At 42.1% G+C, this 208,439-nt stretch overlaps 3 protein-coding genes, 4 long non-coding RNA genes and 1 other non-coding gene across 23 annotated transcripts; 4 read left to right on the top strand and 4 right to left on the bottom strand.

The window, feature by feature from the left end:
* Nucleotides 1-14,158: 14,158 nt before the first annotated feature.
* On the bottom strand, nt 14,159-27,914 carry WHAMM (WASP homolog associated with actin, golgi membranes and microtubules). Its single transcript, XM_086849906.1, has 10 exons — nt 27,209-27,914; nt 24,397-24,570; nt 22,913-23,063; nt 22,253-22,422; nt 21,413-21,578; nt 20,279-20,466; nt 18,863-18,949; nt 18,683-18,778; nt 17,770-18,307; nt 14,159-15,472 (listed from the first exon to the last, which is right to left on the bottom strand). The coding sequence occupies exons 1-10, from the start codon at nt 27,746-27,748 to the stop codon at nt 15,177-15,179; spliced, it is 2,406 nt and encodes an 801-aa protein (XP_086706032.1). The 5' UTR covers nt 27,749-27,914; the 3' UTR covers nt 14,159-15,176.
* On the top strand, nt 26,867-46,264 carry FSD2 (fibronectin type III and SPRY domain containing 2). Of its 5 annotated transcripts, XM_086849907.1 has the most exons (15): nt 27,207-27,367; nt 29,342-29,460; nt 31,518-31,695; nt 32,092-32,887; nt 32,967-33,062; nt 34,138-34,371; nt 35,600-35,622; nt 36,509-36,630; nt 37,621-37,776; nt 38,554-38,688; nt 39,439-39,592; nt 39,978-40,111; nt 41,703-41,835; nt 43,940-44,116; nt 44,851-46,264. In XM_086849907.1, the coding sequence occupies exons 4-15, from the start codon at nt 32,132-32,134 to the stop codon at nt 45,101-45,103; spliced, it is 2,373 nt and encodes a 790-aa protein (XP_086706033.1). In that variant the 5' UTR covers nt 27,207-27,367; nt 29,342-29,460; nt 31,518-31,695; nt 32,092-32,131; the 3' UTR covers nt 45,104-46,264. The 5 variants fall into 5 exon arrangements, with proteins under 5 accessions (XP_086706034.1, XP_086706033.1, XP_023789709.2 ...); XM_086849908.1 differs by lacking the exons at nt 29,342-29,460; nt 31,518-31,695 and having other exon boundaries at nt 26,867-27,367; XM_023933941.2 differs by lacking the exons at nt 27,207-27,367; nt 29,342-29,460; nt 31,518-31,695 and adding an exon at nt 29,818-30,182.
* Nucleotides 46,107-49,966, bottom strand: LOC147650692 (uncharacterized). Of its 4 annotated transcripts, none has more exons than XR_015276055.1 (3): nt 49,718-49,966; nt 48,205-48,272; nt 46,107-47,238 (listed from the first exon to the last, which is right to left on the bottom strand). It is a non-coding gene; the product is annotated as an uncharacterized LOC147650692 (long non-coding RNA). The 4 variants fall into 4 exon arrangements; XR_015276052.1 differs by lacking the exon at nt 49,718-49,966 and adding an exon at nt 49,235-49,557 and having other exon boundaries at nt 48,212-48,272; XR_015276053.1 differs by lacking the exon at nt 49,718-49,966 and adding an exon at nt 49,235-49,374.
* LOC111934328 (small Cajal body-specific RNA 15) lies at nt 48,430-48,561 on the bottom strand. The gene has a single exon (XR_002867151.1).
* Nucleotides 49,967-57,454: 7,488 nt separating the features above from the next.
* Nucleotides 57,455-172,534, bottom strand: PDE8A (phosphodiesterase 8A). Of its 9 annotated transcripts, XM_086849901.1 has the most exons (24): nt 133,388-133,800; nt 133,005-133,187; nt 132,728-132,916; nt 88,951-89,007; nt 86,387-86,577; nt 85,201-85,257; nt 84,436-84,493; nt 82,945-83,033; nt 82,637-82,715; nt 80,886-81,023; nt 76,489-76,577; nt 75,861-75,912; nt 75,718-75,760; nt 74,692-74,769; nt 73,659-73,729; nt 72,914-73,078; nt 70,419-70,467; nt 70,025-70,160; nt 68,111-68,309; nt 65,144-65,361; nt 64,175-64,307; nt 60,662-60,826; nt 59,636-59,765; nt 57,455-58,889 (listed from the first exon to the last, which is right to left on the bottom strand). In XM_086849901.1, exons 4-24 carry the CDS (start codon nt 88,975-88,977, stop codon nt 58,783-58,785), a joined length of 2,274 nt encoding a protein of 757 aa, XP_086706027.1. In that variant the 5' UTR covers nt 88,978-89,007; nt 132,728-132,916; nt 133,005-133,187; nt 133,388-133,800; the 3' UTR covers nt 57,455-58,782. The 9 variants fall into 9 exon arrangements, with proteins under 9 accessions (XP_086706027.1, XP_086706023.1, XP_086706024.1 ...); XM_086849897.1 differs by lacking the exons at nt 132,728-132,916; nt 133,005-133,187; nt 133,388-133,800 and adding exons at nt 170,856-171,376; nt 172,463-172,534; XM_086849898.1 differs by lacking the exons at nt 132,728-132,916; nt 133,005-133,187; nt 133,388-133,800 and adding exons at nt 170,856-171,376; nt 171,734-171,818.
* Nucleotides 133,499-137,445, top strand: LOC147650693 (uncharacterized). The gene is made up of 2 exons (XR_015276057.1): nt 133,499-133,588; nt 133,975-137,445. It is a non-coding gene; the product is annotated as an uncharacterized LOC147650693 (long non-coding RNA).
* LOC111934087 (uncharacterized) lies at nt 152,394-154,234 on the top strand. Its single transcript, XR_002867014.2, has 3 exons — nt 152,394-152,568; nt 152,654-152,865; nt 152,958-154,234. It is a non-coding gene; the product is annotated as an uncharacterized LOC111934087 (long non-coding RNA).
* Nucleotides 172,535-172,632: 98 nt separating the features above from the next.
* LOC111934086 (uncharacterized) lies at nt 172,633-177,724 on the top strand. The gene is made up of 3 exons (XR_002867012.2): nt 172,633-172,770; nt 172,997-173,077; nt 176,057-177,724. It is a non-coding gene; the product is annotated as an uncharacterized LOC111934086 (long non-coding RNA).
* Nucleotides 177,725-208,439: the final 30,715 nt, after the last annotated feature.

Raw genomic sequence — 208,439 nt, forward strand, 5'->3', positions numbered from 1 at the left:
GTGTTTTGAGAAATACAAGCACATACCCCAGCCTTCAGTGGGGAGGAAGTTCAGTTCATGACAGACAAAGATGTAAAAAGGGACAGAGAGGAGAATCCAGCCCAAGCATTGCTCTTTCCCTTAGAATTTCCTTCAGCTTCTTTCTCTTCTTTCTCCATAACCTGTTTTGAGAGTGTTTACCTGGGACCTTAATTCAGTAAAGCACTTTTGTGTACGTGATGTCGTTATTTGCTTGATTCTGATGACAGCTTTGTTAAGCACTGTGTTAGTGCTTCCCAGCAGTGACTGGTATAAAATGGCCATGCTTTCCTTGGAATTTCAGGGCTTTCCTTGGAACTTCAGGGCTTTTTTCTTTTTTTGGCACATCTTGATTATTAAAGTGGCCTTTAAAAGAAAGGTGGGTTGTAGGTGAAACATGCATTGAATACTTTTTCACAGATGAATATGTAATCCCCATGGTGGAGATGGGATCTGTCTGCAATTGCCCCTTGAATTTTCATTTCATCTGTTACTATTACATTATCTTCATTGCCTGTTTTTTAGAATGGACTTTGAGTATTTTTGCTTTTTACTCCTTTGAAACAATGGATGTAAAGTTAGGACCTCTCATAACCATTATGACCATTTAAATCTATTTTAAAAAAATTGTTTTAGGCTGTTGATATTTAAAAATAAAAATAAAAATCAGGTACATAGCATGTAGGCGTGTGAAAATTAGACTTTGCCAGCATGGAAGATTCAACAGTTGCATAATGTGGGGTTAGATCAGACTTCTCAAAATTGAAAATGACGTCAGAAACTGTGTGGTTGTGCACAAGTAGTCTCCATTTTTAGTCTTTTTATGTGATAGAAAGTCAGATATACACCATAATTTAGCAGGCAGCTCATCCTGCTTCTCCTCTCCTCCCATGCTGCTTTTTCATCCCTGCATCAGCTGGGAACCACAGGATAACACAATTAAGAGCTGCAAGCAATACTGGCAGTCAGGGCCCTGCTCCTCACAGTGCTTCATTGCTTTTGCACCAAGAACCGTGCCCTGTCTTCCTTTTCCTGCTGAGTAATCTTAGGGCTTCTCTCTGTTTCAACATAAATTTTGGTTTTGGCATGATGCTGGGTAAAAGGATGCAAAAGACTCAGTGAAAAAATTACAGTGTTTGGCTTAATCCAGATCTTTGTTTTTCACTTCAGTCAGGTCTAAGATCCAGTTCATTAGGAATGTATTAAGCCACTCTTAAATTGCAAGGGAAGTGTTTCCATGGGATTGCATTGATTAAACAGATGGAGTTTGATGGTGGCACATTAAGGCACTGCACAGCTCTGACACAGGCAGTTATTTCTGGGTGCTTAGTGCCTGCCAGAGGAACAATGGAGTCCTTAAATAAATCCCTGCCCTGTCTCTTCTATCTTGCCCTAGATGTATGCATCACATATCCGCTATTTCTCTGATGCTGAGTTGTTAGGGATGCCTGTACACAGCTTTATGCTGTGGGAAACTCCGTCCTTCAAGCCTCCAAGGGCTTGTTATAATTGCCTTCTTTCTTCTTTCTTCCCAACAGAAGTTGAGAGCTTCTACACAGAATCATTTAAACTCCCCAAAATGCCATCTCTTTTAATCTTCCCATCTCTTTCATTGGATTTTCCCTCTTCGAGAGAAAAAAGCGTGGCAGTGCATGCTCTCAGGAGTGTTTGGGCACCAACTGCAGCTGTCCTCTCCAGCCTGTCCCTGTCCCCACCCCAGGGGACCGATGGTGTCACACACTGCTTATTCCTTGGTGCTCTCTGGTGGCCCAGCACTAACTTGTGTGCCAAACAGAGCCTCACACTGCTCCTCTTGAGACTCATCCCAGCACTGAAATGCCTCCTCTGTCCTGATGGGAGCACCAGGGCAGCCAGCCATCCCCCAGCAAAATGCACACACCATCCCACGGATGCACTGACCCTCCTTTTGTGCACAGCTGGAATTTCACCTGTGGGCACCCTGAGTTCAAAGACACCTGCTTAGGGATGGCCCTAAACACTGCCAGGGCCATGGAATTTTCATCCCTGTCCAAGAGAGGATCTGCAGAACTTGGTTTTATTTGTTACACAGTGCTGGGCTAATCCTGGTTTCCCTGTGTCTGTCAGCAGTGCCTTGGTCAGCACTCCCACCCAGCCTGAGCACAGGTTTATAGCAGGCTGTACCTCTCCTTGGGTGACCCCGAGTTCCCTTTCTGGACACAGGTTTCTCCCTCTAAGTGGTTTTTATGGCAGGATCTCTCCTACCTCACTTACATGGTCTCTCCTTAACAAAGGACATGTGCTTGGCACTTGCTGTGTGGGTTTCAGCACCACCACGGGTCCTGCCACACATCAGCAACCTGGGAGCTTCAGCTCTGCTGGCCTCCTGTGACACCAGGACAGAGTGTGTGTTACTGACCTCTGGATGAGAGACTTCTCTGAGGTGATGTTAGAGCTGCTGAATAATGCTACAGTTTGAGGGGTTTTGACAAAATGAGGAAAAAACAGGTATACCTTGTATTATGTAAAAGCAAAAGTGACATTAAAATTGATAGAATTATTTTCAAGGGGAAAGAATATTCCATTAGACACATTATGTCACATTTTGGAAAAATACCTTAGTCTCATATTAGGGATAAATTATTTCAAAATGAAAAAAATGGAACTTTGTTACACAGAATAAAGGTTAACCTTTTGGGGTTTTTATTATTTGGCTGAATCTTTTTTTGCCAATTTTGACTCAACTTCACAAGTAGTTCTGTTTGGCCTGGAAGTGCATTTTCAGCAATTGTCATACTTTGCAGTGTTCTGTCTACACCTAATTGGTGTCTCCTTCACTAAGTGAGCTCACTGGAAGAAAACTGTCTTTTCTTTATGAAATTCAACACCACCTGTCATTTTCTGTATCCGAGAATTCAAAGAATGCACTTTCTTTGTTTTACACTGAGTGCATCTGTGGCCAGAAAACAAATGTTATTTAGACAATATCTTTTTTTCTGTACAAACACCCAATTTGGTTTTTATGTGGGCAATTTAGGGAGGGCAATTTTTTAAAGCTGCTTGGTGAATAAAGGTGAGCAGGAAGGGTTTGTGCTGTTGTGCCTGCTGTCCCTGCCCTGCCATTGTCTTACAGGGGTACCAGCCAAAGCACTGGTGGTGCTAAGGCAGGGGCTCACCTGCCCTGTCCAGTGATTGCTCAGTGGCTTGCTGGCCACAGGAACACACATCCCACTCACAGCAGGGCACAAAATTGTCCACAGACTTCTGCTCTCTTCTCTACGCCATTTATTTATTTTTGCAAGTATCGATTCTTTTCCTTAATTTTTTGCCGCCTTTGGCTGTGTCATAAGTGACAGAAGGAAAATTCCCTGTTGTTGTCACCACCTTGCAGTGCTGGGAGTTTCTCAGCTACAAGGCCATGCTATTCCTTAGGCTCTTCCAAAGACCTATCTTGGCAAAACTCTTCAAAGCATCAACAGCATGTAAGGAATATATCACTGTCTTCTTGAGCCTATGGATTAGCAAAGATAAAACCCCTGTCAGGGTGGAATGCCTCGCTCAGCTGAATGTGTGCCCGATGCTAAATCTGAAGGGAAGAGGTGTAAGGGAAGGCAGGAGCAGCAGCAAATTTTTTTGGCTATTGTTTCAGCAGAGATTTCAGTGAAAGATGTTCTCTCCCCATGAGCTGTGGATGTGCCAAAGGTCTGGATGGCCACACCAATCCACTGGCTCCCCTGCCTTTGTCCAGGCACTTCTGGGCTTGTCAAGCCTGTAAATATCAAGAAGTCCTCAGCATATCACAGGTGGTGGTGTGAGGGATGGAAGTGCCACGTCCACACACACAGAGCCCAGAGAGCACTGCAGCCACGGCTCTGGTTATGGTCAGACACTTCCAGTCAAAAGCAGGAAAAGCTGTTCCTGTCCCACAGGGCCTCAGCAGTACCAGGGACCTTGTGGAAGGGCAGGTCCAGCTTTTGGGCGGCTGAGGGGCAGCAAGGAGTCCCAGGCTGGGCTGGCAGGGTCTGGTTATGGGTACAATTTAGCAATGGTAGGACAGAAAGCTACTTTAAGGTAATTTTTCTTTCTGTGGATTGTGTTCAAGAAGCACCTGTGTGTCAGGCCAAGCAATACACAGCCACAAGATGAATCCAGACACACCCACAGCCAGAGAGCCCCAGCTGGCCCACACAGCCTGGCCAGGGATGCTGTGCCTGGAGTCCTGCGCCCCCGGGAGCTCAGCAGGGCTTTAGGCTCACTATTGGAATGTACACCTGACACAAAGTTTGCACATCTTAAATACCACTCTCAGTGGTAAATGATAAAGTACCTGAAGTGAAATAGAGTCAGGAGGTGAATGAGAAATGTGATGAAGGTGCTTCCCAAAGGAAGGATCTCCTGCAGGCTGTGGGCAGAGCTGGTCCTGGCCAGGAGGGCTTTGCTTGCATCCCTGGGGGGATGTTGGATGTCCAGCCTTTGATTTTCTACTGTGTTTTATGTTAGCTCTTTTCTTTTTCTTTTTTTTTCTTTTTTTTTTTTTTTTTGGCAGGTAGCCTGAACATACAGTCTTCAGATGAAGGTGCCTATACCTCTAAAAATTTTATATGCACATTTTGAAAGTTAGTTAATTTAGTTACCTAATAATAATGGTACATACAAGAAAGGCACTTGAGAAAAATCTGTCTGCTATTGTATTTTTGTTTGGGTTGGTTTTGTTTGGTTTTTTAACACTGGTCAGCAATAATTATTTTAGCCATATACTAGCTGAAAAGACCAATATGTAAGATTTGTGAACTAAACTTTTAAGTTTGCAGGACTTTGATTAACCTGGGTATGTGATGAGGAAGCTATGCTCAATAAAAGAGTATTTTGCAGCATTTAGATGTTTTCATTTAATTGCCTAATAGTGATCATGAACATAATATTCTATAAAGCTCATCATGAATGACAAACAAAGCACATCGTTTTTAACATGAATATATCCCTTGTAGTTGAAAGTTCTGAGAGTGTACTAGTGTGGTCTGCTATACCAAAATATTTAGATTATTATGAGATTTTAGTACTAAAGATAAACATACACCCTGTTTTTATTGTTTCAAGTAAAGTTTAGTGAATGACAATTTGTTGATATACAACTGTGGGAAAACACTGCAGTGCTCTAAATGTATATTTTTATTTGGGTTTATTATATTTAGTATATGTTTCAATGAAAACTGAAGTGTTTACTACAGTTGGATCATTGTAAAACATCTCTTACCTCATTTTGTCTGCTGTAAAAAAGTACTATCCTCTTTTTTTTTTTTTTTCTTTTTTCAAATTGACCATAGACAGTCAATGTTAATATTTAGACTCCTAGTAGCAGTAAATGCTGGGTTTTATATCTATAAAATGAAAACTTGATTTTTTTCTTTATGAACTTATTATATAACTTTGTGATTTTTATCTGATTTTATTGTAACATAAAGTTGTTTTATGTAAAAATATATAGTTTAAGTAAAATCTCTTGTCTCACTGTCTTCATTGACTTCAGAAAATTAATATCTTTGAGGCTGCAAGTCTGAACTCAATGGAATGCTGTCCTTTGATCAGAAGAATATGTTTTTGTTCTCTATGTATGGTATCAAGACTTGGAAACCGCAAGGACTCATTTTTCAAGAGGTGGAGCTTTAAATTGTTTAAATTGTTCCTTCACTTTGTTCCATTAGCCCAGTCAGAGAGGGTGCAGGACTAGTGGTACTTACAAGACTGGAAAAGTAGAATTTATAAATATTTGGAGATGAAATTTTGGATTTATTGTGTGCTGAGAGGGGCCTATTGTCAGGAAGCAGCTTTTTGTTGCCCTGTTTGGGGTACGCTCAGGACTGAAAACCCTCTTGTGATTCCTGAAACTGATGCAACTGCCCCTGGTAGCGGCTGAAGCTGATATTGTCTCTGGAGAAATTGCCTACAACACAGGGATTAACCCTGTGTTGAAACAAGGGGTGTTTTGACACCCTTCTCCTGCATCAGCTGCGAGCTGGGAGCCCTCTCAGAGGGACGAGCCCTCTCCAAGGTCCCTGCTGCAGCCCGGTGACACCACGCACACAGCAGCACATCCCTGGGAGGGAACAGCACCAGGGTCCCTCTTCAGACACTTCATAATGACACTCTCAGCACTGTTGTAGCCATCACACAGAAGCAGGGTTTCTGTCTCTGCACCCAGCCAGGCTTCCCCAAAGGAAATGAGAGGGTTTGAGGATTGCTAAGCGGCTGCGGCTCATTGTGCCTTTGTTACTCTGGGCTAGAGGGCTGCAAATGTCAGCCTTGGGGTGAGCAGGAAACTCATCTGCCCCTGACCTTTAGAGCTTTTCAACCAGGAGCCATCAATAGTTCTGACAAGCAGTACAGCAAATTATTGCAGTCTCTGAATAACCAGGGTCTACAGACCAGTATCTACAAAACCAGCTTATGTGCACCACAGTAAAACACAAGTAACTGTCTCTAGTCCTTAGCAAAAAACACCCCCATTTATCTGTTTGGATTTGCATAATTATGAATGTTAGTACAACAAAAGTATCTCTGAGTACATCCCATCACCCACAATTATCAGAAGCAAGCCTCATTCTGTTCCTAGCAAGCTGCTGGTCCCACAGTGGGCATTCCCACTCATCCATGTGAGCACAGGGCAGTGCCTCTGCTGGGCACAGAGGTACCTGTTTGCTACAGCCACACCTGGCACTTCTGTGTTCTATTTGCCTCATTAAGCCCAGGGTACATTTTTAGCATCAGAAAGTCTCTGGTTTGTGTGAAGGGCTGCTCCTTGCCAGCTGTTCATAGTGCAAGTGAGCAGTGGTTCCAAAAGAAACACTGGTCTGGAAGCTGTGGTGAGTGATGCTTCCAGCAGGGATATCTGCTGCTGCTGCTGTCTGTGAACCCTTAATTTTCATATCTGGATTCCTTTCAGAAAACTTGGGAGCCTCCTCAATGGACTGTGTCCTTACACAGTCACACATTAAAAAGTGTTTTACCTGACTGTGGGCTGCTGAGCTGTGATGTGCCACCTCGGGATGTCTGATGGAAACATGAGATGAACTTTAAATCAAATGTTTCACTCTAAGTGGGTGAACAACCCTTTAATATATACTCCTTTTGGACACTTTGGATTCCTTCAAAAAACAGAGCAAGAGATAGGCCATAATTTCCTTCGTTTTGGAGGAAAACCCCCAGCATGGCACCATGGGGAGGCCTGTATAAAGGTAGCACAGGATGAGATCCCTGAGCAGGAACAGGCTTGCTCTCTCCATAATGTATAGCTGGTGACTAGGTTGAACTTACATAAAATTCAACATTACTCAGTCCCACACACTTTTAATTTTCCATGCTTTTCATCTAAAGGCATGTCTGCACCAACAACGGAAGAAAGGAAGATATGTTAATTATATATTATTAACTGTCTCCCCACTTCCTAGAAGACTTGAGCATTTTTTCAAATTCACTGCATACATTTTCTTTTATTTCTTTTTTACTCCTAAAAAGTAGCCAAAATCTTGTAAAAAAAATTAATTATTTACAACATTAAATATCCTTTACATAATCAGCATTGCCAACCAGAGCAGAAGAGCAGCGTCAGTGAGACTAATACATAATGGGCTGTTCTCCTGAGAACAACTAAAATGTTAATGTTAGGAATAAAAATGTGTCAGTAGCAGCTGAGAAAGCAAAGACAGGTGATGACAGGAGCTCAGCCAGACCTGCAGGGGTGGTGCAGCCCTGCTTCAGCCACCAAACCCACTGGAGCAAAGTCCAACCATCCTTCAAAAACAGAAAAAAAATGCCCTGCCAGGTGCAGTGCCAGGTTTGATTTCAGCGAGCAAAGCTAAAAATGGCCATCCAAAGGCTCGTGAGGCAGCTCTGCAAGGGCTGTGCCAGGCCCTGCCACACAGCTCTCCACTTTGTCATTAACAATGTCAGGGCAGCACTGCCATGGAGCTGCTCAGGCTGTGGAGATCTGAGACCTGGTGAATTTTAAAAGCATAGCTAACCTTTGCAAGGCAAACATTCCGATCCTCTTGCAATAATGTATTGCTAGGAACGTGTAACAGATCACTGCAGCTGAGTGGTGCTTAACTCTGACCTCTGCCTCTGAATTTTTCAAAGGCAGGTCTTTGTGCTATGAAATTCCCTTTGGGTCTCAATATTTTTCCTGAACATTGAACATATTTCAATAACTTCAGAAATGTTGGATCTTCTCAGAAGCACTGTCTGCAATGAAATGATCTCTAGATGGAAAACTGCATGTTGAAAAATGGGAATTTTTGTGAGCCAACATGAGGTCTAGCTCCTGGTTTTGAGGCTGTATTCCAGTTGTACAGGCACAGCAGTGAGACACATCTTACCGAATCAATCCTGCTCTATTCTCCACCACAAAATGGATCTCTTCATAAATACCTACCCTCCTGTGTTTGTGTGTAGCAGTGGTTGTATCCAGGATCCCATGCAGCTTTCCAGGACCATATGCCCATATCAAAGTCTGCATGCTGCAGTCTGAGTGAGAGCTTAACCCCTGAACATTTCTTGACAATGGTTTGCATTTAATTAATCGTTTATGAGCAGATACATCTATTGGCACATGAAGCAGGTTTATTTGAGTATTTTTGTTTTCCTTCTATGTCCTCTCCATTCATTAGTACTGGCAGTCTATGAAAAAGAAATCTGTGGCTGCTGTAATCAAGAGAGATTGAGCTCTTGCTTTTCTCCTGACTTTTCATCATTGAATATGATTTGTTGCATATGCCCTGGATTGTGCTTAATGTATGCTGGCTGGAGGGAATTCAGACATTGGGGGAATTATAAATAATAGCAGCACTGGCAACCTTTTTGCATCATCACATCACAGTGGAACGTATCCGTTTTCAAAGCTATTTACATTTAGTCTTTTGCCACTTATTTCTTTGCTACCATTAGCCGTGGCTTTAATTTTTCTCTGGATGCAGGTTTGTACTGTTCATTATCCTGAAGACGAATGTTGCAAAACAGGATGCTGGAGTTCCCTGAAGAGCAGAGACCTTTCCAATCCCGTTCATCTATAGCAGTGTTGGGTCCATTTATAAAGATAATCCCTGGCTCCGAAACCTGAGAAATTGCAGTGATTCACTAATCACTCCCTAATGCTGTGGAGGTCCCACAGTCACCAGCACAGTCATTTCAGTGGGTGGGGAATGGCTTTAGGACAGGGATGGGAGATAGAGGAATGATATTTGGAAAGCAGAAGGGAAAGAGCAGCAGGTACCTGCTGGATACTTGCTCACACAGGCAAAGAGCTCCTTTTGGCAGAGCAGACAGGATGCACTGACAGCTCCTCACCCCAGTGTGTGCCTGTACACTCCTGCACACTCCTGTACACTATTGCACATTTCTGCACACTCCTGCACACTCCTGTACACTATTGCACATTTCTGCACACTCCTGTACATTCCTGCACACTCCTGTACACTATTGCACATTTCTGCACACTCCTGTACATTCCTGCATACTCCTGTACACTATTGCACATTTCTGCACACTCCTGCACACTCCTGCACACTCCTGTACACTATTGCACATTTCTGCACACTCCTGCACACTCCTGCACACTCCTGTACACTATTGCACATTTCTGCACACTCCTGTACATTCCTGCACACTCCTGTACACTATTGCACATTTCTGCACACTCCTGCACACTCCTGCACACTCCTGTACACTATTGCACATTTCTGCACACTCCTGCACACTCCTGTACATTCCTGCACACTCCTGTACACTATTGCACATTTCTGCACACTTCTGTACACTATTGCACATTTCTGCACACTCCTGCACACTCCTGCACACTCCTGTACATTCCTGCACACTCCTGCACACTCCTGTGCACTCCTGTGCACTCCTGCACACTCCTGCACATTCCTGCACACTCCTGTACACTCCTGTGCACTCCTGTACACTCCTGTACATTCCTGCACACTCCTGTACACTCCTGCACACTCCTGTACACTCCTGCACACTCCTGCACACTCCTGTACATCCCTGCACACTCCTGTACACTCCTGCACACTCCTGTACACTCCTGTACACTTCCCGGGACCTCCATTCCAGCCGGGCTCGGCAGGAGGGGATGGCACAGAGCTCCCCAGTAGGCTGGGGAAGCGTAGGCACTGGATCCTATTTCGCTGTCACCTCTGCTTGGCAGGAAGAGCCTGTGGGAAGGGCAGTGAGTCACTTGCCGATGCATAAGTGAGTCAAGCACGTCTCCAGGAGTGGGACAGACTCATTTCCTCACCCCCGGTGTCTGCCGTGCCCACTGCCGTGGAGCCCAGACAAGGATGCCACGCTGCTGCTGCCGGAGCTGGCAGCCTTCCCACTCCTCTGGGTGAGGCGAGGATGGGAACCAGGGCTCAGAGAAGCGCCTTGGCCAAGGCTCTGCATAGACACCCGTGGGATGGTGTTTAGACTATCGCCTGGGGATAGAAGGGAGCTGCAAATGCCTTTGTGACACTGACAGCGATTAACTGTGCTCGAGTGGGGGGAACCCCAGGCTCCCAGGAGGACAAGGAGGTTCTCTCCCAAGCTGCAGCCTGGCCAGCCTTTCCCCAGGCTTTTCGGGTGCTGGCAGGGCAGTGCTGGATGCTGTTCTGGCCAGGGCTGCTTGTGGTCCCTTTCTGCCACAGCCACATGAATGCCATCCCCTGCAGGGAGCTGCCCTGGGAGGATGCTGTCCCCCCCATCCTCAGCACTTTAATGGGGATTTGGGCCAGGAGGGGGATCTAGAGGAAGATGAACAAACATAGTTTTGCTAAATATGTTTTTTAAAGCAGTTTGTGGCCCACTCTTACTGCAAGAGCAAAGGCTTGCTAAAGATGGCTTGCTTTACAAAGCATTTTCACAAGTAACTGAGCTGTTAATGTCGCTGTTACCTGAGCAGATTTAATTGTGTGGCTTCCTGCTCTCAGCTTAGCGTGACATGCTGAGAATGAAAATCACATACCTTTTTGCCAGGAAAAAAATGCCATGTTCTGGAGCAGTTTTGAGTGTTTCCTCCAGGGATACATTCACATATTGTTCTGAGCAGTTTTTGCTGCCAAGGTTTGCTGTGGCATTTATTAAAAAATGCTTTCAATACCATTCACCTTTTATCACCACCATGGGTTTAGTTGAAATGATGTGTCCCTCTTTCCTACCAATATCATGTTATTATTGCACGTAGTGTGCAGATGTGCTCCTGAATGCAAATACAGCTTCTGGAATTAAATCCATGCTTTTTGAGAGAGGGCATGCATAGACTTAAGTCCCATTTTCTCCAAAGGATACACACTCTTATCTTCCAACCACTTTGTAGAGGAAGACTGAAAAGAGAAGCATTTCCCAGCTATCTGTTAGTTCTAATGAATGCCTTCATACTCATCCTCTTTGTCCCTCTTTCTCCTGGTGTATCTTTTTATTTTAAGGGATAAAAGAAGGAAGACATTGAAGGATGGATCATGGGTGCTGCCCTGAAAACCTTCACCAATTCAAGCCCTTCTATTTAGACTACTCCACAGTCCCCACAGTCCCACAGGTGCTCAAGCCCCTGTAAATCTGGGTCACTTCAAAGTGTTCACACTCAGATTGGATTTGCTTGATTCAGTACCATTTTTCAGAAAAAAAAAAAGGACAGTATTCAGCTCATGGGCCAGCCCTGTGCACTGAGCTGGTGCTTTCACTATGGAGAAGCTTCATAAATCCCCAAAAGCAGCATGTTGGCAGAAATGCTGACAAATCCAAGGCTGCACTGACACCACCTGCTATGGCCATGGTGCTCCGTGCCCCAGCCCCGCTGCCATGACTCTTCTCTCGCTGTGATCAAAGCACTGGTGTTTGAAAGTGAAGTCTTTTAGTCAGACCAAGTAGTCTTTGAATACATTAGCTTTAAACCTCTGTAAAAATACTGGCAGCTGCTGTCTAGACTGCCCTCATCACAGATCACAAGCTGCAGTGATACTGATTTATAGAAATTGATCTCTTTACCTCATGACTGGGATTTCCAGCAGATTTGTGCATTAACTCTTTAAAACCAGACAACTGCATTTTCAGTTTAAAAAAAATCAATTTCTGCAGACAGACAATTAGGGCAGACTATTCCCACCAAGGGATTCACATACTAGCCCAGGCTGAGGTAGTTTGAGAAGGGTATTTAATGTCAAAAAGGAGTCTCAGCATTTTTGCAGGTTAGTATTAAACTGGTCAGATATCAGGGCTGGGTATCACGGATCCAGCAGCTGCACCAAATATATTGAGGTGAGAAGGCATCTGCTGAAGCCTGAGCTCAAATCCAGATTGGCCTCTCTCTTGGCACTTGCAGATGGTTTTTTTGAGTGCCCCACCAACCTGTGGCACTGGGGCTATTTCTTATAGCCTCCCCTCCATAGCCCAGTGGGGTCATGGTCACGGAGAGACAGAATTAAAAACCTTAGGGCAGCTTAGAAAGGGTTTTTTGAGTGTTACATTTGAGCATCTCTCAGAAAACAGGCTGTGGCTTCCCCTGCAGAGCAAACTGAGCCTCAAGGCAGCTGAACACCAAGCTCACCTGGCTCAGCTGGGCTTGGGCTGCAAACCTCTCCCTGTCACAGCAGTCAGCAACACCAGCAGTGCCCTGGGGTGTTTATCTGACCTGCTTATAAAGATTTCCAGTGACAGAAACTCCACCACCTTTCCAGGCAGCCTGTCCCTGAGCCTCTCTTCTCCCACTGTTTGTTAGAAAGGTTTTACTACCATTATCCTGAATCATTTCAGCTGTAATTTCAGCCCCTTATCTCTCCGTGAACACACAGAACAAATTATTTCTCTCCTCTTTGCAGCAGCCTCTTATGTATTTGAAAACTGCTCTCACCTTCTTCTCTTTAGAATAATGCCAGAGCTTCTGGTGTTTACCTTGGCCAGGTTTCTGACATCCAGAAGAATTGGTGATCCAACAGCTACTCTGCTGAGTAGGATCCATTAAATTTTGGTAGTGAACCAGGCAGTGAGGATTACTTGATAGAGGTGAAATTTTCTACACCAACCAGGAAATTGCAGCAGCACATTTTCCACAGAGCAGACCTGCTGGCTGTTCAGCAAAAGAAACAGGCTTCAGAAAACACGTAGGTTCAGCAGTTCCTGAATGGGTTTTCAAGGATATTTTTCAGCCTGGGATGTAGAGCTCTGTTGGACACATGAGATCAGACCCAGATGAGCTTGAGACATGGTCACAAAAGAAACTCTTAAGCAGGAGAAATCACTGTCCAGTGGCGCTGATCCTCAGATGGCCTCTCCTGAATAAAAGTGCTGCAGTTAAACACACAAAAGCTGTAAGATTTGCTGGAGAAATCACATCTCAATTGTCTATATATTTTATGCAATTTTCAACTTCCTAATGATGCAACAGTAAATTAGTAAAGGGCTCTGTGCTGTCTTACACAGGAGGTATCAGCCAGAGGGAGGCAGCTGAGCCTTATCCAGCTTTAAATAACTGCACTACTAAAAGGTATGGCCTGGGAGAGCTCTCAGCCCCAGCACCACCCCAGGAGCTGGGCACCCCTTTTGCCCAGGGTATCCTTGGGGAAAAAAATCTTTGCTTCCACAGGACCAGATTTTGTCTATGGGAAGTGCCTTTGGGGTGGATTCTGCCCTGCCCATCCCAGCTCAGGGGGCAGCAGGGTGCAGTGGGCACACTGCCATAGTGCCCAGCTCCACTCCATGATAGCTCCTGGGGAGAACTGAGTAACACCTGACCTGTGTCGATGCTCTTTTTGTCTGTTTGGTTTTATAACAGTGGATAAAAAGTGGTTTTTTTCTCACATCCAAACAGCAGTAGGTGCTTAAACAGTAAAAAATGAACCCCCAGCTGCTGCTTCTGCTTCTCGCATGAAAATTGCTGCATACATATTTACTGTGCTGATTAAACAGATCTGCTGCTCTACAGTGAAACAGGGAATTAAAGCACTGTATTTTCAATTTTGTTCCTAAATTACAATTCATAAATATTTGGGAAAATAAGGGCATTTACATATACCATTAGTGAGAGTGCAGTTGCTGTATGGCTGCCACTTGCTATCAAAACCCAGGGTGTACCATGGTATAAATAATACTCAGTTCACAGCAGAATCTTAAAATGACAACACTCTGAATCCACTTCTTGTGTCAAGATATATTTTTATTAAGGGTCAGTATAAACTTCAAAAAAATAACTTGAATAATTTTCACCACTATCTACCCAAAATAGCAAGAGTCTCTAAATTGAATGCAGCTGAATTTTGAAGCAGTCAGCTTCCAGGCACAATGTAAATACCTGCCATTTATAAGGCCATCAGGTAATTTAAATTCATGAGAGTAGCTATAAACATGTATTGAAGCTCTCAGAGGAGAAATGCAGCCCTGCATTACAGGACTAAATCCTGAAAAATATTGTATACAATATTTTGGCTCTTTCCTTCATGTCAACAGGTCATTATAAATGTAGATGCATGGAAAACATTTAACATCTAGAAGTTCTCTATACTTAATGTTTCAGCTAAAAAAGTAAACTTTTCAGTAATTACTGCAGTACTGTTTATTTCAAACTTGAAACTGATTTTTCCAATCAGCATTATCAAGCCATCTGTAAGTGCACACTTTCTAACATGATGATAAATGGAGTATCCACATAGTTATTTAAATCAGCTGTATTAGACAAGCAAAATGTTTAAGAATTTTCTGGACAATGGAGGTAGGAGCAATATATTCCAGATTATGCTAAATTTTCTGGTCTGCCTCTGTCACCACATATTTGCTTCTACTTTTATCTGACAAAAGAGATTTTCAGTTATTTTTTCACTCCTTAAATTTTGTTGTGATAGCATTACCTACTGTGTAGTAACAATCTAAATAATGTATGTTTCAATCCAGAATTTCAGCTGTTTCAGATGTGGTGAAAACTCTGCATGGTTGAGCCAGGAACACCTATTAGTGCAAGCATAATTTAGAGTATGATTTATCATGCAAAAATATGAATCTGCAGCTCCTATAGAAGATCAGCAGGATTCTTTTACTTTACAAGACATTTTGGACTATGAGAACACCACACACAATCACACAGTTCTTTCATTTTGAAAGGGACAGTCTTCTACAATGTGCAAAACGAGGCACACCCTCTGTTCCAGTCAGTCAGTCTGTCATGCTGGCGAGCTGTCCCATTCTCCATTACTCTGATCGTTGTCCTCCTCTTCTTCAGAATCAGCAGACACTTTCTTAATTCTCTGCATGGCTGCCTTAATGCTTCTCTCTAGCTCATTAGGGGATCCTCTACTGACATGTCTCTCAGTATCTCGATTCACTTTCCTCAGTTTAACCCCTTGCCTTATGGCAGAGAGGATGCTGTCCTTCACAGAGGCGTACGGATTTGGCTGCTCCACTTTGCGGAGATGAACTTCACTGCGCTTCAGAGAAGCCAGAACTTCATCCATGGAACCTGCAACAGATAAATCTACTGTTACCAGAAGAAAGAATGAGACAACAACACTTAGGATGTATGAAACCCTACCCAAGTGTTCAGAGCTCTTCCTTTAATCTTTGCTAGTGACAGGAAAAAGAATGATCTGTTCTGGCACAGACTCTTTCAAGCTCTGCAACAGCAGGCTCTGGAACTGCTTTGAAAAAACAGTTAAAGCTTTTATATCTTGAATTGAGACTCCAATGCTTCATCATTACATAAGGTTGTGCTCTAAGGAAGAAATTATACACAAAGGACAATGCTCTTTTTCAATACAACTTTATGGGCTTTCAAAAAAATTTCACTGAACCAAAAAACTCTTGCATTCTGTGTTATAGACAACCCACCATCCCTCCCAGCCTGCCCAGAAGCCTGCTGAGACCGTCAATTGCATTTTTGCTCAGCCAAGAGATAAATGAAAGGATTTGAGTAGAAGGGCTCTAAAGTACACCACTGAAGCCACTGGGAGCTAGATCAGGCCCTATGCAAGCAGCTCTTTTCTGCATGGATTTAGAAACAATTCCTAATTTACAACATGATTTAGATCTCAGGTGTGTGTTTCTGAACTTCAGACCATGAAGGACAGCATACTGAGAGCTTCCACTAGACTTCCTGATACACGCTAATTTGTGTTTTACTCCTGCTGGACCCTTTGCTGCTTGCTCCAGACTGTCAGACAGAGAGGCTGTTTCCCTGGACAGCAATAGGTCCAGACCATCTGTGCCTCACAGCTAGATATATTTTTGCCATGCGCAGTGCACACAAGGTTATGTGATTAACATCAACCACTCGAAATGTAACATTCTGCTAAATCCTCTGGTACCTTCAGAGACTAAAAAGGATGAAGCAAAGATCCACCAGACTACCTTACAAAGCCTACAAGCAAGAGAGTCTTAAGTCTACTACCTAAATGGGCTGCCTGGTAAAAGATTAGTCAGACAAACAAATTATAAAAGAAGCCTCTCCTGGCTTTTCACATAGAAAGACACAAGAAGCCCATAACTAAAACCAACATGTTTATGAAGCTGTTTCATTAAGTCCCCATGGTAATTTAGCAATTACTATTACAGCTACTGACATGATGGCTTTCTTCAAGAAATAGGTGTAATTAACTAATCAGATCTCTCCAATAAACAAAAATAAACCAAGAATTATTTTTTATGCAAAAATAATGAAAAGACATCAATGTTAGGCTGTGAATGGCAGTAAATATTAGTTACCAGAAAGGCTGTTCCAATAGTAATCAGATTACTCTGGTGTACAACTCCTGTTGCTAATCAAGGCTTCTTAAGAGTATCTGTGGTAGAGTTATCCCATGGATATCCCATGCTGAAGTCTGCACTGGATGCACAGTAGTTTGCCATGGTAACTCAACTGTGTCTCAGCCCTTCAGCTGCTTGTACTTCCCCACAGCTTGGAAGAACTAAAAACGCTGAACTGCCCCTGATATTTCTGCCTGTGGTTTGCCTCTTAACTGATAGGATACAAAGGCTGCTTAGATGTATTGTGAAGAGTTGAAAAGGAAGAGGAATGTACCACGTTTAAAGACATTCTTCACTCTAGCATAAGCTCCACTGTGAAAAACAACAAAAAAATTTGCTGCCTTCCAGCTTAGATCAATCTCTCTGACATAGTCAAAATATCCACTCACCTCAGAGACAAAAATAAGCCTGTTAGCAGGATGCAACCAGTGCAGCCTTGGGAGGTTGCTGAGCTTTATTCTCATTCAAACTACCCCTTCAATTGCCAAGTTCAGCCTTCAATTACACCTGCATGATCTTGCTAACAGAGCAAAGGTGTAACAGAGCAGAATTTATTCCCCAGGAACGTATGCCAAAACTATTCACCTGCCTTTCAAATCCTGGCTGAATTCTGCATGAATTCTCCTAGGAAACCTTTATTTAGAAACCAAGCAAATTGTAAGTGGACACAAGCTGTGCATACCTTAGAAACGCAAGCAGCCCGACTGCCAGCTCTGTAGTACATAAATCATAAACACTAAAGTGTAGCCTTAGAACAGCTACAAATTTATCCATACTGGTCTGATTGGAGCATCAGGACCCTGTGAAGTGTCTCAAACAGGACACACAAATCATTGTCACTCATTTAACATCCTGAGCTATGGTCAGTGTTACTATATGTAGTTTCTTAGACCAAGCTTTCCAAGAGCCTCTTTCTCCTGATCAAAGCTACACATTATTCCTGTCCAGAAGCAGAGGGAAATACAAAATACAGGAAATGCATTAAAAAGCACCAGTTGATGTGAGCCTACTTACCTATGCAATTATTTATAGACCTCCTGGAGGAGTCATCCTGTTTGTGCAGTACAGAGCTTTCTGAGGGGCTGTCAGAGCTCAGGGGAAGTGGTTTATCCTCTGCTGCTGATGGTGATTTTAACTGGAGAGGTAGTGGGGGAGGTGGGGGCAGACAGGGCAAGGGAGGAGGAGGTGGAGGAGGGGGTGGAGGAGGGGGTGGAGGAGGGGGTGGTGAACATGGAGAGACCATCAATTCCTTGCTGTGCTTTTGTTCCTCTGTGTTACCATCAGTAACAAAAATCTGGACAGGGATATCTGCTGGGGTATTATGACATGAAGCTTTTGGTTCTTCGTCTCCTACAAGAACAATGCTCTGTGGCTGCTCGAGAGATGCCCGTACTCTTGATGAGGGTGCAGGGGACAGAACTTCTGGGGCTGCCCCTGTGCTTGATGCAGGAGGAGGGGACAGCACCACAGCCTGCTGAGGGATGTCTCGTGGCAACTTGGGACTGGGAGGCCGAGGACGAGATGTTTTCAGAACAACATGAGCTGGACACTTCTGAAAAAGAAATCACAAGGCAGGAGGGTCACATCTCCATTAGACTGACCAAAACATCAACCCCAATGAGATAAAAAGCCACAAAGCACAGACCTCTCTCATTCACCCATTCAAGAAAAAAATTCAACCCTGAATAAATTTAAATTAATGATAAAGCATTTATTTCAAAGCCATTTCCTTATCTATATTCTTTGCAACAGAGTCCACACCTGGAAACTGTATCTTTAGGAGATTTAATCCTCTTTACTCATTATACATAATCCTATTTTAGGATCCAAACAGTTGTCTGACTGGGACCACGCTCACATGTGAGCTGTGGCTACTTTCTGACACGTTTTGGCATCATTTAGGACTACTGCAGTTCACAGTACTTGCCTCCCTGAATACTTTCAGCCTCTCCAGTGTTTTCTGACGTTCCTGGCTTATCCAAGCTTTTTTCTTTTTCTCCTCCTCTTTTTGTTTGTCTCTCTTCTGCATTAAAACACAAGTAAGTGAGTTTCAGCGTGTGAAAACAAGCAGCTGCCAGACTCCCCAAGGCTGCTGTTTGGTACTTACTATCTGTATGCTGTGATGCTGCTGGAAGCGTTTTCTGCTCTCTTCTGCCTGCTGCAGTCTCTGCCGATGGCTTGCTTCACACTGATCCTGGGAGAAGAGCAGAATTCATGCAACTCTCAGTCAGTTCACATTTCCTGTGCACCAGCTCTGCCATTAACTCCTGTGCACAGGCCACAAAATAGCAACCACAGTTGGGTGCTTGGCTGTGGGACTCTTTCGTGGCTAATGCCAATGTTCTAATCACCCATATTTTTATTCATGCTCCTGCAAAAATGTATCTAGACATGACCCAACCCCTTTGTCTTACAGTTTGGCTAAAAAAATGAAAGGAAAAAAAGAAGAGCAGAAAGGGAGATGAAAAGAAGAAACAAGCTCATGCAAAGACACGAGGAAGAAGGCAAGAAAGAAGCTCACAGGGCACTACAAAAACACAAATATACTTTTTCCCCCTCTCCCTTATTTGCCATAACTCCCAAGTATAAAAGGCAGGGAAGCAAAGGTATGGGAAGCACAGTGAATACCTAGCAAGGGTACCTTCTGTTACTAACAAGTGCCACAGAGAAGCTGCAGGCTTCTATATTTTCTCTGGGAGTCACTTTTTGTCTCTGTACAGAGGGTGATTATCCACATGGCTGGACAAGTATTTGCAAATCATGTGGTATTTGGCTTCAGTTATACAACCAATAGACAGCAATTAAGTAAATGAAAACAGAAGCGAAAGAAGTGTTTGCCAAGGAAGCAGTTGCAAGCAAGAGACAATGATGGCTCACAAAACATTTCCAATGTAATTCCCAGTTTGTCCAGGCTACTGAGGGATAAAAGGTCAGACAGACTTGAACTTAAACTCTGCTCTCTGCCTCAGCAGAACTGCAGGTGCAAGGTAAACTCATCTTACTGAGAAGGTTCATGAGAGTCAACTTGTGTCTTCCTAGTGTTCTGCTCCAAATGGGAAACAAAGGAAAAACTGCCCTTTGCACAGAACTGAGGGGCTGGAGAGAGAACTGCAGCTGTTAGTTTCCCCTTCCTCCTGTTGAAAGGTAAAGTATCAGTGTGTGGGTTGTCCTATCCCTGCAGCTTCCTCCATACAAGGCCAGTTTCCTACTGCAGCTGCTTTGGAAAAGGCTGCTAGGGCAAAGCTCCAGCTGGCCCCACAGGGCTCTGGTAAGGTTTAGCTGATGGGGGGACCACCCAGGTCACCCAGGTGAGTTTGCGCCCTCTTTCTAAGCCAGAGACACACTTGCACCACACCAGAGAGTGTAAAAGCTGGCTTAAAATCACATTGCCCCTCTTTCTGCTTGCAGGCCTTGGCACTGAGACTTGTATGCTCCACCCAAACTTCCCTAATTGTTTCCTGTCCATCCCTCGTGAGTCAAGGCATCAGCTGAAGAAAATGCACATCTCCAGGACTGCATTTACTTTTTTGTTCCTGAGGTAGGCTCTCCTCGCACAGACAGTCCCACGCTTTGTCTCCAACTGCTTAGTCTTCTGCCTCAGCATCGTCATTGCTGACAAGTTAGCGTAATGTTGTCCCATGGTCTGTTCAATGACCTTGAGCTCCTCAGGATTTTCACATGTATCATAGTAAACAACTTCATCCTGTTTCTCTAAAAAGGCATTTGGCATTTTTTAAGAAACCAAAAATTGCCACAGTTATTTAAACATTTAAAGAGCTAATGACATCTTAAAAGCCATTGAAGGCAGTGAGTTAGTTATGAGTAAGTGTAAAGCTCCAGAGCTGAGCTGGGTCCTTCACAGTCATATGCAAACATGTCACGTTACTCACAAGGGTGCTTTGCAGGATCAAATTTATGCTGTTAGCATTTGTTATTTAGCTTCCTCTTTCAAATGCCTCCCTGTGTTTTAACTCCTACCTTCACCAACTGGAGTTTTCCTGGAAAATGGGAGACTCCTCTGATCAACACTGGGTGTCTTATTTTACTATTTACCACGCTCCAGTTATGTAACAAGTGGCAGCATTGTTTATTTCACAGGATACATGTTAACAGAGAATTCCTATGCACAAGTAAGAACATGACTGGTGCCTAACTCGGTGTAACTATCAGAGAAAGACACTTAAACTGGAAGACAGTAGTGTTCAGGTACCATTCTAGCTATAACCATCTCTTTTTGTCATTATAGGATGCATTTTGTAATTTCTACATGTTAGATTAGTATAGATTATGATGAATTTTAAGACCTATTTCAGCAGGTTCATGATACCCAGCTTCTGCACGTAGATCTTGTAGCTATTAGAGCACTTAAGCACTGTCAATATAAATTACTCCATGCTAAACCAAGGCACGCACATGTCACAGCTGCTGGCAACATGAGCAAACAGTGTGGCTTTTTTTTAAAACTTGTGTTATCAAATTAGTGCCTAATTAATCAAAAGACAAAATATCAGATGGTGCCATAGCATTAATGTTTTCCAGCAATGCTTTCTACTAGCAAGACCCGAGCAGTGATATCTGGTTTTTTTAAACTGAAAACAGAGCAGGCTATGTCACTTCTGTGTTCTGAATATGTGCTTAAATAACATTTTATTCTCACCTTTAATCTGTCTCTTTATAGCGTCCAACTGTACAATAAGCAGCATCTCTTCATGTTTCAATACTTCAAGCTGTACATTATATAATTCCAGCTGTATTTCATAATACTGTATTTCCAACTCCTCCACTATACTTAAATTCTCTTCTTGTTCACCAAGATTCTCCATCTGTAACAGAAAATAAAAAACATTAGTAACAAAATATGCACACATGAAACATGTCTGGATGCACAAATGCCTGTAAGGAGCCTGGTCTAACTGGCAGCTGCTTTGATATGGAAAACAATGGAGCATTAGAAATGGCTTGGAGCAGAAACTCAGAGAACCAGAGAGCCTTATTAACCTAAAGTATAAATTTACCTTAAGTTTACCAGGAGAGACTTCATTATAATCTGCACAAATGATACTGCTCCTGAAAACTATTATATATGCTACAGAGCACTACACTTGGAAAATAAATATCAGGTACTCCTAGCAACAGTTAGGTCTAAGGCATCTAAGATTAATATTAGAATAAGTATCTTAATTTTTCAGTGTCCTCTGAAATAATACCTGGTCTTTATCTCCCTAAAATGAAATAATTTCAAATATTATTATCACAAATGCTCAAATGATACTTGAACTGTAAAAGCATGTATCTCAAGCTTTGCTGAGTGTCCTCAAACATGCAGGAGCAATTTAAAATCTGCAGCCATGCATTTTCCACCACATAAAACTGTGCTGAAAACCTAAATTGTTTCAAAGGCAAAGACTTCAAAAGCCTACTCTCATGACCATTTCAGTAGGTTTTGATCAGCCCTTCAAACAACAGTGACAGAAAAGGAGGCTTTGTAAGGTCTTACGAGTTTCTGAATGCCAGTTCTCTTCTGTTTCAGGCACAACTCTCTTGCCCTCAGATGCTGAAGGGTTTCTTTTGCTAACATATATTTCAAGTTTTCTAAGCGTGGCAAAGCTGATGCCCAGGTGGTTTTACCAAATCTCTCCTCATCTTGTTCCATGTGTTTGTGCATTGCTGTGGATTAAAACATAGCAGTAAAACATGAGAAATGCAGTGTACTAATCGCCCTCGTGTGTTTCTCAAGTATTAAAAATGCTAATCTTATTAAACGATTTCTGAAGCTTTAGAAATTACGAGATTACAAAGTAGAATTTGTGATCTTATACATGTAAGTAAAATACTTCATTGCACCATGGAAACATACCCTAGCAGTTGCACAGCAACATACTCTGTTCACATGCTGAAATCCTTGAGGCTTGCACATCAAGCATTAAAAGCACCCACGGTGGTTTTTGTACAGAGCTTTGCAGCCCTAAGTCTCAGGCAAGTCAAATCCAAGTTGTAAAACAAATTGGTTAAAAGATATACATCTTAAGTGAATAAAATATTTCTTTCATAAGCTGGACACTCACACAAACCTCAGGTTCTGCACAGAGATAAGAAGAGCTCTCAGTCACCTAAGTTAGGTATTTACACAACCGTTTGTGTAAATCATTCTGATTACCTGTCAAAGCCTTTACAGTTTCCTTGAAGTAGTTCACTGTGATATCCTGAATGGAGCACACAGCACTCTCAGCTCGCTTAGTCCATTCTTCAGCATCCTTCTGCAAAGCTGCTACTCTTCTAGGCCCCAGCTTATCATACTGCAAAGATTTCTACAAGGACAGGAAATTCTTAGTTACCACCTGGTTTCCAGAGAGGTGCAGCCACACTATGCTACACTTGGAGACATTTCGAGCATGATGGAAAACATGACGTTCCCCTCACCTGTCACAAAGTGAATCACTGCTCATTCCTGTTTCACATTCTCTAGGCTAATTCAGAACCTTTGTTCTCCAATCCTGACCTCACATTTGGATTAATTTACTTCTTAAATATTTTTAAACTATCATCTTTAAAATTACATCCAACACAAGTGGATTTTGTTGTGGTTTTATTGTTACTAAGTGGTTTTTTGTTGTTACTAAAAGTAACTCTTCTACGTGCAATGTTCTCTTCTATTTTTCCCCACGTGTTGACAGCACATTGCACCAGCAGGTTCTCCAGTTTGGCAGTTCTTCCACACAGGAACAGGGATACAGAAAAGAAACATAAGAGAATGTTTTCAAGTCCATAAAGGAGACACGGATACAAGCCCAGTATTCAAATATATTTTTAAAATGATTATATTTCAAATGCGCCTAAATATCCCTTACAGGGTTATTATTTTTTTCATATGAACTTAGTTTCATTCTTTCCAAATTCCATTTTATTTTTCAGAACAGTACATTGAACATATTTTTGTCACAGGTTTAGATCTTCAGTACCCAAACACCTTAATCTAAACTTAAAACTGTTCTGCTCCTTTTGAGAACATTAACAGCTCACTTTATTTTAACACACTATTTAAGGAAACTCAACATAGCAAATGGCTGTCATTTCCAGGGGCATCACAACTTTCAGAATGTGCTTCCAGTTTAAGATGCACATAAAGTGAAAGCAGTGACAACTGATATGTTTTCATCTATAGTTCTAGCAGGTTGTAGCATAACAGAAAACTCCTTTAAGTGGTAAGGTCTCCATCTTCTGTTCTACCTCCACAACTGAGTTAATCTGGTGCATCAGCATTCCTGAAGGATGACATTCTCAATGTCAAAAACTAATCCCATGGAAGGTGGCACAACAAAGGCTACTTATATCAGAGTAAATTCAGGCCCCCAGAGTAAACCCCAGGGAGGTGGAGCCTGGGGATATTCTCCTATTTAGTGGGACACTGGTGGGAAGTCAGCAGCAGTTCTAGTCAAGCAATTATCATGGACTCCAAGATCCTCTGAGAGTGGCTCTGCCCTAACTCTGAACTTGTCAGTCACGTTTGGTGGTTTGGGAGATGAAAAAACGCAGGTACAGATAGAAGTAGGGAATGTTACATGATCTGAGCCTGAACTGCTCCAAGAGCAGCTGATGCCCCACTATGTAGCTTGGCCTTTCACTTTGTAGAGGCAGACTTACCAGGATTTCCAGTTTGTACAGTGTCGCCAGCTCTCGCATATCTCTGAAGGGCTGCAATAAATACTGGTAGAATTGTGTTGCCATGGTGACCAAATCCTGATAAGCTTCATCTTCTTCTTCATAAACCTTCATCAAAGCCACCATTGTGTCAGCACTTTTATGCTGCTGCAGAACCTAGGGGGATAAAAGGTAAATCAGACACGGCTGCTTTGCACTCATGTGTGCTGGATGCTGCCAGGCTCCAGTGGGAAGGACCTGTCCTTCCACAGCCAAGACCTCCCACTGCACAGGAGGCCTGTGCCAGGCATTCTGCAGCTACCCCAGATGAAAATACCCCCAACACCACACTCTGAAAGGCAGTAACTTCTGTACATTCCATCAGGAGCCTGCAAGGAGCATCCTGCCTAGGGTGTCCACCAGAAACATTCTAATAACTGTGTACAGATGGCTTGGTTGCTGCTTTTTATAAACATAAATGGGAATCATGGGAACTCTGTACTGGAAGGACAAGCAAGGTATTCTTAAGCTAGCTGTTGCATTGCTTCCACAATTACTAAATGCCTGCTAATGAGTTTCTGGATCCAGAATTTCTGACTTCAGGCACAGAAAAAAAACAGACTGGCATTTACTTCTGATACACCCTGCAGTTAAATTCCTTTAACGTTTGTATAATTTATAATAACTTTTTCTAACCTCAGTTCTAGTGGTATTACACTTTGTAAGTCATAATTCTTCCATGGAATTACTGCCTTTTGATACACTAGGCCCTATTTATTTCCTTCTATGACAAAATAAAAAGTTGGGGATTTCCCCTCAGTTGCATTTGTTTACTGGTACCAATCAAAGCTTCAATGATTTTTCTTTGACACCAGCTGGCAGAGGCCATAGCATGCTCTACATGCCAGGATAGAGTGAGCTGGCTGAGAAAGCACAGCTAAGTTTCACTGAGAAACAGACCGTACTGGAAGGACAGTGTGTGCTCTGCAGCTCCATAAAGAGGGAAGGGGATGGGAGGGGTGTGCATGCTACCAGTAGTGAGAAAAGGCATTAAAACAAATAAGCTTGGGTTGTGTTGCAACTGAAAAGCACTGAAATTAAAGCATCACCTTTGCTCTTGCCAGCTGAGTCTGGGTAAGACAGCAGAGTTCCCATGTATGGAGGAATTTCCCTAGAGAAAATCTGTGGAAGTCAGCTCAAGGGCATTTCCCACCCATCCTGTCTGGAGGCCTGGCATGCTTTTGCCCCACTGTGGAAGCCAAATACAAATGCAAGAGCTGACTTTCTGGTTCTTATTCTAAAAGCAAGAAGTGAGGGTCATGCTGCTCCTGCAAGATGCTTTGAGTAAGTAGAGGGCAAGTATTAGTGAAGGTCATGAAAAAGGAAAAAAGGATGCTCTGGTACTTCAGGTTGGTTTAATGTCTGTTTCTTGAATCTTCCATAACTTGGTCTAGACTACAATATAATGAATTTATGTCCCTGTTAGGCCTGCAGCACCACTCTACAGAATGTTGAGCCGTATCTAAAACATAGCTGGAAATTGCAGAGTAACTATCAGAGGCACCAAGCCGTACCTCATCACCAAGCCCCAAACTGCCACAGAGCTGAACATGCTTGTGCTGCTTCCAAAAGAATGTGGTGGCTGGAATGTATTTCTAACAGGGCTGTGAACTGTTAGCCAGTGACAGACACTGACATTTGTATACAACAAGGTACATGTTAATGTAAACTAAAGCCGTATTTTTAAAACCAGTGTCTTTCTGAAAAAGTAGTGTTGTTTCATCTGTTAAATACTGCAGTAGGAAAGAGAAATAGGAAATCAACTTTCATAACTTTTCTCCAAAGCATGATCACTTTCATAAAATACCTTTCAGCTTACTTTGCCAGAAAATAGACCGTAAACAGGTACTGCAAGAAACAGCAGCAACACACTGGTGAGCCTGAACTATCTGTAACTCCTCAACATTCCCAGGTGCTAACTGCAACTCTGTTACTACATACCACCCTTTAAATTCATGCTTACAAGGGAAAAGGATCCAGGAACACATCTACAGCAAGAAACCTAAGGTGCCAACAAAAGAAAGTGCTATCATCATTCAATCATTAGGGCAAAATTTTACACCTAAAAAAACAACAAACCCTCACACAACTTCTTTGAATACAAACCACTTATTTGTACAGGCCCAGGACTAAGTTTGGACTTAATAAAAGGCTGAGAATCCCCCAGTTACAAGCATTACTGCAAACATGTAGTCTGAGACCTTCACAGGGAGGTTAGAAAATTAGCACATTATTGTATTCTCCTCTTCGGTTACTGTTCCACCCATTGCCCAACACCGCTGGATGTTTTTAGCAATGTGTTTTTGTAGGAGTGCCTGCAGCTTAAGTAACAACCCCAACGCCTTACACTGACTGCCCACGCGGAGGTGGCTTATTTCCCACTCGGTAAAGGTGGGAAAGACCGATGACACTCAGTATTTCATAAAGCTGACTTTGTGACTTCCAGATAGAGAAGTGTTTGCATAAGCACAAATCTGGACACTGGACAACGCCACGAGCAAGTTGGTGGAAGACTTTGTCACCCTTGCTCACGTGAGTCTGGCGAGTGTGCCCTGATCGATGAAGTCCCAGCAGCGGCTGCCAGGCTTATCCTGAAGCTCCCCGGTGAGCACAAGCTGAGGCTCAGACAGGTGCACCCATGGGCTGAGTGCGGCACCGAACACTGCACCCAGCCCTACACCGAGGGGACCCCGCTCCTGCCCGGCAGCTCCCGCTCCCGCTCCCTCCGCCCCGCGCCCGGCCCCGGGGCCCGTACCCGCCGCAGGGCCTCCTTGGCCCGGGCCAGGTGGCCACGCAGGGCCTTCCCGCGGAGCTCGTGGAGGCTCTCGAAGTATTCGTCATCGCAGCAGCGGTCGGCGGCGAAGAGCGCGTCCAGCACTACGCGGCCGCCGCAGAGCTCCAGGGCCCAGCCCAGGTACAGCTCCAGCGCCCGGCACAGCTCCTGCAGCTCGGCCTCATCCGGCGCGGCTCCGCCGGGGAACAGCACGGCCCAGAGCCCGCCGGCCGCCGCGCCGGGCAGCGCGGGCGGCAGCTCGGGGAAGGCGGGCTCCAGGCGCGGGCACACGGCCGACAGCTGCCGATGGACGCCGCGCAGGGCCGGCGCCGAGAAGAGCCCGGCCCAGCTCTGCGGGGCCTGCTCCGCCGCCTCCGCCCGCCCGTGGCAGGTCACCGCGAACGCGCCCTCCGCGCCGTTCCAACCCACGAGGAAGCGGAGCCGCGGCGGCGGCTGGGGCTCGGCGAAGGCGGTGTCGCGCACGGCCACCCACCCCTCCAGGCTGTCCGGCTGCGGCTCCATCGCCACAGCGGCGACCGCGACCCCGCGGGCCCCGGAGCGAAACAGAAACCGATCGGCGGGAGGGGCGGGGCCACGTCATCCGCAGCTCCCGCGCCCATTGGCGGGAGCGGCGGGGGAGGGCCGGGGGCGGGGTCAGAGGGGGCGGGGCCGAGGCGGAGGCGGGGCCAGGGCGGCTCTCACGGTGGGCGTGTTAAATAAACAGTGCAATAGTAAAAGGCGTGAGAGGACTGGCCTCGAAAAGGCCGTTTTTTACAGGATCGTGGAATGGGATGAGTTGGGTTGGGACCCCAAAGAGCATCGCGTTCCCACCCCTCTGCCATGGGCACGGACTCCTTCCAGCAGGCCAGGTTCCTCAGAGCTCCATCTAACCTGACCTTGAGCGCCTTCAGGAATGGGGCGTCCACACCTTCCCTGGGCGGCCAGTGCCACAGCCTCACCACCTCACAGTGAAGAATTTCATCCTAATATGTAACCTAAAACTACTCTCAATTTGAGCCCGTTCCCCCTTGTCATGTCAGTACATGCTCTCGCAAATAACCTTGCCCCATCTTTCCTGTGTGTTTCCTTCAGGTACTGGAAGGGGAAAGCTTTGTGAAATAAGCCGCTATTCCTGTGAGGAGTGGTGGGCAGGGAGCACAGGGCACACAGCCCCGCATTTGAGCGGCTGCCTGAGGGGCCATTTTCCTCTCGGCCACCATTCCTGTGGTCTTCACAAAAGTCCATGAGGTGTTGCTGTCTCCAAAGCCAGGCAAAGCCCACACTCCTTCCCCACACTGCCTTGAGGCAGCACTCGAGCCCTGGGGCCCTGTGCCCACAGTCAAAGGGTGCTTGTGGTGGCACCCAGCTCAGCCCTGAGGTCACCATGCTTTGTATAAATGCCACCCAAACGCTGCCTCACGGGCACTGAGGGGAGCAGAGAGCAGCACGGTGACTGAACAAGAGCTGGCTTATTCAGGCCCTGTGTCCAAGGCAGAATGTAATTCACTATCCACCAAATGTCATATTCCAGTCTTTGGCAGCAAAGCTGACACTGCTAATTTTTCGAGAAATTAAGGCCTACAAGATAGCGTAATTTAAAGCAAAAGTAAGCTCTCATTTGAAAAATTAATCAGATCTGTCAGATAGCATAAATGTTAATGTTTCAGCAAGGGCTGCATCACTTATGTGAAAAGACTTCTGCTCTAATCTCACAGATGATAGAAGCACTGCTAGGGGTAATGAGATCATGCCTACATGGGCAATTAACTTGTGATTCCTCACCAAACAGCAAACAATTGCACTGCTAGAAAAATGAGGAAATGACACCAAGATTAGAAAAATGAGGAAATGACACCATGATTGGAAAAAGCAGAGCTGTGTCAAGATCTAATAGACATTGTCCCTTGTGGTGTCCCCTGAGCTCAAGCCATATATAATACAACATTCTCAGAAGTGCTTATAAATCTACTGCCAGCAGGGCTGGCTCGGTAGTGTGTTCGCAAGCAGCAGCCTGAGTGTGCTGGGCAGCTGAGAGTTTGAGTAGATTTGAAAAGTTAAAGTGCTACAGCAGTCACAATAATCAGTGGTAATACACAGTCTTTTTTTTTTTATCAGGTGGACCCCTACTGAGCACAGACTGAAGGGGTATGTTCCTATAAAAACCTCCCTGGTGGGGCCATTGTCTGCTTTCTTCACTATAATTAGCTTTCCAGAGGTTGGCCTACACCCACAGGGTGAGGATATATGGATATGTATAAGAAGCATATGCAACACTATGATTTTTTTTTTCTAAATTCTAAATTTTCTGGTTTTTTCTTCCTTATACATGATCATGATTCCAATTCAGCCCCATAGTAAAGCTCCTGCTAATTTGAGAAGAGGACTTTACCAGTAAGTGTTTGCAAAGAACAGAACAGGTACTTCCATTAAGTTGTGCAACTCTGTAAACACATGTCCAGTCATGTGAGTTGTTTGCACTTTTGGTGTATCCCACACACGATACTCTGCCTAACACCCCAGCCTTGGAAATCACACCCAGAGGCAATGAATGCACTCTGCAGCGTTTATTAATTACACCTCCAAAAGTGAGAGGGTGCTCTGGTTTTAGTGAGAGCTCTCTGTAACTGTTCTAAGTATTTCAGATCCAGGAATGAACCCTCAGAGCCTGTTCTCAGTGTATGACATTCATCCTGGTGACACTCAAGTAGCACACTGCTGAAGGACAGCCAGGGCACATCTATATTTGTGCCATTGCTCATTGCTGGTATGCCCCTATCTGAGCAAAGAGGCAGGGTAGGGTTACCGCAGTAAGTCTTCCAACTGCAGTTATAGGAAAGTGGGAAGGAATTGCTTTCGTGTGAATTAATTTTTACTAGGGGGAATAGAAGTTAACTTTGATACCATCTGAGCTATCAGAAGAATTTATGGCGTCTTAAGATAGAAGGCAAGTTTTTAGGTAGTAACATTCTTTGTTATGTATTTATGATAACTGACAGTCACGGATCTAAACGTGCTTCATGTAATTTTATCTGTGCCTGCAAAGCAAGCAAACACTGAGCAATCATCTGAAAATCTTATTTAGGCAGCAGGATTGCAGACAAGCTTAATTATGCTCATTTTAATTTATTTAATTTCATTTTGGTAGGAAAAATAAATGTTAATTCACTTTTCTAATTAGTAGTAGCTTCTAAAGCAAGCCTTATTGTTTTAATTATGGGGAAAAAAGTCTTTGCGGGAGCCAGACAACATTTTCTGGTATGTGTTAAGACCTTTTCTCTGTTTAAAATGTTAGAATTTGCATGATTTACTTTATTGCCTTTAGCGGAAATAGTATTTCTGCCTAACTTCAGTGTTTTTGTCTGTAGCAGATGTTGCTAGCTGTAGAATCCACACCCATGTCTGCAGTGCCAGAAGACAAATTATGAACTTCTGTGTGCATTTTCTTACAGATCTGTAGGGCTGGTCTCAGCCAGAGAGTGCAAAATGGCTCAGTATTTTTCACTGGTTTGAGAAGTTGCTTTCTACTACGTCACTGATTGTGTTGACTCTGTTAGCTAAGCATTTCTCAGGAAAATTAGTAAAATATTGATGAAAAAAATTTGAGGTAATAGCAACTACTCAACAAAGACCATAAATGGTAGTTTGAAAGCAAATGTATGTGAAAGCTTATCCAGAAGCTCTGTTAACATTGACGTCTGATTGATCTTTTGGCTTTTTTTCTTTTGTGAGAAGGTGATTTTAAAGCTTTCATATGCTTCACTTACCTAGGACTGGAAATAACTACAGGTTAATTGACATTCAGCTGAAATCTTTCCATGAAATCTTTTGCTTGTAGTACTAAACTGCTGATAAAATTGATCTGAGTAGTTTTGTAGCTATGATTCCATTCATGCTGGTGAGCAGTGGAGGGCTGCTGGGGACATTTCAGTTCAGAGAGAGGTCCAACTCTGTTCTGGCCTTATTTCACTACTGTTAATACAGACTGGCTGGAAAGAGTGGGCTTGGGGAATCAGCATTAAAATTGCCTCTGCAGTTTTAATGTTGTCCCACGTGCATCTGCTTTATCATACAGCTTTGCATGTCGCCTGCACGTGCTCTTTTCACACTTTCCACCTTGCACAGAATAGACAAAATGTGCAAGGTTTGGGTCAGAGCAGGCATCTCTCAGTCCAGAGGTCAATGGCCTGCCTTGCTCCCTAGATACTGGATGCTTTATATGTTAAAATGTATATTTTCCATGGCACATGAGAACCCCCAAAGGGCAGTATGTTTTCTCTGTGATATTTTTTAGAAAGGACCCAAGACCTGGACTCAAGTTTCAGTATTAAGAACAGCAACTTGAAAAATACAGAACAGGACTTTTCAGAGCATTTACTAGTGTGTTCAGTGGCATCAGTGGTCACAACAGAGGACATTCTGCATTATGCCTGACTGACAGCTCAGAAAACATGCTTGACAGCAGCTGAAGGGTGAGCAAGCTTCAAACCAGGCCATTTCCAATTGCACAGAACAGTACTAACTGTGCCTGAAGCACAGTCACAGTGTTGATCTGAGGACAGGACTACTCCACAGTTTGGAAATCAGGCATCAGGGTCACAGATGAGGTACTCAGAAAAGAGGATGCACACCAGAGACAGCTCTCTGCTGTGTTTTGCACTGAGGTGAAATGAAAACAAGCTCCCTGTGGCTTCCCTTCAGAAGCTTCACTTAGGGAGCAAAGCCACTGACTTTGGTCTTTCCCATGCCTACCTCCAGGACCTGAGCAGTCCTCAGCCAAATCTATTCTATTTATATACTTTTAAGCATGAAAAACTCGATCCTGGTATCTAAGAATGTAGCTAAAGATCTTTCTTATCTTTTACAAGCTTGAGACTCATCATCTCAAAAGCTTCCCTGAGGATACCGATGTCATCCAGATCTGGCAGCACAAGAGACTATGAGACTAGCAGCCAGTCACACAAACATTCAGCTTCCCCACCAGTCCCAGAGTCTAGTGACACTGAGACAGAAGGTTTGATATTTTATCACATGGATCTTTATGGATCAAAGGAGAGGTTTGATATCTTTCCTGAAGAGCTCTCTGGTCGAGGAGACAGATCTCTGGGGGATATGAGAAGGGAATCTGCATTGAGTAGTGAAAAAGTTCAGCACCCACAAGACGTTGGCTATGACTTGGAAAAGGAGGTTGCAGAGTTGGCTAAGATGTATGGACTTGATGAGGATAGAGAAAAAGAGCTTGAGCTTCTTGGAGGACGTCCGGAGAAGGTGGAGAGCAGATGGCCACCTGCTCGCACAGAAAAAGCAGGATCACAAGGCTCCATATTTAATACATCAAAAAGCAGCTCTTCAGTGAAAGATCCAAGTCAAAGCACAAAGCAACAAGGACTTCCTGATGAGGCTTCTCAAGGTGAAAATCAGAGCAAAGCCAGAGCAGATGATGAAGCTGAAAGCAACATATGGTCCAGAGAGGGGCTAAGCAGTGGTGGCATGTCAGATGAGTGGAATAGTCAGGCTGTCAGTGAGGAGGAGGAGGAGGAGGAAGAAGCAGCAGATGTTTTTTGTTCTACCTGCAAGATACCAATCCGAGCTTTTGACAAACTATTTGGTGAACACAAGGATCACGAGGTTGCTCAGCTCCCCAGTGCCCTGGAAAGTGAAAAGGTGAGAGTAACACAGGTGTATTGTGGTGCCTCTAAAACAGTCTTCAAACATGGTAAGAATCACCCTGGGTATTTTGTAGGAGGAGATCCATAAAAACATGTGCAAGTTGGAAGAACAGATTGCTCAGATGGAAAATGTTGCCAGCCATTTGGAGGAAATCTTCATCACTGTAGAGGTAAGGCATTTTCTCCTGGGCTAACTTTATGGTAGTGTGGTTAAACAGTTTTGACAGTCATACTGACATTCATGGTGTTCAGTTGTTAATGAGGTGAGTATTTACAGTATCAGAGCACAGTTTTCTTGGGGTTTGTTTAGACTGAAGTACTTAGGAAAACTCATCCTAAAGAATTTTTAATGTGGGCTAGTAAAACCACATTTGTAATTTGCACAGAAATTTCCATTCAGAAATAAAGTGACCCCTACTCAGCTCATCTTAGTTTTAATGGCTAAAGAGCTGTGATCTAACTAGCCCAGCTGGAGTGCAGCCATCATGTTGCCTTGGCTTCATTCACAGAAGTGTCAGATCCAGGCAAATCCTTGGACCAGCTGCTTCTGACTTGAAGCAGATGACTTAGAGCTGTGCTCCCACTCGGCTGCTGTCAGCTTGGCCCCAGGGGAAGGAGATGAGCTGGCAGCAAGTTCAAACTGAAGCAATAACTCAAGGCACTATGGTCTTTTCTCTGCTGCATGTGGCACAGGAGGACATCAGTGCCTGAACAGTGGGCAGCTGCTGGCAGTAAAGACTTGCCTGCTCCTTAAATCTTCCTTCCTAATGCTTTCTGCAGCTGTGAGTGAGGACACCAGCATTATCTGCCCAGTTCCCTCAGCACAAATCCATGGGTCCCACTGAGTTGCCATGGTTTCTGTCATGGAAGGATGTGCTTGACTGTGCTGGTGGAAATGCTTGTGAGATTATGGCTAGGATATATCCTAGTTGTGCTCCCTGGGTTTAGGTTGCCTTATATCATTGTCACTGTTGTAATTTCTGTTGCTCTTATGTCTGGAACAAGATCCAACACTTTTGTTTGTGCTTCGGTGGGGGATGAATGATCAGAGGAAACCCCTAAAAATTCACATAAGTCAAATTACAGCTTCTGTGTACTGGTACTGTGTTCTAATTTTGTGATTTAAATCACAACATATTTCTTCTGTGGTAAGGAGAATTTTAGGCAGACCAGAGTAAGATTTTCCTCTGCATGACCTGTGGATCAGGCTTGATGCCAAGGTACAAACCCTCAAATACCTTGCAGGAAAATTTTGGAAGGCAGGAGCAGAACTTTGAGGTGCATTACAACGATGCAGTGCAAGTGCTTGCTCAGAAGTATGAAGAGCAGCTGGAAGCACTGGGAGAAGAGAAAAGGCAGAAGCTGGAAGCTCTGTATGAGCAGCTGGTCAGTTGTGGGAAACATCTTGACATCTGCAAGGAGCTGACAGATGAAACCCAGGAGCTTTTCCTGGAAAATGACAAAGCTGAGTTTATGAAGGTAAAGACCTTTAACTGTTAAAGTGCATTTTGCTGCTTGCAAGTAGTCCCCATCTGAGAAGTCCCAAGCAGCCTTATTGGGAGGGAGAATTTGGGATGCTCAGTCCATGGTGCTGTCACTGCTCCAGGTGCTTGGCATGGTGGCATTGACTTAGTAGGACAACATAATAGAGTCAAAATGTAGAAGGAGAAGTTTGTAATCTGGATGATCATTGAGTTGTGAGTCACACTGGGGTTCAGAGAGAAGATATCTTGCTGAAATGCTTATCTGGGGAAACTCTGGGAGCACTTAATGTTCCTTGCCTTGTGCAGGCTCAGCTCTCTTGCTCTATTCTGGGCTCACAGCAGGCAGGCTGATGTAATTACTTAAGAAAATGTTTCCTTTTCTTGCTCATTTTGGAGGAAAGTTCAGCTGAAATATGTCAAGAGCTCCTGCAAAGTGATGTATGAAATCCCACTCTTGAGGTGGTGTCAAGAAGGTATTTTTCTTTGCAGGTAGAAAAATAATTGGAAAAAAATCAGAGTTGTCACTGATGATGAGTGCTTGCTCTCACCTGAGCTGTACTGTGACTAAGGTGGGTGGGAGCATTCTTGTAGCACAGTGACAGTAACTTCTGAACTGGACAACAAACAAATCTCTTAACACCTCCAGCCTACTCCAGTGGGACAGTTTGCTGTGACTCCAACCTGTTGAGTTCTTCACATGAGCTGACTTTTCCCATTCCTCTGCATCTCTGGAATAAGGATATTTTCTCCTTAGCTTGTAAACAGTTTTACATTGCCCCTAAGAACCATTATTCATCAAGAAATGAATATTGGCCATGAGCTCTCACCTGCTGAGGTTTCTCCTGGGACTATACAGCTGTCTTTCAGTTACACACGCAGATCATTTCACTGAGCTCTTTTGCCCAGCTGATTTTAGTCTTTGTTTATGAGGGATCTGTTGGAACTTCAGACAACCAAGGGAGGAATTGGTCTAAAGTCTAGATGGGCAGATACTGATATTATATGGTAGTCTCCTGATATTGCTCAATATCTTACTGTAAATTCAGCCAAGATCTGTCCATTTGAATAAAAAGGGCTGGTTTTGTTCTCAGAGTTGGGTGAGAGCAAATTACTTCACTCCAAGGGCTGCATTTGGGGCAATTTGTGTAGGACAGGTCAATGGCATCATGTAGTCTGACCCTGGACTTTTCTACCTCTAACACTCTCTCTTTTTTTTCCAACAGGCAGCAGTAACCATGGTTGACAGGTAGTATCACAGTCTGGGAATTTTTGTCACATTTCTTCCTGCAATGTGTTCTGGACTTTGTTCAGGCACACAAATGTTGTCTGAGCCACTAGAGCTATTTAAATATTTAGTATTTTTGTTTTAAAGTGCATCAGAAAAAGTTGCTCTAAGAAACTTAACACTCAACCCTTGTTTGGATCCAATTTCAAGAAATCCGAAAGGCGAGATAGAGCCTGAATAAATCAGTGTTTTCAGCTCAGTCATAAGGAACTAATTTCACTGAGAAACAGGACTGCTAAAGCTCTTGAGACTAAAACTGAGCTCCCTAAATATACTGTAACAGGCTTATTGATGCATTAATATAGTGGGGTAGAAAATCAAGCTGTGGGAGCTCAAAACAGATACTGAAAAATCTTGGAGCAACTGGAGGAAGTCTTACGGCACACTAAATCATACACAAAAATGCCCTCTTAATTGACTGTTGTTGTTCATGAAAACACAGAGAAAAGATGCCCCTTTTTTTCAAATTGACAACACCAAAAGCCACGAGGTCATGAATTAGTAATAGTGTAAATTCAAAATAATGAAAGTTATGGAGCTAATAGGGTACTTGGCACACCTCACTCCCCTGCTCGGTGTGTGCAGCCAGCTCACTGCAGGAGTGGGGCACACAAGGGTGGCCCTCAGTCCCAGCTCCCTTTGGCATCTTGGGGCACTGCTGGCCACGTATCTCCAAGCTATAGGCACGAGGAGGCTGAGCTTGTACAGCTATGAAAATGGTGTTTTAAGGAAATAGATGTTAATTTGGAGCCTGCTGTTCTTTTTCTCTTCCAAACAAGTATCATAGACAGATATCTCCAACAGTATGGTACTCCCAATTAGATATTTTTTTTTTCCCTACAATTAGACTGGAAGAATTCTTAAAGAAAGAAGTAGATTTAGAGCTTTCAACACTGCCAGACTTTGAAGAACGGGTCATAGATGTCTCTGAAGTTGAACTATTAATGAACTCCATTAATGCTATTCCAGGTACTCTTCCTAACTAATCATTATTTCACACCTATTTACATTTAAGTAAGGATTAAACATTACTTCTTTTAAAGGAGATCTGTAAAGGCAGAATTAACTTCCCCCTAGTTTTCCTTCTAGCTTTTTATTTGCCTATATTTACAGAGTCACTAGAAGATATTTTTGGGTTTTTTCCATTTGTTTTCAATATAAAATTACCGGAATTACTGCTAAATTGGGACTTCCTTGCTTTTGCTGGATGATTTCCTAGAAGACTCATGAAGAGTACCCCCTTCTGTTGAGGGGTCAGGCATGCTTAGTCGGTGATAACTTGTCTTACCTTGTAGTTGCTTGAACAAAATAGAGAGGAACCCCAGACTGCTTTAAATAACTTACACAGCTTCTCTTGATAAACAGATTTCAGTTACATATTCCTCTGCTATTTAGCAAACATTTTTTCCCCATAATCCACAGGAAACAGCACAACATAAACAAATTTTGAATAACTAAAAAAACACCTAAAATTTTAAATCTTTTCTGGTGCATCACAAATGGTCAGAAAGAACATTATTCTTTTTTTCTACCCAGTACTGTGTTTTCTTAACATAAAACAGCATTTGGTACTTGTTTGCTTGTGCTGATGCTCCCCTGTTGTACAGCTTTTCCCTGATCCCAGGGGTGGCTGGCAGCAGTGCTGGCACAGCAGATGCTGGGCTCACTGGAACAGCCCTCAGAGCAGGGGAGGCTGAGTTTACAGAGGGGTAGGCTCAGGCATATTTATTTTGTTGTTTTGACTTTGAATTGAAGCAAGACTAGTTCTCACACACCAGTGACCTTATTACTATCTGCAGCTGTTTACAGAACCAGCTCCTGACTTTTCTCCATGTGGGAGGAATTGAGGAATATGACCCTATTCAGCACAAATGGCTTCGTGCAAAGACATTTGTGAGAAGAGAGGTATAACAAACCATGATTATACATTCAAAAACTGACCTGTTTTTCCCTCTGCAGCTCCTTGTGCCCCTGTGATCAATCCCCAGGCTCCCAATGCAGCAACTGGCACTTCACTGAGAGTTTGCTGGGGCCTCTTCTCAGATGACACTGTGGACTGCTACCAGCTGTGCTACAAACCAGTGAGCAATGAGGGGCACAGTGATGGGCAAGCAGGTAAGGAGCCCTGGGCCCAAGGGGACACCTCAGCTCTCCATTAGCCAAACCAGCTGATGCCAAAGTGCACTCTGCCACCAAAACTGTCATATCTGCCACCACCATCTGTTTTGCCCCTCTTCCCCTGCCAGGTCTGCCATGCTGCCAGCTGCAGCAGGACCCATCTCAGGAGTAGAGACAGGACATGGCAGCAGCAGGGACAGCAGGAATGGGAAGGGGACAAGGATTTCTGGAGGGCGGGCTTTAGAGCGTATGTGCTGCATCCACGGCAAAGCACGGTATTTTTAAAGAGCAAATCGTCATATCAGCACTCCCACTGAAACACCCAGATGATTTTACAGTTTATCTTAGTGCTAATAATAGGCTGTAATTTCCTAAGATGCCCAGGCACACAAAGAACCACAGAACCAAAATGTCCCAGCCTTGTGACACAACTGCCTTTACTAACACTGTTCTTACAGAACCTTCAAAAGTGGAAGCCAGTAGAGTGCCAGTGGCCAGTTGAGAAAGAAAAGCAGAAACTATCCAAATTTTATAAAATCAAGAATGATAAATGAGCAGTAAAATAGCTTCAGCTCTTGTCCTATCTGATTTATGCTGCTTTAGAGGCAGGAATTGTGAAACTGCCTGACAGCTGATCAAAGGGTGTGGAGCACAAAGAGCTCTCTTGAACTCAGCACCCAAAACAATGTACCCAAACTCCACTGTGATGCAGCTTTGGGGAAGAGTGGGAAACTGTGTAAATGAACTGTAAATGCTTTGTTGTTGTCATTTCAGAGCATACACTAAAAGTCAAAGAAACATACTGCACCATTACTGATCTGTTGCCAAATACACAGTATGAATTTTGGGTCAGTGCTTTAAATGCCTCCGGTATCAGTCCACCAAGTGAAAGAGCAGTTTATGTAACAGGTAAAAATATTTTATTCATATGACTTTGTAACCTTTGTAGTGAAATTCAAAATAATCTCTGAATTTTATGCCAGTAATGCTTTCTGGGCACTTTCTTTCTTCTGATGTAACCCTACTAACTGCATGGGAATTCCCTACTTTTACTTGGAGAGCCCATCATGCCAATTGTCCCTGTTTTAGAGTGGAAGAAACAGACAGAGAGACAACTTATTTAAATGCAAGCACATAGACCAGCTGTGAATGAGGTTCAAGTTTCCTGGTTCTGCCAGAAAAATCACAGCTCTTCTTTTATTTGCCTTATACCTTTATAGGTATTTTGTGGATTCACCTGTTAAGCTGTTCTTTTTAACTGCAGTTCAGTCTAGGATGTTGTGTGACATTGTGTCCTGACATCAGATTGAGCAAGTCAGTGTGAGACCTTCAAGGGCTTGTTCCAGATGTCTTTGACCTCTCAGAGCAGAGAAGAGATGCACCTTCATGGCAAAGATAAAACTAATGATAGAAAGGAGTTGTGTAATTGGTCTTTATGTTACTTCTCTGTTTAATTCTCTTGGGACCTTTATAGTCTAAATTATATCTTTAAATAGTACTGTTAATCACTCTACCTGCTGCTTATTGTCCATTGCTGAAGCAGGTTTCTTTAATTATATAGTGTTAGTAAACATTTTTCTATTTTTCTGTCTTCAAAACATGATGTTTGCAAACATCTTCAAGCAACAGCTTAGAATTGTTCTTTTGCCTACTTTTTAGCTCCTTCACCACCTACCATAAAGAATAAAAAGATCCGAAGCTGTGAAAATGCAGCACTGGTGTGCTGGGAATCCAGAGACATTAATCCTGTTGATTCCTACACGGTTGAATTGTCCAAGCTGACAGATGAAGAAAATGATGATATTATTACTGAGTGAGTTACTCTTCTGTTGAGCCCATGACCTGTAGAGATGAAACCATTTCAATCGTGTGGCATCAGATAGGACTAAAAAAGGACCCATGACCTTCTGGGGAATTTACATTTACAAACAATTCTCTTAGTAAAATTAGGTGTAAAATGTTAATCAAAAATTACTATATGAGAATTATGGGTATGGGAAAAGGGCAGAAGCAAATGTAAAAATCTGCAGTCTGTCACAGACTCTCTCTTGCCCTGCTACTGACAACTGTACAATGTAAAATGTTATTGATCAGTTACAAGTTGAAGTGTAATTTCTTCTTTGTTGCTCAGAAAAATGATTTCAAAGGCCTACCTTTGTTTTCTACCCCATCATTTTCCATGGATTTGTTTTCTGTAGATCTATTGTTGGGATCCCTAACTGTGAAGTTCTAATTCACCTCCAGCCAACACAGAAGTATTACATCTGTGTCAGAGCCCAAAACCTGGGTGGCTCCAGTGAAAGAAGTGAACCTGTCCTGATACACACCACAGGTACTGTACAGCTTGGAACAACTCCAGCAGCCTATTGTTGCATCTATTGTCTTAACAGAAAGATTCCTGCTGGTTTCAATGGCCTCTGGACCAGGTCCTAATCTCTTACATCTAACTACACACCTGGTAACCTTTTAGGAATGAAAAAAACAGCTTCTTGTAACAATAAGTGCATTGCTTTAGCTCTGTAATTTATATAACTGCTGTCTGTTACATTTGATTGTAAGACTGAAAGTTACTAATTTCTAGACATTTTAAGGGGCACTGTCAACTCAACACCCACGTGTTGGCAGCCTGCAAAGTGCTGACACACTGATGAGGAAAGTTGTAGTTGATTTTACTTCTGAGGTTACCATGTAAGGAAGCTGCTGCTGGAAGTTATGGCTGAGACAGCACTTTCTAGAGTCATCTAGCAGACATCAGTGCTCACCTTCATCACTGTTGCAATGACACTGCAACTTCACTTCTCATCTCAAATCTCCCATGCCACTCACAGATGTGTTCACACCTTACCTGTGTCTCTTCTGCCCTTACCTTCTGAGACATTTGAAAATTGTGTTTATTCAGCAGGATGACCACGCAGTTATGTTTCAGTAAAAAACCTATCTGCCACACAGCAGTGACACCACAGGAAAGAAATGTTCATCCTTAAATCCCAAGAGAGGAAGACTGTTATTGTGTTACCATTGCTTGTGTGTATTCCAACTGCTTAAATCAAACTCAATATTTGAAATTGCCCATTCTGTTTGCACAGCATGTGTTTGTTTTCAGCAGCACATGCCTGTAATTGCCCTGTCATTGTATTGTATTTGCAATGAAGTAACTTGCAGTTTGATTATAATGATTTCATTTGGGATTATCATGGGGAGATTTATCTTCTCTGAGTCTACATTATGGAAACACCTCATGCAAACTGATCTGTCAGCTGCAAGAACCCACCTTGAATGTGGGTGAATGGCCTTTGATCCTCTCTGGGGTGGAGAAAGAAGCACCAGCTACAAACAGCAGCTGTGCCAATAGCAGCTGCTCCTCAGCCCCCAGTGTGTCAGACCTGCTCTGTGAAGTCTCTGCAGGAAGAAAGGCAGAAGCACTTTTATCCTGGGCTGGACTTACCTCTCTGAGGACTGCTCTGATGAGAGGTGCTGAAGTATGAGGGATCCTTTCTCTTCAAACTGTGCCCAGCCTTTATGTGGATGAGTGAGGCCATGGAGAGTCCTTTAAGCCCCCCTTTCTCATTTCAGTGATTAAAAATAGATTACTTGAAACCAGACAGTCCATTGCAGGGAGGACCCCTCATCGCTGCATAACTCCTTCCTGCACAATGCCTGCAGCTCTGACCCCTGGTAGGGTTCAAAGCCAGGCTAAGTCCCCTGCTCTTCACAAGGCTGAAACTAAAGTGTTAAGCTGTAAAGCAGCCATTTATTAGAAAAACTTTAAAAATATGATCTTGTCCTCTCAATGTCAGCCACAGATTCTTTCTAGAGCATTGGTGAATCTTTTTGTGGATCCAAATAACATTCATCACACCCTTGCTGCAAGTCTAATGTTATAAGGAGTTAGTGGAGTTATCCTCAGGCATTTTCTCTTGCAGGCACCTGCTTCTACCTTAATGAGGACACAGCCCATCCTTTACTGGCAATTCTAGATGATGGATTTACCATTTCATGTGATGAACTGGAAAACCCAGAGTGTGATCTGCCTGTCTATGATAACAGCTTTACAAGGTATAAAGGGGCATTTCAGTTTCTTTGGTTCTTTTAACAGATGCCAGGAAATATCTAACTTTCAGCAGCTCTGATTATTCTCTTGAGTTGAAATCTCTCTCTCCAGCTGCTCTTTGGAACTTGGAAATTAATGCAAGTTCTTAAATAGGATTACAGATGCAGCAGCCACAATTATGTACAAGTCTACTTACATGTCTGGCACACTGAGCTAAATTTGAACAGGTATTTAGGTGCCATAACAAATGCTAAGGAAAGGAGAAGGATCTGAAATCTACCTCTTGCTGACAGATGTAACTGATACTGTTTGGACCAACATGTATTACTTTCAAAAAGAATTAGGCCCTTTGCCATTGAATGAGAGACTAAGCTTGCCAAAATGCCTATTTCTAGTCAAAACCACAGAAACACCATATAACCAGGACAGGCATCTGCAGATGCAGGATAATACAAGTCCACATTTTTGCTTCCATGGAAATGCAGTGCTACTAGAGGGTATTTGGTAGAAGAGAGTTGGGAGACTGGTGATCCTTTCCATGAAAGCCATCATGGTAATCTTAAATGGGATTTCATCCCACTTCTGCAGGATGTTTTTATGTTTCACATAAACAGCCAGAGCTGGAACTCATCTCCTCATTCAAAGGCTGAGGTTATGGTTCCACTATGAACTTTCACAAGTCTCCTTCAAACCAAGATACTGAAAAAAGAAAAAAAAAAACAGACAAAAAAGAAAAAACAAACAAAACCCCAAAAGCTCCCAAGGAAATTACATGATAAACTCTTCTTTCTGAAGTTTGTGCAGCTGATGTAGTTCCTAACTGCTTCTTCAGCACAGTTCAGGTTTGCCTTGGTGTCTCTTGTGCAGCTCTCGTTATATCATGGTCATGTTTTGTTCACAGATGTTTACCCATCCATTTTCCATCATTCCTTTTCCTTTCAAGCTGTAGTAACACAGCCCCTCTGAGTTCTGATTTCAACAGCCTTTGCATCGTTCCCAAGACATTTACATGCACTTGCAATGAACTGTACACGTGCTCTAAGCAAGTGCAGCTGCAGAGGCAGAGCACTGCTATTGTGCTGTGCGTGCCCATCCTCACACAACAGTCCCTCCAAATGATGAGTGCAGCTCTCTCTCAGCATTGCCTAGGGGAGCTCAGTGTCTGCCAGCAACATCCTTTTGCTTAGAAACTTACAACTTTAGACCCTACCATAGGAACATAAAAGTTGTGTGTGTTTGAAACCTGCTGTCCCCCTTGAAAGTGACAGCATGTACTTTTACAGAGAAAAAGTGAGGTGTAAGCTTACAGGAACCATGTTGCACTCCTGTTTCAGAAGCATTTGGAGTAGGTTATTTTGCCCAATTTTCTTGCTTTAGAACCTGTGTTTTTGCAGACTTGCATCTTCAAAGCACCCAGTTCCTTTGACTCCAAGACTGTGCCAGTAAATCAAGCTGAAGGGTCTCCCTGTAGTACATTGTCTTTGACTGTCTCTACTACACAACTTTCAAAAGAGTTATTTTCTGCATGGTTCCTATTGTACATTTCATGGCCCAGGAACCCAACATATTACAAATTCTCCTACCATGTTCAATTCTTCCTAATCTCTCCAAACACAGTGTAGACAGGTTCCCTCCTCCCCAGCTGCCCCAGGAACTTCGTGCTGATACAGAGCTCAGTTCCTAATGGTGAGTGATGTTCAAAACCCTGGGCTGTTTGGAAAGAAAATGCAAAATCTGAAGACTTTTCCCGCTGCTATGCTCGGGCTCACCAGAGCACTCTCTTTTCTAACAAGCATTAACTTTCCCAGAAAACCCAGGCACTATGAGATGCTGTTCTTCATCTTTCTGGAAGTGCCCAGGGCACTTGTTTATACAAAGCTACCCACAAGTGAAAACAGGGTAGGTGTCACAAAGAAACCTGCAGGCTGGGTGTTAGCTCCACAGTGTGGGGATTTCACTGGAGTCAAAAATCTACACTGCACTGCTAAGGGGACAGCAGAAGTGGCTTTTGTTTATGCAGGTATATACATACCTGAACACATCTAAACAGTGTAAAAAGCATTATAGAGAGGGCCTGCCAAAACACATATTCCTGTCTGTCTCCCACAGATGTATTGCAATCCTCGGCAGTCTGATCCCATTTCCAGGAAAGCATTACTGGGAGGTGGAAGTTGAGGAAGATACAGAGTACAGAACTGGCGTGGCCTTTGAGAATACTCCGAGACATGGTCACCTGGGGGCAAACAACTCATCCTGGTGCATGAGGCACATCATCACACCCTCAAGGTAAGGGCTGTGGAGGCTGCAGGTCTCTGACAGAAACACCTCTTACACCTGCAGGCTGGGCAGCAGAGAAACCAGAGATTTTATATCAGCTCAGACCTGGCACCAGGGTCTCTGACATTCCACTGCTGTCACCGTAAACTGGTGTTGGAAGGATACTGGAACACTTAAGCAAATCCTCCTGCTTTTTTAGGGGGTTTCAGAAGCATTTGGAGTGGGTTCTTTTGCCCAATTTAATTGCTCCAGAACTTGCCTTTTGAGATTTGCATCTTCAAAGCACCCAGTTCCCTTGAGAGGATGCTAGTGAATAAAGCTGAAGGGTCTGTCTGTGGTACACTCTCTCACTGAAGTGAAACATCATATTGAAACAAGCAGTTGCAGGAACAAATCTGAATAAAATCAGAGTTGCAGAATTTAGCTGTAAACATTACCAAAACCCCAGTGGAAAGACAGAGTAATAGATCTGTGTAATCCAGAAATTATGTATCTGGCTAAACCCAGCTATACCAAACTGGTTTTGATCTGTCCTACCTATGGAATCATGTCATACCTGCCTGCAGAAATGCCAGCTCCCCTCCTGCCTCAGCTGCACTGCTGGCTCTTCCCTGGACACTGGTGCATTAACATCACTGCCTGTGACACTCATGAGCAGCCTAGGCACCTGAGTGCACAAAGTGCTTCCCTTTGAGAGCAGCCAGGGTTCCTTCAGCTCTTTTGTTTGTTTTTCTCGCTTGCAGGCACAAGTATGAATTCCTGCACAGTGGGATGACACCTGACATCAGAATTACTATTCCCCCCAGAAGGATTGGCATCCTGCTGGACTATGAGAACTGCAGACTGTCATTTTTCAATGCAGATATTGCCCAGCACCTTTACACATTCAACTCACACTTCCAGCATTATGTCCACCCTTGCTTTGCACTGGAAACACCTGGTATCTTAAGGATACATACTGGAATTACAACACCCCCATGGACTGCCCTGCCATAACCTGTGTTCTGCAGCTACCACACCTATGTGTAACCTGCCCTGAGCAATGCCCTCTTTCAGCATTAACTGCTCCAGCATACTCCCTATAAACCAGCTGTTTCCCTCTAGTAAAAGCAAAGCAAATCTGACCCAAACCAGCTGCCAAGCCTGAGCCCTTAGGAGTTCACATCCTCTTGGGAAGGATCTTAGAAAAAAACCACTGTGGTCACAAGATCCATCCCAGAATTCTTGTTAGAAACTGGTACCATCCTTCTGAGGTGATGCTGTTACCACATGGCAGTGGCAGCTGGATCACAGGCTCCCCCAACACCCACCTGAAGCTGAGGGAACTCCCCAGTTCCAAAGCAGTCGTCAATTCTACTCCTGAGTCTACTCAAAGGAAAACAAAAATAGCAAAAGGCATAATGACTGTACAGCTGCTAGAGCTGAAAACACTCCAGTCATGAAGCTGATCTCCCAATCCAGTCTTCTGGTTGCTACACAGAGTCTGTGACACAAGATAATCAAATATTCCTCCCCTGTGTGTGAACTGTTAGTGCCTACATACCCACTGAGGCTTTCTGGAATACCCAAGCCTGCACTCGTCTCAAATATAAGACATTTTTACAGAATGCTTCTCATTCATTCACCCAGGGAAAAAAAAGATAAGACAGGCTTTTTGCAGTACTTGATTTTCCTTATAGAAAAACCTAAAACACCTTTAGCTGCTTCCTTTTAGCTATTCTCACGTCCGCTTGGGTGTATCCTCCCTCCACACTCACAGATCTGTTCTCCCCTTCAGCACTGAACAATTCCACTCCAGTGCTGTGCCCTTGAAGCTTTGGGTGTCCAGTGAGGCTGGAAGGACTCTGGCACACTCTCTGCTGTTGAAAGATCCTTGTCTGGATTTCATTTCCAGACACCAATCAAGACAGGCCCTGCCTGTCAAGCAGGCTTGGTCAACTCTGAACAGCCTCATCCATAGATGTCCAAACTACCTGAACTCAATCAAGAGTCATTAAGAGAGAAGCTTTTCCACAGATTTATTGCATATTCATTACAAAAATCATTGGTTCAAGTTTCCATTCTAGGGAATCACCAGGAACAAGCAGTGGCCTCTACAATATGCAGGGTCTCTATAAATAAACGCCATTGGCAAAACCAAAGAGATTTTACATAGAACTGTGTGTCAAAAGCTTCTATTTTTCCCAAATAGCTTAAAAAAAAGTCTTGCCAAAACAGGCCTTTAGAAACCACAGAAACAGGAGCTGAGTATGCCACTACAGCAGTGATTAGTACCATCTGCTCTTGGGTATCTGTTTCAAAAGCCTCAGAGGATGCATTTAGCAACACTGAGCTATACCAGCACAGGGTCATTTCTTAACCTACCACGAATTAAGATATTTTCAGGGCAGAAAAAGTTGTTTTGGATACTTTGTAAGACCTGCTGTAAGCAGGCCAGAGACTTTAAGTTGCTTTATCTGCCAGTGAGCAGAACAGCTTGTGGGCATGTGTGCCCCGCTGATGCTGGCATGGCCATCCCAGGGAACAGCAGTTCTAGGGTACAGCTCCTGTGCTGGGGATTGAAGTGGTGAGAAAGCACCATTCTTTGCTTAAAAATATACTCCTTGTCTTTGGCTCCAACTTATACCCACTGGAACATGTTTTATCCCTATCAGCCAAAAACTGAGAGCCCTACTCTTATTTCCAAGTAGATACCTGAAAGAGTGTAACACACAGGTATCAGAGCAGAGGTATGAGGACATCTGAACCTCCCAAGAGAGCCTCTAATGCACAAAGGCTGCTGGTGAACCCATGATTCCACACCCCACCACCAGCTTTCACCTCAAGTGTTTAAACCATAGCTGTAACCTGGAAAAATACTTTCCAACCAGTGAACTGAACTGGCAAGTCCCCAGGACTTCAGAACTCTCTTGCTGGACCGTGCAAGGGCAGATTTTCTGAGTCAAAAGCGAGGTGCTCAGACACCCTTGCAGTGGAACTCCGCAGGTACCAAACAGCTCTGTTGTTATGCTTGGTGAATCTACTGGAGAATGCTGGCCAGGTGGTTGAGTATAGAGCAGTCTGCTCAGGAGAATGACCCCATGGTCATCACCAGGCATGGCACAGGATAGCTATAGCATTGACAGAACTATCTGAAAGAAAGAACAAATATGCAGTAATTGGCTTCTAGGTTAAAAACAGTAAGGGAAATGAGTTTGTATGTTTCTGTTTAACAAAAGCTTCACCTGCTGGCACTAGCCCAAGCTTTCCTCTCTTAGGAATCCAAACCCCATCACTTAAACACTTACACAGCAAAGAAAACTTGACATGTGTTTCTCAGAACCAGCTGTTACTCAAAACAATCTCTATATAAATGTTTTACAGGAAGGCCACTACTTCTGCAGCAGTGGCCTACTAAGCTGTAAGTTCATATAAGCAATGCATGCCTCTGTATTCAGTTTATTCACCAGGTGTATTTAGTTTATTGCAACTCTGGGTATGGCACTCAACTTGGAGAACTGTGTTGAGGTGTTGATCTGATCTATTTCTCTGTACTGAAAGGTCATTCAGATGAGGCAAAATCAGTTCTTACATCTGGCCTGTATACAGGAACTCTGGCTGAACTACAACATGTGGCAGGGCAGTAGTCAATTAAAAAAGAGTTGTCCTTGTCTCTAACATTATGTGCTGCAAGCTGCATTTTTCCTAGTACCTGCTGGGTCTTTTTCTTCCTGTTCCTTTTCCTTATGGGAATTTACTGGCACACAGCAAAATCCATCCTCTGCAAAGGACAGAAGCTCATGTGTAAAGCTCTGGTTTTGGCCAGCTGAAGCCCACAGGCAGCCCTCATGTGCAGCAGTGATCCATGCATCCCTGCAGGACTTGCAGTATCAGGAACTGCCAAAGAACAAGACAGCCCCAACCATGCCTCTCCCAGCAGCTAACTGGGGACTTTGCCAGGGCTGCCCAACCCCTTCAAAGCGAGCCAGAAGGATCCCTTTTTCCAATTCCCTGCGATTTCAGATTCACGTTGTTGCCACTGGAGGGCATCACGTGAAGCCCTTTCAGAAGACCACACTTGTCTCACACAGGTTTCTAAGGCTGTAAAGTTTTCAAACCTGTTACCGTAATAGAAGGCATGTCCAGTGTCCCTCCTCACCCAGTGCTGGAGCCGGGAACAAAGGGCCTGTGAGCAATTACACATGTAAGACATGTCAAACGCACAGATACAAGAGACAATACAACAGCCCTGAAATAGTTTAATGTAGATTTAAAACAAACACATCTGACCTTTTACTACAGAAACACATGACTTTTAACTTGCTCTATCACTGCCACTAAAACATTGTAGGTAGATCAAGTAGGTCCTGACTTTTATCTCACAGGCAGGCCTTGTTCTTCTACCATTTAATTTAGGAGGATAGTATCAATGGAGTCAATATAGTGCCACTGGCTCCACTTTCTTAGTCCTCCGGATGAATCTCTGCAATAATCTCCTGAAAAGTTTCAGAACTGACTGAGCCCTCCTAAAGCAGACTGCAGAGCCTAATCACTCAGCCAGGAAGGCAATTCCCTGCTCCTGTCTTCCAACTGAGTTGGATCTTTTTACTGCCCACCTCTGTTTGCTGCCAGTAACCAATATCACTCATTAGCAGCACACAGCAAAGCAACCAGGGACCATGCGAAGGTGAGGCTTTGCTTCCTGTTCAGACTTTACTGCAGTCCTGAGCCAACCCAAAACACAACACTTCCTTTTTATTGAATTTTCTCTCCATCGCGTTTATGGTGGTGTGCTCAGTTGCCAATATATACTGGGACTCTGCTGTCCTAGCCCACCTTACTTAAACCTTTTCCAAACAGGCTCATTTTTTTAAACTTTACTTGCTCCGATGTTAGCGATACTGACACCTAAACTGCTTCACAAAATGGCTGTAAGGGACCGCGCCCTCTGCTCATCCCACAGCTGGAGATGTGGGATGAGCAAAATAAATAAATAAAACCAAATAAAACCTAAATAAAATCCAGACGCAAAGCTGTGGCTTAAACAGCCCCCGAAAGACTGCAGCAGTGGGTCCCGGGCTAGCTCACAAAATCACCACCACGAGCAGCCCCTCCCGGGCGGCAGCGGGCCCGGCGGGCAGCGCTTACCTGGGCCCCGGGCGCGCCTCTTCACGGGCTCGGCGCCACCGCACGGGAGCCGCTCCGGCCGCACAGCGACGGGGCCCTGCGGTGTGCGAGCGAGCGCGGGAGGCCGGGCCCGAACTCCGCCGCTCTCTCGCTGCCGGCCGGCCGCCCCCGGGCCCCCAGCCCGCCGCGGGAGGAGCGGGGCCGCGGCCCCACCGCCATAAGCGCCCCCCTCGCCTCCCGGCGCCGCCATTTCCCGCGGCGGGCAGGCCTCGGTCCGGGGCGCCCTGACAGAGGGCGGGCGCTGCCTGCCCGGCTTCCTTCCTGCCTTCCTTCCTTCCTTCCTGCCTGCCTGGCTTCCTTCCCTCTCTGTGCCGGGACAGCGTCCCAGGCGGGGAGACACGGCTGGAGCTGCCCCCGGCGTGGGAGCTCTGTTCCCGCAGCCTTTTCCCAAGACACCACGGACCAAGCCGAGCTCACCCCGCTCGGCACCCACTTGATCCCTACCTGCCCTCGTCTGGGCCGTGGAACGGCTTCCCCAGTGATGGCTCCATCCACACACGGCTGAATTGTTGCCTCCAGCAGCCGCCAGTCCTGTGCAACACCTGCTGTGCTTGTCCATCTCCATTCCTTCCCCTAATACGGGCTTGATCCTGCAGACTGAGCACGAGAATAACCCTCGCTGCTAGCACAGCCCTGGCAAGGCTGAGGGAGAGGCACCAGCTCTCAGCAGCCCCTGGTTCTCCACCAGCAGGACTGGGGCCAGACGAAGCTGCGATTTCTCACCCCTGAGATGGGTGTTCCACAGCTCCCGTCACCTGCACGGGTGCCCTCATCCAGGCTGGGCTGAGCCAAAAGCAGCATGGTAGCTCCCTTGCCTTGGACGTATTTTACAGCCGGTTGAAAGCACTCAAATTTTCTCTGAATCTCTAAGCAAAATTCCTTTGCCTTCCTGACCTCTCTGATATTGCAAAGTGAATCATCAGGTGATGCCTGGGGCCACCCCAACACCTCCTGCCTTGTGCCCCTGTGCTGATGTGAAAGCTGCAGCCAGGCTGCTGTAACAGAACAATGTATTGTGCCTGTGCAGTGAGTCAGATATATTTCATGGTCTGTGTCATAAAATGCTTGATGAAATAAACATTTTGCCTTCCATACATGAAAGTATGTAGTTTACAGTGAAGATTTATTAAGCCCAAAATTTCTGAGCATGCCCAAAGAGATAGATTATATTAACGTACAGGAAAGGACAGTTATGAATCAGTCCGACTTCTCACAGCCTGTCCAACAGAAAAAAAAACAAAACACTTTATTTCTGATGGAGAATTTAAAATTCAGCATCATCATTGTTACATTGCTTTGCATTCCTCTGTGCACTAACCTTAGCTTTCATATCTGGCTCTTAAAAGAGAAACCAAAAGGTCAAAGGATAAACAAAAATATAAACACCTATATAAATAGCTGTTTAAATTAGAAACTGATGGTGGTTTATTTGGTGGTTTTGTTTTGTTTTGCTGCAAATGGAAAAGCAGACACTGGCTTTTGGGCCATGTGGTGCTGTCTCAGTCCCTCTGTGGAGTTTTGCACGTTGCAAATATCTCATGACTGTGTCAGCACAGTGGCAAAGAAGTGAGAGCAGGCCTGTGTGGGGCTCTCTGGCTCTCTCTGCTTGCAGCACAAGAAAAAAATCAAATCAAAGATCAGGGTACAGAAGTGCAGAGTGATGGAAGAAGAGGTGGAAGTTGATCTGAACTTGGCTCAGTTACATCACTGTGGCATTTCAGGTATGCACTGTAATAAAGTGACCATATATTTGCAATCAGACTTAGGACAGATTTCCTTCTCAAAGACAAAATTATCTAGAAAGTGGATCCATGGGTAAAAAGTAACACTCATGAGGCAGATTATGAACAGAATTAAGCCAGTGGAAGTAAGTATAACTTCACCAAATTCAACGCATTGGGAAGGACTTTTACTTTAAAGTCCCAAAGTAGAACTACTGGTCAGCAGATGGAAGAAATAAAACCCCAAATCCAAAGTCCCTTTTTTCAGACCACCTTCTACAAACACCATTGACTCTTGTTACAACAAAACCAACACAAATATCACTTTGCTAATACCTACTGAGCCAGACTTAAACATGTCACTGATATTTACTTAACAAACATTGTTACGTACGTACTCTGCTGTGGTTCAAAGAACACTCATTTATTTAAAACAGCTTATTTTAAAACAAGGCTTTGGGTTGTTTGCTTTTTTTGTCATTGTTGGGGTTTCGGTGTGGTTTTTGGTTGGTTGGTGTTTGGGGGTTTATTTTGTTCCTGGCACGATGGAGCAGCTAAAACTTCGTGCTTTCTGACCTTGCCTTGTCAGAGATCTGTCATATCAGGGGACAGCATGTTGGCACTGAGTCTGCCAGCGTGGATTTTGAGGGACTGGGAGAGGCTGCTCGCTTTTAGGGCTTGGTTGTCAGGTGAGGAGTACTTCACTCTGCTCTCACAATGTCCTGAAAACTGTCTGTATTCGAGCAGTTGGAGCCTTTCTCCCTCATGAACCCCAGGAGCCATGGCTGATGTCAAGCACGTCGCTCCCAGCCCAGTCCCAGAGGGGTGGCTGGGCGTCTTGCCTGTTCCTGAGCACTCACATTCCCGCTGTACCCTCACAGTCTGCCTCACGGTAAGCAGAGTCTGGCACAGCCGGCACCACCCAGCGTGGGGACGGTGCTGGGACAGTGCCCGCCGATGGCATTCGGCTCTCCTGGGCGTCTCACCAAGCTCGGCACACAGGTGGGAGGGTGAAACTCTGGCATCTCAGGAGCTCTGAGCAGTATCTCTGAAAAACACCAGAGACAAACCCTTATGAAAGCACCTGCTTTCTACATTTCTCTTGCCATGTTTTGGCAGTCAGCAGGATCCTCACCAGAGCCCTCAGCAGCAGCCAGGCAGCCCCAGGACTAGGCCAGGGTTTGCCATGGCGTGGGTGCCCACAAGCCCCCTGCAGCTTGTTTCACCCATGTGTGTCTGTGTGTCTGCTTGTAAAGCTGAGGGATCTGTAAAGGACAAGCTTCATTTTTTGTGTAGAATAATATTACAAGCAAAGTAATTTTTTTTTTTTTTTTTTTTTTTTTTTTAGGCAAAGGGACAGCTCTTGCTGGAGGTAAAAAGAAATATTCCTCACACATTTTATACTGAAAATACCAAGCAAATGTATTCTATTTCCTCTTTAGGCTGAAGACAAAGCCATACCTCCTCCCCTGAGCTGGGGAGCTGCAAGATCACCGGGTTGACATCATTCTCCTTGGTGATAAAACATGCTGCATGCTGAACTTGGCACTCAGCATGCTCAGGTTGAGCTAAGAGCTAATGTAATGAACTCTGGGGAAGGACTTAACATCAAATACCACTCTGGAATATTAAATACAGACAGGACCAATTTCTCACTTGAATAATTACACACTGGCTAAATTCCTTCTTTTGTTTCAAAGACAGGAATCACCTTTCTCGCTTCCTCTTGAAAATTGTATGCATCGGTGCACTATTTCACTACCTGTGTAATAAGAAGATTTCTGTTAATTACCATGGGCTGAACTGAGTTTCAGCTCTAGCAATTACTCTTGCCACTCGATGGGGGGAGCAAGCAAACCAAGAAAAGGCAGATTCTAATTTCAACAAGTGTTCCCAGCTGCTTGTGCTTGCTAACATAACCTCAAAGGCAGAGGTGCCTGGGAACACTCCTGAACTGCACTTTGCACGTGGGAGTACAGTACCAAAGACCTTGCACACATATTCCCCCTGCCCTGGCAGCACTGCAGTGCTTATAAGCTATTTCACTTAACTGTGTTTGTATTCTCCTTCTGCCTGTGGATATCAATGTAAAGCTTTCAGCCATTATAAGATATTTCTCCAGGCTCACTTTGAGTCAGAAAGAAAAAGATTTTCTTGTGGTAAAAGCTGTAGTAAGCAGCAAGAGTCAGTTTGAAAGGCAGGGCTTAGTCCCAGCATTACAGCTGTGTGTTTGAGGCAGATGTTCAGCCAGTGGAAGTTAAAGCAGACTCCTAGCAAATGAGCTAAGAAGAAAAATGGGAGCAGAGAAGAGAAGGAAAAAAGTGGGAACATGTGAAGACCAGAAGACTGTTTCCTGGCCTAACACTTACTGTTAAACCACAGGTAGGGCTTGAAGGTCCAAGACTTCAAAGCTATTTAGAAGCCTCAAAGCTACTTTGCTTAGTGGCTCTGGGTTCCCTGGCCTTTGCTAACTCAGCTGCCTTGCTTGCTAAGGCTGCTGAACTGCTGCTGCTTCACAAGGTTTGCAGAGCTGAGTCCACTGAGGTTTGCATGGGAAGTGTGGGAGGAGAATCTTAAAGATGTTAAACAAGGGGAAGAAAGGAAAACATGAGACACTTTGCCCAAGTAACATTCAAAGCAGGCACTGAGAGAAAGCATTCAGTGGAGTTAAGCCACAGCCCTTTTCCCACCTAGCCAAAGCTTCAGCAAAAAACACCTAGACATCCCCTTTGTTCTGAACCAGCAGCACAGGCTGTACAGGGACATGGCAGCAATCTGAAAGCTTGTTTTCTGCATCTAAACATCATGTCAGGACAAACTGCACTCCATCCTGTGATCATTTAACAGCACCCCTGGGACCCTGTACCTTGGAGGCATGATGTCACACATCAGCAGAGAGATTATTTGTTTTGAAGCTTGTGAATAGCTCTGAGACTTCATTTCAAAGCACTCCTTGCAGAGTAATGACACAAACCCTTCTGGTGTCACTGAAGGGCACAACTGACTACTGTTTTTGCCTGTGCTGTTTCTCAGCACCCAGCAAGTGATTATTAGATATCTATTATCCTTTCTTCTCTTTTATGCAGGAATGGCGTTGCCATTGCTTATTCCTTCATGTCCAATACACATTTTCTTAAATGTTTTATCAATTATTTATCTACTGAGACAAGCAGGAACACCCACACAAAAGGCACTGCAACAAAAACCAAGGCATTCATTCAATTTCAGGTGATTTTTAATTTATATATAGCCATTGGTAGACTGCAGTATGAAAACCATCTTCAGACCTGTGGTAAGGTAGCTGTGCATACCACCTGTCTGGTTTCTCCTTTTGTCAGAATAAACAATTATTACTCTGAATTTTACACAAGGGAAAAAGATAATAATCTAGGACAATTTGCTGAGAAGCCAACAGGTTTTTTTTACCCGGTCATAATAGTTTAGATTCACTTGGAAGCACCTACAGTGATACCCAGGTTTAGAAGCAGGATTACCTGATAGAAAATATGCAGCATGGAAAACAGGGCCATTCATTCTGTCATTTAATGCTGAATTGTTGAACCTTATTAAGTTTTAAAACAGAAAGCTTTATAGTAAAGCCCTGGAGGTGCATAAAGGACCTCTCCCTCATGATGCCTACATTGGAATTTACTCTTGTATTAGCATTAAAGCAAGAACAAATGAAAAGTGCAGACATTGCATAAGAATGCCAGCCTAACTAAAATTTGGAACACTTCAATCACACTCAGTTTATTTCAATGTTCTCCCTTCCATGGTAAAGGACGGTCAGTAAAGCCATTTCTGTCCCCAGGAAGTTCCATTACTAAGTGACCATTCAAAAAGCTGGAAAGGGTTCAGAGCACAGGGCATATGATGTTGCTGTGTAATCTTGGAGAATAAAGGAAGGGGATTTGGAATGGCTGAAGCACTGGATCTTTGGGATCCAAAGAATCTGCATCCTGGAGCAGTGGATATCAGGTTAGAGCTATTACTGCTCCACAGTGAGGCCCTTCATGCTGCATGGGCTGCAGCCTGGAATCACCCCCATGGAATGGGCACAGGCTCACAGTGCACAGAAGGCTTCAGAGGTGTGGCTTGGAGAGAGAAGCTCAGTGGAAGCAAAGTACAGATCAGGCATCATGGTTCCAGATTTTAATTATAATCTGTCCTTGGCAAATTTAGATGGACAGGAGAGTGAGCAAAGCTGCAGTGGCTGAAAATCAGTGTTTTATGTTAAGTTAAATGATTGTACACCAATATGGACATAAATCTGCCTTATAGAGAGGGTTAATTAGCACAGTTCTACAGTCCAAGTAACAGAAATGGATGCAGTGTGAATTTCAGGGAATTAATCACATTGATCACATCTTTTCAATGATGATGCATCAGGCATTTTTATAGCAGATGAAATTAACTGCTTTTTACCATATATTAATATAACCCAGAATATGAACTATGCTTATGAAGAAATATTTTTTCTGGGCAGTTCTGTTTAATATCTTTATTGAGGATCTGTATGAGGGGATCAAATGCACCCTCAATCAGTTTGCAGACGACACCAAGTTGGATGGGGGTGCTGCTCTGTGGCAGGGTAGGAGGGCTCTGCAGAGGGATCTGGACAGGCTGGATCCATGGAATGATGCCAGCGGTATAAAGTTCAATAAGGCCAAGGGCCGGGTGCTGCCCCTGGGTCCCAACAACCCCACACAGCGTTACCGGCTGGGGCACAGGGGCTGGAAAGTGCCCGCAGAAAAGGGCCCGGGGTGCGGGTCAGCAGCAGCTGAACGTGAGCCAGCCTGTGCCAAGAACAGCAATGGCACCGGGCCAGTGTCAGGAACAGCGTGGCCAGCAGGGCCAGGGCAGTGGCCACCCCCTGTACTCAGCACTGGCGAGGCCACAGCGCGAGTGCTGTGTCCAGTCTGGGCCCCTCAGGACAAGAAGGACATTGAGGAACATGTCCAGAGAAGGGCAGTGGAGCTGGGGAAGGGCTTGGAGCACAAGTCTTGTGAAAAGCAGCTGAGGGAGCCAGGAGGTTCAGGGGAGACCTTCTCTCTACCTGAAAGGACACTGTAGCCAGGTGGGAATCAGTCTCTCCTCCAAAAAAACAAGTGATAGGACAAGAGGAAATGGCCTCAAGTTGCACCAGGGGAAATTTAGATTGGATATTAGGAAAATTTTTTTCATTTCAATGGTTGTCAAGCATTGGAACAGACTGCCCAGGGCAGTGGTGGAGTCACCATCCCTGAGGGGATTTAAAACATATGTAGATGTGGCACCTGAGGACATGGTTTAGTGGTGGATTTGGCAGTGCTGGAGGAATGGTTGGGCTCCATAATCTTAAAGGTATTTTCCAGCTTAAATGATTCCAAGATTTTTACCTGCAGACAAGTCACTGGGCCCACATGCTGGTACCCACCCTTTCTCTCCCATCCTCATTGCAGCAGACAAGTGGAGGACATACTGATGATGTGATGCAGTTTTCCTCTACTGGAGCCTGCAAGGAACAGAAGACATTAATACCAGGTAGCAAATTACAGCTGGTACAATAGATGCAGCATAGGGAAATACAATGTAATATTGCCAGGAAAACTGCCAGCCAACTCTCCCTCTCCTTGCAGGATACTTGTTTTATTGAGCCTTCAATGAAAATATATCTGCTGCTTCAGCATTGATTGTAGAACCTCTGGAATACTGACCAGAAAAACTTCTGTTCTACTACTGTCAGTGAGACAGTGACACAGTCTAGGCACCCCTCACGGGATCTGAGCCCCCTGGCTTAGGCAATATGCACATAACAATGAACTGAAGGGAATTCCCTGCCCCAACAGCATATAACTGAATTCTGAGGAGATAAAGAGACCACACAAGCAGGGTAAGGGCACAAAGGCAGGACACAAACAGGAACAAATGGTGGTAGCCCATCAGTCTCACTGGTTTGGAGAGCAAGGAGAAACACAGAAGCAGGTAACACCTGGAGAGGTCAGTTCTTCCTTTCTTACCTTAAGGCTGACACTGCTGCAGTCCATGAACTGCTCCATCATCCACCTCTCCCCAGCATCTGCTTCTTCAGGAATGATTCAAAATGTCTCTAAAGTCCATTGCCTCTGCAGTAATGACAGTCAGCAACTCTTTCAGTGCCTCTGGATGCCTTTCTGTCGACTGGGAAGGCTGACAGGACACTCCTCGAGTCCTTCAGTGGAACACAGCCTGACACGGCGTGTAGCTGTGAAGAGACTTGTCCAAGGGCACACGAGGGTCTGATGGGCTTGCCAAGGGCAGGCCACAAACACAGGGGCTTGCCAGCTACATAACACCTTTCATCACCCTCATGCCAGTTCAACCCCCTCAACTTTTCCCTTCCCCAGACAAAAAGTATCTTAGTTAAGAATTTCCTGTGTTTGTTAGTCTACAAACTACAAAGTGCACATACTTTTCAAATGAAATGTGTAGGACATGACACTTCTTAAAATATACATTTTATTATTTTCTGGTAGTTGCTATGAAGGTTTCATTCAAATTGTGAAGGTACACAGCCTTTACAAACTTCTTGAGTTAAAGGTTTTTGTTGGTGGCTTTATGTTCTTTTCCTTTTATGGCAGAGGAAAATACATTGGCTATAAAATGTTGAAATTCATTAGATGCTTAGTATCACCTCTTCATATATGCTGTGGAATGCTTTGTAGAAATACTATATAAAATAAGGCAGACTTTAACAGGGAATTCAGTCATAAAATGTCATGGGAGAAAAGAAAGAGTTCCAACACATTATTATTTTTCAGCCAAGAGAAGATCAGGTGGTCCTCACTGGTTTGTGGGAGAACTACTGCAGTTCTGGTGCTCAGACAGTATACAGTTCTTGTTTATTCTACTATTCTCAAGTGAGACCTTTTTAATAAAACTTACTTTAATTAACATAAATCAGACAATATTTAAACATACACATCTATCCTTACAGTGCAATAAAAATGTATCATTGTATAGTATTTTGTATTTGCATTATGAAAATAAAAGGTCTGTACATCAATTAAATGTATATTAATGAGTATGAATCATGTAAATTTATAATGCATCTAAAGTTGGCTTTGGCTTTTAAGTATTTATAAATTCATAGAAAATATTGAACATCTAACAAAATAAATAAAACATAACATTTTAATCATAGATGCTAACTATCAACCTCAAAAATTCTTGTGTTATTTTTTACATTTGCTACTAAATTTCTTAAGGAGAACTCACTTTCAGTAGTGCTCAGAAGTGAATGATTGCACCTTCTGTGATGTGAAAAAATACAGTACATCTATTTTCCATAGATCAAAAATTCTTTCATAGACAGTTTCATTCATTTTAAATGTCTGATTGTTCTACATAACTGTCTTAAGTGCTTATAAAAAGCATGTAGCTTTCTCATAAAAGCTGTGAGTCTCTATTAATAGATAAACTTCTAGTGAATGTCCTTTTTATGAGGATTCTCTCCAAGGTCTTCCAGCTTCACGTGCTGGTATGAAGATATCGCAGAAGTATGATCATAATAAACCCTCTTCAGTACAAGTACTGCAGAAATCCAGTGTAATTCCACTTGGTGGGCTTATTTCATCCGAGTCCACACATGGTACTTTGTGGAAGTCAACTGCTGACCTCATGTTCTCTTGAATGTGAAAGTTCCCCAAGTGCATGGGCTAGCTTTACTGTAATACTGAAGAGGCCAAAACAAATCTGAATTCACACAGATAGAAGTGAGCTTGAATAAATATGCATCTGGCTAGTGAATGACACACCATGGTCTAACTGCTATTCTGGTGGTGGCCGAAGGACTCGCAGGTTCCTTCCATCCAGTCCTTTCCAGTATTTAATGTTATTATTCAGATGCTCCATCAGATTTGGCAGATCTGCAAATGCTAGGGAAGAAAGGGCAGAGTGTATTGAGTTTGCAGAACTGAAACGGTTAAAACTTAACCGTTAAACTGCTTAAGTATCACTTGAAACGGCAACTGGGTTAAGCAGAAAAGCTTGAATCTGTCATACCAATGCTCAAAATAGTTGGGGCTGTACAACTCTCAGCACTCGTGTAGCACTCGGGCCACTGAGAACTGTTCTGTAAATTTACATAATACTGGTGTTGCAACTCCCAGCAAAGGGACACAGTTTTCCAGGAGGGGCATAGCTAATTATGGTTGTAATTATCCTGCCCCATCAAACCTCAGTCACATGTCATGATGTGGCATTCAGGAGAGTCACATTTCTGACCACTTTTACCACGGAGGCAGCACTTGGAAGGAAACAGCTGCTCCCCCAAGCAGTTTCCAGACTGTAGAAATTTGCCTTGAAGAACAACCAGTATTAACATGGACAAAATGACCGTGCTCAAAGAGCTATCAAAGAGAATGTGTTCTGTTCTCCATTTACAGAGAAGCAAGTTTAAAAAGTTAAAGATTGCCTGAATCTAGTATGTTAAAGACAAGCCATGAGAATTGCTTGTACCAATACTTATAAGCAATAATGAAGTTATTAATATTACTTGAACTGCAGGAATCATCCCTTTTCTCACCCTTTATTTAGGAGCCTTAAAAAAGAAATTTTGTATCACAGCAGTTTCAAATGTTCACAAAATGTTCACATCGGGAAATGGCAGAGTTTTGCTTACCATCCCAGGCATCAAACATATCAATAATGAAGTAATCAATGAATGATAATTGGGATTTGGGGATGCTGCAAGTATTTCTGTCAAAAACTGGCATCACAACAGGTAAACCTTGCCTCCTTTCTTCATCAGTCTGCAAAAAACATTAGTAATTATTCATCTAAGACATTCTGTTAATGGGCTTCTTTCAGCAGCAGATTGTTTGACACTGACTAGAGCATGCATATGCTAAATCAAAGGAGGAACCTGAACAAATCTGAAGCAGCAGCAACTTAATCTTAAGCACCTAGTTGTTCAGTTCCAGCAAAACAGAAGATAAATAGTTCCTTCCAGTGTTTCCCACAAAGGGATGTATTTACCTTCTGTATCTGCACACAAGCTGACCCTAAGTAATTTCACATGTTACCAAGTTATGACTGCTTTGGACCTAAGAGCTGCTCAACCATTTTCAGTCTCTGATGGAAGCTGTAATCTGTCCCACTCAGACATGGCAAAGTACCTTTTTTATTCCCTTGCCCCTTGCTTGGGGTGCCAAGTTCCAACTGCAGTGTTTGGTCTATCATCTGTAATAACAACTGCCCTCTCCTTTCCCACATCTTCCTAAAACCTTTCCTCAGCACAGGGTGCTAAGGTCTTACAGCACATCTTGGAGTGAGTGCTGCTCACATCCAAACACTAGAACCTGATAATCCTATTCCCAGCATGTGGGTACAGAAGGCATCCTTGCCATGTCTCATGTTATGGGAGTGCATTTGCAGACAAGGTTCAAAAAGCCCAGTTCCAAACTGAACAACTTGAAAGCTTAAATTTTTCAGAAACTGCACAATAGAAGTTGCCAACTTTCATCTCTCTGAAAGTACCTAGTAGTGTGTCAGCATGAGTAATAGCCACCATTTAAAATAAAAAAAGTTATTTTTTTTTTCACATTACATAATGCAGCCTGAGCTGTTCTGTGACACTGGCACCCTTCTCCTCCCTTTTAAAGAGATGCTCACCTGCAGTTTCAGCAGGCTGTTTTAACTGCCTTACCTGTGCAAAGTACTCCTCAGAGATGCGTCCAGCCCATTCTATACACTGTTCTCTGGGTCTGCATGGATTGGAAATGTCAGCACACTTTATCAACATGCGTTTGATAAGGATACGGTTTTCAGGAGACCTAAGAACGGTCTTGATTGATTCTCCATCACCATTATTCTGTAACATTTAAGAATTAACAACAATCAATTAGCAAGGTCTGCATGCACTAACTCAAAAGCTGTTGTGCTTTGGGAATGCTTTCAGCACATCCTACAGGGATCAGTCCTGCTGCTGGCTACCAGATTTGATGTCTAACTGAATTTATAGGTGGGTGATGAAAGTTAGTCACAGCTCTGAGCTAGCACTGAACTCCAGTTTCTGGATTCAGTCACTGTCTTTGTGACAGATCTCTTGGGCATCTTCGGGCAAGTCATCTAATCCCTCTATTCCTTATCTGCATTCTCAAAAGTGTGGAGAGGATCAGCTCATCACTACACACACAGTGATGAGGACCGTGTAGGCAGAAAAATGTGACTCTCTGCTGAAACCCAAGGATTAATGGACTTGCACATTAAGAGTGGAATAGTTGGTTTGAAAAGAGGGACAGACCCAAGATGCAGGACTCACCCTTGGCACACAAACCCATCAGTGTATCAATCATTCTGACAGCATTGCTGCTATTCAGAAAGTCAGATCCCACAGTGCCTCCCAGGCATGTTCCTCATTCCCTTCCCTTGTTGCTGGACTCTTTAAGGATGGATAGGTACAGGAGTTTACAACTCTGTGTACTCAGAATAAAACCTCTTTGAAGCAAGAAAAATACAAGATTTCTCTGGCACCTAACAGGGTCTTGCTCTACAGTCAGAGCAGCAAAGAAGTAGCAAACAATAATGATAATAATAATGTGCTACCAGTTCCTGCACTGTCTTGTACAAAGAGGGAGACACAAAGCAGCAGAAACATTCTGACCTTTTATTAGGTCAGAATAACCATGACATTTTTCAGAAGAAAATTTTTGTGGGGAAAAAAGTTCTTCCTAAAGGAAGAAACTGACAGTAGTAAAAAATTATTTGATTGTATAGAAATGGCTCCGAAATACCAGCTCCACAGTTCTCACCAAGATGAGATGCCCAAACCAATTGTTTTCCCTTATTTTTAGGTATGTGGAAGGGAAAACAGAAGAACCAAAGTGAGATGTATACACCTCCAAATGCATGGAAAAATTATATATGAGAAAGCCAACATAAAGTGATGGAAGGTCCAGAAACACAAGTATGGAAATTAGGTATGGAAAATTAGAGATTGTTCAGTTATGGATAGTAGAGAATATCCTAGTAGGTAAACCATCAGGAATCAGGAAAGGATGTTCACCTCTGAGATCTGTTCAAACCAAATGCACAGCTCTACTTGCTGGATGCAGATGTCTTGGGAACAAAATGTGTTACTCTGCTTAGTGCCAGCATCCTGCTCAGAGTGCAGAGGTGTCTCTGCATGGCAGATGTTGGCTTCCTGTCATAGCTTAGGTGACATCATGAGGGGAAATGGGAGGATAAAGGATGCTGGAGCTGGAAAGGATTTTTTTCAGTTTATGAAACAAAAGCAGAAAGAAAACAAACAGAGCAGCTTCTTAGCATGGCTCTTTGAACAAATTTGTATAATAATAATAAATTAAAAAAAAGAAGTGGAGCTGTCCTATTTGGAACAGGCGGTTGGCAGCTCAGCCTGCAAACACTACACTGAGTCACCACCATGGCTGGAAAGCAGGCCAGAAAACACACTGCTGCTGCAGCCAGAGGGACAACAGACTTGAAAGAGGGGCTGACACTGTTGTTCTGCTCAGCACAGTAAATAATTTGCTTTACCCACTCACACATTACAGGCCTTTTAATAGGAGCTTGCCAAACTGAAACTCCCAGCTGAAAGAAGGGAAACATTTTGCTTCTTGTTTTCAATAGAAATGACATATTCTTTGCCTTTCTTCCCATCCTTGGGCACACTTTGCTGTAAATTACAAATGCCTTGTGCAGCAGGTAATTTCCCTGCAGTCTCTGGGGTTTAAGGGTAGAACTAAACTTTTGTTTCATTTTTCTATATCCCTGTTTGTGTTTTTACTCTCTGATTGTACAGGTCCAAGCCTTGTTCTTTAGCAGCACCAGCTGTTCAGCTCTCTGTGATAGGCAAGAAGAGGAGTTTAGCTCTTAGGATGGATTCTGCTGGTCAAACACTTCTGCATCCCTGGGGCAGGGAGGAGGGGCTCTGCAGACCAAGCCAGGCCATTGCAGAGCCCTTCAGCAGGACCAGGAGCACTACAGAGTTACACACTCCACAGGGCCAGTGCAGTGCACTACACTCAGCAGTAACAGCTCCCTTGTTCTCCTGCACCAGTGCTGCTATGCTCATCCAGAGAGGCTGTCCAGCTGGGAATTTAACATCTCTTCTTCTAATTTATTCAGTACAACCAGTGTCCTACTGGGGCTTTGGCTTCACATTCACAGAGTTCCCATTAGCATCACTGGCTGCCAAGAACAAAGCTAATTCTAGCCTACACTCCTGTGGACAAAGGTACAATTCTCCAATTAAGCTCCAGCCTGCTTCTCATGGGTGAAGGAGCAAGACCTGTTTCTCTCCCACTCTCACATAATAAAAAAAAACTGCCTTCCCCCATTACATGCAACAGTCAGAAATGTGGCTTTCTAAAAAACACGGTAAAAAAATACAGCAAACTATTACGGCTCCTACATGACGTTGCCACCAATGCAAACTTTATCATAACCATTTCTGCAAGTATTCTCTTTGCAAAAATCATTCCAACAAAATTATACACTTCTCTTACTGGCAACAAAACTGCTGGTTGAAGCTGTTATTGAAACTGGTGTGGTTTTTCAGAAAGAGTTCTTAACGGGCAATTTCTTTGTGTCCATGGGGTTCCAGATGGCTATTGATTATGTCTATATGATACATAATGTCACCATCATCTATTTTAAAGATTAAAAAGAAAGCAGACAGAAACCCCACAAATGCTGCCAGGCAGCACTGGAGGCTGAGGGCCCTTAATCCCAGAGGATGCACCACATGGCAGCCCACAGACCTGCCCTTATGCTGCACCCCCAGCGCGTCCCCTCAGAAGGGATGTAATTCAGCCTCTGCTTTGAAGCAAACCTTGTTTCCTTTGAAGAAATGGCCAACAACAATGCCCAGTCTTGCCACTCTGTCAATGGGAGTGACTGGGTTAATCAAAATGGCATTTTTACATGAAAACATACAGCCCAGGGCCCTGGTTCCAACTATAGCATCATAGCACTGTGATATTAATAGGATCCAAATAAGTCCCACTCACCCTCAAAATGAGTGACAACCACGTTAAGCAGAAGGGGATTCAAACCCATAGGTGAAATATACATCTCCAGCCTCTCTTTCTCCACATTTCTGATAAACTTTCTCAGAACACCATGTGAGAATTTCCTACTGCCAAGGGTTCCCAGTCCCTGCCTAGGCATTTTAAGGAGGACTTTCAGTGTTGCTTACCCCATTTTCTTCTAGGGCTGCCAAAGGTTTATTAATGCTGTTGACAAACTTGTTGACGTGCTCAAAGTGCTTTGTCATTTCTGTTGCTAAGACCATGTCAATAATGACTTGGCGAAGGGTTCGATACTCATTCCTGTTTAAAGAAGGAAACAATTAAGAATGCTGGCTGGGTCACAAAGGGCTGGTTGCTAAAACAAGTCTAACAAAAATGCAACAGACCATTCCTGTTTGAGAGAGGTGCTAGGGGAATAAAGAACAGTACTAAAGGCTTGGGCAGCTGCATCTCTGTTAGATGGAGTACCTTTGGTGTGTAGAGATATATGTGCTCCAGGCATGACTGGATCTCTAGCAGAAACAGTACCAGAGCTGGGCAGAAGCAGAGGCACCAGCTGCTTAGGAGGCTGCCAGGACATGCCACACCCCCATATTCCCAGGGCTTCTAGCACAGACACTCAGCAGTGGATCACTCTCCAGTCAAGTTTTCAGCAATATTTTCCTGCTGTATCTTGAGAGAACCAAGGCAATGGTCACATCCTTGCCCTAAATGTTTCTTTGAGGCTGCAAGAGCAACAGGTCCTTCATTATCCTTCACACTGCAACAAGGTATTTTTAACTGATGCTCTGAGGCTCTTTCTCTCCTTGTTCTCTACCCACCCAGCCATAGCTTGTTCTCTACATTCAGTGACACAAAATAACTCTTCCAGGCTTGCTCACATTAAGATTTACACTAAATTCCTTAGATAAGGTCTGCCTTTTTATGGACAGGAGAAATTGGCAGTGTGGAATTACTCAGAAGTCTTTGCAGGAGAGACAGAAGCATTCTACTCTTTTAGAAGCAAGTTTCACAAAGGACATGAACAGTTATCCACCAGGCACTGCCCTCCTCTAGGATGCTTGTTTGCTTTATGTTACACAGAAGGAAGTGAGAGATGTTAGTGGGCAGACAAGGAGCCTGGGGGTTAAGCTTACCTCTCCATGTTTTTAAATATATTGCATTTGCCATCCCGGGTGGTGAGCTGGAAAGCCAGGGCAGCATGATGGCTCTCCAGCACGGCCGTGTCGTTGTAGAGAATCGCGAGCTCGCTGCCAGCATTGCACAGGAAAGAATTTGTTCTTCCTGGGTGATCCACATCGTGGACTGTGGCAGCAATGAGCGCAGCAACCTCATCAATCGGATCCAGAGTTTGCTGAAAATAGAAGGGTGCTTAGTTTTCCTGGCAGACTCATTAGAAACCCTATTCTGTCCATAAGATTAAGCCAAGTTGCTGAGGAATAAAAGCCAAAACTCTGGAGATCAGTAAGGGTCAGATGTTCTACACAGAGCAATGGAAAATTCATTACAGGCTTCACTGAACATTGCGTGACTTTTTTGGCCATTTTGTACCTCTCAAATTTTGCCTTAACCACACCTTTGTCACAGCACATCAAATTAAACAAATGTAAAGTAATAAATTAGTCTGTGTTTTCCAGCAACCTTAAACCACCTGCACTTGGAGTTAATGTACTTGGCTTGGAAAAAAGACCAATACTGCTAAAAATTATTCTATTATCACCAGACCCCTTAATTTCCTTTGTCAATTTAATGTGTCCTAATCATGTTCCACTTACATGCTAACTAGATTTAAAATTTGAAAGGCATGTTATCCATACATCCAGTTCTTTAATAACAGTGTCCTGTCCTGAGGCTACAGCTAATGCATATTCTGTGGAGAATATTTGATGTTTTGCATCCATGGATAAATTGCCTGACACATGTTCTGTACTTTCTGTATCACATTCTGATTCTGGTAACAAGCAGCATTCCATGCTTTATGGGCATTCCATTATGTCTATTTTTATCTACCCTGTCATGAAATACAAAACTATTTGACTCTTAAGATTTTCCACTTAAGCGTTAATTTATTAATAGTATAAAGGAGAAGAACTAAGCCTCTCAGAAATATTTTGCATACATTTGAAAGCTAGCCTTTGTGCTGTGTTTATACTGGCATTTGTGAAGGATCACAGATACAAAAAATTAAATAAAAAATTTTAATAAAATGAAAGAGACACAAGAGCAGAAATATTCCCATTTAAATCTGGGAGCAGGACAGATAATTTTTATTCCAATTTGCTTTAATTTGAGATTCAAATTCTCTATGGGCCCTCTACTACAATTCAGAATAGCTACACTTGGTAGGTGAAAAGAGAAACCCTACCCTTCTTTACACTTCCTGAAATTATGCAGTGACTTGACTTTGCAGGAACAGGGAAATTATTCTTTGAGGACTGTCAAGAGAGTCTCGTGGAGAACAAGAGAAGGCAAATAATTCTTTCTGCTCTAGAAAAGTTCATATCTATCCAGTTCATAGTTAGCATTATCTGAAATACTGTCTGCTGTGTGTTAGCTTCTTCCTTCTTTCTTTCAGCACTGCTCATGGGATTCTGTTTTTGTAGTATGAAGTTAGGAGAGAGGGATTTGAGAACAGGCTCTCCTCAGAGGGACACAATGCACAGCGTTCAGTCTGGCTGAGAAAGATCTGTGCAGATGGGAAATGGCCAGAAACATTAGAGTACCTGGCCTGGAGGACCACAGCACTCTACCTGACACTTACTTCACAGGGATTTACAGCACTTTTACACCCAACATCAAATCAAGGATTTTAACTTTGTTATCTTAACTCCCATGGCACAGAAGTGGAAACGATTCTGACAATATGGCTTTAATTTAGGAGCCAGAACATTTTCCTAGTCAAGTTGAACTGAGTTCAAATTACAAAAAAAAAAAAATATTCTCAGCATGAATTTCAGTGGCAGAATTGGGCTTTCTGTCTTTAGATTAAGTTGAACTCTAGGCAACACAAAAGCATCTGGGCTACAACTTTGGAAAGATAAAGATATAATTCTGAACTTTGATTCTGCTCCTTCTGCTGCTGCAACATTTTTTTCTCTTCCTATGCCTACAGAGGAATGGAAATAACATTCTGGAAAAGGAGAAGACAGTCATGCTTCTGTGGCACTGAAATGGATCCAGATCTTCTGTTTTTTCATGGATATTCTTGGGACAACCACCTAACCTCTGGCAAATCAGGGGCTGAAAAAATCCAGTGACATTCTATCCCCACCTGGCATATAGTATTTGTAAATCAACCTCTGGACAGCACACTAATGAGCTGCAGCTCCAAGTTAAATGAATTACTACAGTTTAATGAGCTGTCAGAAGCTTGTTTACAGTCACAAATTTCTCAGCCAGGTGCCCATCACTGGTGCTATCCTTAGGCAGGCCAGTTCAGAATTCCTACCCAAGACCATGACTCAGAAGTATGTCCCACCACTCTACTGCACACACACACCATGTGCTGCTTTATTCCCCTTCTCCAGTCAGGGCATGTGAGAGCAAAAGTTGCTCTCATATATTCTGATTGGCAGTGGCTCTAATACCCCAGGGGGTTTTATGATACTGACCAGTAATTTTTTTCAATACTCTCCTCCAATGCAGTCTCTATAAGCCTCAGGGCATCTTCTCCAGTGGGTGATATAGCCTACATTATGGCCTATATTGTCTTGGGAGTCTTTTGCAAAATGACCATCATAAGGCATGAGGGATGGTAATTTATCACATTAAATCTGTATTTGGCATGTACCATCACAAAAGTAATTATGTCATTTCGATCTGAGAAGGTTAAACTATATGAAGAAGTTTTACTTGAAAATAAGGTTTTCTTATTCTCCCATCAAGAATTGTTAAATTCTGTAATATTAGCATCCATCCTTCTACATATAAGAGAGAACCTAGAATTCATGTAAAGCAGCCCAGTTCTTTGACCTCAGAGTTACCAAACTGGTTGGCACTGGTTTTTTTTTTTTTTCAAAAGCCAAACATTTGGCTTTTGAATCTGTTTCTGAGAGATCTTTCTTTGATTGCACCAACAGTGTTTCTCATAAATGTGGACTCACCTTTACTCTTTCTTTAGACAAGAAGTAAGCAGTAGCATGTAATACATCTGCTGAATGGGTAGAATTATGGTAGGAGTTGGAGGAATGGTAGTTAGCCTCAATAACTTGTAACCATGACCTCAGGGTGGATTCTGAACAGTTTAGGAATTCACAGATTCCAAAGCGAGCAAATATTTTGAGACCCAGATAAACCAAAGGCCTGTGGAGAAAAATAAACAGAAAGTTTTAAAATGAATGCAGCTGAAAGAATATTATATAGAATAAACTGTATGAATCCACACAGCATTTTTAGCTAATGACATATGAAATGATGTATTAGGACTTATTACAGAATTACTGTGTCATATACTAGAATTGTAACATACAGAAAGTCAAATCCCCCTTAATGCCCCCCAGTGTCAGACAAAGGTGTCTCCAGGTTTCTCTGTCAGGGAACTGTAATGCACTAAAATTTAATTAATTATCCTGGCTTTATTACCGTATGTCTGCTTGGACTTAAGGCAATACTTGTAATATATTCATATTTGTGAGTCACTGAAAATCACTTTACTTCTCTTAACAAATTAACTGCCATTATTTAAACACAGTAAGAAGCAATCATAATTATACTATCTTTAATAAGAGTACAGGCAACAAGGTACCTCCTTTGTCCCTCTGTGGTCTCTCCAGATCAGTAAGAACAGAGAAACCTACCTGATGATCTTATGCATGTTGGCTGGGATAATTAATTAAGTTACTGCAATGTACCCATTAAATGTTGTAAATCACACAGACTGACTGTATCTTCACATTTTTGTTTTTAATTACTTATCTGTATTACTTCATTATAAATCAAAATACAGCAAAAGAAAACCCAAAGCAAATGGATGTAAATATCTTCATTTAAAATAAAATAATTTTAAAGAAGAATAAAACCCTGGGGAGTTTTGCACCTTTTTGGCTCATAAAACCACAGTATAAAAATGAAGTGCAAATTTTTTAACTAAGTGCCTGATATCTTTCTTAGACTTTGATATGAATAATTTTCAAAGCTTTTACTGATCTGGGATTTTGACAAAGGGTTGAAGATAGTCAATTCACTGCAGGATCTGGCCTCCAAATTAGTGTCTCACAAAAGCTTTTACCTAAGACAAAGCATGATATATATGAAACTAGATCCAAAAGGGGAACTTTTGATAAGCATCAGAAAGTAAAACCAAGGATTTTAACAGAAAGAACAATTTACAGTCTTAGGGTGAGACTTTTCCACTAATGCAGTACAGTCCATCAAAGCTGCTGATCTGCTTTTGGAAAAAAATTCTGTGATGGAAATTTGCATGCCCTGCTTTTTATCAGTAAATGTTCTTCAGTTAAGCTTATACATAAAATGTAACCTGCCAAGATTTTAGAATAAACACCTTCCTCTAATCCCAGAGAAATGTAATGGGAATTCTGCTGAAAAGCTGTATTGGAACTGTTCAGGAATAAAACCTACCCAATCAAATGGAAAGAAAATAAAACTTGATCTGTATCAACTGGTCAAATCAAGACCAGCATGTTGACTCTGTGTGCAGTTTGTCATAATAAGAATTTGAATCCCCACAAGAAAATAATTTGATTTGTATAACTTTTCTATTAGTGAATAAAGGAAGGTTTTAAAACTTATACTGTATTGTCATTATACCATACCAAAGATATATAATCTTCACATATATCCACTGGGAATTTGCAGGAAATAGTGCATGATGAAACAGAAGATATTTAAGATGCATATACAACTAGAAATGACAATGAGAAAATTTCAAACATCTGACATTGAAAATAAAATTCATTCAGTTTTAAAATCACAGGTAGAGAGCTTAAGGATCTGATTACAGCATGACATTTAAGTCACTTTTCAGCAACTTCAGTTTATGAGCTCTTGCATTTACTGACCTTTTATGGGTGGCAGCCTCAAGTTCAAAGATATCAAAATCCCACTGTTCCTCATTTTCCATGGCCTGTGTTATCCGTGGGGGTATGTCATTGAGGGAGATTGGAGAGCTCAGACTGCCAGCAACCTGATGAGTTTCTTTTGAGGAATACAGTTATTACTATAGGTATATATTAACAGTATATTAAGTAGTATATTTAATAGTGAGAAACAATTTTACTGAATGACCATGCTTTCCCTTCTGTAGTAAGCTCAGTAATGCTGAAGAAAAATGCTTATAGATAAAAAAAAACAAAAACAAAGAAAATGCTCATAAAAAGGACATCTAATGACATTTCCCTGTTTCTTAAATTTCTGAACATGTTTTAGTATCTCGGTAGCCAAATTAAAACTTACGTTTTGCTGACAATATGTACTCGTTCCCTGATAATCTTCGTAAACCATCCTGTTAAATAAAAGTTGCAAGTTAAATGGAGGATATTGCACAATAGGTCTAGGAGATGATAACACCAAGTAGTAGCACAACAGCTTCAGAAAAGCCTGACTGCAGCCTGTCACTGCCATCAAAGCTCTCCCTTATTTGTTTGTGCTTTCCAGATTAGCCTGGTTTACATATGGCTCGTAACAGATGAGGAACTGCAGGCTAGGGGATACAACATCGACTCAGGCAAAAACTCAAGTTTCTCACGTGCAGATGGAGGTCTAGAATTGCAGCCTGACATCTGTCTTTGGCCAACATGCACACCAGTTGTAGGTCTGTGCCCCAAAGCAGACACGGTGTGTCCACACACTTCCCACCAACAAGCAAAGGTGGGCGGTGGGAGTGGATGGAGACATTCCCCTGCTCTCCTGCCCTGGTACTGGCAGATCCAGTCACCTCAGCAGCATAAGAATCTCATGACTGCAGAGGAACAAATTACTCTGAGGCTTCCTTTCTATCACACAGAAAGTATGCTTGTTTATTCTTCAGTTCAGTGCCTCCTAGGCTTAATTCTGGCATGATGCCTAGATGTGAACACTGAGATGATGGATTAAAACTAACAGAATTATGTATTTAGTATTTACTTTTCATTTTATAATTTTAAATGCTGTGGCCCAAATCCCTCTTGCTCTTTTGAGGTTACAGCTGTTAGCTCATGTTTAGCCCATGATGTAAAAAACCACAGTGTTTAAAAAAAATATTTATGAATGCACCTTACTAAAAATGTTATTCACACCAAGTATAGCAGAAGTAAATGTGGATGCCATATCTGAACATGGAATATCTGCTCTTAAAAGAACTGCTATATCTAATTTTCATTTTCACATTTGTAAGTAAATTAATCTGGAGTTTGTGATTTAAAAGGAAAGGGAGTACAACAGTGGCTATTCAATGGAACTGCTATGACACAAATATTTAGGTCACCAGATGCTGCCTATCATTTAGAATCAAAGATTAGTTTTAAGAGTTGAAATAGCAGGTGTAATTGTATCTGGTAAATCTATCTTTGAACTCCAAATGCCCTTCCTACTAAAGAGTTCAAATCCAGTAACATATTACTTGTTTCCTTCTCAGACATAACTTCTGAACACACTTAGAACAATATAATTCTGTTTTCAGCAGACCCTTTGATGGAAAAATGTTTCTCTCCAATAACTTTAAAACTTGTACCATGCCATATGCTCTGAAATTAATTTTCTCAGCTTTACTTATTGCTCCACAAAAAAGCCCTGGGTTTATTTTTAATAAAGATTTTTATATTTTGCAATATTGTTATATTCATGTGCGTGGACCAAATACAATGAGAATACAAATGCATGTAAGAATCAACAATCCACAAAAAGGAGAAAACAATAGAGTTTATAGACTCTTATGTATTCATAAGAGATAAAATATGTATGAATATGAATATGTACTCATAAGCAGGAGAAAAGATTCACTTCAAGACTAATGATTATATGTATCAATATTCATCTTATATTTTTATAGTTAATATAACAATAAATTTTGTCTACTCAGTTAGTAAACACAACCCAATATGAATCATTCAGGCCTTCTCCTGGAATTCTTGAAGTCTCCCACATGTTTCTCCTGACCAGATATTTGCTGTGGTATTTTTAAAGGTAAAAATACACCTAAACTATTTGAAGAGTCTGATAGGTACTGCAAAGGCATCATGATAGTTCCAACATGAAATTATAATAGCCCAGATCCCTGAAAAGCTCACATTTTGTGAGCCTTTTTGCATCCAACACACTGTAATTTTTTTCCTGATGTAGCTTTTCATATGCAAGCTACAGACTAATGAGAAGACATATCCTTAGGGCACAGGTAACATTCATCTAAACTCATCTTGTTACCATCAGGAGGGTCAGACTCCAGGCTCTGAAGGTTTGGGTTCAGTTCTTGTTTCACTATGTGCCCTTTGTTCACCTTTGGGTATTATGCTACAGGTGTACAAATATAATCCAAGAAACAGCAAGAAAAGTATGTATTTTGCATTCTTTTGAAAACACACTCATTTGATAGACTAAAAAGCCCACCCCCAACCATGTAATTATAATCCTCATTAATAAATACAAGTATCAGGTTCTCTTTCTTTCTTCCTCTCCCATCTATACCTTACTCAAACAAATCACATTTTTTTAAAAAATGTTTACTTTCCATTTTTAGTTAAACTAATGTTTTAAAGGGGCTAGTCAATTTTCTTCCTATTTTTCTATATATATTATAGAAGATATAATATAGAGCTATATTATTCAGGTAGGGAGAAAAAGTCCTCAAAAGGCCTGTGCAGTTTTTCCTGAAAGTTTGGCATTGTAGAGGCAGAGCACATGACAGAGGATAAAGTAACTGGGAAAATCAGGCAGTGAACATTAATCAAGAGCTCTTTGTGGCAGTAAGTACTTACTGTCATTAACCCTCCCACAAGGTCACTTGTATGTGGATCCTCATCTTTTGTCCCCAGTTGTGGAGAGTACAATTCAGTGGTTCTTAAAATCTCCAAAGCCCGGTCTAAAGCTTCTGCAACTGGCATGGGACTGCTCTCTTGTGCAGCATTGATGATATTTATTACCTAAGGCAGCATCAGACATATTGTCAACTTAGAAGTGATTTTAAAAAAACAGAGACACTCATTAGTTACCATAGAAAAACTCAGGAAAATAACAAGATCTAAAACTTTTATCTGCATGGGGGAAAGTCAAAATGAAAGGGATGTTACTGAAATGCTGATGTTTGCTGCTGACTCTGGGAATAAGATTGTGGCCTTAGAGACAGCAATCTTATTAATGACTTTCCCCTCCAAGGCACAGCCTCAAAATATCTGTGAATGGATTTAATTTAACTTTTTCCCACTTGCCTCTCGCAATTTGTTAAAGAGCTGATTTTTGACAAATCCTTGAGTGATTTCAGAAAGCAGTTGACAATGCAGAAGTAAGAAAGAGGAACTCCAAACCCTCCTCCTTAAAAAGGATAACGTGATGGCTGACCCCATGGGTCAACAAGCAGGTCTGGGAGATCTTTGTTCAGAGTATCTGTATTTTTGAAGCTACAGCAGTGGGTAGGTGGAACAGGGGAAGGAGATACACCAGAGGCTGGTGCTCTCCTGGAGCCTCACGCCCCAGTGCTGCAGCCCAGCCCAGCTGTGACATTACCTTGGTGATGGGAGCCTCGATAGTCATGGAATGGACCCTGGCCATGGAGGAGCGGCGCCGCTGGGAGCTGCCTGTGTGCAGAACAGAGCAGAATTTGTACCCTGATTGCAGAGATAAGGCCTGATGGGAGGATCAGCCAGGAACTCCTGAGGCCTTCTCTGCACTGCTTACCCTGCTGTGCCTTTCAGAGGCAATCTACTGCAGAATGCACAAGTGCAAAGAGATGCTGGCTGAACCACTCATGTCCCTGATTAGAGATAAGTGGCTGTAACAGCCTGGCAAAATCACGGCTTTGCTTTGTTATTTTAACTAATTAAAATATTCAGTTAAAGACTCAGTTAAAAGACTATAGAGATGTTTGTGTACTGGCAAACTGGCAGGCACAGGTAGGTAACCACTGAATTTAGATTATTGCAGGATCTATCTACTCTTGCTGCCTGATGCAGTATGACAAGTCATAATGAGTCAGCTTCCTGAGGTAAATCACTGAAGCTCTTTTGAAGTGGGTACCTGTGCCAAATAAAAACAGCAGAGGTTCTGGCCTATTATTCATTGGAAATTTAAAAACAAATATTTTATATTGGTTAGCAATTCTGATCCTGCAGAGAAAAGGTCAAGATGAGATTTTTCTGGATATTGTGCTACCTATAAAATGCAGACACATCTCTGTTACTCATTGTGCTGAGCAGTTCTTAAGAAGAAGAGTCAATGCTATTTTTGTGATACTGGAACATGAAAGTATTCTCACTGCCATAGACATGCTTCACTAGTGTATGCTGCCTAGATTGTGATGAGGTATGATTTAACAAAAGCATGTAAGTGTCAGCAACAGTTTTGAGTATGTTACTCATCTATCAAGTTTGGGGTGATCTAACAGAGCAAAATACAACACAGAGAAAGAAAACAAAATTAAGAAATAAATACCTTCATATCTTTATCAAGGGAAGAGGTAAGAAATGTAATAATTTGTGTATTGGGTTTGCATGACAACTCCAACTCAGCCAGACCCAACACGATGAGTTGTTTCACATACCATCACTCCCACGTGATGTTGTGGATCTGACATCCAGAGATCCTTTCCTCATGTCTTTGTGTCTGCAAGTCTGAGTATCTGTGAAGAAAATGATATTGCATAATGACAACAGAGTTTTGCCTAAGATGTATGTTAAAGGAACTGAAGCTCAGAAAAGCCTGGCAGCAGCTGAGTGGCATTGACCTCAATGCTTCAGCAGATGAGAGCTGATCAAAGTGCCTTTTAAAGCTTTTGCCTTGTTACAGTGTCCTGAACCCAGTCAGGTTCTCAGGCAGAACATGCCTACATCTCTGTGCAGAAGGAAACCATGTGGAGAGAAAAGCTCCTCTCTTGCCACTGTGGCACAATTGCAGTTGTAAACATAACTTGTGCAGCACACCTGAGTTCACTCAAGTAACCACTGCCACCAGAAACTGGTGGGGCAAAGCAGAGCACATGCCAGCAAATGGGGCAACATATCCCTGGTTTCCTATGGACTCCCACGTTCAGCCTGTGTTGAGACTACAGTTAACAAGTACCTGCAGCATGGATGCCAAGGATGTCCTAACTGAAGTGCTGATATGTGAGATGAGGGTGAATGATAGTGTTGGTCATCCTCATTTCCACCCACATGCAAATTCCTCACAATGCAGCACAAAGCAGTGCAGACACAGGTGCCATGTGCTATGGAGCAGCCACAGCAACACATGACATGACAGCATCCTTCTCATTTCTAATTCTGTCACAGGAATCCACCACCTACAACTGAACTGTGGCACTAAATCCAGCAATACCATGATACCAACTTGGGGCCCTGTGACAGCGTTTTCAAAGGTGGGTTGCTTTATGTCACCTCTAAAATAAGTGAGGCAGGTAGAGAGGGGGCTTGCATTTGCTTTCCTGCCTTTTGAGTTGGATTTCCAGCTTATCACTAGGTAAATAGAAATGTTTTGTGAAACTGTGTTTTCAGTCAAAGTACTAACAATGGCCTTTATTCTCTCCCCAGGTATGTTCTCCACTTCTTGGGACAGAAGAGACGTGTCGTACCTGTCTGAGATTCAGCCTGAATACATTCACATGTCTTCTCCACCTACAATTCAGTAGAAGAAATCCAGTTAGTCAGAACTTTGCCATTATTTTGTTATACTTAGGGCTCAAACTAAAGTGAGCATAGCACTGTTTTCACTTACCTTATTGTTGTCATTGCACAGTCTACTAATTGACACATAGTGTCTAATCTTTCTGCAGGCAAAAAACAGTGTGTTAATTCCCATCCAAACCTCAGCTCTAACTCAGTGCTGATACTTGGCTGCTCCAAAGGCTCAGTTTGGGGACCAAGTGGAAGCTGCATAAAAATCTAGATCTGCTTGAATCTTGCCCATGATCAAAGCACACAGTGACCTCATCCCATGACAACCCTTGGGAACAGCCATGAAAGAAGGAGCACAGAAAATTGAGTGTGGAAGGACACAGTACAGGTGCTCAGTGAAACAGGATGTAGGTCACCAACATGAAGCACAGAAGGACAGGAGGGTGCACTTGCACTTCAGGGAGAATTAGAAGAGTCAGTCACAAGTGAGCACATCTGCATCTTTAGATCCTTTTCAGGGAGAATTAGGAGAATTTCACTTTCCCTGCACACAGCATATGAAGTTGATTTTGCCCCAAGGAATTAAGCACAGAGGTCAGAGGCACCCTTCCTTGCATAAGCTTCCATTATAATCAGTAGCAGGATAATCCAATATTTGCTGAAGGCAACTGAACTCTAAACTGAGTCTTCATTCAGACACAAATTATGACTTTAGCTTTCACACTTACCCTCCCTGTCCAATGACAGGTAGTATCTTCACATTTTGTTGTATGCTATCTCCATTTTTCTTTTTCGCATAGTACATTCCTTGCCATTCCTGAAAAAATAATTCATGTGGAAGGAAGTTCAGATAAAACATAAAGAGAAGCTGTAGCTTCATACTTTTCTTTCACTGAAAGCTATCTCACAATACAAAACCAGGCAGGACTGGTTAAACTGTGCTCAAACCCTCAACTTTCTCCCCTGTAAGTAACCTGTAGGTCACTGTGTTGCTGCCAATGCATGGACAACTCCCAGAGAAGCAGCCTGGGAATACTCTGATGGCAACAGCTGGACTTCAGGAGCTGTGGGAATTAGCTACATTCTCTTCCCCATCCTACCTCGGTAGTACTGCAGGTCATTTTGGGGAGAGCTGGCAAAGAGCCCTGTGAGAGCAGGAGCTCAGAGCAGCCTCTGCCTGGGGCAGTCTCCCCCCAGGGCTGCAGGTGTGGGACCCCCAAGGACCCAGGACAGGAAGGTCACTGCAAAGCTGTGACACCGCCCTGATCACCCTCCCTGCTGGATACACCATCTCTCCTGCACGGCTGGGATGTCTTATCACTGGTTAACATTAAATGTATCTGTGATTTAAAGGGCTTTGGTATCCCAGCATGTTTACTTTCCATCCTGTCAGTTTCCTATCAAATGCAGCAGAGATTTATTCTGTTTCTTTTAAAGCAGAAGAGAGCCCAGTAGAATAGCTTCTGGATTCTGCCTCCCCTCTAGAAGCACTCTGGCTTTAGGATTGCCTTTGTGTTTCCATCTCTAGAATAGCTCTTGGTGGTGTTTTTTTAACAGATGCATATTTTGAGCTGGGCATTTACTAAATACGAAGTGATTAATGAATAATTGAATCCATCTTGCATGTTCACTTAACACAAATTGCTTGGGCCAATTGCTGTATTTCAGTTGAGTTCAACAAACTGTAGATCAGATCTTATTTATGTGAAAATACCCTCATGAGGCACACAATATGTATTTATTTATGTGAGACTGACAGATTCCACAGTCAAGCAGGCCAGAACACAGGTACAGAGAATTGTTTTACATTTATGTTGATGGAGACAGCAAATAAAGACTCCAGCCCACAGAGAACTGCAGGGTGACAGGCTGTATAGAAAAAAATATGAAAGGCTTTTTTGAGGATCTGTCAGAGAAGAAAACTGCATAACAAACTGTGTAGTGAGCATAATGTCTTCTGTGAGCTGCTTGAGGAATACAGATGAAGATAAAGCAAGCACCACAAAAGTCAATGCTCTCATAATTAAAAGTATGCACATCAATAGTTTCCTGACAACCAGGATGAGGTAGAGATGAGTAATTGATCTCTAACCCAGGTAATAAACCCAGGATGTGCACAAAAGGGTGAAGTCATAAACTACAGATTGGATAATTCCCTCATTGAAAGCAAATCCTTTTCAGGGCAGGTTATTCACTAATGTGTTCTTCTTAGTCAACAGATTGATTTTTCAACTTGTGAATTTCTAAAACCTGTGAATCTGTGGCAGGAAACGTGTGTGGGAAAAGGTCAGTGCAATTCTGAGAAACAGGAGGCCCAAGCCAAACTCCTGCTGGTAGGTGAAGTTCTCCCAAGGATGTCACTTAAACGTATTTTAAGAACACCATATGCTCTCTCCCAGAGCCTCTGTCAGCAGTCCAACAGAGAAGAGCTATTCCCAAGACGTGCTGTCAGTCAAGCCCATGGTTATGTCTGCACCGGAGCCACACAAGCACCATGACCAGTTCCTGCTGTGGGGAGTGCTGGGATCACAAAAAAGCAAACACCACACACAGCAAACCCCACAGTCTCACTCCTTACAGAGTGAAGCAATGCTGAGGTTTCAAACCCCATGAAGAAGGCCAAGGCACACATCTATCCACTGAGCGCTCTCACAGGCACAGTAAGGAACCCCCCCAGTTCAGCCTTCCTTTTAGGCTGGGGCTTCCTGCACTAGACAGCAAAATTCAGCAAATGTCTCGCAGAAAGCAGAACAAACCAAAATAAACACAAGGCGTCATGAGCACAATCTCACAGAACTGAAGGCTGAGCTAGGAAGGTGCTGCCTTTCACAGATCTTAATCAGAGTGTGATTGCTCTCCCACCCCCTCTGGAAAGACCTTGCAAACAGTTCCCAAAGAGAGAGGAATTGCGTGTCTCGTCAGCTTTATCCTTAGCTGTTCATCTCACTTCAGAAAAAGCAAAACTAAGAGCAAACAGCAGAGATCAGAGGCATCAAGAATTCTAGTCAGAATTGCACATTTCATCTTAATGGATGCAATTTGAATCATGAAACAGAAGAATGAAGAAAAGCACAACTCTTTTAACTCCTCAAGTATGGACAGATGAACATTTTAATAACTTTGGCTTCTGGCAAATTACAGCCAACTGTAGTAGCAAAAAATTAACTTCCAGAGATATGTTTTTCGCTAAGAGAAACAACATCCTGGCCCAAGAATCCCTATGTACCTTGGAATTTCCAATTTTTGAGTGTAACACCTACGAATTTGTTTGAATATACTGAACTTGCTCACAACACTATGCCTGTCAGCATAAGAGGTGAAATGCTGCAAGAGTCCATCTTCCTAAATTCCATTTAAAGACAAGATAAATTTCATGCAGCTTAGATTTTTCAAAATATCAGAAAAACTTGCTTTCTATTATTTTTATTACAATGTTAGTGTAGTACCACATTTGCTCAAAACAGAAAAGTCAAACCTGTTGACAGGAGATTATTACAGCAGCAGTTTCCTTTTTTTTGATATGCTGTAACCTACAGTAGCCAAAATATGACCTATTGTAGTGAGAAGCAGTCTTTTAAATGTAAGATATAAAGAAATCACAAGCCTGAAAACTACACACAGACCATGTCAGAATGATCCAGGTAACTCAGGCACCTCTGAAAATGCTGTAATATCTTGGCACAAATGATTTCAAAACTTCAAGTATCTCAAAGGTTGTTCCTCACAGTTAACCTCTACTTGCAAATGATTCCTGTAATAATTTAATTGGCGATTCATCTTTATATTAATATATAAATGTAAGGTTGCATAGATCACATATAAAATGTTCCAGAGAGAAACACAGAACACCTGCAAACAGAATATATCCACCTAAAACAGCTTAAGCTGTTCCAGACAGACAGATTTAAGTAGGCAATATTTCATTAGCCCTCACTGTTGAAGCCACACAGTCAGGAGTAAAATTAGTACAAGGAAAGAGATTCATTAGATTTAGATTTATATCATTCATAGAGTAAAATATCTTTCCATTATTAATGAAATTTTTATCAGCTCAATAAAATATTAAAAATTTTATCACTTCATATCTTGAGAATTGATGGTGTGGATTTAATGCCTGACATATCTAATGCATTTTAATTTTAATTTAATAAATACTCCCTCCTAACTTCAGGTTTGTATTGCACACATTTACTGAAATAATTTCAGTCAGGCAACAGAGGTGTGAAGCACCATAATCCAAACTAGTGTTGGTCTCTGGGATCTCTTCCAACAAGCCAACACACCTGGAAATGAGTGACACAATCTCCTTGAGATGCAGATGGCATCTGCACCCAGCTTTTGCCACTGAGTGCTGTGTCAGCACCCTGACCTACAGAACATGACTCACCACAACTTTGAATCTGTGCTTTTGTACCCCTGTCTAGACCCAGAGTGCCATGACTCACTTTGGCATCTCCCTGCTCTGTGCCAGTGCTGTGCCGCTTCGCACGGACGGTCCTGAGCCTGGGCCGTGGAGCACCACCAAACACACACATTCCCAAATCTCTCTGTGCAGCCTCCATGATCTTCTCCCTACGAGGCCCCATGTCATGTTCAGTGATATCAGAAACCAGCTCATCTCGGTGCAATGAACATTTCTAATGGAAATCATTAGACAGCTCCCATGCCATTAGGGAATTAAACAGATTGGCCGCTGGCAGCTCACACTGCCTATCACTTTCAAGTGATATTGCAAATGTCTCCTTGGTATTTTTACATTCTGAACTTGCAAATCAGCTTCCACATTTCATGGTGAAATTCTTCAATATGGTACTTTTCTCATTTACATAGCACCAGATAACATGTGCATCCATCTCATTTTTCTTCGGTACTCCCACACCATTTGCTACGAACAGCATAAGTTATAAAGAAATGCAGCAAGTCACTTATTTTTGTAAAACAAGTACCTCTACCAAGCAAGAAAAGAGAAAGAAACCCTTAAAAAATGAACAATTTTTCACTTCCTGTTCTTGTTTTAAGTAAGTTGCAAATGCTATGCATCTGTGAAGCCGCAAGTCACAACATGAATCACTGCTGGACTAAAGTAACTTTTAGAGATAGCAAATAATACAATGCTATTACTCACCTTTCCTATCTTTATGCAGGAATTAATAGTATCTAAGAAATCAGCTTTTTTTTCATTTATAGGCACTTCTGTTAGTTCCTTTTCTATTAGTTCACCTATTTGATAGCCCATCATTGTTTCAAAAGCAGGATTGACGTACTGTGAAATAAAAGAAACAAAACAATATATTGAATATATATTGAATACCAATTCAATAGTGTACTTAAAGCACAACAGAATCCCTTGTTTCGTTTGCTTAACCACATCTCTTTCCTACCCTGAAATGAATGTCTGCATGTACTATTTCTGAGAGAGATGCTCACATATTCTACTCTGTGAAGCAAAGCAGGAATTTCCATTCCATTCAATAGTTGTGCAGAGTGAGCACATGTCAGCTAAGAGAGGGAAATTATGTGAACATCTGAGTATCACATATCCAGAGTTTAGACAGACAAAATAATTCCTGAAAAATGGGCTCTGTCAGTTCCCAAACCAATAAACCTCAAACCTACCTCAGTGTTCCTAAAAATCACAGGCTGGATGGTGAAATACCATAGGAATATTATCCATATCTATTGGCAAATTCATCATCTTACTCTGTGTAAGGGCTAACCATCACTGTTCTCCTGTCCAGGCAAAGCCCAGCCAAGCAGAGTGGAAGAAGTGGGATTTAACAAAGCAGGCTTCTCCCTGAAGTGAATGTTGCATTTCTCTGCAGTTTTTGGCCCTTGCCCAATAAAGCTGAAGAGTTTATTTTTATTTACAGCCCTCTCACTTGCTGAGTGACAGGCATAGTCCTGCCAAAGCAGCATCTGAATGCCTTTACAACTCACAATGTTTTAGTATGAGAGAAAGGAAAAGGTGCCACTGTATTTCTAATGGTTCTCCACTCAAAGCTCCTTCCCAAAGGAACACCTTCCTTCCTCTCCCTGTGCAAAAGCTGTGCCTGCTGGAGCTCCAGGACTTCTGCAAGCGTACACTCTCTCATACTCTAGGGCTGTCAGCAGAGGCACAAAATTTGGTCTCAAAAGAGTGTGTTTAAAACAACTTCAGGATGTGTTCTGTTATTTTTGTAAAAGGGATGAAGAAGGCACATCCTTCAATGAAATTGCCATTGTCAAATTTGGCTCAAGCAGGTAGAATTTGTATGCATGTTATAATTCCCAGAGGGTTAGACTCAAGCTCTTTACTGATAATAAAATCATTCATCACTGCTTCATAGCTAGGGATGGAACTAACTCCATTAAAAAGATGATGGTTTTCAGAACTGCAAAACTAAGCACAATTTCTTTTCCATGTTTTAAAGAAATTTCTAAGAGAGGATTACATTCAAAAACAGTTGACCCAAAAACTCTGATACATCAAACAGTATCAGATTTTAGAAAAATAAAGTATAATTATTTGAACAGAACATCCATTAGATTTTAAAGAGCATCATATTAACACACAGTATTTTTGGAAAAGGGTGCACAAAAGCCAGTGACCACATTCATTCTTGATATAGAGAAGGAATGAATAATAGAGATAAAGAATCAATATAAAAAATAAACAAGAGAATAAATCTTTATTCATTCAGAAACAACAATCTCCCTTAAAATTTATTTGATTTATGCCAGACACTTTAAATAGAGCAAATTCTACTCTACTCAGTTAAACTCACTTCAATTTTTTAGAACCATTAAGTTGGATTAGATTTTTGTACTGTAAGAAAGAGTAAGTGTAATCATAGATGAACTAAAATACAGAGCAATTTTCTTATGACTGGAACAAACCTGTATTACATGGTCTTCACTTGTGATCTCAATGGCTTCTTGACTTTTCTCTAATGCTGTAAATAATGAATTACATGCCCTGGAGGAAAAAGAAAAAGGCATCCAAAAAATGTTATCCACTTAATTCTTCTAATATATGATAAAATATTACAACTCCATACTGAATAATGTTGTAGTTTAACAATTAATGTATTTACTTCAGGTAACTGACATTCTATAATTAAGTACTGCACATTAAAATAAATACTTTATTAAGGATCTGGCTAAATTGGAAACTCTTTGTTGATAATACTTTTTGGTAAAATTACCTTAGTTTGAATTGTGCCTGCACCTGTCCAAATTCCAGCTGAATCAATTCATTGTAACAGGCCATTCTACTAGAATTTTCTACATATCTCTGCAGAGAAAAGGTTAGAAATATTTCATTAATACACATTCCCATCTGCAAGGATTTGAAGCTCTGATTTCTTTTGCTTGCTAAAGAACCAGGAAAGGAGTAGATATGCCAAAAATGAACAAGCTGAGACACGAGCAATGAGAGAAGATTATTTTTTCTAGCAAACCAAAAGTTACTGCATTTTGAAAAGGTGACAGATCCTCATGGCAATGAGGTTCAACCAACCTGTTTATTCTCTGTGATTGTCAGCAGGATCAATGTATTTTTAAAAAATTTACTTTCAGCTTTCATGATACTTATTAAAAATAACAGTGAAAAAAATTGTTTGGTCTCAAGTAGTTAAAATTTTAAATTATTATGAGTTTCCAACTGCTAATATGCCAAATTGTCTATATAGATGAAAATAAAATTTCCTGTGAAATATACCCTTGTTGACCTTGGGGCTTTTATAGCAATGATCTCAGTATCTTTCACTTTTTAAAAAACATCTGATATTTACAATGTATGAGCCTGAATGTTAAATCTTTGTTCACACTAAACTCTCACAGACATGGACAGTTTGGGCAGGAGGATTGATTATCACAGGTAAACCACCACACTCAAAGCTGCTAAACAAATTTTTCTATGCTTTGCCATTAGCCCCATCTCCAAGACTCTGATCCATAAATAATTCAGAACCTGTGTCGAATTACTTATGTGCCCACTGGAAAGACTCTGTTCATATAAATGCCATTATCTTCAGGCAGTAGCATTTCCTGGATTGGGCCTTCACTAGAAAAAAGAAGATGGGTGCAAATGGAATGTGATGGGACAGCAAAAATCCGGTGAGCACGCAACCAAATATTTGGAATCGCGCTGTAAATCAGGCCCATTCTTGTTCCATTGTCAGCTGAAGGCAGTAAGGTACTCACTTAACTGATGCACTAATAAGCACCTTTTCTGCTCAGCTGGAATAGTTGCCAAGAAACAGATTCAATGCACTGCTTCTCAGGTGCCTCCAAACAATAGCTAATAGCACTTGACAGTGTGTGAAGCCTGTTTACAATGGGAATTGGCATTTGATAGAAGAAATTTCCAACAGCACATTCTGTTGTTCATTGCAAGCTGCTCCCTGGCTCTGCCACAGCCACTAATCAATTTGTCAATGTCAACTTTTCAAGGAAAGGATCATGTATTTAATCTGAAATAAACATATGAAGTAGAGAAGTCTCAGACCCAGTTCTTATATCCCAGAGAGTGTCATGTCAATATTCGGAATTGGGACATAGAAGAATGAGCAGCACGAAGAAGATCTGCAGGCTGGATCACTGACACAAGTGGTGACAGACAGCCAAACTTCTGGAGAGCTCCTTGCATGACAATCTTGAAATGAAAGAGCAAGCCAGCCAAGTATAGCACATACCCTTGTGAAGCCAGCAGAGATCAGGGGCAATATTGATGACTCTTCACGATCAGTGTGCCTTTGAAGCAAGGAGGAAAAATCAGAGATTATTTGTGTAATTAACTCAGAACAAATTTCACAATCCATTCATCTACTTGTACCCCAAATGTTACACTGAGGCTAATACTGCTAGTTCCTTACAGGATATAGGAATAAAACATTTTTTTGGGGTTTTTTATAAGCTTTCATCTTTGGCATGGATAAGCCAAAATGTTAATTTCCTTCATGCATGTAATGAGCTGCTTACATCAATAAAACTCTAATGCTTCAAGGAAATCAATTAATGAGCTAGATCACTGGACTTACTCTGTACTGGATCCTTGTTGTTTACACTGGTATTAGTCAGAAATGCACCTGAAAGTCTGCACAGCCAAAGTTTGAAGAAATTACTTGTTATCTGAATGTACCAGATCTTAGACGGGCAATTCAAGGTACCTGAATAAAGATGTATTTTCTAGTGTTGCCTACCCACTGCCTTCTAGTAAGTCACATTTGGGACACATTCCCAAATCAAGTATTTGAATAATTTGGCTATACTAACAAAAAAACATTTCCTGTCCCAATTCTATGGTCAAGGATAGCAAAAGCTCTGTTAACTCACGGTACAGCACATTATTATTAGCATAGTAGGAACTTCTAATTCAGGTTTTTTAATGTATGTTTACTTTTATAATGGTAAGATTTACAGTTTTGATCATGGGTGAAAGTAAAGAAATGAGAATTTACCTTTGTACTACACAAATAATGACTGTATTTTCTGAGGCTTTTGTTGTTCTGATAGACCTTTAAATAAAAAGCAAACCATTTACATTATCTTTAAGTTCACATTTCAGAAAACATAACTTTACAGAACCTACAGACAGCACTTTTCTTAAAATATCTCTTTTAAATCATTTAACAACAAAACAAAAGTCAAATCCCAAGCCTGCTGCTAAGAAAGGAGAATAAATTATATCTGAGACTCCATGAGCATAGATTAATCTGCAACTCAAATACTCTCAGTGGGGGAATAGCAAAAAATATCCTCTCTGAAACAGCATATAATGGACTTGTTTGAAGGGCTTGGCCTCACTCATTTAAGGTGCATTTTACTGAATTCTGAGACAGATTGGTAAAAATGGAACAAGGGGAACAGCACTACTACCTAATCTTGGCCTGACAAAGATCTTATCTACTTCCCCCAGTTCAGCAAGAAGAGCCTTTGCCCCACAACAGTCCCCCAGGCACACACTCCGACCCTTATTCAGTCTAGACACATTCCCAAGGGCAATTTCACTGCAAAGGCACTGGAGCAAGGCACTGCTGCCTGTCTAGTCTCTGTGAAGAGACTCACAAAGGCAAATCCTTCCTTTTTTCATACTTTACAGAAGTTTCTAAAATTATTTTTGGAATCTGTTTGCAATTTTGCTCTTCACAACATATTTTTAAATGTTGTAGATATGGAAACGTGCACACCAAACACTGCCTGTTTGCACTGGGAGTTATTCAACAGGAAGTGACATTGCAAAAAAAATAGAATATTAATAAAGCAAATTAATTAATTAAGGTGCTTGGTGGCACATGCTATATTTGCAGTTGATTTAGTGTGCAAACAAGGAACCAGGTATTTTAAAAAAAACTCCAATCAAACACCAAAAGAAAATCAAAAAAATATCCAACAGTTCACCATGGCAACAAATTTGTATACTGTGGCTTCAAGCCAGATGGAGCTTCAGAGACCCTAAGACACAACCAAAAATGCTGCAGCTATCAGATGTAAAGAACTGAAGTAACAGTATTTGATGCTGTGCACACCTGTCTAAAACCAAAAAATGCTGCATTGAGTTTATAGAAATGTCACATAAAAGCGAAAGAACTTTGATGAAGTGTTAACTACATTGTTAAGTATTAATTACACTGAAACGGTGCTTACCTGCATAATGCTTCTGCATCGAAGTATCTGGAATGTCTATGGTCAATAATGATAATGTCATGGTGCTTATCTAGAAAACATTCTAGTGCAGACTGAGGTGTCCTGGCAATATTACATCGAAATCCAGCCTTGTCACACGCCCAGCGGAACCCGTTACTCTGCTCGTCTTCCTCAGCAAACACTAAAAGTACCTGAGGTGAAGACAGGCAGTGGATCATCACAAACAGATCTTACAGTTGACACTGTGACTTTTCCCTGTTCTTAACATGTTAGAGCCATTGTTGAGGTTTAATCCATTGTTTTTAAAAGAATTGCTTTCTATAGATGACTGGGTTTTTTTATAGCTGTCTGTCTACAGTGGTGTTTCAAGTGGGTGAAACAGTCTGCCAAAGCCATGTAATCCACATGGGAAGAACAAGTTTTGGAATTCTCTTATCATTATCTACAAAGAGAGGCTTAGGCAACCAGCTGAGACAAGATGCTTGTGTTTCAGACAGTGTACATGACCAACAGTAAGTGCACTTCTCTGCAACCTGTCTCACATGCAACCTTTTTCTTGGGGTTTATTTTTCTTGCCAGGATCATATTCCAGAAAAGGAGGGGAAAAAACCAAAAAAACCCATGGCTCATCTCGTGTGAATCAGTATTTAATGCTGCTTCAATGGCATGACAAAAAGTCTGCTTTCCTTTCTGTCTCATCCTAATTCCTCAAAGTACTGCCCACTCTGTGGGGATTCTGGAAATTCTGAACAGGCTGGTCAAAAGGAGCTCATGCCAGACTGAAATCATAAGCAGTGCCACTGTATATGGAGTATGTCCCCGTATGACTCCTACACAAAGCCTGCCATGGGATTTATATCACAGAAGGAGATTATCATAGCTGAAATCCAGAACTGGAGGTCAGACCTGTGAGCCACTATTTGCTCTGTCCTAACTTGCCATGTAATTGCTAGTAACTAATCTCTCTAAGCCTTTTTAAAATCAACACAATGCCTATAGACTAAAGTATGATAAGGCCCAGTTCCTTTAAAATGTATTTCCAATTCTCAGATTTAATACAGTACAGAAGATTAACAAAGTCTGTTAAGGAAGACTCACTGATATGATTGTGCTTTGCATCAGGATAATGCTTTGCAGAAGAAAACTTCTCTTGCCTGAAAGAATGCAGCATGGCAGACTGTAGATCTATGTTGTGTTGATTTTGGGGATGACTCAGCACATGTAGCCTTTTGGGAAAGATGGGTAATTAAGCCAGCATTTGGTCTATTGTCCCAAGACACCAATATTTCACTATGGTTGAATCAAACCAAACTCAGATATGTTTTGATCAGGCAAAGGGAAACATGTGTAACTCACATCACATCCCACTGCTGTTTATCTTCTGTGTGATTTTAGGAATTCCAGTGCTGTTACACTTTGGACCAGGCTGGTGAAATGTCTAACAGTAAATCTTAACATTTCCATGTACTGCATGTTTTTGTAAGAATGAAGGATTTTGCACACATTCAGTTCAGGTTCCTTTCAATAGCAGCCTGCAAAACTGTTTGCAAAAACATGTCATAGTTTGGGCCATGTTTAGTGAAGTTAATCTATACACTCCTTAAGAGGGGAAGAATGGGTTTCAGCAATGGCACAGAAAGTCAGCAGATCTGAGTAGTATGATTGACTGGCAAAAATGTGATGTTCCCTACCTTCTCCTTCCCTCACACCTGCCAGCTATATTACCAGGATGAATCAGTAGCATTTCAGAGTGGTCTATGACTGGACAGAAGTAATGCAATCATTAAAAACAATACAGGTGGCAGAAATACTTAAGGACTATTCTGATTTTGGGAAACAGCTCAATGAGCATGTCCTAAGATCTGATTTTTGATGATATTACTGCTCTGACTCTGTTCAAGAAGATGTTAAACTGCAGTTCTTAAGACATTTTTTAGGTCCACATTGCCTCTACTGAGGAGTTTTGCAATTACTGACTGAGGAACATCTTGGATGATTAATTGTTAAGTATGCCTTGGGATATGGGAGAATTTCCAAAGGAAGTCCAAAGCAATCATATATCTCCAAACCTCATGTCCATCCCCAGCAAAGTAAGGGGACAAACGACATAAAGTCTTTATTAATGAAGGGATAAAAAAGGATTAATTATTATCAGTCAAAGATGAATAATAAAAAAATATATATTTTGCCAAGATCACTTCATATATTTTGTAATAATGTTGCAACTTTGGTTGGCTTGGTATCAGTTTGATGAAGTTTTGGTTAAGAATTTGGCTACCATAAAATAAAAAACGAGGCACAAACTAAATTAATTACAAGGTAACTGATAGCAGAAAAAAACAGCTCCATTTTTATGAGCTGAGATATGGTTGGAGAAAACAGGTAGGGTTTTTAGGATATCACATAGATAGAATGTCATGATAAAAATCTGTTATGTGCACGTTATCTCTTGAGCAAAATACTTTGTGAAGATTTCTATAATCCAAAAAATTCCAGTCATAAATTTTAAGCTAACATCTGTGATATTTTAGAAATCAAGACTTCAGTTTGAACTGCTGTGTTACCTGAAGTTGATCTTGATGAAGTCTCATAGGGCCAAACTGCACATCTGTTACTGGTGCCTAGAAGAAATAAGATGGCAACTTATTAATGAATAATACCTAAGGAAGAAGAAAAATGATCTCTCTTATCTACTCTTGTCTGGGGGATATATAGCTATCATTACGAGGCTGTGTCTTCATGTAAGACATCTCTGAACTGAAACATTAAAAGAAAAGGGCTGTTGAGAACAAAGGTGGCATTTTTACATTGTTCTTTTTTCAAAATTAAAACCCCACTTGAAGATGAGATTTATTGCTTTGCAACCTATAATTTTTCCAGTAAGTAGTTTTAAAGAATCATCAGCACATCCCACAGAAAAATCTTTTAGAATTGCATGCTCCACTCTTTCTATGACCTTAATGCTCCATTGCTCAGCCCTAAGAGCATGTCATTTGTGATTTTATTTATTTATCAATTTGGAAGTCATCACTGCAACATTAAATGAGGAACAAACATGAGTCAAGAAAAAATGGCAACATAATGCCTACAAAAGCATGCCAGAAGCCAGTGTTTGCCTGTCTTGCTTAAGTGGGCCTTTAAGACCTGATGTTAAAATTACATGGAGGGGTTTCAGATTTACTCAGTCATTCTGGTCAGATAGGCTTGGTTTAGACTTTAGTAGACTGTGGATTAGGCTCTAGTAATTTCTTTTTTTCTGATTTTGAGACCAAAAATGTCTCTTTAGTTGGAAAACTCAAGCTGCTTTACTCTCCCGTGTGGTACATCATCCAATTATTCAAAGTCTGCACTACAAAACAGCAAAGACTTTTGCTGATAATACACATTGCAGGAGAGAATCCAAGTCTTTACACCACTGTTACTGATTTTGCAGCACTAACAGTAGTAACAACTGAATCAGAAAGATCGGCAGAAATGCCTGAAGGACATGGAGAGAGCATGTCAATTGAGTAAAAGATACCTAAAAGATATCTTTTTTCAGTTACTTCTCTGTCCAGAACTGTACTTCAAATCAAAAGCCTGGACTTCCTGTACACTCTACCTGCCAGCATAAAACAGTGAGTGTTCTGTGTCACCAGGCAATGGCCTGAGCTGGAAGGTTCAGATCCAGAGCTGAACTTCACTGGCATCTGGGGGGATGCAAAACCCCACCTACCACACCAGTGGGTACCCTTGGACTATCAGTCCCAGCCCAAGGGGAATTTTAAAATGAGATAAACACAGTATTGCCAGTTACTGCTTTTCAGATGCTTCTCTCTTTAAAGTTTGTGAATGAATAATCATCATGTTGAAGGAACTGAGCCTGAAAAACATTTTTCCGACAGAAATCTGTGGCTATTGTTGCAATGAAAATACCTGTCTATGCACCATTTGTGCCTAAGTCACAAGAAGTGACTGATGAGATAACCTGTCTCATTACACATTAACTTGCAGTCCTGAGTAGAATCAAAGCTTTGGTCTGCATCTCAGCTGGAAAATTTTGGTGAACTCCAGTTAATTCTTAATCCTGTTGAAATCTGTTTGAATAACTTGATTAATCATTTAAACTTTTTGTGTGCTGCAGGTAGCACTGAGAAGTAACATGCTGATTAAATATTGTGTCAAAAACCAAGGCTTCAGCAAGGATTAGCAGAAACTCTCAACTATAGCTGAACAAAATGAGCTTTAAAAACACCTCTAATGCTGCAAGCTTATAACAAAACCAAATGCAGTCAAAGCTCACACATATAGTAGCTGCACAAACACATCTTTATTCACTCACACCTTCTTCTACTTCTTCCTTGGAATTTCTTTCCTAGTTGAAAATCTCGAGTACATTTTCAGATTGGCAGACACAACTTAGGCATGTGACAGCCTTCCAGGCAGGCACAGATTGGGAAGAGTGTCTGAGAAGACAGAGGTAGGACTAGTTGTATGTTCCTGGAACTGACTGTGATAGAGCTGGGTCTGTTGCCAAAGAGCTGCTGACGCAAAGCCCGTAAGTGCAGCGCGTGTGACTGCGGCTCTTCAAATGCACACACAGCAGCTGCACCCATTTTACATTTTCTGACCCCTGAACTACTGCTGGGAGCACTTATTTCACCTCAAATTTGACTTTCTTATTTGAACACTGTATTTTCTGTCCTGTGGAACTAGCCCTGGCCCTGGCACAACATGGGATTCATTCCAAGGCAATAGCATAAGCCATAAGTGATTGACAGCTGTCAATGTCAATGTCATCCACTGACTGCTGTGAACAGCTCAGCACTCGCCAGAAATCATCTCTGTGCTGTAGATGCTGCATTGTAAACATTGAAATTGCTGTAAGAAATAGTCCATGCTTCCAATGCCCTGAAAAAGTGAATGTTGGGTAAATAAAAACAAGAGAAATAAGCTTTAAAAACACAGACCTACACAACTGTGACTGATCTGATTAAAGTACAACAAACTCAGCGCTGACCTGATGTAACCTGGTAAAATACTTCTTTCTGTCAGGCATTCTTCATATTTTACCAGAACAGAATCATCACTGCTGGATAGTCTTTTCTTTCTTCCTACAGCTAGAAAAACTTCAGATGAACTTTCTCATTAATTTATTCAGATGAATAAATGTGGAAAAGAATAAAGGGTGGACATAAAGCCAACTTGATTCACATGCTCCCTTTGGTGACCTTTGCCTGGCTGGTGACAGGGACAGATCTATACAGCCTGTAGGTCTCCTACTTGCCAGAAGTGGTGTGTCCTGGCTTTCTCCAAAATATCTCTTACCATTACCCATTGGAGAGGAGAGCCCACCTAGAATTTTGGGCAGAATCAGCTCCCAAAAAGTCCTTTGGCTATTAACTTCCATGCAATACTCCTGCTATGGAGGTGCAAATGCATTCCTTCTGGAGGCTGATTTTCTTAAGACACCTCTTTGAAGTTTTTGTGGGATGTTTTAAAGCAGAGCCCCGTGGAGCCCAAGGCAACACTTGGCAGAGGAGCTGCTGCAGCACTGCTCACCCATGAGAGGGGCCGGTGGGGAGCTGCTGGTGGCCGGGGGAGCAGGAACCCTCCCCTGACATCCACAGTGCTCCAGCCCTTCCTTTCTGCCACAGCAGGAGCTGTGCTGGTGACAGGAGGGACTCCTACTCTGACCCTTCCATGGCAGCCCTCATGACAGCTCCTCTCCTTGAAGGGCAGCTGGCAGCACTTCTGCTCCTGCTGCTCTTCTTGCCTTTTCCAGGTGAGCACAGCTGCTTTTTCCTGCAGCTCACTTGAACACAGAGGTGCCATGAACTTTTGCTGAATGGATTGCAGATGGAAGCTGCTGCTGCAGGGCAACATCTGCGTTCAGTGGGCAGACAGTCAGAATCTCTGACTCATTGTAATATATGACAAATAACTACAGTGATTAAACATAAGACTTCGCTGCTGGTCCTAATGGAATACAGCCAGCAAAATTCATCATTTTCCTCAGATCAATGTTTTAAGATATCACCAACATTTTTATCTGATTTTAAAAGACATACTTACATTTTCTACATATACTAGGTACGTGATATGAATCTGCACGAGTTGACTCATCACAGTAAGAATTAACAGTCTTCATTATCAAGATATGCTGGAAGCCACAAGACTGTTAACATAAACTTAATTTTTGTAATTCTAAGAAAAACGGAGATTCATTTTACAAAGGAAAAAAATCCTTTCTCTTAACCTACCATTTTAGGCATAGATTTATCACCCCAGAAAACAAAAGCTCAAATGAACTGATGGATTTGTTCCATCCCTTAAACTTTTATTGATTCAGGTTCTATTTGCTGCAGAAATTTGAATTCTGCATGATTTTTTCTCAGAAACCTTAGCCAGATCTTCCTGGATGCTGAAAGCTGGGAAATAAACAATTTCTTACATGCTGGGATGAAAAGGTGCAGGATCTTGTCCATCCAGGCCATACCAAGCATGGTTCCTCTTTCTCAACAGAGAGAGGCTTTGTGACCTGCTGTAGTTCATACTTCTGGGTATGAAAGTCTCTGTGTTCAGGATCGAGTTTTCACAATTCACATTTTTCTCTGCTTATCATAACATTCATCACTTTCTGAAACATACAAATACAAATCCAATCCGTGTCCATTTACCTATTTCTTTCTCCATGGAAATGCACTTACATAGATGACTTAAGACACAGCTTCCTGTTTTCCATGCACATTCTGCTACACACTGAATATCACTGTTCATGTCTTCCTTGCAGATGTCGACAGCACTCTTTTGTTACCAGCTCAACATCACTGCAAGTAACCTAAAATGCTTTTATGTTAGAGCAGATCTTCCTAAGAGGCACAACTGTTCAGAGCATAAAATGAATCTTACAGTCCACGGACTGAATTCTGACCTGGTTAGCAAATCCAATGAAATCCAGAGCGACTCCATTAAATACAAGGAAAATATACTGGATTTACTTCAGTGTAAAAGAAGTGGGAGTCTGGCCCTGTGCAGCTCTTTCTTTTGTGTGGAGGCCACAACAGCTTGAATAAAGAATAAGAGAGAACAAAGTGTCCAAGGTTTCTGCCTTTGCTCAACAGATTGAAGGACAAAGGTAAACTTGGCCTTCAAAGACCCCATGCTGTACAGAGTCCGTTTATTCTTTGCTGAAATACAAAGACATGAGTTCTGAAATGCAATTAAAATTTACCAAAACTGCTCTTCAACCTGGATGAAGCAAGTTATTCCAGCCCTTGATTTTTTTTCCCTATTTCTGCTTCATGAAAGATGTAGACAAATGTCACAGACTCTGAACTCATAATGTAGCATCCTGACTCAGTGCTTTGATAAAATCTAGCATTTAGATTCATATAAATCGTGTTCTCACTGATGCATCTCTCTCAACAAAACAATACAGATCTATATCTATGTCACAGGGCCTTCAGATCACTCTGGTATAGTTTTCCTTTTATCTATTTCTTGTTTTAAATTGATTCCTAGAAGAATTAGCTACAATGCTACCATGTAACAATACAGCAGACAGTAAGTGATGGGGAAACACACCCTCTGTTTTCTTAATCTGTTTCTTGAGTTTTAGTACCCATTTTTGAACCTGTTTTACATAAATGAGCTCTTGAGAGCCCAATTCTGGCCTCCAAGTCACATCATTAGCAACACACATTTTTGACAGCTTGCAGCTTTTGTGAGAAGAAAAGCTTTATTGAATGTAATGAGTTGCCAGAGCTCTCACATCAGGATGATGGCCCTTCACTCTGGGCATGTAACCAGCCACAGGACTCACTTTCTTACTCCCAATGAACTGGCAACACCTTTACTCCTCCCAAAATCCAGCCTGGGTGAAAATTTTGTGTTAGCCCAGGTCCTGAGGAAGCCTCCCAGGAAACTGAGACCCTGGTGGGACTGGAACTGCTTTACAGGGGTGCCAGCACACAGCACTGAGCACAAGGACTACCCGAGCTCCACCAGGCCTCTCCCCGGCACAGCTGATTTTTGGCTGTATGTTCAACTTGCCACACATGCCAACCACTATTATATATGCTTATTTGTTTGTTTATTTTGAGCCTGGTTGCCCACTGCATTTCCTCAGTGCAATAAGTGAAGCCAAGTTAGAACAGAACTGCAGCAATGCTATTGGGAAATCACACTTGCTGCCTTCTTGCACACTTCAGACATAATCAAGAACTCCCGCTTTTTACTGTTTAAAAGTTCTCCCCTTGTGCTTTACAGGAAACTTTAGTTATCAAACTGCAAGCGTAGCACATGCAAAAGTGAATCATTCTGTTTGGCTGGGAATAATTAAAGATGCTGTCCCAAAGTGACTTGTATTATCATACACTGTGGTAAGGCCTGGATGGCCTCTGGCCCAGATGAGTGGCCCACTGTGGTCACGTTGTACAATGAGAGCAGAAAAAGCCAGCCAGCAGTCCCTGCCAGTGGTATAGGTCTGAACTTTTACACAGAACAGGCTGACAAGCTGGGGGATTCTTTTAGCTCCTGATAAGGTATCGAAGTGATAAAATAAATGTCATTATCACCTAGGATGCCTATGGAACAATTGCACAGATCTCCAAACTTGAAAAGGGAGGTTGCTGGCTTCATTTTGACATTCAGAGGAACTGAGGCACTGAGAGAAAAAGACAACCCCAGCCTCGCTTGTGCTGAGCCCTGGCATCCCTGGCAGGGTGTCCAGTGCCCCTTCTTGCTGGCCAGCTTACAGCAGCAGGCGCTGGTCATGCTGGGACCATAAGGCTGATACCTGGGAAACACCCACTTATTTCTGAAATTAAAAACTGTTTTGGTGATAATTCAAACAAGTTATATCACATCTTGGTAATCACAGCAGTACTGTAGGTTTCTAAGCAAAGCAACTCCGCAAATCTCACTTACTACATACTTACACAAGAGTCCTCACTCACAATGAATCACACAGCAAAAAGGGATGAAATACATCAGCCAAGTCAGAAAAAGAGAGCCATTTACTCATTAATCCACACTGACTTTTCGTTCCAGTGAGAACAAAGTTGAATGGAAATCAGTGCTCATATCAAAAAACATTCAAATCCAGCAAGCTCTATTTGCTGCAGCATCTACCTGATTCAAAGACCCCTTTTAGACCTGTATTTTATGCACATGTACACTGGGCTTGAAATTTCATCTATTTGTCTCTTTAGAAGACAAAAAAAAATGTAAATCACACACTCCGCAGCAACAAATGTGAATAACTTTAATGCTGGTCTGTGCTTCATGGTTGTCATTTTGCCAAACCCTATTCTGACCAACCAGCACAGAGTTTAAAGTGCCCTAAGTCATCATAATCTTAAAATTTGAGATGGCCCACTGGGGTCTTCATTAAGGTCCCACTTTCTGACTGAAAATGCTGGCAAGAACTTCTCCATTCAGGCCAAATATGCACAGAACTTTGACTGGAGGCTGTGAGGTCTCCTCATATTGAATCCCTGAGCTGCTCACTTAGCTATAGTCAAGTATTTCTGTGTGGTGAGGGCATGCCGTGGAGCATCTGTAGTTATATTCGGCACTAAGAGAAAACCAGCAGTTTAAATGATCTGGTCTGTACTTTAGAAGAATTCTTTAAACCCTGTAATGATGGTTTTCTATACATAGGTTGCAGAAATGGGTGCCTTTATCAATTGAAAAAAAAAAAAAGAAAAAAAAAAAAAAAAGAAAAAGTAGTATGAGCATTTTCAGCTGTTCAAACATGAACAGAATGTGCAACATGCAGAAACTGAATTGCTTAGTACCTAATTCGATGTTTTATTCGTTTCTGACAAAATGGAAGGGTCAGACAGAATACCCTGCCCTTCAGTGCAAATGCCCTGTGAATTCAGGCATCCCTGCTACTCTGGGCTTACGTGCAAGTAAGGGTCGTGACTGCCTCTGTGAGATGGTGTCTCATGGGCAGCTGAACAGCACATCTGGGTGGGTACTGCAACTTGCTGAGTTTCAGCAGCTCTTCCCTTGTACTCCAGCAACTCTGAGACTCCTCTGCTTTCCCCTTCGCAGTCAGGACCAGCCACACTCTATCACAAAAAGCTTTAATGGCAGCCACATACAAACAATGTGCCTAGCAACTCCCAGAAGGGTGAGAGACTTGTTTCCTCTCCCCTCTTCCCTGCAGCTGACACAAGTCTGGTTATCCCACTGGCTGGGAAAGCTGTAACTGAGCTCTGGGGACCAGCTCACTCCCCGTACGCTGGCATTGCTATAAAAGTTTCAGTGTGCTGTCCTCTCTCATCATTGGCAGCAGTAACTTTTACCCAGATGCAAAGGCTAGCCAAGTCAACAGAGAAGAAATTGGTCTGTAAGTCTTGCAGGTCATCAGCCAAGACGTGTTCAAAATCAGAGCATTAAATATATTGGGGTTCACGTAACTCCAAACAAATAAATGCAGCCTTTGGCTTTACCAACATCTTTGTCTAATGGGAAAGGAACTTCTCACTCATCTGCTGTCGCCTCAGGTGTACTAATTTTACAGGCAGGCTGTGGCTGACTTTCCATCCCCCCTGCTAGAGCAGACACTTTAGTACAAATACAACATTCTTCTAGCCCTGAGGGAAATTCTTCCTGCCTGCATTTTAACAGTTGAACTGCACGGCACTCTGGGAGACTTAAATATGGCACAGTAGTTCTATTGTTTAATATCATTAAAACTGCTTGCTCTCTTGTGATTCTGCAAGATCCTGAAGTATAGCAGTAAGTGCTAATCTGTTTCCTATCTATCAGCTAGTTCTCTTTTTTCTGGTGGATACCACTAACTAGTTTTATTTTAGACATGATTACAGATGAATCAGAATACAACAGAACTCCATTATCAGCTTTCATTTTTTCCTTATGAATATGAATTTCAGTGACAGTTTTCTTTGAACCATCTGGATTTGAACAGACTCATCTGACTAAAAGGATGTTTCAGTCTACCAGGAAGTTTTCCAACTACTTTATGCCAGACAAACTTTTCATGGCTTGATCTACCAACACTGCAGTCGTCACAAACAGACCAAGCAAAGCAAGAGAATACAGCCCAAAAATAGCATAATTCAATCAGTGCTAGGTTTCCTAGAAGATCTCAGTTTTGTCCTAAACCTCCATTTGTTAAGGAATAAACTTGCTTTTTTATTGTCACTAGGAACATATTTTTTGTGCGGACACAGTTCAGGCTTTACTGACCATGGTAATTTTCCTCTACCTGCTGCCATCTGTTACCTTAATCTTACAGATCTCCAGCCTCTGCATGAGTGGGCATCCTGGATGTGCCAATTTAGTCCTCCAAGACTGGATGACAGTATGAAGCTGCCTCCTTCTCCTCCTCCTTCCCTATTCTCCCAGCCATCTGCCACACACACCACCTTCACAGAGCTCGCTCAGGTGTCTGTGAACCTGCTGGACATCACTAGAATTCCTTAGGGTCCAAGGGGTGTGCTCTGCCCACCTCCAGGATGCACAAACTAGCCTGTGCTCTACTCAGTACCCTGCCTGGGAACTGTCTCTAAGATGGGATTTTGAAGGTTGAATAAGTGCAAACAGTGGGACAGCAGCCAGTACAGCAAAGGAGAAATGCTCAATACTGATAATAAACATAACTGTATTTTTGTCTTTTGAGTACATGTTCCTCAGACTGAATGGAACTGTCAACTGACAGTTGAGAAAACCAAGAGGAGTTCTTGGCAGTCAAACCTTTTCTAAATAGGGAACTTCGTCTCCAACAAATGAAGACTTGAGACTGCAGGCATATTCAAGATGTCTTTTTTAAAAAACCCAAGGAAATTCACAGTAATACATTCTTTTTTTCACTCTAAGTTTTAGCATTAACTTTGCTTGTTCACAGCTATAACCAATCCAACAGACTAACTTCAGATATGATAAGGAGGAAAACAGACAAAAATATTTAAGAGTCCTGGGCATCCCTTTCTTTTGACCACTAGGAACTCCACTGACAGAGGGGATGGGTGACTGGCTTCCTCTAATACAGATGCCTCTTCATTCCTGAGGACCTACAGGGTAGTTTGAAACCTGACACTGGTTTTCTGCCTGACTCTGGTTCAGTAACACACAGTGCTTCTGCCAGCCCAGAGGGCTTGTTAAATATCACATGCCTGGGATGGGATCACTCTTTTTTTTTTTCCTTCAGTAGTGCCTTTTTACAGTTATGACAATCCCCCTAACTCTGCCTGTCTTTAATAAAGTGGGATTTTCATTATAATCAGAACTGCAATTAAGTAGAATTTATTGCAACAAAGCAGCTTTTCCTTCTAGTTTTCTTGTAAATATAATATCACCCTATCTGGATTTGTGGTAAGCACACTCCATTTTATTTCATTTAAATGAAAAAATCTGTGTAATTATACTATTATCTTTGATTCAAAGCAATCTCTGCATCTTCTGCCTATGAGTATCATTTTCTTTACAAAAGAACCGCTGGATATGCCAAAGGAGATGTTGCTGGTACAAAATAAGTTATTATTTTGTACCAGCAGCACAATTTTCTCTGTAGAAACGCACAAGCAATTCAACTCTTAGTAAAGTTTCACAGGATAAAAGCTATGGGAGGCAAGGCCTTAGCACAGGAGTCTCCCACAAGGCAGCTCTTTAATAAACAACCCATCATCAAGGAAGCCCATAAAACACTCTGACAGTGCAGTCCTTAACTGGAAAACAAATCCAGCTGGGTATCAAATACCCATTTATGATGAAATCCTGCCCTACTGTCCAAATAAACTCTCTCCAGGTACCATGTTAGCATTTCTCAAATGAAGTACACAGGCCATAATTATCCAGATAATAATCTGTAGACGTTGAATAGCCTCATATAAATTTTTTAACCTTGAGATTTCCAGGAAATCAAGCATCTGGAGATACTTGCATCAAATACTTTTACAAGTTGTATGGCATCAGTGAAGCTTTGTCACAGAGAACTGCTGCAGTCACAAAGTTTGAAAGATTTACAAAGATCTGTAACGTTGGGGGGTGAGAAGATGCAAAAACACTGAGTAATTCTTTAATGTAAACACGTGTTCACCTGCAAACTGCCTAGCATAAGTGCTGTAAAAATCATGAAGGCTTATAAGCACTTAGCCAGCAGTGGCTGAAAGTGCATTTGGTTGAGCAGATGTGGACTTTCCATGTGTCATTTGAAGAGGCATTATAGAAGAAGAGGCTTGTCTTCTCTATAAAGAGTGGCTGTCAGAAATTTTTTTCTCAGAAGCTTTATCAGACTCCTCAGGTTACCAGTCCTCAGACCCTTGAGTGGGCCCTTCCACAGGGCATGTCTGAACACTAGCACCATGTGCTGCCTCTGAAACGAGCAGATTCTCTGCTCCTCCCTGCAAGGACTGCAAAATTGGAGCCACGCTGAGCTGAGACTAGAACAGCAAAAACAACTTTTCAAATACTAGGATTAGCAGGTTCCCTATCACCTTCTTCATAATGTTATTGACACCTAAATTTATCTATCTCATCTAAAAACGTCTGATGTTGCAACAGAGAGTGGCACAAATGTTTTACAATCGGAACCAGTGTTGGAGACGTGCACAAGTGTGATGTGGAACAGAGCTTCATATGGCACCTTTCAGTCAGGCAGCAACATCCTCATTCCACTTGGATAACAATGATGAGCTAAAAGAAGGAGCAATATGAAAGAGAGAGGCTCCACTTACTCTTTAATAACTAAACAGTGTCCACCTATGCAAAGCCCCCATAATTAGCTGCAAGGAAAACTGGCCTCTATCCAAAATCAATCTCCCTCAAGATCTGAATTCTGGCATTAAACAAGCCTGTCTCATTTGTTTTACAGCTATCCAGAATATGTTTCTCACTCTGTTGGATTTTCTAAGGAAAGGATGCAGCAGCCCTGGGTCTTCTATTGAGAGCGTGAAAGCTTTATGCCAAAGAACAAACAAGAGAAAATAGACATTAAAGTCCTGTCTGGTGACACCATTAATAAGTTCACAGTCACCATTTCCTTCTTCCTCCCCTGCACCAAGTGCTTCTTCCCAGACAGTGATCCAGACTGCTGATAGCTCTGACTGGGAGCTTTTACCAGAAATTGTAGCAGGAAGTGTTAATTTGCAAGCCTCAGTGTCCTCCCTTGGGGAGGATGGACGCTGTATCTGCATAACCAAATTGTGGGGACTTAGGGTTCCTCAGATCTGCCTGCAACAGGCAGAAGAGAAACTCCTCTGTATCTCCAGCAAAGCTGAGTAAAAAACCAACTGTACTCATTTATTTTCTTTTGCCTTTTCCCCCAAGCTACGCAATACTAGGAAGAACGTCCAAAGCAAACAGAAAAATTCTATTAATGAAATATGCAATTTAGTGCAGTTTTCATGGCCTGACTCTGAGCTCAGCCAGACTTCTAGGACACATAACGTAGCTGGAAATTTGTAGAACTAGAAAAAAACAAAACCATTCCTTTGTGCAAAAATTATACTGCATTTCTATAAACCAGTTTAATAGGAAAAATAGCCTATGTGAATCACTAAATATAACCCATTACAAATAATTAGATATCAAAGATAAGTAGTTTTTTAGTATAAAGTCTAACGTCTCATATGTAAGCAACAGAAAGGAAAAACCAGACTCACTTTATTAACAGTTCAAATAAAGCTACAGTAAAACTATAGGTCGCTTTGAGAATTAAAAAATATAAGTAAACCTATAAACTCACTGAAGAATGATGTAGATCTGACTCCTGAAAAGTTTATTACTCAGATATATCACTTGATTTCTTTTTCCTCCTCTCTGAACTTTGAGCATAAGGCTGTAATTATTACTATAGATCTAGGAGAGTACAGTGTCCTTGATTATGGAAGCTTTTCTCAATCCTGGGAAATTTCATTTGACTCTCTTATGTGTTTGCATGTTCCTTTAAGCCAGGACAAATGTTCTTACCACATTCATAGTTGTGTGGTTAGCAGCTTTTTCTGCATCTCTTTTGTCCTCATCCTCTAAAGACAAAACAAATGGTGTGCTGCCCAGTGTTGAACTTTATAATTTTAGTAATAGGTTGCAGCAGGAATATATTTTGACTAAATCTATAAGCCACTACCACATACAGTCTAAGCACCTACCATGGAACACCACAGTTCTAATTGTTTTCTTCACTGCTTAATTTGAACCAATATGTTGTACTCTGGATGACTTCAGAATATACTATGAGACACATAATTTAATCCAGTTATATTCTGTAATCTAATTTTGCTAAGAGCCTTCAAATATATTCCAGCAAAAAAAACCCCACCCACCCCTTATATGAAACAGCAGGAACACATTAGAGGTGGCATCAAACCACTACTCCATTAGACATAAATTACTCACAGTATGTTCCCCACCAAAACAGAGTAACAAAATTTGCAGGCCACACTATGAGGCTGTACCCAGAAATACTTTCCAGATGAAGCAAGCAAGGTTTGCAGTGGTTTTGTGACACAACTGACTATTTCCTGTGAGTGGAAGGGGTTATCTGGCGCATTTGCTGCTCAGATTCTGTGTCCTTGCACATCTCCTTCTCTGTGAGTTCCACAGAAAGCTAAAAAGGGCACTTGTACAAACCAAGGTCCATCATGACTCTCCATGTCCTTCCCTCTCTTCCCAGCTGGCCCTGAATGCTGAGTAATTGATCACCTGGGAGTTCCTTTGTCAGACAAATCCAACAAATCCATTGCCAACAAACTGTGTGTGGTATTCCAGCCTCACCCCCTTCTTTATTCTTAAATAACACAGCCCTGCCATTGCTAGCCACGTGCTCTTTGGGGAGGAAGTGAAGCATGGCTTGTTTGTGCCATAAATGAATACTGCTTACAACACTTACGACTAATTTAAATTTCTTGCAAGAGAAACATGCCCATGTTGGGTAAAATATTTTTCTGACACTGTAAATACGAAGCCATGGGTGCCACAACTCACGTTGCACATATTACATTTCTACTTCAGACCAAGTTTCCAGATAGAATTTTACTGTGTTTATGACAATTTAATAGCTTAACTGATGATTTTGCTTTGCAATTCTGCTCTGTATTTTTAGCCCATTCTATTTTTTTCTAATCTGCATGGCACATAAGGCATATAGAATTACCAGGTCTACCATTGGCCTGCCTTCCTATTCTTTTTCTAGAGTAAGAATAATCTCTTGGCTGGCTCTACCAGTCAAAGAAAATCACTTCTTCCCCCAAGTTTCACTTTGAGAATTAAGCTACAGCCTTTGCAAGCAGCACTATGCAAATCAGTGTTTCCCACATAAGAAGCTTTTCACAGAGTCTGCAGCAAGAAACACCTTATGATAAGTACAGACCTATTTTTTGCAGTACATGATAGCGTATTTTCTTTCTGAAATGTTCCATTATTTCCACCTTTTCTGTCATACAAGATTATTTTAATTTTCTTTTAAATCTAGTTACAGTGTTCTGTCATTGCAGTGCCAGCCAGTTGTTTTCTCAACTCAACCCTCCCAGTCTCATCTGGAACTCTCTCAGTTCCATCTTGTTAGAAAAACTTGTGTTCCATTGACTGCAAAGCACTGGCAATGGTAAGCATTCATTTCATTCTCTGTTCTGTCATCTAATACAAGACTGAACAACTGGAGCCCCAAACTGATCATATCAGCAGTCTGGGAGTTAGGGGCAAGCATCTGGAATTTATTTGTTAGAAATAAAATGAATGACATCTTTTCAGGAGTTTTAGCTCACACCTGTACTTATAAATCTCCATGAGGGCAAGTTATGAATAAATTTAACCAGGAGTGGGAGACAGAGGCTCAGATTTTGAGCCCTTTGGCTCAGTCCCTGTCAAGGGCCCCAGGAAGAAGGGTGGTACCAGGATGCCCTGGAGACACAATTTGTTGAGCTCTCCTCTTCCACTGCAGGATAAGGAACAGACTGTCTCAGGCCTGCTGGGCCCCCTTGCTGGCAGAGCCCACAGCTCTGTGGATAGCATGGGGGCACAGCCCCCCAGTGCCCTCTCCCCAGTAATGCAGGGGTCTACCCAGCCCCACAGTCCACACAGGCAGCTGGGAGTTTTGTCCACCTTTGCCACAGAGGAAACGTAACCCTGAAGGTTATTTGTGTTGGCTGTAACACCATTAGAGGTTCAAACTCTGGCACAAGCTGTGGTGGGGAATGGGAAAGAGCACAGGAGAAATTTAAGGGGATAGTTCTGCCAACAGAATAGTACTGGAGGTGGGGGCAGAGGTGAAAAGAATCAAACACCACCACTGTTATCTGATGGGAAAGCACAGATACAGGATGAACCTCAGAAAACATGGAGAGGAGGGAATAGGCAATAGACAGGGAGGAAGAAGGGTAGAGAAGAAACAAAGGGATAGAAACCCCTGCCAATTGTTTGGATGAAGTGTTACCTTTGCCTAGGCACTGAACTCATTGTCTGCAGCCATCTCCTTTCCTGCTTCTTTCCTGAGCCCCCTCAGCAGACAGTGCTTGTTCCAAATCGGAAGGTGACTGATGTGGGTCCTGCACTTCAGGAAGGTCTGTACCAAGGACTAGATCAACTTCTTTATTTTCACTTTTGCACCACAAGGGTTTAACTGACTGAAGTGCAAGCCAACCACATCTTATCCAACCTGGCAGCCTGTCTTGGAAAATGTTCATGTTTAGGCATTGGTATGATTTTATTGAGACAAGCCAATTCCAAATGCAAGCCCACACATGGAGATGTAAGGCAGATTCACACAGGTACCCATGGCTGGGTACTGTACCCAGTCCATTTCTCTACATACTGACTATGGGACCCCATTATGGATGCAGGATGCTGCAAGAACAGGAACTTGGAACTTGCAAGAGAACCTTCTTAGATTCCTTTCTCATTCTAATGGAAGATACTCTGAGGCAAACAGTATTTTTGTCTCTGCAGAGATCCAAGCATGAAGATGTCAGAAATTATGACAAGAACTCAGCATTTCAATGAGGTGACAGCCCACATGCTCCACACTCAGTACTTCACACACTCAGACTATTTCCAGTTACTGCAAGCATCAGTGAGATGCTGCAACCAAACTGAATTTAGTAGAAAAAGGCAGTAAGCAAAATGTTCTGGCTGTATCTTAATAAAAACGTCTAAAAAATAAAGAAAAACTCAATGCCCCAAATGGTGGGATAGTTCCTATAAATTACTCCAGCATACCCTGCAGTTCTGTCTGTCATCAGATACTCCTGCATTTTTTCAGTGCTCTACAAGTTGACTCCAAATGTTCTATGTGGTGGGACTTTTATTTTTCTGGTTTGGGGGGGTGGGAGTGGTTTGGTTTCTTTGGGGGTGTTGTTTTGTTTTGTTTTAATAAAGGATCTTAGGAATATCCTTACAAGAATTGTTTTCATGAAATGATCAAGTGCTCTTTGAAGACAGGAAAAATAGAATTCCAAGACAGAGCAACACTAAGCTGGGGGGAACCACTCAGAGCATGACAGACCTAGAGAAGAGAGAAGAGCACAAGACTCAGGTTCCGTAAAGCACACAGCATGCCCTATTTCTAAAGGTTGAGTGGCTTCTCTAACAATAGGTGCTCTCTCTTGCTATGGATGACAGGAGGTCAACATGACAGTGTTGGTGTTATCAGTGGAAGCACCCCAAGCTTTGTCTGGAGTACCTGTTGAACAAAGGTCTGCTCTGCTTATTGCTGGTGCTTACCCAGGTGGAAGTTAACAACCCCGTGGCACTGGCCAGAAGACAAGCAATCCAAAAACGTAAGGGGATCAGCCCCTTGGCAGTGTCAGCACTCCTGGGCTAAGCACCAGACTGCTGCTCTGGCAGCAGAGGAGTTATTGATGAACACATTGCTGGCAGCCCCTCTGCCTGTGGAACTCCAGCACCAGCAGCAGAATGCTGTGAATACCTGGCAGAGGTGTTTTCACAAATACATCACACAGCACTACATTATAAACTATTTCAGGCTGCTTCAGGAAGCTGCTAACATAAACTCATGGAAAAAAATCCAAAAGCCATTAAAAAACCCCACAACCTGAAACAAGTATTTCATCACTGCTCAATGTTTGAACTGTCAGCTTTATCCCCCTGGCAAGTAGGCAGCTCTGGTTCACAAGTGAACACCTACTTTGTTGATTTAGCTCTGCTGCATTTAACCCTACATCCTGTCTGCTGGGTGCATCCGGCTCCACGGATCAAGCAAAGCTTGAGCATAAGGTGGGGGAGCTACTTTCCACAAGCCAAAAAACAGGAAATTTGATGACATTGTTCAGTGAGCAGACGTCAGCAGAGAGTGATACAAAAGACTAAACAACTTCCTAGCAGCAGCAGACAAATGGGCCGGAACTACTGGAATCCTGTGATGTCTGGTGTATTTTGCATGAAAATTACTGTTTTAATAGGGAGAGATATTTGGCTGATGATTATTGGAGCTGCTGCTTAGAAATCTAGGAACTACACCTGTTTTGTCTGTTTAATATCTGACTCCAAGTCCTCACCTTTCTGATCCTGAAAAAAAAGGTTTTGAGAATTCATATTGTTGATATTCTACATATTATGCAAATATTCTCATTATTTTAGAACACATAAAAAGTTGATTTGAGTAGAAAGGATAAACTTCAGTGAAACTGTGGAAGGCAGTACTAGTAATGCAGGTGGCACTTCATTATGATCATACCACCATCAGTCTTACATATACAAGGCATATATGACCTATAATCTTGTTTAAATTCTTTGATGTGAAGAACTTTGCTGGTGGAACCACACAGTAGGTATGGCATCTCCCTTTTGGATTTCAGTGTTTGCTTTGTGGAATCTGCTCTCTTATGTTCTCTCTTTTCCAGTTATGGGCAAATGTCAAATGTAATCTGAAAAATTAACCTCTCAGGTAGGTGTACAGTGAAGGTTGTTCAAAGTCAGGTTACAGCAGGCAGGAAGGAAATGTAAGGGAGGATATTTTCATTCTAAAAGAATGCCATTCTTCCCATCTCTCTCCAATCTCTTAACTGCAAAAATTTTTGACCAGCAAACACAAATACAGAGCTTCACTAATGAATTCCAATCAGCTATGTCAAGAAAGATGGTAACCTCTGGAAAAACTCTCTTGCCTACATATCTACATGTAAAGAGATCACCAAGGCATGTAATTTTGCCTTTTGTATTATCCTTTCCAAAGGGATATTGAGAAATTAAGTCCTATTCTGATCTAGTTCTTAAACTGTTGACAAACAAGTCAGACCAGGACTTAGCTGGGGCTTTATAACCTGGAAGCATCTGGGGATCTTAAAGAAAGTACACAGGGATATTCCCAGGAGGATGCAATTCAGTAGATACCAAACCCAGAACTCTCATCTCATCCAGCTATCCTCTCTAGCCAAAATCTGAGTAGAACTGACTCCTAAGATGAAAATTAGCAGCTAAATTTAGAGCTGTCCATGAGACTGCCTTACTCTCAGTAATGGAGAGAGAGAGAACAACAGGAAAGCGCCAGATCCTTCTCGGCTCTCCTTGCCAAATTCTCCTCTCTTTGGAGACAGAAAATGTACGATGTAATTGAGGGGAGGAAGACACACCAACAACCATGTCAATGCTGCAGTCAAATGACAAGGCAAACACAAAGCTGGGCCAAATCTATCTGCAATATAACCAGCGATTTGAGCAAACTTTCTTCTGCCTAAATCCCGGCAAGTAGCAACAGGCTAACAAACAGCTAGGCAAAAATAAATAAATACATGCACCCAAAAAGCAACAAATGCCACTAAAACTGAGCATGTCTATAAACAAAACAAACCTGTTTTTCACTCATCACTCTACCTACCTCAGAGTCTTCCTGGCTTCAATTAATTTGTTCTTTCAGCAGAGTATGAGTTTGCACCAGTTCTGTCATTCTTCCCTGACTCCTTGGTTTGAATGTAAGAATTAAGAACTTAGAAAACAAATTCCTCTCTGAAGCTAATCATTCCCAATCCTCCTCTATCTTTGCTTACATGGTGAAATTAGAAGTATATAGATCACTAGCAAAAACTTCCAAGAATAAGCAAATCAACCTGGAGGAACTCCAAAGTGTTTATCAGAGAATGGTATTCACCTGGGTATGCCAATATCAAGAAGTCAGTCATGTCTGGAGACAGGTTTTCTGCAAAACCCACATGGCTTCAGGATGAAATCATTATTTTGCTACAACTCCCTTTCCAACATTTCATTGCACTGTGGCTTATGGCTAGGGAAAAGACCTTTCTCTGACCTGCAGGAACAGTGATGATGGTGCTGTGACATGACCCGAGAGGAGACACATGCCTGTACAAGCCTGTCAACCACATGGCCCACTTATTTAGTCCTTCCATTGTTAGGTTCTGATTTATACCAACAGAGGTGACCAAAGGCAGACAGCACGTGGTTTTAAATCTAAATGAACCCATGGAATCCCATTGTGTGCAAGCACAGAAGCAAGCAGAGCATAGGAAGGGTGGGTGGCTGTGCTGAGTGCTTTGAGGAGAGCAGTTGGTTACGAACTCTTCTCGACAGGATCTGGCAGAAAGGACAGCAATTGCTACAGAAATTATCTCCCCTTTTCAATGGGCTGAGGCCCCAGACTAGCAGGAATGCTACAAAACACAAACTGCTATCTCCACAATGCCATACTGCTAAGATTGATTCAGCAGCCAGACCACTGTTTCCTGCTTTTTCATGTGCACCTAAGCAGAGAATTCCTTTTAACTTTCTTTGCTTGGGATCTGTCATTATCCCCCATGTTCAATTAAATTTCAACATATGATTTTATTTCATGGAGGTGTATTTTGAAATTTTACTCCTTCAGTGTAATGTAAAAGTGTAATCTTTTAATAAAAGTGTAATCTTTTAATAAGATTAAATTAGTAATAAAAACCCAGCCTAGGTTTAGAGGGGAGTGAACCTGAAGACCACTGACTATGGTATTTCCCCAATTTCCCCTATTTCAGGACTCTTTACATTAAATTAGAAAATGGACTGAACTGAAATATGTTCTGATATAAAAAGAGTTCTTGTCAGGAAAAACAAGCTCTCCAAAAGTTTGATGCACCTACCATGTGCCCATCCACAAAGGGGAATGTGTTTCTTACAGGATCACTGCACAGTGGTAAGCTTTGTTTCTGTAGAGATTTTGACATATGGCTGAAGTTAGACTTAAATTAGAATATTCCTCTTTGAATTGAGAAATGATCTTTCTGTGCAAATGAATGGTGTATTCAGTGTGAATAAAGCTTCTGCTATTGCACAGTTCATCTTATCTACTGATGTAATTTCCTCTTAGCTGCTTCTGTAATATTAATAATCACCATACAGCCAAAGAGGTCATACACTAGGAATGTATACTTAAAAATTCTTCAACATCGCAGAAGAGTTGGAACAAAAAAATCTATGTTTCTGGTTACATGAACACACTGAATGACTTGCAAGTACATAACATTATGCCATTTAAAGGTGGGAGTAAAGAAACCTGTCTGCTCAGGGGAAAAAGATTCCAGACTGGAAAAGAAACACAACAATTGAACTTAGGAAGGAAAACCCCGAATGAACAGTGAACCTGAGCTTCCTAAAAAAGGGCCATAAAGAAAGTAATCAAGTTGATATAGGTAACAGATCACACACAAAAACATCATGATTTGATTTATGGACTCAAGACATTTCTTATTTGATCCTTGATAAGGTATTCTTGTTGTAGAACTAATTTCCAGCAGTGACTTCTCTTTCCCTGAACACAACAGAAGCAGTGTCCTGAGCACAGTTATTTTCAGGACTCAATTCCTTGATGCACAGACACTCTGAGGATCCCCACTTACCTACCCAGCTGAAGAGCAGAAAAAGGAAAACAAGCAGTGCAGAAAAATTGATGTTTTTAAAGTACACTGGTACCTTTTAAGGTAGAAAGCTGGAGTATTTTTTTTTGCTGTGAGTCCTCTGCTTGGTGGGACTCTGGCTTTTTCCTGGGGTTATGAAGTTCAGCTCTATGTACATGAATGGGAGCAAAAGAGGATAATGAACCTCTACCATTTTCACAGTCACACAGTTTAGATGCCAGAACTAAACAACTGGAAATTCCCATCAACTCTTTAACTCATGGAGGAATGCAGGAGCCTGTTTTTCAGATCCAAAGGAGCTTAGGAGATAGGACAGCTCAAAGAACTGGCTACCTGCTGGCAGAGGACTGGGATTTGGGAGGATCTGTCCCTTGAGCTTCAGCAGGATACCCACACTTACATACCAAGGGAAATTAGTGTATGCGAAAAATGAAGTTAACGCTTAAAAAAGAGAATTAAGACACTCTTTAACATCTTTGATTTAGAAAAGCCCTTCATGATATATAATTTTGAATGAAGCATTTATTCTCCTTGAAAACAATGAAAATTACTTTCCAGTAAAAAGCAATTCGTTCTACATTGAAAATTTTAAAACTACATCAAATGAATAAAAAATGTAAATTAAGAAGGAGACAAGGTCTAGGGCATTTGAAGTGAAGAGACATTGGAGCCAAATAATTAACTCTCAGGAAATGTCCTCAGAACACAGCAAATGGAAGCTTTCAAGATTAACTGATGAAAAAAAACCCTAAGAGTGTGATCTAGCAGTGATTCCTTAGAATATTATAGAAGAATCGATATCTCACAAATATGTTCTTTTTATTCTTTTACTTTGGGTGAATATAGGTCTGTGGCAGACACTATGCTCTTTTATTCCACTGGAGATCATTCTTTTATGTAATTTGAAGCATGCTGTTCTGAAAAACTTTTTATTCCCTCCTCAGATTTGAAGGTTGGTTAGTTCATAGAGGTAAAGGACTTGTTATTTTCATTTAACTCAAAGCATTTAAAAACATTTTAAAAGGCACAAAGAAAGGTTGTAAGCCCTTTTATGGTAGCTGTGTAAGCTACAACTGCTGAGCAATAGTCCAAAATAGTTTGAGCAGAACTTGTGGGAGGGACTGCAGAGGGATGCAGGCACACAGCTGGACACAGAAGGTGTATCTATCAATCCTAACCAGCTGAATCCCAGTTTATAGGAAATGCCTAGGGAGAGCACAGGCACTGACTTCCATGGATTTTTTGTTGAAAACCAAGGTTCAGCATGTTCAGCACAGACATGTATCTTATTACAATCAGAATTTTAAGTTATGCTTGTGCTTAAGTTCTTGGTGAAACACAGCTTGGTGTTGTACACAAGCATGTTTATAATAGACATTCATTTTCAATCAGACAACCTAGACATTGTAGGAATTACATCTTACCCTTAGGATTGCACTTGGACTGATCTTGTCAGTCCCCAAAGAGAGAATTTCACTGTTTATTACAAGAGCTGGGATTAACTATGTACTCTAGTAAGGACACCAGGAATCCTAGCAGGATGTAACTGTATAATATCAGATATCTCAGAACAAAATGCAAATCTCAGTTAGTGCTTACGGACACCCCCAGAGCATACAAACTCATAAATGAAGTTTTTGTAGATTTATAAACAGATAGAGAAAAGCTTATTGGAAAACAACAGACTAGCCACACTTACCATACTTAAGCTCAATGAGGTTCTGGCAAACTAGAAAATATAAAGGAAATAGTTGCATAATGCCTAATGACTGCTTAAAATGGAAAAAATGTTTCTTTTATCTTGGCTTGTTTTAAGGGGATGGTCAGAGAGTACAACACTGCTTCAGTATGAAATCATGCCCATGATAACTAAAGCTTTTAAAAGCTGTGTGTATATACTGTACAGTACTAGGTTAGCTATGAACCATGCTGAAGAGAGAATAATTTCTCTTTGCTAGGAAGCTGTGATTTTAACTTAATAGCTCAAATGCAATACATTGGCTTTCCTGCAACTAAGCCAAGGAGGATGGAGCAAGTGTTATCAGGAGACTAGGAAATAAATCTATGCATACATTTATATCTAGAAATAAATTTGATACTGATAAATCTATATTCATTTCTTTGTTCTCTGACTTTCTATACATTAAACAGGTATTGCAAATTACCAGGAAACTGTCATTACTGCATACTCCCAAAGCTTCCCACTTTCATAAATCCCATCTTCTGGAAGGTGCTGTCGTTGGAGCATCAAGAAGGCAATGAACAAGGTCTTTGTTTCTCCAAGGGGAATATTTGTGGAGAGCACCCCTTGGTACTGGCCCTGCTCGGGAGATGTGAGACATGTGGTGCCCCTCAGCACAGCTTCCCTGAGACTTACAGTGCACCTGTTTCAACAGATGCATCAGAAACATAAAGGTAAATGCAGTCCTGGCCTACCACAGTTCTCACAGTCCTGTCTCTGTGCTGTCCCAGCAGAAAACCATGTTTTATACCATATAAATAGGCTTTGAGTGTCTACAAACAATATATTCATTTCTTGCATTACAATATTATGCTTTATAATGCATATGCCAACCACAAAATTCAGGCTAACATATACCAAGATCTTCAACTTTCATGCTAAGAAAAAAATCCTCCAGTATTTCTGGTCCTGAACCTTGCATTTCTTGTTAACTTCAACTCCATGTCTTCTGAGGCAAAAGTGCTTTTGTGCACCAACAGTTTATTGCCATTACCATCACTCAAAGAGGCCTAATTAAGGGGCATCAGATTACATTAATTAATATGAGTAGTGATAGTAGCAAAGATGCCCCCAGGTGAGGACCTGACCCTTTTGACTATTATTTTGAAAGTTGCAGTTTTTACAGCTGTAACTATGTTTCATGGCCAACAGCTTTCTACATGTACTATAAAGCTCAAGACTCCCTAACAGAGGATATTAAAATTAACAGTCCTTAAAAATAAGAAAGGAAACAATGGCAACACACAGGTTTAGTATCCGTCTTGTCATCTGTTTACACTGGAAGCTATAAAGTCACTAGTCATTATTTCACTGCTTTTGCAATTATTAATCCCTAGATTTCAAATAAATTTTAACACGGATGGCAAATTTTTAGTACTTTAGCTCCTGCTGTGCAGCACCTTACTCCTTGAAAATTCTGGGCAAAATAAAAAATTTGGCAAACCTGATCTAAACTTGAAACCAACTCAAAAGATTAATTCTGAGTGCAATTGTAGCAGAAATCCTTAACACATAACTCTGCATGTCCTGCAGCATTTCTAACGGATGTGAATGAGCAGTCAGCAAAGAACCTACTTGAGGGATGCAGGAAAGCATCAGAAGCTGTCATTGCAGCAGGCTCCAGAGAGTCACACCAGCAAGGGGCCATGCTTTGAACATGATTTCCAGTTCTTGTGTGAGTGAACTGTTATTTTTTCCTTACTAACTCCACACATGACTTAGCAATTACATTTTCTGGAGTGCCCCCAGCCCAGCAGGTTGCAGTTCATGGGGTCAGGACTGTGCAAACCTGTGGCAAAGCTCTGGCTCAGCAGGGTCCCTGGGGATGTGTGAGATCTGAGAGGCCCCTGGTCACATCCAATCCTCCTCCAGCAGATTCAGTGGCACTGCCCTTCCTCCTGCTGAGTGGAGAGGAGCTGCTGAGACCTGGCATCTCTCAGGAGGTAAAAAAATGTGAAGAGTTCAATCCAACCAACACTTGACAGATGACAATTGATTCCTACAGAAGCAGAGTAGCAGGGCAGTGTGACAGGCATGCCTGAGCACAGGCTGTACTTTGGTTCACGCTGATGAAGGTACAACAAGCCCCAGTCCCTGTGTGAGCCTGGGGGCTCGGAGTCCTGGCTCACACACAGGGGACTGAAGATGCCTCAGAAATATACTTTGAAAGGTCATCTCAAAAATGCAAGTTAACCTAAGTACAGAATAAGATATCAGAGCTAAAGCAAAAACATGTATCTTTTCTATACTATTGATTAACAGCCAACTACTTCACTTTATAAATATTACCCTCAGATCAGCCAGATTTGAGCTCTCCCATAGCTGCAGCTGAACAGCAGCACCCATGAGTCTTCCCTTGGGCAGGGATGCCGCTCCAGGTCTCAAATTCCTTACCTAAGAGAGCCTTCCCTGCCCAAGGCAGAGAGATCTCCTTGGTAAGTGACTGGTAGCACACTGAATTCATTCTAATGAAACATTATTAATCTGTGTAGCTACTCAATATTAATTAGCATAAATTTAACAGAGATAATTTCATTAGACTTACACCTTTGTCCAAGTCTGAGACTAAGACTGGCTTAGTTGCACTGAGGCTTCATAAGGAGCTTAGAAAGCAAGGGGGTCCACTCTTAACCTTGTTACTCAACAGGAAGGTCTGTGGTCTCTGTGTGAATCTTACTAACTGGATTCTAATCCAATTTTCCTTTGTATGTTTCTTCCATCCAGTAATTAATAAGGTGAACCTTGCCATCAAATTTACTGATCTGTAAGAAACCCCTGTTAAATTTTATTAAATACCATCAAATTTATTGAATGCTGTCAATTTTTTTTTTATTATTATTAATAAAGCATACTGCTGTTCCTGTCTTTTGAATAAGGTGCATTCTACTCATCCCCAACAGCCAGAACAGCTCACATTCCAGGACAGAATAAGAGCAATTAATTCTGAGTCTTCATTCCAACATTTCTGGAAATCTTTTTGGGGCCCAGAGTTTTGTCACAGGTACCAAAGGTCTAAGACTGTCCTGAAATTAATGCACCCCCTTCTCAACTCTGCATATTCTCCACTTGGATACCATCCCTATGACAGATGAAATACATCCCTTTCCTTTGTTGTTCATCCTCAGACAACAAAGAAATTTCACAAAGGGTCAAAATGTATCATCTCTGTTGCCAGCTAACAATTCTTATCGCCATTACTCATTTATTCTGTTTATGTTTTCTTATTGCCATAGTAACAACACAGCTACAAAGGGCTTGCATGAAATAAATCAATGGAGTCTGCAGACATGAAAGCTGCTCAGTTAAACAGTGGTTCATCTCGAGGGGAGAAGGTGAGGCACAAAAACTGCAACACATTAATACTGGACAGTTTTTTATCATGCACTGCTAACTGACAAACAGTGCCTAAAGAAAACTTTTTTTTATTAAAATCTAATAGGGAATGTAATACAAGGAGGAAGACTTGAATAAGATGGTCATGAGTATTCATCATTGTTGTAACATATTAATTAAGTGTTGATATTACATGCAAACATCACAAATTTGGCCTCTGGCCTAATGACCCAGTAGTCTACAAGATACAGCCCTCAATTCTTCCTCATTCTAGTGTCCTTTTTTTATATGAACAGCCTCACCCCATGAGAGGCAAGACTTCCACAACCAAAACTTCACAACAGAAAACACATATCAAGAAAAATAATCTATTAACTGTCATCTGCTAAATACTTTAGGGAGAGACAGTACATGACGCATTTATGAAAGACATTTAATGCTGTGGATGCCCATAATAGCAGAGAACTGACCTTCAAGACCCAGGTCATCCTCCTACTCCAATAACTGTGTATGTCCCCAGAACACAAAAAAAGGCCAAAAGCCTTTGTTCAAAGCCCTTTTGCCTCATGTACTTGTTGTGTGTTTAATCCACTTCTACAGTGGCCAGCAAAATAGTGAACAAGTGGTATGAAAAAAGGTTTTAAATCCAAGCAAATGCATTAAGCAGAAACAAAGTCACTATATCAAAACCCCAAATGTGTTCTATTTGAAATCTGACTTTAAATCTTCCATCCCTAACTCCAAAGCACAAGAGCACAAAAGTGATTGGGGAACCAAATCTCCTGGTTTTATGGTTGTCATTACACAGGTCATAAAAATTACTGGCTCTGGCTCTTTATGCCTTTAATACATTAAACATAATTACAACCATGCACTGACTGAAAAGTAATGTCTCTAGTCAGCATGTGATTTTAGGGTTTTGAAGAAAGGCAACTGCTCAGCAGCACACAGAGCTCACTCATCCCAGAGAAGAGGAGCGGGCAGCTGCACAGCCACGTGATTGTGAGTGCATCTTACAATACAGTCTGTGCAGTCCTCTGGCCTGGGCCAAAATCCTTCACAACCATCATTACCTCAACAAGTAACTACTCCTGGAAACTACAAGAGACTTGCTTGAATTCTAGAGAAAAAGGGAGGAAAGGAGGTTTTTCAGACAGTTGGGATGAAAAGTGGTCCCAGAGACAGCACTCACAGTTTAAAGAAAAGCTGAACTCCCTTCAAGAAGTACATTTATAGCATTATGTAAGTGATCTATTCATTCCTGCTCCATACAGAACTCCCACAGGTACTGAGTCAAACATTCAGACAAAACTTGAGAAATTAGTTCCAGTTCCAGGTGCCTTCCATTTTGAGAACCTCCGGTGACACTCCTACAGCAGATACTTTAAAGGGCTGCAAATTCACTGTTTATTTTCTTACCTGCCCAGGCAGTGTGATTCTCAGTTTGGCAGCTCCACACACAGTCAGCCTGCTAGATCTACTCTGGCAAAGTAAAGCAAAACTCAAAGACCTCAAGTTCCCTGTCCACAGCAGAGGCAACCTTAATTTACATCTGTTCAACTCAGCTAACTCTTCTTAACACTACAATGACTACAGACAAAATTTATCTTAATTACCTTAAAAAAAAGCAAATAATTTAGCATCAATCCTCAGAATTCTGCTTCTCAGAATGAGAAGTGTTGTTTCTGATTGCAAGTTCTGTAAAGCCCAGTTCAAAGTCAGCTCCAAATTCCTTGAAAGGCACCCAAATGACATTTCAAAAACTAAAGCACAGACAGCCTTTGGTGCAGTCAGCATGCTCAGTCAGAATGGGATAACTCAGCATCTATATAGAGTATTTCTAGGTTAAAAAAAACAAAACAAAACCCAAAACCCATTAATCTTTAAGTCCCTCTTCAAAATCACACCATATACCCTTGGAGTTAATGCCACGTGAAAGTCTTAACATTTCATTCAAAGTGCCTAACTGCAGGTTTAAAAGCTGTTCCATCAGCACTTAGTTTTGAAAATTGTAGTCATTTACTCTCACCTGAGATCATATATAGTACATATATGTTACCTCTGTTACAGTGTCTCACTGTGAATGCATCAGCTGCATGAGGTATTGCTGCCCTCCATCCCGTTTCAGGCATTTGCAATTTTATCAGGTTTTGAAAAAGTTGGGCTGGGCCTTGGCAGTGAAGCAGGAAAGAAACTGACTTCCAAGGACTTCCAGCGTGAAAACCTCAGCATCTTTTTTGTTCATAAAAGTCTATTCAAGGATGTGGATATTTAAGGTCTTCAAAAGATGCAGTTACAAAACCTCTCTGTTCACTTTTTGGTTCTTGTGGGGTTAGTTTTTTTCCCACGTGGTTCAGTATCTGGACCACAAAGAAGATCAGACTATTTGGCAAAAATAGTCATCAACACTAAGCCTTTTTTGTAAGGACATTGATATTATCATATTAACTTTATCAAACACAGCACATCAAAGGCTTACATTTGCTCACAGCACTGAACTACCTACAATTCATTTTACTGTGGAACAAAGATGTCAGTACTATAAGCAATAAAAGGATTCTCCTTCACTTGTCAGTGGAGGTTAAAGGGGGATCCCCATGGCATTTGCATCACTTACACCATGGCCAATCAACAGAGGAGATTTTCTGTTCCTCATTCTCATTTTCTGGCTGCAGATGCTTCAAGACTGAAGCAGCAGGAGGCCCAGAAGCAGCATCCATCTCCATGGGACATGCCACAGTGTCTCTGGGGGCCACTTTCAGACCCACAGTTGAGCAGCACTGGACCCTACTCCACCAGAACCTCAGCACCTTCTTTCCACCCCTCTTCTGGACAGATGAGAGCCTCCAGCTACGCAGATAGGAACTCCTTCCCTTAGCTCTTTAATCCACCTCAACATTTCCCAGTTACTCATTCTTTTGTTCTTTGAAAAATGATTGCCTACTGGCTCCTGTAACCGGGTCATAACTTCCCATCTGGCAGGAAAGCAAAGCAGCTTTCCAGCACGAGTATAGGTAGTGCTGCAGTATAGTGACTTCCCTGAAAATCAGTCTTCCTGCTTAGCTTCAGTCTCTGCTGTCCTACTGCACCACAGAAATATTTCTACCTATTTCTTCCCAGCCTTGAGCAGCATGTCATCCAAATGGCACGTCCCTTCAGCAGATAGAACACATTTTCCAGTTAAAGGCTGTAAACTAAATTAGAGAAGAACATAAAAATTCACACATACCCAATTAATGATCTTTGGCAAAGTATTGCTTGAACACCATGATGGGGTTTTACAAGATTATTGTTATTGTTTGGCAAAGCTTTTAACTGACTGTTACATTATTTTTAATGAGTAGTAATTAAGGGGGAGTTTGCTACTGAATTTTAATTTGAAAGACATTTTTCTTAACACATTGGTATATTTAATTGGCACACTGCAGTCCGTGTGAATGCATGCACACAGCAATGTACACCTTTCCCACCAGCAGCTGCAGTTATCCTAGTGCATGTGGCCATAAATTTCCAGAAAAAAAAGAAAAAAAGGAGACAAGCATAACAGGAAGGAGACAGTCACAAGACACAGGGCCCAGCTCTGAGACTAGGCAGTAGGATCCACAGCTTAGTGGGGTCTGCCAAGAACAGGAAAGCAAGAAGTAATGAATCACAAACAGCTGGGGGTAGGGGGGAGTTTTGGACTGGTTCCTTTCTAACCCAGTCACAACCAAAGCAAAGTCCACATTGCCAGGCCAGGGGAACAACAGGAGGAGTCTGACACTACTTTGAGGCAGGAGCTCAAACATCTACAGACCTTGGAACGACTTGCAAAATCCTTTAGTTCTGCAAACCGTATTTACCGTACTGAGAAACACAGTCTTTGAACCCATTCTCACCTTGTGTTAGCATAACCAGTGGTGCCTCAGTGTGAAACAGTGCATCTGCTAGCACGGATGTCCCCTTCCTCTCCCTCTGCCTGTACTGTATCAGCTCAGCTTGAACTGATCACAACAGGAAACAACAAAGACACAAACCTAAAGTTCCCTTGAAGGAGATGACTTCTTGTCTTCCTAAGGAGACCTGAGTATGAAATAGGAGGCATTGATGACATGAAGGATCAGTCCTTTCAGAAAGCAGCAGGAGCAGGCAGAGCTGGAGGGCTGTTTTCCCCACTCCTGCAGACCTTGCCCTCCACAAGGTAGGTGAAGGCCAGGCTCTGCTGTAGAACAGCTGGGCACTGTGCCCTGGGCAGGACAGTTCACAGGGAGGTGGAGCTGCTTCAGGAGAGCTGGCTCTGCAGGGTCAGGGCAGCTGAGGAAGCAAGCACTCCTCCTGTTCACTGTTTGCCATACTTTTGTTTCCCTTTTTCCTCACTGTCCACCATTTTTCTCCTCCATACCTCATGTTTCAGTGGTTTTCCTTTTTCCTCTTTTTTCCCTGCCTCACTCTCACTGCCTTATCTCCCCCTCTCATTCCTATTTATTTGATCCCCATTTTAAGCATCCACTTGTCCTCTTGTTTCCATTAACCAGAGATGGATGGAGGTCCCAGCCAGCCCAGGAACAGCCTCAGCAGTCAGTGGCAGAGAGCTGCAAGCTTGTCCTCTGGTCACCACAGCCTGTGCCACCCAAGTCCCCACCTGGCAGCACACCCAGCAGCGCAGCAGGGAAGCAGCTGCTCTCACATAAATCTGTTCTATTTCACTGTTTTAACATTTTTAATGCCTTTGCTTCTCAGCTGCACCACTACAGCCAGGGATCATCTTCAGTCACCCCGTTTTCCTTCACAGGGAATTTTTTCTACTCTGGGCAAAGCCCAGGAAAGAGGATCTACCACAAGCAGATTAAGTTGGGATTTCCCTCCCTTTTCAGCAGAGCCTGCTCTCCCTGACCCATGGCTGGTGATGCTGGCAGACAAGTCAGAGACTGTCACCCCTCCAGTACAGCTGCCCTGCAGCTCCTAATCCCTGTCCCTGACAGCACACAAAGCCTCCATCTCTGGCAGCAGCCCCAGTGCTGGGTTAGTTGCATGCACAGACCAGTTCAGCACTTACAGTCTCTATGCCAGTAGCTGCAGTGGAGTGTGATGCCTATAAACTATAAAAGACTACCATACTTGGGCCCTCTGGGAGCTCAAAAGTGAAATATCCCTCCATGAATACTCTCCAACTCGTTATTAAGATGCAGGTATTATTTGTGTAAAACAATTCTTTACTTATTCCCAGACAGCACTAAAATCCTGAAAGATTTGGCTCTGAAGAAGTCTCCCTCTGGGAAACATGACCTTTAGATCGGGCAGAACAAAGACTTTCTCAGTTTCCTCCATGTGTACAAGGCATCTGCCCCACTGGACATCAAAGAAAGCCACCATGATGATAGGAATCTTTATTTTGGCAGAAAATGGCATGTAGCATATAAACAACCTGCAGAGTAAGATGAGAGCTGGCCTGCTGGGGTTATGTGTGCTGTCTGTGACTCCTGTACATGGCTGTGTGCTGGCTCAATTTTGATTTAGTACCTCTGCCTCATTTGTGTGGATTTATTTAGAAAATTCTATAAAGCAATAAATAACTAAATAGCTAAGGGACCTGAGGATAACTGGACACAGAATACCACATTTACACCACATATTCGTATTCCTGCTGACTACTATATATGATTTGTTACTAAACCATAGAGATTCAGCAACTTCTGATCATATTTAATTTGTCTGACAGTGCCTGTTTTGCTGACCTCTGGGGCTCCTTGCAAGGAGACTCACAGAGGAGTGGACTGAGCTGGTCTGAATGAGGAGCATCACATTTACTGCAGCATGGGAAAAGATGAGGGCTTTATGACAGTGAATCCATGGGGCATTATGAATTGGCTAATTAGAAAGGAAGAATCTGCATGTACGCACACTTCTTGCTAATTGGTGATTATGGGAAAGAAAGGATCAAGGAAATACATGGCAGTTAAACAGGATTTTAACACAATACTAAAGAGACAGAAAAACTCTTCCCTCAAGGCCCAATAAGCATAAAAGTTGCAGATATGGTTGGTAAGAGAAGCTCTGCCCTGCTGTACTGCAGCTGCCCTTCCAGGAACTTCAGAATCATCTGAAGTTCAGGGCAGAGGATGGACCTCAGCACCCTCGGACCCCAGCCAACATCATGGCAAGAGCCCTCAAAAGTATGCTGATTTCTGTTTCAATTCCCACCAGAGGACAATGCCCCACTGCACAGATGTGACTTCACATTCACATGGGATAATTCTTGGGGAGAGTTAGGGATCCATCAAAAGCTCCAGAGAGGCAATGGCACCATGAATTCCTGAGTAGACCGTGCCAATACAGCAAACGCAAAGAGAAAATGGATTACATCTCTGCACAAAGCCAGGGAGCTACACTCAGATTTCTCTGAGAGTCTTCTGATTTCCATGGTGTTTATACACTGACTGTGTTTTTTTCCACGATTCTACCAAGTTCTCCCTCCCTCAGGCAGATAATGTCTTTGAAGTGGTGCACAATAAACTGTAAAATTGTCCTCCTTTTTCATTTTTTAATCAAGGAGAACAACAGATCCTTAAAACACAGTATTAGACTTTGAAAAAAGAATTGTTCCATGTTATAAAAGGAGACTCTTTGGCATGCAGACCAGCTCCAACAGTCTGCTCCTGCACACAACCTGAAGCACAGGTGAAAAAGATAAAGTCAGCATGCAAAATAATTAACAACAATAAAATGTAGCACAGGTGAAAGCAGTAGAAACTTTTAAGTTGGCATCTGAAACGAAGTAGCTGAAGCTCCCTCCGCAAGCTGAGTGTCGAAGTGTACAGGGTTTGTACAGCAATAACAAGAATTGTCCCAAGAGAAGATGCAGAGCCCTGGCTTCGCACCATTCACAACCCTGTTGTGCAGTGCTGTGCTGCTCACAGTGTCAGCTGGGACTGGGAGCACACTCACCCCAGGGGCCATCTGTTATCCTCTGCTCAACAACCACTATTAACTCATTGTCACTGTATTACTTATTAATACATGGAGTTGGCTGCTCTTCCCGCAAAAGAAAGCTGTTCCATAAACATAGGGACTTATTTCCAACCCTCACCATTCAACACTTGCTTGCTTGCCTATTCCAGAGTCTTCATTTTTAAAATCTCTTCTTGTGATACAGACTTTTAGGAAGAAACAATTTATTCAGTAGTTTGCTTCTGGTCTTGAACAGATGAATAAAAGATCAACTGATGAATAAAAAGATCAAATTGGTGTTCCCTAAGCTACTTGTCAAAGAAGAGAAAAATTAAAAATGTTGCCATTTTATGACAATGGCTGGGTAGAACTGCCTAAATTTTAGTGGTGGAGATTTATTCCTCACCTTCCTCTCCATAATGTTATTTACTCATGGTAGGTTTTTTTAAAGACTGGGACCCATGCTCATGTGAGCACTTGTGCACAAGTAGCACACTTTATCTCAATAGGATTCACTCAGATGTAAGTCTGCAGAAATCAGGGCTACAGCTGCATTTCTGAATGCTGCTGCAGTGTAAAGACTGCAAAAACAGACACAGTGTCAACAAAACCTTCAGGTAGAGCAGCTCCCTGGCTGTTGACTGAACTATGTATCTCTAAAGAACTGCAAATGATGCCATCATGGTATTTCCATTACTTTACAGCAGCACTTATAACTGGAAGGCACTGGAAAAACTAAATTTAAGGTAAAGTCATGGTCCCCAGTACCCCTTTAAAAAACAAACAAAGACAAACAATTTGAGACAAAATAATAATCTGAGCTGACTTTGCAGTATTTGACATGCCTTCAAAACCATTTTGTGTTTTTAGAAAATACTGTGGGTTCTGTACTCTGGTGCTTCCAGCGGACACAGCTCTTCCTGTGGTATTGGACCTGGCACTGCCACAAGAACTTTGCCCCTGATTGTCTCAATGAAAACACCACAAAAAGGAACACTTTCCACCACTGACTGAAAGCATCTAAAATATACATCTGTACAGGGATAGGCTTATATAATCAGGCGTGAAGATAAAGAAGAGAAAAATCTGGGAAATCGATGAAAATGCAATGAACAATTTTACTAAAATCAATTAAAAAGACAACAAGGATTTGGGGAAGGATTTTTGTTTGTTTGTTTTTGGGAGATTCCAGTCAGGCTTAAAAGCTTTGCTCATTTTTAGCTGGTGGATTTGAGCCAGAGCCTTTCCTTGGCTCTGACTCAACTCTACTCTATAGCTTTGATTCACTAAAATCTCAGCGGCAGCTGGGGGAAGGGAGACAAGTTGGTGCTGCTCCTGCCAGGGGCAAGCAGGAATTGGAGGCAGCAACTCGCCCATCACTGTCCCTCTCCCTCCACTGTGGTGTGGGGGTCCCTTGCTTCTGGAACTCACTCAGCTGTCCCTTCCAGAGCTGCTGGATCATCCAGCCTCACCAGGTCTTTTTTGATGTGTGAAAGCAGAGTCAAAGGGAATCAGTCCAATTATATACAGACTGCATTGGATTGAAAGAGATTCCAGTAATGACACAACCCCCTGGGAGCTGGGGAGGATGCTCTGCAGCCACAAAACAGGTACCTTCCATGCACTGGCAGGGAGCAGGGTACTCACACATATATCCAGACTGGAGCTTGGCTTTTTCTGTCAAGTGTAAAGCAGCGTTTGGCAGCACCAGGTCCCCAGCACAGCCTGCCAAAATGCCCCAGCCCTCCCCAGGAGGGGCCAGCTCCATGGATGAGAGCATTGTTTCTTCACCTCATGTGTTCAGGTATTTGGCTGTGGCCCTCTCCATCAAGGCTCCCAGCACAGCCCCAGCAGGGTGGTTGTGGGTGACCAGCAGAGCTGCTCTGAGCCCACTGGCTATCACACATCAATAAGCCTGCAGAGGACAGTGACTGTGCAGTGCAGCCAGATATAAACTGATGATGTAAAGTCTACAGCTTTCATTCAACTGTTTAGTTGTCCAAGTCACACATTTCCCTCTGTGAGCTCAAAAAAAATACATTATAGAGAAAGAAAACTGTAAAGGGAAGCAGGTCAGGCTTAGACAGACACGTACACTCCGGGGCACGTGGCAGGGAGGCAAGGAGAGACACACAGCTAATTGCAAATTGCTGCCATTGCCATATTAGTCATGCAACATAAATTCTGTCAAGTAACAAGCTTTATGGGAACAGACTCTGATTTCTCTAACAATGCCAGAAAGTGGCATTGTGGCTAAAGGCTGTAAATTAAGCATTGTCAGGGTTGACAGAAATTTGCCAAGATCTGTTGACTAGCAGGGGAAATGGGCTGTGTTTAAGACCAGGCTCTTTCTGTAAGCATGGCTGACTGCTGCTTGGAATACCACGGAGGGGAAAAGGCAGAAGGCAAAGAGAGACAGCTCAGTGGCCAAAGCACACAGGTAGTCTCAGACTGATTCTGCACACAGAAGCCTTGGAGAACTCTTTCTCCAGGAAAAGTAACCAAAATCTAACACAGCTTGGCCAAATACTTTCCTCCTTTTCATGCAAACAGAATCCACAATGTGGGTAAAGTAGTTACCCACATTTTTCTCTTCATTAAATAAAACTCTCGATTTCCCTTATGCCCCAGTGCTGCATCAAAAGGGTAAAGGTACAGCTGTGAGCATTGGGCCTGTCTTGCCTCCTTCAAAAGAAATAATTTAGAGATTTTTTAAGGTTTGTTTCTGACTGCATAAAACGAGTTTGCTCCATTTTGCTGTACTCTGCGCTAATTAGTATCATGACTCCAAAATGCCAATTTACAGCTTCTTACTCAGGAAGTTTTGAAGAAGATGGGAGTGAGATATTTTGCCTTTTGGCATTTATCCTCCTCCAAAATGAATCTATTCTTAACACAGAGCCATGTGGTATGGCAAAGAAATACAGACCCTTTCACTCCAAGTGGGCGATTTCATTAGAATTAGAACTACAGCAAACTCGTTTTTGTGCTTCTGTGGGAGTCCTGGTTGTGGGACTTCTCCCAGACTCCCCAGCTAGGCTCCCTTCTGTAGTTTTAAGACAGCAGAACCCAGCCATCCCACTCCAGCAGATGAAAACGTTCCAGAAGTGTCTGTATAAAACATCAGCCATTAAAAATAGATTTTAAGCAGAAAATGCAACATTGAGATTAGAGAGTTGCAAAATGGTGAGAGAGACCATCACTCCAGAGAGGTAGCTAAGCAACAACTGCTTTGTTTTGTTTTGTAATCTATGAGGAATAAAAATACCACCAGCCCAGAAAAAATATTCTCTGTTCTGAAGAAGAGCTGGGGCAATGTCAACCAGTCCAGCTGCCTGCAGTGCATGAAAATGTGTCATCTGTTTTAAACCTGCCATCTCAGAGCTGCTATTGGCAACCTTGCATCTGACTGTTCAATGTGTCAGGCAATGATGGGATGGCTTTATTGAAGTTTGTGTGATGAGTGTTTTTGAAAATACTGTATTTAAGTGTTCTATTCTTGAAAACCCTGATAGTAAGTCTGATACCTTAGACTGCATTTACTAATAGAAAAAACCCTACCTTTGAAGGGGCATGCTTTGAGTGGGTTAATTAACCTAACAAGCACTACATTAAAACCCTACTAAACCAGGAAGTTCCAAACACCCATCGAAGGAAACACTATCCAAAGTCAAATGTACTCTTAAGTTCATTAAAAGCCAAAATAAGTGAGTACCCAGCTACATCCTGCTGGATGAACTCTAAAACTCGGGCTGAGATAGGGTAAGACACCATATACAACAAAGAAATGGAAAGTGCTGTGTAATTGTTTCAGACAGTACTGAAAACTTTCACCATTTCAAAGGACTGACTCTTCCCCACCAGTCAGCAAGTCCAAGGTAAGGCACTAGCATCAGAGCAACACTCCTCACTCCTTAAGCCTTGGGAATGGCCATTTGACCTGCTAGGAGCCACAGCACATCTGCTGCCACACAGCAGAAGTTCTCTTACAGAGGAGAAAAACACTGAGAAATAGGTAATAAAATATGTGTTTTGCCTACTAGACTGAAATTCCTAGATCTTAGATGAACTACACAGTTCATATCAAGGTGGCTTCCTAATTAAATCTTTATAAGTCTGAGATTTTCTTAGTGAACAAATACAGGGATAATCTTTATGGGTGTTTAAACACATAAAGACAGAGAGGTGACTCATAACTTCTTAAAGCATCCACAAGAATTCATAAGAGAAGTATTGCTGAAAATCCTAGCTGGTGCTCACATGCATTTCAGGAACCTGTCCTTTCATCCCTCAATGAATAATCATAGAATGGTTTGGCTTTGAAGGGACCTTACAGGCCATGGAAGGGACCTTACAGGCCATGTAGTTCCAATGTTTGCTTTCAGGCATTTACTGAAATCTTTTATATCCCTGGATTATTTTGAATATCATGATGTAATATAAGGATATCTGAAAACTGAATGAGCTTCTCTCACTTTTTCTACCTTTTATGTGCATGTATCTGTATCAGTACTAATTGAAGAAACAACTCACCCCAACATTTATAGGCAGTATTCCCCCTTTGTCCTAGGAGCAGAAAAATACAATCACATATTAATTTAACATTTAGAAACACATTTTGTCCAAATCACAGAGTTGCCTAATCCCTGTGAAGTCCTGTGGTGTCCATGACACGCTTCCTGACACACCAGGACAGGCAGAGGTAGAGAACCTTTCAGAGAATGTGCTCTAGAGTTCTGAACAATCAGCTTCTGAGGAGAGCTCCTGGGGAGGCTGCACAGCCCTCGCCACACTCAAGCCCCTGGTAGTAATGTGCAGTGTGTAGTTTGGGTGAAGTAGGATTGAAACTTCTATTTCCAAGGCCCAGGTCTGTTCCTTACTTTAGTCAGACAGGGATCACTCTGATTGGCACTGCATCCTAAGTAATTTACATCCCAAGTTTTTCTAAGTACTTCAGCCTGTCTTTAAGGAGGTAGAATCTATGTTTGAGCACCTTAAGAGGTCTTGCCACAATTATTATTTTCCAGTGAAGACAAACTTCTGACTCCATGGCAGAGCAATCATTGCCGTTGCTAATGTTGGTTAAACTGAACATTGTGGAAGACAATAAAATAAAATTATAATTTCCATGTGATGGGCCCAAACAAGCAGCCATTGGGGCTATGCCCTGCTCAATCCAACAGATGGAGACAGAGACCTTTGGGTTTCAGCACCATGCCTAAATCTCAAAATCCACTAATTTTGGTATCACCCTAATTTATCCATGCACTCTCACAAGCATTTTGGATTCTCAGTAACTTCACACCAAAGGAACAACAACAATAAGGAAAAAATCAGTTGACAGAAACATGTATAGAAATAAAATGGAGGCATAAACTAAAAAATAAATATATGTGTATATATCTTTCTTTTCTTCCCCCATACTACATTACACTCAGCCATAGTCGAAAAAGCAGTGTTAGGATGAGAAGTAATAGGTTTGCTTAAATTGTATTTAGCTAACTTAAATAAAAATACTTGCGAGTTCTGGGAAACAGTGTCATAGTTGGAGGAAAAAACACAAGTCAAACGTTCTCCCTGCTTATTGTACTTTAAAGGTTTGCATCCTCTTTGTGCTGCTGTTTAAGCAACTGAAGCCACTGAGGTGCTCAGTGCTTCAGGAGAGCATGTCACACCCCCACAATATTCTGGATTCCCAAAAATAACCTTGGGAAGTTGTGTCTTTGCATTTCAGCCAACCATGAAATGTTGCAGTAGGCCCTGTTGACAGAGCCTATGGACTCCAAGGAGCCTGTCTTTCTCAGCAATGCAGAATTCAGAAGAAACTTTTGTCTGGGCTATGTAAGGTTACTGAACTCAAGATACCTTTCAAAATACATTTATCGGATGTATTTTTTTCATATAGCTGTCTCTGCTTTTTCTGGGAATAGTAGGGAATGTACTGCCATTTGAACCATGACATGTCCCTCCTTTGTAAAGTCATATGTGTAAGCATTTTCTGAAATGTTACAACTGGCTGTTATTGCAACATGCACTTCCCCCTCCCCCAGTATTCTCTATTGCTTCCAGGTTGTGACATTCACTAGCAGTTTGTGCTCTTTCCTCCCTCCAAGCTCAAGTGTTTCACCTTCAGGAAACATCACATCTCCTCTGGCCAATAGGAGAAATAGCACGAGCTGCTTTCTGTACTTGGTTTTAATGAAACAATCGACAACACTGCCAAGTTTCCAGGCTGACCATTTGCCAATCAATCCAGTACTGCACATGCCACATACCCCTGACCTGTGCAACACCCCATACCGTGAAGAAGCAAACAATAGAGACAGTTCTCCTTTGATACGTGTATTACTCTACTTTCTGAACATTTGCTGTATTTCATCTAAAAATGGCAGTGTTGATTAAAACATAGAAAAACTTGTTTTGACTATTTAAGGCAGGAGGACTTTGCTTAAAAATCTTTGCCTTGAAGCTAAAAGCAAAACTTAGACTTGTTTACCATATCAGTTTTACAAACAATTTGCAAAACTAGGTAATAAATTCGCTCTCTACATATGTCCTGTGCTTCTCCTCTCCAGCAGCTCCAAGCTGTGCACTTTCCTTGCTGCTGAAACTCTTTGTTACTGGTTGACCATCTTGACTGTTCAGATTTTATTTTTCCAGCTCCTCAACCTCTAGACTTTTCACTCCATCCTAAATTAACCAGCTAAAATCTCTTAATTTCTCCAGTGGTTTCCTGTTACTGCTGCACAATAAAGAAGCCTCTTCCTCACTTACAGGTAGATACTTTTCACACCATCTACATCTTTGCTCCCCTCCAGCTCCTCCCATACCATTGTCCCCATTATTATTTTCTCAGCTTTCTACCTTTCCCTCCAGAGTAGCTTTTCACTTCTCTTCAGGCAGTTTATGCAAGACCTTTTTTTCTTTTTTGCTCTTTACTCATTAACCACCAATACTCAGATTGTCCCCTAAAGTATTTCTTCATGGCTTGATTTTGTCTCTCCCTACATTAACTTCTAACCTCTTCAACACGAGAATCCCATCCTGAGCATAATTTCAGCATTTCTTCACAAGGTTGGAACACATAACCACCATGCTGTAGGAGCTTCTTGAAGATAAATGTATTGAATCCAACTGGGAGTTCAAGTTTTACATTAGAACACAGAAGCAGCTCAAAATTAAAAATAGAATCTGCTTCATGAAAGCAATCACTAATGTAGTTACAGGAAGAAATTGTGTGGGGGGGAGATTTTACTTAACTGTAAGCAAATCAGAGATGCACATCTCATATATTTATTAGTCACCATGACTGTATTTTTATTTTTTTGTTCAGGTGGAAATGGCACAGCTCTAGATGAACCTACAAGACAGCTCCCCTTACTAAAGTGCTGCCAGCCTTGAAAAGGTGATCATTTCAGAGGGGAAAGAAAAATATACTTTAATAGCTTCAGTGGAAAAGTAGTTCCTTATTTTTGATTTCTAACACCAAAGTATTTTTTTCACTTGGCAATGTTAACTAATTTGATACTCTTTTTTATGCAGTGACCACAGAAAGCCAAAACAATGGAAAATGACTTGAGCAAGATTCATCAGTTACAAAGAATGATACTTATTCTGGAAGCTCACTCTATTGTCTTTCCTCAGCAGCCAGACTATGATTTCGTTTGTAAGTCTTCCTTTTTTTTCTGAAGGCAGAGTTGAAAACTGAAGCTAAAGAAGTTAATAAAAGGCAAGCTCTGTCCTTCACTAGGGACACTTCCAGCTGGTCTAAATCTGCACTTGTTCTAGCACAGTCAATGGAGTGATGACAGTTCACCAAGGAAGGCTTCTGCCTTCAAAGATGTATTTGGCCTTTTTGTTTTGCACTTTCTTTCACTTCAGTAGTGTTGATTTTGGTAAAACATCCAAAGCATTGTTGCCCCCTTTTAAAACTCAGGTAAACTGCTGAAAAGACAGGTCCAACAGGAAAACAGTCAAAGCTGAGACTAAAACATATGACCAACTTCCTGCTAAACAGAACCAACAAAGATGATGCACAGCAATGTAAAATGTGCAAGGTAATAAGCATGACACAGCTGTCTAAAGAACTCACTGCAATGCATGGATAGGATGTAATGTGACAATGTCAAACACCCCTCTAAAAGAATGCATCATAATTGGTTCCATGCAATCATTCAGGTAGAGACTGCATCAGTATTAAGCTTCAACAAACCCTTTGATTATATCCAGAAAGCAACTGAAGCAGTATTTGAGGCTATGAAATGTGGGATCACTAAGTACTACCAAGGTGTCACACATGCAAAATAAGGACTCTGAAAATACAATTCAGAGACAATTTTCTAAAAAGATAACAGTGACCAAAATCAGCACTTCATCTTTTACTCAAGTGAAAGATAAATAGATAGAGTTCTATACATTGGGAACACAGATGCCCAAATCTTCCTTCTTTTCTAGTCATAAAAGAGCATGCTGTTTGTGTACAGGAGAGAATAGATAGAAACAGCCTCACACATGTCCAGAGGTCAAATGCTGAGAAATGAAAGAGGAACCTCCACCCCTTCACTGCTCACTCGACAGACTGTGAGCCCCTGGCTCCTGGACAAACTTCACAGAGACAGCAAATACAGAGACAACCTGTCACCCGTGCTGAAACACATCCTGTCTCCCAGCCAGACAGGAACCTGGGCACTGCTAACATCACACCACGGGCTCAAGGCACCAGAAGGAGATGAGGGCAGCCAGGCTCTGGGCACAGGCTGACTGTCCTGGCCCTGCTGCCCCTTTGGTTTCCAAAGTGTTGACTGCCATAAAAAGGTGTCCCACCAACACCAGGAGTACAGAACCGACCTCAGGTCATACGTGACACACAGCCCATGACAACAACTAAGCAAGCATGAAGTGGAGCATGTTTGATTTTTGTGGTAAGAAGGGTAAGCACAAAAAGAGTAAGAAAAAGAGCTGACAGGTAGCTGAGGAAGGCAGGGCTCAAGTTCCTGGTCTACCACAGAGTTTTTGTGTGACCCCAGTGGAGTTGTTTATTCCCTGCACGCCTGAGCAATAGCTCCATGGGTGGTGCAGAGGAGAGAAATACGTTAAAAACCAGGAGGTGTTTGGGTACAGGAGTATCCAAGAGCTCTAGGACTGGCATATTTATACATACAGAGAACATTCAGAAACAATAACTCAGAAAGCATAAATGCACTGACAGAGAATGCTAAAGTAAGCATAAACAGAGGAAACTAGGAGGGGACACAAGAACAGTGATGACTACCCTCAGCTAATTACATGGTCCTAGAGCTCAAGAAAAGGTTTTTTTTTTACAAATCTAACTTTGGGGAGTTCTTTGTGAGGGACTACAGCTGCCCATAAAACCGATGAGCAGAAACACACCTGTGTGCTGTGTCCTGTCTGACCTGGAAACACTGGAGGTGGCTGCAGAGTAAATCACGGTCACTGCAGCTGCAGCCAGCTTTGTGCAGATGGTCAAATGGCATTGTAAAGCCAGAGAGCACGAGTTTAACTCTCTTCCTTGTGGAAACACGGGCTGGTTCATATAGCCTCTGCCCAGCAGCTAACAGGAAATCCTCACTAATCAGAGAGAATACAACTCTCACCCAAGAACTCACTAGAGTTTCTTGGGACATGTCAGCTGAAAAAGCAAGATGAATATATTTTACAAATACATACCAAAGGTGTTAAATTTTGACAGCTTTCCTCTGAAGTGAACAAAATATTTAACAATTCCTTTTTAAATGCGAGAGAAATTTTGGGTTCAAATATTGTAATTTGCCATACCAAAAGCAAACCATAAATAACTTAAGAATTAAATTCTATTTGAAAAGGGAATATTTACTTTTCAAAGTGCACTTCTTTTCATTCTTAGTTGATAGGGCAGTTTTAAAAGAAAAATTGCAACAGAGAAAAACAGTGCATGACTACTTTTTTGCACCTCACAAAACAGTTATAGGTTTTTCTGTGAAAATGCGTACCATGGTGTTAAAGGAGATATTTTCCCAGTCTCTTCATCTTTGTTTCTTAGCCAAAGGAACATGATGTTAAATTCTGTGCAAATATAGCACAAACCACAGTTCTTTGTGCATGTTCTTGAACTGTTTCAAGGAGCCCTAGAGATATCACACATTATCCCATGATTCAAACCTTTAACCTTGAGGGAAAATACACAAAGCAGCTTCAGATTTTTTCCAACTCAATACAGCATTGAAAGTACTGTAACAGCTATTTGATAAACACAATGAAAGGATTTTTAAAGTGAATACATCTTGTTTGCTATGTTTATAGTAAATATCTTAGTAAAGACTGTTTTAAAATGCACAACATAATTAACTACTCCAATATTTTTACCGTACTGATTTTTCTGCTTTAAGAGAAATCCAAGCATGTCTCCAGTTTGAGGAATGCAGTATCACTCGTTTGCTAAAAAGGTGATTGATAATTCTTAAAACTAAATAAACTTGGGTTTAATCATCTTTGCCTGATATAAGGAATATTTTAAACAAAAAACATTTGTCCCACGTGCCTAAAATGATTCTAAGGGCTAATAGAGTGGAAAATCACCTACAGCACGAAGAGGGGGACACACAAATGCACCCCCTCTGGAGTCATGCAGATTGTACTGCATGGTATGGATTTAAAATAGTAGCAAACCTTCCATAACTACAACCACTTAATCATGATTGTTTGTATTTAGCAAAATATCTGACAGCAACAAAGTTTTCAGGGTAAAACTATACTGAAATACTTGCAAGTAGAATATTGAAGTATTTCTAGTCATGGTGCCTCGCTTCCTTATAAACATAAGTCTTTAAAATTGAAAAATGTCCCCTGATATGCTTTTAAATTCATTTCTATTGTTCTAGGAAATATGTCTGACTATTCAGGAATGTTAAGGAACTTAAATACATTAATTTTTATTGCATCATCATTCACTCAGGCCAGAAACAGCAAAATAGCATATTCCCTTTTCTTGCCTTATTTTACAAATTACCTTCCAAAAGAAGGGCAGAAGTTATGGTAAAGTCACAACTATCATACATTTGAAAAAATAGAAAACAGTGGCAGTCTGAAAAAATCATTGCCACTGTATTTCACACCTTTGATGAATATTTTTAAATGTCTGGTATGTAACTTTTGAAAATCATCCTAAAGTTTTAGGCTTTTTTTTTTTTTTTTTGGCATGAGGTATGGGAGCCAAAATATTGCAGCATGACATAATTTTTAAGAAACTCTTCCATCTGCATAATTTTTTCACTACACCAAATAAACATCTGTGATCCACATGAAGAGAAGCTGGTGGTCTCAAAGACAAAAAAAAAATATTAAAAAAATTTAAAAAAAGACTTCTGTGAATCCAAAGTCTGTCAGCGCCAGCATAAATTCGGTGTTTTTTGAGGCCCCAGTGCACAGAGCACACGCTCCATCCACTCTTATCCATATCCAGGCTGGGATAGGAGCAAACGCATTTGTTTTGTCGTAAATCTTCACCAGGTAAGAGATTATCGTGCACAAGATACAGACCCTCCACTGCCAAAGAAGGATGGCCACCCACAGAATTGTTTCTCCTGAAACAAGCAGTGCCCCACGCCAGTGGCATTCCAGCAAAACACGGCAATTGCCAGCCCGTGTGCCAGAGCTGTCCGGGAGCACACGTGTAACTCAGCACAGCTCGGTGCAACAACTCGGCCTCAACAGGACTAGGGAAGAAGGCTGCAGAAATACAGTACATTTTAGAGCAAGCCAGACATTTCGGAACCACTACTGTATTTATTTCCTCCAAGAAGCATTAATAATTTACCTTTTTTTCTTTTTTTAAAAAAGCAGCACTGGAGCTGCATCACCGCATTCTGAGCAAATTCTAGGTATTCATACAGTTGTTTGTTTTCCTTTATCTCTTAGTTCAGTCCTGTATTTCACCCCACTGTCCTTTTGTAAATCCCTGAAGATAGCTAGATGGAATGAAACCCAAGGTTTTTTTAAGCTACAAAAGAAAATAAATTATGTTTAAGCTCATGTGAATATTTAGAATTTTTTCCAAACACAAGGATAAATGTGCAGGACTTGTGATGAAATACAGGAAAAAACAATTCCATTAAAGGGCCACTTATGCCCAGAGAGAACATTCAGAAAATTGATGGGGAAAAAAAATAAAGCAGATGACAGTGTCAAGGCCTTAAATACCTGCTTGCCCATCCACCAGGGACAGGCCAGAGCTTTCCAGCGGCAGTGAGGGCCCCGCAGCCGGCAGGCCCGGAGCCTCCCTGCCCCTGCTGTGGGGAGGGCTCGGTGCTGGCTGCCCAAATCAGCCCCACCGTGCTCCTGCTGCTCCCTGGAAGGATTCTTTGCAGCAGGACAGGCACCTGCCCAGAGCTCAGGATGCAGGTGCACGGCAGGGCGAGGGGCAGGGCCTGGCACTGGGGGGAAGCAGCAAGGCAGGGTGCAGGAGCCAGACAGAGCTGCTTTCTGCCCCAGTGCAGCCCAGGAAAATGGGAGAAAATGACGGTGGGGAGGAAGGAGACCTTAAAACTATAGTTCAGGAATGTTTTTTTAAAAGGTGCTGCTAAGAATACAGTCATCAGTTTAGCAGTTACCTATGTAACCTTCTGACACAACTACCAAAGACACTGGAGGTTCCTCTTGCACCTCACCACGCTCCCTTTTCTGTTCACTCTGGGAAGCACTAATGCACCTCTTGTGATTAAAAGCCAGGAGATTTGGTGTGTGGCTTTGCAATCCTCTCTTATGTTTCTTCTCCACTTCTTTACCAGGAATCCAGAACTTCATGAAGAAAATGGAAAGCTCCCATTGCGCTCTACTGGGGACAGAACCAGACCCTTCCAAGCTGGCATGTGAAGGGGCCAGAGGAAATGTGTGCACCTCGCTGCCCCCTCCCCACTGACTGTGGGCATGAGAGGGTGTCTGCAAGGCTGGGAACACAGCATAAAGCTTCTCTAGTGCAGACAGTGATTAAAAGTCTCAGCTGTGGAGGAGAGATTCTTCTAAACAAATCCTTTCCTGTTGTGAGATATTTATTTTTTTTTTCTTAGCAGACATCAGAACTCTCTCATTTGCAAATGCATGTACAAGTCTCCAGAGGGAAGTTTGAACTTATCCTTAAATTACTGAAAGTTTATTATTATTATTTTCTCATGGAAAAAGTCACGGATGTCTTGTAATCCCTCATGTTCCCATCTTTTATAATTAAATGCATCTTGACCCAGAGAGAAGCTTGGGAGCCCATTAGAATAGGAGGTGAAAGACAATTCTGAAACAATTTACAAGATGTTCTTTCCTTCCAGGCTTCAATGTTATGACTCTCAACTGGGTGCTGAAAGTCTCACAAGTGCAGCCAGGAATCTATACATTCCATGTATGAAGTTACTAGAGCACCAATGGCCCTTTTTCTGTGTTTTGTAAAGTGATGCAAAATACTTCGTATCAACAGAGCTAATCTGCCCAGCATCTTGGTATGTGCTGCTCAGTCTGGGACAGGCTCTGACAGCACACATTTGTATTTCAGAATCAGAATATCTATATATATTTTAGGGCATGGAAAGAGAAACTGTAGAGGTTGGAAGGCAAGCAATGTGCCAAAAAGCTTAGTCTCTTCTGTAAAATGCCTTATATGTTTTCTCAGGGCCTTACTCAATGCTGGCTGAAACTAATAGGAATCCCTCCTGGCCTGGGCTTTAGCCTTTACACTGATGTACACATCTTTTATCACTTACTGCAATTATATTCTTGTCACATCTGTGGGAAAAATGGCATGAGATGCTCTGATACATAAAATACATCTATGAGTCCTGACACAGGAGTTTGTTTTCCTGGCTTCTACACGGTGGCATTCAATGCCTTGGTTAAGAAAGCAAAGAAAATTCTTGCTTTCTGTCTCGAAATAAAAGACTTGAGGGAGAAACCATAAAACATTGAGTAACAGGACTACAGTTGATCACCAAACATGCTCATGCCAACGATATTCTGTGCCTGGATAGGAAATAATTTTGCTCACTTTACCATGACTACCATAAAAATACAGTCAGCTGCACTGGTGTCCTGCACCTTTTGCTTTGTTCTGGAATGTCAGGGCTGGACACACATTGCCCTGCAGAGGAATTGCCTCCTGCCCAAATGCATGTGGGATGGCTGGCACAGGTATCATGAGTCCAGATCCTTACAGAAAAGAGGCAAAACCACCCAAGAATACAGGCTGTTCTACTTCAGTGTTCAAGGAACACCCTCCTCTTGGGACAATCCACCAACCAGAACGTAATGCTAAGAAAGATTATCTCATCCTGTACACTGATTTAACAAGAAAGGCATGATTTAATTATTCTGGAAATGCATGATAGATTCATGTGAGCTGGGTGCTTTGGATCTCAGCTGGGACAGCCTGTGGAAGAGCTCAGTATGGAGCTGCCACTGCCCAGGTTCCAGTGAGCTCCAGCAGTGCCACAGCAAACATTCCTGCATTTGGTTTGGGTTTGCTGTGGTTAAAGAAGCCTATGCAGAGGCTCAGAATTAGCATCAGAGATTATGGGTACTATGTAGGTGAGATCTTATCTTAGTGATACAACATCTTGTGGAAAATATGTAAATATATCAAGTTACAAGTGCACACAAAAGCATTTCACAATTACACTAGGTATTAGACAGTTGATCCCTCATACAACAAATGCAAGTGATACAAGCTCTTAAAACTACATGAAACAAGACTCTGCTTTTTTGCCAAATTAGCTGGTAAACTAACACAACAAGCTTTATCTTGTTCTTATTAGCCCACCTGTCTTTGCCCCTTTAATGTCAGGCTTTAAAGGGGAAATGAGTACTTAACTGATACTGTCTCTTCAAAGGGAACATTTGCTTCAGTTACCTTGCGTTTTTAATGAGATTGTTTAGTCACAGCTTGGCATCAGTTCATAGTATGCACCATATCAAAGCTTTCAGGTTTTCAAAGCACAAAAACACATCAAGTAGTTTGAGCCAGCAAAAGTGAAATTCTTCCTGGTTGGCATAAAATCATGGAGATGTTTAACTCCTGTCCTTGGTCAGTGCAGAGACAGAACTAAGAGGAGGAAGTTATTCCTTTAATAGCAATCTCCGTGCCATTTTCTGGGACCTGTTTACAGAAAATTCTCTGCAATTCAGATGCAGCTGAGGAATCACCCAACCAACTGCAATTAGGATGAGAATAGGAGCTGCTGAAGTGGCCTCTGCATACCAAGGAGCCTAAATTTACTATTATGTCATGCTAGTGAAAACTTAAAAATAATGTACCTCTGAGGCTGTGTGGCCTCTTTTGTTAAAGGGGACCATCCAAGACACTGTATTTTTATTTTCTCTTTGTTTTCTTATAGGCCCTAAATCAAACATTTTACTTTGTATAGCTCTGACTCAGCACACAGTACATGCATCTTTGACAAGCAGAACATCTTTTGTACACAAAGACAAAAGTCCTGAGAACATTTACTGACTTTTGACAGAAAGTACAGCTCCAACCACCATCTCAAAGCCTCTCACAGTGCACATGTAAGCAGGTGGCCTGCAGCTGAAACATGAAGTCTTGTACTCAAACTTTTTTTTTTTTAAAGAAATAATTCATTAATATTTTACATCAATACCCATGTTCAAAACACATTTCTTCCAAGTGTTATCTTCTTCAGTAAACACCAGAATAGTTTTATAAGGCAAATGATGAAACGTACTGGAAGCTTTAGAGAATGACAGAAGCACCCCCCTGCCTTTACACCTTGCCATTCAAAGAACAAAAGCTACAGCAGCAGCTGAAGAGGGGACCTTCCCTAGTCAAAAATTTTCAATTTTTTTACCTAACTTTTGTATACAGTTACTGTGGCAAACACACACACAGGTCCAGGAGCCACCCCCTGCCTCAGTTCCTCTGGAGCAAGACTTGGCAATGCTCTTCCTCCACTAATTGGATGGGCTCGTTCATCTGAATGAGGTGTGGAACAAGCAATATTTAAGAGGGAACTGCTAAAGGAGCTTTCAAAGACAAAGTGAGTGTACGGGTAGAAAAGCAAACAAGACTCCCTTAGACACAGCATCCACTGCAGACCTGGGCTGTTTCTGAGAAGCTGCATTTTGTTTACTGCCACAAGTGCTGGGAAGAAATGTATCCTGACATCCTCCTTCCCCCAGAGGGAAGGCAATATACTCAGCAGCTGATGTGTTAGAAGGGGTGAATGAATAGAAAATGAATAAACTATTTGCATATGAATACATAAGTGCCTAAAAGAACAGTTATGTCTTAATATCCTATGTAGCAAACAAAGTGCTAAAGGATGTCAGGACTACTAACAGAAGAGGTTTCTCAATTAAAAAACAAAAACAGTTTCAGGGTACTGTTCAGAGTATATTACTTATGGCAAACAGATTTTTTTTTTTTTTTTTTTTACCAATAGGCAATCCTGCAAATTTAGACCAATGAGCTCCTGCAGTTATATCCAGCTGAGAGGCTGAAATGGTAGAACCAAAATAGCATCAGGCCTGGAAAAAGACGATATAAAAACCAAGGAAAAATTCCCACTCAAGCTTCTTTGAGCAGTATATTAATGTATAAAAAAGCCAACCAAACAAAAAACCCAAATTCTGGATACTGTGGTTGTGACTTTCAAACTACAAGAAAACAAACAAAGGAAATGCAACAAAGGAAAGAAACCATGGGCTAACTGATGATACACAGATGAAAAGGGAAGAAACAAAACCAGATGATTAAATGTACAATTCTCACTATGCAAACAAGAACATGTTGCATATAATTTTGCACCAGTATTTGATTTCAACACTTCATTTACCAGTGGCACCATCAACACCAGCCTGGCTCTAGGGGAAGGTGCCATTTGCCTGCACCAGCTCAGAGAGCAGTTCCTCTCCCCCTGTCTGCTCACACTGACCAGGCTGTGGGAAGATGAGTGCAGTAGCCTGCAGGTACAGCACAGTATGGCCATTTCCATGCCAGTCAAGACACTTTCAGAAGCCTCTCACAAATGCATTAGCTGTTAGCTCCTAAAGCTCCTTCAATTTGTTTAATGATGCATGATAGAAAAACTTAGGAAAACAGCAGTCAGAGAGATTCACAGTAAATAATATACAACTTGACCTGCAGGTGGGATAGGCTCAGCCAAGTGACTGTGTCTCAGTCAGCAGAAACTGGATTTCAAATCCCTACCTGTTGTGTTGCCTTTTCTAATTGTTTTTTCAAGGCTGAACTGAATCTTTATTCAGTTATTCTTATGCTAAAATGCAAAGGCAAATAGCTTTGGGACTTAATTTAACACATACTTTTATAATTGATGAAGCTAACATAATAATGTATAGCAGATGTGGCAGTGTGCTCCCCTCTGTGCCCCCACTTCAGCAATAACCACCAGAGATAGTCCTGATGGCTGCATCCACCCTAGGTTGGACTTTCAGGAAATTAATGGCAACTCAGTAGCAATAGGCTGTCTGGAGCAGCAACCCAGACATTTTGCTAGTACCTAAATATGACTTTTAGTCAGTTATCTTACTCTATAAATAGTGGTCAGCCCAGGGTCCAGCCTACATGGTGGAGGCTGCATGCCAGGCTCTCCCCTTGAGCAGGGACATCTCCCAAGATTACTCCTCCAGGCTGAGATTCCTTCCTGCAACAGATCCTTGGTGAGTGGCTAAGAGCCTGCTGAGCTTCACTGACCTTGTATCTTAGATGGGCTGTGCACAGGTAATCCTTGAGACATAAACCATTGACCAAGTCTGTACCTAAGATTGGATCCAGCTGCACCTGGACTCCTCTGCATAGGAAGAGTCTGAACCTCACAAGTCAGTGGGAGGGTCTCCCTGACACATCTGATTTATGCTGTTCTCAAGTGTACCTTGCCATCAAATCTTGTTAGACCACTGTCACACTTACCACTGAACTTTGTTGACTCACTGTATCAATAGTAGACACTGCTCCTCTTGCAAGTAAAGTGCCTCACTCCATTTGGAAAGCAGACAACCCCAAAGGTCTTAGAGAAAAATCAAATGCAAACACAAAAGGTACAGAAAATTATGTATTTCATTTCCAGGCTGATGCCTGGAAATTCCAGAATATATGTCCACAGAAGAGGAGTTAAGATCTCCCAGGGAAGCCAACCAATACCACTGTCTTACTTACTATTATTCCTTACTGCTGCATTATTCATTCTGTGATAGAGCCCAAGGACCCCAGCCCTATGCCAGAGCTCATTCTACTCAGGGCTGTGCAAACACATAAGCAAAAGCCTTTAGCCTGAGCAGTTCAGTCAGTAAAATCACTCAGCCATAGACACCACTGTATAATCTTCCTCAACCATAAACTCACCTTTTAACTCACTCTAACAGTGCTGCCCATGTAACAAACTAAAATAATAGTTTAAATAACTATTTAAACTATCTTTAAACTAAAATAGTGACTTCTGGATTGCAGTTTGGGGAAAGAGAAAACTAAAGCCTTGCCAAGTCACCCAAATGTCTGTACACCTGTAAGCACAAAAGAGGTACCACCTCAGAAAGCACTTCCATAGACCACCAGCTCCTGCAAAATCCTATTCTGTCTGTCCTTGGGCTGCTCTCTTTTTTTAAACACAGCTAAATTGGCAGCAAGCAGCATGATAAAGAGCAGGAGACAGGCATTACTCAGGCCTCTAATTCTTGGTGACATTCATAATGAAACATCAGATGGTTATAATTCTTTTTAAGGCTCTGTTCACATTAAATCATTCAGCAATCTCATTTTTGCAGTGCTGCTGCATTTCTGGTAACAGACTCACGAGCGCACTAAATTCCCTTCAATCCTCCCCCCATCAGACCACAGCACACTACTAATCACATTTATTTGAACTTTTTTGAAAATACTTTTCTTACCAGATAACTCATCTCTTCAACTTGAAAAATTATTTTCATCCCTCAGTGACGTTTTTATCTTTACACCAAAGAGTTTATTCTACTAGTTTGCTATGCAAGCAGATTTAGAACCTAAAAAGAAATTTAAAAAGCAACCACATTTCCTAAAGTTTGGATCTGTTTTTAAGTGTATCTCCATGGCTGCCAGTCCACAAAGAGGAAAAAAGGTTACCCATGGCACATATTCAGAAAAAGTGTGTGCTCTCTGCAGTATTCAAAGGAGACAGAGCTTGAGGTCTCCCTCCAGTCAAAGCTGAGACAGAAATTTTTAGATTTTTTTTCCTTCGGCAATTTCCAAATCCTTGGTTTGATATTTCTCGTGTGGGGTGCACTGCTCATTCCATACACTCCAGTTTTCTCCTTCCTCTCATCTACTTTCCAAAGCATTTCTGTTCATTTTCTAGTCTTCATTTTCTCCAGCCTCACTTTCCAGTTTTCATTTTCCTTTCCCACAGATTCCTTCTCATCTTTCAGAACACTCTTGTCTATTTGGGTTTCTTTACTTTTCATAACCACAGAGTCCTTCCTTCACTGACCCTGCCCACATTAGGAACTTTACCTGGTCAACCTGGCACAGGAGCCCTGGGGGATCCAAGCATCTTCCAAAGGGAAGAGGTGGCAGTGTTTCGGTGACTGTTCTGCTGGCAGAGCTTGAGTGTGTCACTCCAGACATGAGCTGACAGTGCTTGAATTGGCTTCCCATTTTCACAGCAGGCCACTTTCCCTTTGGACTAGTAGGCCTCCTGCAAAGCTGAAAACTGCATCTTTTAGGGTTGTATAGACTGAAAAACCTCAAATATTTTCTGTGGGATAGAGCCCTAACTAAGGGCTCTATTCACCAGAAATATGATGCCATGGACTTCAACAACCCAGCATGTAGGCAGACTGCACTTGATAAATGTGTGTTTATCATAGCTGCAGAGCTCAGCTCTGCTTTTCCAACCTCCTTTTCCCTTAAGATTAGGAAGATAAAGGTCACACTTTAAAAAGACAGGCCTTTAAAGCTATTTTTTAAGTGCTAGCAGCTAAACTCTTTGTGTGAAAATATCCCATCCTTTTCTATTAAATGAGGCTGCACTAAATCAACATATTTTTAAAGAACTGGTACATTACTGACAATGGCTTAAGAACTATTATTTAGTTACAGTGATACACAGAGGGTGAAAGAAAACTTCTGCTACTGAGAAAGGAAGCCCCAGAATACTCAACTGGAAATTCCAATGTGGGTATGCATTCAGATCATATTCCAACCAAAATACCTGTACTAATTAGAGATTGATTTTTACAAGGCTTCAAATCCTCTATGCCTCAAGGCTAGGTTACAGAACTACCAGTTAGTTCTCTCTCTTACTTTTTAGACAAGGAATCATTTTCTACTCAAATCAATACAAAGAATCTGTTGCGCTCCAGCCAACTCTTCACCTTTCAAATACCCACTCATACTCCATTTTAAAGATACCCAAAAGCCCTCACCAGCACCTTTTGCATTTCAGCAAAGGCAGCACTTTGGAGTGCCACAGAGCAGAGGCAAAGCCATCCTCACCCTTGGGGGATGGAGCAGAACTCGTATGTTCCCCACTCTATACCTAAGAGGAGGATTTGGCTTACTTTCATCATCTATGCCACCCCTTTTACTAACACAAGGTGTGCTTCTTCTCAACATGTAAAACATGCTCAAGTATTTCCTTATTCTTTACTTATTCCAAAATCTCAAAGAGCAAAAATGATACCATTAGACAAGAGGTGAATTTTTAGATTCTTATGGGAATATTTGGGTGGTTAAAATGCCATCCTAATCTGCTACCACTTCTTGTTCCACTGGATCTCTCCTGAATTTCCAGGCAAGGAATACAAGGCCAGTAACTCTATTCTCCAGACTGCCTTGGGCTCTGGCAAAGAGCAGCTGAGAAGAAAGATGTTTTACATATTCATGATTAAAAGATAACCGATAACCAGGATCCAGATGTTGGTCTCTGCTGGCCAGCACACAGTGCAATTATTATTCCATTTATAGAAAGAGATGTTGTCCTGCCTTTTCCAGCCAACCAAAAGGTCTTCCACAAAATGCTCAAAGACTCTGAAGAGAGGCATTCAAAACAAGGAATGAAGAGGGAACGAATCACGTTTGCTCCACAATTATTGCATTGTAAAAATTTAACATGGCCTCAGCCCAAGATCACTACCCAGTCCCACAATCTCCAGGTTCACTGTGTCAGGTGAGCTGGGATTTCCCTCTGCAGCTCAGCACTGGCTCCCACTCGGGTGCCTGTGCACAGCACTGCAGCACCCCAGTGAAAAGCAAGCAAAATGTGAGCTAGAAGAGAGGTGAGAGCAGCCCCTTCACACCCACAACCCAGGGCAGCTTCTAATGAGGTCAGTGGGAACAGGCACAAATTGTTTAAGCCAAATGAAGTCCAATAGTGTTATTAAAGCTCTTCTCTCTCTGAGCTTGACCTTGGAAAAACTTTTGAATTTGTTTAAAGAACTGAATAGTATTCTAATTCCCTGCGTTCCTGACAAAGAGCAACCCAGCCAAAGCATAGGCTCTCTTTTGGGGATTTTTGGTTGGTGAGACCCTGGGCTGGAGGAAAGAGAGGGAATAAAAGAAAGTAAAGCTGAAGGGCAGAAAGTTTTCAAAACAGTGACTGTATAAAAATTATAGTTACCAGGCTGAAGAATGGCCCACAGCTTTAAGAAACATATTATGACAGTTTTAACTGACATCCAGCTATCTGACTATAATGTTTTCATGATTCATCTTAAAAAATTGTCAGCTTACGAAATCCAGTCACAAATTATATCACTAAGTAGTACATTTTGGCTAAAAGCATCCACAATTCCATAAAGGAAAAACATGTTAGAGAGGTTAGAAATACTTGAAAAATTCTGACGATCACTATTAAAGAAAGCCTGTGAAGTGTATAACTTTACAACACATATTCAGACTCTGCACACCAATCCATTATTAATCTTACTTTTCAGCTGTGGACAGAAAAATATATAAACTGTTAATCCATTATATACAGCATTTTCTCTTGGGTATTTCTAAACAATGGGAAAACAGAACTTAACTGAAGTTTAAAAATAACTTTTTGTGTACCAATATTTCAGTTTACTTTAAAAATATGCTTCTTGCAGACATAGAATCATTATGTATGTAGTGGTCATTTGTTTACTTACTATCATAAAAAGTAACAAAGATGAAGTGCTGTGATTCCTCTTAACATCACAGCTTTATAATTATACTGTACATGCCATTTCAAGCATTGGTGGAATTTGACACAAATGTGATTTCTTCCAATTCTCTTGCATTTTCTCATTTCTCTGTCAACAGTTTCTTATTTCCTAAAATGTACAATATGCAGCAATTCCTGCTTTGATTAAATAATCTGATTTTTTTCCTCCTATTATAAACACTGCTTGTTCCCACATAACATCAACATCATTTATATGACAGAAAAATATTCACAGTCAGATCATTCAAACAAAACCCCAAAATTAATATAGAGAGCTACCCATCAAGTTGTTCCTCCTTAAAGTGTTTTGGTTTTTTTTCCATAAAGTCTCAAATTAGTTTGAATCCTTAAGGACAGCATAGATCCACCAAACTTCAGATAATTATCAAGTTCCTGGTCCCAAGCTATCACAGATTTTTAACAGAGAACATTTGGAGTAGTTTTGCCTGGCCCAAATTCATATTTTTATGACACCACTCTTAGAAACAATGGCACTATTTTGGCTGAAGATTTTGGACACAAGAAAACAGAAACACACACTACCCCTGAGGCAGACCCCAGACAAATTAAAGTCAGTGCTTGAAATCTGATGAAGTAACAATAAAACAAAATAAAAACCTTAGAGCTTACCAGTGTACTGTGTCAGGAAACATTTACAGCAGTGACTCTACACACCCCACCACAAAATAAATTCCTACCCAATTACGTTTGCTTTGGCCTCAGTTAATTTAATGTAATTTCAGTTGGATCTTGGTGGTTTCAGCTTTGTCAGCTCTACCAGGCTTTCACAGCAGGGCAGGAAACCAGGTTGATTTGGATGAGCTGCAGAGGAGCAGGACAGGGCAAACACTGGCTGCCCACCCATCATCACTTCCATGGTTCCAGTGTGCTTCCCACCTGCACACTGCAGGAGCAAAACTCTTAGTCCAAAGAAAACCCTCAGCCAAGCAGTGTGTGTGATACAGAAACAGTGCAGGAAAAAATAGCAAGGATTTTTACCCTTCCATTGCTTCAATTTAAAAAAAAATAAATTAAAAAAATAAAGTAATAAAGAAACATAAAAGGGCAAAAATCATTATCTACATCACAGTTCTCTAATGGAGCAGAAGCTTTTGGGACTGCAAAAATATCTCAGAAATTATAGTTCAAGGAATAAAGCTCATTCATTAACTCATTTCCTAAAGGCAGTATTTTCTGAGTATCTTCCTTTCTCTCCTTTTACTACCATGACATTATGTAACTACTTTATTACTGGTCTTATTTAAGACTTAGAAAGTGGAGTTCCAGACGGCAATGCAGTCACCATTAGCTAATTTAATGGCAAACTCTTCCAAGAACTGTAATTGAATTTCAGCCATTTTCCAAATTTGCTGCTTTGTTATTGCCTGTATTTGAAGAACTAAAATTTTACAAATTATTTTTTTAAATATTCATATGAATGATTATGCAATATCCCCTAATTTTAAAATACGGATTTTTTAATTTTATTTTTTAACTCAGAAAACTCATCCAGATATCCAAACTATTTTATTTTAATGTTGAATTGCGAAATAGCTCTCTCTACAATAAACAGAATAGTTCAAAACATCAGAAGGAAAAATTTAATCATTTAAAAATATATGCCATAAGTAGCACTTCTATTAAGAGTTACGGCTCGGCTGTCTATACAAGATTTCTAAAAGAACATCACAAACTACTATAAATCTCAGAGTTTTGTGTATTAAGAAGTCGTATTGCCAGTCTCAAAAATGCTCTGTTTAAAAGAGGAAAATAAATAGCCTGTGATTTTGGTACAAAGAACCAGCAAGTCTTACATTACATGCACAACTGGGTAGCTGCAATGTTTATAGAAAGACAGTCATTTAAACCTCCACTGAAAGTACTTAAATCTTTGTTGCTGACAGTTCAGAAGACAAGGAGGAAAAGGCTTATGCCAGAATCTGCTGTTTTAAGAAAGCAAGACATTCCATTTTTGCTAAAACACTGCCTGAGTTTGTGTAGAAATATTTACAATTGTCAACAGAAAACATGCAACAAAAGGTGGGGGTGATTATAGAAATAGAAAATTAATTCAGAAATGGTCTTCTCTGACAGGTAACATCAGCTTCTGTTTCTGGTTTCATACTCCCTAAAGAAACATTCCATCTCCTAAAGAAAAAACAACACTGGGCTTAAGGATATACCACAAACACTGAAAAATGAAAAAAATTAGTTGTCCATGATTCCACTAAACTGCAAAAAGTACAAGAATTTGTAGTCTCCCAAGGATTTCACCTCCTTTTGTCTTTAGCTGTACGTTTTTCTGCACAGAATACAACCACATATCAGCTTCTCATGCTTAGCTGCACAGACAGCTCTTCTTTCCCAGGAGTAGCTCCCGTTTTATTTAAACACCAAAGGAACATCCTTGTTGCAATTCCAGCCTGGCAGTGCCCACCACCTCCTTTGAGCCCCAGAGCACTTGCACCCACTGCAGACACTGCACTGCAGCAGCTCACTCCAACACCTGTGCCAGGTGTGTGCTCCAGGAGGGAGGGACTGCAGGGTGGGGATGCTCCAGGGGGTACCTGCAGGGTGGGGATGCTCCAGGGGGAACTGCAGGGTTGGGAAGCTCCAGGGGGAACTGCAGGGTGGGGATGCTCCAGGGGGTACCTGCAGGGTGGGGATGCTCCAGGAGGGAGGGACTGCAGGGTGGGGATGCTCCAGGGGGTACCTGCAGGGTGGGGATGCTCCAGGGGGTACCTGCAGGGTGGGGATGCTCCAGGGGGAACTGCAGGGTGGGGATGCTCCAGGGGGAACTGCAGGGTGGGGATGCTCCAGGGGGAACTGCAGGGTGGGGATGCTCCAGGGAGTCCCTGCAGGGTGGGGATGCTCCAGGGAGTCCCTGCAGGGTGGGGATGCTCCAGGGGGTACCTGCAGGGTGGGACCCCTACACTCAGGGTGAGCCATGGCAGCCACAGCACCGGGGCACTGTCGGTGGGTGACACAGGGAAGCTCCCACCCGGATCTGACTCCCTGGGTTCTGCCTCACCCCACCCCACAGCCCCTTTCCTTCCTCCTCCATTTCCTTCCCTGACCCACTCCTGCTCTCTGCTTTTGGAAATTTATCTGAACGCAGGGATCATCATCTAGAGACTTTTCCCTCCCCGAAATAATCAGTGTTTTTAAACTGCAGATTATCTGTAGTGCAGTTTACGTGCCTGGAAACTGGCATGCTGTTGTTTAAAATCCCCTTTTCAATAAGAGGCATTAGCAAACGACTGTCTACTCATGTAAGGAAATGATGATCATTCTTATTCTGGACATAAACCTAGTATTTTATCAAATACAGTTTCATTTAAATCTTACTAATGCTGAATGATTGTGGAAAAAATGGGGTTTTTTTTAAATGTTAGAGATTTACATCCTTATAAAATTATTTTGCATTAAATCTCAGGCCTGGCATAGAATAAATTTCTACTCTGCTTTGTTACAAATGGTATCGGCTTACCAGTTCTTCTGGGTACAATAATTTCAAGACAAAATTAGGTTTATTTAATGTAAAGGCTCAAATTACTTTAAAAGACAAGAAAAGGGACATATTCCACAGCCTTATGTAATCTTTTTTCCTACGAGTAAACTCTTCTTAAATCGGTTTCTTACTAAACAAGACACTGGCATTTTGCATCTCTTCTTTGTGTACATAAGAACTTCACCAAACTGGATACAGTTACAAAATGCTGCCTTTTCTTAGTGACATTTCCTTAAAGTGATAATTTTTCATGGCATGCTCTTGAAAAGCAATCATATAATCTAGAAAATATGCCATATTTGCAAACTCTTTTGCTCCACTTGCTTCATGGAAAGGAAAAGAGCCCTGTTTTCCACCAGCAGCTGTGGTTTCCATGTCACTGAGGGGCACAGAGCTTGGCTGTACACCCAAGCCGCTGACTCATCAGAACTGGACTTGGCTGCAGAATGCCATTTTTTGTTAGATCCACATGTGATTGACACAGACCAACAATCTTGGGTACAGGGCTCATGCTAATCAGCCACATACACAAACAAGAGTACTCAACCCACACAAGTTTATCCAATCTGCATGGCCCAGAAAATAGCTGTTCATATCCAGAATGTTGATCTTTAGGACTACTAACTATTTCTTCTCTACCCCCTTTTTTTTTTTTTCCTCACAGTGGCTCAAGAGCTGTGTTTATTTCCCTGCCATGAAACACCAAGGAAGTTTTCATTTAACAAACCCATCTTCTTTTAATACCTAGACTGTAGCACCATCTGATCAAGGAGAGTTTGTTCTCCAAAGCACCTAAGACACCAGCAGCCTTCTTCCACTCAGCTGCAGATGACCCTAATTCTGGCAGAAAAGCAGGTCTGTGGCATCTCATTAGCAATGTGTAGATGCCTGAAGTTAGCTGAGACTGTACAGCAAATTTTTGAAAATCTATCTGTTATTCATTTTGTGAACTTCTCTGTATTTGAGTAGCAGTGAAAGCATCAACGTGTCAGTTGAAAGGTTAATGCCTCATCAAAAGGAAAAGCATTTATCACACTGAGGTGGATCATCAAAAGCAGCATTTTGCTGCTGTTTTATCCAGAAAATGTTATCTCCTAAATCAGGATAGTGTAGACGTTTTAATTCAGTAAGTGAAAAAAATTAGCTAATCTTGAATAGAAAGAAGAGAGATGTATCACCATGCACATTAAAAAGTTTGAGATTTTTTTCAGTACAGAAAGTTGTGGGAGTCTGCAGAGCTTCTCTGGTATTTTATAATGACTTAGGACATGGTTAAGAGGTATCCACTCTTGCAGCTACCAACATTTTCAAAAATAGTGTCCATTTTCCAAAGGAAGGGTATCAGTAAATTGAGTGTCATGAAGGAATAATTTGCACAGAAGCATTGAAGCAGTCTGAGCCAGAAGGTTTGACTGAACTCTCATCTCTAATCTTAGTTAAACTATGCCAGAAATAAATGGGAATAAACAAAGAGATTAGGAAAAGAAGGCAGAAGAAAGTAATAGGAGTCATTAACGTAATCTTCACTTGAGGAATGGGGCAAATGTAAACTGAAAGGGTCTCTGTGTGTAACAGAGACTATAAAAGGAAGACTTTGGTCCTAAAACTGATTTGTGTAGGCTTCTGAAGAAAAAAAAAATATCCCACTATCCATCCAAAAGCTTTACACCTGGCCTGTGAACAGGTTTGGTGCCATGAAGAGAAATAAAGAAACCCCTAAATCTCCCCTAGAGCTTGGAAACTGGGGCCTTTGGAGTTGCTAACTTTGCAGGAAAACTGAACAATGGTAGAAAGATCAGAGCAAACATCATTTTCCCTGCCAGACTCTCAGCCATAGCCTCAGGAACTCAGCCTTTGCCATGGGATAGGAGATTGCTGTGGCAGCACAGTCGCCTCCTTTCACAGCTTGAGCCCAGGAACCACAAGGGCCCTGCAGAGGGGGAAGCCTCAAACGGGCAGTATCTAATTTGGTTTGTTTATGTTCCTATGTTCCCTATTGATCTGCACAGGGCTTAGAATCAACAGCTAAAACCAGCAACCTCCCCAGTACAAACTGCAGAGGCAAAATAATCTCAGAATAATTCTTCCAGCTCCAAATCAGAAGAGACAATCAGATCCAGCAGCTGGCACTGCTGGAAGTGGCCCCAAAGTCCACTTGTCACAAGGCTCTGCACAGAGATCAGTGTGTGTTTCAGTTTGGTGCTGCAGGCTGGGATCTCTGTCGATCACAGCAGAGGGTCTTCTAGTCTTTTGAATAAAGCAGAACAGGCAGCATCCATAAAGGCAGTGCATCAACCCCTAATGAGGTGAAACAGGTTCTCAACAGAACAGATGTAATGGGGAGGAGAGAGAGCAGAAGAACAACAATGTTGAAAATAATCCTTTGGGAACAGTTTAATCCCCAAGGACTACTACCAGAATCACTAATTAACAAATAAACTGACTTCAAAACAAGACATGGGTATCTATCCTTTAACAAGGACAGGGACTGAATACCTTGGACATGCCACATGAGAAATATTTGACAGTCACTGAGATATGCCCCACTGGAGAAGCTCCTCAGGAGACCACAAAGCACACAATATCTGTACAATAATCCATAATCCCGCTCTCACCACATCATCTCATTTTTTCCACATATCTTAGACCCTTAACACCTTTCTATACATTCCAATACAGAAGGCACATACCACATCCAGTGGTTAGAAAAGCCCCTTTGTATTTGCTTAAAAGGAAAATAAGTCAGTTAAGAAAGGCAAACCAAAATATCTTCCTTGCTGATTTTCCTTTAGATACCTCTGGGACTACCCCAGGTCTGTGACCAGGCAGCACACCCACCAAAAAAGGCATGACATTTTGAGATCTTTCCTCCCTAAATAAGGGCACTGCAGATTTCAATGCTGTCAGCCTAATTTACAGGATACAGGTGTTAGTTATTCTTTAAAACAAGAGCCCTTCATACACGGGGTACCCTGCCTTGTTTCATCTTGCAGGGAAATCAGACTAAGAAATCTTTCTAGTGGTACAGATCACACTGCCTTCATGGAGCCCACAGAAGGCCATATTCCTTCTCTTGTCACTTAGGAAGAAATTCATTCATCACTGAGCAAAATACAAGCACCAGATAATATGCTTTTCAAGCACATGGTATGTGCATTTCCAGCCAGCAGGTGCCTATGCACCAAGGTATGACCATCATTTAACAGATGAATGCCCAGTATTTGCATGTGAACCAGGATTCTTCACATTATGGAATAGGAAATGGACTTTAGCCCCCTCAGAAAAGCAAGCAATGAAATACTAGAATAATTTAACAAGTCCATGGTTTGCTGCCTGTGGATATCCAAGATCTACCAAAGCATGGACACATGCTCCTCCCCCAGTTCCATGTTGTATATTCAGGATTCAGAGGCACTGATTTATAGTATTGTAATCTTTTCTATTTGTTCTTTCTCCATTAAAGTTTTTTCTCAATGCTAACAGGAATTTATTTTTAAGATAGTGGCAATGTAGGGTACTTGCACAGTGCACGGGTTGGCATGACCAATTCCCATGCTTTGAGCACTGCCAGGAGCAAGTGCCACAGCTAAACAGCCAGGAGAGATCTCTGTCAGCAGCTGGAAAAAACCTACCACACACTACTACTCTCCAATAAAAGATCAAGGTAGTGACCAAAGAAGGACTGCATCACTTAATTCCAGCAACAGCCTGCTCCATAACTGATGCTCCATCCACACCTTCAAAGGACACTCTCAAATCATGTATTTTATTGTACTACAAAATACTTGCCTTGTTCATTCCTGGAAGTTAGAAGTGAAAGGAAAGAATAAACCAGACAATGGCTTTGGAAATACATTCTGACTTCAAAGGGGCATTTGTATGTTGGTAGCTTCTGTAACAGCCAGAAAACTAAAAACAGCAGGAGGCTGGGAAGACAGATAATTCTGGTGACAGACTGCAGAGTAAACAAATAAAAATGAAGCAAACATAGTTTTCATGTTTCTTTAAACCAAAGTTTCATCTTTTCTTGTTGCCACCTCTACGAAGGATTAATCGTAACAGAAATTGTCTGCCGTCATTGAAGTAAGGAAATAATAGAAGTGAGAGGACATACAAGAGAAACAAGCCATCAGCATTTTAATAGAGCTTTAAAAATTCTATGAGGAAAAAAGTACTGGTTGATAACATATGGTTTCACTTCAGAGATTCAAATATCAGCATTGAAAACAAGAAAGTAAAGGAAGTATGTCCTATAACACCAGTATTTTTGTTGGAACATACATGGCAAGTGGCATAAGCTTCATTAGTATTTCCACAGCAAGAATCTCTTCTTTATCTGTGCAAGGCAATGAACAGGGGCTGAGGGTGGTAAAAGAAGCACTCAGTTGTTTCAGTAGTGTTTGGTTCAAGCTAAGTCACCAATAAAAAAAAGAATCAGATTTTTCTATACATCTGCTGTCTGGGTGATGTTTCTGTGAGACCTAATCTACTAACTTTGTGAACAAAAACAAGCTTTTACTACTGTTAGCTCTGCAAAACCAATATAACCATGGCTGGACAAGCTGGAATTTTTATTACTGGCAATGAAGTAAAATTCAGACAGAAAACAGCTTGATTGTCAAACACAAATGTGTGAGTTAGAAAGACTGGCTGTTAGAAAAATCACCTTTTGACTTGTAAACTTATCAAAGTTTTATCAAAAAGAGATGGACAGAGTGCAGAATCTCCTGCTGTCATTTTCACAGTTACTTCTGGAAGCACTTCTGCTGTAGGGTTACAACCTCAGCCCTCTTCCCTTCCTGCCAGCCCCATCCACCACTCACACACACAACTGCAGGAGCAAGCTGCAGAGTGCTGCAGAGCTCTGAGGGTTCCTGAGGTTTGCCAAGATCATACTGGATTACTTGAAGAAGTAAAAGATGTAGAAGAAAAGGTGCAGCTTCCTCTGGAGCTCTGCCCTGCTACACTCTGGGCTCTTCCACTGCCCCCTGAAAGATTTTCCCACCTTCACAAGACCAAAAAGTACAAGCCTAGAAAAGCCCCCTACAGACTTGCTGACCTCCTGTAAGATTCCTGCACACTGAACTCCTCAACCCTTGGGATCTATTCTGCTCCTGACAGGATCTGGAGTCCTTATTGCAGGGCTGGGGACCTGCTGTGCCACACTCCACCAAAGGCAGTCCTTGCTCAGGCTGAGCTGAACAAAAAAGGCAGCTCTGTGCTCCTCACTCATCTTGTTAAAGGTTTGATCTCAGCTTTTTGTGAGAGGACCTATACAGCAGGATGCAGGGTGTTATCAAAGGCAGCTGAGACTGAGTTTGCTCAAGGACTGGAAGCACTGGAGCTGCACCACCACAGTGCCCTGCACACATCAGTGCTGATGCTCACACAGCTCTGCTGCTGCTGCCCAGGCTGGCCAGCTCATTCCAAACTAATTCATGTTTTTCTGGGTACTATTGCTCCACCTCTGCCCTTTAGATGCAGCGAGAGATTTCTTTACTGGCTGAGATGAGGAGGAGTCAAATTGGAAAAAGCAAATCCCATTAATAGAATCCTCTACACCTGAATGTGAGATAAGTTTCTCCTGCCTCTCTAAAAACAAAAGAATGTTGCCGCTTGGCCCATATTAAAACCTCCTCCAATATCCAGGAAACAGTTTTTTTAATCTCTGCACAGCCTAAGATTGAGCCAAGAACGTGAGTTCAACAACAATCTTTTATGTATCTGACTTAATCCCAAATTAATAACTTAAACCCTAAATAAATAACCTTTTCCTCCCAGGGCATTGAGCCACTCTAAGGTCAGCATTCTGTTTCAAGAGGAGCTGCCAACCCCCTTTATCCATCCTTTAGGGACTCCTTTCTCAGAATATATGTGGACATGGACCATTCCAGCAGGGAAGAAAAAATTGTTATGAGAAGATGAAGTCCCAGTTTAGACCATATTGCTTGAGACCATGCTTTTGGATATCTTCCTATCAAGATGTACTTCAGGTGATTCCAGCACTTGCCTTAGGATCCAAGATCTTATCAAAGAAACCCTAAGTTTTTTAATTTTTAACTATTGTTTCTTTTCTGACTACCAGACCTAGCATATCAAGTACTGAGGATACCCTGAGCCTCAGCTGTGCCAGGGCTCCCAACCCACACCCACTGGCCAGCAGAGCCCCAGACAGGAGGGCAGAGGCAGGAAGGAAGCACAGAGGACTGTTCCAGCCAGCACCAGACAGGAGCACTGGGAGTGCTGTGGTTAACTGGTCACCTGCTTTTGTTTCTGAAGGATTATTAGCCTGGGATTTTTTTTTTGCCTAGATTATTTTTCTCATCAGTTGGTAACTTCAGTTTGATGGTTTTATTGTTAATTTGCATTTTTTACTGTAAATATCTGGGACACTGGATACCAGTGCTATCATTAATTATGCCAGCAGACAAACAACTCATCTATTTCTGAACTAAATTACTTCTAATTGCACATCCAACTCTTGCGCTCTCCTTATGCATAAAGAACTTTATGTCTTTTTTTCAAAAATGCATGTCATTACAGGGAGTGAATTGACAGAGTGTTCACTTCCTGACATCATCATCACTGGTTTTTACTTTTACATTTGTATGAAGTAAGCACTGAAGTATACATCCCTATAAACCAACAGGAAAACATGAGCCCTGTCCCAGTGAGTCTGCATTCCAAGATGGGATTTCTTGTTAGCACTAATTCTTACCACTTTCTTGGACTGATTATCAAAAACAATTACAAAGAGCTGTGCAAACTATGCATGCTGTCGCCTGCTAACACAAATAAGATGTATCATTACTTGGGCTTTTTCCTAAATCCATTTTCCACAATGCAGTATGACCCTCTCCTCCCTGCCCTCCCCAGCAACACACTTGGAACAGAAATTACCCGACTGAGCTTAATACACTGAACTCTCAGGCACAGCCAGTCATTCCTGAGCTTTTGCAACAGCCTCTGAAATGCTCAAACTATTGGACTGAGAAACAGTTTTTAGTTTTTATATATATTTCCACTTCTGTTTTTTCTTTTTCAAATATCACATTGATTAAGCTTTTGAATAGCACATCGCTTCAGCAAGATTTGGTGTCACTTGTATCCAGAAAAAAAAAATCCCACAGAAAAATAAATAACCACAACTCGAGTCACAGAGAGGAAAAAAAAAAAAAAAAGCTCCTATAATTGAGACAAAGCTAAATAGCTAAATAAGAACTTTCAGTCCAAAAACCATGTGTAGTCCTTGCACCACAGTTGCTTATCAGTCACAAAGCAGACAAGCTACACTACAGCCTTGACTGACCATTATATATCATTCAAAGTTAACATTTTTCTGTTTGACCATCTTATCTTCCTTTATCTCCCTGCCTGAGTGAGGAGACCCACGAGTCACTAAGTAAAATATCATTCTAAATCCCAGAAGTCTTTGCCAAGGCACTATGTGATCAGTCTCAAGGATTTTTCAAAGAAGAATCTGGTGGGTTTAAAATGATGGCTGGAAATACTGAAGGCCTTTCCCCAACAACTCCCTTTGTTTATCTGTGCTTTATTTATTTTATTTTCTATTTATTTGGGGTAATTTCTAGTTCTATGAGGCTAACATTCTCTGGGGAAGGACTGTAAAGTTTACACCTACTTAGTAGTCCTAAAAATCTGCTGTTTAAGTAAGAGCAGTTAGAATCAAGCAACTGCTTTCTCTAAAGAGAGGGGTATTTCTAAAAAGTAAGGAAGTGCTGACCCACAGATGTAACTCCCAAGTGTGAAACAACATCATGTGAGTGACATGAAACAGGCAAGGGACTCCTGATCCCAGGGCATATGAGGACAGAGTGCACCACAAAAGACTGAGCTTGCTTAGTTTCTGGTTGGAGGGTGTTTACCCTGAAAATGCAAATGCATGATCTGTGGAACAACATTGTCATGAGCTTCAAAAATTTAATAGCCTAATGTTTATAGAGAGTGACACATTTTGGAAGGATGCTATAAAAAAAGGTGAAGATTTAAAGAGCAAAAAATAAAACAGACACAGTAATTAGAGTTTAGGTTTATTTTCCATGGACTGGATTGGAAGGTGATGAAGTGTAAAAGAAACAACTGCTGAGGTTCAGCAGATCTTCCCCACAACACACAAACCTGGTACAGAGACAGGGCCAAGAGGCCTCAGCTCTGGCTCTTGCACATGGCTCTGGGTTACTTGCAAAGCGCTTCAATGAAATACCACCCCACCCTCAGCACAAGCTAGATGAGAGCCAGGTGGCTCAGTCTATTCACACACTCAAAAGGAAACACAGAGAACCAGTTTGTAGCCCCAGACAGAGTAGGGAGCTCCTGGGAAAAGCTCCATAAACGAAATGTGGGCTATTTAACACTAATGGTCACCAATTCTGCAAGTACAAGAAAGAATGGATATTAAACATATAAAAGAACAGTTAGTTACATTAGAGACAGTGAACGTGACCCCATGAAAAAAAATGGGAATTATGAGAGTTATTGGGAGTGTATCTGGAGGAAAAGTAACAATTCCTTTCACTCAGTCCTCCTCAAAAAGAAAGCTGTCACAAAACCAGCTTGAGCTTCAGCGCTTTGGGAAAACATTGTCAAATTCCTAGTAAGGAGAAAAATCAATTTCAGATGCAAGTTCAGCTTGGTCACAACTATTTGTGTAGATATGCCCTTTACACAGCAAGTATCTGAACTGACATGGTTACAAAAATAGATGAAAAATGTCTAATTTTTATTATGAAATTGTGTCAGCAGCACCTGAATCATGTAAAACTAGAAGTCCATGATTAGTGTCAGTTATGACAGTTTCTATTCATAAACAACTAAAATTAATGTCCACAAACTACAATCAAGCAATTTACCCACCAACTGATTGTTTATGTTTTGTGCTATGAAAAAATTATTTTTCTCCAAAATATTACTCTTTTCTGTAAAGCAACACAAGAATACATCTACAATTCAAAATGTCTGTATGGAATTTTAAGCATAGAACAGCACTAAAGCTTTAAAAGCTTTATGAAAGATGAAAAAAATAATTTTTCTAGTACAGCAGATTAGAAATAAGTTTACTGCATTTTAGCTGAAGTTAGAGAAAAAAATTACCGGTTTGTTTATTTGTGTTTGTGTACACATCTGTGAAAATACTCCTCCAATATCAGATTGATTTATAATAATGGCCCTTTAAGGGCTATTGACCTTGGTGCAAATGATTAAGAGTACACTGTGTGTACTAAATAAAGGTTTTCAGGGTGACATCTGTTTACTAGCTATGCCTCTTTGTAAGCAAGATTCTGTCATTTCCAGAACAGTGTCCAGAGGGCGGGCAGAAGCTGGACCCTCCACAAAGACCTTCACCAAACAAAAGTACAAAGTAACAAAATGGAAAAAAGCTCTGAGAGGAGTTGATAGCAGTTTTGTCAGTGAGAGGTTTTTAATCCCCCTGTGTTTTAATCTTATTAATTAAAATATGTATTTATAAGCATTAGAAAAATGAAAATGGCAGTTGAAGGTAGAATGTAGTGGCAAAAGAAGAAAAGAAGAAAGAAACTTCTGCTATGTGTGACTGAACAAGTTAAAGAAAAACTACAGACCACCATGGGTGGCAAAGTAAGAAGGTTGAGTAGAAATGGAAATGGCAGTAAAATGAAATGGCAGTAAAATGGGGAGGGTTGGCACAGAGGCAGCTGTGGTGTGACATTCCTATCACAAATTGCCACAACTTGGCCTTACAATCAACTTGTCACCAAATTACACTTGATAATTCAGTATCTTCCATAATTATTATATGTATTATTATACTACTTTTCCCATTCTCAAACATAAATCTGGAATAGTTTCATGAGATAATTATTAACACTATGTCAGTTCTAAATGATGCAATTAATTAACTGATACTTCAACTTTTCCTTAATAACCTGAAGTCACCGAATGCAGAGCCACTTACAGCCTGTTCTGAAGTGCAGTGTCCTATAGCAAAAGGCAAACAAACAGCAACAGAGGACAAAGGCCATTAACAATCATTTATTTGTCCTAATTCAAGGACTGTTCCCCCCTCTGTTTGCTCTACTGCCTGGTCTAGCCTACAAAGTCTTGCTGACAAAAAATACCTTTTCTTCCCAAAGGTTTGCAAATATTCACATCATGATTTCACACCTCAGCTGAGCTATTTCCTGTTAAATCTGTCTGTCCAAAAGAGGAAATATTCCAAAAAAGCACCAGTGTGTTGGCAGCATTCAGAGTGCTTGCAGAGTTCCTTGGAGCTCTCACTGCTAGCAATGCTGGCTGCAAAGGCATCATAAAAGCAGGCAAGTGGCTCACAGGCATCAGCTGCCAGAAACTATTACAGTCCAAAGGCTCAGCAAGGAGGAAAAGGCTCCATGTGCTCACTTCACTTGCATTTCACTTGCACAGTCCTGAATTCCTGGCACAGGTGTAACACAAATGTCCTGGGAATCCTTCCTATTGCAAATGCAGCTAGTATTAGCAAAACTGGTTTTGCTGGTATACTTCATACCAGTTCCTCAGCTGAAACAAGCTATTCTAACAAAAGCATGCTTCCCTCTATCCACTATCACTATATCCATAACAGAGATCTTTTCCAAAATAAAATATAGTTAAAACTCAAATCCCTCAATGATATTTCTGATCTAGGTAACGTTCCTCATACAGTCCTGTCCTTGACTGTATTAAGACCTCACCTAAGTGTGTCCTAAGGATAGTTCCACATGTCAAGAAATACAGGGAAGCTTTCTATTGTGGAAAAAGCTGTACCATTGTATTTTTACCCTCAAATGGCATAAACTACGCTGCAACACACAGAGTAGTATCAGTATTGCTGTAATTAGAAGAAGACTTTACCCTACTTATGTCAGTAAGAGATCTCCAACCTGAAGAACAGACCATTGCAATTAAGTGACACTTGATGTGAGAGGAGATGCCTCAGCAGCTAGGACGCTAAACATTTGTTTCTGCAACATCTGATGGGTCCTTTCAAGGTCATGGGCAGAAGAAGTTTGCAAATGTCTGCAAAAGTATTTACTCTTTGTCCAAGGAGAAACTGAAGAAACCCAGCTAACTGAACTGCAGTCCCCACTGTCTTCAGCAGGTGCTTTAGTAGTGCTCAGACTAAATTTTCTATACTGTCAGGAGAGAAAGGGAGTCAGGACAAAGCACAAAGATAAATATCCATTATTTTATAAAGAAACAGAAAACAATTTAAAAATTGCACATGCATGATCATTTCAAAAGAGAAGCAAAAAAAATTGCAGTAGATCTTCAATCAGAATCACACAGAAGCTGCAATCCACTGAGTGTTTTAGAGTGCTTTCTAACTATCTAAAAATGGAAATATCTGTGAAGCTGCCCAGCATGCTGGGACAGCCGGGGGCTTTCTTTAAACACTTTGCAAAATAGCACTCTCTCTTACCACATGAACTCTTAATTTCTGTTCAGAAAAGCACACAGCACTTTCCTACAGTGCATAGCTGGGCAGTTCCAGAGCCTGCTTCTTCACACAAAATCTTTGAAAGATGACTGGTAACTAAACTTGGCTTAATTAAGTTGACAATTTCACAGCTACTTTGAACAGCTCATTAACTGCAGGCTACAGCTTCTTTGCAGCCAAGGCTCCACAATACATCATACAGTGAACCTGCTGACAGGAGCTACAACTTCCAACTCATGTTTCAAGAGATCAGATTTATTACTGAAGTCCTGCTTCTTCTAAAACCTGTTCAGGCCTCCTATAAGAGGCACTGAAAATACTTTGCTCTGCAGTACAGTGCCACACATCACTGCAGATGAATGCTGCCTGTTAAAGGTGATGCTGTTTCACATGGGCTGCCAGGCTGAGAGTGGTGCTGGGGTGAGGACAAGTGGCTGTGGCTGAGCTGCCACAGTTGAGGGTTTACTAAGTCAGGGGGTTGTATTCTACTTAAATTAACCACAAGCTAATTGGCAAATATCCTGTACATATGTATATGGCCCTTGGACAGTCTGTTCATGTCTGTTCTAGGACAAAAGTATCTGTAGTTATAGCAATCAATTAATCTGCATTTAAGAACTTGTGTCTAAACAAATTACTACTGCTGGCTTCAAATCATTCTCAGTACAGAGGTCAAGGTTTCCCAAACCTAACTCAGACCCTTAAGGATATGAAGACCTCTTGCAACACCCAGCAAAAGCACAGGGGCAATGCTGTAAGCCATAATCCCTTTACCCTGGCAATCCTCTTTCATGCCTTTTTCTCTACATGATTAAGGCATGGTTTGCCTTTAAAAAAATCATTAAACTATTTTAGGATGGGCTAAAGGACCCTCCTTTAGAAGAAACTCTTAGAAATTCTACCTGCTGTCTTGAGATGCCCTGATGTTGGGAAAGATCATAAATAAAAAATGCCAAGCCCTTCCCCCACATCCCTCTCTGCAAAATGGAGGGGGGGGAAAAAGGAGAAAAAAAATTAGGTATGAAGCAAATCCTTGCACCTCTTACAAAGTGGCTGGAAGCAATAGTAGTCAAGCATTTAAAGATTCCCAGGTAATATTTCACATGAGTATTTACTGAGTCTACTGTTACAGGGGTAAGTGGAAACCAGATCCCAGAGTAGTCAAAGTGATTTGCCACAGCCAGGGAAGCACTGCTCAGCTTTCAGGTGAGCTCAACACAACTCACTTCCTTGGTACCTTTGTCCTAGAATGTGCCCTGGCACAGCAAATCCCAACAAGTGGATGCAGCTGGGTACTTCTCTGATCAGTCAGCTGGGGAAAAAATGTAAGGGACCATTGACCAAAAGCATCGGGTTTCCTCAAGGGGGTTGATAGTTCCTTGCAGGTCATCCATGGAGAAATGGCAAGAGACTACATGGCTTCATGGCTAAACACACACTTGGGAAAACAACAGACTGAGGAAGACTGTGTCCTTGCTCAAACTGATGATGGGAGAATTCATCAGGTTTCTCAACTTTTTAGGACATATCACTTTTCCAGTAAATATCCTTGTGGAGACAACTGTGACTTCTGCAACTAAACCACAGCTCATGGAGACCTCTGAGCTTTGCTGGACCCCACCACTTACACTCTCCACTGGCCTCTGGTCTTGGTTTAATTTCAGAGGGACTGACAGAGCAGTACAATATATCAGGGAGGCACCTCCTAACCCACAATAAATCCCGTGCACACAATAAAAGGGTGAAAATCACAGCTACCTCTTAACACCCACAGCCTGTACTTCCTAGCACAGCCCAAAGGCTCTCAGAAGAAATGGACAAAAAGACTGCCATTCCCTGATCCTGCACCAGGTCTATTTCATTTCCAGTCTTTAAAATTCTCTGGTTTGCTTAGACTTTGTAAAGCAACCAAACAAGATTACCCAACAAAGCAAAAACTACCCCATGAACAGTGTCCCACAAACTTAGCAGGGCACAGCAGGAGAGAGTTTATATTGCCCAAAGAGCACAAGAGAGCCTTGTAAGAGCTCTTAGCAATTTGAACAGCCAAGATAAAGTTAGCAGAAAGCTTCAGAGCTATGTAACCTACAAAAAGATGTTCCTTTTAGTTTAATTGGCATAATAAGAGATTGCAATTTCAGCTTGCTTTTTTTGACAGTCCAACTATGAATCTCACTCTAAGTAATTCGTAAGAGAGCTTACTTTTTTAGAAAATGTGAACTTCAGTCACTCTTTTCTGAAAATTTGGTGCCTGGCAATGTTCCCATGGTCACACTGTGACCAGAGGTTAAGTCTGAGGATGTGACAAGCCTCTGGACTTCCCACACCTCCCTCCAACCACTGGCAGGGCTTTCTCCCTCTGCCCCACTCCCCCTTGAACTCTGAGGCTCTGCACTGATACAAGCAAACAAGACCAAAAAAAACTCTTCCAAATGTGTTGGGAAAAAAAAATCCAACTTGCAAACAGTGACAGCAGAATTATGTTTCTCAGAAAACTATCATAAACTGATACATTAATATTTAGCCCTTGGAACCAAAAGTATAGAATTACCAACAAAATTTCTTTTTTTATTATTTGCTACCAGACCAGCAGGCTGCCACTGCTGTCTGTCCTTCAGGGACAGACATTAACTCTGCCCTTCCCACCAAAGCCAAGGGAGAGAGGGATGGGTCAGCTTCCTTACTGAGCAGCTTCATTAGTTCAGTGAGTTTTTAGCAGGATGAACGAGGATCATAAAAGCTAAATCTCTCTTTTCTCCAAGAATCTCATTTTTCCTACTAGGTATCACTGCCAGACAAAAAAGTTTTGGAAAAAACTTGGTTCCCAGCAAGCTACTGCTCAAATACATTCATTTAAGGAGCTGTAACATGCAATAAATTTTCAGAAAACATAAATCCCTCCTAAAAGGTAAGCAGCTGCCCCATAGTAAAGTGTTCCATACTTTGGAAGAGGCACAATGTGACATTATCTGCTGAGGGAAGCAGTGTCATTGGTAGGTTTAGGGGCTGTGAGTGACAGCAGTGGCACAGAACTTGAGCTGTCTGTTCTCCTGACAGATCTCAGCTCCACAGCATTGCACAGCCAGGACCAACACCACCACCTCCAGAACTGAGGACATGCATAACATCACTAATTGACAGAAGGGGCAGAACAGCCCTTTCATCCGAAATTCTGCAGAAAGCCAATCCATTCCTACCAAAGACAAAAAAGAAAACCCCAAATACTACGTAAAGGAAAAGCTCCAGCAGCATCAATGTAAGCATGAAGCAGTGTCTGAGTTCACTGGACTTATTCTTCCTTTTGTTAATGAAACAAAAGCTGTTTGGGTTTTCAAAACCCCCCTCTGCCTGTATTTGAAACGTTTCATTCCTCTAAAATATCCATTTCACCCTCAAGTTTTTTCATCTGGAAGACATTCTGATCTATGTATGAAAAAAACCCTAGCTACCCTTGTCATGAAGTCCTCTTCAGAATGCAAACCCATATTTAGTTTCAATTCATGTCCCCTGCTTTCTTCTAAACTCTTTCATTGGTTGTTCGTGGTCCCTGCAACAGTATCTGCAGAAACAAATACACCAGATTTTCACATTGGTGGTGTTGCAGCGATAAGTATGTGCTAACACTGGTTTGGAAATTAATTCTCCATTCACAAATTCCACGCAAGAGTACAATTTTTCATTGCACTTGTCAAGCCAGTTTTAAGGACATAAAACTAAAATATCAGTATCATATTACATGCCAAAATGCTGAAAAAAGAGAAGTAAATCAGTATGTTCAGACTAAAGCCAGAAGAGGAGCATGAAGAGCCCTTCTCGGTTTTGTACCTTTAAATAGATGCCTTGCATCTTTCTCCAAAGCACACTCTGCTGCTGAGGGCTGCTGGAGACAAAACCCTGCACACATGGCCACAGCTTGGTCTGAGCACAGCCCTGTGCTCTGGGTCCTTGGTGGCCCTGGTCCCCCGTGGCACAGAACGAACATCAGGCATCCAATGGAAACACACAGCAAAAGCTGGGCCAGGCAGCTCTGACAGGGGAACTCTGCATCACCACTGCCCCACTGCTTACAGAATCATCCTCAGCTGCGAGTGGAGAGCAACACAGGCACAAATGTGTGGCCAAACATTCAAAAAAAAACCATTCCAGGCCAAAAAATCCTTCTGAATGCTTAGAAATTTAAGGTTTTAGCTTCAAGAGTTACTACTCTCGAAGCTGCTCTACCAAAAGACACAGCCACAGCCCTTGAGCCAAAGACCTTAACAGGGCTGAAAGAGTGACATTTTAATAAGAATTTGGGCCACTAGTAAATCTCTTTGGTATTTGAAAATAATACTTTGCTTTGGTTTGAAAAATAAAAAGCAGATATCTTGCCAGAACTGCCAGTGCCATCCACACTTCAGTACAAGCTCTGGGTTCCTGTATTTATAGATCTACATTCTGATACTCATCCTGTGCTGAAATCTTTGAGTTAAAGCTCATGGAAAAATGCAGTTTTTACTAGGAAGTTAAACTGTGTGCAGGACACATCACTTCTGCTTCAAGTTACCAGAGTAATAGGTGTGGCTGTCCTCAACCATTTGTGGAATTTCTCACCAAACTTATGAAAAGTTATGAAGGAAGGAAGGGAAAAAGAAATAAAAAAGAAAAAAAAAAAAAAAAGAAAAAAACCCATAAAAATTGGAAGGAAGAGCAACCAGTATTCCAAAAAGGACACACATCTGCAAACTAATCATCTCAGCTCAAGATAGATCTTGACCTACCTACATACCCCACAGACATGTTTGTGCATTTAAACCTGGAATTAACACCACTGCTGTAAAACAGCGTTCTACACCTCAGTGTCAGAAAATAACTGATAACTCCATGTCAATGAGGAACATCCTTCTGATGATGATGCAAAACTGTAGCTAATCCTCAATACAGGAGGATTTCATTCGATGTAGATCAAGGTTCTTTTGATGTGCTTTAATTAACAAACTAGAGTAGGTTTTTTTCAAACAAGATTCTATAAAAAGAAGGTTTACTTTGCTGATCACTTACTGAGGTTGTTTTTCTGATTAAATTTTATTAGAGATAACAGAACCTCAGACTCAAAGACAGAATAGGATAGTAAATGTATAACTTTAAAAATAAGTTGTCTTAGAGTAACAAGTAAGATGGGGCCTCGTAAAGTTTCCACCGCATCCCAGCAGGGAGCTAAAGGTCACTGCTAACTCAAAATGAAAACAATGGGAAGTAAAGGATGCCATTCTTTCATATTTGTCCAGTGATTCTGTGTTTTCTTTGTATGGATTTACTTAGGAAACTGGGAAGTCTAAAATACAATGAAAAGATTTCAATGTCACCATTTTCCCCATAACAAGACCAATAAACTGTTCATGTCACTATATAAAATGTTTGATTTTCAAAGCAAAATGCATCCTCCTTGAAAAAGGCATATAAAATGTTTGGTTTTCTAAGTAACTTTCAAATTAACATGGACAATAATTCTGCTTTTGCCAAAAAAAGTGAGTTCTCATTTCCAACAAAGAAACGGACGTATCTTAAATATGTTAAAATATTATTTCACAAACAGATTAAAAACCCTTAAAATTGTATCAGTTTCGTTCACTCAGAAATGAAAGACCCATCTGGCCAACAAAGAGATTTTCTTTACAACAACAAAAATATGTTATCCTAATTTCTCAGGATCCAGTGCTCAAAAATTGTCTATCAGGTAATAAAGTGGCAGAACCAAAAGCCACATTTCCTCCCACTCCAAGCAAGGGTGGGAATCCTTATTTCAGACCCTTAGGTTGGAATCAGTCCTTTTCATGAGCAACATTTTATTCCCAAAACTGCTTTTAAATCTTGAATATTTCCTTTTCATTCCAAGCTTTTCTGCTATGCAAGGACATTAACCCTCTACATATATCTGCAGACTACCTTTGAACATTTAAAATACTATCAAAAGCCATGTCAAATTACCTTGTCTGCCACATTCAAAGCCGATATAACCTAATTTATGTCAACACATTTCCATGTCAAAAAGCAGGTTCTAGCTCTCTTCCTTTCTCCTGGAACAAAGCCATACATGTGGGAGCTGGCTTACAGAATGCTAAGCCTTTTGCTTTATGTAGAGTGACAGAGTTACAGATTTTACAAGAAAGAGAAGGAAAGGGCCTGGGAGTTTGATTTGAGGCCAACAGCACAACCCATAGCAAAAGAGAACAGTCTGGAAGAACGCACAAATTAGAGACTGCTATTTAATTTCACAGCATGAAAACACCATCATTTATTACGTTTTGGACCTAAAAGGGGTATCAAGAAAAAACCTAAAAGGGGCTGAATGCTGAAATCTTCTTGCAAAGCAGAGGACTTTAACATCACTCCCTTGGTGCCTTTGAAAACTCAAAAATCTAACTCTGGGCAATAAAACTATTTAGTATGTCATGCACATTAAAGCTATTCAATTTGTATCTTGTCATCCTGTGCCAATTTAAATTACAGTTAAATGATGATACCTAATTATATTACCCAAAGAACAGATAGCAATGTGTAGGATGCCACAGCACCAAGCAAATTCCTACTGAACCTCCACTGGATGAATGGGTCTCATATATAAAAACATGGAAATACACATGGAAAACTGAGCTTGGGACACGACATCATGCTCTGTGTGCAATCTTGGAAACATTGCTAACAATGTTTTAATTCCATCCACAGCTGGTAAAGCAGTTTAGAGTGTGGGCTATATATATTATATCCATATTATATCCATACACACCACCAAAATAGAGCACAACACTAAACTGTTCTCTTACATGTGCAGGTGCCTCTGTGGCCCGCTGATAAAATGACAACTTATGTAAATCTTGTATTGAAACCATTTCACCTTGAGGCCATTTTGCTCATTATCATATTCACTTTAAATTTCTTTTGCTTTTCTGCTGACAGCTAATAAAAGCTTTAGCTGTCCCTTTCTCAAAATACTTATTTCTTCTTTGAGGACTCATTTGAAAGTCAGTTGAGATTCCAACAGCTTGAAAAGTATAATATTTTCAGTGTATTGTTACTACTGCTTAAGCCACCCAGTTCTGGAGTTCTTTCTCAGTGTGACAGCCAAGAGAGGTGAACAAATGTTCATACAATAACTAAAACAAAACAGTTATTTATCACTGTTTGTAGTGCCGACTACTATATCCAACTAGTGGATATAACAATTTCAATGGATGTTAAAAATAAATCTCATTCAAATACCTTTCCCTTTCTTGACTTGGACAATTACTTGAACATGAAGAACAAATATTAAAGCATGCAAAATGGAAAGCAAAACAGTTTCCAAACAGTATTTTTTTCTTAGATTCAAATGAACCATGAACAACTTTCTTAATAAGACATTCTACATTGTCACATAGATTGTAAGCATCCTCTAATCTACAATTCATTGAATGAAAAGTATTTGCAAGCAGGTGTAACCATTTCGTATCTTTAATTTATACTTACACTTGGCATTTGGGATGTAAAAATCTGAATTGTTGGTATCTTAAATAGCGAGGCAAAGCTGTTAACTTGCATTAGAATTTCACACCACATGTAATATTGGGAATGTTAGAAATTCATTAATACACCACCTCCTGTTATTCTGCCTGGCTTATAAGTACATTCTACAGGTAGAAAATTTCTCACTGTAGATGTACTTACTTCCATCTGAGCCATAAAATTAAGATAACAAAAGGTACAACACAGTAAGAAAAAGATCTAGAACTGCAGAAATAAAGGCTTGGTTTTAATTCTTCCTCTATTGACAGATTCAGGTGGCAGGAAAGGAAAAGCTTAGTACTTAACTAAAATAACATAAATTAAACTAACATAACATTAACTAAACTAATATAAAATGGCCAGAGAGAAGATGCAGAGCAAGCTCAGACAGCAGCACAGAAGAGCAATGGAAAAGGCTCAAGAATTTTCAGCTGAAAGGAGTTTCAGTGAGGTTTTTACCAACAGTAAATACTCAAAAAATTTAGGGTCTAACCTTGCTCATCTCAGTCACACAAATAATTGCCCTCAGATGCAGTGACACATTTTGCATGAGTTTGTTTGCATGACAAGAAGAAGTACCAATAATAATGCTTTAGAAATTGAAAACACAGCTTATGCTGTCTTTGTAGTGTAGCCATCTGTATACTGTGAGTGATTTATAGTTTGGGTTTTTTCCAATTTACATAACAAACAACAGGAAATTTAAAAAGATAAAAATTAGACCTAAATATGAGCCCAGTTCACATGACACTACACCACTTCACTTCATACAATTTAAAACTTTTAGACCCCCATCCCCTGGAGAAAGGGTTCATGCCTTACAACAACAGTATAAAAAGCATCAGTGTGAAAGTCTGGAGCCCTAAAGACAGAGAAAAGTTCATGTATGTCAGCGTGGGAAGGATCCTCCAAGTGGAAGTGAGGATCTCTGTACAGGAGAGCTGACGTCAGTGGAGGTGGGAGGGAAATGGTGATGGGAAGTTTGTAGGAGAAATGATTGAGGATAGTTTCACTGGGAACAGGGAGGATTCAAGAGAGGGTGGATGGCCTCGGTGGAAGCATGGACAGAAAGTGTGGGAGTATCAGAGGGAGGGAGTGCTGGTGTGTTCCAAGGGAAAGGAATTACCAGACAGGGAGGAAAAGAGCAGACAGCTTAATGGACTAAATAATGTGCTGTTAACTGCTGAAATGAGATCCACTTCAGCCCTGCAGGTGCCATATAGCATACAGCCTATGCAGAATTATGCAACATGGGTTTGCAGTGACTGCAAAATTCACAGGCAATCTCAGGGTTTGAATGCAGAAAACTTACTGGCTGTAGGAGCATGGATTTAAACTGGCTGCCCCACATCAGCTGATAAATCAAGAGACTATTTCACATTTGGTCCTTCTGACTTGGGAGTAATTTTAATTTCAAACAAAGGAAGTTTGGATTTACTCTCTGATCCCCCAGCAACCAAATGCACATATTTCTGTATTAAATGTACCCGACAAGGAGAGTTACTCAAGGAAAGAGGAAGGAAATCTTACATACGTAAAAGAATGACAGAGCAAAATCAAGGTGCTACAGTGTATATTAATGTGCTGGAGAAGAGCCACACACACACAGGATGCTGGGATAGCATATGATTATGAATATCCAAGCCAATTTTAAATAAACGCCCATGAAGTCCTTATGCCTTTCAGCATTTACTCCACTTATGTTATAGTTTAAACAGTTATCATTCTAATGGTGTTTAAGCAGGTTTCTATAAATCCAAGTACCTTTATCACAAATTCAACTACAAATGTATCTGAAAATCATAACTAATATATATGAAAAGGTCAGGCTGTCACAATTTTGAGTCCACTTTCTTGAGATTTTTAGAGTTAAAACTAAAATCAGGGAAACTCGTCTTTGCAGCAGTACTGGTTAAATGTAATTTGATATTCTTTATGTAGCACTGGATAATCAAACCCCAGTCCTTGCATCCAAGTCCTGCTCATCTTTCACTGGTACAGGATTTAATCTGTGCTGGCAATGCCTCGAAAATTAAGGGAAGAGTTTCCATGGCTGGTTCATTGTTTAAATATGGCACTTATTCTAAGGCACCCATCATTTTCAAATAAAAGCCACATATGAAAATACTAATTAAGGAGGGAGATCCAGGTGCCATGACCTGAAAGAGGTCTTCCATTTCTCACATACTGTCACCATATTCATACACAAGAGAAATAGGTACTACAGCATTTACCTCCGCACACACACACTTTCAGGGTTATTCTGAAAATTTGGGTGGATTAACTTTGAGTTCCCCATACTAGAAAAGAACTTTTTTAGCTGCAGTTTATAAATTGATGCAAATCACAAAATACAGTATGCTTACACCACCCATCCAGAAAACGATCCTCTGCTATTTGACCAGGAGAAAGATGTAACAAGACAAAACCAGAGTAAGTCAGGGGTTAATTAGCAATAGATACATGCCATTTTACAACTAACATGGGACATTTTTTGTCTATATTACATTTTCTGACTTGAAAAATGTGCACTATAGCTAGCAAACTGATTCAGTAAATATTATTGCACTATCTATTACACATGTCTTAATAAATTTAACACTAATGCCAGACAAAGTGAAAACACTGAAATTTACACACAGGCCAAGTTTTGTTCATAGCTCTAGCACAGCATTCTGTTGGCTTTAATCTGAGAATATATGACTTAAAGCACCCTGAAACCAAGTGAAAATGTCATTCAGGCAGACTACTGGCGATGCACACAAATTCTAGGTGACACCACCAGTCCCCAAAGCACACCAGGTTTGTAGCATTTCATGTTTGTGTGAAGGAATCCCTGGGGCCATAAAGAGTGTACTACACACTCTGAGAAATGGCAATGGTTCTTAGTAGAACCCTAACTCTTACAGTTCTTCCCCAAATCAAAAATCCTACAAAACAGCACAACATCCTGCCCAATGCTCCTTTTGCCTTCAGGAGTTTCAGCCTCCTGCACACTGTTTTCAATTTTCTCACACTTCCTTTCTTTCCAAACAACTTCACTGTGCTGTGAAAACTACTCTGCAGTGATCCCTTGCCCCAGCACAGTCTCTGAGACAGCACAGTTATCTAGCGCTCTAAGAACTGCAAATCTGATCGCGCTACACACGCTAATGATAAAAGCAGAGACAGAAATACCACGCTGCCTGACAGCTCTAAGGACTATTACAGAATTTTGCACATGAAAATAATGTAGATGTGATGTGTCCAACAGATTTTGTATTCAACTGATCACAAATACAACTCCATTTTCACTTCTCAAAACCCATCTTTCACAGAACTGTGCTAAAGAGTGATGACAAGGGCAGAAAATGTGACTGAGTGATAAAAATCTGAGTGACTGTCAGTGAGATGACAGCATGCATACAAACCAACAGCAACCTATAGTGTCTGGCTGAATTATCCAAACCTAGTAAAAAGAATTTGTACAAAGTTCTTGAAGGCAAAGAACAAAATTTAACAAAATTAAGACTGCTTCCCACACACGCTTCTGGAAACAGGTTTGAGTGATTTTTCCCCTTAAACAATCATACAGAAGCCGAATTCACAGAACAAAAAGTTTAAAAGACTATTTTTTATTTAGGTTTTGTAACATGCAATTATAATCACTATTAAAAATCCAGCTAGCAAAGCAATTGTCAGGAATTTGATGACAACTTAAGCCTCCTCAGTGTGGTTGCTGTGTTAAACGTGCTGTGAGCACGGCTATCGCGTGTGAACAGGGCCGTAAAGTTCATTTCCTGTGCAGTGTTGTTAACACAAAAATTTAGTTTAGTGTACCACCATTCAGCTTCATGTTCTGTATAAAGTATTGTTAATTCCCCCCCAGCTCACCACTCCCAAAGTGTCTGCTAATTTTCTAGACTTTTTTAAACTATGAAACTTACTAAACTGTGAACAAAGATTACTAAATCTGAATGAAAACAATTAAAGAAAAGCACCCACATAACTGAAGTAAATTGTTCCTGGTCAATACTCTGAAAGTTGTCTTAATATGCAAGTAAAAAGCCTAAGAAAACAACAAATCATTAGAGTTTCTGTTAGTCTGCAAAACTCTTGACATTCAGCTACATCTCACTTGCATATCAAGCCTGTATCTTATATTTACGGCGTGTGTATCTCAGTTCTTATCACAGCAACGAGAACACATCAGCCATGTTATATAATATCCCCAGGACTGCTACAATGTGATTTTTCTTACATTGGCAACTACCATTTTTACAAATAAGAGCAGTTTCCAAAAAAAAAGCAAAAACATAAATCCTATAAGATTAGGAGCTAAATACAACTCATAAACAAACAGCCCAGCGATAAAAAGCAAACAGACAAGCGAGCACGCCACACCACCGTCTCACTTCCAGGAAAATAATCACAAATCACGATTTGTTTTCAGTATGCGTGTGTCATCTCCAAATAGTCTTGTGTCGCACCTTTACTCAAAAGTATGGGAGCAAACACATGGGAAAAAACCGCAGAAAAACACCCTATTTGTAGCAATAGACAAAGTCAACAAGTTGTTAATGTAAATCAGTAGCCAGAGCAAAACACGCTGCCACTCTCCCTTCAACTTTCCGAATGGAGGAGGCATGCAAAGCGCTCAGCCCGGCTCGCAGATGGCTTGGGAGCGTGATCTGTCGCTGCTCCCAGAGGGGACGAGCACAAAGAGCCGGGGGCACCGACACGGGGCAGAGCATCCCCCTGCGCCCCCCAGCTTCACAACAAGACCCGTGCCCCCGGCTCCAACGAGCGATGAGGACAATTAACATCGCTCTCCTTCCCAGAATTAGGAAAACTCATTTTGTGGAATGAAGAAAGAGGCTTGGGTACCTCTACAAAGCCGCCAAGACACTGATTAGTTTATAAACGAAAGTAAAGCCCGAGCCAGGAAAAGCTCCCGCACAAGGGCAGGGAGACTCTACAGCCAGCTCCTGTTCTGAGAGAAACAGCGCTCGTGTTTAGCACCCTCTTTACCTTAACATTGGGTCTGCCGGTCTGGGCCTCTGCCTCCATGCTCGGGCTGTTCTCCCTCTTGTCTTTCTTAGAGGAATTAGTCCTCGCCTCATAAGTGGATGTGTTGTAGCATTTAATGAATAATCCTGGGACGGGGTTGCCTTGCTGCTGTTGAGACATGGTTGTGTTGGTCTGGTGAGGGAAATTGTACTCCTCAGACTCATTGCTACTGTGACAGATCACTCTGCTGTCAGAGAGGTTGGTGCTTGGAACACAGCCCATGCTTTGTGGCCACCTGGGGAATACTTCTAAATTGTATATATATACGTGTACATATATATGTAAATATATATCTTTCCTTCCCGTTGATATTTTCCCCCTGCTTAATTTTTTTTGTTAACAGGTTGAATCTCTCTCCTGCGTCTCCGCTACATTCTGAAGCATTGCCATCGGTCCCTTCTACACCACCAGAAACGTGTCTGTTCTCCTCGTCCTCCAGGAAACAGGTCCTTTTAGCTCAATCTCAGCAGTGGGCTGGGGAGCTGGAGGGGAGGGAAGGGGGGAAATCAAGAACCGGTCGACTTCGTATTTTCACAGATTATTATTAATTTGTCTAAGCCATCTGAGAATCTTGGTAAGGTTTTCTTTTCTTCTTGTAAAAGAAAAAAAAAAAAAACAAAAAAAAAAACAAGAGGGTGGAAAAAAGCAAAAGCAAAAAAAAAAACCAAAAAAATAGCCCAAGCCCCAAACCACACGCTCCCCGGCTCCGGCTCGGCGCTCAGAGCGGCCGGGGGCACGGCCCCATCTCCTCCCCTGAGCCCGGGGCACGGCGCATTTTGCAGCCGGGCTTGCTCCGCGTTACCGATGAACCCGGGACCGGGCCGGGGGCCGCTCCCCACCTCCGCGTCCGCGCTCCGGCCGAGCAGCGCTCACTCCTCGCCGTCCCGCTCGGCGCTGCGCTGTGCCGGGGGTGCGCTTTGGGGTGTGCTTTGGGGCCAAAAAAAAAAAAAACCAACAAAAAAAATCAACGATTTATTAAAAAACACCAGCGGAGGGTGTAAGCCGGCCGGCCGCCGCGGGGAGCCGGCTGCGCTCCTCACGCCGCGCTGGGCACGTCCCGCGCCGCCTCGGTCGCGGGCGGGCGGGCGGGCGCCGCGGGGGTGACATTCAGGTTCCCGTCGTCGGAAGGAAGGAAGAGCCCCCCGTCAGGCGGCAGCGGGGCTCTCCGGCCGCCGCAGCGGCATCCCGGCTCAGCGCCGCGGGGCAGGGGCGGGCCGGGCCGCGGGGAGCCCCCTCGGGGAACGGGGCACGGCCCGGAGGGCTTCCCTCAGCCGCGGGGGCAGCCGGCGCGGCGGGCGGACGCATCAAAGGGCCTCCATGATGCGGTTGGCTTTTTGGGCAGAGAAGTGATGCGAAACGGCGAGAGGGAAAAAATTAAAAATTAAAAAAAAAAAAGGGCAAGAAAAATTAAAAAGAGCGAGAAGTAGAAGGAGAACGATCCTAGCGTCCCATCCCGGCGGCAGGGGCTGCAGCGGCGAGAGGTCCGGTTCCCGGGGCCGTGGTGTCTGCATCCCTCAGCAGGGAAATGCCTGGCTCCCCGCAGCCGCCGTCCCTCGCGCCGCGCTCACCTTGTTATTATTGATGTTCCTCGGCGGCGGCCGCGGCCCCTCGGCCGCCCCGCCCCGCCCCGCCGCTCCCCCCGGCCCGGCCCGGCCCGGCCGAGCCAATGCAGCGCCCGGCGGCGCTGACCTCCGGCCCGCGCTGGCGTCAATGCAGAGCAGCGGCCGCGGCCAATGCCGCGCCAGCCCCGCCCGAGCCGCGGGGCTCGCCCCGCTCAGGGCTCGGGGTAGCCCCGGCACGCCGCCGCGGGGAGACGGCGAGCGGCTGCTCCGTGAGACACCTGGTGCCCTTCTTCAGAAACCGGACAACGGACTCGGTTGTTGCTTCCCATCCTTTTCCTTTTCGACTCTGCCCATGCCAATTTCTTTGAAAATATTTTTGAAAGCAAAGCCTGTGAAAAGGGAAGATGGTGCTATGGGTGGAGCCAGGCCCCGGGGCTTGGGAAATCAACTGCAGGCAGACTTTTCCTGGAATATGTATGTAACATTAACCTTTTCTGTTTCTATATCAAATGAAAGTAACTGTGCTTCCTTATCCTATAGGTGTGCCGGGAGACTGGACGTCTGTACGTACCTTAAGAGAGAACACATTCTATTTAAAGCCCTTCAGACACCATGCCCAGGGTAAGACAAGTTACTGCCGTAGACAATTCCTATTCCAGAAGTACCAGCTCAAGTGCAGCCCGGGTTCAACAACACACACACAACACCGTACTCTTCCACAGACCACACACAACCCCATGGCATCTTCACGTGCCTTTCATATTTTTCACTATGTCATTTGTAGCTTCTGCTACCTTTACTCTCAATGACTCACAGAGGTGCTTCTCCAGGGTCCTGCCTGTTTTCACTGGCTGAGGAACAGCTCAGAGGCAGCAGCAGTTTAGAGAAGGTCCAACCAAACTTTAGATTTAGGAACATGGTGGAAACCAAGTGTCAGGGACATGACTTTTATCAATAAGCTCCAGCATCTGAAGAGGGAAAAATGATGTGTTACACACAGGAAACTGTTTAAATTACTCCAGTTTTGTGCCATGAACATTTCTGTGGTCCCCTGGTAGAATCATTGTGTTTCAGAAGAATCCAGTTCAGCAGGAGCACTTCTGTGCTTTCAGGACAGCCACACTTTTAACAGTACCTTAGCTACATGAGAAATGCCATCAGGTCATAATTAAAAGCAAAACATGCAGATAAATGATGGCTATGGACAACAAGAATGGCAAGAGGCAGCTTTTCACTCAATATATGTAACAGCATCACTTGATCCAGATGAGAACACCTTGTAAACTTGAGAGATGCAAAGCCAAAAGTCAGTGCTTTTGAGAAATGTGGTTTTTCAGGATAACCACAGTACTTGCAATGCAGAAATGCTTTTATTTACTTCTCATAATTGCTAGCATTAAAGGCTGGAAAATCAAGTCTTTCCTTTCCCCGATGTTTCTGCTAGTGTGCAGCTTCGAGCACAAGCAATAGTCACATAAACTTCGTCCACCTCATTAATTTAGCTGATCTATACACCCTGTTAGAACCAGAAAAAGAAATCAGCTTCCTGTGCCCTTTCATCACTTTGGACATCCTCTTAATATATAATAAACAAAGGGAATGGTTTAACATATCCATTTGAAACAGTGGGCACTGTTTGGAGATGGATCTTGTCCTCATTCTTTTCTTTACATGAAACATAATTTACTAGATGTCATTAGTAAGAACACACATGCAGCTAGAAAAAGACTGTGGAAGAGAATGCTACAATTCCTACTTGTGCCATTAGGCATAAGTGCAGGCTCCCTTCCTCAGCCCTAATGGATCTGTCAGCAAAACTGCTATTGCACTTTATTTCTGGTGGCACTGGAGGAGTCAGAGACAGCAAAACTTCATTTTCAGAGCTGCACATTCAGTTTGCAGTGCTGACACCTAGAGTTAAGCTTTCTGCTTTGTAAAATAAATGGGTCTGGTTTGCAGGTACATAGAGATGAAATCTATGGTGTGATTTAAAAAAAAAGAAAATCAATATTGAAAAATCTCTGCTTTCCACTTTGAATGCAAGCAAATTCCCATTCAACAAATACAAAAATTTATGTAAATGACAGGCAAACACTGGGGGGAGGAGAGAATACTTTGTTTGATAACAGCATGACAAAGCAAGAAAGTGTACATGCAGGTATGATGTGCATGACCACTTTGTTCTTTTAAAAAGTTTTTCCACAAGTGTCCATTGGCAGGTTATTACTGATTATTTCTACAGCCTAAATTCATGGAAAAAAACAAACCAAAACAAATCCATTTGCAAGATTTTCAGATGAGAACTCACACTGCCTTGAATGGGAGGATGAGACTGAACAATCCTTTAGTAGTTTAATAGAAGCCATCAAAAAATCACTGGAGTTACTGTCACACTGATAAAAATTCAGCTAAAGACAAAAAATTGCTCTTTGAACAAGACATTGGCCCTGAAATTGTCTTGTCTCTCTAAAATTTGGAAACACTGGTGGTGGGTTTTATTGCCAATAGAAAAATACAGTTGAAAATATAGATTTATCCAGAGCCTAGAATCAGAGAGAAGGGGTAAAAACATCAAAATTCTTGCCAATGGTAGTAATTTGTCACTGCACTTTATGAAGTGTGGGGATAAAGGGCCTTGTTCACGCTTACTGCTGAAGCCCAGCTCAGGAAACGGTGGGCCCTATTATTAAAAAAAAAAGCATGCAAAATAGCAGAGGAAGCCTAGGAGTGTAGACACTAACAGATTAGGGCTGTGGGGGAAGTGCAAGGTCAGTACAGAGTCAGTAAGGGAGAGGTCAGAAGAAAACTAGTTTTAGGAGGCAGCTGGGGGGATGAGAAAGGTTATTTATGGAGAAAAAGGTTGAATTTTATTCAGGACTGCAGAGTAAGAAAGAATGCTAGGAAAGAGCTTGGAATGATTATCAGCTTCATCTGCAGACAAGTGGGTGCTGGGGAAGATCAAAGTATTTAGAGTACAAATACATAAGTGTCAAAATTTAAAAGGTTTGAAAAGACACTCTTCAGCCACACTCTCATCCTTCTCACAGAGAAATTACATTGGATCCTGCATGGTTTTGACAAAAGACTGAACAATACACTGCCCCCCAGATATTTCCCACTATTCCCCATATCTGCTATCTCCCCCCAAATATCCATAAGCAAACCCACTTCCCTTGATGGATCAGCAGTGTCCATCCATTTCACACAGACCAATTCCCACTGCCCATTCCAAGAGTTCATGCATGAGCACTGGGACACTCCACGCCTGTCCAGTTACACAAAAATGCATGCAAAGGCCCACAGCAAAAATTTGTTGCCAAAATCCAGTTCTGATAACACTTCAGTATCCGAGGCACAGGCAGGCAGAATTGTGCAGGTGTGATGGACTAACATCTGCGTGAACAAATATCAGTGTCCTTTGGAAAAGTGTCTGTCCAGCAAAGGCAGAGCAAGCATGACTGCAGTCCTGTGAGCACAGGCAGCAGTCTTGGTAACAGATTACTTGATGTGGTTTTAATTGCTTCTCCCCCCAAGTCAGCTGTATGTTCCAGTTGTGTCTTTTGGCCTTGTAAGAAGTTAGGCAATCCTGTTGGTCTCTAGGCCAGTGAGGAGGCAGTGGGGAGAAGGAGGAGGAACTGTGGAAGATGTACCAACACGCAAACAGCTGCATGGACTCTACAGCACTAACTACTGACATGTGCAGGCTGTGACAGAGTACATCTCTCCACCCCAAGATATTCTAGAAGAGGAAATAAGGACCATATGCTGCCTTAGGCACAGGTGAGTATCAGCATTACACCCCACAAGGGTACATCTGCTTGTTTGTGTATGAGCATCGGGTATCCTGGAACAGGGTGTTTTCAGGTGACACAAGAGTAAGATTTGTCCTGAGACAGCTCCTCTCCAGATCCTGGAATGTACAGAAGTACAGTGAGTTTGTTTTCTGCACCACTTTCCTGATGTCCTGAAAAGCCCCAGAGCAGCTGAGAGCAGGCTGTCCCGATGTCCTGGCAGGCTGTCCAGCTGCTGCTGTTGTGTAATTGCAGTTGCAGAACACAGTTGTCTGTACCACTTGGAAATCAGAGCCTTCAAGACAGTCTGTCAGCAACTTTTTCAACTCTAGCTCTAAAGACATTCAAGTCTAAAGCTCATATACTTCGTGGATGTACAGCCTCATCATTGTAACTGGAGTCAGGACAGCTTTTGCAGCCGTAGTTTACACATCACCCTCAGCACTGCTCAGTGATCAGCAGGATAGACACAGTGTTTCTAGGAGAAAAAGGTACCCCCTTCTCCACTGTACCTTCTTTCCACTTTGACTACCTTCTTTGCTGTCCATCTCTCCAATGCTTCTCTGGTTTCCCTCAGCATTATATTTTCTCTACTTTGTTTTTGGTACACTCTCCCCAGATTGCCCAGGAGCAGCACCTGCTTTCACAGCAGATGTAGAGTGAAGGTGAGCAGATCTCTGCCACTGAGCACAGGCCTTCAGATGCTGCTGCTCTCCCTCCCAGTCCTGCCTTCCCCAGGGTCTAATGCTCACCCCTAGCCCGTGTCATTCCAGTGCTTGAGCCTGGGAGCCCCACACAGCCCAGGGAGTGCAGCACCTACAGGATGCAGGAGGCTGCACTCTATCACCCACAGCTGCTCCAGCTGTGCCAGCCACAGAGCCCAGTGGGAAGGAGGAGCAGCAGGAGGGGATCCTGCTGCCAAAGAGCCTCCAACAGCTCCTACTGCGTGGCCTCGCCTTGAGCTGACCAAAAATTTGTGGGGAAGGGAGGAACAAAGCACTGTAGTCCCCACCCACTCCCCTATAATTACCCTGTGCTTGACAAGCAGTATTATCTGTCTGGATACCCAGTGCCGTGCAGCCAACTGTGACCATAGAGAATTAGCTGTTCCCCTCTTGAAGAATTTTCCCTTCTCTCTTCCTAAGCATTTCTAAGCCAACTTACATTTATTTAGCATGCAACCTTTTCAGTTTGTGATTTACTAAACCATGGATGACAATTGGTCCTTTTAGGTGGAGTGGTATATCCAGTTCTTACACCCTGCTGTTGTAGTGCCTGTTGTCCCTCTGCTTCCTAAGAGTATTGGATCCTTTTCTTAGCTATTCAGCCTCAGTCAGGCTCAGCCCAAAAGTGACCACAGCCTCAGGACCCTTCAGACTCCTGAATTGGTTCCCAATGCCATAACCTCCTATGTTACATTGTGGCCTGCCTGGATCCAATAAGAGAAAACAAATAAAAAAAGCATCAGTAAAAGAAACAAGCAGCTTGTGTCCTCTATTAGTAAGTCCGTTTTCTTTGGTTATCAGAACTAGAAGGACAAGCTTAGTCTTTATTGTCTACCTCAGCAACTAAAAGATCAGTTCAGGCTAATGAGGGAATACTCACTCAAAATAGGCTCTCAAATCCACAGACTCCTTGCCCCTGAGTCTCCCCCAGGATCCCACTGTCTCCTGCCCAGCAGCCACATTCTTGTTTGCTCCTGGTTAACCAGCAGTACTGGTGGCCAGCAGTCTGCCTTCCTGGGCCAGCATCCTTAACCCTTCCCAAAGGCAGAGTAAGAATGGTAAAGAGAACAACAAAATATGGAGCTAGAAACTCATCCCTGCTGTATGGCAGCAGCAGAAGCTGAAAAACCCTCAAAAATTACTCTTGAAGACTAGCCTGTACACCTGCAAAACAGATGGCTTTCATGGTTGCTGAATTTATTATTTAAGGAACAAATACATCATCCATGGTCATACTGGGCAGTGATTTATTATATATTCACAATAGCAAAAAATCCCATGTCCTGGCTGTGAGATTTATGTTCTTAGATCACTGAAACAAATGAAGAATTTATCCTACAAACTTGTCCGAATATAACACAGAGAACTGGACCTCATTTGAATACTTAACAACTCCTAGCTGTGTTCTCAAGTACATTTCCTTGCTTTGGGTCAAAACAATATCTTTCAATACACTCAGTCATACTGTGTACAGTCCTTCCTTGATGTTAAGTCTATCTGTGGAGCACATACACAAGCATATGCAAGAAGCTGTACCCTTAATTAACAAAGAGGATCATACCCTACCAGCAACAGGTTAACCCAGAGATGGTTGAGCAATTGAATATATCCCTTTTCCCAGGAAATTCATTCTTTCATTGCAATCAGGCTTTGATTGTCCAGCAATGGCAGAGCATTTATCCAACACTACTCTTTCCAACTTTATTCTCATTTCTGTAAGCTCCCACCAGGGAAGTTGCAGTGCTTGTCTCTTGCCAACATGCAGCTCAGCATGCAGACAGTTGCAAGAATCTCTGTGGTGCCATGGCACAGCACCCATGTATCATGGTTCTTGTAAAGTCCATTTTACAGCTGTCTGCGCATCCAGCTGAGCAGCAGGAAGAGCAACACCACAAGAATTGCAAGAGGAGATGACAGCTTGGGGGAGAGATAAGGAGAAACCACACCCAAGGGAGAGGGCAGGCAGAAAAACCAAGCCATGGAAGTTTTCTGGGGATAGCTATTTAAAAAAAGAGAGAGAAACAGACTCAGGATGTGTCAGGGAGATAAATCTTCTGCGTTTTTGAAAAGGGGAAGGCAGTGCTTGCAGGCTCACTCACCACAGCCCTAACACACATAAATCTTATTCACATGGGCACCATCCTTCCCAACACATTCACCAGGGCTGGCTGGAGCACAGCTATCACGGAAGGATCTGTCATATTAAGCAGAACAGCACTTGGCAGTTTGTGTGAATTATGGTTGCAGCCAGCACAGCTGGGTGCTGCAGGGGTTGACAGGCTCTGTAACACAAGCACAATAGCAAGCACTAAGAAAAAAAAAGTCTCCAAAATGTTTTGGGAACAGAGTTGAAAAATACTTTTAAAACACATCTTTTATATTTGTGAGAGACTTCCAAACAGATGGGGTGGGGAATGATCTGATGAATTGAGGGGGCTGATCTCATGGTTTGGATCTGCCTTGGCAAGACCTCCTGGGTCTGCACTTTCTGTGCCCAGTTGGGTGGGTTCCTAGTGCTCCATCAAGAGGCATTTTAATCTGTGCTCACCTGAAACAAGCAGTGCCATCTCTGTCTCCCTGATAGATCTCCAGGCACAGCTCCCCTGCCCTATCCCTCCACATGAAGCCTCTCACCCAGGTGGCTGCAGGTAACCAGGAGCAACCCTTATCTCTCAAGTGTTCCAAGTGCCAAGCACACCTTTCCCCACAACCCTCATCTGGTTTACACTTCTGCTTTTGGGGACTTTCAGAGCAAACCATTGCACACGTTACCTTTACAATGAATTAATGTAACCAAGTCAAAATAATCACTCTTAAATTCACCACCACAACAAGTATGCTAATCTGGACAAAGCAATTCATCTCCTTGCACTCTTGGAAGTTCATTGGGCAAGTGTCAGAGTCATTTGAGAAGGTCAGGACCACACCATAAAAGTGACATCTCTTCAGACCCCATGCAGACTGCTTCCCTCTTGCTCGGCTGGTACAAACACCTAAAAATCACATTTTCCTTTTGACAGTCTTGGGCACCAAAATAAATAACTACATCTTAAAACAAAGCTGAGTCTTTAGGATTTAAAAAATCTGATCTAAATTGATTATCCTTTTAAAAGGAAACTAAATTAGTAACTGCATTTCACAGATTCACAGGGGGAAAGCTATGTGGCCTTTTAGGAGGGGAGGTAAATTGAGAAGAAGAAAAAAAAAGTATGTACATAAGATGCCTATTGTAGGAGAATCTCACTATAAAAGTTTTTTCCAAACACAACCACGTTTCTTTTTCAGGAGGAACAGCAAATCTAAGAAAAATCAGTCTTTCTCTGTGGAGAAATATAGGCATTCAAGAAAAATATTACAGTGGTGAACAGTTTAAATTCAGTTTACCCAGTGCAGACTGCACAGACTGGTGATGCACAGGGACAGGCAGCAATGGCAGCTGTGTGGAGCTCCGCAACTCAGCTGTGCCTGGTTCTCCAGAGGATCAGTTCTGGGCAGCATGAGGGTTATTCCCCACATCCTGCACCCAGAGTTGCCATCTGACCTGACCAGTTTTCACTCAGTGCCCTGACTCACATTCAGGTGGGAAGACCTTGCTGGGGCTGCCACGCTGGCTCACTGCCACCCAGGGGGAATTCCTAGGAAGTTCTGGGAGAGGGACATCAGGAAATGCTTACTCTTCCAGGTTTTCCCCCAAAACAGCAGCAGTCATCCTGGACTTACACCTGCCACTAACTAAGCAAGGCACCCTTCAGGTCTCTACCTGCAGAGAAAGAGGAGAGATAGAACAGACCTGCAATTAATTTAGTGTCTAGGCAGAAGCCCAGTCTCACAGCTGAAATTCTGGGTCCAGCTGCAAGGTATTTCACCGATTGTGTAACAGATATCAAAAAGAAAAACAAATCAAAGAAGTAAATAACAATACAGCAAATTCCATCCCTCATAGCATTTCTGTTCATGTTTTTATTAATATTATAAGCTAAATAACAGAAAACAGGTAGAATACGAGGGCTGTTTTGGAAGCACTTCTCTCAGAGAGAAACTGCAGGTGTACACACTTCAACTTCTTTCATGTGGGTGCTGTTTTTAGAAAACAAACCAGAAAAATACAAACTCTCCTGACTGTCAGCTCAGGTTGTTGAACATCTAAGAATGGAAAAGGGCATTAGCCTACAGCAGCAGTTAAGGGATTTTCATCACTGTATGAATTGCCTGCAAAACCACACACACACAGGGAAATCACTGACACACAGGTTTAAATAAGATTGCAAGTGCTTTGTAAAACACTTATTTGTTTGCTGGCTGTGTTGGCTGCTTCTTAACATGTGGAGGAGAGAAATGAAATTATCACCAAAAGATGGCTCTGGGATACAAAGGACCCTGTGAAAGTGCCTGGGCTGTCACAGCATCCTGGGCAGGGTGGGCAGCAGTGGTGTGAGGAGCTCGTCCTGGCAGCAGCATAATGGCATCACCCCACTGCAGCTCTCTGCACTGTATCAAGAATATATAAATACTCAGGGTTTTCTCCTGGCAGTTCTCATCATACTTACTTTTTTTTTTTTTCTCAGATGACACATTTTTGTTATTTTAATACAGGACCCTTTTGATAATATCAACAGATTTACATGACAAGAATTACAGCTGTATTTTCCCATCTGAGGCATTTACCTGGTGCTGCTATTTGAGCTGCCCTAATTAGGACAGAATGAGCCCACCTTTATCCCAGCATACCATTTTGAGTTAGATCTTTGTATTTACAAGGCACTGGCAGCACTGGGCTTCCCAGAGGCACTGGAGACAAAATATATCAACCTTGCTCTCCTTTCCAATTGGATTTTCTGAATCTGCAGTGTCTGCTCTCTTGCAATGGGACAGACAAAGAATGGTAGCAGAGCTGAAGGCTGAGAAAATTATATGAATAAGAGAAAGTAAATTAAGCAGGACTTTTCTACACAGACTGAAGCAGAAATAAAAATTCTTTGCAGTGCTGTAGATTTCAGACACAACCTAAATCCCCAGACCAGCTTCCTGTCAGAGTATAAACTGCACGTACTTTGGCCATTTTCTCATCAGTTTAAAGCCAGCATCATATTTATTACAATGACAGTGTATTTACTGCTGAAAGCCCTCTAAAAGACATTTTGGGAAGAGAAACAGAATTTTATCAGACTAAATTCACATTGCACAAACAATGTTTTTTTCAATACGTTTGTGCCCCCTGCATTATTGAAATAAACCTGAGGTAGCTCCCACACCACAATATTCTTCATAAAAATAAAGGCAGGAATTATCCAGCTCTTCCTCCACTTGAGGAGAATGTCAACTTCTGATAAAAAGTTTACTTTAGTTGCTCTGCCAAGTGCTAGGCAGAACTTGGGAGGATTAATAACAGGAATGGGCTGGAGACACGTGATTGAGTTAGCCTTGTTTGCAGTTCGGCTCCTTAGCAAGGTACAGCCTGACCTTAGGTGACTGAGGCTGAAAGGAACAATTATGGAGCTGAGCAGTGGAAAAAAAGGTAAAACAAAAACAGACAGACCGGAGCCATATAACTGAAAGAATTTAAAGTGTTCGGCTAAATTAGGCACATTAGGTTAGAATACATTACATCCAAGCTTTGTTAACCGCTTCAGTGAGAAAGGAACTTCAGAAGAGATTATAGAAACCATGGGTTTATTCTAGAACAGATGCTGCTTCCTTTTATCTCTTAATAACAAATAAAATAAACTTTCTTTTATCTCGAGTTACACGGCCCTATCACAGACATACTGGAACACATCATAAATACTAGTTGATTTATGATTCTAATTCCTTAGATAGGGGGGAAATATTGAGTGATTTGCTTTTAATGACCTGGGAAGTATTTGTCATTGTCCAGAAGCAAGGCTGTAATCTGAACTCTTTCATCAAAGCCTCCACCTTTTGAAGCTTCAGTGGTTTCTGGAAAATCATATATTTAAGACAGTTAGTATAGCCAAGTAAAACTCCTTATTTTTCAAGTACAACATAGCCTATGATTCTGCAGCAACACTGCCTATCCTAGAGTTAGCACATCTTGATCTGCATCAGTGAAAAATCTTGAGCTGACTAATGATCATCTAAAAGGTTTTAAAGAAAACAGCTTTTTGATAAGAGTGCTTTTCTCTGAAGATCAGTTTATCAGGAAAATGCTAGTAACAGTCAAGTGAGATGACATTTAGCGTAGCAGGTTTGCTCCTAGAAAGGAATGTCTCCCAGCTTTTTTACTAATGGGGAAGCACCGTAGAAAAAGGAGTTGGTGGCTATGAAGACACATGCAGTGGGTTTATTTATATCTGACTTGTATTTGGGGAATAACCTGACACTTTTGAGGAAGCTCAGAACCCAGAAAGAACCTTTACACAGCTGTACAAGAAAACAATTTTCATCTCCATCTGTTTTCTTAACTCTGCTTGTTTAAAAGACTTTGAAATTCTTGTTAGAGCCTGTAACTGTTGGCATTTTCTGTATATCAGTTCAATTCCTGTTCAAGGGGGCCTTGGAGAGCAGCATTCCTGGTGGGATGGAGAGCAGGCCCAGAGGTGTGCTGCTGTGATCTCTGCACCCAAATCTCCTGGGGTGCCTGAGTGCTGGTACCCAGGCAAGGAGCTCTTGGATCAGGAACAGCTCCACTGAAGCCACTAGAGATGATTTTGATTCTCTGTGTGATGTCTTTCTAATGCTGTTTGTGGGCACAGAAAAACACCAGAGACATGGTTTTGGGATATAGTCATCAAACACAGGCATCCTGGGACACTCACAGATGCCCACTGCAAGCCACAGAACACAGGCCTGCTGCCTGCTGGTCTGCTTTGGGGAAAATTGCTAGGATTGAAGGAATTTATTTTGTTCTGTACTTCAAGGGCCTCCCGTGGCCAGGCGGGCGGGCCGGATGCAGCTGGAGCACTCCCTCCCTTTCCTGGTGCAGAGGGGAGTCAGGGAGGCTGAGCAAGGCTGTCCAGAGACCTGGGATGGGTCACTGCACTGCCTGGGAGATGGAATTCAGGGGGAACATCCCCAACCCTTCCACAGCCCAGCCAGGCAGGCAGGAAGCTGTGGGTGGCACCCATAGACTCTAGTTCTTCCCACTTAAAGCAGCTATTTAGTCCTCTTTTGAAGTGTGTTTCACAAGTGTTGATTTGTATGAGTTTAAAATTGGGATGAGCTAGCCAGGGTGGATGGACCCTGATAAAGAGCTTTTAAGCCTCCTCAGTTAAGACTGCTGGTATTTTAAGGAACAAGTTAGGACATGATAATAGCTCCTTGCACTGGTACAACTGGTTACTGACTGTAATTCTCAACAAAGATCCATACAATAGGTTCATGTAGCCATAAAACGAACAGACTTATAAGAAAATTCAATGTTACCTCCAAAGACAAGACAATGCAATGTATTAGCTGGGGCTGGGAAGCCAATTTCACTGGTGCATGGCTCCTTCCTCACATAACTGGCTGTGATGGAGGTCAACTCATCCTCTTGGATATCCATCCTGTCTCAGTCAGACAAGAAAGTACTGTGACCTGATCCAACCCATCCAGCCCTGATCCAAACAGGAGATACAAGGCAAAGGGCTTCTATATAAGGAAAGTAAAAAAGGAGCTGGTGGAGTTCAGCAAAAAGGCAGGATCAAAAGGAGTATTTTGTAGCACAGTTCAACTCATCAACGCAGCCTGCACAGTGCCATCTTTGGCACATTATCCCACAGTATAAGAACAAAGCTAGATCCAAAAAGACAATTAAAAGGAAACCACACTATCTAGACAGGACATCTCTTCTGCAGAGCACTAACGATTAACCTTTGGAAAGCACAATAATTTATCATTGAAGTAAAAAGTACAGTGAAACCCCAAAGATCATTGACATGAACCAGAAGTAGCCTCTGGGAGATGTTTCGCCTGCAGGAAAGCATTCAAATGCATACAGGACATAATCAGGGTCTGGACATATAATTATGTTTTGAAAAAAAATAATGTTGCACCTTAAACAAAAAGGAAACTCCCATGAGATGAAGCTTGAATATTCCCTGGACTACATCCTGAGACAGTTCTCAACATACAATAAAACCACCCCAGTCCAGTTTTAGGGAGTCCCTCAGTAAATTCCAACAAGCAAGTTTAGGTGACAGAATAGTGTCTGAGCTTGGGATCTCTTTGCAGAAAGCATGAGCTCTCTTTTACTGTAAATAGTGTGGTCTGGTCTGACCAGTGGCTGATTGCAGAGCACTGTCTTGTTAGCTCACCTCTGGCCATAACAGGTAGTTTTCACTTCCATGGAAAGGAAAACAGAAGTTAATGGAGTAATTCATTCAATCTGCATTTAAAAATCCCTCACTGCCCATGACTCCTAAGTAAACTATAAAGAAAGGGATCTGATTCCCCTGCATGTCTGACTTTGAGCATACACACAATGCTCCCTGTTCACAAGGTTATCTTTGATGTAAAGCCACTGTGCACTGGCCACTAACTCTACCTGCATCCATTATAGGAACTCCTTGTATAATATGTACCTTGCTCCAGCATGCAAGACATTTGGTTCCCAAAAACATGATAGGATGGCTGGAGTAACCACTAACCAGACATGCTGGAATGCCTGAAAGTGTCCAAGATTAGTCATTTGGCAGCAGTCTTGAGGAAATGTAGCTTTACATATCCCACTCTGGACAGAAGGGTTTAGTGCTCAGGGCCTTCTGACAGGTCTGAACCTGACTCCTTCCCTTGTAGAACACAGCACAGCTTGGATCAGCTGTGGCTATGACAGCTAGAGCTGGCATGCCACTGCCACAAAAATCTGAATCACTTTGTCAAATCTGTCTCCAGCATATTCTTTACTTCACCAAAAGAAAGAAACCCAAACCAAAACAAACCCTTTCCTATGCTTGGCCTTGGTATTTATTTTTTCTGGATAATTTCAGCTTCTGTGTTTGTCAACTGAAAGGAAAATGCATGTGCCACATACATATGGGTCAGAAATCTGGTGGATGTTTGAATATTATACAAGAGATCAAATATTAGAGAAATATCATTCTAATTGAGGGTAACAAAACAAGGTTACTGCAGAGCAGTGTGCCTGCTCATCAGCTGTACAGATCCAGGCAAATGCAAGATTGCATTTAGGTGCCCCAGCGCTGGCAGGAATGAGCTGCAGATGCTTTTTTGGTCTTTGGAATTTGATGCAGGACTTGCATAGACCCTCTTGTCAGGAGGGCTGACACCTGCACCTCACTGCCATTTTTAAGAAGGGATCCAGTCCCCTCTATGTAAAATGAGCTGTTCCTAGGCCATGTCCACGCCAGGAATTGTGCACAGCACAGAGGCTGTGCCTCTGACCAGCCGGCACAGCCAAAGCGGCAGCCGGGCGTTGCACCAATGGCTCAGGAAGCCCTCCCAAGGAGCAGGAGCAGCCTGTCCTGACCCTCAAAAGGACCACTTTGCTTGAGTTTAGTGCTGAGCTGAGGCAGGATGAGTCCCACTGCTCCGGAGAGGGAATGCTCACCATGAGACCACAAGCCTGGGCATCGCACCGCTGCGTGGGGCTGCCATGGCCTGAGCGCTTCTGCTCAGGGCTGCAGAAAATGAACCAGTTAAAACATGCAGAAAACAGCAGCTGTCGTGTTTTTCATGCACTGAAGAGCTGGTGCCAAGTACTCCTGCACTCAGGACTGCACAGATGATATTCCTCCTTCAATGTATGACATTCGTGTGGCATTCCAATGGTGAAAGAAACCAGCACAAGCGAATGGATGAATGGAAAAACGAATTGCTTCAAGTTGATTTAGAGGAGATATTTAGTCATGCATGGGAAGGAAAAGAGAGAATAAATGACCAAAATAGAATGAAGCAATTGGAAACAGCTGATGTTTGATGAAAAGAAAGATATTTTCTGGGGTGAGAATTTAAAAGCCTTGAGAATTTTGAAAGGGCAAATTATGCATGACTTTTTAATCCTTTAAATGGTGCCAGGTTATCCAGAATCCACTCCAGAAAGGTGTCCGAAGCAGTTTATTCTAGAACTAAGCCAAAACCTTCAGCCAGCTCTGGAAAATCTTATTTAGAGTCAGACTAACATCTTGTGAGCTCATGTCACTGTTGGAAAACTGCTTCAGATGAAAGCACGAGGGAATAGTTTTGCTAAGAAACCCTGGAGTTTTAGCCACTTGTTTTTTGGGTTTGTTTTTTTTTAAATTTGCAGTAAGAAAAGGCAGAAAAGGAAATTAAAATCCTTGATGAAAGAAAAAAAAAATATAGAAGGGCTGAGTTACATTTTCTGAGATTCATTACTATCTTTCCATTTCACAATGAGTGGAGAAGTCTCATGCTGTACTGGAAGTGAGGGGTTTCCTTTCCATGAGGTTGACATTAGTGCAGTTCTCATGCTGAGGTGAAAGAAAGTTCCACAGTCCTGACCCACAGCACTTTGTGACTACAAATGGGACAAATCCAATTGTATTGCTCCAGCCAGCGTCCAGATCACACCAATTACCATTAAACATCTCTGCCAAAACGGCAGCTCAGACAGTGCACCCACCCCCAGCCAGCAGGAATTTGGGTGTCAAACCCCACAGGGCACCATGGGTGCCACTGTCATGGGCACTAACAGATGGATTTCACAAAGCAACCTTTTTTTAGGGTTTGTATAAGCTTTTAGGCACACCCAAGTCTGAGGCATCCTAGTCATTAATGTTTCTGCATCCTCAGCTGCTCTTTATGTGCAATAAACATTTCGCATTTTTTTTCAGTTTTGCGTTGCTTTTTATTTTAACACCCTTGGCAAAAAAAGTTAGTGGATAAATGACAGACACTGCCTTGTCCCTTTTGTAAATCATTGGCAGACACAGGTCAGCATTTTGAGATGAGAGGAACAGTTTAGTAGTGGACGTGTTGGTTTTATGGCTGGACTCGATGATCTTAAAGGTCTTTTCCAACCTAAATGACTCCCTGATTCTATGTATGGACACAGGTAGGAAGCCAACCAGACAGTATATTACTACCTTTTATAATAAATGCTAATGTTTTGCTCCCATGAGTGTCCACGCCTTTTTAAGTCACAAGTGTGCTGTAATAAGCAAATATAAAGTCAAACACTTGTGGTTATATAAAGCTATGTAGAAGAAGAAAAGAGAAGCTATGTGGAATTCAAACACTTTCTACAGGGAGTCTGAAGACAGCATACATTGCCAGCCTAGCACAGAGGACATAGATTTCCCAAATAGAAGCCTAAGAAAATAAAAATCAGTAAATACAAAGTTGATCCCAAAATACAGTTGGGGAGGAAACACAGATCTGTTTAGAAATTCAAGCCAAATTTGGGAAATTACTGTGGATGTAGATAAAAATTCAAAACAGAAATGTATAGCATATTCAAATAAGCTTTTAGCAGAGGGGTTGAACTAGATGATCTCCAGTGTTTCCTTCCAACCTCAACTATTCTATGGTTCTGTGAAATGTTTTCCTCTGGTATTTTCTAAATGAAATGAGTTTGGTTTGATTTTTCTTTTCCAAAATGAAAGGGGACAAACAGAAACAGCTAATAAAGCAACTGTAGGCATTCTATTTGAGACTGAATAAAAACATTTTGCAAAATTTAAGAATTTTCCTCCTAAGCCTCCTCAATTTTCTCCAAAGCAACCTCTGCTTTTAGTTTCATTAGACCTATGTTTATATTTCATAGCTGAGGGAGAAGGGTCAGAGAGCAAACAAAAAAACTCACCATTGATCCAGCTCTGCTCTCAACCCCTATTTTCTTATTCACAGACAAACCCTTTCAGATGTACCCTGGCTCCTTCAGGGCTGAAGGTGCAGAGCAGGTGTCTCTGCTGCCAACAATAGCAAATGCTAGCACCAACTTTGCATGTTTCCATGGCCATGGTGCCCCAGAGACCTCTTCTTTCACCCATACACTCCTCCCCTCCAAAGCTACCTCATCACCATCTCTCTGAGGTTGGGTGATGCCTTAAGTTTTACCTTTCATATTTTCCAGGTTTTGTACTGCATTAGTACATAACTCTGAACTTCATATAAAGTGTTAGCAAGCTCTCCTCACAGTTCTGTCAGACAAAACAATCCTTTTCCAGCCCGAGAACCAAGGACACCACTGCAGCTCAGGCCCAAAAAGTACAAACAGCAGTGAAGAGAGGAGAGCAGTCTGGGAGGATGGGACTTCATAACCTGAAGCTGAGTTTGGGCAATTAATCCCAGTATGGAAATGGACCAAAACTTATAAAAGTGTGAAAACTCGTGACCCATTGTCCATCTTGGGTGTAGTCTTGGCCAGGCTCTTGCACTGCCCCAGGTGTATCCTTTGAAGGCTTTTCTAATAAATACCTGCTTTATTCCTTTAACTCTGTCCAGCCTCTGTTCTAGGTGGCCTCTCAAGGCATCATGAAGAAGGAGGGACAGGTCAGCTACACCCACTTACCAAGAGATTTTGTTACTAGGGGGGAAGAAAAAAAAGGTGGTTCTGTTTTTTCATTCTTTTCCCACCTTTCTTATTTGCTCGGATCTTGTTAGCCATCCCATGTGGTTACTGGTGGCAGAGAAACAAAGTCATTAAAGTGCAGAGAAGTAGCACAGGGAGCACTGTTGCACAACCAGGATGACGCTGGTGTCCCAAGAGAAGTACGGGCAAAATGGAGCAATATTTTCTGGTAAACACTAAAACCACTTGCAGTTAAGCCTTGTGCTTGGTGTGGCATGGGAGTACATGACAATGGTAGATCAACCACACCAGAGACTGACTCGGGTCCGTTTGGGGTCAATGACAGCTTCAGCCAACCACATGCTGATGGCCAGCACTGCAGAAGCTGCTGCAGAGGCTGGGTGGGACTGACAGGAGGTGCAGGGGCGCTCCCAGGAACATCCAAGGGGCAGAGGGAAAAAAAATCCCAGGCCTCTACTATAAGCACAGAGGAGCTTCACCACTCCTAGGTGGGAGTTTGGGATTGGTACAAATTGTGAGCAGTCGAGGAGTGAGGAAAATGCCAGCCTTAGGGAGGGGAGGCAGTGGGGCTCAGCTCATCATATTAGCACTTGTTTGCTCACGCAACAACACTTCAGCACAAAGAAAAGCAAACGTCCATTATAATCTCTCATTTCTGAACTAGTCTCCTGCATATTAATTCCTACTGACTGACAAGTGGAACAGCACACATCGATCATCTTGTTAATCAGGTATTCTTGCAGCAATGCATGATACAGTTTAAATAAGCCAGGTTAAGTTCCTTGTGTACACAAGGAAGCTATTATAAGAAAATGTTATGATGAAACCACTTTTTGCAAGAAGCAAGCAGAGCTCAAGCACCTTCCATACTTTGGAAAATTTCACTTCATTTATATCATTTTTCATGACCTTTTGCTTAGCATGACGTGCTGCTGTCCCCCAGCTGTGACCAGCTTGGCTTGAAAGTAAAGATTTCAGCAAGCCTGACTAGTGAAACCTCCTGAGGCTCCAAGTTTTTCAGGGGACTCACTGCCTTGTTTTTGAGGGGCCATCTCTTCTATATAGTGCGTTTTGGTACTTCAAAATAATGACCACTCTTGAGGCTATTGCTTGGATGCACAGCAGTTCTTGGCAGACAGGACTGCTGAGTTACTGTGGCCCTGTAACGTGCTCAGAGGAAAAGGTTCTTCCTCCCCATAGGGAGGAAGACAGGAGACATCAGCACTGCCACAGAGGAAGGGCACAGGTAACAAACGAGGCTGCCCAGCCCCAGCTCAGCACCCCACTGCACAGCTGAGCCTGTTGCCCAAACTCCCAACACAACTATATTTACAAAAGCATTTGATTTGCAGAAATGGTGCTCAGTCTCATCTCCTGCTGGTACCGGCAGAGATGACAGTCTCTGAAAAATCACACACACGATACTGAAAAATCAGAGTGGTATCACCAGCCTGTGCTTCCCCTCTCCCACTTTTACGAGGGTGGCTCAGCCTCTTAGGGGCTGTAACTGAATCTTTATGAAGCCCTTGGATGGGTTTTACTGCAAAACAACGCTGAGAATGCACATGCACGATTACACCAGGACAATAGCCTGAAGTTAACAATCTCTTCCTGTAATTGTCTGAGGCAGCCTGTAGAACTAAGAATCATCTCATGATAAATCCTTGTTGGTCATTTACCATCATTAATCTATACTGTCAGAATGAATTAGGTGCAGAGGAGCATATTAATTACAATGCAGATGACACTCCAGCTTTAATTATCAGAACTTCAAAGTAAGCAGTGCCAGTTAATCAAGCTCAGGACCACGGAGGCTGTTGAAGGAAAGTGCTGTTCAGCTGGTGGCGCTGACATCCAGCCTGCAGGGTCTGCACTTACAATCATGCCATTCTAGCTTTAGTTTTCCAAATTGCTCTCTATTTCTATCCACATTAGTCAGGCCTATGGGAACACTTTTTCCACTGCCTATGACATGCCTCAAATCAGGGGTGGCCAATTTTGTCAATATGTAGCCACTTAGCTTTATTTATAGAATATTTCATATTAAACAGCAAAAGCATCCACAGACTTTTTATGCCTGTTGCATAAAATTTTGCATTTAACAGCTACTTACTCTCTTTAGTTACCAGCTAAGGCTGCATTTTTACAGGTCGTTGTTCCCATTTCAATATTATTTTATGCCATTTTCTGGAGGACTAGGATTATGGAATAAACCTAAACATCTGGACAGTTTGTAAAGTGCTGGCAGAGCAGCTAGCAGTATTGTAAAGGCCCCCAAATCCCATCAGCCAAATGTAGCCCTTTTGTTATTGCAGGACCGGAGACAGAAGCTGTGAGAGGCCATCAGGCTCCTGCTGATGCTGTCCGTGGGAATTCCAGCAGGCAGGCTGACCACTCCGGCTGCCACCAGCACCAGGCTCCTGGGGAGAGCAGATCCAGCTGTTCTCCACATCTCCTGCAGACAGGACACCAGGAGGTGCGTCACACAGCGCAGAGACAGCACGGTAGGAGGAAACACTGCAATGCTGAAGCTCTATGGGTGTTGGAGTGGGCTGCTCAGTGAGGCTGGGGATTTCCAGCAGCACAGAATTCAACACGCTGGGTACCCATGTCCACTGCAGAGCCTGGGGCTCACAGAGCCCCTGGGGGGCTTCACTCCGCTCTCTTTCCTGCTGCTTCACACATCTTGTAAAAAACACTCAATTTTTTTCCTGAAACTGGTGTACAAAATGCAAAAGCCTGAGGAGATCCAAGTAGCCTGTGAAATGTCCTCAAGGAGAGCAAACAGAGGAAATAAGGAGTTACTGAAACAAACCAATAAAGTGAAATTACTGTGGGGAATTTAATCACCCAGGAGACAGGAAATTCAAGGCTATGGTACCCATGACAACTACTATTTGTCTACAGTGTATGGAACATTAACCTTAACTCCATATGCGGAAACAGAAGAAATTATGGGACATATCAGGTATGAATGCACATTTCATGCACAGGGTACTCTTTGAGGGCTACTGTGGAAGCAATAATTAAATTTCCTGGCTGCAAAACAAGTAGGTTCATGCACAAGCAGCTCTTCTGAGACACCAGTGAACATCACAAGACAGAGCTCCCAGCTCACCTTTATGGCTTAGGCAGGGAAGATTCAAGGTCTCTATTTGGTCATAATATCATCTCCTGCCTTGTAAGCTTCTGGCTGCTGCTCAGACTTTGTTTTGGGAATTGCCATGTGTTGATTTAGGAAATGTGATGTTTCTTTCAGTTGTTGGGTCAACAGGGATTCTGCATTTCTTGTATGTTTTCCTTTTGAGCAACTAAAGCAACATTCATCCTTCAACAAGGCAAAAGTCCAATTCCTGCTGGGTGATCAGTTTACTCGAATGCGAGAACCAGATTATTGCTGAGTTAGACAGCAAACAACTTATCAAAACCTGAGAGTTTTGCACTTGTCTTCAGCTGAATTTTAACCCCTGGCTGGATACTATGGAGTCAGATTAATTGCAGCAAGAACCAAGACCAAAGCAGCCCAGGGAGACAGCAACTATCTGGATGGAACTGTTGTCCTTAAAGTCTCAATTTTCACATGATCCTAGAGAATTGATGACTGGTATATCTATTGTTGCTAAAATTTGGAAGACAAGATTTATGAATATAGAAACAAACAGCAAGAATATAGCAGCCAAGAAAACTAATTTCAATCAGGTGGGAAGAGGGACTATTGAAACAAGGGGTTTTTTAACAATAAAATTACTTCTGCCTTTTGTCACTGCCACAGGACACAGAAGCAGGCAGTCAGCTTGCTTATAATCCTCTCCCTAGCTGACTCTGAAGGTGCCACATGCTGTTTCCTCTTTGGGCAGCTAAACCCATGGCCCAGCATCTCCCACATGGAATTTTTCAGCAGGAGCAGGGCCAGATGACAATCCAGCCCACCACTTTTAATAAAGTGATTTAACACATCCATGGCACCAACCAGCATAGCTCAGGTCTGACCTCTGTCACCATTTCATGGGCAGTTGGACAATGCCAAAATCCAGCCATGCTCATGGAAGGGCTGCTGGAGCCAGTGGAGCTGCAGCTGGCTCTCCAGAGCAGGCTCAGGTGCTGTGGGTGCCTTCCCAGGCTCCCCATCCCTGCTCAGTGCCTCACACACGGTGGGTTTGGGGTGCTCCACGCTCTCTGCCCAATGGGACAAGGAGGGAGCAGTTTGGGACAGTAAAACTCTCCTCCCAAGCAGCAGCATCACCTGCCAAAGGGCTTCCTTCAGTAGTTTTTGACATATTTAATCCAATCAAGGCCACATTTATTTAGCAGAAATTCAAAGTGAGGAGATCTCCTACTGCAGAGAAGATTGATGTTTCTTTCACCTGTTTTTCAAAATAAGAGTGCTCCCATGAACTCCCTGTGCCAGGAAACCATCTCAGGGCTGTCCTGGCCTGGAGGCCGAGCCAGGCTGAAGGCATGGCTGGGGCAAGCAGCCCAAGTACACTCTGCACAGCCTGCTTCACACCTGTAGCCTGGACATGTGGTGAGCAGAAAGCAGCAGTGCCTCTCCATGGCTCACCTACTTAGAGGTCAGGCTTGCCCAGGGGCTCTGAACCGTGTCCTGTGGGCTGCTCACCACTCAGATATGCACTAGTTCACATTCTGCCCACCCTCCTACTCTTTGCTGAAGTCCCTGAAAACCTCCGAGTCAGCGCTGAAACAAAGGCTGATGGCCCCTCACCAGCAGCAGCTCACTGCTTTGAAACTCCCCACAGAGCCATGAAAGCCAGAAAGAAACCATTTTACAGGAAGGAAAAAAGTATGAGGCATCCTTCTTGCAAATACCCACTGAGGGCAACACCAGAAGGGTGCCAGGGTTAGCCCAGCTGATCAAGAGCCATGTGGTAACACCAGCATCCTTCATGCAGTATCCTGCTCCAGGGAAGGAGGGGACTCCCTACAGTTTTTTCCTTTGCTCCTGAAGGCACAGGCACGCTCCTGCAGCAGGGTTTTCATCGCTATTGCAAGCCCCAGACCAGAAGGGCTGGGCTGAAATCACCGACCTCATTTCCAGAGAGTGGTTAATAACCTTGGACTCTTCTCACTGTGTCTTAAATATGAGCTATTCCTCATCAGGGAGAAATCAGGATTTGATGTTGCACAGAAATGAATAGCTGAACAACACAAGTCTTGAGAAGTGGCTCTGCATATGTTTTCACAGAAGTCATGGCAGGTTCTGGAATTAATCTGTCCAGAAACCACCAATGTATCTACATGCTAACCTGAGCTGAGGCAGTTTGGAATACTGATGAAAAATCCCAGCCCGTGAATGATTTCTATTTCTGAATCTCTGCCCTGCTGTTTATGGAAAGGCAAAGAAGTGCAGTGATGAGGTAAATGTGTTTATGAATACACTACTGTTACCTTTCTACTCTAACAGCTTACAGGAATTACTTTACCACTCTTATTTATTGCTAATCAAGCTCAGCACTGGGAGAGGAGAAGAATAAATTCTGCCACAAGGTTCATGCTAGGTAATTTTTTCTTCAACACACAAAAGCCATAGCCCAGGCACTCTTATTGAAGCCTGATAATGGTTAGAAGTATTCCTTTTCTAGGAGTTTGCTCTTCTTTCTTAGAAGTGCTCACATTTTACCCAGCACCTCTTCCTTGGAGCAGCAAGAGCAGCCTGAGCTGCAGCACAGCAGCAAAGTCCAAGTGCTCAGCCAGCTCCCCTGAGCTCCTGTTTGAAGAGTTTCCTCAAAAGCAGCACCAGCTACTTTGCCAGCTAATCTTTCCAGCCTGCAGCTACAGAGCAAAGCATAGCTGTGGACCTGTGTCAAAGGTACATTTGTTAACACATTTCCCCCGGAGTGCTAATTAACATTTACATCAAGTACTATGAGAGTGAAAAAGCTTCAACACAAACACACGCTGCAGGGAAATGTGAGGAGTAGTGTACTGTTTGCCCTTCAGGAGCTGGTGAAAATCCAGTTTGTTTTGTAATCTTCTGTTCTCTAAAATCAGATATTTCTTCAAGTTAATAACTAACCAGTTCTTTTTCATTTAAAAACCTCTAAGTGCATTTAGAATTGTATGACAGCAAGGCCCTGCTGGCGCTGGTGCAAGCCAGCCCACGTGCAGATCTCCGTGCTCAGCCACAGCACAGGCACAGCCTGGGCTAACCACAGAAAATCACACTATTTTATGAATTTATAATAAACAAAAACAAAAGAACATCAGCACACTTTTGCTTAAGATTCAAACCTCTTAAACTAAACACTAAGATAGGAAACACAAACAGAAATATTTGTAGCTGGATCTTCAATTACCACATTTTGGGATGCTGACAAAAAGCTCTAATGAGTAACACTTGTACCCACAATGAGAGGCAGACAAAGTTATTTGCAAACACAAATTTGCACTTGAAAGATGCAAAGGCAGTTGCTGAACAGCTGAATAATGAGATATTCTCAATATTATTTCTCAATATTTATTGAGAAAAAATGTGCTACCACAGTGAAATAAAAAGTTTAAGACTGCAACCAATGTAACTAAAATATGGTTGAAAAAAATCCTCTCTTTTTCCTAGGGAAGGGGGGAGCTTTTCCCATTTTTTAAAGGAAAAACTAGAAAATATCAGGTTCACAGAAAGAAAATCATATTCTATGAGCCACAAAACAATAGTATGTAAATCTTCACCTACTCTGTGAACTTTTAGGCCACGATAGTGTTCAGGTTGCTATTGAATATTTTCTCTCCTGCCACAACCATGCATCCTGCCCAGGCTCCCATGAATTAAAATCTGTGTCTAAAAAAGCATCAATAGGCACACTTGCAGATGTGGTAAAAATTGACTGAGCACACTATTTCCAGCTATCAGTTTCTAATCCTCCACCTCCACAGAAATCAGGATCTGAGATGAATAATATATACTATGAGAACACAGATTTTTTGATTGCAAACTGCTCTAGAGTTCTGTGGACATGTTTTGTTATTGTTGCCCAATTGCCAAATATTTGAGGTGAATAATTTTCAGCCTTCACGTTTACAAACTACTCTCATTGTTTTGTCCCTTTGTTCTTCCTTTTTTTCCCTTGAGTGTTGCTTCTGCCTTTTAACTGGATATCCAACTTTGTAAACAAAAAATAAGCATGGCAAACAGCAAATGCAGCAGCAGTTTTTTAGTCTTTGTTAGACATGCTGAAGTGAAGGACCCTAAGCACCGATGAGAACGACTGGGCAGTGCCGTGGGAGATGCACCAAGCAATCAGTGCTGAGCTGTTCCAACAGGACAAGGTGAATGTTTTTCTTCTGCTTGACCAGCTCTTCAACCTTCTTTTCATCAGATACACACGTCTGTATTCACTAAGAATATTTTTTAGCAAGTAGCAAGCACTCATATTTTCAGATTTCCCATTTCCTTAGTGTTCTTAGTTTCCAGTAACTCCTATGAAGAAAAGGCAATGCTGAGCTCGAATTAAAACTGGCACATTTCTGACATGACCTCCCAGAGACTCCTTCTCCATAGCACAAATGTCTGGACTGAAATCCTGGCCTCAGAACAGGCAACAGAAAAACTTCCACCAGTCCCCTCCAAAACTTGTTAAAGATAACAAGCCCCAGTTTCTTTGGGGAAACTAAAATGGAAGTAGAATGTCCAACTTCCAAAATGCTAATCGTTTAATTTCAAGTAACAGGATGAGATTAATATAAACATGCTAACCTGCCCAAACTGGAAATCTTTCAAACGTCAAGCACAGGAAACAACAAGGGTTTTTTTTCAGGCAGGATGTCAGAGTTACCCCCGTGGTTATATGTGAGCCGAGGACAATGTTGTTACATGAGATCAAATTACAAACACAAGCAAACAGAAAACAATCTCTGAACGTCACTGTTCAGGATTTGACAAGAAGCACAGTTGACCCATTCCAGAGGTTAAATGCTCTCGAGTGAGCTCTGGGGGAATAGGAGTTGCTGCTGGACACTGAGTTCCACACAGTTAAATTGTCAATTTGTTTGCCCAAGTTAATGCTTATCTTACCCTGTGCTTGCTACGGTTTTACTCAACACATTTGACCTGCAAACCTTAAAGCACTGGCTTTGCTAAAATTATAAGAAATTTCTGGATTCTCCAAACACCTAAGAAAACTATTTTGGTAGTTTCCACAGCACAGAAACCTACAGTTAGTCAGATATTTGAAACTTCCAGTGAGGTGAATGACAGTCGCTTAACCACACACAGTATCATTTCATTTCTGTTCCTAATGTTTAGCACAGCCTTGCTCTAAGGGGTTTCTGAAGTTGTTTACAAAGCTGATGCAGAGGTTGCATTCAGTCTGGTCCAAGGGCAATGGTTTACTGAAGTCACTGCAGAAACAGCAGAAAGATAATATTTTTTGTAACTGAGGGGGGAGGGGGAATAAAAGTTCTCACCTTGCACCAAGGACCATTAGAGACAGAGCTGGTTTCCATAATATCTGCTCCTTCATTTTCTTCCATGTCTGATTAGTTGCAAAACTTTGTTTTCCAATGAAAACCATTAAATCATCCTCAAAGCAAAAGCAAAACAAACCATGCAGGCTCCAATATCCCAGTCTGTGAAAGCCCTGCAATAAGTCACGTCGCTTTTATGGTCACTGGTCAAATCCAAGGCTGCAGATCCTGGTTCCGTGCTGGATTTCACAGAGCTTGGCCTTTCTTTTAAGCTTTAATTGTTCTTCTTGTCAGGCATTTATCTTCTTCAGCCCTTCCTTGTGGATCCAGGTTTTCACATAACAAATGGCAAACATTTCCAGCTTCCCAGGCGCTGTAGGAGAGCTGACACTGAACCTCTGATCATCTCAGGAGAAGCCTGACAACAGAGTGCAATACGTGGCCACACCTCTCTGCTGCCAGAGCTGGCCTAGACCATAAAATCAGAAGCAAGGTCACCCAGCAACCAGCCATTCAACGTCACTACAGTAATAAAGCAAACTTACATCCAACTTATGCTTGGGTAGATAAATATTTCTATTAGAAGAAGGAAGCCCAGCGAAGATGGCAGAGGGCTGACTGTTCTGAGCTGAGATACATAAATTCAGATGGATGCAAAGCTTTCAGCCAACATTCATGGGCCACATACAAACCCACAAGGCTCCGCTTGTGAATGCCATTGGGGTCAACCCCCTAAGCATTTTCCCTTAAGGATGCATGGACCCTGTACCCCAGCAGGACGGGTGAGTAATGTCCACAGGATATTTTTCAGCAGAGATCACAAGTTCCCATCCAGGTGCCAACAAGACTTTCATCTGCCACATGCTCAGCTTAAAAAGTTCCACTCATTCTCAAAAGTCTACACAAAATAGCCTCCATTCCCTGCCAGAGTCAGTAAAAATCAGTACCATAAGACTGCCTATGGGAGTTTTCTCAAGTAAATGGATTATTTTTCTCAGGAGCAACCCTGTACCTCAAGGAGCACACTCAATTCAGGAAGTGATGGTCCTCTCCAAACACACGTACACGTTACAGAGAAGGCCTAAAATAAATACAAATAAAAGCAGATAACAAAAGATCGACCCTCTTTGTTCTGTTTGCACTGTGTATCAGGCAGTGCCACTGCAGATAGCTGGTGCCCAAAAATTTCGAAACCAGCTGTGATCTCTGACATCTATTCAAAGACAAACATGGCTTCATTTCCAGTGCAGCCACTTGGTCTGTCTCAGGAAAGGCCTTTCAGTAAAGAAAAGGAGAGGAATCCAGGGTCACTGGCTACTCTGGGAAATTAAGGCCACTTTCCCCCTCTCTGATATGCAGCTTTTCTTTCTATATGGCAGGAAACAAGTTGGTGGTTTGTTTGGTTTTTTTCTTTTATTTTGGGGTTTTTTTTGGGGGGGGGAGTGGCAACTGTGCAGGAAGATTAAAGTGAATTCTGTTCAAATGTAAAACATTTTAATCTAATGCTCATATTGGCAGCATCATTAAAAGTTATCTGTACAGGAATATGATTTTTAGACCTCTTTCTGCCACTGAAGCAAAAAGCGCAGAAGTGATTGGTTGAGATCACATGCTCAATTATATTCACTACTAGTCACATAGGATTTCATGAGATATTTCTCAACACTTTTTAAGTAGTTTGAGATTATATTTTATCAAAATTGTCAGTAACTGGAAGTGTCTATCTGGTTGTGATATAATAGTTACAGCCCTCAAACACTGAGTAGGTATATCTAACTGAGCCCAGTGTACACATTGCTTGATTATGCATTTATTTCAAGGAAGTGAAGACAAATGTGGCAAAAAAGGCAAGAATTATGAGGGCATAGGTGTGTCTTTAGGGAGAGAGCAAGGCAAAGGGTGAGTGCAGATTTGGAACCAGCAACTTAGCTTGTCTCTGCCAGTGATTTTGTGATATTGAGACATAAATCAAAAGCCCTGTGCCTCAGTTTCCCCTCCTATGCTGTGAGACCAGCAATACTCAGCATTAGTAACTTAACCAGAAAACAATGCACTGGAGATGTTCAATATCTTCACAGACTTGCACCTCTCTCAGGCAGGTTCCTTCCATGATTTGCCCACAGAAACTCAAGGAAAAGCAAAGTTGACTTAGCCCCACATGCTCAAGTGTAACCCCAACATGCACAAGTGTAAGCCCAGCCCAGCCTGCAGTCCCAGGCACTGGCTCATTTCTCTGCAGCAACACAGTTGAGCAAGTTTTGTCTCTTTTGAAATAATTCACATGAACTCCCTATCCAAAGCAGCAGAGAACCAGATGAGGTACTTCCTTCCCAGCTAGAAGATTTTGCTACAAATATTCACCAAGTTTAAATGGTCCTTTCTGTGATTTTGTATGCCCAGGTCAGTTTCTGAGAGCTGATGAGCTTTCCCAGCACAGAACCCTGGGGTCTCTCAGCCCTGGGGCAACTCTGGCCAGCCCTCCCTGCCTGGCTGGGAGCAGGACAGGAATTGGGAGAGGACTGTAACAATCTTTGCCCCAATTATTAACAAGGGCTTCTTATTACAGCAGCTTTAAGGGCTCTTTTTTCCATCATTCCTTTAATTCTCTTGGGCAAAAAAAAATCTCTGATCACTAATTGCCATTTGTATTTTAAGAGAGAAGGCAAGGGGCCTGCCTAAAATATCAAATTGCTTTGCATTTTGTTTCTTCCCCTGGTTTTTCTTTACAGGTCACCCATTTAGTGACATGTTAGCTATGTTCCAGAGCAGGCAAACCCAGCCTTCTGAAGTCTGCTTGCATTAAATACCAGGCAAAAGTGCTGTATCTCATTATCCACGTAGGTGTCCATGTTATGTCTTCTGCTTTGATGGCGTTCTGTGGCAGTAATTTTCACAGGTTTTTTTGGTTTTGAATTGGCCATTTCCTAATTTAAAACAGAGCAATCAAAGGAAACCCTTTCCACATACGCAGCATAACATAACTTTCCTATGGTTGCTGTGGAGAAGAAAACTCACAAGGTTTTCAGCTTCAACCTTCAGCATAAACCAGACATCTGTTTCGAGTTGTGTCAGATCACAGGAAGGATAGCCCACAGCTTGGTTTACTCCAAACTAATTTAGGAAATCAGAACTCTCCCCATGGATGAGTCACGAGCTTCTTGGGCAATGACAGGCCAGACACATTTGTCTCTGCAGCTTGGTGGTTTACCCTGTGAAAAGGGTGACGGCTCTTTCCCCCATCTGGAGGATGCAGCCCCAGTACCAAGCCCATTTGTGCATCTGCGGTCCTGATGTCAAAGTCCAACGGGAAGGGAACGGAAAGGATGAAAAAGAAAAGGGAAAGTGCAGAATGGGTCTAAGGATGGCTTTGAAGTTCAGCCCAGGAGTGGAGATCAGGAAGTGAGAGCTGTAATTGCAGCTGGGTATCAGTTTCCTTTTATATTTCAGGATCGCCCACAGCATGCTGGAGTTTCTGCCTCAGAAAGCAGGCAGGAACAACACTCACCTCTACAGGAGAAGCTGCTGTTGAATGGAAGAGCCACAGAGACAAAACAGCTCTTTGCATTTCTAATGCAGAGCCAAACAGAAAGCACCTTGAACATGTCTGAAATTACAATTGCTACTTCTGAACCAGCCAGGAAAGAAAAAAACTATTTCTTATTTTGTTTCCTAAGGAAGTTGCACTGTATTGCTTTGGGCTCTGCCTGAGTTCCTTGAAATGGGGCCAGATTCAAGTAAACTCAATAGAAAGGAGATATCAGGTTCCCAAAATAGGTGGTCAGCAGACCAGAGGGGTCCTGCAAATATCCCCAGATTGGAAGGCTCCCAGCTGAGCTCCCACCATCAAGGGAAGGCACCAGTGTCACACACAGGGTGCATTTGACATCAGTCTGGGGGCAGGTTTATTCCAAGCTGCCTCAAGCCTGGCAGTGCTGGCCATTAGTGACACCCAGCACCGTTCAGACCTCACCAAAATGTTCAGCTGCTCACATGGAGGGTGCAAGCATAAATCTGGGACCTCAGATCTGACAGGCCTTTGACCCAAGCCCTGGTAAGGCTGCCCTTTATGGAGGCTGCCCTGGCCTGGCACTTCCAAGCTGCTGCCTCAAGCAGATGTGTCAGAACAGGTTAATAGACATGCTGCTGTAACTTTAACGCTATTAGCCAACATTAAACAAGGTTTAAATTTTTTTTTTCCTTCCCAAGATAAGCTGCAAGGCAGGGATCAGGTCTGCTTTGAGAAAACACGGACTCTTGGTATAGTGAAATAAACCTGTTTGTTCCAGCTACAAAAGGCTGTGAGCTGTACTCAGGGGCCCAAGTTATCAGGGAAATGACAGCATCTTGAAGACCATTGCAAAGGATTTAGGTTTTGGTATTTGCTAGGCATACCCTGAGTGTTTGACCATTATAAATCTTTTCTTGTTTAGGAAAGAAATCTCATTTTTCATGATATTGTGCTTATCTTTTAGCAGAAGCAGAATCTCAATATGCTGGTGTTTGCAGACAGCAGTGGTGGAGTACAGCCGTCTCTCAGCTTCACAGTGAAGAAAACGAGCTATAATTGTGAAATCATTGCCTAACAATTGATAAGGACAACTGCTGCAATCCTCTCTCTGCCTCCCCTTGGCCAGCATCCCAATTACCACATTACTGGATATATAGAAAAGAGAATGGCAACGTGGCTAAAGTACAAGCCACACACATAAAAGACAGAGAATTTATCTCCATGTCTAGTCTGGTTTCCTTTCACCTTTGGCCGAGTAATTCAATCTTTGCAATTCTTTTTCCTCCTTTCATGACAATGTTTGCCATCCTTCTGACAGCCCTTGGGTTCTCCCAAGAAATGGGGCTTCGTAAATAGGATTGGGAGAGAAACCTGTCTCTTCAAAGAAAGCTGTGTCAAGTACCTCAAACAAGGTGCTGCAGGAGACTCTTTTAGGAGGCCTTTGCTTTGCAGAAGAACGAGGTTTCTTCATGCCTTGTTTCAAACCAGGACAGTCATTCCCATTTCACCCTCCTTTTCAGGAGCTCCCTAGGGCACCACAGCACCTTGCAGCATGAGATGCCAGCAATCCCAAGAAAAGTCCAGCCCACCACAAGACCAAAGAAATTTGGTTCACACATTCTCACCCTGAAATGAAGAGGGATGTATGCAATTTCTCAGTCTCCAAAATTTATGACCTGAGAACAGCAAGCCCACACCCCCTATTGCCACTGACACACTGAAGGATGCAATGACTGTTTTCTCCCATGAGAGAAAATCCTGTGGTAAATCAAATACTTGTATGTATTAAGTATTAGATAAATACTGATGAAGTGTTAAGTAATGGCGCTTTCAATGATATTTAAAAAACCCCAAATGTGTTATCACTGCCTATTCCACATGGATGCCCCATGCTCAGTGACAGATGTATTGCTCCCTAGACAACTGCAGGACAAAACCTCACAAGTTCTGCATGAGCTGAGTAACAAAACCTGGGTCACTGAACTGTAGCTCCCTTGAACACGGCTCAGTATTACAACTAGATAGGGCCAAACTCTACCCAGCATCCCTATAAACATCAAGCAGGTCACCCAGCAGTTATTTCAGTGCCTTGCTGACTCAGAAGTAATATAGACAAAAGAGGAAACAGGAGAGACTGTGTTTGGATTTACAGTTGCTGTTCAAAAGTGCAGGATAAATGAGGTTCTACCAAGATGATATTTCAACTTGCAAAAGAGATAATGTGCAATTCGCAAGCAATCCCTGCTTCTGTAAAAACTTAAATTGCATTTTGATGAGTTGGGGTTTCTTAAGGGTACTGTGAAGAGATTCTAGTTCATCTCAAATTCTAGTTCTTCCAAATACATTTTGTATTTCTAAGAGCAAAGGGTATATTTTCATTAACTGAAGGAAATACTCTAGAATTAATCTGAGGGAACAGGAACTGCCAAGATAGACCACATCATCCACAGAAATCTCACCTGCACTGGGTCTCAATAAAATACCAGTATTTGGTCTTAATTTCTTGTAAAGAAGGAGGCATAACTGAACCCCAAGAAGGTATCTAAAAGAACAGGGAACAGCTCTATGAATATGTGGCTTTTGGACCATAATTTTAAAGTTAATGGCTGTATCAAAACATGTGATGCTCAGCCCATGTGAGGCAGGTTTAAAAAGGCAACAATCATCCTCATGTGGCCCTGATTTGATTTCTGACAACATATGTAAGCCTAAACAACACAGCCACCCCTTAAGGAAACATCTGTGTCCCTACACTCAGAGACATTGTTTTCGTGTGTATGGATATGTACTTTTTTGATGCTGAGAAATAGCAGTTTATGCATTATCAAACAAATTAAATCTACAGCTGGGGAAAATCTTGAGGTGTTTTCAAGGACTTTGATCAAAACCTTATCAGAAACAAGATAAGTACACGAAAAATGGTTCTAAAACATCACTTAGGGTAGGCTGGAGGAAAGCTATTGGTGTCACAGCAGCACCCTCTAGTGTTTCCGTCACTGGGCTTTGACAGCGCTTTGGTGTTGGGATTAAACTTCCCTTGTCCTAGACACAGCTCACAATAGGTTCACAACATCAGCATCATCTTATGGACAAAATGAGACATAGGTGGCTGTGGAGACAAATCCACCATTACTAACAAATATTTTAAGAGAGAGCTTGCAGTGAGCTGTATTAACAGCACCTAGAGCCCAGTAACTCCCAAATTATGGAAATAAAGACCAGTGCAGAGGTGGAGATTATTTTTTGGTTGTTCAGTGGAAAAGAAATGAGGCTGCTCCCACAGACTCCAAGTAATGTAGAGACAGAGCCCAAAATCAACAACTGTGAGACTGCTGTGTTTTACCCCCAGGCAGCAGTGAAGCCCCACAGAGCCTCTTGCTCACTTTCCCTGGTGGGATGGGGAACTGGAAATGTAAAGGTGACAAAGCTCATGGGTTGAAATAAACAGTTCAGTGGGTAAAGCAAAAGTTGTGCAGACAAGGAAGACAAAATAAGGGACTTATTCACCACTTTCCATGGGCAGGCTGCTCAGGAGAACAATGCAACTTATCTTTTTAGATAAGAAACAATTCTTAAAGTACCACCACCAAGCCAGAGAGGATGTGGAAAGAAGGTAAAGTCTCTGAGGCAGGAATAACCTCCTGTTTGTATGTGGAGTTCATGGTTGGGAATGCTGAGGGCCAGTGTGAGACAAACTGCAGGAAGGGAGGGGGGTGTTTGCCCGACTTAGTAGGCAAAAGAGAAAGAATGGGTTTTTTTCCAGTCAGTTATTTGAGCTATGTCTGTCCTAGAAGAAGAAGGCTAAGCATGACTTTACAAACAGTTAATGCTCTCATAAAGTCAGGGAGCAGTTGCAAGGCAACCAAGCCACAGTGACCACCAGCCTTTCTCCACCTCATTCCCTGCAGCTGTAGGGAAAGCCCAGGAGGAATTAGGTTGCCTTAGTGCTCCACAGAGACACACCCATCCAAACCTGTTAACCCGGCCTTCATCCCATTACAAGCGATTTTCAGAATATGCCTTTCTCCAAGTGCCTCACCTGGGAAAAGGCCACGATTTTATTCACACTGGGTTTGTCACTGCAGTGTCCAATACCCCAAACAAATGAGGTGAACATCCAAAACTCTCTAAAGATAAGTACTGGAATGTTAAAAACAAAAAATCCTCTGATGCAGTACAGCAGGTAAATTAAATGCTGAGAAGCACCACTGAGATACCAACACAAAAACACAAACCAGTATTTCTACACATGCTTTTCTACCTGCAGAAGTATAGTTAAATCTATCAGGTCCTTTAATGATCATCCCTGTAGATAACAGATTAACATACCTGAGGGAGTAGCTCAGTCTCTGCCAGCTGGAATCACCCTCATGTTTCCCTCTCTGGATCTCAGACAAAGAGCTTCCCCCTCATTCTTGTCTTTTGAAACATAGAGTGAGCAGAGAAGGTGTAAACTGTTACAGAGCATGCCTTGGATTGTGGTAGTTCATTTTTTGTGGGGCTTCACAATACATCACACTCCCAATCTTAGGAAAACAACATAGCAGAAAAAACTATTTGGAAATATGTGTTTCTCATTCATGTATTTGACTTCATTAAGTCATAACTTGTGACAATTTGCTGTAAGGTAATGAATGAACCACTAACTTGGGACATCATTCATAATCATAAAGCTATTTCCTGCCTGCTTAATTAAGCTCAGAGAATGCTCTAGCAGAAGGAAAGCAGGAGCAGACCCTCTTGGGAAGTGATAAATGCTGGAGGCTGCCGGGTATCCTGACAGCTTCAGCACAGTTAAACACACTGGATTGCTCCCTAGCAAGAATAAAGTGCCTCAGTCTGGAACAGGGAAATCAACTCTAGAAGCATTTTTAACTACCAGAAATATACATGGATCCAACACTCAAATTTCCACCTGCACTTCATAATGCCAGAAGAAAATATTCTGCAATGGCCTTAATTTCTGACCTAAAGACCAAGAGTAATTTTAAATGGAGGCAAGTAGACATCAGCTTACCCTTGCTGGACATTAAGAGCACTTGCAGAACTGTCCACCAGGCTTTCCAGTCTGGGTTTTTAATCATATGGGTGGCAAGTAGTGGAGCCAAAAGAGAGTATTTTAAGCAGAAACACACAGAAAACACTGAAGCAAAAACCAACCAATTTCTGCTAGGACAGACATAGCTCAAAGCAGCATTCTTTCCCTTTTGCCCACTAATTAGGGCAAACACTTATCTAATCTAAAAAGCAGACATGAAGAGCCTTTATTACAGGCATCTCTGTGAGTACTCATGCCTTATCATAAACAGCCTAGTTTTGGCAGGAAAATGGGAAGAAAATCCCACGCCCCTGCCCAGGGAGTGGTCAGCTAATGCCCTGCAGCTGATTGAGCCCACCCTGAAAACCACTCCATGAATTGGCCAACTGATTTATCATCTCTCCTTAACAGCTCTAACTGCAGCTTTAGACTGTGTTTTGAAAGCTGAAGCTGACCTTCACAGAAGCAAGTATTTAAGGCCTGCATAGCCAGTGAAAAATAATTATGGAGAATTCAAGTCCAGTCCCCATTCAATTTGCTTTATTTACATATAAACTGCAGCCTGGAGCAGAGGTGGTCAAACACTATCATGCCTGCTTCCTGTGGCCAATAGGATCCTGTTGCCCACATATAATTTGGCTTCATAAAATTGCTTGTAATTCAATATCAGAGCAGAAACTAAGCCTGTTTCTCACTGCAGACTCCCATTTCCATGTTCTTGTCTAACCAAAACCAACTGTGACACAGGCTGACCTCCCTCTCTGCAAGAATAAAAGTAACTTGGAAGATTATATTTATTAGTATTATGTGGTGGCACCCACCATAACACTGTTATATATCATGTTCCCCTCATCATTCCTCTAAAAGTTTTGCCATCTCTGTATTATTCCCTCTTGAACAGGTTACTGGGGAAAATGTTCCCTCTTATCAGCATTTTTCAAGTTATTCTGCTATAAAGAAAGCCCTTTAGAGCTTTAAAATTTACCTTTGAACTTTTTTTATCATTGCATTCCCTTCATAAATTCTCTCCTGTAGCTGCACACTCATATCTCCAACTAACATAGATAGCACTGCAGAGATTGTAAGACAATCTACATTTTATTTACATTGCAATTTGGCAATTCAGACATGCACATCCACCCAAGGGACATTTGTAAACATACCTGTGAATAAACTGCTCCCTGCACTGGTGGGAAAATATAACTGTTCCAGGGGAGATACAAACTTTGTCCTCCCTGGTCTTGTGCTGCAGAAGACTTAGAGAGAATCCCACATTGCTCCTACATAGTTCTTGCTTTTGTAGACTGGAGCAGGTCCCAGGCATTTACTGCTTAACCCTCACTGTACCTCATGGAGTACCCACGTTCCTCATGGGAACTCCACGTAGTTCCCTTGCAACTTATCATGGAAATGGATGGGCTAATTGACTGCTTTATCAATAAAGATAAAAAAAGAGTCAGGTCTGAGAAAGCCCCAAAAATATTCACAGCACCAGATCCTGCTCTGTTCAAAATGATGGTAGGAACACTTCCTCAGGTCAGTGCATTCCTGCTACTGTGTGTTTACAATCTGTACTCTGACACTACTGCTGATATTGAACAGGATGCTCCTGCTCAAATGGAACAACTTCTCTGCCTTTCACACTGAAGGAAAGATGATTTAAGAGACAAGTCTGTTCCCAAACCAGTCAAGGGATCCATGGACTAAAAAAAAGAACTTGTATTACTGGCAGAAAAAACCCCAAACAGCTTCAGAAACATAATGGTGGTGTTCAAGCTGAAAGACTTGCTACTGTGCACTTGCACAGTTTAAGATTTAAAAAAAAAAAAAAAAATCATTTAATAAGAGACAAACAGAAAAATTGGAAAAAGGCTGAAGTGTTTATAAAGCCAGAGTGTCACAGTGTCATGTGTAACATGATAGGAAAATAGAGTCTCCTTCATCCTGGAGGCATCCAGGGTGCACATGTCTGTTGTTAATCCACATTTGGCCAGTTTCTAGTGGCTTCAACGATAGCTGCTGCTATCTTATGGCAAGCACAGACCCACAGAC

This window comes from Cyanistes caeruleus, chromosome 13 (assembly GCF_971803275.1).
Source record: "Cyanistes caeruleus chromosome 13, bCyaCae1.hap1.1, whole genome shotgun sequence".
Lineage (NCBI taxonomy): Eukaryota > Metazoa > Chordata > Aves > Passeriformes > Paridae > Cyanistes > Cyanistes caeruleus.

Coding starts and splice junctions, on each gene's coding strand:
- FSD2 (XM_086849908.1), top strand. CDS start 32,132: ATGTCATCCAGATCTGGCAGCACAAGAGACTATGAGACTAGCAGCCAG. Junction 35,623..36,508: donor GCAGTAACCATGGTTGACAG/GTAGTATCACAG, acceptor CCCTACAATTAG/ACTGGAAGAATTCTTAAAGA. Junction 40,112..41,702: donor TGTCCTGATACACACCACAG/GTACTGTACAGC, acceptor TTTCTCTTGCAG/GCACCTGCTTCTACCTTAAT.
- PDE8A (XM_086849897.1), bottom strand. CDS start 171,116: ATGGGCTGTGTTCCAAGCACCAACCTCTCTGACAGCAGAGTGATCTGT. Junction 76,578..80,885: donor CCTGCATAAAGATAGGAAAG/GTGAGTAATAGC, acceptor TTATTTTTTCAG/GAATGGCAAGGAATGTACTA. Junction 58,890..59,635: donor TATGTTTGATGCCTGGGATG/GTAAGCAAAACT, acceptor TTTCTTCCCTAG/CATTTGCAGATCTGCCAAAT.
- WHAMM (XM_086849906.1), bottom strand. CDS start 27,748: ATGGAGCCGCAGCCGGACAGCCTGGAGGGGTGGGTGGCCGTGCGCGAC. Junction 18,950..20,278: donor CCTACCTCAGGAACAAAAAA/GTAAATGCAGTC, acceptor CTCTTCTCCCAG/GATCAGTGTGAAGCAAGCCA. Junction 18,779..18,862: donor AGCATCACAGCATACAGATA/GTAAGTACCAAA, acceptor GTTTTAATGCAG/AAGAGAGACAAACAAAAAGA.